This window comes from Balaenoptera musculus, chromosome 8 (genome assembly GCF_009873245.2).
Source record: "Balaenoptera musculus isolate JJ_BM4_2016_0621 chromosome 8, mBalMus1.pri.v3, whole genome shotgun sequence".
Classification (NCBI taxonomy): domain Eukaryota; kingdom Metazoa; phylum Chordata; class Mammalia; order Artiodactyla; family Balaenopteridae; genus Balaenoptera; species Balaenoptera musculus.
In genome coordinates this window covers 61684581-61949894 of record NC_045792.1, presented here as the reverse complement: position 1 = coordinate 61949894, position 265314 = coordinate 61684581, and the positions used below count along the sequence as shown (strand labels likewise).

The 265314-nt window shown below is 46.1% G+C and overlaps 5 protein-coding genes across 14 annotated transcripts; 3 read left to right on the top strand and 2 right to left on the bottom strand.

Moving 5' to 3' along the window:
* The first annotated feature begins 45994 nt into the window (after positions 1-45994).
* RIC3 (RIC3 acetylcholine receptor chaperone) lies at positions 45995-93194 on the top strand. Of its 5 annotated transcripts, none has more exons than XM_036860902.1 (6): positions 45995-46139; positions 73091-73317; positions 74325-74400; positions 76322-76415; positions 85093-85238; positions 91071-93194. In XM_036860902.1, the coding sequence occupies exons 1-6, from the start codon at positions 46016-46018 to the stop codon at positions 91523-91525; spliced, it is 1122 nt and encodes a 373-aa protein (XP_036716797.1). In that variant the 5' UTR covers positions 45995-46015; the 3' UTR covers positions 91526-93194. The 5 variants fall into 5 exon arrangements, with proteins under 5 accessions (XP_036716797.1, XP_036716796.1, XP_036716801.1 ...); XM_036860901.1 differs by having other exon boundaries at positions 85090-85238; XM_036860906.1 differs by lacking the exon at positions 85093-85238 and having other exon boundaries at positions 91071-91160.
* Positions 93195-93275: 81 nt separating this feature from the next.
* TUB (TUB bipartite transcription factor) lies at positions 93276-184495 on the bottom strand. Of its 6 annotated transcripts, XR_005020934.1 has the most exons (13): positions 184412-184495; positions 112467-112518; positions 111814-111976; positions 108838-108981; positions 107488-107655; positions 106393-106514; positions 105755-105952; positions 105373-105485; positions 104382-104499; positions 101631-101729; positions 101236-101407; positions 100374-100759; positions 99846-99976 (listed from the first exon to the last, which is right to left on the bottom strand). XR_005020934.1 is itself a non-coding variant. In XM_036860896.1 (12 exons), the coding sequence occupies exons 1-12, from the start codon at positions 184465-184467 to the stop codon at positions 99840-99842; spliced, it is 1542 nt and encodes a 513-aa protein (XP_036716791.1). In that variant the 5' UTR covers positions 184468-184495; the 3' UTR covers positions 93276-99839. The 6 variants fall into 6 exon arrangements, 5 of the variants coding, with proteins under 5 accessions (XP_036716791.1, XP_036716793.1, XP_036716795.1 ...); XM_036860896.1 differs by lacking the exon at positions 100374-100759 and having other exon boundaries at positions 93276-99976; XM_036860898.1 differs by lacking the exons at positions 100374-100759; positions 184412-184495 and adding an exon at positions 121598-121763 and having other exon boundaries at positions 93276-99976.
* A 21718-nt stretch (positions 184496-206213) lies between these two features.
* EIF3F (eukaryotic translation initiation factor 3 subunit F) lies at positions 206214-213672 on the bottom strand. Its single transcript, XM_036862154.1, has 8 exons — positions 213291-213672; positions 209970-210040; positions 209650-209729; positions 209078-209215; positions 207649-207740; positions 207092-207228; positions 206851-206964; positions 206214-206448 (listed from the first exon to the last, which is right to left on the bottom strand). Exons 1-8 carry the CDS (start codon positions 213670-213672, stop codon positions 206371-206373), a joined length of 1092 nt encoding a protein of 363 aa, XP_036718049.1. The 3' UTR covers positions 206214-206370.
* An 8500-nt stretch (positions 213673-222172) lies between these two features.
* NLRP10 (NLR family pyrin domain containing 10) lies at positions 222173-227080 on the top strand. The gene is given in 13 exon segments (XM_036861314.1): positions 222173-222196; positions 224081-224328; positions 225546-225610; positions 225613-225687; positions 225690-225809; positions 225812-225994; positions 225997-226022; positions 226025-226197; positions 226199-226295; positions 226297-226486; positions 226489-226700; positions 226702-227010; positions 227012-227080. Coding segments are annotated over 13 exon segments (1791 nt in total).
* Positions 227081-242386: 15306 nt separating this feature from the next.
* Positions 242387-243333, top strand: LOC118898843 (olfactory receptor 10A3-like). The gene is given in 2 exon segments (XM_036859513.1): positions 242387-242650; positions 242653-243333. Coding segments are annotated over 2 exon segments (945 nt in total).
* Positions 243334-265314: the final 21981 nt, after the last annotated feature.

Here is a 265314-nt window from a genome sequence, read left to right as displayed (position 1 = left end):
CTGGCAGAGCATATACCCTGGCCCCCAAGATGAAAACCTCCCTTTCCTGGGCTCCTGTGTTACATCCACCATTGAAACCCCCCAGACTGCCCAGACAGGGACCCAGCTCTGGTCTACCTCCATGGTAGGACCCCAAATCCTGAGCTCCCTGCCATGGGAGCACCATTCTTAAACACCTCTTAACCTTCATGGGGACAGACAGCATTTGCTGTCTCTTCCTTACAGCCTGGTCCCAACCTGGGGCCTGCCTTTCTGCTCCCCTGGATGAGTGAGAACAATTCTGTTTCCCTGTAACTCAGCCCACGCAGGCGGGAGGGTTTCGTTCATTCAGTCGGCAAATCTGTCTGTCTCAGCCCTGCGCTGCAAGTACCAGACACAAGGATGAATCATGGACTGGACACAGTCCGTGCCCTTGAGGAGAAGGGGGAAAGCCAGGAAAACAAACAGCACATCAAGGTGAGGATGAACACCATGGGGAGACCTGGGACAGGCTGGTTCCCTCCAGCAGACATGGGACCGTTTGTGACGACTGCAGAGTCAGACAGACAAGTCAACAGACACACAGTCAGACACACACGTGTACTGGCGAGCAGGAGAGATGGACACACAAGTAGACAGATGTGTAGGCAGAGATAGGTAGGGACAGACAGAAGGCCGGCAGGTACTCAGACTGGAAGACAGCCAGACATCCAGCGGCTGAGCTAGGCTCACCCAGGGCAGCAGGGAATCCAGGGAATCTTGGTCATGGCTGAAGCCATAGTGCCGAGCACATAGCCTGGAACTGAAAAGGTGTCACTGAACAGTATTAAAAAGAGAGGCTCCTTGGGTCCAAAGCCTGAACAGAGAAAGCTATATGGACAGGCTCCCCTGACCAGCAGGCCACTCACTCCTCCTTCCCCAGGGACGGTTTTTATCCTGGCCACAGACCAGAGCCCAGATGGAGTCAGCCGACAGCCTCAGCCTCTGCCTGCTCCTGGGCAGGGACCTGGCTGCCTGGGCGAAGCGGGGATGCACTGCCATCTCACGTCACCTGCCCCCGGGCCTGCTCCTCCGCTTGAGTGAAGCGGGAGGATGGCTGAGCTCTTACGGGCGCTTGGAGGAGGCTACGTCTCCAAGACATGATTTTGTGGCCAGTGGCCCAGTCCGTGGGAAGCGATCTCTAGGGCCAAGGATCTTGGGGTAGGAGTTCTCTACTTTGGGGCTTCCACCTTCTCTGAAGGAGCTGCACCCGTGTATGTGAGAGAAAAGAGAGGCTGCAGTGGGTATATCTGAGTGAGTCTGGTGGGTATATCTGAGTGAGTCTGGTGGGTATATTTGAGTGAGTCTGGTGGGTATATTTGAGTGAGTCTGGTGGGTATATCTGAGTGAGTCTGGTGGGTATATCTGAGTGAGTCTGGTGGGTATATTTGAGTGAGTCTGGTGGGTATATTTGAGTGAGTCTGGTGAGGCCAGGGAGCTGTCGTCTGTGTGTGACCATGTGAGATTGTGAATGGGTTTGAGCACATGAGCCTGAGGCTGGAGTCTGTAATGAGGGACTTTTTTCTCGCTCAACATGAACATTATTTCCCTGGACTGTAGCAGAGCCCTCAATGCCAGACCCTCCCTGGGCCCTTATGTCTAGGATGGCTGTGCCCACCCCAAGGACCCAAGTCCTAACTTCGGAGTCTGCTGCAGATAAAGTTGTAACAAGTTAATTCCATGGTTATCGAGAGATAACGGAACCACTCGAATGCAGTTTCTGGGCAATTACAATTGTTTCCAACAGAGTTACCATATTGCAGCCATGAAATAATGTGTCATTTTGCAGTAATTATGTAATTAACTTGTCTCACACTCTAGGTTGCACAACAATTAATTCACTCACAATGAGATCGACTCAAAGTCAGGCAGCCGGGCTTTGAAAGCCCCCAAGAGCAGAGCTGGCCTTCTAAGATGACCCCAGCCCCACTCTGCTTGCCCCATACCTTGATGGGGTGCTTCCTCAGCCTAACGTGGCATGGAACATTCCAAGTTCAGCATCATAGCTCCACTTACTGCTGCCTCACCATCCTCATCCAGGAAATGGGGATGATCTGTTTCCTGGGACAGCCACAAGGCTGAGATCTACACTGTGAAGTGCTGTGCTTACATGAGCTGGGGTCACCATCCTGGATATCATGAGGTCCTGAGTAGGAAACCGTTTGCACAGGAAGACCCATAGCAGTCCACAGCTGCCCCCAGGAAGAGGCCACACAGGCGTTGCCTTGGCAGGTGTAGAACCAATGGTGGGGGGGAGGGGAGAGAGCCAGAGAGGAGACCAATCTCTCTCTGTAACAGGGCAACCAAGCTGGGGCTGGAATGGCTACTGGGGGCTGGGGATTATGCACCTGGAGAGGATTTGCAACCCCCAGAGGAAACCCAGGAAAAGCCTGACCTCCCCCGCCTCCCCAGCCACTGGGTATGAGAAACTTGTTTAAGTGTAGGGCATGAATGGTCCTGACCTGGTTCTCCTTGAGGCCGTAGCTCACCACAGAGGACTGAAGTTGAGGAAGCCAGGGAGCACTGAACATGAACCATTAGAGGCTGTAGCAGCTCAAGCCTCAGCCTGGGGCTTGTGGGTAGTGGGGATGTGGAAAGCCTTGCACTAGCTATGCACAAATCCCCTCCATCCCCAGCCAGCCCCTGGGACCCCATCTCCCCACCTGCTTTCCTTAGTGCCCTGGTGTCAGAGATACTCTAACAAGGGGCCTGGGACCCATGGAACATGACACCTGCTTATGCCCCCACTCCTTGGTCTGAAGCTGGACCACATAGTCTGTGTTTGGAAAGAAGTTTGATTCTAACCTTGACACTGCTGCAGGGCCCATCATGGAATCTCATATGGGTCCTCTTCTCCTGGGCCTGGTCCCAGAAACCATGCCCCACATCATGAGACATGTAGGAGCCACAGGTGGAATCCACGTGAAATTCCTGCCTGGGAAATCTCATCTCTACATGGAGATAACTGCTCTCTCCTTAAAGCTGTCAGAGATAGTCGAGGCCAGACTAAATCTGGCACTGAGTGATCCCCAGCACCACCCATCTGCGGAGGCTGCCACCAGGTGAGGGTAGGTTAAGGAAAGATGCTTTGTAGCTGTGACTGTGCTTCACTCTTGGTGAAAATTCCAGTGAGAGAATTCTGTCAGTCTGCAAGTCAATATTTAGCTATATGTTACCTCCCAAACTATAATTAGCTAAAAATGAATGAATAAAGATGAGCTGATACGAAGGTAAGTTGGTCCAGAAAAATACTTGATCAAGACTGGTTTATCATGAGAAAATGATCAGATGAACCAAACACATACATGCACACACACAGACACGTGCACACACAGCTAAAATCCAGAAAAGAGTGCTGGTTCATCAGCACCTCATGAGCAAACCTCATCTCTGCTCCTGGCCCCTGGGGCAGACTCTCATACTGCTTTATCCCAGCAAAGGTAGCAACCTCCTACCCCCAGACACGAGGTTGAAGGGTGTCCAGATCTCTTCAGACTCTTGGTACCTCCAGAGTAGATTGTTCCTGAGCTCCCTCCTGTTGGGACCATTTTCCGTCACCCAGCAATAGCCCCTCCAACCAGTGGGTCTGCCCGCAACCTAGCGACACCTCTCTGTTTCTGCTGCCGTGTTGAGCCGCAAGGCTCCAGTGAGATCACACTCACCAACTCTCCCCTCGGGTCTGGGTCCAGTGCTCACATAATAAGTTTCACATCAAACTTCTTTCCACCATGTGGTTTCTCCCTTTCACCACCTGCACCCCCTTCTTGGATCAGGGGACGTCCCTTGCTGGGGCTCCTTCTACCTGGGTTAGACCCTCATGACCCTCTCTAGGGGCTCAGGGCTGCACCTAGGAAGGGGAACGCCATTGCTGCTCCGGGCATTCATCAGGGGTGCAGGGCAGAGGCGAGAGGCACTTTACTATGAAACTGCTGTAGCAGGAAGAGGGGGAAGCTGGGCCAGGCCTCAGAAAGGAGGGAGAGAAATTAGCTTTTAAAACCTATTTCCAGTGGGGGGAAGAAGACCTGGATTCAAATATTCTGGACTCTACAAAATGGTTTTTATTCTGGGGCAGCATCCGTCTTTCTGAGAACTGATGGAAACCCTCTGTGCTGCTGGGTTCCCCAAAACACTGGTTTCTCCCTCTCTCCAGACCCCAGGCTGCACACCTACCCAAGGCTTCCAGTAGGTGCTGCCTAGACCCCGATTCTCTGAACTCACATGCTCGGAGCCCAAAACAAGCAGCCCAGTCCCAAATCTATCCCACTGGCACCGGGTTTGGCAGAGATTATGGCCTTTGCAGGGAAAGCGTGAGTCCCTCGGGGGCTCAGACGCCCTTTGGCTGCCTGTGGCGCCCAGGTTGGGGGTCTGCATCCCCCCATTCCCCTGCCTTCTTTGCAGGCACAACCAGATTTCAGAGGAGAGCTGGGCCAGGGGCTCTTCCCTCAGCTTGACTTACAGACTCACACCTCCTGGGTCTGCTCTGTGAGCAGTGGGAAGCCCTGTGGTGGCCAGAGTTCCCTGTGGTTCTGGACGGCAGGTACACTGTTGTCTTCCAGAGTCTGAGGTGCTAAAGGGACTGAGGCAGTTCCCAGGCCACACCTCTCATTCTACCTGGTCTGCTGCACTTGGGGACCATGGGGGCTCTCCCCACTGGGGGCCAAAGGCTTCCCCCAAATGACCCAGGCTCCCCTTCTCCCACCTCCCTCCCCATCTGCCAGCACAGATCAGGGACCACTTACCTGAGACAGAGGAACACAGAGACAGGGAGAGGTGAGGGAGGGAATGAGAGAGGGGGCAGGGAGGGAGGAAAGGAGAGAGTGAGGAAAGGGAGGAGAAAGGGGATGTGGGAAAGATGAGACAGAGGGCAGGAGAGAAGGGAGAGAGAGTGGGCAAAGAGTCTGGGAAGAACCTTCTAACTGCAGGGAAGGCATGGGGTGAGGGCGACCGTGGTGGCAAAGGACGGTGTGGCATGTGGCTCAGGAGCCAGATTACGTGGGTTCTGATCATAGCTCCTCTGCTTGGCAGCTGTACAGCCTTGGGCAGCTTACTTAGCTCCCATCTTACAGATGAGGAGTTTTCTCATCCTTACAAGGGGCGTGTTGATGGTACCTACTTCTCAGGGCTGCCTTGAACATCAGCTGAGTCGTCCCACAGACAGCACATACTCACAACTGCGACTGGCTCGTGGTAAACACCAGAACGTGTAGTCACTGCTGGAACATTCACTCTATACAGCCAGCTCTAGGTCCACTTGTTCTGAGGCCTGGGACCCTCCCACAGGAGGCCTGGGCTCCCCACAGCAGCCTCTAACTGCACCCCACAGGCAGTTCCTGGGCATCGGTGTGTGCTTTCTGGAAAGGGCACTGCACCCTGGGACCAGTGTGGGACAAACTCAGTGGGCTTTCATAAGTAAGAACACGCCTAACCCACTTGAGCCACTCTGTAACTCTATTAGGGAAATGCTATTTTTATCACCCCCGTTGCTATGGGTGCTATTATTATCATCATCCCCATTTCGCCGTTGAAGAAACTGAGGCGCAAAGAGCCATTCTAGAAAGTAATAGAACCTCGATCTGAATTCAGATCTGGTCTGACTCCAGATTCCAGACAGGTAATTCTCATGTGAAATGGACACCTAGAGGCAGCCCTGTGCAGTGGAAGGATCTAGGAGTGCACGGTAGCTTTTACCCATGACAGAGCCCCTGGACCCCCTGCCCCACCCCTGTTTCTCACTACAAACCATCCCCCAACTGAGAACTTGTTTCTTGGGTAAGGAGGGCCCTTGAGCACTTCTGTCCCTTATTGCACATCCTAACTGAGCCTGTCAGTGGTCGTGGCCTATGCTGGGTGCTGAGTGGGATGAGCAATTCCAGATGATGGAGTCAGAGGCAGTGCAGGGTGGAGCAGTGGTGGGACTCCAGGCAGCTCATCCAGTGCCCAGGCTGGAGGTTTCTCAGTCATCCAATCGCTGGGCTGGAGTTTTCTCAGTCATCCAGTCCCTGAGCTGGAGGTTTCTCAGTCATCCAATCCGTGAGCTGGAGGTTTCTCAGTCATCCAATCCCTGAGCAGGAGGTTTCTCAGGGAGGCAGTCCCCAGTGCATCATCATTCATTCAGTCAGGGAACCAGCCTGCCAGCCAGTGAGCAGACATGAATCAAGTGTCTGCTACATGCCAGGCATGGTGCTGGGTGCAGAGGAATGGAAATGCCAGTGGAGAAGGCAGACAGGGTCCTTCTCTGTGTGTAGTTTACAGCCTAGTGGGGGAGACAGATGATAAACAAATAGATCAATAACAAGCTAAATATAGTTCTGAGTGGCTAGAGGGAGGCCTACTTTAGACAGAGTGGGAAGGAATGACCTTTTCTGGCCCATTCTTATGGACCATCTTAATCAAAGGGCTCACTTTGGGGAAATTGAGGACCAGAGAGGAAGCAACGGCTAGGGCACATTGTAGCCAGCCTGGTCTGGAAGCCTGCCTCCTGGCCCTCAGCCTGGCCCGGGGCTCTGTCTCCTGCATCCTGAGACCTGCATTCCAGCCAAGGGTCCTACTTGGGCACACAGTGCATGGAGGAGAGAAAGCATCACTCAGCCCTGACGCCTGCTCGCTGCTTCTCTCCCTTTGTTTTCCAGGTTAACAAGAAATAGTTTTCCTTAAAATACCAAGAAACTGGGCTTGGGTTCTTGGCTGCCATCACAGGTCTCCCTGCCCCATAATACCACTAACTTGGGACATGTTGGCTGGATTCATGGCTTCTGGGGAATTCTAGCCTGCTTGTTCTGAACACCTGGAGTTACTGCCCTCCACAGAGGAGGCATCAAGAAAGTAGGTTTCTCTGCAGACTCTGCATGACCAGTTTTCCAGGGAAAAAGAAGATTTGCTGTAAAAGCAGGAATTGGCAATGCACAGAGGGCCACAGGACAATGGGAGCAGCATGACCAATCCTCCCTTTCCTCTTCTCCAGACCTCACCACCCTCAGCCTGGCTGGGCTGTTCTGAGGGGAGGAGGTCCAGGTTGAGGCTCAGCCTCAGGGTTCCTAATGGACTGTCCTGGCCCAGAGAGGGGCCAAGGGAGGTGGGTTTCTCTTAGCTGTGCATCACAGAGCTGAGGCTGGGGGCTCCTGCTGCTGCCAGCAATGCACCCCATCAGGTGCCCCCCGGAGGAAGGGTTGTTTTGTCTGGCTCCTGTGGACACCCCTCCTGCTTCATCCTGGCCTTTCATGCAGGGCTACGGATTCCCAGAATCCAGCTAACACTAGAGCCCCTTGCTTCTAGGCTGGGGACACCAGGCGACCATCCACCCCTACCCTCTCACGGTGAAGAACTGAGGGGAACTTGGCATAAAGTAGGGCTGGGGTGGACACTGGCTCCGTGAGGCTCAGGAGACCCTGGACCCCCTTCTCCAAGTTCCCACAGGCTGGCCGCCCCTCAGCCTGGGGCCCAGCTGGCCTGGCCTGGCCTTCACGCCCTCCCCTGCACCTGTCTTCTTGTTTAGGGCCTGTTTGGAAGCTAATCCCTGTGTTCATTAACTGACCCCTCCTCCCGCCCCTCTGCTTTCATTAGAAACAAGAGAGCTAATTACTAACGGATCTGAGGCCCCACCACAGGCCATTTTAGAGCCGACGTGGCCCTTAAAATGGGATTTAAAAATCTCATTTCCCTGTAATGAAACGGGCTATCCTTCCCTCCCTGTTAAGGCTAATTACTACCACTTCCCATCTGAAGAGGGACCCTGCTCCTCGTCCTCCCACCCCGCCTCAGGCCGTGGCTTTTTACAGAAGCCTCCAGGCTGTTGGGCAGGAAGCAGTGGAAGCATCATCAGAGGATCCTCTCCCTCCAGGCAGATGCCCCAGTGAGTTCAGGAAGGCTGAGCTTGGAGGAGACTGGGCAGGGTGGGCCCGAACTGGTAGGGTTGGATGAAGAGAGAGTGAGGAGGAGGGGTAAAGGGAAAACCAGTGCTGAATTGTGGCCATCATCCCCTCTGGAGCTTCAAAATTTCCCTGCTTAAAGGCAAGGCTTGAACAGGCCCTGCAGAAGGGAGAATGGGATTAGGGCTGTGGCGCTCCCTGGAGCTCTCCATGGTCCTGAACTTTTTGAGGCCGAGCCCTTTGGTCCTCAATCAGCCGCAGAGTGGAAGGCGTGGTGGAAAGCACCTCCAAGTATTATGATGTGGGCTTCGCCTGGAAGACAGGAGCTCACCGCCTCCAGAAGCAGCTGGATTCTAAGGGAGGCCCCTGTTTAGGCCCCTCTAACTCCGGGTAATGATGCCAACAGTGCCCTTCGTTGTGACCTGTCTTCCCCTCTGCCTCCTGTCTGGGACCTGCAAGGTGGAAAACCAAACTAAAAAAGGGCAATCTTTTTTTTTTTTTTTTGGCCATGCCATGTGGCTTGCGGGATTAGTTCCCCGACCAGGGATTAAACCCGGGGCCCCTGCAGTGGAAGCACAGAGTCCTAACCACTGGACCGCCAGGGAATTCCCAAGGGGCAATCTTAATTTTGTCATATGTGTAAGTTTGTTTCATTTCAAAAACACGATTTTCTTTTGCACTTTAGATATTATATTTATTTTAAATCATACAGGGGGATGCCCTAACATTGTTTCCTTAATTTAGGGCCTCTAACTTGGGCTCCCAACTCCATCTGGCTCTGCTCCCCTGTGTTCACTGAGGGATTTGCTACATAATCCTAGAGGTCCCTCCCCTCCCACATTCTGGGAGCCCTTGAGTCCCCTGTCAAAGGACATGTGGTGGTAGGCTGTTACTGCATGCTCTCTTCCCAGCCCCACCAGCAGTAGATGTCCACCAATGTGTAGCCCATAACCTGTTAAAGTGGGAATATAAGAAAAAAAGTGGCATGGCCTGTCCTGCTGGGGACCCCCAAGCCTCCACAGTGCAAGCCCTGCCTCAGACCAAGCAGGGGTCAGACTCTACCTTCCACCACTGGCTTTGTCTCTTGTGACCCTCACCACCAGCAGCACTTTGAAGAGTGAAGCATCGTATTCCTAACCCCCCATCCTCTACTCTACCAGTCCTGTACACCTTCAAGCTTCACCTTCTGATTTTTGCAGGAAAACAGGCAAGGATAAAAGCTCCACACAGAGGAAGGGGCACAGATCCCAGAGTCCCATAATACATGTAAATTCTGGGCTCCTGACCCCACCTGGGTGATGAGCAGATCCCCATTACACTTCTGGTTGCTTTTATTCCCTAAAGGAATGCTCACATTTCTACCTACTCCCACTGCTCATCAGTAGCCCCTTTGTCCAGCAAAATAATGCCCTTAGGCCTGAAGAGGCTTTAGAGGCAGGATGTCAAGAGCCCCTTGTTCCCTGTGGACCGTCTACATTCCTGAGGTCACAGGCCTGTACCCTCTGGGAACTTATCCACCCAACAGCACAAATGACAACTCCCCATAATGGAAATGTCTCTGCTTATTAAATTCACGTCCCCTCCATTGCTGTATTTGTCTCACAACCTCCCTGGGAGAGCACAGGTTCATATGCCCTTTTTACAGGTGAGGAAATAAAAGACATTGTAATGTGGCCAAGTGGTGCAGAGGAGGGAATAGAAGTCAGCTCTTCTGTATCTTGGGACAGGACGCCTGCTCTGTGCTTCCTCAGGCATACATCATCAGTATAAGCCATCCACAGTGAGGATGAATGAATGAGTATCACGTTGTGAGAACTCTGAAGAGGAGGTGTGGTAAAAAAATATCTGAGAGGAGGTGGATACAGAGTTGCTTCTTACAGAAAGAACAGCTAGAAATATGAGGGAAGCCCTTACAGGTACAGGGGGATGTTGACTGGTTGAGACCGAAGACAGGACATGGGGAGGTAGAATGTGTTTGGAGATGACATGGGAGACAAGAAATTAAGAAGAGTTTAAGCCTTTATGTACAAGGCAATAGAGAGCTATAATAGGTTCCTGAGCAGGACACATGGCACACAGGGAAGTAGGCTACAAGTAGAGAGCTACAGTTCACAGAGATAGCCTGGATGGTCTCTGGCTTGGGGAACAAGGCACATGATTCGGTAAATCGGGGGTGCCCTTTACTGCGGAGGACTCTGAGGTCTGATAGACCAGAAGTGTTCAACAGGTGGCAGAGTTCAGCACCATGGGGTGATATTTTTAAACGCTGCCTCTCCCGAGGGGTAATAATGCTAATTGCAAGCAGAGATGATCACTCTCTTGGCTAAAAATTGGGCATGACGTGGCCTAGGACAGAGCTCTGTGGCTGGTCACTAGGCACCTCCTATCAGGCTACCATTATTTGGTGCTCTTTGGGGGCAGTTCCTCAAAGAGCTGAGTAGTACCATGTCACACAATTTTCCATCACAGGCACGGATGAGGTTGTGAAAGAATTTATCTGAAGTACAGACATCGCAAATCATCCCTGATAGCTGTCTAGTGACACAGGCAGAAAAGAGTGAGGTTGGTTTAATTCCTCCATCCATCCTTCCCTCTTTCCATTCCTCCTTCCATCCACTTTTCTATCTATCCAATGCATGTTGAGCATCTAATACAGGATAAGGCAAGAGAGATACAAAAGAAATGGAGCAAAGTCCCTGCCCTCAGAAACTCTCACAGAAAAGAGGGGAGTCAGGAGCCAGCCAGTGAAAAAGTCATAACTCAGAGTTGTCGGTGTCATGATAGAGCTTCAGAAAGAAGGGAGAGAAGGTGACTAACTCAGCCTGGGAAACAGGAGAGTTTCTGAGGAAAGGACACTTGAACCATCAAACAAGGGAGGATGAGCATGGCAGGCACTGGTAAAGACCCAGAAGTGGGAGAGAGTGCGCTTGGGTGGAGGGTGTCCGGGAGCTCGGTGTGCCTGCAACACAGAACACAGAGGCCTCAGGAGAGAGTGGCCAGGCTGCTTGCAGAGGCCCTTATGCCAGGCAGGGGAGATGGGCCTTTATCCTCGAAGCAACAGGGAAATGTCACAGCTTTGTACATGGAACAAGGACATGATCAGATTTGTGCTCTATGAAAGATCACTCTGGGGTGATACAAAGGGTGAATCAGAGGGAGCAGACACCAGGGGTGGGGACACCTGCAGTTTCAGTTGCCCAGGTGAGAAATGAGTTTTGCATAACTTGCTCCTCATGGGCCCCTGCTGGGATTTTTTATTTTTATACCCATTCAGAACCCATATACTAGAACCCTCCTGGGGATGCAGAGGTGAAATGCTCTACCTGCCATAGCCTCTCAGGTCTGCTTTTTCCCTTTTCAGAAAACCCAGCCTCCCGTATCTCCTCCCAAGGACTTTTACCCATGTTCTGCTCCTAGGGCTTCTGCAAGCACAGAGAATAAAATAGCCAAAGGAACGGTGTTCATATTGGGTAAACAATTTTTTATGAGTTGAGATGGACTGTGGCCACCTCCTCAGTACAACCCCCCATTACCAGGGAAGACATTTGGGGCTTACAGAGAAAGGAATTGAGAATGGTGCCAATATCTCAAATGACTCAGGGGGGAGCATTTTCTGTGAATGGAGGAATCTGTGAAAGCAGGATCAGAAATGAGTCAAACACTTCCTTAGTACAATAATTCCAGGTCGTAATTATTGGAGAGAAATAAAAATCAGGTTATTAGGAGGAATATGCATTCCTCTGGTGAGAATCAGCTTTGTTGCAGTGGTGAATTTCTCTTAGGTAAATCCAGGAAGACGCAGTGTATGTCTGGTTGAGAGACTGAAGTGGAGCCAAAGCTTGAACATCTTTTTCTCTCCCACAGGAACAAGGGAGCAGCTCCCTGAGACACCCTATATGGTGGACATTTGGTTGACTCCCAATCTCCGTCCCACAGGTGATCAGTCTAAATCAAAAGAGTACACCTGGCCCCTATTATTGGCCCAGAGTGAGTAGGTATACAAGTTGTCTTGAGGAAGCTCTGTTTGCCACTGGAAGCATCTTATGACCGCAAAGGAAACCAGCCTTAGAATGAAGCTGACACTCAGGAAGGCAGAATGGAGGAATGGAAACCCCTATGTCCTTGATGGCTTCATTAAGCTGCTGGAAGTACATACTTGGGGCACGCTCTATTTCTGGTGTCTTTATTCTTTTTGGCTCCTTTTCAAAACAATGAATCTGAACCTTGGAGGATAGGAGGTGTTGGGAGGAGTGGGACCCCTTGCTAAGAACTTATTGCCAGCTAGGCTGCATTAACACAATATAGTGTCTAAAATGTGGAAGGTGATGGGTTCACTCTGCTCTCTCCTGGCCAGACCACCTCTGTGCTTTGGACATCGGAAAGGAGGTCCAGGACAGCAGGGAGAAGGGAGACCTTGCTAGATGACGAGCATCTGCAGCAACTGAGCTTGTTTTTTTGTTTTTTTGTTTGTTTTGTTTTTGTGGGGGGGGGGTGTTTGTTTGTTTGTTTGTTTTGCCGCACCAAGCGGCTTGCAGGATCTCAGTTCCCCGACCAGGTATCGAACCTGAGCCCCTGCAGTGGAAGCACGGAGTCCTAACCACTGGACCGCCAGGGAATTCCCAGCAACTGAGCTTGTTAACCACAGAAGAACAGCCTCCAGGCCATGGTGTTCCTGTCTGGAGAGTAGAGTCGTCAAAAGTGGTGTCTGGCAAAGTGGGGTTTGGTGTCTGGTGCTGTTACTTTCATCAGTGACCTTGCCTAGGTTACGTCGCACGTCTGTGCCTCAAAATCTCACTTACCTCACAGGGATATTAGGAAGACTAAATGAGGTGGCGCATGATAGGTCCCTAGTACTGTGTGTGGCACATAGTAGTTCCTCAATTAACGTTAGATACGATTATGATTATTGCTGTTATTAGCTGTATGGTTGTCATGGGGACAGGGAGATTCGGGGTGGGGTGTTAGAGGGAGGAGCATGCAGACTCCATGCAAGGATGACTCTTATTATTAAAGCTTCCCTTCCCTGGAGGTCTTCAAGCAGAGACTGAATGACCCCCCTCCCCAACTCTAAGAGCCACCTCCAGTTCTTAGTCAGACTTTTGGGGTCCCTTCCACAACTTTTGCACTTGGTGGGGATGCCCATGACATCTGTCAGGCTGTCTGCTGGGACTTTATTCCAGCCCAGAGGAAGGGAAATGGGCAGATGGCATGATCCCAGCCAGTGTCTGCACAGGGGGATGCAAGACCTTCTTCCTGACTCATCTCTCTGCCCAGAAAGCCCTCAGAATTCCTCTTTCTGAACACAAGCAGCAGGATAGGGACAGGGACGAGGGCAGGAAGAGGTGGCTTAATAAAAAATCCCAATAAAACTCTGCAGCCCCTGGTGGCCAGGGGCAGGTCCTGGGTATAAGCCTTCCTTAGACCCGCCCACCGGGGGGCCCTGACTAATATTCCTGGAGCCTCTGTCTGCCCCCGGCTTCATTAATGATTCTGAAGGGGGCTGAGATGTCCAGCGGGGCTCCCCAGTGCTACCTGACGATATTGCTGAGCCCTCCACGTAAGCCCCACTCCAGCACACATACCCCGCCCCCCATTCCAGACCCTCTGCTGAGGAATGGGTTTGATTCAATCAGCCATATGCCTGTGGGACCGCCTGGGTCAACTTATGGGCAGATGCCGGCTCCAGGGAGTCAGACAGCCCTGGCGTGGAATTTGGAGCAGGCTTATTAAAGAACAGCAGAGAGATGCTGGGATGGGGTTCTGTTCCCTCAGAGCAACCAGACCCAGGTAGGCTCCGGCTAGGGAAGGGCTGGGCTGCAGCCGGGAAGAGCAGGCGGGAGCCGAGGTAGAGCCCACAAGGGGCGCTGCTCTGCTCGTCAGAGCTGGCCTCCCTGCTGGGAGTTCTGGGTGGGACAAGCTTGGACCTTGTCCCCTCTACCTACCCCTAATATAAAGCGCAATGCTTTAAGGAGTCTGGGCTGCAAAAAGCGAAGTCTGGCCAGTCTGAAGACAGCTAGATAAAGGCCTGGTGCGGGACCGCGCAGAGTGCCTCGGCCCTCAGCTGCCTATAAAAGGGAGGAAAGGAGTGCGGACGTTGCAGTTTAGCTTAAAAAACAAACCTGTGAAACAGAACCAGCGCCCCTTCCCCTTCCCCCTCGCTCCAGCATTAGCAGGAGGGGCTGAAAACATTTGTTCAGAGAGAGAGAGAGGCGGGAGGGGGGTGGGGGGGACCCTAAGTGCTTCTGCTTCCTTTTTTTTGCCAAATCATGCAGAAGATGCTGGCAGCTGCAAAGATTCAATTATGCACAATGTGAAAAATCATTTACAAAAATAATGGCACTCGAAAAAAATGGCCTCTCCAGAAATGGCGTGGAACAATAAATCCGTTAATTAGCTAATTAATATTCAATTGGGGTCAGTGGGCTTAATAGAACCTTTCTTGGAGACCCAAGAAATTCTAAACTGCCGCGAGGCGCCTGCCCACTGCCATTATCTCGGACGAGCAGGCCCTTATCGAGCCGCCAGCTGTCCCTGAACAATGCGGGCCCTTATCAGCTGGGGCAGCAGCCCTGGCCGCTTGCTCCGGCTCCCTCCGCCCAGAGGAGCACACAGCCTCTTGGTAATTGATATATGGCGCAGCTTTGTCTGAGGCTGTTTGCTCTGCTGGTATTTAAGGCAGTGCGGGGGGCGGGCGGCAGGGGGTGGGGGGGGGGTCCTGATTGATTGCCATTGGCCAAGTTTCTGCGGTCAATGACAACCCGTCAATGAGGGACCAGCCAATGGCAGCGGCTGACACTCGATGCCCCGGCCATCTGGGCCAGGCCAGTGGCTTGACACGTGGCCCAATTGGGTCTGGCTTGAGTTTTGTTGCCCTCCTCAAAAGGGAACTCGAGCCCTCAGACGGGTGTTTGAATGGCTGGCCAGCAGCCCCTGCCCTGTTTTGCTGGCCAGAGGTTGGATCAGACCCTTGAGACTCTTAAGTGTGGTCCATGTACCTGCAGCATCCATCATCCAGGAGCTTGTTAGAAACACAAATTCTTGGTGCCACCTTAGATCTCCTGAATCTGAATATCAGGGGATGGGGCCCGGGAATCTAGGCTTTAATCAAGCTCTCTAGATGTCTCTGATACTTGTTAAAGTTTGAGAAGCAGTTAACAAGATCAGAGTTCCCACTGCTGGCTGTCTTAGAATCACCTGCGGTGGGGGAGAATTAAATATACAAATTCCCACTGAAGTGTGTGCCTTGAGCACTGGTGGGTACAAGGTACTCTGAGAACACCAGGGCTGGCCAGCAAAGAGGCAGGGAAACAGGCTGCCATGGTCACGGCCCTCCGGGGGGCAGGGGTGGGGTTCTTGTCCAGTGTGGAACAAGGCTGCATATGTCTAGTGTGGAACAAAGCTGCAACAGTGTAGGCAAGCTCTGGCTATACAGGATTTGGGCTCCAGGAACCCACCTGGGAGCCATCAGAATGCACTCTCTACAGAAATGATGTTCCACATGGGAGAATGGGTCCCCAAGCTAGTCCCCAGACACCATGAGACCCATAGCGAAGCTGTCTCAGCACATCTCCTTAACAGGCGGGGCCGTGGGATGGGGAAAGGAAGAGAAGGAAGTAGAGAAAGAGAAGAAAAGGATGGAAAAGGAACTTGTCAATTCTCTTCCCAGGGTTCACAACACAGAGTCAGGCCTTGGCTGCTCTCTGAGTGGGCAGTTGCCTCTGTGTCCTACATTCCCATCCTGCCCCATCTTCTCTCTTCACCCCATCCTCTCTCACTGCACCCTCTCCAGCCTGCCCTCACATGTAGGGCTCAGAGTCTCAGCCTTCTGAGCCCTGCCTTCTCCCAGCCCAGACCCACGTGCCCAGAGTCACAATACTCAGGGGACAGCTTGCTCATGTCTCTACGTGTGAAAGAGTCTGAGTCACAGGGGTAGAAGGGCTTTAGGGGGACCTGGACTTGGAGCCCTCCTAGGATGAGGAGTTTGGGAGAGCCCCCCCACCCTGATCACACCCCATCTTCTCTCTGGGGCTGAGTGAGAATTAGTCAAGCAATAGGAACCAGGAGGCCACAGGGAGGGCCAATCACCAGGCATAACCCAGCTCGGGCTCAATGCCCTGATCCCACACAGTGCAGAAGTGATCTGCAGATTGCGGAGCTTGGTGATAGGTATTCACAGCCAGGGCCAGGTGCAAGGAGGGCTGAGCATCAGCAGGCAACAGGGCCCCAGCCAGAGGGGCCATGGGCAGGGCTGGTGGGGCAAAGCTACTCTAAGCAATGAGCAGGTGACCTGCTGGGGCCTTGAGCCTCATAACAAGTTAGAGTGAAGGGATCAGCCCTGGGGCCTGAGGCAAGGACCAGGTGCGATGCGAAGTGAGACCAGAGTGACGCCTCCTGGGCCCCACTGAGGCCACAGGTGGGGTCGAATGGCTGATGAGAGAGGGAGGGAAGCAGCAAGCAGCCAATCCGAGCCGTTTCTTTGCCTTTAATGAGGCTCAGCAGCAAGGGCTCAATGTGCTGCTCCTCCCCGGTCATTTCCGTCTTGAGAACCCGGGGCCTTGTGGGCCTTGACCTCTGTGTGGGAGGATCAACAGGCATTTCCAGAGCCACCCCAGGCGTTGGGGAGGCTCAGACGCGTGCTCCGTCTGTGTGGGAGTCACCGGCACGCAGCAAGGGAAGGAGCACAGCTGATACCCAAGTTTTCAACCAAATGATCCCTTCATCGGTGACTTCTCTGCAGCTCTTGGTGGCATCGAAAGGCTGTCGAAGAATATCAAAGGCAAGTACCCGTCATCCATCACTCTGCTAGGTTAAATGACTGCCATTTTGATGTGTGAACAAACCCTAATAAGAAAAATAACTTTTTGTTAAGTAAGCAAACCACTAACTTGAGAACCCACGGATTAACCCAGGCCCTAACCTACCAAGTGAGCAGTTAGCCTCTGAAGCTGCCCCAAACACCAAAAACAGTCCCTTCATTCTCTGAACATATGTGCACACACATGACTTTTGCCCTCACGGTGCCCCTTGATCCCTCACAGAGCAAGTCTGCTCTTTTGGGCAACTTAGGTTTGACCCATATCGTCAGATCTTGGGATTGGAGGCCAAAGGTGGTGTGGAGTCTTGGCCCCATCCCCTTTGGGGAGTGAACATGTGATCCCAGGTCGGGGGTGCGGCCCTGCACAAGCTGGTGCAAGAGCAAGATACCCCGATCTTCCTTTCCCAGATCATATCTGCTCTGGTTTCAAGAGGTCACTGAATGCTGGCCCCCTTTGGAGAGCCCTCCATAGCCAGTTGTTGGTGGGAGAGAGAGAGTGAGAGACTAAGAGACAGACTTGGGAGGGGCAGAGAGAGCTGGTTGGTTTGTGTGAGAGCTGGGGGGAGCGCTAATCATTGGTTAAATTATCCGGACTCTCCTTTGGCTGTCACACAGACTTCCTATGTCTACGATGACAGTTGCCAGGATGTGAGTTATAGCAGGCTGGGACCCTGCAGGTTTTCCTGACTCCAAATCCCTTTTCTGATCTTGAATCTCTGGCTTCCTGCAAGCCCAAAGTGAGTTCTTCCTTGAGCAGGAAAAAGGCTAAGCTTACTCGCAATCCCCTTTGCCACTTTTCCTTGAAACACTAGGCTATTGGGAACCTCAGACCAGCATTCACCCCAAGTTACAGATGAAGAAGCTGAGGCGGCCCAAGTACACACTACACACATGAAGTCAGGTGCTGGGCTGGGATGGCACTCCAGGAACTCCCTTTCTCTTTCACCTTTACCCATCTACCTGCTGCCCACCCTCTCACACCCCTCACCAGTCTCCATGGCGGGGGAGTCCAGGCCCCACCACCAGCGGAAAGAAAGTCCTGCTCACCTGAAAACGAGCCAGAGGAGCAGGAGACCTGAGTGCCCCTACAGAGTTTGGAGCTCCCTCAACTTTGCGACTAATTGCAGAGAGGCGTGGGAGGGCTCTTGGCAAGCGATTAGCTGTCCCACTGCATGAATAATTTGCATAGAAAATACTTTATTTTGGCAATCTATTAAAGGGCCCACAGTGCTGTGGCTTATCTCCGTCTCACAGCAAGGAGAAGGCTTGGCTATCTTGTTAAGTTCTGTTGATGCATAACAATTTGAAATGGGCACAAGCTAGTATGACATTTAAAGATGCCTTCACTTAATTATATTACACAAACATGGGGTTGTTTATCCTTGGGAATAAAGTCTTTTTGAAGTCAAAGATGGCATGTGCATAAAGGAAGGCATTTTAACTGATTTTTCAAGAGGGGGGCCTCCTCACTTCAAACTTGGGGGGTTGCGTTTCCCTAGGGCCTCGTAACACAGAGGGCTCTACGGCTGAGATGCAGGCTTTGAGATTGGTTCTCTTGTTCTTCTTCTTCTCTGGGGGTGGCCTGCAGTTTGGCACTTAATACAGAACTGTGGAAAGAAACGCTTATTAGAGCAAGGAAGAGAGACTCACTGTGTGACCTTGGACGAGCCCCTCCCCTTCTCTAAGCCTCCATTGCCTCACGTGCAACACGTGGGGTGGGACTTTCCAGCTCGAAGGCAATGACTGGCAAACCGTAGTGTATTTTTGCTTTCTGTTTGCCACTCAGCTTGTTGACTCTGTAAATAAAAATATAGCCTCTTTGGTGAAAGCCAAAGGGAATTCAGGGTCCCGGTCATACTCTAAGGACTGGAAACATGCTGGAGGAGGGAGATGAGGAAAAATAGGAAGGGGCCTGCAGCTGCAGCAGGTATCAGTATGTTTTTGCTCTTGCAAGCCGGAAAGCCCCAGGGGACTACAGAGCTAGCAGCTTTGCCTCGCTTCCGAGACAACTAGGAATTGGGCCCTGGTCGGAGGAAATGCAGGGAGAGCCCTAGGGCGTTGAGGAAACCCAAGAAGCCCTGAGAAGGCTGCCTTGCAGACAAGGTGCTCTGCATCAGAGCGGAGACCAGCACTGCCGTGGGAGGAGGCCCGGACACGAGGTTAGGCGGGCTGGTTTCTTGCACGGTAGGGTTTTTGATGTTTCCAGTGGCAGTGTTGCCTGAGTAGCTCACTCAAGAGAAAAAGATGCAGAGAAAGGAGGGCTTTGTCCATGGCCGTGGTTTCCGGGCTCTGTGTTCCTCCTGGATTCAAGCTTTCTGGAAAGCCGACGCTCATTCCACCTCCCACTCCCCTTTTTGCCCCTCTAGGACTGAGGCCTGCACTCTTCTCTGCTCATAGTGAACTTGCTTCTGCTTCTGCCTCTTCCTGGCTCTTGAAAAAATATACTTGTGATTAATGGACATGTTATCTGTGGTTAAGCATAGAGACAATTCCCATTCCATTATGATTTCCTAGAACGGCAACTCTGTTAAAATAATTGAGGGTATTAATTAGCATTAGTGGTTAACTTTATATTTAACTGATGTGTACCACTTTGAATAAGACCTAAAGAAATGCCAACTTCTAGGCACAATTAGGTAGCTCCTTGGCTAGTTTTTAGCTGTGGCAATCACTGCCTGCTCTCACATGATTGTCCCTAGTCTTAAGTAAAACTAACCCACTGAGTGTGTAAACCTTGAGTCAAAACCTTCCTGGGGGTGCTAGAAAGAACTTCGTCTCCAAACATCAGCACTAGACAAATAGTCGAGGTAAGGGAACTCACCGTTAGGCTTGTACCATCTGGATAAGAAGAAGCAAAGGTACTACTTACCAAGCAGCTGCTCTGTACCAAGTGTTGTGCTAAGCACTTAGGTTAAAACCATATGACATTAGTGTTTTTGTAGTTCAGAAGCAGCCAGCTGGTGGCAATTTCATATTGTTCAACCTCAGATCTCATTTAACTCTTACCATGCCCTTACCATTGCTGTTACTCTTTCCATATTACACATTAGGAAAATGAGGCACAGAGAAATTAAATAGTTTACCCAAATTACGGAGCAAGTAAGTGGGGCCAGGTGCCATCTTTGGAAGACCAAGAGCTCTGATTCCAGAGGCATCCAGCTCTGATACTGTACCTTTTATCAAAATGTTCCCACAAGTATTTCATGTTTCAATCAACAAAAATGGTCAAAATGAACCTGGTACATATTGTGTGCTCAGGTAATGCTTATTAAATAGATGGATGAATAAATCCAGAACTGATTGCAGGGGTGTCTGAGGCTCCAGTATCAGAATGGTGTGCAGGAACAGGCTAGTTGATTACTGCTAAGCCATCAAACACTTGGCCAAGTCTCCTCACATTCTCTTCTCCAAATCTGACCACCCACACCAGGTTCATTTCCAGAGTCAAATATGGGCCAGACATGGCTGGAGGGGTGGGGTGGGGGGCAGATAGACCCAGAAGCTACATGACTATCAAGGCAGAGCACTAGGGCTAGAGGTCATTTTTGAGGAGCAGAGAAAGGGAGAAGAGGGTGAGAAGAACCATAATGCCATGAGACACGTGCTTCAGTTGGGAGAAGTAGAGCCTCCCTGGATCTCGATTCCCTCTCTGGACGATCTGCAAAAGGCTGTAAAGTGTCCATGAACACTAGAGAGTCCTTGTGCTGCATCCTTCACTCTCTGGGGACTGGGAGTCCTTTCTCTCTGAGCCCCGGGTCTGTTCTCTGGGCTTGGGTTAAATCTGCCCTCTCACAGCCATCTACAGCTCAGCTGCTTCTCTTCACGTTGCCCTGTGACAGTGCCCAGGGGACTGAGGCTGAGCATCCTCAGTGGTCAGCTGTGGAGGGAGGCAAAGCCACGTGGGCATTGATACAGCAGACCCAGAGGGTGCCCCATAGTCCCATGCATGGTATGAATCAGTGGGGTTGGACTGTAATTTATGTATTTATCAATTTTTGGTCAAACATAGCTAAGAAATTGCAAACTGTAAAATGACACATAATTATATGCAATTGAATAGCTTCGAATAACAAGAAATGTTGCTTTTGGTTCTGCATTAAGTAGTGTTTCAAAAGGGAGAGGTTGATTAGCAGATGCTGGTGTCGCCCATCACCTTCCCTTTGTGTTGCCAGGCACATTGCACACAGTGATGACAGTAGCAGTCCATGATGACAGGAGTCCAGAGGAGGCAGCTGGTGAAGAGGGAGGCTTCAGATTCTAGGCTGTTTCCTTGAGGCCCAGACGGATGAGTAGATGGGTGCCCAAGCAGGAACAGCTAATCCCTGGAGAATAGCAGGATGGAGAGCCTTGCCTTCTTTGGGTCTAAAACCTCTAGATCTAGGTCACTACTAGGGGTCTTCCGAAGAAAGAAATTCAGTTCCATTCAATGACTTACTCGGCATCCATGTACTGCTCTTATTGGGTCCTGGGAGATGCGAGAGGAGAATCACCCACATGCCCTGCCCTCAAAGAGCTTGTGTATTTTGCCTGGCTAAGACCCTAATTTATCTTGGGTGTCACACTCAGTATCATTACCATCACATTCCTGCCCCCATGCACCATGTTTTATGATCTGTAAAGCTCTTTAATTCATTAGCTTGTTTAATTTTGCAATGACCCTATAAAGGGAGAAATAATTATTCCCTGGGGAAACTGAGGCCCCAAGAGTAGGTGACCTTTTCAAGCTTATTCAACAAGTCAGTGACAATGAAAAGACCACAACACCAGTGTTTAGTTCCGAGTCCAGAACTCCTCCCATAGAAGCACACAGCCTCCTGGGAAGGGGTGGTAGAGAGGAGGAGAACTCTGCTATGCCAGGATTGATCCAGTGTGGTATGAACAGGGTAGAACTCACCTGGCCTCTGGGACCCACACAGAGAGCATGAGTCTTCATGAAGCCAGGGTGCAAACAACCTTATATGGGTGGAAGAAAGCAACAAATGGACAAATCATCTTCCAGACGTTCTCACACATGTATGTCCTGAGTCATTTATCATTCATTCAACAAATATTAACTGAGAGCCTACTGTGTGCCACATGCTGTCCTGAAAGGCATTTGGGGTATGGAAGACATCTGTCACAATCCCCAGACTCTGCCCTCTCCCTCCTTCCCACTTTCAGTCTGGCTGTCACAACCAGCAGACATTGGTACCACGACAGCTCAGTGAGAGGGATAGGCCAGGAAGGGAGGCAGAAGGTGCCACCCACCTCCTGTCTTTTCAGGAACATCCTCACTTCCTCTGGGAGAATCCAGGGAAAACCTAACCTCACCCTACATCTCCCGCACATTAAAGTCAATCTATACCCCATCCCTTTAGCATATGGCACCCAAAGGCCAAGAAAGATTATCTGGATGTTCCAAGGCTGCTCAGACAAATCACCCAGATTTGTTCTTATTCCTTATTCCTTCCTCATCTGCTTTTCTTTGTGACACTATTTTATGTGACTCTGAACTCTTTCTCCACAACCCAAACTCTGATCCTGCCACTATCCTTTTGGACTTCAAGTTTATTCTGGGTGTTTCTAGTGCATGAGCTTTGATTTTTCCTAAAATGGGATCTGATTAAGCTTTCCTCTGCCTTGCCTTGAATAGGAGCTCCCACATGGCACCCAGACCCACAGGTTAGCCATATTCTGTGTCCCCTCTAGACTAAACCTAAACAGACAATTGGTGTGGGCATATCTTCAAAGTAGCTCACTAGGAGAGGAAGGAAAAGCTGGAGTTTAAAAATAGAGTGAAAGCCAATAGACAGGAGAGGTTGCAATTTGTTATTGATAGAGAAGGGCATGAAAGGAGTATCCATATGAAGTTTTCTATTCTTTAGAGTTTTCTGATATGAATGAAGGGAGGTTAAAGGAGAGGGAATAAATTCTGAAATTGTTTCTGCAGAAAGCTGGGGATAGACACACTGGGGACCAACAGAGGGATGGATGGGTAGTGTTGAGGGTCTGGCAGAAAAGAGCCTATAGCTTATAGGATCCTGGTCCTTGTGTTTGGGTGATTGTCCCCAGTAGCACTCAGCTCCTTGCATGCAGAGAAGGAATGATAAATGCTTGGATTGACCCAAGATTAGGGCAGTGGGAAAACAGAGGTCAATGGGGTTGAGTGTGTTGGCAAGACAGTGGTTAAAGTGATGGATCACGGGCTTCCCAGGTGGTGCAGTGGTTAAGAATCTGCCTGCCAAGGCAAGGGACACGGGTTCATGCCCTAGTCCGGGAATATCCCACATGCGGTGGAGCAACTAAGCCCGTGCGTCACAACTATTGAGCCTGCGCTCTAGAGCCCGCAAGCCACAACTACTGAGCCTGCGTGCTGCAACTACTGAAGCCCATGCACCTAGAGCCCGTGTGCCACAAGAGAAGCCACCGCAACGAGAAGCCCGTGCACCACAACGAAGAGTAGTCCCCGCTCGCCGCAACTAGGGGAAGCCCACGTGCAGCAAGGTAGACCCAACACAGCCAAAAATAAATAAAATAAAGAAATAGAAAAAAATTAAAAAAATAAAGTGATGGATTGCTGGAAAGATCGAGAGGAACTAAAGCCAGGAGAAGGCTGGAAGACTTCTAGGAAAAGGAGGACTTGAAGAGCTGCCAGGCACAGTAAGGACCAAAAGAGTAGAAGCAGGGGCAAGGAAGTGTGAATACCCTGAAAGTATCAGGTCCTGGTCACAGGGGAATACTAGAGAATAAGGCTTCAACAGATAAAGCAGTTTGGGTAAGGACAAGGTCAAGAGTGTGCCTATAGAGAAGGAGCATGGAGGTGAGGGATGGAGTGATGTGCAGATAGAAGAAGGAGGTGGAAACACTGAAAGGTCAGGGTATTGAGTGGGTCCCCATAGATATCAGAGCCTCTCACCCCACCCCCGTGATGGCTAAGACTGTGTTCTAAGGGGCATAAGTTTCAGGGAGCCATTGACAACTATGAGAATTTCATTTATAAGAATTGTGAAAAAAAAAAAAAAGAATTGTGAGAGCAAAGTTGAGGCACTTAGTGAAAAAAAATCTCCATGGTTTCCTTCCCTGCCATCAACACCCATTTAAGCCTACATCTAAAAACACTGGATCAATATACAAGACTTAGGAGGAGTCCCATTGTTATGTCTCTTATGCTCTGCCCATAAGAGCTCCCTTGAGCTATGCTTAGGTCCCCTCTCTGGTCACCATTTCTCAGCCTGCAAAGGAACGTCATGGTCAGAGTTGGGGTCTGTGGTAGGTTGCAACAATGGCTGCAAATTATTCTTCCTCTATTTCCTCTATTTTGAAATGTGACTTGCAGCATCTCCCATCAAAGGTCTTTTTCCTAACCCTTGAATCTCGGGCGGTTTTGTGACTTGTTGGCCAAAAGGATATGGCAGAAGAGACATTGTACGAATTCTGAACCTAGAACAAAAGAGGCCTTGCATGCTTCTTTCCAACTTGAGCAGCCATGTGAACAAGTCCAGAGTACCTTGTTAGTTGATGAGAGACATATAGCCCAGTTGCCACTGTTCCCCCAACTGACAGTCAGCCAATGTCCAGAAGCAGAACTATCAGCCATATGAGTGATGCCATCCTGGGTCATCCAGTCCATAGCTAAGCCTCTAGCTGAAGGCAGACACATGAAGAAGCTTAGCCTATTATCAGTGAAACCAGGTGCAAATCAGCAGAACCACCCAGCCAGTCCAGGGACTCATGAGCAATAATAAGTGGTTGCTATTTTAAGTCACTAATTTGGAGGAGTATCTTAGTCAGCTTGAGCTGCTATAACAAAAGACCGTAGACTGGGTGGCTCAAACAACAAACTCCTATTTCTCACAGTTCTGGAAGCTGGGAAGTCCAAAATCAAAGTGCTGGCTGATTTGGTTCCTGATGAGAAATCTCTTTCTGGTTTGTACATGGCTGCCTTCTTGTTGTAATCTCACATGTGGGAGAGATAGAGAGATCATCTCTTTTGTGACTCTTCTTATTTGGGCACTAATCTCTCATGAGGGCTCCACTCTCATGACCTCATTATCTCCCAAAGGTGTTACCTCCAAATGCCATTACATTGGGCACATTGGGCTTCAACATGTGAATCTGGAGGAGACACAAACATTCAGTCCATTGCAGAGAGAGTTGGTTTGTTATGCAGCAAAGACTAGCTGATACAGGGTGGCATGGAGAATAGATAAGAGATGCATTGTCCTAAGTAATAAAAAGATTATGTGATAATCACAGTATCTGACTCGTCACAGGGCCACTTCTCTTCAGCTAGAGGTACCCTCTTCTCCCTTCCTCCAGGTTGGTGCAGCCCCACACAAAGCTGTGTGGCTTGTTAAAGAGTGTGGATGGAACGTTAAACCCCACCTGCCCCCTCAGCCAGACACCCTTGTACAGGGCACCCCTTACCCAACTGTAAGCAGCCCCCTTGCACGCCATCCCAGTGTCTGATATCAACCCCTCTAGGCAGCAATTGTTGTGCTATGTAAATCCCCCAACACAGGCAACTGGACAAGACTTTGGTATCTGACCGGGAGCTGGCAAAGGAGATTCTTGTGTTTGGAAATCTGGATTATAAAATATGAAGAAAATCACTTAGTAGCAGGAGCAAGAAAGTAAAAAGATGCATCCAGAAATGACTTGCAGTTGAGTGTGTGGTCAGGAGTCCTGAAGGGCCATTGAGGGTTAAGGCAAGTGGAAATTGACGAAGTATGAGTGAAAAGGAGCTGGGAACTCAACAGGCATACAGAGGGTGTGTGGGAGAGGAGGGGCAGACTCACAGGGTTAGTGACGGAGCATGGCAGTGAGGAATCTGAAGACCAGCCACAAAAGATCTGGAACCTTCCAGCCCAGCCTCATGACACCTTGCATCGTTAGGGTCCTGTCCTTGAGTTGCTGGAAGATACAGATTCCCTGTTTTTTTGCCTCCCTTCCTTGGGATGCTCTGTTCCTTGCCCACCAAAGACCCCTGAGTAAGACAGAAGGTTATCGTCCACCACCTGAGGCCTCAGAGCCAAAGTCAGGTGGACCCCACCACTATTCATCTATTACCTCCTTTCTGGTCCTGGCTTTGGAGCCAGTGTGGGGTTCCAGGGGTGGGATGACAAGAGCCGGTTATCTGCTTCTCTGGGCCCCATTCTTCAGGGCACCATGGGGGACATACAGAGTTGTGCCTAGGGAAGGAGCCCCTGAGAACAAGCTCAGGGCCCACGACCCAATCGTGCTGCAGGGCTAGGAGTTGGGATGGAATGGATGAACGGGGGAAAGCTGCCTAGAAGCAACTTTAACCTGAGAGCTGGGGCCGAGCTACGGCCGCAGAGCTAGCTACACAGGGGTGGGCTGCCCCCAGTTGGGGTTTCCTGAGGGCCTGTGGCGAATCCTGACCCCACCCAGGCCCACAGTAGCCTAAGCGCCTGGTGGGGCAGGTAGGTCTGACCCCTGGGAAAGAGAGAAGGGACATGCCATCATCGGGTCCAGCACCCCTGGACAAGCTTCCCCTTAGCAGCTCACCAGGTTGGCTGGTGGCTCTTCAGCAAGATAGAGGACCCCTTATCTGGTCATCCAGCTCTTTGACAAGAGGGACAGTGGTCCTCTTCCTGCTCTCTAGCCTGCAAAGTTGTCAGCTGGTGATCCCAGAAACTGTTGTTTTGGTTCCCATACTCACAGTGCCATCTGCTGGGAGGACGGAGGAGTGATCCGGGGGCTGGCCTGCATTTGGGCCCAAGCCAGAAGTCCCGTCCAAGGAAAGCCCCTCTCTCCTGCTAGTCCCAGACAGAAGGTCCCAGTCTCCCTCTCTTCCTCTGACCTCCCAAACCCTCTCTCATACCCCTCTGGGTACCCATCCCTCTCTGTCTTGGGTTCCTCGCCTCCAACTCCCTACCTTATATAGTTGCTCCCTGAGGATGGATTCAGTCCTGAGCATGGAGGTACAGGCACAGAGCAGGAGATTTGGGGCACGTGGCCCCTCCAGCGGAAGATGATGCCTGTCCCCTCTGTTATGCCAGACGAGGCCAGGCAAGGGAGAGAGGGCCACAGGGCTCAACCTGTCATAGGTCTGGAGGGGAGGCTACATGGATGTGCTGCTTCCAGTCAGCCCAAGGGCTGCCAGCCCACAGGTCCAGGCCCATTCCAGAGCTAGCTGCACCTGAAGCCGGGAGGGGAGGGGCAGGGTGGGGTGTGCCCCTGCTTGTGAACTCTGCAAGGAAGTCAGGGGAGTCAGAGCCACGTAGCAGAGCAGGGAAGAGAGGGAAGAGACCTCTGAGACCTCCCACCACAACCCCCACTTTATGGATGGGAAAACTGAGGCCCGGAAATAGGGTGCATCACACTGAGCTTTCAGATAAGAGGAACCATGAAAGCACATTCTTGAAGGACTCAGAGGACATCTAGTCTAATCCTTTCGCTTACGGATGGGCAAAGCAAGGCCTGGAGGGTAGCAGGAGGGAGAGATGCTGACCTGCTCCAGGTTGTGATGCTACTTAGTGTCTGTCCTGTGCTTTTTCTGTGCACCAGCCTGCCCCAGTTTGAAGAGGTCAGCTCCTAATGTAGGATGTGCTTGAAGGCAGGAGGGCTCTGGGAGAGGAGATGGGCAGGGAGGCCGCCTAGCCTTCCGGTGAGGAAGAATGCTGCGGCAGCAGTCACCGACTGCCCTGTCCTGCTGTGACTTCTTACCATTTCCCTTGCTGCTCAGAGCAAGGCCAAGGTAGGAGGCTTATTTTTTCCTGCACTTTTATTTATTCATCTTTTATTCATTCCCATCATGTCAGTGTATATTGTTTACATTGTAAATCATATGTATTCCCACACTCCCTCTTAGCGAAAAGGCCCAAGAATACAGATTGTTGACAAGCTGTAAAAAAGGTGGCAGCTGCAGCACATCTCCATCCCCCTTGGGGGCTCCCCAGCGGGGCTGCAGAAAGTCCTCATTATACCAAGCTGAGGGCTGAGACCACCTAGACCTCCCCAAGCACCCCCTCAGTGCAGCATGCTCCCAATAGAGAGAGCATGAGAAGGAGGAGGAATGAGAGTGGATGGGCGTCTGCAGGGAAACCTGAGGATGGCATTTTCCCCACGCCTCCTTCCTGAGCTGACCAGGTAGGGCTGGATTGGGGTACCAGCTGCCTGAAGCCATCTGAAGGAGTGAGCCAAATCCAACATACTCTACAGGAAAGCCTCAAGTCAACACAGAGATGGATTGGAAATGCCAAAACCAAAGGAGAAGAAGCAGATTTGTGAAGAAGAGATGGAGCCAAGAATTGGTAACCTACCAGGACATGGCATTCGAGCAGAAGCAAGTCAGGAACAGAAGCAGCAAGCCCAGGAGGGGCCTGGTGGGCAATCGCAGTTTGCATTTATAAACTGACTGAAGTGGAGTAGGAGGGCCTAGAGTTCTGGCCAGACTAGGATTTGAAGAAATAGGCTGAGCAGATGTATCCTGCAGCTGTGAGACTGAGCAAATGGAAACTGTTACATATATCTCTGAGCAGTAAAAAAAAAGAACCATTATTTTTTTTAACATCTTTATTGTAGTATAATTGCTTTACAGTGTTGTGTTAGTCTCTGCTGTATAACAAAGTGAATCAGCTATATGCATACGTATATCCCCATCTCCCCTCCCTCTTGCACCTCCCTGTGGCCTCAAGTCCATTCTCTATGGCTGTGTCTTTATTTGTGTCCTGCCCCTAGGTTCATCAGAACCATTTTTTTTTATTCCATATATATGTGTTAGCATACGGTATTTGTTTTTCTCTTTCTGACTGACTTCACTCTGTATGACAGACTCTAGGTCCATCCACCTCACTACAAATAACTCAATTTTGTTTCCTTTTATGGCTAATACTCCATTGTATATATGTGCCACATCTTCTTTATCCATTCATCTGTCGATGGACACTTAGGTTGCTTCCATGTCCTGGCTATTGTAAATAGAGCTGCAGTGAACACTGTGGTACATGACTCTTTTTGAATTATGGTTTTCTCAGGGTATATGCCCAGTAGTGGGATTGCTGGGTCATATGGTAATTCTATTTTTAGTTTTTTAAAGAACCTCCACACTGTTCCCCATAGTGGCTGTATCAATTTACATTCCCACCAACAGTGCAAGAGGGTTCCCTTTTCTCCACACCCTCTCCAGCATTTATTGTTTGTAGATTTTTTGATGATGGCCACTCTGACGGGTGTGAGGTGATACCTCATTACCTCATTGTAGTTTTGATTTGCATTTCTCTAATGATTAGTGATGTTGAGCATCTTTTCATGTGTTTGTTGGCAATCTGTATATCTTCTTTGGAGAAATGTCTATTTAGGTCTTCTGCCCATTTTTGGATTGGGTTGTTTGTTTTTTTCATATTGAGCTGCATGAGCTACTTGTATATTTTGGAGATTAATCCTTTGTCAGTTGCTTCGTTTGCAAATATTTTCTCCCATTCTAAGGGTTGTCTTTTCGTCTTGTTTATGGTTTCCTTTGCTGTGCAAAAGCTTTTAAGTTTCATTAGGTCTCATTTGCTTATTTTTGTTTTTATTTCCATTTCTCTAGGAGGTGGTTCAAACAGGATCTTGCTGTGATTTATGTCATAGAGTGTTCTGCCTATGTTTTCCTCTAAGAGTTTTATAGTGTCTGGCCTTACATTTAGGTCTTTAATCCATTCTGAGTTTATTTTTGTGTATGGTGTTAGGGTGTGTTCTAATTTCATTCTTTTACATGTAGCTGTCCAGTTTTCCCAGCGCCACTTATTGAAGAGGCTGTCTTTTCTCCATTGTATACTCTTGCCTCCTTTATTAAAGATGACCATATGTGCTTGGGTTTATCTCAGGGCTTTCTATTCTGTTCCATTGATCTATATTTCTGTTTTTGTGCCAGTGCAATACTGTCTTGATTACTGTAGCTTTGTAGTATAGTCTGAAGTCGGGGAGCCTGATTCCTCCAACTCCGTTTTTCTTTCTCAAGATTGCTTTAGCTATTCGGGGTCTTTTGTGTTTCCATACAAATTGTGAAATTTTTTGTTCTAGTGCCGTGAAAAATGCCATTGGTAGATGATAGGGATTGCATTGAATCTGTAGATTGCTTTGGGTAGTATAGTCATTTTCATAATGTTGATTCTTCCAATCTGAGAACATGGTATATCTCTCCATCTGTTTGTATCATCTTTAATTTCTTTCATCAGTGTCTTATAGTTTTCTGCGTACAGGTCTTTTGTCTCCTTAGGTAGGTTTATTCCTAGGTATGTTATTCTTTTTGTTGCAATGGTAAATGGAAGTGTTTCCTTAATTTCTCTTTCAGATTTTTCATCACTTGTGTATAGGAATGCAAGAGATTTCTGTGCATTAATTTTGCATCCTGCTACTCTACCAAATTCATTGATTAGCTCTAGTAGTTTTCTGGTAGCAACTTTAGGATTCTCTATGTATAGTATCATGTCATCTGCAAACAGTGACAGTTCTACTTTTTCTTTTCCAGATTGGATTCCTTTTATTTCTTTATCTTCTCTGATTGCTATGGCTAAAACTTCCAGAACTATGTTGAATAATAGTGGTGAGAGTGGGCACCCTTGTCTTGTTCCTGATCTTAGAGGAAATGGTTTCAGTTTTTCACCATTGGGAACGATGTTGGCTGTGGGTTTGTCATATATGGCCTTTATTATGCTGAGGTAGGTTCCCTCTATGCCTACTTTCTGGAGAGTTTTTATCATAAATGGGTGTTGAATTTTGTCAAAAGCTTTTTCTGCATCTATTGAGATGATCATATGGTTTTTATCCTTCAATTCATTAATATGGTGTATCACATTGATTGATTTGCATATATTGAAGAATCCTTGCATTCCTGGGATAAACCCCACTTGATCATGATGTATGATCCTTTTAATGTGCTGTTGGATTCTGTTTGCTAGTATATTGTTGAGGATTTTTGCATCTATGTTCATCAAAGATATTGGCCTGTATTTTCTTTTTTTTGTGACATCTTTGGTTTTCATATCAGGGTGATGGTGGCCCTCGTAGAATGAGTTTGGGATTGTTCCTCCCTCTGCTATATTTTGGAAGAGTTTGAGAAGGATAGATGTTAGCTCTTCTCTAAATGTTTGATAGAATTAGCCTGAGAAGCCATCTGGTCCTGGGCTTTTGTTTGTTGGAAGGCTTTTAATCACAGTTTCGATTTCAGTGCTTGTGATTGGTCTGTTTATATTTTCTATTTCTTCCTGGTTCAGTCTCGGAAGGTTGTGCTTTTCTAAGAATTTGTCCATTTCTTCCAGGTTGTCCATTTTATTGGCATAGAGTTGCTTGTAGTACTCTCTTATGATCCTTTGTACTTCTGTAGTGTCAGTTGTTACTTCTCCTTTTTCATTTCTAGTTCTGTTGATTTGAGTCTTCTCCCTTTTTTTCTTGATGAGTCTGGCTAATGGTTTATCAATTTTGTTTATCTTCTCAAAGAAGCAGCTTTTAGTTTTATTGATATTTGCTATTGTTTCCTTCATTTCTTTTTCATTTATTTCTGATCTGATCTTTATGATTTCTTTCCTTCTGCTAACTTCGATTTTTTTTGTTGTTTTTCTTTCTCTAATTGCTTTAAGTGTAAGGTTAGGTTGTTTATTTGAGATGTTTCTTGTTTTTGAGGTAGGTTTGTATTGCTATAAACTTCCCTCTTAGAACTGCTTTTGCTGCATCCCATAGGTTTTGGGTCATTGTGTTTTCATTGTCATTTTTTTCTAGGTATTTTTAAATTTCCTCTTTGATCTCTTCAGTGATCTCTTGGTTATTTAGTAGCGTATTGTTTAACCTCCATGTGTGTACTTTTTATAGATTTTTTCCTGTAATTGATACCTAGTCTCATAGCATTGTGGTCAGAAAAGATACTTGATACATTTTCAATTTCCTTAAATTTACCAAGGCTTGATTTGTGACCCAAGATATGGTCTATCCTGGAGAATGTTCCATGAGCACTTGAGAAGAATGTGTATTCTGTTGTTTTTGGATGGAATGTCCTATAAATATCAATTAAGTCCATCTTGTTTAATGTGTCATTTAAAGCTTGTGTTTCCTTATTTATTTTCATTTTGGATGATCTGTCCATTGGTGAAAGTGAGGTGTTAAAGTCCCCTACTATGATTGTGTTACTGTTGATTTCCCCTTTTATGGCTGTTAGCATTTGCCTTATTATGTATTGAGGTTCTCCTATGTTGGGTGCCTAAATATTTTCCATTGTTATATCTTCTTCTTGGATTGATCCCTTGATCATTATGTGGTGCCCTTCTTTGTCTCTTGTATAGTCTTTATTTTAAAGTCTATTTTGTCTAATATGAGAATTGCTACTCCAGCTTTCTTTTTTTTTTTTTTTAAACATCTTTATTGAAGTATAATTGCTTCACAATGGTGTGTTAGTTTCTGCTTTATAACAAAGTGAATCAGCTACACATATACACACGTTCCCATATATCCTTCCTCCCGCATCTCCCTCCCTCCCACCCTCCCCATCCCACCCCCCCCATCCCACCCCCCCAGGCAGTCACAAAGCACCGAGCTGATCTCCCTGTGCTATGCGGCTGCTTCCCACTAGCTATCTATTTTACATTTGGTAGTGTATATATGTCCATGACACTCTCTCACTCTGTCACATCTCACCCCTCCCCCTCCCCATATCCTCAAGTCCATTCTTTAGTAGGTCTCTGTCTTTATTCCCATCTTGCCACTAGGTTCTTCATGACCTCTTTTTTTTTTTTTCCTTAGATTCCATATATATGTGTTAGCATACTGTATTTGTTTTTCTCTTTCTGACTTACTTCACTCTGTATGACAGACTCTAGGTCCATCTACCTCACTACAAATACCTCTATTTCATTTCTTTTTATGGCTGAGTAACATTCCATTGTATATATGTGCCACATCTTCTTTATCCATTCACCCGATGATGGACACTTAGGTTGCTTCCATGTCCTGGCTATTGTAAATAGAGCTGCAATGAACATTTTGGTACATGACTCTTTTTGAATTATGGTTTTCTCAGGGTATATGCCCAGTAGTGGGATTGCTGGGTCATATGGTAGTTCAATTTTTAGTTTTTTAAGGAACCTCCATACTGTTCTCCATAGTGGCTGTATCAATTTACATTCCCACCAACAGTGCAAGAGGGTTCCCTTTTCTCCACACCCTCTCCAGCATTTATTGTTTCTAGATTTTTTGATGATGGCCATTCTGACCGGTGTGAGATGATACCTCATTGTAGTTTTGATTTGCATTTCTCTAATGATTAATGATGTTGAGCATTCTTTCATGTGTCTGTTGGCCATCTGTATATCTTCTTTGGAGAAATGTCTATTTAGGTCTTCTGCCCATTTTTGGATTGGGTTGTTTGTTTTTTTGTTATTGAGCTGCATGAGCTGCTTGTAAATCTTGGAGATTAATCCTTTGTCAGTTGCTTCATTTGCAAATATTTTCTCCCATTCTCAGGGTTGTCTTTTGGTCTTGTTTATGGTTTCCTTTGCTGTGCAAAAGCTTTTAAGTTTCATTAGGTCCCATTTGTTTATTTGTGTTCTTATTTCCATTTCCCTAGGAGCTGGGTCAAAAAGGATCTTGCTGTGATACATGTCATAGAGTGTTCTGCCTATGTTTTCCTCTAAGAGTTTGATAGTGTCTGATTTTACACTTAGGTCTTTAATCCATTTTGAGTTTATTTTTGTGTATGGTGTCAGGGAGTGTTCTAATTTCATACTTTTACATGTACCTGTCCAATTTTCCCAGCACCACTTATTGAAGAGGCTGTCTTTTCTCCACTGTATATGCTTGCCTCCTTTATCAAAGATAAGGTGACCATATGTGCGTGGGTTTATCTCTGGGCTTTCTATCCTGTTCCATTGATCTATATTTCTGTTTTTGTGCCAGTACTATACTGCCTTGATTACTGTAGCTTTGTAATATAGTCTGAAGTCAGGGAGCCTGATTCCTCCAGCTCCATTTTTCTTTCTCAAGATTGCTTTGGCTATTCGGGGTCTTTTGTGTCTCCATACAAATGGTGAAATTTTTTGTTCTAGTTCTGTGAAAAATGCGAGTGGTAGTTTGATAGGGATTGCATTGAATCTGTAGATTGCTTTGGGTAGTAGAGTCATTTTCACAATGTTGATTCTTCCAATCCAAGAACATGGTATATCTCTCCATCTATTTGTATCATCTTTAATTTCTTTCATCAGTGTCTTATAATTTTCTGCATACAGGTCTTTTGTCTCCTTAGGTAGGTTTATTCCTAGATATTTTATTCTTTTTGTTGCAATGGTAAACGGGAGTGTTTTCTTAATTTCACTTTCAGATTTTTCATCATTAGTATATAGGAATGCAAGAGATTTCTGTGCATTAATTTTGTATCCTGCTACTTTACCAAATTCATTGATTAGCTCTAGTAGTTTTCTGGTGGCAGTTTTAGGATTCTCTATGTATAGTATCATGTCATCTGCAAACAGTGACAGCTTTACTTCTTCTTTTTCCGATTTGGATTCCTTTTATTTCTTTTCTTCTCTGATTGCTGTGGCTAACACTTCCAAACTATGTTGAATAATAGTGGTGAGAGTGGGCAACCTTGTCTTGTTCCTGATCTTAGCGGAAATGGTTTCAGTTTTTCACCATTGAGGACAATGTTGGCTGTGGGTTTGTCATATATGGCCTTTATTATGTTGAGGAAAGTTCCCTCTATGCCTACTTTCTGCAGGGCTTTTATCATAAATGGGTGTTGAATTTTGTCGAAAGCTTTCTCTGCATCTATTGAGATGATCATATGGTTTTTCTCCTTCAATTTATTAATATGATGTATCACGTTGATTGATTTGCATATATTGAAGAATCCTTGCATTCCTGGAATAAACCCCACTTGATCATGGTGTATAATCCTTTTAATGTGCTGTTGGATTCTGTTTGCTAGTATTTTGTTGAGGATTTTTGCATCTATGTTCATCAGTGATATTGGCCTGTAGTTTTCTTTCTTTGTGACATCTTTGTCTGGTTTTGGTATCAGGGTGATGGTGGCCTCGTAGAATGAATTGGGGAGTGTTCCTCCCTCTGCAATATTTTGGAAGAGTTTGAGAAGGATAGGTGTTAGTTCTTCTCTAAATGTTGGATAGAATTCGCCTGTGAAGCCATCTGGTCCTGGGCTTTTGTTTGTTGGAAGATTTTTAATCACAGTTTCAATTTCAGTGCTTGTGATTGGTCTGTTCATATTTTCTATTTCTTCCTGGTTCAGTCTCGGTAGGTTGTGCATTTCTAAGAATCTGTCCATTTCTTCCAGGTTGTCCATTTTATTGGCATATAGTTGCTTGTAGTAATCTCTCATGATCGTTTGTATTTCTGCAGTGTCAGTGGTTACTTCTCCTTTTTCATTTCTAATTCTATTGATTTGAGTCTTCTCCCTTTTTCTCTTGATGAGTCTGGCTAATGGTTTATCAATTTTGTTTATCTTCTCAAAGAACCAGCTTTTAGTTTCATTGATCTTTGCTATTGTTTCCTTCATTTCTTTTTCATTTATTTCTGATCTGATCTTTATGATTTCTTTCCTTCTGCTAGCTTTGGGGTTTTTTTGCTCTTCTTTCTCTAATTGCTTTAGGTGCAAGGTTAGGTTGTTTATTCGAGATGTTTCCTGTTTCTTGAGGTAGGCTTGTATTGCTATAAACTTCCCTCTTAGCACTGCTTTTGCTGCATCCCATAGGTTTTGGGTCGTTGTGTCTCCATTGTCATTTGTTTCTAGGTATTTTTTGATTTCCCCTTTGATTTCTTCAGTGATCACTTCGTTATTAAGTAGTGTATTGTGTAGCCTCCATGTGTTTGTATTTTTTACAGAGCTTTTCCTGTAATTGATATCTAGTCTCATAGCATTGTGGTCGGAAAAGATACTTGATATGATTTCAATTTCTTAAATTTACCAAGGCTTGATTTGTGACCCAAGATATGATCTATCTGGGAGAATGTTCCATGAGCACTTGAGAAAAATGTGTATTCTGTTGTATTGGGGTGGAATGTCCTATAAATATCAATTAAGTCCATCTTGTTTAATGTATCATTTAAAGCTTGTGTTCCCTTATTTATTTTCATTTTGGATGATCTGTCCATTGGTGGAAGTGGGGTGTTAAAGTCCCCTACTATGATTGCGTTACTGTCGATTTCCCCTTTTATGGCTGTTAGCATTTGCCTTATTATGTATTGAGGTGCTCCTATGTTGGGTGCATAAATATTTACAATTGTTATACTTTCCTCTTGGATCGATCCCCTGATCATTATATAGTGTCCTTCTTTGTCTCTTGTAATAGTCTTTATTTTAAAGTCTATTTTGTCTGATATGAGAATTGCTACTCCAGCTTTCTTTTGATTTCCATTTGCATGGAATATCTTTTTCCATCCCCTCACTTTCAGTCTGTATGTGTCCCTAGGTCTGAAGTGGGTCTCTTATTGACAGCATATGTACAGGTCTTGTTTTTGTATCCATTCAGCCAGTCTATGTCTTTTGGTTGGAGCATTTAATCCATTTACATTTATGGTAATTATCGATATGTATGTTCCTATTACCATTTTCTTAATTGTTTTGGGTTTGTTTTTGTAGGTCCTTTTCTTCTCTTGTGTTTCCTGCCTAGAGAAGTTCCTTTAGTATTTGTTGTGAAGCTGGTTTGGTGGTGCTGAATTCTCTTAACTTTTGCTTGTCTGTAAAGATTTTAATTTCTCCACCGAATCTGAATGAGATCCTTGCTGGGTAGAGTAATCTTGGTTGTAGGTTTTTCCCTTTCATCACTTTAAATGTGTCCTGCCACTCCCTTCTGGCTTGCAGAGTTTCAGCTGTTAACCTTATGGGGATTCCCTTGTATGTTATTTGTTGCTTTTCTCTTGCTGGTTTTAATATTTTTTCTTTGTATTTAATTTTTGATAGTTTGATTAGTATGCGTCTTGGTGTGTTTCTCTTTGGGTTTATCCTGTTTGGTACTCTCTGTGCTTCCTGTACTTGATTAACTATTTCCTTTCCCATGTTAGGGGAGTTTTCAACTATAACTCTTCAAATATTTTCTCAGATGCTTTCTTTTTCTATTCCTCTTCTGGGATCCCTATAATTCGAATGCTGGTGCATTTAATGTTGTCCCAGAGGTCTCTGAGACTGTCCTCAATTCTTTTCATTCTTTTTTTCTTTATTCTGCTCCCTGGCAGTTATTTCCACCATTTTATCTTCCAGCTCACTTATCCATTCTTCTGCCTCAGTTATTCTGTTATAGATTCCTTCTAGAGTGTTTTTAATTTCAGTAATTGTGTTGTCCATCACTGTTTGTTTGCTCTTTAGTTCTTCTAGATCCTTGTTAAATGTTTCTTGTATTTTCTCCAACCTCTTTCCAAGATTTTGGATCATCTTTACTATCATGTTCTGAATTCTTTTTCAGGTAGGTTGCCTATTTCATCTTCATTTATTTGGTTTGTAGGTTTTTACCTTGCTCCTTCGTCGGTAACATTTTTTTTGTCATTTCATATATATATTTTTTTGATGGGTGGTGCTGTATTCCTGTCTTACTTGTTTGGCCTGAGATGTCCAGCACTGGAGTTTGCAGGCAGTTGGATAGAGCTGGGTCTTGGTGCTGAGATGAGGACCTCCAGGAGGCCTCACTCCGATTGATATTCCCTGGGGTCTGAGGTTCTCTGTTAGTCCAGCAGTTTGGACTCAACTTCCACCACAGGAGCTCGGGCCCAACCTCCAGCCTGGGAACCAAGGCTATTTACCATGTGCCAGGCACTGTTCTAGGCACTGGGTATGCAAAAACAAGCAAACTCCTTGCCCTCATGCAGCTTATAGTCTAGAGGGGAGGGGCAGGAGAGAAATGAAAGTAATAAGCAGCAGAAGGTGATAAGTTGCTGCTGTAGACTTAATGTTTGCGTCCCCCTGAAATTCGTATGTTGAAACCTAAACCCCAATGTGATGGTACTTGGAGGTGGAGACTTTGGGAGGTGATTAAGTCATAATCTTATTAGTGAGATTAGTGCCTTTATAAAAGAGACCCCAAAGAGCTCCCTTGCCTCTTCCGCCCTGTGAGAACACAGAGAAGACGGTCATCCATGAACCAGGAAGCAGGTTCTCACTAGACACCAAATCTGCCAACACCCTGATCTCAGACTTACAGTCTCCAGAGCTCTGAGAAGTAAAGATCTGCTGTTTCTAAGTCTGTGGAACTTTCTTACAGCAGCCCGAACAGACTAAGACAAGTGCCATGGAAGAAAATAAAGCAGAACAGGGGGCTAAGCGGTGTTTTACCTTAAAAACGTTGGCCAAGGAAGATCTCACTGAGAAAAGTGACATTTGAGCAAAGACTTGAAGGAGGTAAGGGGTCAAGCCATGCAGATGGTTGGGGTCAGACCATCTCAACAGAGAGCACAGTGCAAGGGCTCAGGGTGGCACTGCCCAGACACGTGTGAGTGACAGCAAGGAGGCCAGTGTGGCTGGAGCTGGAAGAGACATCCTGGGAGATGTACTCAGATAGGTGAGGATATTTATGAACCCTGGCTGCCTGGGACCCCCTAACTTCATAGCGGGATCCAACCCCTCTCTCTGCCCCTTTCGCTTGAAGGATCACAGTCTTCCAGTACATTTGGGAGAAATAGCCTTTGCCTCAAGTGCATTCTTGACCGGATACACTGCAGCCTACTTCTCTGCATTCACCTGGCCGACGCACAGCCCTCCATTCACATTGTTTCAGGTCACCTTGGCTGTTGGGATTAGCATTCTCTACTGATTCAATGCTGCTGCCTCCACCCTGGCCTTACAAGATGACAGTTCCTTGCTCCGAGTGGAAAACAGTCCCCTCCCTTATTCCCTAGCACCAATGACACAGCTTATGTTGTGTCACAGACTTTTCTAAAGGCTTGAAGAAATCATAAGAGGAATCAGTGCAAGAGGAAAATCTGGATATCGCTGTGTTAAATCCATAAGCCACCAGGCATTGCCCATCCCAGGGAGCTCTTTCCTGGCTGACTCTCTATTAGCCCAAGCTCCTCCACAAATCACCAGCCTTCAAACCCTGCCTGCTCTTCCCCAGACCCTAGGCTGTCAAATTCCTGTCTCTGGGTCACCAGAAGTAGTCCCAGATTTTGCAATATAACATCTCATTGAAGGAAAACATCACTTGAATTTATTCTGAGAAGCCCCTTTGTCTTGTCTCAACTCAGTCCAGATGACCCTCTGGACCTTGCCTTTGCCTAGCCAGAAGATTCCTGGACGCATTTTCCCTCTGCCAAGATCAAATCTTTCATCATGCCTAGAATGCAAACACGTCTGCTGGCAACTTTTCTAAAAATGGCAACATTTTACTTATATGATGCTTGATACAATTAAAAACTGTTATGTGTCATGGAAAACAGAAAGCAGCAGCCACATTACTAAAATGCTTTAATTTCTCTTAAAGTCAGAAGGAAAGAAGGATTTTTAGGTAGAAAGTGTCAATATATAATATTAACATATATATCTTTATAGCAGTGCAGTCATAAAATATAATTTTAAATATGTTTATTGGAGGATGGGGCTCATGACATTCCTACTGTGACCCTGCAGCCAGTCAGAGCTGCCATGACTTGAACCTGACTGGGCATTCATGCTGAGCAGTTTGTCTAAGCCACTCAGATTTGGTAACAAAATTACAGCAAAACCAATGTGACCCTTAAACAAAATAGAATAATATTTATTGCTCGTTGTTAGTGATCAATAAGAAGACCGTAAAGCTATAGTTACCGATTGCATAAATATCTCCCAGTGAGAGAGAAAGTGGACATCAATCCAATCAAGTTATGAAAAAAAGACAGAAGGGAGGAAGTTAGCTAGAATTAAACTGACTTCTTTATGACTCTTTTCTAGGCTCTAGGTCCTTGATCCATAGTCCTTTCTGGAAGCAGGTTAGACATTGAATAATAACAATGTGCACTTAATAATAATAGTAGCAGTGATGGTAGTAGCATTTAATCTGAGGCAAGCTCTACTCTAAATGCTTTGTGTGCAAATTCACTTATTTGTTGCAAGAGTCATGATACTTTCAGTTGCAAGCGATAGAAGTCCAACTCAAGTAAGCTTAATGCACACCCCAAAAATGAGAGGAATGTATTGGCTCACAGAGCTGGGATAGATTCAGGGCAGCTCAAGGAATCAAGGGAGGATCAGGAGCAGGGAGAGTCTTGGGGGTGGAACCAGGATTCAACACCACCAGGCTCGCTCTCCATCCGCCTCTTTTCTGCTCGTTTCTTCTGGCTTCGCTCTCCTCCTTCAGACAGGCCTATTCCACATGGTGGAGAAAAAACAGTTATCTGGAATCCCCAACTGTGTATCTGTCTTAGTTTGGGCTCCCTGAAAGCAGACTCCAAGGCAAGAGTTTGGGTGCACTGCTCTATTTGGGAGACGATCTCAAGAAGCATGATGAGGGAGTGGGGAAGTGAGACAAGGGAGGAGAAGAAGCCCCCAAAATGGGTGTGTGGATGAACAGTCACAGCTGGAGCAAGTAGAGCCCAATTCCACTGGGATGCCTCAGAAGGAATGTGCAGAGAATCCCTCAGGTTGTCCACCTGGAGCAAGGAAGCGGAGGTATTTATCTACCAGCTCCCCTCTCTCATTGTTTGAGAGTTGCTCTGGGGATGGGAGCTCTCCGGCAGGCCTAGCTTGCTCCCCAAGCCAGAGAATGGCCTTATGCAGAGAGACACAGGACCCCAAATTCTGTGTAGGACCTGTCAGCAGGTGACCTCAAGGGTGGACCAATGGGATACACTGGAGCACCTATAACATCCACAACAACTCCTTCCAGCACCATGGCCCCCAAAGCAGTGTGAAGCTGCTGCTTTTCCAGCTCCAGTTCCAGCAAGCCCTGTGAGGAACCCTGATCTAGCAGGCTTAGGTCACGTGCCCAATCATGAGTGGACCAATCATTAGTCCAGGGGACCAGAGGGCTGCTTCCTAGGAAGGGGAGTAGCTTCAACTGTTGGAATGGGAAAGATTCCCTTGGTCCTTTCCTCTACCCTCTTTAGTTACCAAAACCCATATTCACTACAGAAGGACTGAGTTGCAAGGAGAAAGGCACTGACAGACACAAAACTGCCTGGTCCTCCAGTTTTCACCAACTTGATCTCCCTGCAGAAAGAAAACAGTCATTATCAAAAGGCCAATTGTCATTCAGCCTCTTTAGAAAAATTCCCATTAAAGATAAAGCAAATTTTAATTAGATTAAGTATCCAATTACTGTAATTACATTTTTTAAAAATTCACATCATGAAGATGACCCTTTTTAAAAGGGTTACAGGAATAATTAGTGTATTCATATTAACTAAAATGTATTGGATAATATTTATACCCAGAAGACAAAGTACATTACACACATTTCACCTTTGGGGAAAGCTTGCAAATGTTTTGGCAGTGGCATGAATATTTATAGGCAAGAGTGTGCTTTAGCAAGATTATGTGAGCAAGCCTTTAAATGCTCACCAATTTTTACCCAGGGGTAAAGTATACAGAAAATGTAGTGCAGAGATTATGGATATGCAAAGTGTGACTTAAGCAGGGAATTTCTATCAGTTTGCTTAATTAATTGGAGCCAAAGACTGTTTCTTCTCATTGAAGGCAGAAAGGCCCAAGGTATCCAACTGTGACTCTCTCTGTTCTGTGTCACCAGGGGCAAGGGCCAGCAAGGAGTGTTGGTAGCAAAGCAGTGAGGGAATTCTCACCTCGACCACTCGCCACCAGGAAAGCTGGGTCCTCATGCCGTTGACGTTTACCCACACAGTCCCAGTTGGGTAAAGCTTTAGGGTGAGGAATAGGGGCCTTCTAGAGGCTTCCTCCCTATAGGTTTTCCTCCGAAACCATCTTCCCTTTTCTGATTCCAATTTCCTTTCATTGGACATGCTTTGAGCTGCAGCTCCTGCTGCTGTTTTGGTCTCACACACAATTGCCTTCCAGGCTCCATCACATTTGCTAGCTCATGGGAGGGAGGGAGGGGAAGGGGGTGGTATAGTCTCCATTTCACAGGTGAGAAAACTGGGGCTCTGGAGCTTGGAATAACCTCCAGAACTAGCTTGGGAAAACTCCACAGAACTAGCCTAGTAAGGGAGCTCTGCCACCACTGACCCCAGACCTGCATGGCCTCTGCTCTGCCTTTAGGAAGCTACTTGTGGCCACCACCAACTGCGGGAGCTTCCACTTCTGCTACCACCTATGGCCATCAAAAAAGGCAGCCCAGGCATTGATGCTTCCTCTCATAGATAACTTCCAAACCGAAATCAGGCATGGGTACATCTGACTGGGGAAACAGAGTTATGTATCTGCACCCCAGTGGCCAGGGGAAATATAGTTGTTGGATTCTACATTGAGAAAGTGAGGTCCTCAATGTGTATAACGAACATCTGACAAAGAAAGGCTATTTAAAAGATTGTGGACAAGCACAATTGGCAGATGTTTATCACATTCCCCTTATCCCTGATAGAAATTCCATCCATCTCTCAAGGCCCTGGTCCAATATACCCTCTTGTGTGTATCCTGTCCCATCTCCTGCTTGCCTCCTTTAGCTTTTTCATTCTGGGCTTTGAAGTTACTGGCCTTGCTCCCTTCTGCTCAGTGTTCTGGATATTTGGGTCTCACTTCCCTGCTCACCACCCTGATTCCTGCCTTTAATAAGGGTCCATGACTCTACAGTGGAGTTACTATGGTTCCTTATAGGCTCTTTAAAATTGTTTTCAGAGGCCAAGGTACATCCTTGGAATCTCCTCTGGGATGGAGAAACCTCAGTAACAGGAGGAATTACATTTTCGGAAATAGCTAAAGTCACTGTATTAGAGTTCCCCAGAGAAACAGAACCAATTGGATACTGCTCAGTACATATTTTACTCTGACTCCATCTCCTCCCCTTGACGTCCCAAACCTTCTGCTTACCGTGCTTTCTGGATTCAAGATCTGTCATCAGAAAAATATCAAGTTTGAAAATCACTAATACACGTCATAGAAGTAAGTCAACGGCCTGTTTGACAGAGGGCTAAAGGTTAGACTGTGATCAATGACTATGAATATGACAACTTTACACTGAGTTAATTTCCAATGTCTCTCATGGAGGAACAGTTTGGGGCCCCTAGGTAGGCAGTCTCAGTTGGAAGCAGCTGCAGTTAAGTTGCTCTAGCTGCAGTGCCTTGAGGGCCTCATTATCAGGGAGCCCCGCTGGTCATCACAAGGCAGAATGGAAATAGATTCCAAGGAGAAGGAGGCAAACAGAGGTCCCCTCTCTTTGGGCCTAAGGCTGAGAGAGCCCCTCTCGACCACTTACTGCACACCAGAGGAAGGTAGGTTCTCTTCCCTGGATCTTGTGGCCCATGAGCAGTTTGTTTCTGTGCTGAAATTGGGTGTTGTTAAGAAAGCAGAAAGGAGGTAAATCAGGAGAATTGGGAAGGCGTTATCACAGGGAAAAGAATGCCAGCAACACAGGAGAAGCTGCTAGGGAGTAATTTACAAGTTCCATGACAGTGGGACTGCACGTGAAAGGAAAAGAGGTTTGTTCTGAGTGTAGAACCATAAAAAATAGAATTAGACCAAATAGTTACTAATAAGAGCTGGCATTTATTCAGGAAGTTTTGTATAATCATCAAAGGATTTATGTATGTAAAGCACTTAGAAGTATGCCTCCGAGTGACTGCTGCTGCCACTGCTACAACTACTCTAAAAACAAACTACAACTCTTAGAAGAGTGTGTCATCTGATTGTTTATTACACCCTCTGTTCCTGTCACCTTTCATCCTTCCAGTAACTCCTCATTCATTCAAGATTTTAGCACCTGGATCACTATCTTCTTTTCCACTGCATTTCTGTCCTCATACTTGGGAATTTCAACATCAGGGCGTAACCTAAGTTTCCACTGTGGCCTCTTATCATTTACATGAGCATTCTTGCTAATGTTATCTTCTCCCAGACTTCATTTACTATTGGTGGGCTGATCACTTCCATATCTGTTTCCAGCCCAAACGTCTCTTCTGAGCTTCGGACCCATATACCCAACTGGACATCTCTGCATGGACATTTCATGGAACCTCAAACTCAACTTGTCAAAATCTGAACTCATCTTTCTCACAGATCTGATTCTTCTGTTCTCAAAATCTTGTTATATGGAATCAATGTCTATCCAGTCACCCAAGTGAGAATTTGGGGGGTGATCTGGGATTCCTCTGCACCTCTTAGACTATCCCATCAGTCATCACCTTCCTAAGCTGCACCTGCTGTCTGTGAGTCCAGAGCATCTCTGGTTCCAGAAAGTAAAACTGGTAGTTATGAGAGCAAGTCTTGGAGTAAGCATGCCTGGATTCAAACAATAACTTCCAATGTATATTGTGTAGTTGTTGTCAAGTTACTTAGGCTTTCTGTTCCTTAGTTTTCTCATTTGTAAAGTGGGTACATAATAATATTTCTTACTTCATAAAGTTGTTAGGAGAATCAATTGTTATGATATGGGAAACACCTGGAACATAGGACGTGCTCAATAACTTTCAGTGCTATTGATGATATCAATGATGATGATGCCTGAGTGATGCCAATAGGGGCAACCACCTGGCTGCAATAATTGAGGAACCAGATTTGGAGGATATCAACTGCTTCTTGACAGACTTTCAACCAATCCTTCTTTATTCAGGCCCACTCCACATTTCTGCCTTTAAAGGAACTCAGTGCTTCCAATTCCTAATACTTTATAGGTTCTGAAGGCTAAATTTGTTTGCTTCTTAGAGTCTTTCTCTCTTAAAGTCTTTCACTTTTTATGCTCTAAACCTGCACTGTCCAATGTGGTAGCCACTAGGCACATGGTTATTAAGCTGTTGAAATGTGACTGACTAGTGCTACACATGTGGAAATGATAATATTTGGGGTATTTTGGGTTAAATAAATATATTATTAACTCCACCTGTTTATTTTCACTTTTTAAATGAGGCTACTAGAAAATTTTAAATTCATATGTGACTGGCCTTATATTTCTATTGGATAATGTTGCATCTTATAAAATTTTGACATTTGTTGTCTGCTGTCATGTTTTCTCCCATTCTCTCTAGTCTTTTATTTGATACACTCTTTTTATTTTCATTATTGTGAGGTGTCTGGGGAAAGCAAAGATAAGTGGGTGTGCTCCGTCTGCCATGTTTAACTGGAAATTATATCCAAGTTTCTCATAACCTAGTTCCTGCTTATATTGCCTTATCACTTTATGTCCTGTCACCAATCCCATGGCCCAGCCAAAACGAATTACTAATAGTTTTCAGAACACGTAAGGAAGCTTCGAGTTTACGCCTTTGCTTTCTTTGCATCCTTTCCCTGGTATACCCTTTTAACTCTTCCCACCTGCCTAGTAACTTACTCATTCTTCAAATACTCAGATTTCACCTACTCTCAGGAGTTTTCTCCTCATTCCTCCTCCTTCCAGTTGAGCTAAGTGCTCCAGAGTCCATAATTTTTCCTGCATTTTCTTGTTTCTATAACTATCTACCCCATACGGAAGCCATCTTATTCATCAGATTCTGTAGTGCCATTTCGGGGTCTGATACATAGTAAGAACCAAAAGAATGTTTGTTAAATAAACCCATAAAGACAGTAACGAAGAACTGTGGGGATACAGAGGAAGGAGAGGCTGACTAAAAAAGTTTCACGAGGTTAGTACTTTTCAGCTGTTCTTCAGAGAAGTTTTTAACAGGTGGAGATGCGTTAGTAATTTTCCAGGCATAGGTAACACGATGAGCAAAGGTTCCCTGAAGGTAAGAAATATGCTGGGGAAATAGCAAATGATCTAGTTTGGACGGAGCGTTGGTAAGACCGGATCACGCAGGGCCTTGAGGTCATAGAAAGCAGTTTGACCTTTCTATGAGGATAAAGAGGAGTTTTTGAAAGATTTGAAGCTATGGAGAGCTTGAAACGCATTAGAGCTGCGTTTTAGTATCATCACCTTGGTCTGCAGATGGACAATGGAGGTGCGGGGCCTGGGTGGGGCCTTAACGAGGAAATTAATGGGCGGTCTGGGGCGGGGAGTGAGCAGTGTGGTGAGCGGGATGGAGAGGAGGGACGACCATCAGTTGTTTCGGCGGTAGAACGCCCAGGTGGGCGTGGGGCGTGGAAGGCGTGTCTAGTCGGTACAAATGAGAGGGCGCGGGTACCACTCATCGCACCTGCTGACCGCGCGGGAGGAGCGGATCAGCCTCCCGCCGCGGAGCCGGAGGCGTCTGGTCACTTGTCCCTCGCGCGTCGCCGTCCACGCAGCCCTCGGTGGGGTCGAAGGAGGCCGCGGGCGTTGCGGTTCCAGTTCCGGTTCCGGTTGGAGCTCACCTGCGGCGAGGGCGGGTGGCCATGGCGTACTCCACCGTGCAGAGGGTGGCCCTGGCCTCGGGGCTCGTCCTGGCTGTGTCGCTGCTTCTGCCCAAGGCCTTTTTGTCCCGCGGAAAGCGGCAGGAGCCACCGCCGGCTCCCGAAGGTAAGCGGTGCTCCAGGGAGGGCGGCTCCGGGAATCTCCGTCCCCGCTAGAGAAAGCGGACCCGGCGGCGTGTGGGAGGTGCCAAGCCCCTGGGTTCTTTTGACACCAGCGGGCAGCTGCCCGAGCGGGTCCCTCCTGACCTTCCACCGCAGGCAGGACCAGGAGCGCACGCAGACAAGCCTGGGCACACTCCCCGGTTGCTGGCAGCCCCTTCCTCTCGCTGGCCTATCGCAACTAGTCACCGTCTGCTCAGGTGCTCTGAGTCAGGAGGGCTCTCTTGGCTTCCCCTCTTCAGGGCTTCCGTATGCTTTCTGTCGTGCATTTGAATGAAATAGTTGGAATTGGTACTGTTAACCTTAATTCGTTGTGTACTTTCAGTTTGGTGTTGGGTGGTCACTGCTTCAGGTTCTTTTTGTGCCTTTGTAAATATAACTTGAAGATTTTAATAATACGAATTTCAATTGTTGAGATGAACAAAGCTCTGCGTTCCCCTTACCTGAACAAGTATTTGTTAATCTTTTGCTATTGGCATGATGTATGTGGTGGTTAAAAATCCACCCTTTGGTTTGCATTCTGGGGCTTTATGGGTGAGTGTAACACGGCAGGGATGCCAAGGCTGGGAGAAGGATCTAGAACAGTTCTTTGTAGGTCATGAAGTTGCCGTAACTTGCGTCATGGTTTTACAGTCTCCACACTTCCACTAATATTCAACCTGTTGATTGTTGGACAGCTCCTTTTGAACTGAAACTCATTTCCCTCTAAGTTGTGCACACTGGCTGTAACTCCACCCTCTTGTACCTCACAGATTATAAATACTACAAATGCAAAGCACCAAGCTCTAGGGATGGAGAGCAGATCGAGCCCAGAATTGTTTATAGAGTTTGCTTGATAATCTTTGTTTGTAAAACTATCTACCTGGGAGAGACTTCTTTAAAAAAAAAAAAAAAATACATGGTTTTTTTTTTTCTTTCTTTCTGTTTTATTACAAAACCCCAAAGGTTTTACTCACTTTGTCTAATGATATTGTCTGCATTGAAGAAGAGTAAATTTGCGATGACCCTAAGCAGTAAAGATTTGTCTAGAATAGTCTCTTATCACAGTGAATTTTCGTTATGCTGAATTATCTTGAATAAGTTCTATTCATTGTGAGTGGGAGACACTCTTCTGAATGTTGTATAGAGAGGCGATTAGACATGGCTTTTTCTCTTAAGAACGCAGGTGGTAATAATCAATGTTCTCATCTTAGAATCTTTGCACTTTCTGTTCTCTTCATTCCTGAAGTGTTCTTTCCTCAGCTTCCTTCTCATTGCTCAAGTTTCAGCTCAAATGTGATCTCCTCAGAGAGATTTTCCCTGATGACTCTAGCTAAAATAACTCTTTACTCCCATCATTCCCTTTTCCATCATGTTTTATTTTCTCTGTTGAAGGCATTACTATATGATATGACATTTTATTATTTACTCTTTTTTTTTGTCTCCACCTTCTAGAATGTAAGCTCCTGAGGGCAAGCACTTTGTCTTGTTTACTATTATTTCTTCAGCAGTTGGCATATAATGGACAGTCAATAAATACTTTTAAATGAATAAGATTATGAGATACTAATATTGTGAGTTCTCTTTTTGCATTAATTACCAAAGTAGTATAATCTAGGCAGAAACCTACCTTGAATGATGTATTCCAGTAACTGAAATTTGCTAACTAAAATCCCTGCCCTGGTACACTGACATTTTAAAAACAGTGAATCCTAACCATTATTGGGTTATATACCCCTCTGAGAATCTGATGAAAGTTATGGATTTTTTTCCCAGGAAAAATGCACATGCTTTTTATACATACATTCAGAATTTGAGAATCGACTCAGAGAATCCACAGAACCCAGAAACCCCTGTTTTGAATAAAGAGACAGCCCTGATTATTTGAAAATTCTTAAAATTCGTGCCATTATATCAATAGCTTTCCATTTCTGCCCATTGGCATATATGTGAAACAAGCACAGTCCCTTTTCCACATAACAACTGTTAGGATAGTCTTTTAGCAAATATTTATGGTGTACACTTTTACATAGTTTACACACAATGTATAAATACTGTTAATTCCATGAAAAAATGAGCCAAATCCCTGCCTTGAGGAATCCACAGTTTAGTAGAGGGAAACAGACATTAAATAAGTGCAAAAAAGTGTCAATTACAGGTACTCAAGTCCTTGCACGGAAGTGGGGAGACACATGTTAGAATGGTCAGTTTTATTGGTGGCTCAAGAAAGGTGTCATGGAGAAGGAGAGCCTTTTTTTTTTTTGGTAATAGCTTTCTTGAGATACAAATCACATACTATGCAATTCATCCATTTAAAGTGTGTGGTTGAATGGTTTTTAGCATGGTCAAAGAGTTGTGCAACCATTAGCACAGTCAATTTTTAGAACATTTCATCATTTTCACCCCCCCGAAAACCCATACTATTTAGCCATCACCCTTCAGCACCCCCCAACCCCTTCAGCCCTAGGCAACCATTAATCTACTGTCTGTCTTTGTAGATTTGCCTCTTATGGGCATTTCATATAAATGGAATCATAAAATATGTGATCTTTTGTGACTGGTTTCTTTCACATAGCATGTTTTCAGGGTTCATCCATGTTGTAGCATTTATCAGTACTTTATTACTTTTTATGGCTGAATAATATTCCATTGTGTGGAATATTCCATCCACATTTTATTCATTCATCAGTTGAAGGGCATTTTGGGTTTTGATTATTAAGAATAACACTGCTATTTACATCTCTGTACAGATTTTTGTATGGATACATGCTTTGGTTTCTCTTGGGTATATGCATTTGGGAAATGTAAGCATTTTAGTGTGGCTGGAACTAAGAGTGGAATTTCTGGCTCATATGATTACTCTATGAGCAGTTTTGAGGAACTGCTAGATTGTTTTCCAAAGTGGCTGCATCATTTTACATTCCCACCATTAGTGTGAGGGTTCCACTTTCCCCATATCCTCACTGACAGTTGTTATTGCTTGCCTTTTTGATTATAGCCATCCTAATGGGTGTGAAGTGGTATCTTATTGTGATTTTTTTTTTTTTTGTATTTCCATGATGACTAACAACATTGACACCTTTTATAGGTTATTTGTGTATCTTCTTTGAAGAAATGTCTATTCAGACTTTTGCACATCTTTAAAATGGGTTTCTTATTGTTGTAAGAGTTCTTTATGTATTTTAGGTACAAGTTCATTATCAGATATATGATTTACAAATGTTTTCTTCCACTTAGTAAGTTGTCTTCACTTTCTCGATGGTGTCCTTTTAAGAAAAGTTTTAATTTTGATGAAGTCTGACTCATTTATTTTCTTCTCTTCTGCTTTTGGTGTCATATCTAAAAAGATAATTGCCAGATCCAAGGTCATGAAGATTTATGCCCATGTTTTCAAGTTTTATAATATTTACTCTTATATTTAAGTCTTTGATCCATTTTGAGTTAATATTTACATATGGTGTGAGGTAGAAGTCCCACTTCATGTGGATATACATTTATCCCAGCATTATTTTTGAAAACACTATTCTGTTTACATTGAATTGTTTTGACACCCTTGTTGAAATTCAATTGACTGTAAGTGTGAGAGTTTATTTCTGGACTCTCAATTCTGTTCTATTGATATAAATATCAGATATACCCATCCTTATGCCAGTACCACACTGTCTTGATTACTGTAGCTTTGTATTTAAGTTTTGAGGTCATGAAGCATTAAGTCTTCCAACTGTGTTCTTTTTTCAAGATTAATTTCTGAGTCCTGTGGCCCAGCATTTCCATACACATTTTAGGATCAGCTTATCAATTTCTGCAGAAGCCAGCTGGGATTTTGATTGTGTGGAATCTGTAGACCAATTTGGAGAGTATTGCCATCTTAACAATATTAAGTCTTTCAATCTATGAACACAGGATTTCTTTTTATTTATTTAGGTCTTTAATTGATTTCAAAGAACTTTGTAGTTTTCAGTATACAAGTCTTATTTTGTTAAATATATTCCTAAGTATTTTATTCTTTTTGATGTTATTGTAAATTGAATTATTTTATTAATTTTATTTTCAAATTGTTCACTACTATTTTTTAGAAACACAGTTTTTGTGTATTAATATTGTATTCTGCAAACTTACTGAATTGTTTATTAGCTCCAATACATGATCTTGTTCTCTGCAAACAGAGATTGTTTTACTTCTTTCTTTCCAATCTACATGCCTTTTCTTTCTTTCTTTTTTTTTTTCCTAACTGCCTGGGCTAGAACTTCTGGTACAATGTTGAATAGAAGTAGTGAAGAGGGAACATCCTTGATTGTTCCTAAGTCTTAAGAAAGCTTTCATACCATTAAGGGTAATGCTAGCTGTGGATTTTTTTAAAGATGCCCTTTGAGGGAGTTCCCTTCTATTCCTAGTTTGTTGAGTATTTTTATTATGAAGGGGTGTTGAATTTTGTCAAATGCTTTTTCTGTGTCTAGTGAAGCAATCATGGGGTTTTTGTCCTACATTCTATGGATATGATGCATTACATAATTGATTTTGGGGTGTTAAACCAACCTTGCATTCCTTGGCTAAATTGAGGAAGTAATTCTAAAGTGTTTTTATTAGCCAGATTAAGAAGAACATTCCAGGCAGAGGGAACACAGAGCAAAAACAACACCCAGAGCCTTGAAATAGCTTTAGAGTTGTAAGAGATGAGACTAGGGGCCAAATTGTAAAGATTTTTTTTTTCTGCCATACTTAAGGAGTTTGGATATTATTCTAAAGATAGAGGAGGCCACTGTAAGTTTATGAGCAGAAGAGAAACATACAGTCTGAAAGGACACCTTGGCAACAGTGTAGAGTCTGTATCGTGAGGATTTTTTCAGGGAGAATATTGTTGCAGTAGTCCAGTTGAGACATGAACATCATTAAGCCAGTGTCTTTGGGCTCATCAGTTAGGATTCTCATGGTAAGGCACAGGAAATTCAGCTGAACTGTCTTAAGTCAAAAAGAGAATGTATTGACTAGTGCAAATGAAAAGACCCTGTGTTAGAATTGGCCTCCTGTGTGGTTTGATCTAGAGATTCACGGTCTGATTTTCCATGTCCTTTTCACTTCTGGGTTCCTTCTCAAGTTGGCTCTGTCTGTTGACTTCTCTCTCAGGGTAGCAACAATACTTGCAACAGTTCCAGATATCACCTCCTCACACTTAATTGTCCAGAGAAAGAATGTTTCTGTTCTTTTGAACTCTTCCTTCACTCCCATCTTACTCTTATCCCCTCCCCCTCCCCCCCACCTATTCTTTCCCAGTAGTTCCAGCTAACGCATCCTCCCATCTTAATAGCTTGAGTTAAGCTATTTGCAGTGCTGTGGGTAGAAAGAATATGCTGATTGACCACTGTGGAGTTGAGAGTGATTCCCAAAGGGAAATAGGGGTACAGGAAGAAGAAGGAGTAAATGGAGCAGGGGAGGCATCAACGTTGGATAGGAGGGAAGAGAACAATTTTAAGAGACATTTTTAAATAGACGTGGAGCGTGAGAGAGAGGGAGGCATCTTGAATTATTCTCAGTTTATTGGCTTAGGTGAATACATAGATGGTAACACCCTTTACCGAAATAGTAATGAAGCAAAGTAGATTAAAGGGGAAAGATGATGAGTTCAGGAATTTGTAGACTAGTATCACGTCCCCTTCTTCCATCTTTTTTCCTAAGTTGACATCCCTAGCTGCCTCATCCACTCCTCATATGACATAGTTGCAAGTATCTAAACATAGCCCTCTTAGATGGCAAACAATAGCAAGTGTAAGCCAGTTACCTCATGGAAGAGCAACCCCCCCACCCCCATTTAAAAAATTCTTTACTTTTATTAATGCGTCTTGGGGATTGCATTAGATTTTTGGCATTTTACTTGCCGACCTTGCTGTATATTTGAATCTTAAACTTTTTTTTTTTTTTAATAGGAGCTACTCATCTAGGTTTTGTCCATTTTGTACATTCACTTGATGTTTTGGAACCAAATATAGCAGTTTCTAGCCTTCCCTGTTGCATTTTATCTATTGGTCCAGAATTCTAGCCTCTTGACATTTTTTCAGAATATTTATTGTTCCATTCAATGTATTTGTTTTACCATCTCTCTCAGCTATATGCCATTCTTGATTTTTAAAAAAACTTTTTTGTTAGACATTTTCAAACATAAGCAGAAGTCGAGAGAGTAGTAAGATGAATCCACATCACCCTGCTTCAACAACCATCGTCTTGTATCATGTGTATCCCCACTTACTTTTCCCCCCATACACTCAATTATTTTGAAGCAAATTCCAGACATTGGGTCATTTCATCCGCAAATAATTTTGTATACATCTCTAAAAAATAAGAATTCTTCTTAAAACATAGCCGCAATATCATTATCACACCTAAAAAATCAATAATTCCTTAATGCCATTAAATATCCAGTCGGCATTCAAATGTCTCTGACTGCCTCATAATTTTTTTTCACAATTTCACCCTTGCTTTTGATTAGCATGTCTTCTTGATAGATCATTCAAATTATTTTTTAAAATCTATCAGTCATTTGAAACTGCTCTTAGGGTCACCCCAGTCTATTCATTGAAACCTTTTGTGTAGAGTCATTAAACTAGTTGGTCATTGGATTGCTTTACTCCATCTTATTCTGTCTGTTTTAGGCTGTGGTCCACCTTCTTCCTCCCTTCTCCTTTCAGTCTGTTCTCAACATAGCATCCATACTGATCCTTTTAAAGCATAAGTTTCTCCCTCCATAAAACCCTCCAGTGGCTTCCTGACTCACTCAGATGAAAAGACAAGGTCTGTACATGACCTACAAGGCCCTACTTAATCCTCGTCCCCATTTCCTTCTCCTTTTCCCTCTTTCTCATTTTGCTTTGACCACGCTGGCCTTCTCACTGTTGCTTGAACATGCCAGGTGTGCTCCCACCTCAGGGCCTTTGCATTTGTTGTTTCCCCTGCCTGAAATGCTCTTCCTTGGATAGCCATGTGCCTTTCCTTTATCTTCTTTAGGTCTTCATCTCCTGAGCCTTCTCTGGATACTCCCGCTAAAATCTTTATTTCCCCCCAACACATCCTATCCCCTTTGCCTGCTTCATTTTTTCTCTTTAGTATTTATCATTATTTTGTGTATCATCTCTTTTCCCATTTAGAAAGGAGTTTCCATGAGGGTAAGGATTTTTGTTTGTTTTGTTCACTGCTATATCTCCAACTTTAGACCAGGCCTGCACATTGTAGAAAATCAATATTCATGAATAAAGGAATTAGTGACTTGAGTGAATTAATGAATGCTGGCTCCCAGGGATCATGGTTTCCTCTATTAGCATTTATAAGCCATTACATTATTATTACTATTATTTATGGTTACATAAATTATTGTGTATCCATATGATAGACTGTTATGAATCTAGTAAATTATATTTATGAGGAGTTGGAGGTTTTTTTTGTTTTTTGTTTGTTTTGGTGGCCAGTTTTCTTTTTCTTTGAAATCAAAGGGGAAAAAATACCAGTTTGTCTGGGATCACTGTGGATTTATAAACAGGGTAGACAGTACAAATACAGAATTAATTATACCTGAACTTGAAATCTGATACTGTGTACCATACCTATTTTTTTTGAGGGACTTTCTTTTTTTTAATTGACGTATAGTTGATTTACAATGCTGTGTTAATTTCTGCTGTATAGCAAAGTGATTCAGTTATACATACATATACATTCTTTTTCATATTCTTTTCCATTATGGTGTATCACAGGAGATTGAATATAGTTCCCTGTGCTATACAGTAGGACCTTGTTGTTTATCCATTCTATATATACTAGTTTGCATCTGCTAACCCCATACTCCCACTCCATCCCTCCTGCAACACGCCCCCCCCAGCAACCACAAGTCTGTTCTCTATATCTGTGAGTCTATTTCTGTTTTGTAGATAAGTTCATTTGTGTCCTATTTTTTGGATTCCACATATAAGTGATATCATACGGTATTTGTCTTTCTTTCTGACTTACTTCACTTAGTATGGTAATCTCTAGTTGCATCCATGTTGCTGCATATGGCATTATTTCGTTCTTTTTTTATGGCTGAGTAGTATTCCATTGCTTAAATGTAGCACATCTTCTTTATCCATTCATCTGTTGATGGACATTTAGGTTGTTTCCATGTCTTGGCTATTGTCAATAGTGCTGCTATGAACATAGGGGTGCATGTTTCTTTTTTGGATTATAGTTTTATCTGGATATGTGCCCAGGAGTGGGATTTCTGGATCATATGGTAATTCTATTTTTAGTTTTCTAAGGAACCTCCATACTGTTTTCCATAGTGGCTACACCAACTTACATTCCCACCAACAGTGTAGGAGGGTTCCCTTTTCTCCACATCCTCTCCAGCATTTGTTATTTGTATACTTTTTAATGACGGCCATTCTGACCAGTGTGAGGTGGTACCTCATTGTAGTTTTGATTTGCATTTCTCTAATAATTAGCGATGTTAAGCATCTTTTCATATGCCTGTTGGCCATTTGTATGTCTTCTTTGGAGAAATGTCTAGGTCTTTGCCCATTTTTCAGTTGGGTTGTTTGTTTTTTTTGTTTAAGTTGTATGAGCTGTTTGTATATTTTGGAAATTAAGACCTTGTCAGTAGCATCATTTGCAAATATTTTCTCCTATTCTGTAGGTTGTCTTTTTGTTTATGGTTTCCTTTGATGTGCAAAAGCTTGTAAATTTGATTAGGTTCCATTTGTTTATTTTTGTTTTTATTTCCATTGCCTTAGGAGACTGACCTAAGAAAACAATGGTACTATTTATGTCAGAGAATGTTTTGCCTGTGATCTCTTTTAGGAGCTTTATGGTGCCATGTCTTATGTTTAAGTCTTTAACCATTTTGAGTTTATTTTTGTGTATGGTGAAAGCTGTCCAACTTTCCCAACACCACTTGCTGAAGAGACTGTCTTTTTCCCGTTGTATATTCTTGCCTCCTTTATCGAAGATTAATTGACCATAGGTGTGTGGGTTTATTTCTGGGCTCTCTGTTCTGTTCCATTGATCCATATGTCTGTTTTTGTGCCAGTACCCTGCTGTTTTGATTACTTTAGCTTTGTAGTATTGTCTGAAGTCTGGGAGGCTTATGCCTCCTTCTTTGTTCTTTTTCTTTGGGATTGCTTTGGCAATTCTGGGTCCTTAATGGACCCAGAATTTAGGATTATTTATAAATAAATACATTTTAGGATTATTTATTTGTTCTAGTTCTGTGAAAAAAGTCATGAATAATTTGATAGGGATAGCATTAAATCTGTAGATTGCTTTGGGTAGTGTGCTCATTTTAACAATATTAATTCTTCCAATCCAAGAGCATGGGATATCTTTCCATTTCTTTGAGTCTTCTTCAATTTCTTTTATTAATGTTTTATAATTTTTAGCATATAACTCTCACCTCATTGGTCAAGTTTGTTCTTAAGTATTTTATTTTGGGGCATGTGATTTTGAAAAGTATTGTTTTTTTACATTCCCTTTCTGATATTTCATTGTTAGTGTAAAGAAATGAAACCAATTTCTGTATGTTAATCTTGTATCCTGCTACCTTGGTGAATTCATTTATCAGTTCTAGTAGTTTTTGTGTGGAGTCCTTAGGGTTTTCTATGTATAGTATCATGTCATTTGCATATAATGACAATTTTACTTCTTCCCTTCATTTGGATACCTTTTATTTCTTTTTCTTGTCTGATTGCTGTGGATAGAACTTCCAGTATCATGTTGAATAGAAGTGGTAAGAGTGGGCATCCTTGTCTTGTTCCAGAATTTAGTGGGAAGGCTTTCAGCTTTTCACCATTGAGTATTACATTGGCTTTGGGTTTGTCATAAATAGCTTTTATTATGTTGAGATATGTTCTCTCTGTACCCACTTTGGTAAGAGTTTTTATCATGAATAGATGTTAAATTTTGTGAAATGCTTCTTTTGCATCTACTGAGATGACCATGTGGTTTTTGTCTTTTCTTGTTTATGTGGTGTATCACATTGATTGATTTGCGTGTGTTGAACAATCCTTGTGAACTTGGGATGTATCCCACTTGGTCGTGGCATATGATTTTTTTTATGTGTTGTTGAATTTGGTTTGCTAATATTTTGTTGAGAATTTTTGCATCTATATTAATCAAAGATATTGGCCTGTAATTTTCTTTTTTGGTGGTGTCTTTGTCTGGTTTGGGTATCAGGGTGATGGTGGCTTCATAGAATGTCTTTGGGAATATTCCTTCCTCTTCAGTTTTTTGGAAGAGTTTGAGAAGGATCAGTATAAGTTCCTCTTTGCATGTTTGGTAAAATTCGCCTGTGAAGCCATCTGGTCCTATAATTTTGTTTGTAGGGAGTTTTAAGATTACAGATTCTATTTCACTTCTAGTGATTGGTCTGTTCAAATTAGCTATTTCTTCTTGATTCAGTTTTGGTGGGCTATATGTTTCTAGAAACTTGTCCATTTCTTCTAGGTTATCAAATTTGTTGGCATATAATTGTTCATAGTATTCCCTATGGTCTCTTGTATTTCTGCAGGTTGTTATGTCTCCTTTTTCAATTCTTATTTTGTTTATTTTGTTCTTGGTGAGCCTGGCCAGAGGTTTGTCAATCTTGTTTACCCTTTCGAAGAACCAGCTCTTGGTTTTACTGATTTTTCTTTCTATTTTTTTTAAAATTTATTTTCAGCTGCATTGGGTCTTCGTGCTGCACGTGGGCTTTCTAGTTGCAGCGAGTGGGGGCTACTCTTTGTTGCAGTGCACGGGCCTCTCATTGTGGTGGCTTCTCTTGTTGTGGATCACGGGCTCTAGGCACACGGACTTCAGTAGTTGTGGCTTGTGAGCTCAGTAGTTGTGGCTTGTGGGCTCTAGAGCGCAGGCTCAGTAGTTGTGGCACACAGGCTTAGTTGTTCTGTGGCATGTGGGATCTTCCCAGACCAGGGCTCGAACCCGTGTCCCCTGCATTGGCAGGCAGATTCTTAACCACCTTGCCACCAGGGAAGCCCTCTATTGTTTTTTAGTCTCTATTTTATTTATTTTTTCTCTGATCTTTATTATTTCCTTCCTTCTGCTGACTCTAGGTTTTTGTTCTTTTTCTAATTCTCTTAAGTGGTAGGTTAGGTTGTTTATTTGAAGTTTTTCTTGCTTTTCGAGGAAGGCCTGTATCACTATGAACTTCCTTCTAAGAATTGCTTTTGCTGCATCGCGTAAATTTTGTATGGTTGTGTTTTCCTTGTCACTTGTCTCAAGGTATTTTTAAATTTCCTGTTTGATTTCATCATTGACCCATTGTTTGTTTGGTTGGGGTTTTTTTTAGTAGCATGTTGTTTAGTCTCCATGTAATTGCTTTTTTCTCATTTCTTTTTTCTATGGTTGATTTCTAGTTTCATGCCATTGTGGTCAGAAAAGATGCCTGTGATAATTTCTATACTCTTAAATTTGTTGAGGCTTGTTTTGTGTCCTAGTATGTGGTCAGTCCTAAAGAATGTTCCATGTGCACTTGAAAAGAATGTGTATTCTGGTTTTTTGGATGTAATTTCCTGAAAATGTCAACTGTTCTATTGTATCATCTAGGATCTCTGTTGCCTTATTGATTTTCTGTCTAGAAGATCTGTCCAGAGAAGATCTGTCCATTGATGTGAGTGGGGTGTTAAAGTCTCCTACTATTATTGTATTCTTGTCATTTTCTTTCTTTATGTCTGTTAGTATTTGTTTTATGTATTTGGATGGTCCTATATTAGGTGCAAGTATGTTGATGAGCGTAAAATCCTCTTCTTGTATTGATCCTTTTATCATTATATAGTGTCCTTTATCTTTCTTTATGGCCTTTGTTTTAAGTCTATTTTGTCTGATATGAGTATTGTGACCCCCGCTTTCTTGTCATTTCCATTTGCGTGAAATATCTTTTTCTGTCCCCTCACTTTCAGTCTATGTGTGTCCTTTGCCCTCAAGTGGGTCTCTTGTAGGCAGCATCTTGTAGGCTTTTGTTTCTTAATCTAATCTGCCACTCTGTGTCTTTTTATTGGAGCATTTAGTCCATTGACATTTAAGGTAATTATTGATAGATATGTATTTATTGCTATTTTAAACATTGTTTTCCTGTTGATTTTATGTTTCTTCTTTGTCCCTTTCTTTTTCTTGTTGTTTTTCCTTTTGTGGTTTGATAATTTTCTTTTGTATTATACTTATGTTCTCTTCTTTTTGGTTTTTGTGAATCTATTTTATGTTTTTGATTTGTGGTAACCCTGTTTTTCAAGTGTGTTAACCCCATTGTATATCTACTTGCCTTAGACTGGTAGTCATATAGGCTCAAACACATTCAAGGAAATTTTTTAAAATCTACATTTTTTTACTCTCCTCCATCACATTTTATGATTTTGGTGTCCTCTTTTACATCTTCATGTTCATCGTTTTGCTGTTCATTGTGGTTATCATTACTTTCACAGAAATTTTTTGATTTTTTTTTAATCTGTGTACTGGCTTATTTAGGTGATTTGCTTTCCAATTGTGATTTTCTCTTTTCTATATATTCTTCTATTTAGAGATCTTTCAATATTTCCTTTTAGGGGATAGTTTTAGTATTGCTGTATTCTTTTAGTTTTTGCTTGCCTGAAAAATGCTTTGTCTCTCCTTCTATTCTAAATGATAATCCTGCTTGGTAGAGTACCTTAGGTTGCAGATTTTTCCCTTTCAGGACTTTGACTATATCTTGCCACTCCCTTCTGGCCTGCAACGTTTCTGTAGAGAAATCAGCTGATAGCCTTATGGGGGAACCTATGTAATTAACTCTTTGTTTTTCTCTTGCTGCCTTTAGAATCCTGTCTTTAACTTTTGCCATTTTTATTATAATATGTCTTGGTGTAGGTCTGTTTGGGTTTACCTGTTTGGGACCCTCTGTGCTTTCTGTATCTGGATATCTGTTTCCTTCTTTAGGTTTGGGAATTTTTCAGCCATAATCTCTTTTAATACATTGTGGATCTCCTTTTCTGTTTCTTCTCCTCATGAAGAGTTCTAAATAATATGGGAAAATTGTATACTATAAATGAAAAGTAAAGATATATTCACTGTATGTATTCACTAGGAAGAAGTAGGTCAATATCTTAACAGTGGTTATTTCTGGGTCATGGAAACATGGGTGGTTGTTATTTATACTTTTCTCTACTTTCTCAATTTTCTATAGGTATGCGTTTTTTTTCTTTTATAACCAGAAAAAAAGTTTCTTCCCTTCCATGTCCACTCCATCAAAAAAAAAAAAAAAAAAAGGAAGAATCCTTTTTAGAATTGAGCCCAAGAAGTGTTCACTTCTCTATAGTTGAAAAGTCCACTATCCACCTTCTGCTTTTTGCAAACTGGAACAATGGTTGTCTATCTCCATTCGTTCAAGATTTCTCTTTTTATCAATATAATTTCTTAAAACTTTCTTTAGTTCAGTGACCTTATGTGCAGGTTTTACCAGTCTTCCTGGTAGAAATTATTTAGTGAACAGACTTGATCTTATCCTCCTCACCCATCTGGGACTTTTTTTCCCTCTAGGATTGTTAATTCTCTCCCATTTAACCCCAAATTCATACCCTTTGGTAGAGAATATGGAAGCAAAATAGAGGTTGAGAAATTCTGCTTTCTCAGCATTACATTTTATCATCAAGCAAATTGCCTTTTCACTCCAAAAATACCCTTTTTGCTTTTGCTAGCCTTTTTTTTTTTTTTTTAAAGGTTTCACGTTTATTTATTTATTTATTTATTTTTGGCTGTGTTGGGTCTTCGTTTCTGTGCGAGGGCTTTCTCTAGTGTGGCAAGCGAGGGCCACTCTTCGTCGTGGTGCGTGGGCCTCTCACTATCGCGGCCTCTCTTGTTGCGGAGCGCAGGCTCAGTAGTTGTGGCTCACGGGCCCAGTTGCTCCGCGGCATGTGGGATCTTCCCAGACCAGGACTCGAACCCGTGTCCCCTGCATTGGCAGGCAGATTCTCAACCACTGCGCCACCAGGGAAGCCCTTGCTAGCCTTTTTGTAAACCTTAATTTGTTTTGGACCTTGGTCTCCTCATGTGGTTCTTCCAAGTCTTGCTACTCTTTCATGCTGATGTGTTCTTCTGTTCATTTTTTGTTCTTTTAGAATAGCTACCAGTACATCTACTGTTTTCCTCTGCCTTCCCCACCTGCTTAAGAATTTTTTAAATGCCCAAGCAAAAATGCATTTTAAGAGCTTTCTTCTTAGAGTCTCATGCAATGGAACCACGTGTCTCTGTTCTCAGGACTTCTTAATTCTGCCTTCCTAGAACCTGTGCCACACAACCCCTACCTTTTTGCCACAGATTCTAAGATGGCATGATCTCTTTCTCCTATGGTTCTCCTTTCATTTCACCAACAGGTTTCTTCTTTAGCCAGAGTAACCATTCCCTGACTCACTTTATGTACCTTTGAAACATGAAGATGTCAGCATACTAGCTCAGGAACTTGTCATTTGTTCCTGGTTAGCTGACTGGGACTTTGAACAGGTTCCAGAGTAGTTGAAGCCCTCCAAGGTGACAGTGTGCTGCTTTGGTGCTAGAATTGGCTTCAAGAGAGTCCTACCTTCCACCTCCATTGGCTGGGGCCTGGAGGGCTCCTGTAGTAATGTTACGTTCGGCATCTCTCCTGCTGACCCTGCCCACCTGTGTTTTCTATTGAGCGTCTCACTTTGAATGCCTGTAAACACGGTTCCTTACCAGCCCCTACCCAGTAACCCTGTTCCTCTGGAATAGTTCAGACTCTTTTTGTCACCATGTTCTCCTCAAGTGAGTCATGCTCACTGAGTCTGAAGCTCTCCAAGATGTGAAAATACATACACACACATATACATATATGTGTGTATACATATTTATACATACATATGTAACACACACATATATATGTAATTCTTTGTTACCTTAAATTAGCTCTTTATGTGTTGGTATGTAGGTGCCTGAGACAAATGTATTATTTTGGTCCTTTACTTTTTCACTTAATGAAACATCAGACATCTACTCTGAAAGTGTGCAAAGAGGAGCAGAGACAATTTGAGAGTCTGTGAATGCATGTAAATTAGACACTTTTTCAATTTCAGAAACTCAGAGGTGGTTGAGTGTGGGGCACCTCAATCAGTCTGACTGCCATTTTCTATTCTCAAAACTGTGAAATTGAAAACACTCAGGATAATGAAGTAAAAAACTATTTTTAGCTCTGAGAGTGACTGGGCTGGGTCTTGAGATTACAGCAAGGCCAGCAGGCCTAGTGTAAGTCATTCAGATCAGTTCAACGAAGTGTATAGCATGCAAGACCCAGAGCATGCCCTGTAAGCATAAAGAAAATACTAGACTTCTATTAAAGAAGTTCATAGTTTGTCCTTCAGCCACAGAGCACCAGGAATGCACCTGCAGTTGAATAAATTGGGTTTATTGCTTGTTGCAGCAAAGGAGGATGCACACCATGAGGAAGCACGCAGCATCTCAGTAAGAGTGTTAGAAAAGTCTTACTATAGGATTTAGGCTTGTGTTAGGTGATTGTGAGGGAGGTTTAAGGATGTCGGGCTTTGCTGTGGATCGGGTGCTGTCAGAAAGTGGGGCAAATTCTATGAGTGGGTATCTTAGTAGAGTTTATGTAAAGAGAGAGCAGTCTAAAGAAAAGCTATAGCTATAATTGGCAAAGAAGCAGCAGTCACTCATCATCCAGCAATAGGGGCTATTTGATATTTTTTTGGTTTGGGCGGTGTTCATGTTTTGTGTGTGTTCAGACAGATTACACAGTGTTCTTATTTTTTTTGTCTGATCCATCATGGTCACAGAATGGTCTTGTCTGATGTTCATGTCTGAAATTGCTTATGTGTAAGAGGAGAACACCAAGACCTAACTGTGAGTGCCAGGCCAGCGCATAGCAACACCAGGCCAGCTCCTGGGTATCAGAGGCTGCTTTTCTTATTCTCAGGTGTGATTTGTAGGTTTTAATCAGCACTAGCTAAAATTGGGTAGAAATGGTACTTAGTGGAAGATGTTACCCATTTCTGTTCCAATCCATTCAAATAGAGGATGTAAGACACATAAATAGAACTCTTGAATAAGGCCAGGTGTGATAAGTGCAGTTAAAGAGGTTCAGACAGTGTATTCTAAGCAATGGGGATGATAAGAGAAAATGCTTCAGGGACAAGGGCAGTATTTGGCCTGGGCTTAGGATAGGCTGGATTTAGATATGTGGACTTGGAGGGAAAAGCAAAACCATTCGAGTAAGCAAAGGCTGAGAGATAAGAAATCACAAGGCAGGCTCAAAGCATGGTGAGAAGTCTAGTTTGGCTGAATCAGGAGTTATGTAATGGGAAAGAAGCGTGAAGAGGTACTTTTGGGCTAGATTATGGAATTCAGTTGTTTAGGAGTTCACTTTGTAGGGAGGGAAAAATCAGAATTTGCTAAATACTGTGTGTGCTGGGAGCTTTGTATATGTTATCTTATTTAATCTGTAACCCTTGTAACAACCCTGAGAAGTAGGTGTCATGATAGCCATTTTATAGATGATGAAAATGAGCTCTAGTAAGGTTAATTTAACCTCCACTTAAATAGTTGGACACACAGCGAGGATCTTAATAACTCTGACTGAAAAGGTGGTACTCACTTTATTGATACTTCCCTCTGCTGTCTCCTGTGTGATGCAGTCTCTTGTCATTATGGGAACCGTTGAAAGCTTTTGATCAAAGGAATGGCAAGACCAGTTAGAATTATGCTTTAGGAAGATTACTCTGGTAACAAACAGTAATAGTTAACATGGGTTGAATATATGGACTAGGCCCTGTGCTAAGCAACTTAGACACACAAATATCTCTTTTAATAATATGTAGGATGAATTGGGAGTGGGGAGGTTGGTAAAAGATGAAGAAAAAAATCTGATTAGACAAGCAGAAAACATTAAAGCAGTGGTCAGCAAAGTAGAGTTAGGTAGGAGGGGAATGCGATAAGATGGGCCCTTGGAGGAGACTGGTGAGGAAGAAACAGTCAGCTGTTGTTGGAGCCTCCACTTTAAGTAATGCTGAATTAAATATGACCTCAAGAACTTTCTCAGTATTTAGGGAGAAGCTTTCGTATCTTAGAGTACTGGCTACATTAAGACCTTTCTTGTTCTGTGGTAATCAGAAATATAAACACATCCAGTTCTTTATCGATTTATTTGCCCTAAGAATGAAATGCTGCAAATGGTTTAATGTTGCTTTCAGAAAGCTCTTTTGTTAACAGTGCTAGAGTTTCTGTTTTTGTTTTTAGCAATAGGGATGGTTATTAACAAGGGAAAGTAGAGCTGCACTCTGTAAAATCCATTAAGTTTTTAGTCAAGCTTAAATGATTTGCTAAGTGAAATTTTAATAATTAAATAAACCTAAATATGGGGAAAGCTTTCAATAAACAATTGGGATTTAGTCAAGTCCATTTAATAGAATACTTAAGTACATATAGAGATAGGGAACACAGCTGTTTTCTATTTTGGAAGGTCTGCAATTTTAATGTTCTAGTATCTTTAATGTTCTGATCTCTTTAGTTGTTTGTTTTAAAGCAATTAAAAAACAAAATCACAAATCCCAACCTCCTAATTTATCCCACCCTTCCCTGCTTTCCCCTTTGGTAACCATAAATTTTTCTATGTCTTTGAGTTTCTGTTTTGTAAATAAGTTCATTTGTATCTTTTTTTAAAATTCTACATATAAGTGATATCCTATGATATTTGTCTTTCTCTGTCTAGCTTACTTCACTTAGTATGATAATCTCTAGGGCTGTCCATGTTGCTGCAGATGGCATTATTTCATTCTTTTTTATGGCTGAGTAATATTTCATTGTGTATATAGTACCATATGTATGGGATTAACATATACACACTACTATATAGAAAACAGATTAACCAACAAGGACCTACTGTATAGCACAGAGACCTATACTCAATATTTTGTAATGACCTAAGGGCAAAGAATCTGAAAAAGTGTGTGTGTGTGTATGTGTGTGTGTATGTATGTATACATATAAAACTGAATCACTTGGGACTTCGCCTGGTGGTGCAGTGGTTAAGAATCCGCCTGCCAATGCAGGGGACACGGGTTCGAGCCCTGGTCCGGGAAGATCCCACATGCCGCAGAGCAACTAAGCCTGTGTGCCACAACTACTGAGCCTGCACTCTAGAGCCTGCAAGCCACAACTACTGAGCTCGCGAGCCACAACTACTGAAGCCTGTGTGCCTAGAGTCCATGCTCTGCAACAAGAGAAGCCACCGCAGTGAGAAGCCTGCACACCACAACAAAGAGTAGCTGCTGCGCGCAGCAACAAAGACCCAACGCAGCCAAAAAAAAAAAAAACTGAGTCACCGTGCTGTACACCTGAAACTAACATGACATTGTAAACCAACTATACTTCAATTAAAACCCCACAAATCCTTTTTGTAATGTAGCTATAAAGTAGAACATTTGTAATAGTGAAAAATTGTGATATAGATATACAAGGAGATGTTATATAGCTGTTTGAGTGAATGAACTAGTTGCATGTATTAACTGGATACATTTTGCCAGAAAAAGGCAAAAAGGAATTGCAGAAACATCAGTATAGTGTGATACTGTAATATAAAGTTTTTTTTTTAATTGTGGTTAAAATATACATAACACTTATCATTTCAACCATTAGATATACAGTTCAGAGGCATTAAGTACATTCACACTGGTATACAACCATCACCACCATCCATTCATAATATAAAGTTTTAAAATACTCAGTCAATGGGCTTCCCTGGTGGCGCAGTGGTTGAGGATCTGCCTGCCAATGCAGGGGACACGGGTTCGAGCCCTAGTCTGGGAAGATCCCACATGCCGCGGAGCAACTGGGCCTGTGAGCCACAACTACTGAGCCCGCGCGTCTGGAGCCTGTGCTCCGCAACAAGAGAGGCCGCGATAGTGAGAGGCCCGCACACCACGATGAAGAGTGGCCCCTGCTTGCCACAACTAGAGAAAGCCCTTGCACAGAAACTAAGACCCAACACAGGCCCCCAAAATATAATTAATTAATAACTAGATTTTAGGGAAAAAAAATACTCAGTCAATATTGTATATTGTTCATGGATGTATACTTACATAGTAAAATCTAAAAGCACATATTCTAGTAATAACCAAATTCGGAGTTGTGGCTATTTCAGTGAGGGTGGGAGGAAGAGACATAAGGGGCTCCAGTTATATCTGTGTGGTAGGTAGGTATACAGGTGCTCGTGTATTATCATCTGTAGTTTTTTGTACACTTGGAGTATTTTCTTTAAAATTGTTTTCTTAAAAAATCATTTCAGCTAGACATCTCCAAGTGTTTGCTAGCCATTGACTTTTTAGGCATTCTGGGCTGTTCAGTTCTAAGAAACATGGTGATACCAAGATCCAAGAGGTGAGGTTGCTCCCTATTGAGAACAGTTAACTTTATGAAGAGAAAAATCTGTTCCAAATTCAGCATTCTGACCCTAGCCTGCCATCTCAAGTGTACCCTTGGTCACAGGTGGCAGAGGTTATAGGTCTGAAGCCTAAAGGTCTGAGAGAGTGACTCTACAAAGAAAAGAAATACAGGAGGAGAGCAGGTTTTGGAAGGTGAAAATTAGTTTCATTTTTAGGTTTGAGTTGATAGACACACAAAAGGACATATATATTAATGGGATTTAGAGATAAGAGATAAGAGCTTGGAGGAAAGGTCAGAACTAGAGCTATACATTTTGGACATTATAGTGTATGCCTTGAGAATGAATGAGTTTACCAAAGGAAGAAGAATAAGGAAAGAACAAAGGTTGAAACAAAACCTTGGGGAGAGGGGATTAAAGAAGAACCAGTAAAAGAGATGGGAAGAAATAGGTTGAAGGACTAGTCAGTGGGGAAAGAAGAAATCAGGAGAGTGATGTGCCACAGATATTAAGGCAGGAAAGTTTGACAAGAATTTGTTCAGATTAATCCAATATTTATTGAATGACTTGTGGTAATCACTTTCTTGTGTAGGAGAGGAGTCTTAAGAGTGAGAGCTGAGTAAAAGCCATTGGATTTGATGGTTACAGTACAGTTACCATGTTGTAACTATACTTCTTATCCATAAACTCTTTAAATACAGGAATTGTTTTATTTATCATTTTAATCTCAGTGTCTGGCACAGTACCTGGCACGTTGTTAAGTGTTCAGTAGTAAATATGTGAACTATTACATTGAATATAAAATGCACAGATTTCTCCTAGGTTATAAAACATATTTTTACCATCTAGCCTGTCTCTTCCATTGCTCTCAGTTCCCCCTCCTACCTTTGAAAATAGTATTCTCTACTTTTTCAGTGCTTCTTTGATTCTAGTCTACAATCTCTTTATCAATAATCTCTTTTAAAATCAATTTTAATGTTTCTCTCCTTCTTGCCACATCACCATTCATTTAGTATTGCTTTTTGAAACCCTATATCACACTTCCTTTCTTACTCCCATTGCTCACCCATTAACTCAATATAAAGAAGACAGTTCTAACAATCAGAGCTGTATAGAGGTGGCATGGGCTTCCTGTGGGGGGAAGTACTGAGTTTCCTGTTTGATGGTATTCAGCAGAGTCAAGACCACCACTAGATAACTCTTTTAAAAAATTTCCAATTTATTGAGAGATAAATAACATCTCGTGCAATTTACCTGTTTAAAGTGCACAGTCAGTGGCTTTTAATATAGTCACGAAGTTGTACTACCATCATCAGAATCATCACACCTCAAGAAAAAAAAAAACATACCCATTAGCAGTCACTCTCCTCTGCCCCCTCTCCACCCTCCCTACCTCCCCCCAGCAAGCAACCACAAATCTACTCTCTGTCTCTATGGATTTGCCTATTCTGAACACTTCATATTAATGGAATCATATAATATGTAGTCTTGCATGACTGGCTTTTCTTCACTTAGGATTATGATTTCGAAGTTCATCCATACTGTAGCATGTGTCTGCACTTCCTTCCTCTTTTATGGCCAAATACTGTTCCATTGTATGGATATAGCACATCTTTATTTGTTAGCTGATGAACATCTGGCCATTATGAATAATGCTGCTTTAAACATTTGTGCAAAAGTGTTTTTTTTTAATTGGGGTATAGTTGCTTTACAATGTTGTGTTAGTTTCTGCTGTACAACGAAGTGAATCAGCTATATGTATACATATATCCCCTCTCTCTTGGACCTCTCTCCCACCCCACCCCCCATCGCATCCATCTAGATCACCACAGAGCACCGAGCTGAGCTCCCTGCGGTATACCGCAGGTTCCCACTAGCTATCTGTTTTACACATGGCAATGCACAGACGTCAATCCCAGTCTCCCAGTTCATCCCACCCTCCCTCCCCAACCCCCACCATGTCCACACGTCTGTTCCCTATGTCTGCATCTCTATTCCTGCCCTGTAAATAGGTTCATCTGTACCATTTTTCTAGATTCCACATACGTGCGTGTGTGTGTGTATGTATATATATATATATATATATATATATATAAAAAACACCATACACAAAAATAAACTTAAAATGGATTAAAGACCTAAATGCAAGACCAAACACTATAAAACTCTTACAGGAAAACATAGGAAGAACACTCTTTAACATAAATCACAGCAAGATCTTTTTTGTACATAAGTTTTTGTGTGAGCATATTCTTCTTGGGTATATACCTAAGGGCAGAATTGCTGGGTCATATGGAAATTTCGTTTACCTTTTTGAGGGACTGCCAGACTGTTTTTCAAAGCAGCTGCACTATTTTACATTCCCACCCAGCAGAGTACAGTAGTTCCATTTTCTCCACATCCTCGCCAACACTTTTGATTATGTCTTTTTTTTTAAATTAATTTATTTTTTGGCTGTGTTGGGTCTTCATTGCTGCACACGGGCTTTCTCTAGTTGTGGCAAGTGGGGGCTTCTCTTTTTGGTGGCTTCTCTTGTTGCAGAGCACGGTCTCTAGGCGCATGGGCTTCAGTAGTTGTGGCACACGGGCTCAGTAGTTGTGGCTCGTGGGCTCTAGAGCTCGGGCTCTAGAGCGCAGGCTCAGTAGTTGTGGCACACGGGCTTAGTTGCTCCGTGGCATGTGGGATCTTCCCGGGCAAGGGCATGAACTCGTGTCCCCTGCATTTGCAGGCAGATTCTTAACCACTGCGCCACCAGGGAAGTCCCATCGATTATGTATTTTTGATTATAGCATCCTGTGGGTGTAAAGTTCTGTCTCATTGTGGGTTTAATTTACATTTCTTTGATCGCTAGTGATGTTGAACATCTTTTCATGTGCATGTTGGCCATTATATATCTTCTTTGGAAAAATGTCTATTAAGATATTTTGTTCATTTTTAGTTGGGTTGTCTTTCTGTTGAGTGGTAAGAGTTCTTTATATATTTTGGATACTCGACCTTTATCAGATATATGATGTTTTCTTTCATTCAGTGGGTTGTCTTCACTTTCTTGATGGTGTCTTTGCCACACAAAAGTTTTAAAATTTGATGAAGTCCACTTATTTTTCCTTTGGTTGCTTGTGCTTTTGGTGTCATATCTAAGAAAACAGTGCCTAATCTAATGTCACAAGGATTTATGTTTATTTTTTTTCTAAGACTTTTATGGTTTTGGCTCTTATATTTAGGTCTCTAATCTATTTTCAGTTAATTTTTAGAAATTTAATATGGTGTGAGGTAGGGGTCTAACTTCATTCTTTTGCATGTGGATGTCTTGTCCCCATAGCATTTGTTGAGAGGCTGGATGACTTTTAAGCCTCTTTCTGACTCTGAAGATTCTATGATGCTTTGTAGGATATTGGTTTCTGTTATTGTCCAAATAGGTGGACAGTCAAGATTACATATGATGGCCATCCTTTTCCCAAGAATACATTGTGTCTAAAAACAGGGATAGCCATTAGTCTTTTATCAGTTTGTTCTAGATTTCTCAGTTGCTTTAAAGTCTATCCTCCTTTGACTTTTATGATCCTGGTTTGCTTCTGGTCTTCTTTGACCAGCACAGTTTTCTTTTCTTCGTATTTTTGCATATAAGTACACATACCCCTCCAGTTTTTTTGGTATGGGAACTGTTCATGCAATTTTAATTAGCTTTGTCATTTAGGTAGCTCAGAGTTTCTTCTCAAGCCTAACTACAGTCTAATAAAAATTTCCTCTGAATATGCCAACAACACCTAGAATTTAACATGTGAAAAATAGGTGTTCAGTCTTCCCCTAACCATAAGCCCTCCCAGTTTTCCTCATTGTCTTCTCTTAGTATCTTAAACCAACCTTCGAGTTTTCCAATCCCCCACTCCGCATTCATTATTAAATGTTGCTGATCATTACATGGTAAAAGCCCTTGGACCCATCCTTTCCTTTCTATAGCTATAGCTGTCTTCTGGCTGATCTCCCAGACCCTAGTTTCTCTGTTAGGTCCTTACTCAACTGCTGGAATAATCCTCCTCAGACACCCTTCTGATTGAATCGTTTCCCTGATCCTAGACCCACAGTATTAAATTTATATGACACAAGTTAACATTTAACCCACCGCTACTTTCCTCTCCTTATCTCTTGTTACTTCTCTTAATGGATTTGGTAGTTAACCTTATTTATTCTTTGTTCTTATTTCTTTGTTCTCATCTTTTTCTCATTGCACACAGTCCCCTTTTCTCCTAGTGTGCCTTTGCTTCTCTTCTATTCTGAATCTCACTCCCTTCAATGATTGATCCCGTCTGATTCCTCTCCTTTTTTTTTTTTTTTTTGCATTCTTTCAATACTTAGACACTTAGTTTGTCTAGGAATAAGATCCATAGTACCCTGTTCCTTTTTTGCTGTTTGTTTTGGATATACTACTTTTTAAAAGCATTGTTTCATGTGGGAACCGTTGTTTCCATTTCATTTATGGTTCTCCTCCTTTCCTGCCTACAGCACAGAGTCCTGAGCATAATAGTGGTCCAATAAATCTTCTTGGCTGACAGATCTATAAAAGTTTTGGGGGCATATGTGTGATGTTTAGCATCATCATCATTTTTCAATTTTAGAAATGCAAAATAATGCCTTTTGTGCCATTATTTGGTTTTAATTTTTTATATTTTGTTTTATGCCAAGTTTTGAGAACAGTCTTCTCCGTACAGTTAAATGAAGTTCAACAACGTATTACTACAGATATTAAATCTAGTTTATTCAGCAGTAACCACCCGATATATCAGATTCTCTCAAGGGAAAGGTTAGCTTCTTAGATGCTGGCTAGGCATTTGTTCAAAGTGCATTATAGCCTTAAAGCTAGGACCATTTAAGATATTAAGATCCTTGACAGTTTAGTAGCAAAATAGTCACCAGCACCCGGAATAAGGAGTAGTGACCTGCTTGCTTTCTTCTACTGTCTGAAGTTGTGCTTCTGTTGCTGACCTCCTCTTAAAAAGAAGCATTTCTTCTAACTTCCATGTCACCCGAAGTCAGTATCAAGAGGAAAAAAAGGATTGTTGGAGTGGAGCTCGGCTGAGAGAGGATACAGGCAGAGGGCAGCTCCCAGGCCCAGTGGCTGGCTGTCTCACTCCTTGCCTGCCCACCCACCCACCATCTCTCTCACCTCAGGAGCAGAGAGTTGACTTGAAGATAGTCCTCAGTTCATAGCCCCTGATTAACATCACCAGTGCAAGGTTGCTTTCTTATTTCGTTACTTTCTTTTTAACCTTTTACCTTCACTCCACATGCCCATTCCTTTCTCCATTCATGTGCACCCACTCTAATGTGTTTGTTTTATGTCCTTATACCTACATATTTGCTTGAAAGATATGTAGTATAATTATAGTGTGTCTTTAGCTTACATATGGTATTTGCTTATTTTTTTCAATGCTGTGCTTTTTAAGATATGTTCATATTGCTGTAGGTATATCTAAAGTGTTTTCTAAAAGCTATGTGGAATTTCATATTTGTATCTACTCCATTTTGATTCTACATTCTAACAGTTACAGAGATCAAAGTTACTTCAGGCTCCCTGCTACAACATCATCACAGTGAACATTCTCACACAGGTCTATAGAGTATATAGTTTGAATTTGGATACAGACAGCCTTATTTGAGAATTTCTCTGGAATTTATCCACCAGTGTAGGATCACTGGATAATAGGATGTAGCTTTAATGTCACTAAGTGCAGCCAGATCACTTAGCAGAATGGCTGTGTCTGTTTACACTCTTACCCATAATGCATGAGAGTTCTTGCCTCCCCACATCTTTGACAGTACCTACTATTACCCCCCATTCTAATTTTTGCCCTTCTGATAGGTATAAGTGCTAGCTCATTGTTTTAATTAGTATTTTTCTCGTTGGTTTTATTTTGATCATCTCTTTATGTACTTGTTAACCATTTGAACTTCTCTTTCTGTGAGTTTCCTACTCATATCTTTTGGCCATTTTTCTATTGGGTTTCCTCTGATGTTCATATCAAATTGTAGGAATTCCTTGTCTGTGCTAGAGATTTAATCCATTGTCAATTTTAGACGTTGCAGAAGCTTTTCCTTGTCTGTCATCTATCTTAACCCTGTTCATGGTATTCTTTATTGAACAGAAATCCATAATTTTATTGAAGTCAAATCCAACAGTTTTTACTGTGTAGTTTGTATTTTTAGAGCCTGAGTCGGGAAGTCTTTCTGCTCCTTAGTGTTTTTTGTCAATGGATTATCCACACAAGCCTGTTTACATGGCCTTTTGAAGAGATGTCTTTCCTTTCTTTCTCACCTGTGACTTGAAGGAGGCTTGATGCCGTTAATGTTTGGCTGCCCCTGATGGAGGAAAAAAATGTGAGAAAACTGATGCACGCTCCTTTCTCTAAGCCCTGCACTTCACTCACAGGGCTGAGCCCCTGTGACCCTGTTTGTACTACATGAATCCTGTCTGCTCAGCTACAGCTGATTGGAAAGTGCTGCATACCTACCCAAGCTGAGTACAGTTTGAGTAACTTTGATCTCTGTAACTGTTAGAATGTAGAATCAAAATGGAGTAGATACAAATATGAAATTCCACATAGCTTTTAGAAAACACTTCAGATATACCTACTGCAGGGAATTTGGAATTATGACCAGTCTCTGCTGGCCCCTTGAAGGGCATGCAGATTGAGGGGTTTGGGGGTGAACATCTTCCTTTATGTTCACAGAGAAGCTAGAGAAATGCTGGCGGAGAAATGAGAATGAGGAAGATATGCACAGAGGAACAGAGAAAAAAGCCCTCTGGCCCCACAGAGAGGGAGAACGATTGAAGTAGAATGTGAGAGTAGCTGTCTTGTATCCTGATGGCTTTCCTGTTTCTGATTGCGTTCTCTTCTGAGATCACATTGCATTTCCTTATGTGTATTAATTAGGGATGGCTAACTACTCTAATAGATAGACTCCAAAGTGTATAATGGCCCTAACACAATAGAAGTTTATTTCTCACTCACATAAACAGGTCCAGATGGTTCTAAGTCGGTGAGGTGGTGGCAGTGGAGGGCTCTGTGCCACACAGTTACTCAGGAACTCGGGTTGATGGAGGCTCTGCCATTTTCAACACGACTTCCAATGTCTCCCTAGGTGTTAGCATCCAGCCTGCAGAAAGGAAATGAACATGGAGTTCAATACATGGGACGTTGTATAGGCCAGGCCTTGAACTAGCACCTGTCATTCACATTGCTTTGTCTGGAACTCAGTCACACGGCCACATTTAAGTGTATGGGAAGCTAAAAAATGTTATCCACCTGTGGACCCAAAAGGAAGAGAAAATGGGTTTGGTGAACAGCTAGAGATTGCCACATGATATTTATTATATGTGTGATACTCTTGTGATGCCTCTATATCCTTATAATCAAGTTCCAGTTTTTTCCTAAACTTGTTTGAGTTGACTTCTGTCATGTATCTCAGTGCGTGAGGTGTTTTCCTAATAGCCATATTTAAAATAGTAGAAGTAATAAAGACTGATTAATTTATTTTCTCAGGGAAGTTGGGTCGATTTCCACCTATGATGCATCATCACCAGGCACCCTCAGATGGCCAGACCTCTGGGGCTCGCTTCCAGAGGTCTCACCTTGCAGAGGCCTTTGCAAAGGCTAAAGGACCAGGTGGAGGCACTGGAGGAGGAGGTAGTGGAAGAGGCCTGATGGGGCAGATTATTCCAATCTACGGTTTTGGGATTTTTTTATATATACTATACATTTTATTTAAGGTAAGTGGTGTCATCCTGATCATATTACATCAATGAAAATCCAGTATCATCATAATAAAAATCATTGTCAGCATTAAAACCCTTTATAGTTCATAACCCTTTTTCAAATCAATCATCTCTTTAAATCTTGCCTCCTCTTTATGAGGTACCTAGGATAGCTGTCACGTATCTCAGTTTTACAGATGAGAAAATCTTCACTCAGAACCTAAACAATTTGCCCCAGAATTCACAACTAAAAATGCAGAACCAGGACTTGAACCTGAATCTTCTAGTTCCTAATCCACTGAGCAATAAAGTTCAAAGCCTACCCTACCCCGACCCTGCCCCAATTTTTTCTTGATTGGGCATCTTTGCAAACTGTAAAGGCATAAAGATATTCTAAGAAGAACTTTATCACCAGGATCGGCATAATGATTTCCAGGTAGCCACTGTGAGGCCAAATAATGACTGTACCAACACCACTTTTTACTCCTTTTACCCCCAGGAGTATGAGGTGCTGTTTTTAACATCAGTTGTAGTAATTCTCCTGAAACAGAACTGCCGTGTCCTGAAACTAAGCCTGATATTTCCCAGCTCTGGGGAGATATGATTTGGGTCCTTTGAAAAGTAGACTGTCAGTTAAGTTCTGCCTCCAGGCAGGCTTTGGCCAGCCACGGGCCTGGGCCTGGGCACTGTAAGTAGAGGCAGGAGGCTGCCCTCCTAGCTAGAGTAAGAGGTGACTTCGTTCTTGCCTAGGAATTCTGCAGGCAGCCCAGGTTGAGTCTTGGATGAGCATGGGCAAGGCAGATGGCTTGTGAAGAGATTTTTTTCTTGTGCCTTGACCTTGATAATTTTTTACTTGGAAACCTTCTGTTGGCTTTTTTTTTTTTTTTTTGAGATGTTTCTCTAATGTTGCTATTTGATTTGATTTTCTCCCAACCTTTTTTTTTTCCCATTTAATATGAGGGGTTCCATGACTTTGAGGTTCTGAGCTGCTGTTGATGTACTGTACCTCCTTCAATTCTCAGCTCTCAAAGGGGAAAAGTACTGCAGAGGATCGGAAGTGCTCTACTGCCACACCTGGAAGCACCCACAGGAAAATTAGTAAGTGCCCCTTTCAGTATATTTATAAGTTTCATTGAGTCAGACAGCTGTAATACAGCCAGAGGGACAATCTGTGGATATGTCTTAAAAGCATTTCTCAGAAGTTGTCCCAAATTAATCTGATGCCGATTTTTACCTTAGCTCTGGGAATTCTCAAGTTTCCGTATTGATGTTGGGCTTTTGAGGGAAAGATAGTTATAAAAAGTACACAACCACCAGTTCACTTTTTTATATATTAGTAGAAGATTAATATTTTACACTCGGAATGGGTTACTTCTCATTTCTAGACTTCAGAATATTGGTAGCAAATTTCTTTATTTCACATAGAGGAAAACTGAGGCAGTGAGATCAAGTCATTGTCAAAGTCAGTTATTAGATCTAGGGACAGAGTTCAACACTTCTGACTCTTGAAACATGATCATCTAATATTTACCAACCAATTAGAATACTCTGTGCTCTCTGGAAAAATGAAATATATATGGCATGGCTCTTCCCTCTGAGAATTTATAGTCTAGGATGAATGTCAGGGAAAAATAACTTGTGAAAAGTTTACTACCTAGAAGGAAGGGACTTGGCAAAAGCCTTCTGGGAAATCGCACCTAGCTGTGTATGAAGGAGGGCCTATTAGATAGGGTGCTTGAGTAAGATGCAGTCTGACAGAGGGCAGCTGTGGGAAAGAAGGCATGAAGAGTAGGTAGGATAAGCTGTGTTGTTGAAGGCCAAACTATCCTGTGGATACTGAAGCCTCATCGGAGGTTTTTAAAAGAAAGACATCAGCAAAATTACTGTGATCCCTGCTGTATTCTTTTCTTTTTTTGAATTTTTGTATTCTTAATTGAAATAGTGTCTTACCAAAAGTGATTGTAAATGCATCATGAAATTGTTTTTAAAGACTTGTGAACTAAAGAGTAGCAAATTCTGTATCCTGTCACATAATGCATTTAAAACAGAAAGAAGTAAATAAAATGAATTCCTAAGAGCAGCTGTTTTATAATGTAGTAGCAATTATATCAACTTCTTATGCCTCAATTTTGAATCATAAAGAAAATAAAAATAACCTAAGCATTTATGTGGCACGGATGTTAATTGCATGCATAAGAATTTGTTGTACAAGTACTAAAAAGCCTTTGAAATATTACATTTTATAGTGACCCTCTAAATATATCTGCGTAGAATGATACTCGGGTGTGAAACAGAATAACTAGATTATCTACATAATGAGCAACATTTTATTTTCCTATTACCTTGAAGTTCATTTCATGTACTGATTGAGTGATTGATTTTTTATGTTCTACTTTTAGGGTCTTTACATTACTTTCAGTAGTTGTGGTCCTTTCTGACCCTTGTTGAGAAAGCTGCTTCTGGGAGATAGGGTTATACCACTCACCCCAGATGACTGAAGTAGAAAACCTTGGGCAGGAAGGTCTCAGCCCTAGTTCAAGACTTCTTCTATTGAAGAAGAGTAACTTTTATACTGTTATCTTCCATATTAGTTTTCAGATCCTAGGGACTGGTGAAATATCATTCATTTCAGGGTCTTAACACCTTTTCTGAAGTCCTTTACCAGGTTTGGTACTTTATCCTCAAGTATCATTTGAATTAGAAAGGAGTTATCTTCATTCCTTCTTGGCTGACTGTGCAGGGCTATGTTTTTCGCTCCTAGGTATTTTCTTTGGCTGGTCCTGCTATATTTCTGTGTGTGAGAGAGTGATTTATTCATCACTTTCTAAACGTGTATCCTTTAGATCTTGGTGTCTAGACCTCAGTACCCTTTGTGTCCTGATTGGATTAGCTGAATCTCAGGACCAGCCTGACTCTCAGGACCAGTCTGATTATTGTAGAGCGTCACAGCCAGCCATGTTTCAGAAAAGGGCTTAGGGAGTTGTACATGATGGTTCTTAGATTGATGCTTATTTTTCAGCCAATTTTGAGCTTGTTCAACTACAAGAAAAACTGAAGGAGACAGAGGAAGCCATGGAAAAACTAATCAACAGAGTGGGGCCTAATGGTGAGAGGTACGTTTTCGCATAATAGAGATCAGACTGTTTCCCATTTAGAGAGTCAATTCAAAATTTTGTTTTTCTTTGATTTCTGGCCCACTTGCTTTCATCGTTATCGTATTTGTCACTAACATATTATTTTTCACTGAACATTTCCATTTTCACACTTTCAAGCAGTTTCATTTTCAAGAATATATGTTCCATGTTGTGGAACATTATTGTGAGAGTGAGTAAATTTGTGAGCAGATACTACAGGCTAAAATAACTGGGTTTTAAGGAAGACAGTATCCTAGCTGTCTAAAAAAAGGCAGAATTTTAAGTAAAACCAGATTATTAAATATTGTGGTTTCTGTTTGAGGCAGAATGAGAGAAGAGAGCAAGTACGATCAGAGTACGCATTTGTTTTGTGTTGACTTTTCCAGAACAGAACTAGACATGTGAAGTAGGTGTCAGGAGCCAAACTAGCCCTTTAGGATGCTCTGCAGCGAAAATACACTCCTCTTGCTACAGGGCTGGCTGAGGATCTGAAAAGGTGGCTTCAGGGGGTTGATGGAAGTGGGCATCAACTAAGGAAACGTGGGCGTAGGAAGGCCAGGGAGGAGAAACCAGAATGTGAGATTGAGAACAAAGAGGGATTCGGTTCGCGCTAGGCCTTCTGACAAGAATGGAGGAAGCACTGGGGGTGAGCGGCAAAATCCCATGCAGGAGGATGTATTGAAAGGTCCCTCCTATAGCCCCGTGGGCTCAGGGTGGAGTCTTTGCCCCAGAAAACTGCTCTACCTTAGCCTCTTCTGTTTGCCGTCCTTGTGCTACTAGTGCCCCATACTGTTTTCCCTGCTTCCTGGCTCCTGCCTTGCCCATCTTTGGCCGGATAGGAGAAGAGTAAACATCCTCGAATTGAAGTCCCTTGGCTTGGCGTTTCCCTGCAAAGTCTACATTGCTGCTGAAATGACATTTATGAGGGTGAACCTTGCCTATCTGGGCCCATGACCCTTGACCTTCTTTTGGTCCAGAAAGCAGAGTGACTATCTGGACTTCTCCAGAGTGGTAGAGATAGGTGTACATATCTATACATGAGTATATCTCTGTGAGTGGATAATACTATTTGGCATTATTGAGCACTTACTAAGAACAAAGCTCTAAGCTAATGCTTTATATGCATTATCTAATGTTTGACTGTTTGTATGAGTGTGACTGAACCAATTTGTGCAGCTATACTTTTCTGGCATTTTCTGCCCTTATCCTGTACCATTCACAGTCTGGGTGGGGAAGTACCAGACTTCTATAGACCCTTGTGCCTCAGAAAATATCTGTACCCTGGCCCTGGTCTATTTGAAGCCCTAGGCCACACCTAAGTGTCAGGAAAACTATAGGTGAGTATCTGTGGGCAGGGCCTCCCACCTGGGAGATCCAACCCCTGGGCTTTGGGCTAAGAAACCATGTGAAGATATTTTCTCACTATTCTTCACTGCTATTCAGACTCCCTCAGCTCAAACCAAATAACCCCACCACGCATACCATTTGTCCATTGCCGACGCCAGGGGTGCAGTACTGTGACCCCTAACTACTGTGTGTCCTCCTTGTGCCAGCCGGGGTTGCTGCTCCACGTTTTATGTGCGAAGGCAGAGGAGTTGTGTGTCACCACCGCCTCCGCCCCTGGAGCTGCGCCATCTCATTGTTTCTGGGGCAGCGGGTCCTAGCTCAGTTTATATACTCCTACTAAGTTGCTGGAGTGTGGGCTCTTTGAGAACATGCTGAGGCCACTGCCACATGGCAATGATTGTGTAAAATATTTTCCACAGTACCTCTCAGGAACCAGGGAGCAGCTCTCCTTCCACTCAGGAGAGCATAGCTTGTGTCTCTCTTTCCCAGATGTCTCATTTTCCAGTCTATAAGGAGGTGACCTTCTCTCTGAAACTCCTTAATCTAAAACCTTTTATCCTTACAGGTAGGCCCTATGGGACTTCCACCTTCAAAACTGCAAGGGTTAGGTAGCTGCATGTTTTACATTCTTTTCCTTTTTATACTTAAAGCCTTTAACCTTAGTTTCTTTGGCATTTGTTCTTTTACAAGTCTGTGCTTCTAGGATTATTAGAAGAGCCCAAAATACCCCAGTATTTTTTCTGTCAGATAAGATTTTATCACATTGCCGGGCTTCTGGAGGTCAAGGAGAGGATTTAAGACAAAGAAGACATGTTCATTTGCAGCCTTCAAAGTCCTTTTATATAATATCACTCCATAACTGTAAGATTTTGCTTAAAATTCCCAAAATATGCTCTTTCTGATACTTCATCTTAATGCTTATGTAAGAATCAAAATATGGGAAAGGTTTTTAATACTACCTAACAAAACTTTTCAGACAGCTTTCACCTGTAAGCGATATAAGTCTGCACACATTTTTAAATAATTAAGCCTCCTGGAAGGTTGGTATTGTGCCATGTTATGTCTGATATTAAGCAGACTCTCTAGCCCAAGGACACAAAGACTAAGGAAAGGATCTAGGAATCAGAATCAAGGTGTCCTCATTTTTGTCCTTGTGATCAGTGAAAGTTCCTTCCTGGAGCAGCATGTCCCACTGTAATTATTTACCTAGAAGCATGGAATGGCCCAAGAGGAGAAATGAGGGTGCAGCCTCTGGCAACAAACACCTTGGCAGGCATGTTGAGCATGTATGTGGGACCACAGATTTCTGGCAGGCGTTGTGGGGTTGTAAACTCTGAGGACAGGCTTAGTCTCTCTTGTTCACTGTGTTCACATAGTAGGTACTAAGTAAATACCATTGAAAAAGAGTAGATATTCACTTTTGATGCAAGCATCTGTACTTATTACCATGATAGAAGAGTAAATCATGGCCATTCCCTGTTGAGATCCTTCTCTTCATTTGCTGACCTCTATATTCAGGGTCCTACTTGACATGTCTCATAGATAGCTACTCTTATCCTCATCAAACAGTAAATGTCCCCTGAGTGAATGAACATCCAAAATGGAACTCATCATCTACCCCTAGATGAACCTATTCTACCTTTAATGTTCCCCATCTCAGCAAATGGCTCCTCCATCTATTTAGTTGCCCAAAGCAGAAATTAGATGTCATCTTTGATTCACCTTTTCCTTCACTTCCCATATCTCATTAATCACCATGTCTTGTCATTTCTTCCAAATTAATAAGTCTGTCTCCCTGTAAAACACTCTGAACGCTACTAGGGCAGGGATTATCCTTCTTATTCCCAGAGCCTAGCACAAGCCAGTAGTAGGCTTTAGAAAAGTATTAATTGAAATGGAAGAATGAGTAAGTGAGTGAGTAGAGAATGCCTTTATTTTTGACATAGGTTAGAACTATCTCATGTGGTTTCTTTTCCTCTAATTTGCCTCCTTTCAATTCACTTTCTGCTTTCCAAACCAGTGGATTACTAAGTCTTTTGTTTTAACCCTTCAATAGGTCCCTGTTGCTCTGATAAAGAGTAGAATCTTTAACATGACTTACATGGTCCTAGGTGACATGGCTCTGCATACCTCAATTGCTTTATCTTTCTCCATTACTCTCTCTCTCTGTGTCTGTGGTCCAGCCACACTGACTGCTTGCTGTTCCTCTGAAGTAACCTGGGCACTTTCGCTTCTAGGATTTTGCATATACTCTTTTCCTTTGCTTGGATGTTGCCCCCGACTGCCTCCCCACACACACTTGTTTTAACTCTTGTCCTAGAGGTCTCAGCTTAGACATCATTTCCTCTGAGAGTCTTTCCCTGAACCCACAACTTGGTTAGGTGTTCCTCCCATATCCTCCCTTGGCCACCTCTGTTTGCTGGATAATGTAAGCATCATATTACTTCCTTATCTTCTGTTAACTTTTCTGTCTTCCCTAATGCCCTGTAACCTTATTGAGGACAGGGAATTTTCATTGTTCAACCTTGCATTCCTAGAGCTGGCTCATTGTTCAAATTTCGTTCCTAGTGCTGGCACATTGACAGTGTCTGTACATGTTGAAAGAATGAATGAGGTAGATGTAAAGAAAGTAGTTTAAAGCAGGCATTTTCAGCAATAATAAGAGTATCTTTGGTACCTATTTTCATTCTGCACAGCCCTCTATGGTTGTCAATAGCAGGTATTATTTTCTCTTTAAGGAACTGCGTCTCAGAGAGAAAAAGTGTGCTCTGGGAACGTGTATTAGTTTTCTGTGGCTGCTATAACAAATTATCCCGAACTTAATGTCTTGAAACAATACACGTTGTTTCTTATAGGTCTGTATGTTAGAAGTCCTACACTGAGCTAAAATCAAGGTGTTTGCCGGACTGCATTCCCGTCTGGAGGCTCTGGGGTAAAATCTGTTTCCTTGCCTTTTTCAGATTTTAGAAGCTGCCCACATTCCTTGGCTCATGGACCCTTTCCTCCACTTTCAAAGCCAGCAACAGTGGGTTGAGACTTTCATACATTACATTATTACTTTGGCCTCTTCTGCCTCCCCCTTCTACTTTTAAGGACCCTCATAAATACATTGTGTCCTCCCAGATAATCCAGGATAATCTATTTTAAGGCCAGCTGATTTGCAACCTTTATTCCATTTGCAACCTGAAGTCCCCTTATGTATAAGGTAACATCATTATAGGTTCGAGGGACTAGGATGTGGACATATTTGGGGGGTGGTGAGGAGACATTATTCTGCCTACCACAGAAGGTCTCAGGAAAAAGAGAGAATTTAAATAAGCCTTACAGGATGGAAGGATTCCCTCCGGCAGAGTTGGGGGAAAAATGTTCCAGAGGGAGAGGGTGGCACAAGCAGCAAACAAGGTGAGAAGTCAGGCATGTTTTTTGGAATAGCGAGTAGTTCGAAGTAACGGGAGTAGGGTACACCAGGGCTGTGGTAAATGGTTAGGGAGGTAACTAATGGGAGAAAAAACTAGAAAAGTAAACTGGGGGCAGACTGGAAGGCCCTGAATGGTAGGCTGAGAAGTTGGAATTTATTGTCTTTACAGCGGAGTGCCTCTGAAGGCTTTTGAAAAGAAATGGCATAATCTGCTGTGCTTGAGAAAAATAACTCATGTTTAGGGTGGCTATATGCTAGGATATTGAAAAAGTTCTAGCAAAAGTGATAAATAGGCCAGTGAGAGTAGAAAAGAGGTGGGGGGCAAATTAAGGGGACTTCAAGGAAGAAAAAAGAATCACAGGCTGTATCAGGATTCCTTGGTTGCAAGCAGACAACTCTGGGTAGCAAAAATTTGTTTTTTGGGGGGTGTGGCCGAATTTATTGGAAGAGTATGGGGTAGCTTACAGTCTCAAAAGAATAGCTGAAGATCTAAGTTTCAGGAAGAGTGGGAACCAGAGCAGCTCTAGGGATTTAGGAGCAGGAGCAAATAGACAGTCTCTTCAAGGACTGCTGCCAGAATGAATTAACATGAAAAATTTTCAGTTCAGGCTTCACTGTGTTCAAGATCCAGTTTTAGGAGAAAGTATAGTTGGCCCAGCTGTATATATCATTGAATCAGTCACTGCAGCCAAGGGGAAGGAGTGTGATGATAGGCCATGGGCCACGTGGCCACTCTAGAAGGAGAAGCGAGGGGATGGATGGCTTCAGCCTCTGCACTGTGAGCAGAAGAGGGATTGGTTTTCCAAAGGAGAACAAACTAGATAAGAGAAGTGAAGGGGAAGAGATGGGTGATCTGGAGACTTACAGCCCAAACTGGGAGGAAGATTATGGCATCAACCAAAATAAAAACACAGAAGAATGAAGATAAGGCTTTGGAATAGGGATCATAAGTTCAGCTTTGAGTATGGTTGAAGTGCCATCAGAACATCCATGTATATGATATACAACAGCAATAGGAAATTTGGGTGTTGAGGTCAGAACAGAGGACACAAGTTCGGAAGTCATCTGGCTGGGTGTAAGAGGTAAGGGCCATGCGGGAAAGATGAGATCACCAAATCCTTGAGGCATATAATTACTGTGTGGCAGTCACCAGCATTCTTTTGCTGGTCTGGTTTCTGTTCTCATGAATGGTGTTGGAAGAAACTGTTTCATTCTTCTCTCTGTGTTTAACTCCTGGACTCAGAACTTGATGATTCCTCTGGATTTACAGCAATAGCATTCAGAAGTCTGAGTTATCTCCCAACTTGACGTTTTATTTTTCTAACATCTTGGAATCGGCCATAGCCAACCTCACCTAGCTTACCTGTTCATGCAGCTGCTCATGATCCTGGGCCAACTAGGACAGGGTTCTGAAGGGTGAATTTAAGTTTAACTTTATTATAGTGACAAGGCCTCCAAGTAGAAATGCCCAGGAGGTAACTGGAGTTATGAGACTGGCCTTTGTGTGAAAAGTCAAGATTAGAGGTAGAGATTGGGCATCGTCTGTGTAGAGGTGATGGTTTAATCTGTGTAATTGGGTCAGCTTCCTGAGGGCATGCCTGTAGGAGTGGAGAAACAAGAGTCCTAGGATTGAGCCTTCAGGAAAACCATGTTTTAGGATGTGGGAGTAGGAAAGTGAGCCAGGATCAAAGATACAAGGAATGGTTAAATAGGTGGGAGGAATACAAATGCCAAGGGAGGAGGACATTTCAAGGAGAGGATGGTCCATAGTACAGAAAGTCAAGGAGCATGAAATGTGAGAAAAAAGACTTTTGGACTTTAAAGTGGTCATTGGGGAATTCCCTGGGCATTCCAGTGGTTACGACTTTGTGCTTCCACTGCAGGAGGTTTGGGTTCGATCCTTGGTCAGGGAACTAAGATCCCACAGGCTGCACAGCAAAAAAAAAAAAAAAAAAAGTAAAATGGTCACTGATCATTGATTTTCACAAGTTTTGGTAAAATGATGGAGTGGAAGCCAGATTTCAGGGAGGTAGAAGAAAAGGTACAGTGAGGAAATGGGGACCAATCAAACTAACACATATTTATTGAGCACTTAAAATGTTCATGGCACTGTGGCTGTACACTGTGCCTGTTGTGAACTTACCACTGCCCTCCAGGAGTATCAAACCAAGTTGAGACAATGAGAAATCCATGAAAGTCTTCATTGCAATAAATTCAGAAGATGTAAGGTGGACCACGATTAATTGCCTAACATATGATATGGACACTGAGTACACCTGAGGACACTTTAGTTTGGAATTCTCTAAGAAAGCTTCTCTTGTCTGTTTCTGCTTCTCTTAGCCTACCCACCCCCCTTTTATTTAAAGGTTCCAATTTTCCATGAGTTAGGAAACAAAGTTAAGACTGTTTCGTTCAGTAAAAATCAGAATGTACTAAATACAGTCCAGAGAAGTAACGTGTGTAGCATGTTGTGATAATCACATAGGCTCTTTTAGCTAGGGGTGACCTAGCTGCCCCAGAAGCCTCCCACAAAGTGAGTTGTTGTAACAGTAAGGATTAGGGATTATAGAATACATGAGTAGTTAGGGTGAGTCAGCACTCCTATACTGATGGGAAAGAGTAAATCAGCTGTTCAGCTGCATGTAGAACAGACAGGCTTCTTCAGTTCATGGCTTTGAGGCCATTTATTGTAGAGAAAGTGGAGCTCATGGGGCTTTTGTTTTCCTCCCACTGAGGTCTGTAGAAATGTTGCATCTCCATTTTCCTCAGTTGCCATCTTAATGTTGGCGGGAGAAGCAGTTTTTTCTAATTCCCTATTAGTCATTAAGGGTAACGTAATGTAGGTTAAATGTAAAAAGAAACGTAGGCTCGGGGCTGGACTATTAGAAAGATTGATGGCACCTCCATGAGGCTGGTACAGAGTGTATCATTTCTTCTTCATGAGTGTTGTACTGACGTCGGGTGCTTTGGGTTTTTAAGAGGAGCATAAGTAGCCTCTGTTAAATCCTGCCACTAGATAAAACTGTTCCCAAAGCAGACAGTTCTCAGTCTTCTGAGTAGGGCCTTGCCTGCCTGTCAGTTCCATGCAGCACTTCCCTCTCAAACAGTCACACCATTATCCTTGCGCCTCATCTTACTTGTGTAAACATTTCTCCAGAGCCACACAGCTAAGTTAGGGGTCACACCCAGGTTTTCTGAACTGTGCAGGTTGAGCACTATGCTTCAAGAATTGCACCAGAATGCTGTCAGAAGTCAGGAAACTTTAGTTTTAGAGCTGACATTAACAGTGTGATAATGTATAGTTTCCCCTCCATGGGCCTCAGTTTCCCCAATTTCTCTGGTTTAGGTGATTTGTCAGAATGATCCAGCTCTGAAATTTTAGGATATATCTTTATTGCTGCACAAGCAGATTCAGCCTGGTAATTCCAGGGTTGGCCTAGTAGCATATTTTTCCCTAGTTGAGGCAAATGGTCCAACACATTTTCTTTTGATGACATTGCTTCAGAGAAAAGTGGCTTGTTTGTAAATGGAATAATATAAGTAATGGTGAAATTGCTTGAGATTAGAGAATCAGGGCAGTGAGGTGTACTGAAAGAACACTGAACTGAAGGCTAAGACATCTGGGGTCTTGTCCCAGTACTGACATTAAATCTTTCTGGGACCTTGGACAGTCACTTGATCTATTCTGGGCCTTAGTTTTCCCATTTATAAAATCAAAACATTGAACTAACATCTCTAGTTCCCAGCTATGCAGTTCCAGGATCAGTTCCCAGAGTAATTATCTGTTGCTGTTAAACTTCCTGGAGTCCAGACAGATCACAGTGATGTTTATGTTCCTTGCCTAGGAGTATTTACCACTAACTGGCCGGATTGTCTGCTGTTTCTAAGCAGAGCACAGGCCGTGACTTCTGACCAAGAAAAACGATTGCTGCATCAGCTCCGAGAAATCACCAGGGTCATGAAAGAAGGAAAATTCATTGACAGCCCCTCTCCAGAGAAAGAAGCTGAGGAGGCCCCTTACATGGAGGACTGGGAAGGTAAACAGTGTCTTCTTATCTCTTTGTTAACCATCAGCCCAGAAAAGAGATCTTACAAAATTTTTAAAAGTCAGCTTTATTACTGAGGTATAATGTAGATACAATTCACCAATTTTAAGTGTATAGTTGGATAAGTTTTGACAAATATAATCATACCATAGCGATGATTTAGTCATGATATTTCCATCATCTCAGAAAGTTCCCACCCCTTTGCTGCTAATCCCCTCCTGCTCTGGCAACAGCTGAACTGCTTTCTGTCCCTGGAGTTTTACCTTTTCTATATAAGTGGATCATACTGCACATGCTCTTTTGTTTCTGGCTTTGTTGATTTAGTATAACGCTTTTGAGCTTCATGTGTTGAGTGTATTAGTAGTTCTCTCTCTCTTTTAATTGCTGAGTAGTGTTCTTTTGTCTGGATATAGTTTGTTTCTCCATTCACCAGTTCAGGAACATTTGGGTGCCAGCTTTGAGCTATTATGAAGCAATCTACTATGAACTTTTACGTACGTGTTTTTGTTGGAACATATATTTGTGTATATATCTAGGAATGAGGTTTTGGCATTTTATACATGTATGTTCAACTTTGTTAGAAACTGTCAACCTGCTTTCCAAAGTGGCTCTGCCATTTTGCCTTCCCACTTGAAATATATGAGAATTGCAGTCCTCCACATCCTTGGTAACACTTGGTATCGTCAATCTTTTTAATTTTAGCTATTCAAGTGAGTGTATAATGGTATCTAGCTTGTGACTTTAGTATGCATTTCCCCAATGACTAATGATGTTGAACATTTTTTCACACACTTATTTGCCATCTGTATATCTTTGGTGAAGTGTTTGTTCACGTTGTTTGCCACTTTCTTTATTGAGTTGGTTGTATTCTAGTTGCAAGGGTTCCTTCTATAGTCTGGATATAAGTTGTCAGTTATGAATTTTGCAAATATTTTCTCCTAATCTGTGGCTTGCCTTTTTATTTTCTTAGTGACATCTTTCAAAGAACAGAAGTTTTTTTCATTTTGATGAAGTCCAGTTTATCATTTTCTCTTTTATGACTCACTTTCTTTGTGTGCGTTTAAGAAGTCTTTGCCTAACTCAAAGTTTGCCTAACTCCTCTGTTTTCTTCTAGAAATTGTATGGTTTTAGCTCTTACATTTAGGCCTGTGATCTATTTTTAGTTATTTATATATGGTGTGAGGTATCAGGACTGAGGTTAATATTTTTCCATATTGATATCCTATTGTTCCAATTTATTTTGTTACATTTAATTACCTTGGTGTGTTGGTTGGAAATCAACCAACCCTTCCCCTTCTGGAAAATGGAAAATCATTTGACCATGTATGTGTGCGTATATTCTGGACTTACTGTTCTGTTTCACTGATCTATGTGTCTATACTTACACCAGTGCCATAATGTCTTTATCACTGTGTCTTTATATTGTCTTGAAGTCAGGTAGTCCAAGTTCTTCAACTATGTTTTTTTCCAAAATTATTTTGGTAATTCTAGGCACTTCACATTTTCATATAAATTTAGAATCATTGTGTCACTTTCTACAAAAAAAAAAGCCTGATGGGATTTTAATTGGCATTATATTGAATCTTTAGATCAAGAAGTTGGATTCACTCTTATGTTGCTGGTGGGGATGTAAAATATACCCACACTGGAAAAAAGTTTGGCAGTTTCTTAAAAAACTAAATATGTAGCTACTACACAGCCTTGCAGTTGTACTCCTGGACATTTATCCCAGGGAAATGGAAAGTTTTATGTTCAGATAAAACTTGTACATGAATATTTATATCAGCTTTATTTGTCATAGCCCCAAACTGGAAACAACCCAAACATCCTTCCACAGGTGAATGGTTAAACACTGTGTTGGTACGTACAGACTGTGAAGTACGACTCAGCAATAAAAAGGAATGGACTGTTGATACGTGCAGCAACTTGCATGAATTTCCAGATGATTATGCTGAATGAAAAAAAGCTAATTCCAAAAGGTTATATAATGTGTTTCTATTTATATAACATTCTTGAAATGGCAAAATTATAGAAATGGAGAACAAACTAGTAGTTGCCAGAGGTTAAGGAGGGAGTGGGAGCAGGAGGGAATGGGTGTGGCCAGGAAAGGGCAACATAAGGGATCCTTGTGGTGATAGAAAAGCTCTGTATATTGACTGTATCAGTATTAATATCCTTGTTGTGATATTGTAGCATATAGTTTTGCAAGGTGTTACCATTAGAAGAAACTAGGTAAAGGGTACATGGGATTTCTGTATTATTTCTTATAACCAGATGTGAATCTACGATTAACACAAAATAAAAAATTAGTTTAAAAAAGCAATGCAAGAAATTATAAAGGAAAGGATAGTGTTTTACATAGTGTACTTAAAACTTTTCTGCAGATCAGAGAATGTCAAAAAGTTTTCAAAGCCAACAGTAAACTGCAAAAAGATTTGTAACAAATATGACTGATATCAGCAAAGAAGCTGATATCTTTAATATATAAAAAGTTCTACAACTAATTTAGAAAACACTGATATCCACCTAGATATGCAGTGCACAAAAGAAAACAGTGCAACTGGCTACAAAACAGAAGAAAAATTATTCCATTCTCACTAGTAATCAATGAAATGAAAATTGGAATTCCTTTTTTTCTTCCAAATTGCAAATCTTCATTATATAATCTTGTTCCCAAATAAGGTAAAGTTTTTATCATATTTATTTTCTACCTACTGCTTAGGTTTTGTTGAAATTATGTAGAATTTTAGCTACAAGTGATGTTAGCTTTTACAGGTATTAGCCTTTTATCTTTTAAGTATTTCTTAACAATGGCATTAAATTTCTAACCACATTATCAATGATTATTTTACATTGATAAGTCTTATTGATTTCATTTTTTACCACTTTCTTGTATACAGTACCTTCTTTCTTGAATTTAAATTTTTTTTTAAAATTTTTTATTTGTTTATTTATTTATGGCTGTGTTGGGTCTTCGTTTCTGTGCGAGGGCTTTCTCTAGTTGCGGCAAGTGGGGGCCACTCTTCATCGCGGTGCGCGGGCCTCTCACTATCGCGGCCTCTCTTGTTGCAGAACATAGGCTCCAGACGCGCAGGCTCAGTAATTGTGGCTCACAGGCCTAGCTGCTCCGCGGCATGTGGGAGCTTCCCAGACCAGGGCTCAAACCCGTGTCCCCTGCATTGGCAGGCAGATTCTCAACCACTGCGCCACCAGGGAAGCCCGAATTTAAATTTTTTATTAATTTTTGTATCTGTCAGAATACTTCCTTAAGTCCCTCCCCCATCCCTCCCCCCCCCAAAATTTGAATTTGTCTCCGTATGGATTTTTCAAGGTATTTTTACCTAGCATTTATCCATCTGAAGACTTGAGTTATTTTTTCAACTAAAGAATATTTTCTTATAATTTTGATTATTGCTTCCATTTAACCTACTCTGCCCTCTCATTGTAGAATTCTAGTAATTCTGAGATTGGATCTTGGATGGGTCTTCTATGCAGCTTATCTTTTTTCTCATAATTTCCATTTCTTTACCATATTTATCTTTGTCCTGGGAGAATTCCTCACCTTGAACTTCTAATATATTAATTTGGTTTTCAGTCATGTCTATTTCAACCTACTCTTTTCTTCCTCTATTAAGTTTAAATTTTTTTTGTAATGCTGAGTTTCTGTTTCTAACAGCTCTCTCTTACATTGTGTTTGCTCCCTTTTTTATACTGAAGCCTGGTTGGTTTTATACGTTCAATAACCTGTTGAATATTACTGGGAACGTCAATTATAAGCTGATTGACATTAACTCTTGTTTCCTGCATTGACTTTTTTCAGGGGCTATTTACATAGTTTGCTTAGTTTGGTTCCTGTTGTGAGCTGCTGATTTCCTCGTAGGACCAGTGAGTTTTTGTTGCTTGCTCATGTTTCTAATGAAGTTTTGGGTAACCAGTGCCTTGGCTGATACGGGCTACCTAAGTAGTTATGTGAGTCACTGTTTGATTCTCCTCAGCAGGCTTCCCCCTCGTAAACCAAAGCAGATAGTCATGGAATTCCAATAGCAAGCTTTGTTCCTGGTGGGGACAAGGCAGCAACATGCCAGAGAATGGACTTCTCTTAGGCATGCAGTGGCTAGGAGCTAACTAGCAAATGGACTTCCCCAGCCTCTGCCCTTGACCAAGGAGACTGTGAGGGCCTTGGGTAGCGAAGCTCCAGTTTACCTAGCATTCCATCCACAGTAAGTTAAGCCTGGGAACTAAGACTGCAAAGATTCTTGACATACTACTGTTAGTGCTGGTGAGGATGTGATAAGATGGCCAGTTTTTTACGTCACTGGTAGGACTAAAAATTTATACCATTCTTCTGGAAAGTAATTTGGCAGAGTGTAAAAAAGGCTTTTAAAATGTCCATTCCCTTTGGTCTGGTTTTCATATTTCTAAAAGTCTATCTTAAAGAAATAGGGAAGTGGACATAGATTTATATTCAGAGATCTTAACTAATATGAAACTTATAAGGGAAAATTGGAAAGAATCTAAATGTCTTATAGAAGAGGCATGAATCATGTCAGTTACGTAGCTGTATGATGGGATACTTTGCAGCCAACTTTAAAATGCCTAATAACATGGAGAAGGGCTCATGATACAATGTTGAATGAAAAAAATCTGGGTACAATATTTTATATACAGTATGATCCCTCTTTGTTAAAAAAGAGAAAGATATATGTTTATATGTGATAAAAAGGCCAGAGGTAACACAACACATTGTTATCAGTGGTGGGATTCTAGGTGATTTGTGTTTTCTTTTTAAAACTTGTCTGTGTTTTTCAAATTTTCTACAAATGAGTCTGTGTGACTGTTTTTTTCCCCTAATTATAAATGTTGTAAAAATGTCTCTACATGGCACCAAAAAAGACCCCTGCTTTTCAGAATTTGTAGGCAAAAAAATGGTTTATGTTAGGGTTCAATTTGCCAATTATCATAATGTGCAAATGGATCTCAAATTCTCCAGCTTTCCCATTGCGCGGTGAGCATGGCCGCTGTTGCCAGCACGGGCATATGAGCTCCAGCACGGCCCATCTGCTGCTCCGGCTCGGCTTGGCTGACACAGATGTATTTCGTTTTGTTCTTCAGTTTGGCAACATTTTCTCTTTTCTCATTATCATTGCTGGGATTCATTTTGTTTACCAGTTCGTTGTTTTCTTTTGTTCCCTTTTGTGAAGAGGAAGAAGCCAACAATGGAAATTCTGCCTTCTGAAAATGCAGTCCTTGTCCTTCGGGATCTTGGGCATGTATTGCTAAAATGCTCTCTTTCTGATGCTTGCAAGCCATTTCAATTGTTTTGATTAGTAGAAGGCTTTGTCGTGTATTTTTCAAAGAGCTCAGCATTCCTTTCCTCCTCCCTCCTCCCCACCCCACCCCCGCCGCCCCCCAGGAAGATTTGGAAATGGTTCCAAATAGAAATTATAAACATTAGCCTTGAGCTATGCTCTCTCCATCTGGTGTTTGGCACATTTTTTTTAAACTGAGGCTCATGTTGTTTGTTTAATCTTCATCACTACTGCAGAAGCTTGAGGAGTGAGACTTACACTCTGCCCCAAGCACCCTGCGCTTAAGAAGGGATTTTCAACTGAATTGATTTGTATTTCAAAGAGCTGGGGGACAGTCAGCCAGATCGCCAAGAATTTGCTTAAGTGAAACTTGAGCACCGTTAGAATCATCGGAGAGATTCCTTGAATGGATTTGTTGGGATAGGATGGCTGCTGCTTGAGAAGCCTTTTTGAGCCTGACACTTTATTTGGAAGAGACGTTCTTTGTAAGACTTTGTTCTGCTTTTTTCTCTAGGTTACCCTGAAGAGACTTATCCAATTTATGACCTTTCAGATTGCATCAAGCATAGGCAAGAAACAATCCTGGTGGATTACCCTGACCCAAAAGAGCCCTCTGCCGAGGAAATAGCTGAAAGAATGGGAGTGATAGAAGAAGAAGGATCAGGCCATTTGGGGTGGGAAATGCCTGCTGACCCCAGAGCTCAGGAAGATAATTCTGTTACCTCGTGTGACCCAGAGGCAGAAACATGTTCCTGCTGTTTTCATGAAGAAGAGGATCCCGCTGTCTTGGCAGAGAATGCTGGATTTGGTGCAGATAGTTACCGTGAGCAAGAGGAGACCACCAAAGAAATGTGGCCCCGCGACTTGAGAGATGAAGGGCCAGGCGTCAGTGCTGATAAAGCAGATCCAGGGGGCATGCTGAGGAAGCGGGACCCCCACCGTTTAGAGTACAGACAGCCAGTTTGGTGAGGTGCCCATTACTCTAGTCCCAAGGTGACCTTTCTCTCCTCTCTGATTTCATCCTTGGCCCTGTGCCCTGTATTTCATTCTCTGTGTTTAAATATCATAGCCAATCAGGCCACTGCCATGGATATCATGTGTCCTTCCTGGTGCTTACACACCTGTCACCTGTAAAACATCACAGTGATCAGTATGAACACAAGACAGCTTCCCTCTTTCTCTTCCTGCCTTTCCTCCATCAGAGAGTTGATCCACTGAGTAATTTTCCATCTATTGTAATTACAGACGGGACCACTCAGGGCAGAGGTCTGACTCTTCGTGTTAGGAGTAACAGATGGTTTACCTGTGAACGAACATCAGATCATACATGATGAGGACATAAGGTTGTAAGAGTGAAGATTTCAGAGTCCAGAATGCCTTATTCTGTGGGCCTTGAGCAGGTTAGTAGTCCGCTGCGCTCAAGAAGAAAACCTTTTTGTTAGTGGGGATGGTGGGGCCAGAGCAGGGTGAGACTCTGCTGTCTGAACTGAAGCCCCTTGCTCACAGCAAGGCCCTTTTTAGGAGCACCCAGGCTGCCTCAGATCTCCACTTTTCTCCAGAGTAGAAGACTCCCACTGACCTGAGAATGAACCCAGAGGCTTGTTGGGGGATGGTTTTGCTCTAATATTGCCGGGATCTCTAGCTTCCTTTATCCCTGTTCTGCTTAACAGAACTGCCAAATGCATAAGTACCTTTGTACCTCTGGTCTTCAGTGGCCGGAGGAAACTTGAGTTAGAGACTTTAGTCCTTGCCCTGCAGAGCCAAGGTTTGAGGCTTCAGGAAAGCCTGCCGAAGGGTGGTGGTCCTGCCACGAGATGCTCAGAAGGCCAGGGAGCCGGTGATGGGGAGAGAACCGATGCGCTTACAGGCAGTCCTTGCTTAGATGCTGTTTCTGAATGTTGTACCCTCTGGGAAATTTGTCCTCACAACGAATTCAATTGAAACAGAAACGAGGAGGACTGAGCTTATAGACCAAGTGCCAGCCCAGCAGGGAAGTTGCAGGGACCCAATGTAGCAGTGCCCAGGAAGAGACCATTTGCTCCATATTTGGATATCTGAGTCTACTGAGAAAGCTGGGCAAAGTAGGAGGTAGGTTAGGACTGGGAGGATTGTGACCAAACCAAAAGCCTAATCTCTGAGCTGCCATCTGTCATGTGTCTCCTTGAGGTAAGATGTATTCTGTCTAGTAAGGATGAGTGAATTCAGTTTACAGGTAAGACCTAAGAGTTTAAAGAGGACACATTCCTGAGGATATTCCCAGTCATGAAATGCAGAAGACTTGAAAATTAAGAAATCATGTAAAGGTAGACTCGGCTTTTAGAGTTCCATTGTGCCTGGCATGAGCAAGAGGCCAGGAAAATAGTTTAATCACTATTAAATCACATAAGCATAAACACTGCTGTCACAGGTACAGGATCATATTAAGATAATGTATCAGCTACTGCTGTGCATTTCTTGTTAGTTAGTGACTACAGAGAAAAGTCATTGAAGACTGAGTCTATAGAAAGCATATTGTCTCTGTGTGGAACATTTGATTCACTTGTAAAGAATACAGTTTAAAATGTACTGAAAACAGTCTAGATGTAATGTAATGCCGAAGGCAAAAAATAATGTAGGTGCTCTTTACTGTTTCGATAAATTATTTTTTGTGTTGTTTCTCTTCATTCACAATGAGGGGTTGATTTATGAGAAGAGTTCTGGGACCCTGTTTTGAATTTCTTTTTTGCCTTAGGATATGATTCCCTTATTAGAGGTATGTATTTGTTTCCTTCTAGCTTATTCACTCGTTTATTCATTCGGCAGACCCTGCTCAGAGCTAGGCAGTGGGAACAGAAGGCTCAATTCCTACCTTTAAAAAAAACTCAGTTGAATGTGGGAGCCTTATCCGATTTATTTTTAAAAATGAACTGTGAACTATAAAAGGGCTCAAGATCATGAATTCTGCAGGCAGGGAAATGTCGGTCACAGTTCCATCCTTGTCTATTCTAGTTGCAGAATCTGGCCAGCTCCTTAACCCCAAGAACCTTGGCTTTCTCATTCTAAGGCTGGCGGGTCAAAGTCCAGGTCTCACAGGGTAGTTATGAGGATTAAATGAAATCATCAGTGCCTATAAAACAGCACTATCCTATCTCATACAGGATAACCACTCAATAAGCGGTAGCTACTTTACTTTTATTGTACAAGGTTTTATGCTGTATTTGAGATATGGACCCAAATCTGTAGGAGCACAAAAAAAGATCATTTTTGCTAAAGTACTTCAAGAAACTTCACAGAGGAGGTGGGTCTCGAGGGATGCTAAGAACTTCTCAGCTGTGCAAGGAAGAGAAAGGACATTCTTGGCAGAAAGAGTGGTGGTAGAGCAGTGGGGTGTGAAAGTAAAAGGGTGATGTTCAGGTATTTTGATGAGGCTGGTATGTAAGGTGTCACATAACCAACTCTTTTTTGGAATGTTAATCTTTGGGGGAAATTGGCTTATGGAAATAGTTCCTGCTGGAAGTACTAAGACCACGATAGCTCTTGCTGCCCTGGTTCTTGGTGGGTTTATATAGCAGGAATATATTTATGTATTTATATTTCAAAAATTTTAATGCACTTTTCAATAATTTCAGATTAGGCAATCCTTTTTGGATTTTTCAGAATTATGTTATTTTTCAGGGATGACAATTATATTTGTATATACAATCCAGGATGACCAAAATCATGGGACTGGTTTTTGTTGTCATGCCTGCTGTCTCTTTCCTCCTGGTCTTCATTTCTCCAGAACTGATCTGGGCTGAGTCCCCTGGCACTAGGTCTGCAGTGACTTTTAGGCACCGTGGCAGAGCACAGTCACACCTCTGGGGGCAGATAGTTGGCCCAGGAAACAACTGCATCACCTGGGACCATGCTTGGTAAATCAGGTGGGTGATCCGGCCAGGAGATCCCCTTTCCTGGTCAGAATAAGAGCACAGGGAGAGTACCTCCTTAGTTCCAGGACTAGTGCTATGTGAGCTCAGGAGCCAGGCCCAGAGAGCTGCATAGAGGAGTGCAGGCACGTTTGGCCTCTAGAAGAGATGGCTTGTGAGGACCCCACTCTCTGCACCCTCTATGGCCTGGATGATCCAATGACTTATGGTCCAGTCTGGGGCACTTTGGGAAAAGGGAGCTTTAATTATGCCAGGATAATAGCTGTAAACTAGGACTTGGGAAAAGGGAGCTTTAATTATGCCAAGATAATAGCTGTAAACTAGGACTCTCCATGGACCCTGTCCAGGGCTATTTACAAGATTTGTCTTTAACCTGACCACTAAACAACGAAAATCTCTTTCCTTTTTAGTAGTGCCCTGCAAATGTTATTTCCCAGAGGCAGAGCCAAGGAGAGAGGCCACAGTTCAGGTAGGAAATGCTGTTGACCACATTAAAAACTCCAAATCTGGGGTAATAAATAAACCAACCCTACTTATTACCACACTCTTAGATTCCCTCAACCCAGACTATTTATATATACCAAAGGAAAATCTAATACTTCAGCTACCCAGCAATGAGAAAAACATGAAGTATCACAGACTTTGCCTTGACCATTTTCACACAAGTGTTTCTAAAATGTACCTAACCTTATGTTTTTCCTTTCCCATTTTCTTATACAAAGTAAATACGCCAAATTTCTCCTTTTTCTTGATTACTCCTTAACTCCTCTAAGCACCAATTTCCTCATTTACGCACTGGGAATAATACCCGCCTCGCAGTGCTGTGCGCAGTGTCTGTCCAGGGTGTAGCCTGTGCTAGGTGCTCATGCCAGTGCCACCAACAGCATCACACTCTGTCATCAAGTCCTGTGCTGCTGGGCTGTCGCCCATGACACCCTCCACGGCTACCCTGACTGCTGGGAATGGCCCAGAGCACAGGTCCTGCAGTCTCTGGGTGACTTCAGTTTTGATCTCCTCCCTCAGGATCAGACCCATAGCCTTCATGTCTGCTTCCAGCCACAACTGCAGCCTCCCTTGCTGTTGGCTTCAGATCTGCCACAGGCCGAAAAGAAAATTCCCAAGTGTGTAGTATGTCCAAGTCCTGTTTAAACAGGTTAGGCTGCTCTGCATAGGGCTACAGGAACCCAGTGGCTGGGTCTTCATGTTATTTCTACTACTTGGGCCTTTCTCACCTGTTATTCAGCTCTTTGGTCCTGTTTTTGTTCGTATGGGCCAGGCCCACAGGGGTTTACTTAGGAAGCAGCAGCCCATTCTTCCAGCTGGCACAGCTGCCCCTGCAGAGGATGCTCTAATGTAAGTACCTTCTGTCCTTACCCTTCTAGCCCCTCCAGCCTCTGCGTGTGTGGTCCTGAGCATCCTTAAACTTGATGAGCACGGCCAGAGGGAAGACAGTTTCCACCCATATGTGATGGTTTCTAAACAAGCTATGATCCCCTTGTTACCACCACCCTCCTGCCCACCCCTGAGCCTCTTAGGACAGAAGGAATGAATGATGTAGAAAAAAACTTTTAGGTAAGAGACATGTTTTTTCTTTTATAGGGGGAAAAAAGTGCACAGCAGTGTTGAAACAGTTCAAGTTTAATTTGTTGATATATGGTTTGTGGTCTGTACTTAGACAAACACTAAGTTCTACAACATACATAATGTCAACATGGGAAAATACCAACTTTGTCACTGCACATACCAATAAATAAATACATTTGCTCCAGAATACCAAAGAGTTTATTCAAAAAGTCACTTAATAAAAGCACAGTTTTGCAAGTTTGTCTAAAACTTGATGATTTTGAACAAAAATAAAATGTCTGACCACTCCAAAATAAATAGGAAAAGACAATCTTGTGCAAATAGACATACACATTCTAGGCATTATGAAAACTGGCTAAATGTATGCTCCCAACAAGAGAAGTGTCACCATCCTAAGTCCCCTTAGTCACCAAATGCAGGATTAAAGAGGCCAGAGTCGGGCTTCCCTTTCTATGCCACTTTGTTACTCTCTAGGAAATTCTGGATCTCAGCCTAATCTCCAGCTCTGCCTGGACCTTGATAGGGAAGGAGGGAGGGACAACAGAAGAGAAGAGGAAAGGGGTGTGACGTCTTTCTTAGGAAAGAAAAAAGGCACGGTGATGAGCTAGAAAGTGATGAAAGCAAGGATCAACTTTCATTCACCCTGAATCCTACTGCAAGCTGTGACAGTCCAACCTCCTTATTTTGTAGGTGAGAAAACAGACCTAGAAAAATCACGTGGTTTGCTCAAAATCACATGGTTACTAAGTGCAGTAGTGCTTTCTGTAAGACCAACCTGCCTCTCAACTTGGTTGGAAAATTCAAAAACCAAACCCGTCCCAAATACTTCTGCTGTACCTTTCCCCCCATATCCTGAGATGACAGAAAATTACAAACAGGAGGTATGGGAAGGACAGGTGACCACTAAACTCAAACAAGAGCCCATCCTCTGGCCTGTTCCTGGGGCTGCTACAGTTCTACAAGCCAGGGCCCAGGGCAGTGTAGGGTCCCAACGCTGGGCCCTGAGTGCAGTGGAGTCAGGCCCCACTCAGTGCTGGGCACCAGAAGAAAGCAGACTCATTCAGCTATCTGGAAAAATGTGCTCTGAGGGCCACCTGGCATCCTGAGGTCACAGGGGTATCTCAGCTGGGGTGAAGAATTGTAGAGAGGGACAGGCCGGTGTTAACCGCAGGAAGGCAAAGCCAGGGACTCCATCTAGGAGATGGAATTTGTGCTTGCATAACAAAGCCGTGGACACAGCCAGCCCAGCCTCTCCCCTCACTGTAAGGAAAGCACAAGCATCTTAGTTTGAAGTCATCACTGTGGCTTGTTAAATTCAGAACTGCCTCTAAATATATGGTAAATTCATTTAGAAGTAAATGCCCCACCATTTCCAGAGCAAAGAAAGATGTCTGCTTCTACAGTTTTGTTGCCCTTGTCACTGAAGGAGGTGGGCCCCAAATGTTGTCTTCTAGCCTGTGATTATCACACTCCCTGGCTTTTAACACCTGTCCTCAGCATGGGTCTGGACCTTACATGCTCGTTCTGAATTAGTGTCATGATTTTTAAGGCACATTCAACTAGAATAAGTTCAAATTCATCCAAAAGCACACATGCAACACACCAATTTCTTCAGGTAATGCAAAGTGGGAACTGAAGAACTAAACTTTTTGGGATGGTGTCTTCCTTGGAGAACCTTGGGAGAAAGAGTTGGTACTTTCCAAATTATACTTTCTGATCAAAGAGCATGAAATGAACAAAATCCACCGGTGATCATAACTACATCCTTATTCCTTTCCTATTCATCTGTAGAAATATGATTGTAATAGGAAACCTCAATTGATTGTTCACAGATTGCCCTTTGCCCCAAATACACGCAGAGACACACAGACACACAGACAGACACAGAGCACCTTGGAGCCAGAAGGAAAGAAAAGCCAGAATTGGGGAAGAGTTAGGGAAGTGAACTTCACTGCTCTGTAGAACTGTTTGGGGGCAGAGGGCATAGAGTTTGGGGGTGTGGCCCCAGGAGGAGTTAGAGCTAGGAGCAGTTACAGAGGAGCTGCCTAATGTCCCAGCTACCCAACACCCTTAGGGACTGCTCATTCCATCACCAAGTTCCCTGCCCAACCAAGGACCATCTGGTTAGAGAGTATGAAGGGCAAGAACTCTTACTGTGGGAGAGGCTGAGCCCAAGTGGTCTCCAGGGGCCCTGGTAGCTTTATGAGTCTTTGGGCCCATGGCTATGAGGCCAGTGGTCAAGGAAAACCAGCATCACCAAGAATGGGGTCTAAAGAACAGACCTTGCAAGGCTGGGGTCTTAAGCAGGTGACTCGAGTGCTACTGCTTGTCACTCAATGCCCAACAGAGGGTTTTGTTGCTGAGCTACCCTTTTCCATGCCCAGGCTGGAACTCTCAGGCCACGTTCCTGACCCTACCAAAACATCTGTCAACCCTCTCCCCTGTGTACTAGAGGAGAAAGCAGGGGACTAGTTTTCCATTGTGCTTCTAATGAATTTTCCACTCTGCCACCAGGATCCCCTCTCTCATGAGGATCCAGAATCAACCTGTTCTACCTTAAAATCATTGACCCAGAGAAACAGCTTGACTAGACTTCAGAGATCATCTACTTTCCATCATTCTAAATGTCAGCAGGTCTCTCTTTTCAAAGTCAAGAAAGGAAGAGCCAAACTGGGACTATGGAAAGGAGGACGGCACGACAGTATTTCATTGGCAAGTGGAACAGCTCCAGTATAGAAAGTTCTAGTGCCCTAAAGATGGCCCCAAGTCAAGAGCTGTCTAGAAACTAGACCATGTTAACAAAACCTGGATCATTGGAGGGGCCTCTCACAGAGACATGCCCCAGGTGTGGGCAGATCCCTGCTAGAACAAGAATGCCTTGCTTTAAGCACTCAACGTAGGAAAACCCAGATTACCAGGAAATGAGAGCATACTACTCCCACTGAAGTCAAAACAACTTCACCTCAGAGCCTTGCTAACATGTTTAAAGTATGATTTTTACTTTTTAAAAAACCAACTTCTATGTAGTCTTTCCAAGCAGATCTATCTACTCTGAAGTGGGGAACAACTCTTGCTTGCTTCCCACTGATTTCTGATCTCCATCTGGGCGAGTAGCCTCTGTCAGGGTAAATGACAAATGTGCAAGACTTTCCAAGTCTTCAGAGTAGATGGTGCCATCCAAGGAGGAGGGCGGTAGAGAGAGATCAGGCGCAGCCCTGAACACTCACAACCCACCTGTCACACCTAGATAGCAAAACGGGCAGCAGCCTTGCTAAGGCCTGCCCTCGGGGAGGAGCCAGGCACAGGCCAGTCCCTATCAGACGGACATGCAAAAATCCAGACAGCTTTCAGCAGGGAACTGCCCAATTTCCCACTGAAATGGTTTCAATTTCACCACCTCTTGACATTTCTAAGTCTCTGGAATCAGGTGCACGGGCATGCAGACTGTGCCCTAGGAAGGTCAGAGAGAGCAGTTTCTTGGGGGATGGTGGAAACAAGGAAATCAAGGGAGCTGAAACTCCGAACTCTGCCCCTAACCAGCTAGGTGACCCAGGGCAAGTCCTATTTGCTAGATGATCTCTCAGGGTCCTGCCACCTCTGATCTCTTGTGGTTCTAAAACATTTCCTGCTCTCCTTACCCTGTCCCATTCCCAGCTAAGAACAACCACATACAAGCCCTCAGCGACCACAGCCTAGGCTGACTGCAGTGGGAGCTGAAGCACAGGCAGGAGCTCCAGGCACGCCTACCTGTGTGCAGACTGGGGCTGGTGTCCTGGGGTTTGTGCAGGGACTGCTCAGCAGGGAGCTCCCGGGGCAGCTGACGGAGCTCCAGGACAGCCCTGTCCCATGCGCCGCCTGTACGCTGAGCCTGCGTCCTGCAGGCCCCATCCTCTTAAGAGATCTGACCTTGGGGGCTGGCCTCCTGCCGCCTCTGTGCACACGGAGAAATCAAATGAGCTCAAACCCTAGGCCACCAGCCACTTCCCACAGCCACAGCCGGGCCCCTGCAACCCTGGCAAGGTCCTGCCACTCACCTTTCCCCATCCCCGTAACTCTTCCCAGGCCCGGCTGAGGCCTTCTGAAGCTGGAGGACTTCCTGTAGTTGTAAGGGCCAGGCTTGGCTACCCAGCCCTCTGCTCTGTAAAGTAGGTGTGCCCTAACACTTACACTAACACACCACACTCGCTGTGCCCCTCACAGTTGGGCTGAGTGCATGGCTGGGCCCCAGCAGCCCTGCACTGTGCTTCCTCTCTCTCTACACCTCTTCCTGCCTCCCCGGCTGAAGAGGCTGCTCAGCTTGGCAAACATGATTGCAGCAGGATACTAACCCAAGGGTGGGGGGTGTGTGTGTTGATCTTGGGGCACAGAAAGAATTCACGCTGGTCCCTTCACATCCCCCACTCCTCTGCCTCAGCAGTGGAGGCGCAGGAGCCAGTTCCTGGATGGCTGGGCCCGGGAGCCCACTGAGAGCCAAAGGGTCACCTGGCACGAGGCCTATGTACAGGGGGTCGGCAGGGCTGTCTCCGCAGGCAGGCAGCTCCACTCCAGGCTGGGCAACCCCAGAGGGCACGAGGCGGCCTCTACTCGCAGGCCAGCTTGCTGTCGAAGCTGGACAGGGCAGTGGCAAAGGCCTGCAGCGCACACAATGGGTAGTTGTAATCCATGGTGAACACGTCCTCTGCTACACGGCCAAACTGCATCACGATGTAGTCCGCTGGAGCCAGGCACAAGCGTGGACAGACAGAAGGGCAGAGCAGGGATGGCGGAGATGGGGAAGGACAGACACCCAAATCACAAGAGGGAAGAGAAAGCGAGAAGCAGAGAAGCCAAGAGAATCCCAAAGGAGGTAAAACATAGACCAATTGGGAGAAGTGGCAGGAGAGATGGAACAGGTGGCAAAGGAGAAAGATACATACAAACACCAGGAGACAGGGAAGAAGAAAGGAAGTCCATTCAGAGGGTGTTCCCACGCCCGAGACTCTGCTGAGTGCACAGAATCTAGGGTCAGGGCTCCAGAGAAGCTTCCTCCAGGGCCTCCCAGTCATTATGGTTAGAAAGTTCTTTAATCTAAGCCGTATAATCCATGTCCTTAAACTCTGACCTCTACGGGCAGGGCTAGGTGAGCTGAACCCTGAGCTAAGGGCCCCGGGTATCACGTGGACAGTAATAAGTCAGGGCAGAAACACTCACGGTCATTGCCGTGGATGATCTGGAAGTTCTTCACGGAGGCCTGAGTGACGCGCCCGTGGAAGTTGAGTACGTAGGACTGTGTGTCATCATTCCAGACAGGCGTCTTGTTCTGCAGCTCAATGATACTCTCCGTGTTCTTATTCTGCCAGCGTGCTAGCAGCGTCTCATGCTCCTGGGAGGGCAGCCTCAGCTGAGCCAGGCCCAGGCCTTGGCACCATGACCACCCCAAAGAGGGATCTGCCCCAGGGGTGGGAGTCCTTAGAGTTCCCTAGACCTCCAGGGCTTCTCACACTGTGTCTCCGCCACGCATACACACCAGCTGGAGTTCTGCCCTTAGATGCTCATGCAGACGCTGGGATAACGGGGAAGGCGGGTGGGATGGGGTAGAGACTCACGTTGCGGGGCCGGATAGAGACTCTCTCGTGAACCATGGTCATGCCTGGGACAACCACACTCATCTTCCGCGGCCCCTTGAAACCTAAAACATTTGTTTCCTAGGAAATAGAGACAGAGAACTCAACACTGGCCATCTGAGGACTCAACTTACCTGCTGGAGAGACTGGGGGGAGGGAATAAAGATGAGCAGCGTTCCCCACTCACATGCCTAATAGGCACCTCTAAACTCACCGTGTCCGGAAGTGGGCTCCTGAGTCTCCACTGCCCACGTGGGCTGCTCTCACAGCCCTCGCTCCAGTGAGGAGCGTCTCAATTCTTCCGTCTGCTCTGACTACTCGGAGTCACCCACGTGAGCTGCTCTCACAGCCCTCGCTCCAGTGAGGAGCGTCTCAATTCTTCCGTCTGCTCTGACTACTCGGAGTCACCCACGTGAGCTGCTCTCACAGCCCTCGCTCCAGTGAGGAGCGTCTCAATTCTTCCGTCTGCTCTGACTACTCGGAGTCACCCACGTGAGCTGCTCTCACAGCCCTCGCTCCAGTGAGGGGCGTCTCAATTCTTCCGTCTGCTCTGACTACTCGGAGTCACCCACGTGAGCTGCTCTCACAGCCCTCGCTCCAGTGAGGGGCGTCTCAATTCTTCCGTCTGCTCTGACTACTCGGAGTCACCCACGTGAGCTGCTCTCACAGCCCTCGCTCCAGTGAGGGGCGTCTCAATTCTTCCGTCTGCTCTGACTACTCGGAGTCACCCACGTGAGCTGCTCTCACAGCCCTCGCTCCAGTGAGGAGCGTCTCAATTCTTCCGTCTGCTCTGACTACTCGGAGTCACCCACGTGAGCTGCTCTCACAGCCCTCGCTCCAGTGAGGAGCGTCTCAATTCTTCCGTCTGCTCTGACTACTCGGAGTCACCCACGTGAGCTGCTCTCACAGCCCTCGCTCCAGTGAGGAGCGTCTCAATTCTTCCGTCTGCTCTGACTACTCGGAGTCACCCACGTGAGCTGCTCTCACAGCCCTCGCTCCAGTTAGGAGCGTCTCAATTCTTCCGTCTGCTCTGACTACTCGGAGTCACCCACGTGAGCTGCTCTCACAGCCCTCGCTCCAGTTAGGAGCGTCTCAGTTCTTCCGTCTGCTCTGACTACTCGGAGTCATACTTGACTCCCCCCTCTCCCTCACACCCCACTTCTAATCCATCAGCAAATTATATTCAGAATTCAACCACTTTTCACCACCACCACCTCTCACCAAGATCACAGTACTGGCCTTTAGCTGGACTCCTTGTTTCCTCACCCCCCCGCCCTCCTCCCCGTCATCTGTTCTCCACACAGCAGTGAGTGGTCCTGGTAAGTCAGATCATTTTCCTCTTCAGTTCACTCAAGAGTAAAAGCTGGGCTTCCCTGGTGGCGCAGTGGTTGAGAATCTGCCTGCCAATGCAGGGGACACGGGTTCGAGCCCTGGTCTGGGAAGATCCCACATGCCACGGAGCGGCTGGGCCCGTGAGCCACAACTACTGAGCCTGCGTGTCTGGAGCCTGTGCTCTGCAACAAGAGAGGCCGCGATAGTGAGAGGCCCGCGCACCGCGATGAAGAGTGGCCCCCGCTATCCGCAGCTAGAGAGAGCCCTCGTGCAGAAATGAAGACCCAACACAGCCAAGAATAAATAAATAAATAAATTAAAAAAAAAAAAAAAAAAAAGAGTAAAAGCTGACGGTCTTACCTCGACCTGCAAGGCCTCAAGTAATATGGCCCCATTACCCCCTCTCTTCACTCCCCTGCATTCTCTGCCCTCCTTGCTATTCCCCCTGCATGCCAGGCATCCAGGATTTTTGCACTCGCTGTGTTCTCCCCGACACCTGCACAGCTGGCTCTCACTTCCTTCTGGACTTTACCTAAGCACTACCTCGGTGGGGCCCTCCCTGCCATCCTTCCTAAAAGGACATTCATAGCCCTCTTCCCTGCTTTATTTTTTTCTTCTTACTATTTATCAGATTGTATTTATTTTGCTTATATGACTGTTTTATAGTTTATCTCCCCACTAGGGGTTCACATCCCATACGGGTCTATATTTGTCTCTTTGTTCACTACTATCTCTTCAGGGCCTCCAACAGCACCTGGGGCTCAGTATCTGAAGAGAGTCAGACTGCCTCCCCAAAGCCGACCAGCAGGTGGCACCACTGGACCATACAAAACAGCTATGCATTCCCAGGCTGATGGTACCAGTCCCTCATTCTGAAATGAGATGGAGAAATCCTTTGTGTTTATATTCCAGTTTGGTCATCTATGAGCTGTGTGACATTGGCAAGTGACTCAACCTCTGATCTTCGATTTCCTCATCTATACAATCAAGAAGATAGGATGGAGCTCTTAGGTTGAATATTCAGTGAGATGATTATGCAAAGGGCCTTACAGTCCATTCAGGACCTGAACACCGGAGGGAGGATTGGAAGGTTGCACCAACAGGAACCCAGGCCTTCTGCCTCCTCCTTTCCAGGAGGCATCCAGGCTGGGCTTCAGAGAGCCAGGCCTAATCCCCAGAACTTGCCAGGCAGATGGCCAGCTGTGTCCTGTCCCAGGCAGGGGCCACTCCACTGCGCCTCCTTGTCTGCCCATAAAGGTAGATGGGATAGGCCACAGACAGGTAGCAAGTCCTGCCTCCTTGTCTGCCCATAAAGGTAGATGGGATAGGCCACAGACAGGTAGCAAGTCCTGAGTGTCACATCTAACTTGGAGACCAGAGACCTGGGAGCCCATGACTCACGTAGCATACAGCAGCCAGCTCCTGACGTAAGGTTCCACTTTCCAAAGTAGAGGATGATGCCTTCTGAGGGTTGACTCCATTGTCATAAACGGTGAACTTTGTGCCCATGAGGTTGGACCTGAAGGACAGGCACGCATCAGTACATGGTCATGCACCCTGTGCCCCAAGGCATGGAGCAGTTCAGAGGCTGTCCTGTGAGGAGCCTGCAAAGTATTCTGGGCTGGGCCAGGAGCGGACCTGGGGGCACACTGTTCACGGAACCCCCATCTTTGAAGGCGCTTCTTGGACAGAAGGCCTCGACTTGCTCTGAGTTTAGTCAAAGAGCATCTCGGTTCAGTTCAGGGAAATCTGAGTTCCACAGAAAGTCTCCCTGGAGGAACGGGAGTGGCTCCCCCCACGGGAGGTGAGCCACCAGAGTGGCATCTGACAAGACTGCAGAGGGGACTCAGCACCCCGTAGAGGGTGGAGATGTTCTGCTCTGTCCCATTCAGCCTGTGAGCTTTGGTCCAGCCCCATCTCCAGCTTTAGCTCCTGACTGCTAAGCTTGATTTATGCTCCCAAATCGGGCACTCTTCCCCAGCACACCTTCCCTCACCTGAGGCCTAGCTCAGAGCCTTTCCCCCACCCTAAGGCTGCTTTCTCTTCCCTCAAGGGCTCACTCTCAGCCATGCCCCTTGGCACTGACCATGGAGCTAAGGCGGCTCTTCCACGGTGGCCTACATCATCACTGACATCCTAGGGTTTGATCCAACCCTCTTAGCGGGCCTGCGTCCCCTCTGCCTGGGAGCAGCTTAGGGTAGGGCGTGTGAGGCCCATCTTCAAATCGGCTCTAGGCTGGCACAGACCTGGGCCTATGGTTGATCTGATAGACACGACTTTGGGAGATGATCCAACCCCTGGCCTGGATCTCCCTCGGGGACGGGAGATGCCCTCTACAGAGCCTGCCCCTGCCTGCCCCACCCCCACCAGCCTCCTGGGGGAGTGCGCGTACCGCAGTTTCCCGATGTAGCTGTCCCCTCCTCGAGACAAGTCTGTTGGGTCCACAGAGATGAGGTAATTGGAAGTTTTACTCTTCTTTCTCTTCCTTCCCGCCAGGAGGAACACCTTGGGGGTGGAGCAGGGTCATGTTCCAGGCCCGGCCTCCGGTCCACACACACTCACGGGTGCCACTCACACACCTGCACTCACGAGTGACTCCCTTGCTTCAGCTCTTGAACATACGTGTGCACACACAGATACATTGACCAGGCACGGAGGCTTCTGTCTCTTTGGGGGAACTGGCAGGTCAGTGCTGGAGCTGAGGCTTCAGTCCCATTCCAGCCCCCAGGACTTCAAGCCCACAGGGTGAAACTGTGTGTCCAAGCCAACCTCACCTTCTTCCCATCCTCGCGGTCCAGGTGCAGAAAGTAGGTGGGGTACATGCCCCGGTCCATGCCCTTCTTGTCCCGTGTGATGCGGCACTTGATGGTGATCCCCTGCGGGGCCGGCCTCAGGGCGAACTCCTCAAGATCCTGGACCTCAACATCCACCGACGGCTCTGGGGCTGGGGGGCTGGGGGCTGAGGCTGCCTCCTACGGAGGAGAGAGGAGTAAGCCTGAGCCCCAGGGACCCTGAGCGGCTGAAACTGGTGGTCTGGGATCCAAAGCTGCCCCAACGTGGTCGTGGTGGGAGACAGGGCAGGCCCCCTGGGATGTGGACCCAGCTATCCTGGCCCTGGGACCAGCAGCTAGCTTCCTAGCCCTTCCCTCACCTCAGCAGCCCTGGGGGTGGGGAAGGAGGAAGTGGGCAGGTTCTCAGGGGCCATCCTGTCCAACACCAGCTCCCCCCACCCCCCAGCCGGGCTGAAGAGACCGGGAGGACAGAAGAGCCCAGGCCGGAGAAGCTCCTGATAGGCCCCTGGGCCCAGCCCCTGGCCCAAAAAAGCCAGCCCTCCGTCCCTTCACATTCATGTTCCTCCCACCTGGGAGACACTGCCGTCTGCCCTCTGCTGAGCAGGGCCCTCCTCACTCACCCTGAGGGACTTCCTGCTCGTCGCAGAGCTGGGGCGGGGGCTGCTGTTCAGCTGGGAGGAGCTGGAGCTGTCCTCGTCCTCATCCTCCTCTTCCTCTTCGAAGCTCACGCTGCTGGAGACGCCTGGGCCAGGCAGAGGGGTGGGAAGGGACGGGTGGTCACACAGGCACAGCCGGTCACCGGTTCCCAGGCTCTGTCTGAGTCACCCATACACACACGGACATACACATGCAGAGCTGCGTGTACACACGTGCATCCACACACCCCCACACATACATCCAGATGCACACAAGGACACTTTCTCTGTGGTGCGTACGAGAGCTGGGGCTGGTCCCTATCCCCAGGTGCAGCCGCCCTCCCAGCTTCAGCCGTCAGACCCTCCCTCTCTAGCGGTCAGGGTGCCCTGTCTCTGTGTAGCAAGGCCTGAGTTGAGCTGACCCTGCACTGGGAGCCTCCACTTCTGGCCTCAGGCCTACTAGAGGCCTTGGCTAGCACAGGCCGTGAAATCTCGGGAAAGGCCCGACTTGTTACTCAGCCTGATGCATGGGGCCCAGCAACTCCTCTCCAAAGCCTGCCTGGGCCCCCTGGCTACGTGCTTCTCCACACCTGGGATGCCATCTCCAGCCTCAAGGTGCCTCAACAGCCCTTTCTCCAGGAAGCTATCCCATGGTGGGGAAACGATGTGGGCAGCAGGCTTCCTGAGAGGATCTGCCTTGCCTCTCAGCCTCCGGGCCCTGCTCCCCCTAGCTCAGCAGACAGAGAGGGGGCACGTTTAGCAAGCAGGAGCTTTTTCAAAGGAACCCAAGGGAAAGGAAACCTGCCCCCAAACCTGGGCCTCCCTGGGGGCAGATGGGGATGGGGAGAGACAGGGCTGGGCTGTGGGCTGGTCGGTTACCTTAGTTCACACTGCTTCCCTTAACTCAGCCTTATCAGGGGCCCCTCCCTGCCCAAGTTTCTCATTGCTCTCCAAGTGTGCCCCACACCAGGGCCTGGGAAGGGCTGGAACAGACACAGGAGAGTCACGCTCCCCAAGAAAGGTGCATCTGAGAACCTGGGGCTGGGCTTGGGGGCGTCACCGGACCCCCACGGGGCTCACCCTTCCTCTGCATCGTGGCACGGATGTCCTGCCCGCTGGGCCGTGTGCCCCCACCAGCGGCTGTCTCCCCCTCGTCCCGGGCGTGGTCTGACTGGCCCACAGTCAGGATCCGCATGGGGCCTCGGGCCTCGGACTTGTCTTCTGCCGGTGCTGCTGGCCCGCCGGTGCCTGCAGGCCATGGACACTCCTGAGTCCCATCCAGGGGTGGGGAGGGCGGGGGGAGGGCCTGGATTCTCAGATGTCCAGGAAGAGGGTGAGGGAAGAATGGGGGGACCCTCTGAAAACTTCACTGGCAAAACCGATTTTTTAAAAATGAATGACAGCTGTCTGTCAGCCTCTTAATGATCAGTGAGCTAGGAAGGGGCATGGGCTCCGTTTCTTCTGCCATTCCCCCACATCTGTGGCCGAGGGTAGGACTGAAATGCCTCACATCCCAGGCAGACAGCAGCCAGCTCCAAAACCAACTGCACGGTGAAAAGGACAAGACGGAGAACAAGGCTGGATCCGACACAGCAAGGCCACCACTCGGCACGGACGCGGCCAGCTCCACGTCGTCAATGCTGATCTCTCTCCCTCACACACGCAGACTCACATACGTTGTTAAAACACACAGGGCCCCTCAAAAAAGACAGGTCGGCATACACTTGCTTTCCCGAATGGAGGGGCTCCCATCCCCCGTCAACCTTCCTGCCCAAGTTGCCACAGCTTCAGGACCAGAAGCAAGGCTCTACCCAGAATGCTGCGGTCAGCTCCACAAGCCCACGGACCCCGACACACCACTGTCCAACCACGACCCAGAGGCCCGGAAGCCACTCCGTGTACAAGGCTTGAGGAGCAGGGTGTCTAGCCAGCAGAGACAGGACTCAGGGCAGGCGCCCCTGTAACTGTCCTTGATCTCCAGGGATCTTCTCTGGAGAGGCAGGAGCAGAGGAAACAGACTGGTCTGTGGGGCCCAGAGGGTGGAACTGGGAGCAGGGAAGAGTCGAGGAAGCCCATGAGATGCCTGAGCACTGCCCAAGGTGGGGACGGGCTGCCGGGAGGCAGTGAGCCCCCCGGAGGGAGTGTCCTGGTCAGGGCGGAGGTAGAGGTGCTCAGGCCCCCGGGTGGGGAGCCGGACTTCACTTCCTGGCAGCACGCGAGGCCTGCCCACACCCACAGGCCAGCCCGGTGCCGCGGGAGCGAGAGGAGGCCTGTGAGCCAGCTGGGGAACGGAGCCCTGAGTGCCACGCAGGGCCCTCGCCAAGGCCTCCCACCCGGTCCCTCACCCCGAAGTCTGGAGGATAAGCCTCCCGCCAACCCCACAGAGGGGGCTGGGCCTCCTGAGGAGGCCGGTAGTGAGGGCAAGCCAACCTTTGTGCCTCCCCTTCTTCTCCTTCCCAGAGGCCGCGCCCTGGCCCCCCGCTGCGGCGGCTGCCTTGGTTCTCTTGGCTGAGGCTGGTGCTGTGGGTTGGGCAGCTCCCAGTGGCACACTGGCAAGTGAGTCAGCCTCCTGAACTGCTCAGGAGAGAGCAAGAGAGAGAGAGAGACGGGCGCAAGGTGAGACCAGAGCTCCAGCACAACACTTCCCAGCTCCCCCACCACTGGCCAAGCCCTGCCAGGGCCTCCACACGCTGTCTCTGCCAGGCAGGCCAAGAGGGAAGGAGGCGGCACCACCCCAACACCTGCAGGGTGATAAGTCAACACCACGGCCAACCCAGAAGCAGAGCAGTCTGGGAGGGGGAGGGAGAGCGTCTGGGAGAATGTGGGCCATCGAAAACGGTGGGTGACAGAAAAGCTGCAGCCCCTGGGAGAGACCACAGCGAGGGCCAGCACCCCAGGGAGCTGCACTGGCCTCATGGGATGAGCCCGAGGCAGGGCAATAACAGACACCAGGAGCCGCACGCCAACAGAGGGGTCTCGGAAGGGCCACTGCTGGGTGCCTCCACGCTCTCCACACATCAGAACCCCAATCTGCTCAAGGTCCTTGGGTGGTTTCTTAGTGCTCTTACGATGACACCGACATCCTCCTGCAAGTCTGGCCTTCCCCTCGGCCTAACTGCACACTCCTCAGCTCCGGGGCACCCCACGTCCCAGGCACACCAGGCTCTTCCAGTGCCGTGTACGTCCTGGACTCCCTCCTGCCACGGGGCCTTGCTCTTGCTGTCTCACCGCCTGAACCGCCCTCATTGCTCCCGCCCACGCTCCCACTAACTCCCATTCATCCCGCAGATTCCAGCTCAGACGTCATCTCCTCAGGGAAGCCCTTCTCTGGCTGCTAGCCTGGGAGCAGGCTCTCTGCCATTCACTCACTGGGCCCGGCTTCTTTCTGCAAAGCACACCTATAACAATCTATTTCATTCTCTCTCTCCTCCTAGACCTTAAGGTCCATAAGAGAACAGAGACCACATCCGTGTGTGCTCACCCTGGACCCCCAGCCTCTAATCCAGAGCCCGACACGAATAGACCCTCAATAAATATTTAAGCACTGGGTAAATATACAACGTGAATGAGCGTGGCCAGTAGGTCAGAAACTCATCACTGGGATAAACTGTCAGTTCTGATTTATGTCAAACTCCCTCATCTTCCTCTGAGAATGATCCCCTTGTATGTAACACCAAGAGCCAGCAGAGGGCAGAGCAGGAGGCAGCGGAGGCCACAGGGGGCAGGGCGGGCGGGGCGCCTGGAAACCGGAGTCCCAGGTCAGCCAGCTGGCTGAGCAGCCTCCGCAGAGCTGGGGAAGCCCGGTCCCGTGGAGAAGACTCAGCCCGGTCTGGAGTCTCAGCGGGGGACAGCATTCAGCTTACTGGCTCTTGGAACACACCATGGCTGCTTCAACTTTCAAAGCCCTGAGACACAATTTTCCTCACTTTTCAGGGCAGGAAACAGACCCAGAGAAGGTAAGTGACTCGCTCACTGGGACCAGCGAGCAGATGACAAGCGAGCAAGCTGTCTTCTGACCTGGACCGTTCGCTCTGTCTCAGAGGGGCTGCAGTCTTTCTGCGGGGCTGGCCCTACCCGGCACACAGTCGGTGCTCAAGAAACACCTGCCACAGTGACCGCACAGCTGTGACCTGCCAGACTCTCTCAAAGCCTCAAGACGTTGGCTCTGGCGCAAACCGGCAGGGCCCGAAGTCCCAGGAGCAGGCTCCCCTCCCACGGGTAGCCTTGGATGGCCAGATGCCAGGCTTGGCAAGGCCGGGGCAGTGATGCCAGGCTCCACTGGATGCAGAACAGCGGGGGCCTTCTCTGCAAGGCACTTCCACCACCCTTGGGGCGGCACCCACAGACAAAGCATGTGGAGAAGGCTGCCAGGTTAGGGTGAGGCCGGAGGCCAGTTCCATGTGGAGCAGAGCTGGGACTGCCTCCCAGAGACTGTCCCCTCCTCTGAAGGGCCTCTCAGGTGGAGCACAGACACACCAGCTGTGGCCACAGCTGCTGAACTGAAGCACACAGGGGCGTTGCTGTGAAGGGGCCTCGAGGCGAGGCAACGACCAGTAAACTGAAGTGGCTGGAGGCAGCACACCCTGAGGAAGCCGCAGAAGGAGGGGAACACCGTGGCTGCTTCCAGCTGCAAAAGCCAGATGCCTGCAACCTTCTTAAGAGTCACTAGCTGATGGAGAAGCCACCGTGGTTGCTGGCACCAGCAGGGGGCAGTGGGGACTGAGTCTGAGTCCTCCTTTCAGGCTCAGAGAGACCAACCCTCCGCTCAGCCTGGGGTCCTGAGCAGGACGGAGGGTGCTGAGCACTGGGATGCAACGGAGCCACCCCGTCCCCGCGCCCAGGATGAGCTGCAGAGTGCCCTGCCCAGGGCACTCTGCTGAGAACCAGAGTGTACGAAGACGGGAGGCTGCTGGCTACCACGGCTCCACGCAGGCACCTGCAGGCCAGAAGCCAGGGCACTGAGGGCGTGGGGAGCCCAGGGCGGGGAGGCAACAGGTGTCTGTCACAAGAGGCACTGGGCAGGCAGGAAGCTGAGATGGACCCCTCTCAGGACGCAGAATGCTGGCGGGAGCAGACCGTTCTGCTCCTGGGAGCTGCCTCCTGCTCTCAGGGAAATGTCTCAGATCAGAAACCTGGGCTTTTGAACTCCTGGGTCCATAAAGCTGTACCTTCTGGCCCCAGCACCTGGCTCAGGAGCCCAAGGCTCCAGGTCCCAGCCTCCCTCCGCCTGCCCCGCTCAGCTGCCCACCTGAGCTGGGAGCCGTGCTCGGCCTGGGCACCCCTGACAGGATGAGCCCCCCACCTACCCAGGTCAGCAGGGAGTCCCGGAGGGGCTCCCCAAAGCAGTGCCGGGGCCTAAAGCTGCAGCGCAGGGGCCTCCCCAGGCTGTCCCGAGGGCGGGGGTACCTTGGTAGCTGGCGCTGCCGCTGCTGCTGAGGTAGGACTCCACCAGGGGGGCCTGCTCCTCCGACTGCCGGGCCCGCCGGCTCCGGGGCCGCCCGTCGGCGTTGGCCTGCACCATCAGCGGCTCCTGGCGCTTCTTCCTCTGCTTCTGCTCCAGCAGGGCGCGCTACAGAGGCAGCGGACAAGCACCGGGGTTGGCGGGCCCTGAGAGGGCGACCGCCTCACCCAAGGGAAGGGAAGGCGCCCAGACTGGGACCGGAGAGGACCTGCTCGCTCGGCTCAGTTCTAGAGGTCACAGTGCGGTCCACAGCCCACTCTGGCCTCATGTTCTTGGTGCCCCAAGACGTGGGGTCCGGCGGAAGCCGGCAAGTGTCAGCCCAGGCAGCTGCCCTGGCAGGATCACAGCACAGACGTCCAACTGCGGTCACCCAAGCTGCCTGCCGGCAGAAGCCCCAGATGCCGGGGCAGTGCTAATGCCGAGCTGGTAAAGGAGAGAGCTCGCCTCTCTTCTCCTGGGAGGGCCCCCTCTCCCCACCAGACAGGATCACCCCAGGAAGCAGGACAGCCCTCCCCCCGGCCCTCGGAGACCCCAGCCCAGACTCTGGCCGGGACAGCCAGTGCTCACCACCCTTCCGCCCGGCTCCAGCCTCACTCACCTGCCGGTCAAGCTTCTGCTGCCTCAGGTTGCTGCCCTCATCATCTAAGACACTGCGGACGGAGAGACGAGTATTCAGGGCCTGCCCACAAGGAGCCAGGACAGCCCAGAGGCCACCCCCAGCAACGTCTGGTCTCTTTAAACCCCTCCCGTCATGGCTGCTGGGCATGGGAGGGAGAGGAAGGGTGAAGCTACTATCTGGGAACCAGCCTGAGACAGGAAGCCATGAGCCATCTTTCTGCCGCTTTGGGGACTTATCTCCTGCTGGGATGCCTGCTCCCCAAGGACTTCCCAGTCCGCCCTGCCCCAGTAAATATAGAGGAGACACTCCCCTTGGGCCCATGAGCAGGGCCAGGCCTGACTGAGATCCAGGGGCATCAGGCACAAGCCAGGCCCGAGGCTGGGCTTCAGACCCAAGGGCCTGTCCCTCCAGCTCCATCTTTCCGTCCCTTCTGGTGGAGGTTGGGTCTTCTGAAGCAGACTCTCTCCCCATCTGTTTAAGGCAAACTCCTGGCTCTCCAGATGGTAAAGTGGAAATGCTGACATTTCCCACCCCACCCCCCCCCACTTAAAGAGGACTGAAGGTCCCTCACTTGGGAGAGTGAAACTATGACACCAACCAGTCCCTCGGGACGTGGCTAGGGCTGGGTGCAGATGTGCGCAGGGCAGACACAGTGCAACAACGCACAGCCCAGCAGCCGGCCACCAGGCCCTTTCCCTGGCCACAGACACAGTGTGGGCGGCTGCAGGGCATGAAATCCTTGAGCCCCTACCTATGGTGTTGGGACGGGCAGCGTCATCTCACACAGACCAGCTCTGCCGCCAAGTAAGGCAGAGCACAAGGAGGGATCCCCAACCACTTAACTTTGTTTCTAGTCTAAGACACATGCACGAGACCTAGGCCCAAACCTATAACGCCAAGGTCAGGACAGCTGCATGGGGTGGGGTTGGAGCCTGAGGATCTGAGCTCTGGGAACCCCAGGCTGCCCTGGCCCAGTTATTCCAGAGCCTGCCCCTGAATCAGACCTTGTGTGGATGCCTGCACAGGTATGTCCAAGTGTGTTGTTGGGTTTGTGTGTGAGGCTGCAGGAATATCTCATGCGTGTGCACTGGGAGATGTCCAAATGTGTGAGGGCATCTACACGTGTAAGCACATACCTGAACATATATGCATGCAGACGCCCGTTTAAGAGGTGGGTGTGCTTGTGTGTAGCTGAGTACAGTACACACGTAAGGGGGAAAGATGAGGTCACATCACCCTGAAGACAAGGTGAAGCATTTCCACCTACTTCTGACAGCAGTAGCCCTTTCCAACTGGAACAATCGACCCGAAACGTCGTCTCCGCTCAGGCAGACTACCTGTGCCGGGGAAGCCAGCCAAAGCGGGGCAGCCAGTCCATGGACTGCAGACAGCCCACCACCCACCTCTGGCTTCACCGCCTCCCTGGCCACAACCTGTGAAGACTGCATGCATACTTTGAACTAGCAGCTGTCCTACCTACTTGACATCTGGGAAGGACCTTCCTGATGCCCATGGGCTGCTCTACACGCAAGAGGAGCCCCAGTTGTGATCTGGGGCCCTGCACAGAACAGCCCCATTCGCCAAACCCTCAGCTGCCAGAGCACAGGAGAACACACTAGTCAACAGACATGCTTCTAGTCAAGGCCTCAGTCTACCTAAAGTAGCCCACCTGCCTAAGAGCGCACAGCGGCACATGGCCTCCCTGAGGGCAATGCCAGGCCCAGAGGACAGGAATAGCTCTGAAAAATCCCAGCTGGCTGGGGTGGTGAGTATCCCATCACAGAAGGCCGCACCGCAGGCTGGAGGGGGGCACCAGGGTGAGCAGGATGCCTGGGAGCCCTGTCAGGTCCGAGAGGCCACAACTCCTCCTCCTGTCTCTCCACCTCCATGGAGAATGCAAGGGCAAAACATCTTCAAAGGGTGAGTGTGCAAACACCACTGTGCACTGTGGTCTGTGGCTTCCAGGATATGGGTGACAACTACAGTCTGGCTCTGTGTGCCACCTGGCTGAGAGGAGCAACGGGGCCTGAAATCCAACTGCGCCCTGCTTGCCAAGCTCTGTGCCTGGCCCACACGGGGTGGCCTGCCATCTCAGGCATGTCCTGGTGGTTGGGCCACAGGAGCCCATGTCACCTCCACAAGGCAGTGCTGGCTCCTCCCCTTCCTGCCAGCAGAAGAGGCCATTTCCTGGCTCACTGGGATGACACGAGCCACTGCACTCTCACAGGGCAGGGCCGGGGGCAGTCATCTGGGTCGTCCCTAGCCCTGGGCTTGGCTGAGCAGGACACAGACGATTATTTCCATGGTGCCGACACCACGAAAGGCACTGACCCCTAATATGAAGGGGCGACATCCCGCTGAGAGGTAAGCTCACATTAGCAATGCCACCTCCAAACTGCTGGTCACAGTGGCTGCTCGACTGACAAAAGGTGGTTCCAGCCAGTGCTCCCCTCATGTCCTCATCCATGCGGGGAGGACGTCTTCCTACCACAGGCCACTGTCCCACTGCCACGGACTTGCCACGCAGTTCCATGAAAGCATCACTTCCTCTTCCTCTGTCCCCACCCCATTCCCTGATGGGGGAGAATGACAAAGAGCCTTAGGCTTTAGTAACACTGGTCAGCAGGTACGATTATAGGTAGAATGGACTTAGTCACTGGCCTTCAAAGAAAGATGGATGAACACAAGGGTGAGGCTTCGGAAGAGATTCCAAAAACTCGGATACCCCAGAAGGGCCTGGAGAGCCGCCCACCTCTTCCCTCACCACCAGGCACGCTGCAGGAGTGGAGGATGCAGGGCTGGGGAGAAGCAACACGTGCTTGGTGAACAAGAACATGCCTGGCTGAGCAAGCCCCATCCAGGAGGGCCGACAACCCAGCTAAATGAGGCGGCTCCGAGAGTGGCAGCACCACGTGCCGGACAGCAGGCTCCCGGCACAGCACGGCGTTTCCAGGAGAGCCGCAAAGGCACCAGGTGGACCACACTCACCCAGCATAGGCAAGCTTGTACCGGGTGGTGTTTCTGCCCAACAACAATGTATACGGAGCGCACAACATCTGTCCCTGGTGAATGACAAAGAATCCCCTGCACACAGCTGAACAATGACAACAATGATGGCCGTCTCCAGGGAGAGCAGAACCGAAGCTCCTCTCTCCTCCGCAGCAGGCCCAGTCCCCCTCCCCTCCCCGTGCGCCAGATGTCCCTGCCTTCCCATCTCCTATGACGGAATCTCTCCTAGGCATCTTCCTTCCTCAGGACACACCCAGGCCTGCCTCTTTCTGACCACACTGTTCTAGACAGCACTAAACGATAACCCTGAGTGCAGACAATAATGGCTTTTTAATGACTCGGCCTCCTATTATGGAACCACGGCCAAGCCCAGGCTGCCAGCTGCAGCCCCGCCAGGAGACTCAGACAGGAGACAGGGCACTGATGGATGGGTCTCCCAGCTGACCCTGGTGGCTCCTTCACGACGGTCACCTCTTGCTGAGGGGCGGACCAGGGAGGCCCAGGGAAACACCAGTCACTGGCTCATGAAGGCCAGAGAAACCTGGTCTGCTGTGTCCACCCGTCCATTTGCTCTGCGAAAGGCCAACCAAGTGGCCCCCTCACCTCCCGGGAGACAGCCCCTCCACATCCCCTTGCTTCTTCTGAGGCGCCAGACAGGTATCCGAAGAGTGAACCATGTGTGACAACAAAAGAGTCAGGGACATTTCTCCCATGGCTGGAAAAGCCAGACTTGGCCAACATAGTTAGGAAGCCGGGTGCCCCCTCTCTTAGACCCCACCTCCATGCTGCAGCTAATCCACCAGAGCTGACCAGAGGCCTGGCGGCCAGGCCAACCTCAGGGCAGACCCACTCTCCATGCCCACTCCCCGCCCTCTGCCCTCCTTCCTTCCCCTCAGTCACAGTGGAACCTGCCCCTGCTGGATTCAGGCAATCAGGGAAGTGGGCTGTCAGGGGAGGAAAGACCACCCAATGTGCCTGGCTGCAAAGTCTGCGGCGAATGCCAGACCCCACCCGCCCACCCAGCATGTCTAGATCTGTGGCTTCTGCTGTCGAGTGGCTAACTGGAACATCGCGGGAAAGACACACGGTGGGGGCTGAATGGGGGTGGGGCAGCTCCAGAAGGGAGAGGACCCCACTGCTCACAAGAGTTCCAGCCTCCCAGGATGAGGCGTCTCCATTCCAGCCAGTGGCTCCCAACCTTACCAGGTGAATCCAAACTCCTGGGGGCACTCAGCCTCACTTGATAATTCAGACCTGCTGGGGAAGATGCCCCAGAATGAATCCTCCACCTTACACTTCCTTTTTTAAAGCAAGTGACTCAGGTGATTCTAATGCTCAGCCATGCAAATAGAGACCAGGAGCCAGAGCTGGGGATCTCTAAAGAACAAAACAGAAACTGCGGAGCTGCTCTAAGGCTGGAAGCATGCAAACACAGCCTTCTGTTCAGAGGGGGGAAGAAATTATAGTGTGCAGATCAGTGTGGCCCCAGGTAAGACTGTGGAAGGGGTCGACTGAATAGCTAGAAGGGACATGACCATTAGGATTAGGAGCAAGGCCAAGTGTGCCAGCAAGGCAGGGCACACGTCCGCGGACCTATCGGAAAAGACAGGAGGACAGTGCAGCCAGGCTTCCGCGTGGAGCTGCAGGGACCGGCAGCGATACCATGCGGGCGAGACAAAGCCACGTAAGCGGTGTGCTAGGCCAGTCAGACGGACAAAGGTTCTGGCAACAGTGGGTCACGCCATCATCAAAGGAGGTTTCTAGCATCATGTTTCTCTTGGTTAGCGAGTTTATCGATGACCTGACACAACGCAGCCCTCTCAGCAGACTTACGGGTGACACAAAGTAGAAGAGATACTAACTGTTCACTAAGAGAGTATGAATTCAGAAGACCCTGGAAACCTAACAGGAAGTGGTCAAGTCTTACAGGTGGGCCCCCAAACCCAGGTCTTCCCACGCAGGCAGAACGGGGGAGACAGGGCTTGACATCGGCCTGATGAAAGACTTTGCGGTTTTGTTTACAGAGGCCTTGAGGTGATGGATCAGTATCAAAGCCATCCCATGGGGTGGTGAGGCCTGGAGGGCAGCGACAGGAGCAGGGGTCCAGAGAGAGGAAATAAAAGCCTCACTCTGCTCGGTGCTGGACAGCTGGACAGGCCACACCCAGGACCCCGCCTGCGGCTCCAGGATCCGTGCTGGAGGAGGGCAGAGACCAATCTGAGGGCATCCGCAGGATCCCTGCTCCCTGAATCACCTGTCAACCTTGTGCGTCCTGCTCCTTCCACCCCAGGCAGCAGCAAGAAGACTTCCCAAAGACGCTCAGGGTGGGAGAGGAGAGAGACTCCCTGTGGAACTAGGAGCAGAGATTCTGCTCTTCCTTCCTGTTGCCAGAAGTGAAGCAGGGGGCCAGAGTCTGGGCACCTCTGAGGCTCCTCCCAGAGGGAGAACTGAAAGACTCAGAGTCTTGCTTAAGCAGAGTCTTGTTTAATTCCATTCCCCAGTAAGCAGAGTGAGACGTACCAGGAGGATCTTAACGAGGACCAAGAGGAGGGGAAACCCAGAGACGGGCTTAGGCTCACCACCGCAACATAGAATTTTCTAACGTTCTCGTCCACCTGAACGGAGGCTGTTCACAGGGATGCTACAGGGAGCATTCACACAGGGGACTGGACAGCCTGTGAGGGCCACTCCTGCCTGAGGTTCTCATTCTCTGACCTAGAGCTGTGCTTTTCCAGCAGCACTGAGAAAGCCCCATTGTGAGGGGAGAGTACTGCAGCCCTCAGGTGTGCTGAGAACACAGGTGTGGCGCCAGGAAAGCCAGGAAGTCCTAAAATCTACCTGGGGATGCCACTTTGATTCAAAGTAGTGGGCATCATGTCCATGCTGGGTCATGCCAGGCAAACAGGTTGCTCTCCAGAGGCAGTCCCTGGTCTCCAGGAGTGCACGGCCCGGTGAGGGAGACACCGGGCAACGGCCGCAGGACCGTGCAGACAGAGCACTGAGGACCGGGCTGGCCATCACTCCCACCCTCCAATACACCTGTGGGCAGCAGGCTTTCCTGACTCTCGGCGCTCCACCTACAACCCATAAAAAGTTGTAAAATCATGAACCAGGGACAGTTAATGCTCCTCAAGAACACAGGTGAAGACAATGGCAGAAATAGAAACCAGTAGTAGTAATAATAGAAAAAAAGGCAAAAAGCTATTCCAATTGTTACACTTTATAAACTAAATGGCTCCCTTCTAAGTCAGAATGTGAGATTAATCCCTGATCATTATAAACTGAGTCACAATTACCCTTAAGATGATTATCACCAGCTGTCACTGCTTCAAAGAAAAGGAGCCGGGCCCAGGGGATGCAGGTGCAACCACCACAGAGACAGCAGAACCCTCACCAGGAGAGCTAACGAGATATCGACCGACCTCTGGTCCCCAAGCCAAATGGCACATTCCAGTTCTGACATGAGGGAAACCCCACACGAAAACACGTGCACAAGTACACATCCCCCTCATCTGCAAGTGCACTGCCTTGCCGCCTTCTGTCCCAGTTTCCTCTGTAATCAGGCAGACATGTGGCTTTGACTGCAATCAGCAGCCCTGCTAGTGCAAAAGGCAATTTGCATCTCCTCTCAGCCAGATCTCCCCATTCTGGAAGTCTACACCCAACTCCAGTGCTTTCCCAGGCACAGTGCAGCCTCAGAAAGACCCCAGCAAGGCAGGAGAGAGTCTGGCAACTTCTGACTACAGCCCACCCCCAGCTACACACCTACCCTCCCTGCCACAGAGCAAGAAGGCAGGGTGGCAGAGCCCTGGGACAGTGCACAGGGCAGGGCCACAAGGATGCCAAGCTGCTCGTTGGGGCTGGGCTTCAGGGTGGCAGGATTCTGTGCTCCAGATGGAGTGTGTGGGCTCAAGAAAGGAATGAGGGGATGGGATTGCTGGGCCTAGGCTGGGGCAAGTGCCAAATCACTCTCTGCAGGATGCCAGTGCCTGGGCACTCGCCGCCAGAGGACAGAGCCATTTTCCAGAGACGACCTGACCTCCCTAGGGCCCTCTTTCCCAGAGGCAGGCTTAAGCCTCCCCAGTTTGAGGCAGACTTTCTCTAAGACCTGTGTACTCACTCTACAAGTTGCTTTGGTCCTTGGCTCCTGGGAGAGGCTTTCTTGAACCACGATCTGGCCTGGCCCCCAGCTTGCCATATCCTAAACACGCCGTCATATCCCAGCCCCATGTGCCTCCCCTGTCCTCCCTGCCTCCGGAGGTGGTCTGCGGCCACCACCCTGCCATCAGCACCCCCGTTCAGGTACTTCCACAGCACTAGAGGCCTCTGAGCCCACAGGCACTGTCCAGGCACCTCTGCTGCGTGATTAGAAAAGGTTAATGATACTCTGTGTGGCGGCACTGTCTTCTAGAAGGTCCTTAGCCCACATGTGTCAAGAAGGCCAGGACGCTCCGGAAACGACTTGTGCCCCCAGCCGGGATGCCCTGTGCAGGGTGACAGCCCTCCTGAGTCAGCACAGCCCCGGTCCCCTGATGGGAGAATCTCCTGGTCTATGTGAGACTCTGAGGTGTGATTGTATACATCTGCCGGAAACCCTGGGTTGACCTGTGTGTGTGCACACACGTGTGTGTGTTGGTGGGAGGGGCACCCACAAATTCTAACTTGGGAAGCCCTGAAACCCCCAAAGGTGCTGAGATTAGAGACAACAACAATTCTCAAGAGAAACTCTGAATCCCCAGGCCAGTGACAGGTGCTTGTTTGTAGAAGGATCTGCTTTTAACAAGCCTCAGGCGGTTTCAGCTGGTTTCCATCTTGGATGCTGTCTGGACAGACTCATAGAAAAGCTCTGTCAGAATTATTTTCTATCAGTGACTGGAATCAGTTCCCTTTGAGGGTAGGCTGCGTTACAAGGCAGGTCTGGAGAGTCTGTGCCTACCAGCCACAAGCATGTGCACCTGGGCCAGCAAGAACATAGTGGACCTTAGCAGCGGGCACCCCTTTTACACACATGCCTCTCAGGGGAGGCCTGGAGATAGCCCCGTAGCCCATGGCAACCAAGGAGCCAATGGGTGGCCAAGGATCTGGTGCTGCCATGGCAATGAGCTCTTTTCCAGTGGTAATGAAGAGAATGGAGTAGAGTGGATGTAGAAAGGCCTGCACCTGTGCAAGCCCCAGGGACCCCTCCCCCACCCCGACCTCCACACAGGCAGGAAAGCCCAGCTGTCCTTGGGACAGACCACAGCATCAGGGAACATCAGGTGGCCATACTTCCCTGAGTGTGCCTGGGTTCCTAGGTGCTCTGGTGCACGTGAAAGCAGTTCTCATGTATTGTGAGTTGGTGTGTGTCCAGGTATAAACCAGTTAGCAAGTGGATTTCTGACTCTCTGAAAGATATGAGTAGTCTTGTGTGTGGGTAGTGGGAGGCAGGTATTCCCCAAATATAGGATGTGTATGTGCACGGATAAGCAGGAGTACACCCGTGTGAGCCCGAGAATCAGTGTGTGTGTGTGTGTGTGTGTGTGTGTGTGTGTGTGCGCGCGCGCGCGCGCGCTTTAGGTTCGGATTGACTGTCTCCAGGAATTCATGCCCTGAGTGTGTGAACCGACCAGCAGGAGAGTCTTTGGTCCTGTGGATGCATGTCTGCAGATGTATGGGCGTGTGTACGCTGCTATACTGGCGTAAGACCGGTGTGCTAGGCCTAGGAGGGGGCTCAGCACCGTTCACTCCCTCCCCAGGCGGCCACATGGCACTGACTGCCCCAACAAGGCCCACACAGGCCCAGAGCACTGGCCTCTTCCAGCAGCCCCGGCGGATAAGTGGGGGAGCGGAGCAGGCTAGTTCAGTCCACTGGGGCCCCCAAAGTTGGGGCAGGAAGGCCCAGAGCCTCCAACCCGCGCCCCCGGGGCTCGGCCAGATGAGGAGGGTACAGCTGCCCTGCGCCCCAGTCCAGTGTCCCCAGCCAGCCCTGCGCTCCGAGTTCGGGGTGGTGGGCACCTTGGCCCGGCACCCTCGACCCTGCCCCAAGCCCTCAGCGTTGGAGGGTGGTGGGCCAGGCCCGAGCCCCCCAGTCGAAGAGAAGGTGGGGGCCGGCGCCCGCGTACCTGTAGGGAATCCAGTCGGAATGCGGCTTGGAAGTCATGTCTCTCGGGGGCGGGGCGGCAGCTGCGGTTCCGGAGGCCGGGGCCCGCGGGGGCCGGCGCGGGGGCCCTGCTCAGCTCCCGGGCCGCCCAGGGCCGCATCCTCCCGGGCCGGGGCGCTGGGCCCCGCCGAGGCCCGCGCTGCACGCCAGGGCCCCGGCCGCGGGCTCGGCGAGCGACTGCCTGCGCGGCGCGATGGGCGAAGCGGCGGAGTGCGCGGGGCCGCCGCGGGCGGGCGTGCGCGCGCGTGAAGGCGGGAGAGGCCGTCCGCACCGCCCGACGCCGCCAGAGGGGCTGGGTTCCGCGCCCAGGGCCCGAGCTCTGCGCGGTGGCGGCGGCGGCCCGCCCCCTCCTCCCTCGCCCCGCCCCCGGCGGAGACCCCACCCCCAGACCGGCTCCGGCGTCCCAGACGCCCCCATCCCCCTCACCGAAAGCCCGGGTCCGCAGGCTCCGCACAGGTGACCGCGCCTGAGCCCACTTTGGGTGAACAGGCGCTGTCACTGGGCGGGTCTCCGACCTCCAGCCTGAGTTTCTCCTGTGAAACGGGGATAATTCTAACACCTGCCTACCTGGCCTACCTATCTCCACTAAGGGATGGGAAACCTATGCTCAAATGGAGGGGGAGGGGAGAAGTAGGGGGTGGGACCCAGTTGTATAGGAAGGGAATGATGCCAAAAAAGACCGAAAGAGGTCCTGGGGAACTTTCAGGTCCGAAGCATGGAGGCTGACGTTCCCCCCTTCCCTGCCGCCTCCAGTTCTCACATGCCGCCGGGGGAACCTTCTTTCTTTGGTTTTAGTAAAGGAGGTGTTTCCTCATTCCGGAGGAGTCCTTCCCCTCTAAGCTATAGGAGTCAAGACAAGGATACATTTACCGTCTATTGCGTCCCCAGCCCTTGTAAATTTATTTTACTTAATCTCCACAACAGCCTTGAGAGGCAAGTAGTTGTTCCTGTTTCCCAGAGAATAAAGCCTCAGGAAGGCTAAGATGCCCAAGGACATAAAGCTTGACAGCCATGGAGCTGAAAAGGAACCAGGGCCTCTGCCCTCCAAAGCCCTTTCTAAGGGCCACACTTAAATGGAGGCAAAAACCTCTCAACAAAGATAATCTTAAAGTCTCTGAGCACTGAGGAGGTCCTGGCTGTGACAAGCACCAACTTTAAAGCAAACTGTGGCATGTTGAGGTGAAGGACAGCAAGTCCACAGCAGGGCTGGCAGAAGCAGGGAGGAGAGACCAGGAGATCTTGGAGGGGTCTGCTGAGGGGCACCGTCTCCACACTGCAGGTGGGTGTCCTCATGTGTACCCTGGATTCAGCAGTGCCATCCCCCCAACCATGCCAGAAGAGTGTCCATGTGGGATCCTTTGACTGCCTGACTGGTGGGGAGAGACTGTAAGGACAGCCAGATGGGCTGAGGGAGGGCCCCATCCTGCTGCCCTGGGTCCACAGCTGGGACTCCCCACCCCAGGACTTTGCCAGCCTTGCAGCCTGACCCATTTGCTATAAAAACAATAACCAGGACATCTGGAGCATTTGCTGAGCATCAGGTGCTAGCTATATACTATAACTCATGTAATCCTCACAACCACCCTAGGAGGTAGGTGCTATTATCATACCCATTTTATAGCAGAAGAAACTAAGGCACAGAGAAGGCAAAGTTCTTGCCCAAAGTCACACAGCTGGTCAATGGTGAGGCCATAATTCACACACAGCCCTTGTCCTTAGCTTCCTCCTGCCTATCACAGTTCTTGCAGGGCACATGCACGCATGCACACACAGCCAGCCTCCCTCTTCAGGCTTCTGGAGTGGACAGGTCATATCCATCTCCGTCTGGCACAGCATCGATGCTTGCCAAAGGCTGTGACCTCTGATTATTTATCAACCTCCAAGAGCTATCACTGTCAATGGGGACAGAGAGCAGACAAAAAAATTCACCCCAGAGTAGGGTGCAGGGGGCAAAAAGTAGGGCTGTTTCCTTGCCTGCTGGGACACTTGGCCTGGGCCTCCGTTTTCACCCCTGTCGGGCTCCCAGGAGGGGCAGCAGAAAGGGACTGGTCCCTGCCTTGGAGACCAAGGCAGCATAGCAAATCACTACCTGAGGGCCTCTGTCTGTCAGGACCTATGGACAGAACCCTGCACGGAAGCAAGAGGTCAGCCCCACCCTCCAGACCATCAGCAGCTACCACTTCAGAGATGAGCTTAGACGACTTCCTCTTCAAGAACCTGAGGCTGCTTTTCCCCTTTATTCCCAAATTATCTGACACCTTAAAGCAATCAGAATCAAGTTGGAAGGTCTCAGGAGCCTGGAGTAATTGAATCTATTAAATAGACACTTTAAGTTCTGTCCTAAGGGAGCAAAATCTGGAGTCAGAGTGAGGTGCAGAAATAAGACAGCTCTCCGTGTCTCTTCCTGCCGAGGCTGTGTGTGCACATGGGATATGGGGGAGCCAGTGGGGCTGTGTGCAATGTATGCGTGTGTGCGTGAGTGTGTGTGTGTGTGTGTGTAAGGTGTCCCTGCAGTCAGAATGGGTCTGCACAGGAACATGTGTTAGTTGGTATGTTGATGTGTGCGCATGGGGAGGATCTAAGTGGGTGTTTCTGTGAGTTCTACGGCGATGTGTGAGTGTTCACACTCAACTCAGAACTGGTGGTGGGTTTTGCTGCTTAGATGACTTCCCTGGTTGACATTTTAAGCCTAGGCCCTTGGCTTCTACCAAAAAGCCACTTCAGAAAGCAATGTGAAGAATACTGTACTAAGCTGTGATTAAAATACAGCTGTGCTGTACACTGACCCTTGAATAAGTACCTAAGCTTTCTAAATTTAGCCCAGGAACAAGGTTATCTCTACTGAAACATAGCAAACCCACACGGCCTCCTCACCACCTGTCCAGTTCCTCAAGGATGAGGTATTTGCTGTGAATTTAAATTCTCCTCGTTGCATCTTAGGCATTTTCAAACATAGGCATGGTTTGTGAGTGGAGTGAAAGAATGCATGGGAACAGAAACAACCTGAAGGAGACCCTCACATCTGCCATCCCAGCTGGAGAGGACCCCAGTGCAAGCTCCCCTCAGCAAGGCTCGTTCATCCAAGGAAGAAGGTTAGCATTTTGGCACCTTGCTACTTCCATGTGGAGTCTTAAATTTTCTATTTCTAATTTAACTGTTTTATTGAGTGTGGGCCACCTCTCATCAATTTTGGAAGCAAAAGGATATAAATAATAAAAGAATATCTATTCAGATTGGGTACCAGGTCCCAAGGCATCCTGCCTCATAGCTTGGCGTCGTACCCTCGCATTCTGAGGAAGGCAATGCAATCAACCAAACAGCAGCTCAACCCGACTGGGCTCAAGGGTCCATGCAGCACTTTGGCAGGCGTCAGGCTCAACCCTGCTCTCAGGGAGCTTTCAGTTTGGCAGGAGAGACAGAAAGCACCAAGGTTCTGGAGTCACAATCCAGGTGTACAAAGTGTTGGGAGCAGCCAATGGTACTGAAGGAAGGGGAGTCAGGTTAGGACAAGCGTTTCCTGAGAATAAGAAAGGATGACAGTTGAATTGGACCTTGAAGGATGAGGAGGGTTTGTTTGTTTTTTTTTTTGGCCGCACTGCAAGGCATGCGGGATCTTAGTTCCCTGACCAGGGATCGAACCCACACCCCCCCTACAGTGGAAGCATAGAGTCTTAACCACTGAACTGCCAGGGAAGTCCTGAGGAGGGTTTTGATAGACAGATAAGAAAGGAAGTGGGGGGGAAGTTTAACAGTTCCTGAGATTCTATGGCTGGCCAGGCGTGGTCCTGGGCTCTTTTACCAAAGGGCATTCTAGACAAAGAGGATGACATGAACAAAGGCAGCGGATGTGAGAGTCTATGACCAATGCAAGTGCAAACCTAGGTACAAATCACCTAATGTGGTGGCATATTGGTGAGTGGTTCAGTGTGGCACAAGGGTCAGGTCACATGGTCCCCTGAGCACCCAGCTGGGGGGCTTGGATTTTATCCTGCAGCCAGTGGGGAACCACTAAAGGGTTTTAAGCCAAGGGTAACCTGTCCAGATGTACCTTTTAGAAAGAGAGAATTGGGAGCAAAATGGAGGATAAAGGGAGACAAGACCAGAGGTATTGAAAACTGTTAGATGGTGAATGGGAAAGTCCAAGGCAGAGATGAAACCCCCTACACCAGAGCCCAGTGCCTTGCAAAGCTGTTGGGCAGATGTCATGGCAAGATGGTGGCTCATGCATTCACAGCCAGAGAGCGCCCTCTGAAATTCCCCTTCAAACTGCAGAATATACAAAGACCACTGCCCCATTACACATGATTAAAGTGAGATAAATAGGCTTACTGATGTCTGTGGAAAAATGTAGGGTAACCACTAGCAGAATTAAAAACAATATGTTGGGCTTCCCTGGTGGCGCAGTGGTTGAGAATCTGCCTGCCAATGCAGGGGACACGGGTTCGAGCCCTGGTCTGGGAAGATCCCACATGCCGCGGAGCAGCTAGGCCCGTGAGCCACAGCTACTGAGCCTGCGCGTCTGGAGCCTGTGCTCCGCAACAAGAGAGGCTGCGATAGTGAGAGGCCCGCGCACCGCGATGAAGAGTGGCCCCCGCTCTCCGCAAATGGAGAAAGCCCTCGCACAGAAACGAAGACCCAACACAGCCAAAAATAAATAAATAAATAAATAAATAAATTTTTAAAAAACCAATATGTCTATTTTGTCTCACTGCCTAAGAGAATAGCAAATAAAAATCTCCACAACAACAAAAGTGACCCTAGTCTAGGGACTTCCCTGGCAGTCCAGTGGTTGAGACTCCGTGCTGCCAATGCAGGGGATGCAGGTTCGATCCCTGGTCGGGGAACTAGGATCTCACACGCCACAGCGCGCAGCCAGAAAAAAAAAAAGGAAAAAAGAAAAAAAATGATCATAGTCTAAAGGAAACATAAGACTCAGAAAGCATAAAACAAAGTAATAGGAAGAAAACCAAATGTAATGGTGATGAAGTCAGTGTAAATGGAGAGCCTATGAGATTGGATCAGATGTGACCATCATTTGTGGAGACCATACTCTATGCTGGGCACCCTCTACATGTTTCATAAAAGCAATATGGGCAATAGGGTGATGAAATGGAACTTCAGTGAGGCTCCGAGGCAATAGGTATCACGTTCCAGAGTGAGGTGGGATACCACCAAATGTGACATGGAGAAGAGGCCGTACCATTAGCTGGCACATTTCTGGTACATACAAAATATAGGAGGCTGAGAAAAGGGTTGCTGGAGGTTGAAAAGCAGTTTTAGAGAAAGCCACCAGGGTCCAGTGAGCCCTGAGTGGGATGGGTGGAGGGGTTATGGCTTTCACCTCCAATCCGGAGAGAGGGCTTGAGGAGCGCTCAGTATGTGGCCACAGTAGTCTTGGGACCGCAGTGCTGGGGCATCTGAGTCATGCCTGTCCTGATGGCTGAGAAGGTGCTGCTGCTTCAGGGTCAGCCTGTGCTCTCAGGTTTGTGGGGTGATGGATACAGGAGTATCTCCTGTGGACCAGTGTGGGCCCCAGCATGAAGAACAGGTGTGACTGTCTTAGATCCCAGCCCAGAGGGCCCCCTTGTCAGGGGGAGGTCACAGTGCGGGAGGGGATGAGTTCAGCTTTCCCAGGGCCTGAGAATGGGTCCATAGGATGAGCCATGGTGAGAAAGCATCACCCGCATCAAGGGAGCTTCGCTTGGGGAGACATCCCAGTGATGGAATGGTTCCTAAGAACCCACAAAACACCCCAACCATAGCAACGGCCCAGAGAGTGTGACACCAGCTCATCAGAATATCAGTCAGAGAAGAACTTTCCTGCCCCTCTCCTCTCCTCTCCTGCTTTGTGCCTTCACCTTGGACCCTGGAGAGGGTCAGAACTGCAGGATGGACCTTCTCCCACAAGCAGCTGGCCTGCAGTAGACTGGGATGGGCAAGAGAAGCTGGTGTAACTCTGAAGTTTAAAGTTTGTTTTTTTAATCACAATAGACAGGACATATTAATTACTGACAGGACAACCTTTGGTTACCTGGAAATGGCCAGAAAAGTCATGGGACTTACCCTCACTTTCATCTAGGTTTAGGGGGAAAAACAGCCTCAAAGAATAAAATTAAAGAGACCACAGGACACAAAAATAAGGTTGACTTTATGATTCCATCTCATGAGTCATGCCTATTCAACCCAACAGCTACACATGGCTTCTCTCATCTAATCCTCACAACAACACTATGAGGTAGGTACTGTTACTATCCCCATTTTGCAGATGAAGAAACAGGAGGTTACATAACCTGCTCAAAGTCCCACAGGAAATAAGTGAAAGAGTTCAAATCAAACTCAGGCAGCTGAGAGTTCTAGAGCCCACAGCGTAATGGCTATCCTCTAGAGAAAACCCAACGATGATGGCCTTAGACCTTCGACTCATTAATTCCTGTCCTAGAAATCTAGCCAAGGGAAACATGCACTGGAGTCAAAAGTTTATGTACAGAGATAGTCATCCCAGCTTTATTTCTTTTTCTTTTTTTTTTGGCTTTTTTTTTTTTTTTAATCAGAGAAAGGTAAAATGAGTCCATAGTCAGTTTCTAAAAGGGACTATCACTTAAGAAGAATAAGTACCAGCTTTATTTCTAACGGGGGAAATTGGCAGGAGCTGGGGTTTACAAAGCGTCTATCAGTTGGGACTTGGTTAAGTAAATAATTCTACGTTCACAGGATGGATCACTGAGCATCCTTTATGAGGAATTTAATGACAGAGGAACAGGTTTATGAGATACAATACTGTAGGAAAGTCTAATGTCCTATAAAGAAGCTCCATACACTGGCACATGCACAAATGGTCTCAGGAAAAGTTGCCCAGGGTGAGAAAGACGCAGTCCAGTCCATCAGTGAGGCCACCCTAGGACCACATCCTCCTTTTCAGGTGGTCCCTCCTTCCAGGTGCTGGCTTCCTCTTAACTCCAGCTTTCGGCTCCTTAGACCTCCTGGGGACCCCTCCACAGCACAGACAACGCCCTGCCACCGTGGCGGGGGGGAGACAGACAGTAGACAAACACTCAGTGCACAAGGGGTTTGGTAAATTAATAAATAATATTTTAAAAGCTGTGCAATTGAAATATCCTTAGTCACCTCATGTAGTATGATATATTACCGAGGTGGCACCCAGGTGGCCACACTCCAATGCACGCAGGCATTAAAAACGTCGGCAATTTTGAGCCGGGAAATTTATCAATATCTTGGAGGGGGATGGGGAAGTGTGGGAAGTATACTTAATACCTGCTCTTTGCCCAGTTTACCAGCTCCACTTTGAGGATCTGCTGAGCTTCTTCTGCTCAGAGGACCCAGACCGGGGTGGGGTGTGGCTGGGAGACCCGGAGCTGAAGCACAGCATCCCTGCCTGCTTCCCCACAGGGCATCTAAGACCAGCTTTCCAAGGAGCAGGCGCTGAGGTTATAAATAGGAAAAGGTTTCTGAGGAGAAGTGCCCAGGCCCCTGTCCTCAGCCTGCAGGAAGGGTTTGTTTTACCAGCGTTATTGGATTTGCAGGTAAGCAACAATGAATTAAGCTGATCAGGAAGGGAGGGAGGGAGTTCTCATTTGTTCATAATGCAAGATTTATCTAGCAGAGCCCTCTCCTTTGTCAAACAGAGAGCCACTGCCTTTATATCCTCCAGCAAAGAACATTTTATTTTGTAACCTTTCAGAAAAGCCTATGAGTTTGCGGTTTTGACCAGTTTTTTTTCCCCCTCATCTAAGAAAACCACGGTTATTTAAAATGTGAAATACATTTTAAACAACCCTACTCTGAATTCGCAAACCCATCTCTCTAGCAAGAGGAATCAGACCCTGAAATGCAATTTAAACTATTTCCAAAGTTTATTACCCCTAACACATCATCTTTTCGCTCCGTGGCCCTTCCCTTTTGCTGCTAATGGTTCATAAATATAAGATTCTAATCAGATTCTAAAGCCACCAGCCATTCTAAGGTCACTGAAGAAGCGATGTCCTCTAAGGTAGAGCTAGGGGATTAGATTGGATTTTCTCATCTCTGAAATGGGGAGAAAAGTCGCTAAGACCTACAGAGGCAGCAGGTATAGATGAAAGAACACCAGACCCAGATTCCAGTCCTGGCTTTGTTGCTGATATGCTATATGACCTTGAGTGAGTATGTGGCCTCTCTGTGCCTCATGAAATTCAGGGGGTGGGATGTTCTCAAAGGCTACCTTCCAGCACTACATTTCTCTGATATTTTAACTCTTTACAGCAGGGCTGTTAGGAGACAAAGGAAGGTGATTAGAGTTTGCTCAACTCTGAAATAAGGATGAAAGTCTTGCATTTTATAGAAGAAACACACAGCAGTGAAAACACACTAGACTTAGAACTGAATTCCTGTCCTCTCTGTGCTAACTCATTGGGTGGCCAGGGAACCACTTGCCTGGGCTCGCCTCAGTTTCCTCATCTATTAAGTGGGGACAATGCATATCTTGCCTACTGCATAGGGTGTGTGAGGCTGAACGCAGAGAAGGAACGTGAACCTGTGATCGCTGTGTCGAAAGTCCAAAGCACCACGGGGATGTGACAACATGTAGTAATTAGAGCTTCCACTTATTGAGCCCTGGTGTGGAGCCAGCACTGTGCTGAGCGGTACCTGTATTATCTCACTGATTGCTCACAGCAACCCTGAGGAGCTATGATACGAAAGGAAGCATAAGCGCTGTGGGTGGTCACAACAGCAAGGATTTACTCTGCCTTGGCCAAAGCCTGTGCTTCAGGGCCTGGGCCCATCTCAGAGGAGGATGAGAACAGGCGGTCCCAGCGGCTGCTGCCCTACCTGGGCTCTGGGGGCGAGGAGAGGGCCCCTCCGCCTCAGCACCTCTGAGCTCTGGGCAGCCCCTTCTAGACCTCAGGTGAGACAGTGCCCAGGGCTGGTGGGGCTGGGTGGGGCGGTACCCACCTCTGCCTTTCTCCAACTCCAGGCTGCTTCGGACCTCTTTCTGCATCTCTCTCCCTGATTCCTGGTCCTCATCACAGCCCACCCTCTCTCACGTTTCCTCTGCAGGCACCACCCTCGCTGCTGCCGCAGATCCTGCCCCTTTCCTGATCCCACCACCCTGCGGCTGGCATGGGGCAGGTGGCAGGAGTGAAGGGCTCTGCTCAGTGGGATGAGGCCCTGGATTTTGGCTGGAACCTCTTAGGCCATTTGGCCCTGTCCGGGCCCTCACACTCGTCAAGACTTCTGCGGTCTCCCTGGAGGTGGGCAGGCTGGGCTGGCCCTCAGAATGGACTTCAAAGGTCTCCCCTCCCCATCAGGCAGGGCCCTGGGAGGTGCTGTGTGTCCCTCTAGCTCATGTCACCCTCCGCTCTGCCCCAGCCTCCTAAACATCTGCTCCAAAATTCCCCACGTCCCTCTGCTAGGTCCCAGCTCCCCATACTCACACCTCAGCCCATCTGGCTTTCAGGATTGATTAGAACCCATTTCTCTGGCTCAACCCAACCTATTTTTTACTTTGCCTCATCCCACCTATTGGCTCTGATACACTGTCCCTGGACCCCGACCAGGGCAGGTGACCAGACACTTGCTAATACTGTTGGCCAATGTCCTCACTTGATCCAAACATGCCTTTAGTGTCTTGGATGTTGGGAGACCTAAATTCCAGGTCTGATTAAGTCCCTGGCCTCCTACATGACCATCGACAAATCTCTTCCCAGTTCTCTTGGCCTTGGTGTACCCATCTATAAGATGATGGGGTTGGATTAGATAGTGTCTAAGGCCTCCAATATCACTAGAGTTCCAGTATCCAGGGCCCCATCTGACAATTTACATTAAAAGGACGCACATTTCCCACCTCCCACTCCAGAGGCCCTGGGAGAGCTGAGTAGGGAACACTCAGACTAGGCCCACCTTGCTCTCATACCCCTAAGCAAAAGTGTGGTGAGCAGAGACCATCCCTCACCCAGCCATACACCCAGAAGACACATGGGAGATGCAGAACACACCCTGGCAACGGGTCTGAATTCCTTCCTTCCCCAGGAAAAAGAGTAGAGGTGATAAGCACACATGAACAACCCAATGGAAAAGTAAATAGACAAGTCCTAGAAAAACTCCAAATGGTCACAAATATGTGGAAAAACTAGTACCTTGATATTTCCTCCCCCCACCACCCCATATCCAATCCATCACCAGGTCCTGCTTATATTAAACCCTAAATATCTCTTTAGCTGGTCCCCTTCTTCAATCTTCTCACCATTTCCAATGCCACCACCCTTGTCCATACTACTTCATCTGTGGGATCACCTGTGTGCTTCAGGTGTCCACTCTGGAGCCAGACCTGCTGACTTCAAGTAAGCTCTGCCACAAACTCCCTGCGCACCTGGAGACTTAAGAGTTAATATACAGAAACCACTTCAAACAGCGCCTGACACATCGTAAGGAGATGTATGAACTGCTGTTACATAATGAGCTGCACCCGCTTTCCCTCCGGCTCCCCTGCAGTCTATTCTCACATGGCAGTGAGAGTGATCTTTTCATAATGCAAATCTACCATTGCACCTGCTGCTTTAAATCCTTCACTGACTTCCCTTGCTCACAGACCAAAAAAAATTTTAAGTATCCATGAAACCGATCAAATTTCCATTCTCCAGCCATACTGGTCTGCTTTCAGACAAGTCAGGCTCATGTTCTCCCAACCTCAGCACAGGCTGTCTCCTTGGTCTGGAATTTACCTCCCACCCTCACCCCTTCCAGTCCCAGGCCCCACTGCTGAGCCCCAGGGTGGCGGTTCAGTGGGGATGGAGCCAAACAAACTACCCCAATTTTTTAAAAGTTCCTGAGGGTGACATTGATGCACACTCATTAGTCTACTGTATTAGGAAGCGGAGTCATAATTTATATTATTGCAAAAGGCACACTGTACTGGGATCCTGAGAAAACTTAAGTGGATCAGTGAGAAAACCTCTAGAATCAGAAAGCTCAGTAAAGTCACCAGATAAAAAGAGAAAAAGAAAATAGTCAATAACACTTCTATTATTATTATAAAATAATCACCGTTTACAGATTGAAAAAAAAGATCTCATTTACAATGGCAAGATCATGTGTGAAATGTTTTAAAATAATATTAGTGAAACTTATTTGTGATCCACATGAAGAAAATTATAAAATATCATTGAGATTTATAAAAAGAACTTGAATGGAGATTCCTAATATATTCCTACATGATAAGAAGACTATTTTAAAGATAGTAATTTTTCCTAAATTAGACTTCACTTAGTTCAAAGAAAAATTTGAAGGGGATTCTGAAACTTGATAATGTACAGGGATTTCTTAAGGATCCCTTAGGTGATGACCTGAGGACAGAAGGGCATAGGCCAAGATGGTTTGTGGACCAGGGTTCTATGACAAGAAAGGCAAAGTGTTCGCTTTGCCTTGCAGACTAGTGTCAATCAGCAGTGTTCCTAAAAATAGATAATCAACAAGGACCTACGGTACAGCACAGGGAACTCTACTCAGTACTCTGTAATAAGCTATACGGGAAGAGAATCTGAAAAAGAATAGATATATGTATATGTATAATTGAATCACTTTGCTGTACATCTGAAATTAACACAACATTGTAAATCAACTATACTCCCACATTAAAAAAAAAAAAAGAGTGTTCCTAAATTTTGTCTCACAAAGCAGTTGGGTTACTGATATAATTAGGTGTCCATTCTGTACCTCAGGTGAGTGTTTTTAGGGGTAAATGGGCTAATAAGAAGTGAGGTGTTGTTTTTGAGGTAACAACTTGGGGAGAGTGGGCAGTGAGAGGCAAACTCTTGCACCAAAGCAAAAAGACCTACGGGTGGAGACAGACTCTGCGGGAAGCTTGCGCCCTTGCCAGGGAGGCGGGAAGGCTGCAGGGCTGGTGGTGCACGTCAGAGCATGCGTGGGCCAGGCCTGCTCCCCGGGCTCCCCACCCCACATAGGCAGCTGCCGAGAGGCTCCCAGTTTCAGGCAAACTCACAGTCACTGAGTGATCACCAGCACCAACGACACCCATCCTGAGGGAGCACGCCTACCACTGTGCAGGCATCCTGCCCTGCCTCCCGGGATGGCAGGTTAGGGCGCAGTGGCAAGGGAGGGCGTGGTCAGGGAGTTGGGGCCACCACTTCCTTCTCCTGTTTCACCCAATCAGTGGGCCTCTTTTCCATTTTCAGAACCACGAGTTAAGAGTACCCAATTCGGGGCTTACCTTGTGGTGCAGTGGTTAAGAATCCGCCTGCCAATGCAGGGGACACGGGTTCGAGCCCTGGGCCGGGAAGATCCCACATGCCACGGAGCAACTAAGCCCGTGCGCCACAACTACTGAGCCTGCACTCTGGAGCCCACGAGCCACAACTACTGAGCCCACGTGCCACAACTACTGAAGCCCGCGCGCCTAGAGCCCGTGCTCCGCAACAAGAGAAGCCACCGCAATGAGAAGCCCGTGCACCGCAACGAAGAGTAGCCCCCAAAGGCCACAACTAGAGGAAGCCCGCACGCAGCAACGAAGACCCAACGCAGCCAAAAATAAATACATTAAATAAAATAAATTTTTAAAAAAAGAGTACCCAATTCAATTGACCTGTATCGATGCCCAAGATTAGGGCAGCCTGGGATAAACTATTTCCCTGCCCTTGATTCCTCTAGATAACCCAGGTAAAAATTATCTGGAGGAAAAGAAAACTAAGAAAAGCAAAGAAAATTCTGATAATGATGGCTAATGAGAGGAGGACTAGTCCCACTAGATATTAAAATATAAAGCGACAACAATTAAAACGGTGTGTTGGGCTTCCCTGGTGGCGCAGTGGTTGAGAATCTGCCTGCCAATGCAGAGGACGCGGGTTCGAGCCCTGGTCTGGGAAGATCCCACGTGCCGCGGAGCAACTAGGCCCGTGAGCCACAATTACTGAGTCTGCGCGTCTGGAGCCTGTGCTCTGCAACAAGAGAGGCCGCGACAGTGAGAGGCCCGCGCACCGCGATGAAGAGTGGCCCCCGCTCGCCACAGCTGGAGAAAGCCCTCGCACAGAAACGAAGACCCAACACAGCCATAAATAAATAAATAAATAAATTTATAATTAAAAAAAAAAAAAGAAAATGGGAATGCAAAATTGTGATGACAACAGTGTAAAATGAAGCATGCATATGGCTATCTGGAAGGGGAGAGGGGAACGTTCCAGAGCCTTGAGATCTGGGCTGATTTTCAGTGGAAGTAATTGGGATTACTATAGTAGGCAGTTTATGTACAGAAAGAGCAAAGAAAAGATTGAACAGTTCAGCAAAGCAGAAAGTATGCTGGCGTCTGAATTCTAGTCACAACTTCTCCCTGCTGAGTGACCTTGGGCTAGGTCTTCCCCTTTCAGGCCTCAGTCCAACAATTCAAAGATAAAGGATTAACACAGATGACCTCTACTGGCCCATCCAGCTCAGCCATCCTTCTGGGATTTGACAATCGGGAAATCATCCCCCATTTCTGGTTTCTACAGCAGGACTTGATGGGAAAACAGAAAGACACTTGGACCTTTCCTGCCCTGAATCACCGAGTGACAGTGTAAGCCAGCTCTGTTCATCTCAGCATTGAGGTTTCCTCTGCACCTGGCCCTGTTAGTCCCTGAGACCCAGAGATGAGTAAGACATGGTGCCGGCCTGTGAGGATCACAGGGCAGTGGAGGACGTGGGTGGACACAAACAGCAAACGATAGTCCCAAGCAGAGTGAAGTCAGCCAGTGATGGTCTGGACCAGTGGGGTCCAGCGCTGTGAGGGCACAGGGGAGAGCAGTGGAGTCTGGCTGAGGGTCAGGCAGGGCTTTGCAGTAGAGGCACCACTCGAGGCTGGATGAAGATTTAATGAAGAGGGGGTGAGGGAGACATGGGAGACAGGAGAGCGTTGGGGTGGGTGGAGTGGAATACGGAATCAGTGGGGAGGTTATTCAGGGCCAGGCTCCGAATGGTTTGGTGTTTGGTCTTGAATCTCTTAGCAACAACAGGAAATTGGGGAAATGCATGGTCCCGCCTTGTGAGGGAGAAGATCACAGGCAGCCCTTGGAACAGGGTCTGGGGTGAAGCGAGAGGGAAGCAGAGATACAGATGAGTGGGCTCTTCAACAGCCCAGACCAGAGGGGCTTGGCCTGTGGACGAGAAGGGGACCCGGGTGAGTGGCACGGCTGAGGTGAGGCCACAGGGCCCGGGGCAGGGTGCACAGCCTTAGGAAAAGCACAGCCTTTGCAGACAGCTTCTGAGGCCAGGCTGCCTTGAGATTTTATGTTTTAGGTTGTTTTTTTTTTTTGCTAATAATCCTGGCTCTGCCATTTATGAGTCGTGGACCCTTGGTCTCTTCATTTAACCACTCTGGCCTCAGTCTTCTCACATGCAAACAATCAGAACTATTTCTTAGGGATTTCAAGAGATTAAATGATTTAATAAATAAAAGCCTTTGGGGACTTCCCTGGTGGCGCAGTGGTTAAGAATCAGCCTGCCTTTGCAGGGGACACGGGTTCGAGCCCTGGTCTGGGAAGATCCCACACGCCATGAAGCAACTAAGCCCGTGCGCCACAACTACTGAGCCTGCACTCTAGAGCCCATGAGTCACAATTACTGAAGCCCATGCTCCTACAGCCCGTGCTCCACAACAAGAGAAGCCACCACAATGAGAAGCCTGCACACCGCAATGAAGAGTAGCCCCCGCTCACCGCAACTAGAGAAAGCCCGCACATGGCAATGAAGACACAATGCGGCCAAAAATAAATAAATAAATAATTTTTTAAAAAAATAAATAAAAGCCTTTGGAATAGTGCCTGACATAGTAAGTGCTCCATAAGAGGTGATGATGACGATGAAGATGACGATGATGGAGGAATAGCTGGAGGTGGGACAGGGACCCCCCTCAGGAAACACAGTGGGAGAAGAGGTTTGAGAGGGGGGTTGGATGTGTGAGTTCCAGTTCGGATATGCTAGGTTTGCATGTCTAGAGGACACATTCCAGGTAAGCGAGGAGCATATACAGAGCTTAGCAAGAGGATGAGCCAGGAGGTGAGATTCAGGGAGTCTGGAGGGAGGAGGCTGAGGCTGGGGGAGAAAAGGTGGAGAGACTGCCTCAGGGGAAGATGCAGAGAGGAAAGGTGGGCTGACAGCAGAGGGTGAGTTTGTCGGGGTGGAAACGAACAGAATATAAACTCCCCAGGGCAGGGATTTCCTCTGCTTTGCTCCCTGCTGTATCCCCAGTACCTAGGGCAGTGCCTGGAACAAAGGAGATCAATATTTATTTGGTGGGTATATAAATGAAGATAATCCTTCCTGACTACTCCAAATATTTTCTTAGGCACGAAAAAACAAGCTAACATTTATTAAGCACCTACTACGTGCTAGGCACTGTGCTAAAAGCTGCATCTACAGGGTCTCACTGAATCTTTATGACAGCCCTACACAGAAGGTACTATTAGTGTTCCCATTTTACAGACCAGGAAACAGGTTTCAAAGGTAAAGCAACTCGCCTGAGTTCACACAGCTAGGAAGGAGCAGAGCCAGGGTCCAAACCCAGGGTTGTATGACTCCTTGACACTGGCTGAACAGGACGGGAAACTGGGAAAAAACAGTCCATCAACCATCCCATCGTGCTAGTTCCCAAGTGCCCAATACAGAGTGAGTGACATTTCCTCGATCTTGTTGGAGGAAGGGGAGGCAGAAGTATGATCTGGAGATGCAGGACCTAGTTAGTGTGAGACTGATGGGGTAAGGCCATCGACAAACCAATATCTCTTGTAGCCAGATGCTGGGGGGCAGTGGGGGATGGAGAGCAGATCAGGAAGCAGGAATGGAGCCACTGGAGTGAGAGGTTCAGGATGGAGGGCAGAAACAGAGAGAGGGTGGGGACCCATCTTTACACGGTGATGGCTGTGTGTGTGTGTGTGTGTGTGTGTGTGTGTGTGTGTTGTGTGCGTTACAGAGAGGTGGTGGGCTATACAGGTTGCCCAGAGGATCCTGGCAGGTCCAGACAGATCCAGGGGTGTCCCGGGGGAAGGGGACTGGGGGCCATTTGCCAAATACAGGGGCCGCACACCTGACAGGGGCGGAGCTTGTGCGGTGGCTTCACACCCCTTCAGAGTGCTTTTGTAACCACTGCCGAAGTCCCCAGACACCAGCAGTAATAAACAGTCTAGTTTCTTGACCAAGAGCACCAGGCCCAGGGACCAGGTCTGATTCTGCCCCCTGCTGCATGGGGCCTGACGCAGGAGGGCATTTTCCAGAAAGGGACACAAAGAGTCAGATAGACTAGACTTGCCCCAGGTCTCTAGCTTGCAGGTGACAGACTGGGATTCAGAATCCTGGAATCCTCTTGCCCCAGAGCCGTGGTACCCAGAGCAAGGTGGCCCTGGGGCAAGTCTGAAGCAGCTTCAGCCTGACTCTCTCCAGATGTCTGGATCCTCGGCATGGTCCGCCTGTCTCCAGAGAAGAGTGCAGTCCATCACCTGGTCCCCTGTGCACCGTAACGGACCAGGCCTGGGATCAGGGCCAGGGCACAGGCAGCTGACCTGGCCAGGGACCGAACCCAGGGCCAGCTCCCTCTGGACTGCACAGAGCTGCTTGGCACCCCATCACCCCCAACTCCTGACCCATGCTGGGCCCCTCCTGACTCCCTCCACCTCTGTGCTGCCTGCCTCTGGCAATGCTCCTGCACGGAAGAGACCGCCCACCCCACCTCAAGCGAGACCTCAGCCCAGTCCTGAGCAAACCGGCTGGCCCCTGCCTGGGAACACCCTACGTGTGGGAGAGAACTGCTGAGTGCCTGTTCTGCCCCTGGCAGTGTCCCGGGGCCTCAGGGCAGCTTCCCGCTGCGTCCTCCCTCCTCAGCCAACCCTAGGACGCCGGAGCACTAACTACCATTCGTATTCCCCATTCTCTCTGTGACCCCAGGGTCACTGAGAGAAACCCCTTACGGTGATATGATTCTGAGGTCAGAAGAGGTGTCAGCAGCCACAGCAACCATACTGTCGTATATGAATGGACCTACTATGTGCACGAGTGGTGCGATGCTCTCCATGCATCATCGCTACTCCTCACACGACTCCGGACGTAAGGTGTTAATAAACCCATTTTTCAGACAAGGAAACAGAGGCTCAGAAACTTGCCGGGATTTAACCCTCCCACTTGCTACTTCCCACGTTGTGCACCCACTGGGCTAAATTCACCATGAAGTGCAAGTCAGATTAACCCAGAAGCTGAGGTTCTATTCCAGCTCTGCTCCTGGACTTTACCAACACATATGCTACCCCTACCCCACCTCTCTCCCCCACCACCCTGCCTTCCCACTCCCCAGAAGCCCACCTGAGACACATGCGACCCTGCTCTAGGAGCTAAAAGAGGTAAAAGGAGGGAAACTGGCATCTGTTGAGCAACAACCTGTGCTGAGCACTTTCATATATTTTTTTCTAATTTAATCTTTTCAACCACCCTATAGCGAATATCCCCATTTTACAGAAGAGGAAGCGGAGGCTCAGAGATGGTAAACTGAGGTCACACAGTAACGTACAGTGTCAGGATTAGACCAGGTTATCTAATCTAAATCCATGCTTCTGCTGCACCAAACCACTTCTCAGCTCTGTCTAGCTGCCATTTGAGGGTCCTGGCGTACCTGCCATGTCTCCTCTGTCCCTGACCACCTGCCCCTGCCCCGCCCAAGCCCTGGGTCCATGAGCAGCAGGCCAGGGATGAGAGGGAAAGGGGATTCGCTTCCTGCTCAAAGGCTGGAGGACCTTGGAGCCCAGGACAGCTCCCGGCTGCCCCCTCAGCCCCATGTCCATGATCTGGGCCTGCCCTCCGCAGACCCAAATCCAGGTGCTGGGCTGGAATGCCAATCCCCGGCCAGCTTCTGTCAGTTCCCCTCCAAGAGGCTGGTCCCTGTTTTCTGTATCACACACTGGCCCTGTGTCCTCCCCTCCCCCAGTGTCCTGCTTCTTCATGGACAGGCCCTTGGTATGGGGACTCCCAGACCCCTTTGGCTCACATACTGCTCTGTGGCTCCATCCTACCCAGAATACCCTTGAATGTCCATGTCTGACTCTTTGTTTTCAAATTTTCTGACTGCTTTGAAACTGTGACTGTCAACCTCACACCTTAGTTCCCTCTACCCACCAGCCATGTCTGCCTGGACTTACTCTCCTCCTTCATACGGCCTGTCCGCTCTGAGATCCCAGGGTGCCCCGTGGCCCTGCCTGCAATGACCAAGGCACCCAGTTTCCATCACCGGGTTTCATGCCCCCGAACATCACTGTCTCTGTCCTGAGTCCCTCATATCACTGGTGAGCCCTCCCTTCATTATCTGCAGGCCACAGTCCTAGACCCTGATGTGGGTCAATGTTCCCTAAGGCCCTCCTTGTCCCAAGCAATTCAAGCTTGGACCTCAGCCAAGACGTGAGAGCCCAGACCTTACAAATGTTCCTGGCCTTACCCAGATGGCCTCTCTGGCCACCGTCCAAGCCCTGGCTTGACAGGCAGTGAACAGACTCTTGGTGTAGCTCCCCAGTGGTGGTCAGGGTCAAACAACAGGCAAGTAGACTACAAAGCCCAAACAGGGTTTATCCCCATGACAACAGCCACAAGCACAACATGGTAATGTATGCACCCAGGAGGCCACAGCTCGTACAGGCGGCTGTGAGTCACTCATGGCTCAGCCTCAGAGCAAGTGGAACTGCGGTTCTGGTGTGCACGCTGCCCTGCTGCTGGGGGCAGAAGGACTAAGTCTAGAAAACCAGCATTTTCCACTTCTCAGCCCTGGTCTAGCTCTTTGACTCAGGACTGGTCCCATCATAATCCCTGACCATCAGGTTCTCGGGGTCCTTCAGAGAATGCCCAACTCCACCAGTCATTATGGGAATACATATTGAAACAGCTTCACAGCACCGCTCCTGACCAACATGGCAAGACAGGAAAAAAAATCAAAACAAAATAAAACGGACTTGCGGTTGCTAAGGGGGAGGGGGATGGGGGTGGGGGAGGGATGGTTTGGGAGTTTGGGATTAGCAGATGCAAACTATTATATACAGGATGGATAAACAACAAGGTCCTACTGTAGAGCACAGGGAACCATATTCAATATCCTGCAGTCAACCATAATGGAAAAGAATACGAAAAAGAACATATATATATATAAAACTGAATCACTTTGCTGTATAGCAGGAATTAACACAACATTGTAAATCAACTATACTTCAATAAAATAATTTTTTTTTAAATAAAATAAAATAAAACAGCTCCAAACAAATAAAGACGATGAACCTTACTATTGGAGGGCTGTGTGGAGTGGCCATACATAATTGGTGCCACGGTAAATGGGTTCAATATTTCCAGAGAACTATCTAGTAATATGTGACAATATAAAACTGTGCACATCCTTTGACCTAGTGAGTCCGCTCGGGGATTGCTTCCCAGTAAAATGTTAAGAAAGTAATTTGTACAGAGATATTCATAGCAGCGATATTTATAACGGCAAGAAATTGGAAAGGGCCCAAAGGTTCAGCACTTGGGGACTGACTCAGCAAACTGGGTCGAGTGAGCACCTCAGATGCTCGGCAGCCAGGAGGTGTGGACGCGCGCAGGGTCGGGGGAATGAACGTGCGTCCCTGGCAGGCCAGACAGGAAGTGACCCGGCTCAGAGCCCCACAGACTCCAGCTCCACCGTGTAAACGTTCAGTCAGTTACTTCACGTTACCTTCATGTTGATTCAGTTAAGTCAGTAAACTTCGTGTGAATTAGGAGAGCTTTAAAGGTCGTTTTTCAAAAGACATTAAAAATGTTAAAAAAAAAGGAACTCCATCGACAAAATTCCATAAGGATCCTTGGGCACGCTTGCCTTCCAAGATGTCCTCTCTTGAACCTCTGTTCTCTTGTGTCTGTGCAGAAGGAGCCAGGCTCACCCGCGGGACCAGATGGGGGCGGTGCAGGGGCTGGTGTGGACCTGGGGGCCCTGGGCGCTGAGATGGCCGTGAGGACCGCAGGCCTGTGCGTGAGGCCCCAGACACTGTGCTGGTGCAAGAACCCCATCCTTTCAGGCTTCGTCCTTCTCTTCCTGAGTCTTTCTCCCTCAAGGGACCACCCTGGGCACCATTCTTTCTCCTCTGTGTCTCAGGAAGAGGTTATTGAAGAGGCCTTCCCCTCACATGAGATTCTGGGGGACTAGAGCATCTCCAAGAGTCAAAGCATGAGCATCTATTGGTGGCATTGCAGGCAGAGGCCTGGGCTTCCACATGCCTACAGTAGGACTAGCCCGGGATATGAGTCCTCACCCAGCTACAGCGCTCCATCGGAATCACCTGAGCGGCTTGCAAAATAGAGATCATTGGGCCCCATCCTAAACTCTTAGGGGTTAGGGGCTGGGAACATGTATTTTTCAAATCTCCAGAGGTTTGCACGAGGCAAATCACTGTCCTAGAGCCTCTCTTGCCTAAGAAAGAAGCCATGGGTCTGTCTTCCTGGGTTCCTGGGTTCAGAGGGCTCTTATTTGGACCAAAGGCCAGCTTGCAGTCAGCAGTCATGGCAGAGACCATAGCCCCTCTCACACACACACACACACACACACACACACACACACACACACACACACACACACACACACGCAGATACACACATAACCCTCAAGGGAAGGCCCAAGCCCAGTAGCCTAGAACATCGGGGAAGGTCCTCCACAGGCCCCTGAAATGGGAACCAGCCTCCTTAGGTCCCCAGAGACCTAGCTTCCCAGCCCCTGCCTTGGCCCCAGCATTGTGTGTCCCTGACACAGGCAGCCTCCCAGATGTCCGGTCCCCCCACTGCCGGCTGCAGGGTCACCAGCTGCAGCTGCTCCTAGTGCACGCCCACCTCCCAGGTGGGGCATCGGGGCCTGCGGCCCCTCCCGCCCAGGCCATACTTACGGAGTCATCTTATAAAGCTGTGTCCTCCTCTCAAACAGCGACCCTCCCCAGGCCCAGGGCCACACCCCGGCCACGGGCGTGGCCTGGGCAGACTCGGTCTCACCGCCCCCTGTCTCCAGGACTCTCTTCAGCTTCACATTGGCGCTTGAGTCCCCCAGCCTGTTGTCAGGAAACACCGAGAGTCGTCACCCCTGCCCCCATCCAACCACCCTGCCAATTGACAACCGCTGCAGTGGCCTCTGTGGTCCTGGGGAACTGAGAGAGCACGGGGAAGGATGGGGAGGGACTCTGGATTGGGGGGCTCGTCCCAGGGGTGCTGGAGCAAGTTTCTGAGCCCTATCTAGGATGTTGAGGAGTGACAGGAAGGAGGCCACTTCTGCTGAGATCTTCCTCCAAACTGTTCCCGAGGGAGCAAGAGACCTGGGGACCCCAGAGCTCCCCAAAGGCACAGTCCTCAAGCCTGTGTGGCCTGATTTGGGGGATCTGGATGCCTCCGGGGATAGGGGCAGGGGCAGCACCACCTTCCCAGCAATGGCAGGGCTGTACACGCTGGAATGAGCTTGGGCTGAAGGAGCGCGGGACAAACAGGTATGATGGCTGGCCCCACTGAGCTGACCGCCTCACGGCAGGATCCCGGAGCGAGGGTGTGGGCAGCACCCAGCAGCCCTGCCCTGACGGAGGGAAGCCAGGCCTGGGCTCCTCGGGGATGTGAGGTCACACAGACTTGAAGGGGCCAAGTTCTCCCTGGGGGCCCTGGAAGGACATTTCCCCTCGCATCTTGGGCCCCCCTCTCATCACCCTCCCGCACCCTGGTCTATGCCCAGGCTCCCTCCGGTTTGCTGATAGTGCCCAACTATGAGGGGTGTTTGGGGGCAGCTCGGTGGGGCTGGAGGAAGCCAGGGTTACCGACTGAGGCCTCAGCACGCGGTGGGCGTCGTCACAGAGGCCAGACTTTAGGAAGAACTCCTAAAGTGTTTTGCATCCTGTTCAGAGAATCTTTGTTCTGCTTTTACAGCAACAGTGGACAGAGACCATCAAGGGACAGGGAGGCCCCTTGCTGCTTCACAGCCAGCCTCACACTGTGCTGTCCCTGGGAGCCGTGGGGAAGGGCCGGTGTCACACAGACCCCCATGAGGGTGCACTGATGGCTGAGGCTGGTGACCCACCGGCCAGGAGGAGGGAGCAAGTTGAGCTGCATCAACTGCTGAGATTGCCCGCAACTAGACAGAGCCAAATCCTGGGTAACCAAGGGCATGACCGTGACTGTGCTACATGGGAAATGGGCATCGAGGCTCACACAGTATCTGCCTGAGGATATTCAGTTTTCTCATCACCCTTAAGTCTCCATAGTGTCTTTGTGGACAAGGCTTCACAGCCTTGGGATTCTCTGACCCAGTGGTTCTAGTTGGCAACCAACATAGAAAACATAAAAGCAAGTGGCTCTGGACGAAGCTGGGGGAGGGCGGGGACTGGAGTACCACACCCTCAGCTTCTCCCTCCACCTCCAGTGATTCCCTGGAGTTAGTTCTGGGTGACCCTGGGGCGCCAAATATCATTTGAAAGTCACTGGTCTGGTCCAACCTTCCCATTTTCAAAAAAAGAAGCTGAGGCCCAGAGTGGGTAGTGATTTGCCAAAGGTCACACAGCAAGTTGATAGCAAAGCCAGGACTGGAGCTAGAACTGAGGCCCCAAGACTCCTAAGCATTGTGACCTCCAGCTCCTACCGAAGGCAGCCAGCCACCCGGCCCATGGTTCTGAACTCCTCCAGCCTTCTCCCGCACACTATGTGGCTCTCGCGAATGCAGGGACCTGGCATCTGGGCCACCTCTTCCAGAAATGAGGCCAAGTCAGGCACCTGAGTTCCTGGCCCTTCAGGACTGGATCTGGACAACTGTTCTGAAAACCTTCTCATTCTTTTCTCCCGGGGAACCTCTCCACTCCCACCCCCCCAACCCCCTGCCAACCTGCTGGGACCCCCAACTCTACTTCCTGATGGCTCCCCTGAGCTCCAAATGCCTCAGAGTCCCTCCAGAAGAACCCCGACTCCCCAGGTCCGAAACTGAACTCATCTCACTGCAGACCTGCTCCTCCTTCTGTGTTTTCTGGCAACATCTACCCAATCACCCCAGAAACCCAGATGCCACCCTAACTCCTCTGTCCTTCACCTCGCCCTATGGGTTCGACCTTCAACGCCCTCCTATCAGTCCCTCTCCTCTGTCCCCCATGGCTCTCTCTGGGTTTAGGCCTCAGGTGTCCCCAGCCTCCTTCCAATCTCCTGACCTCCAGTTCTGCCTGCTCCAAGAGCGTCACACTTTCCAAAGTCCATCTGAGCACATCACCTTTCTGCTAACAAGGATTTTTCGACAGCCGCTCATTCCACAGGACAGAATCCAAACCCCTTGTGAGGCTGTGTGAGCTGCCGCCCTCTGTCTCCGGCTTCTCCCTGCCCTCCCCTCCAGGCTGGCCCACCTCTGCTTTGCTCCAGTCCCCCTTCAAGTCTCCTTCCAGATCTCCCCAAGCGACTTCATCTTTCTCATCTCTCTGCCTCTGCACACACCCCCTTCTCTCCCCACATCACGATTTCTCCACAGGTGGCATGAGGGTCACCCGCTTCGCTATCCCCAAGCACACTGCAGACTCCTGGGCAACGCACCGGCCAGACCGACCGAAAGAGAGTCTCCTCGTGTTTAACAGAGAGCCCATGGGTGCTGTGAACCCAGTGCTGAGGAGCAGCTGTATCAGGCCAGCTGCCCTTGTCCTGGCCTCCCTCCTTCTCCAGCTGGGCGAGGGGGTCTCCTTTCTGCCCCACGCCCTCAAGCGAGTGGCTGGCTGGGACTGGGTGCTTCCTCCTCTGGGCTGTGAGCTCCGTGCAGGCAGGGACCATGTCTTCCTCCTACTTGGGAATCCCCAGCACCTTGCACAGAGAAGGGGCTTAGGTAGCTAGTGCTGAATGAATGGGGCCTCCAGGTGAGCCCCAAAGCCCAGGAGCGGGAGGAGGTCCCAGCTGAGCTGGTGACCCGCTGCAGCTTGTCTGGAAATCTGAGAAGCGGCTCCCAGTGTCTCTGAGGTTGCACCTGCCCCCTTCCCCTCACCCCATGCACAATAAAGGAGACGTGTGGTGGGGGGTAGGTAACTAGGACCTACTGAGAGCTTCACACAGCGATGCTTAATACCCAGGTCTCCAAACAACGTTTGCATGCATACATACATAAGTTTATTATAAATTTTGCTGATGTAAAGGATGTATAGCACATAATTTACAAATAAAAATTCCATATAGCCAGTTGACTGTCCCCCAAATCAATGCGTTCATTGATTTTTGCTTTATGCTCTAGCTGGAGCCAACCTATGGCTGCAGTGACGAATGGACGTAGTTCCAACTTGCGTGTTGGTTGATATTTTCGTTTAACAAGTAAGATGAAGGTGAAACAACAAAGATGTGTCAAAACATCACTCATTCATCAGTGATTTGAGTGACTTCTTTGCTGAATCGGTTAACAGTTTTTGAACACTGGAAAAATAATTCTTCAATAGTTTGTGCTACTCACAAAAAAGCAGCCACAGACATGACAAACTTGAAAGTTTAATCTGCACTCCTAAAATTGTTTTCCATCCCTTTCTTAAGTCTAGACCATCAACAAAAGAATAAATCAAGTCTTAACTTGTAGCATCTGCTGACTTCCAGGGAAGAAATACTTCGATTTTGAGACGTGACTGAATGCGGAGTCGGGAACAGATGCACAGGAGTGCCTCACAACAGACCAGCCACTGCACAGATACAAGGGACACACATCACCTCAAGAGCACAGATGCGGTCCAATGTAGTAAAAAAATTAACAAGTGGGGAGTCTGAGTATTTATCACCTTTGCTTTTAACATTATTTAATTTTACATTTATATAGTTTAAGTATTAATAACAGCTATATTTAGTAACTAGCCTACAAAACTTTTCCTTTATTGTACAATTGATTCTCGTGGGGCGATGGGAGCCAGCTCCAGGACAGTAATCCTAAAGGACTGAACGTGACCGGCTGTAACCCACCAGGCCACCAGAGGGGCCGGTCCTCTCCCCAACCCTCGAGAGTCTAGGTTGTGAGCTGCCAGGGATGGGATCGCACTTGTTTCCCCACATGAGCCTCACGTTCCTCAACTTGGAGAGGAAAGACTATGGCCACCAATGCCTGTCCCTTCTCCACACTCTGCACACTCACTAGTGCTAGTTCATTTCCATCCCTCCCCCAACACACACACACGCGCGCGCACACATGACCTTGGACACACCGTGCATGTAACTTCATGTAGCCCTCCCCCTCCTAAGCCACACCACATACAGTAATGTGCCAGCCCCTCCTCCAGGTGCAGACGAGCAAGCACGTGTACAGCTGCCTCCCAGACATCACCTCAGACGCGCCACATATATATTCTTCCTGCAGCTATATCTTATACTCACCACTATCCACATACCCTACACCACAACATACACACACGCACATGTACCCAAAACGCCTTCGCATACTTCATATGCGCATCTCCCCCACCAAATACCTGTTACCCCCGACTCAAGGCATCTCACACATCAACGGGTACCGTACCCTGCCCACCACACACCTGCCCCACTCCAGACGTACCACACACGCCTCCAGCACGTACGCACACACACCGTGTGTGCCTGTATACCATCACCCGCCTCATCTCTCCACGCTCACCTAGCACAGGCGTTCACACGCGCCACCCCACACGCGAGCTCACGCTCCAGGCATCTTCATGTCACCCCCCTATTCCAAGGCAGAAGACTCCGCCCACCCCCCTACCAGAACTCTAAGCCCACCTCCTGGATCAAGGAATGTGAGGGGGATCCTGGCAGCAAGAGGTGAGAAAGCTGGAGCGAGCTTCCCCGGGGTCACAGCTCGATTCCTGGAGGTCAGGCCCCGGCATGAGGCCCAGGGAGGATGACACAGGATGGGACAAGGGATGGGACAAACACTGCTGGCTCGATACTTGTGTGTCCTTCAGACCCAGGCTCAGGCACCTTGGGTGGCTCCAGCAGCCCATCTCCTTCCTGCCCTCCCCAGCACCCCACCCCCCAAACAAAGATGCCCCACCTGCTTCCAGAAGCTCCTCCCACGCCTGGCCAGAGCAGGTCTCCCTGGGGCCTGCGGGCCTCGCTCAGGCGCAGTGAGCGCTGAGCTCAGGTTCTCCTGGGCTGGCGGGAAGGTGAGCAGGGAAGTCAGGGCCCCCAGCTACAAGCTCCACAGATGCTCGCAGGACGCAGGGGGTGTCCCCTTCCTGTCTTGCCAGACTGAGGCTGTGGCAGAGGCACACCCTGTCCTTGGCGGTCCCAACCCTCAGACCCACCTAAAGGCCAGGCCCTGCCCAGTCCCCCCGACTACCACCCTGTACTCCTTTACTGTCCTGGCCACCCGGCCCATTATGGGTGGAGGTGGGTCCTGGGGTGAGAGGACTGTCCCTGCTTCCTTCACCCCAGCATTTGTGTGGCCTGGGTGAGGGCCTCCCTCCTGGGCCTTGAGGGAGGAGGAACCAGTGTCCAGCAGATACCAGCTGGGCTCCAGGTCCCATGATGGGCAGGGCCAGCACTTCTGCCTAGAGCGCCTCCAGCTCACTCTAAGAGCAGCCTTGGACTGGGTCTGATGGACACAGGAAAGTCATCTCAATGGCACATCACCCCTCCTTACAGCCACCACCCAGTATCAATCCAGAATATTGCACCAGGCCTTAGTGGACGATGGTGAGGTACCCATCTCTTTCTTTAGAAACTGTTTCCCTCTCTCTCTCTCTCTCTCTCTCTCTCTCTCTCTCTCCCTCCCTCCCCCACCCCCATCTCTCTCTCTCACACACACACACCCTAGACTGGCCCTACCCTAGGGTAGCCTGTTCTCTCTGGACTCCACATCCTGGTCTTCCCAGAAGATGCTGCCTACAGGTTTCCATGGAAACAGTAGTTGGGCTCCCTGACTTCTGAGTTACAACAAGCCCTTCTCTCTGCCTAACTTAGGAGGCTTCCAGGGGACCCAGGCTGGGCATCTAGGCCTAGGCTCCAGACTCACCTTGTGGCCAGAGGCAAGCCCCTAACCCTCAGGCCTCAGTGTCCCAGGGGTTCAGTGAGGATGAGCTGGTGACACTACAATTAATAATTTTCTTACATATCAGAAATATCTAGTTAAAAATATAAAACAAGAGATCCTATCCTTTTCACAAAAGCAATAGAAGAAATAACATATCCCGAAAAACTTTACAAGAAATGTCTCAGACATACATGAAAACATACTAAAATTCTAAAAAAAAAACAAGAAATCTTACCTATACAAACACCCCTAATTTAAGGAGATGCATCCTCTGTTCCTGTCTGGTATTATAATTTTGGTATTCATTTCTACAAATGAATTTATAGATTTGATGCCATTCTAATCAAAAGTGCAGTAGGATTTTTTTAACTGGATAAATTTATTCCAAAATTCATCAGGAAAAATAAGCCAATTTTCCAAGACAGCCAAGAAAATTTTATAAAAGAGAAAGAATAAGGAAGCACTTGCCACATCAGCTCTCAAACTGTACTAAGACTGAAATAACCAAAACAGTGGAACTGGCTCGAGAATGCCCAAACAGACCAATGTAGTGTGGAAAGCGACTCATGTCTATAGAGGAAACTGGCTTATGATAAAGATGGCCTTTCAAAAGACTGAAGAAATGTTGTACTATTTACCAAATGGTTTACAGATCAACTTGCTATCCATTTGGGGGAAAATAGTTATATCCCTACTTCATATCAGACACAAAAACAAGTAACAGATGGATTAAGATTTATTGTAAAAAAGAAAACATTTCTACAAGGAGAAAATATTAGACAATACTGTTCTAATCATGCATAGGGAGTAGGGGAGCTTTTCTAAGCATGTTCCTGAATCCAGAAGGCTACAGATTTTATTAGGTTCAAAACGACAGTCTTCTATATGGCAATAGACACTGTAATTGAAGTGAGTGCAAAGTTGGCAAATGTGCAATGGGGTGGCACGTCATATATTGCTGGGGAGAGTGCTGACTGATGGTCTTTCTGGAAGGAATGTCTAATACTCATGTATCAAAGACCTTTAAAGACATTCACTCTTTTTGAGCCATTCATTTCACTTCTCTGAAGCTATTCTAAGAAAATAATCAGGTGAGCATGGAAATTTATGTACAAAGATGTTCATCACTGAGAATTTAGAAATTATTGAAATAACCAAAATAGGAGAGTGATTAAATAAATTTCAGTAAGTCCATAAAAAGAGCTATTATAGAGCCGCTAAAAGTTTTAAATATTAAATGATATGGGAAAACATGTTACATGAAAAATTTAGATGACAAACAGTCTACACAACTTTGCAAAAAAGATATATGCACACACAAACATATATAATTGCTTTGTGAACAAACTCAAACTGCATATTTTTTTGGATAATGCCTAAGAAGCTTTTTTTCCAAAATAGTACCTAAAGAGAATTAAATCCATTTTCTTGATTAACAAACAATTTTCTGCAATAGCAGCACAAAACAAAACAACCTTATTTTTAGAATTCACTCTGCAATGTCCACAACTTGACTCCACTCCACTCTGCAAAGCTTTACTATTCCCAGGGGCATGACAGTAACTAGTTCTGGGCATTGGCTATACAAGGCTTCTTCTCTCACCCTGAGTTTAAGCTTTTCCTATGTCACAACAGCCTTTCTTTGAAGAATATTAGTGCAAAGTTTATAAAAATGCATCCCCCAAAAGGTCCAAATGCTGTTGGTAGGGCAAGTGAAAATTAAGTGGTTGAGAAAAGCACAGGAAGAAAGAGCTAAGAGGCAGCACAACAGCAGAGCATGTATTTTCTTTAAGGTCTTATAGTCAGACAGTTTATTTTTAAGATGACAGACTTCACTGAAGGGAAACTTAACATAGGACTTTACCCTGATTTTTTTTTTTTTCTTACTTTATCAGATGTTTTTTGCTTTATGGTTTGGCCGGCCTTCTTTCCTTCCTTCCTCCCTCCCTCCCTCTCTCTCTTTCTTTTTTCCTCTTTGTATGAACTAAGGGTTGCCAGGAGTGGGCACATAGTAAAAGATTAAAAAGAAATACATGGGGCTTCCCTGGTGGTGCAGTGGTTAAGAATCCACCTGCCAAAGCAAGGGACACGGGTTCGAACCCTGGTCCGGAAAGATCCCACATGCCTCGGAGCAACTAAGCCCCCGTGCCACAGCTACTAAGCCTGTGCTCTAGAGCCCATGAGCCACGACTACTGGAGCCCGTGCTCCACAACAAGAGAAGCCACCATGATGAAAAGCCTGCACACCACAATGAAGAGTAGCCCCCACTCGCCACAACTATAGAAAAGCCCACGCACAGCAACAAAGACCCAACGCGGCCAAAAATAAGTAAATAAAATAAATACATTTATTAAAAAAAAAAAAAAATACGTGAAGGGTGGGAATTCCCTGATGGTCCAGTGGTTAGGACTCAATGCTTTCATTGCTGTGGGCCCGGGTTCAATCCCTGATCAGGGAATTAAGATCCCGTAATCCATGAGGTGCAACCAAAAAAACAAAACAAAACAAAACATGAAGGAAAAGGTGCTCAACTTCACTATTCACCAGGGAAATGCAAAGCAAAACAACAATACTACACACTCACCAGGATGGCTAAAATAAAAACAGTTTTGGTGAGGATGTGGTATAACCAGGACTCATATACTGCTGGCAAAAGTGCATTTGTAGAACCATTTTGGAGAACTTTGGCAACACCTGCTGGAGCTGAACATAAAACTCAGCAATTCCACCCCTAGGTGCATACCTCACAGATATGCATACACACATGCATCAAGAGACAGGTACAAGAATGTTCATAACAGCACTAGTCACAGCTGCCAAACACTTTAAACTCCCCAAATGCCATCAACAGTAAAATGGACATATAAACTATGCTATAGTCACACAAATACTATACAGCAACAATAAATGAACTACTGTACTTGCCTAATCTCACAAATATAATATTGGCAAAATAAACCAGACCCCAAGAGGATATAACAAATTATTCCATTTATATAAATGTCAAACACAGGCAAAATTAATCTGTAATGTTAGAAGTCGGTTTAACTGCTTTGGAGGGGGAAGTTACCAGAAAGGAGTTCAAAGGGAGTTTCTAGGGTGCTGGCAATGTTTTGTTTCTTGGTCTGAGTTTTGTTAAGATAACTGTGTTCAGCTGTGAAAATTCATTATAATCTGTGTACTCAATATTTGTGCATTTTTATGTGTACTATACTATAAGGAAAAGTTAAAAAATAGAAATAAATCAAAATGCTAACAGGAGTTGCCTCTGGGTGTTAGGATTATAGGTAATCTTACGTTTGTTCCTTATATTGTTTTACGTATCCCAAATTTACCACAATGAACATATGTTCTTTAAAAATTTTAATATTATTTTACAATATATGTTCATACCACATGATGCCACCATGTTTCTAAAAGGTGTTGTGAAGTTGGCCTGGGCAAGAGCCCCTATTTTTTTTCCTGAGGAGTATCCATTTCCTCTTTCCTGAGCCTGGGCCAGTGGTTCCCAAATCTTTCTAGACATCAGAGTCTCCTGGGGAGCTATTTAAAAATTCAGATTCTTGGGCTTACTCCCAGAGATTCTGATTTAGTTGGTCTAGTATGGGCTCCAATATGGCATCTCTCAAGTTCTAAGGTACTAGGACTACACACCACAGTGTCTGAACTGTTGAAGCTTCATCTCTCCCTGCTGGACAGGGGCTGGGAAAACCTGCCTGGGGCACTGATCATCCCCCTTGGGTAGGGCTGTGAAGTGGGGACCAGGCCCTAGGATTTGGGAGCCTTCTGGGAGAGTGAGAGCTTGGAAGGCCCAAGGCAGCCCCTGCTTCAGCCAGACTACAGGAGAGGGAGTACAGCAAAGCCCTTAAGAGCACAGATATGGAGTCAAATAGACATGGGCTCAAATCCGGCTTTGTGATAAGCTCTGTGACCTCTCAGGGCTTAGCCTCTCTGAGCCTTAGTTATATCACAGGAATTCACAGGGATTCTAACACCTATTTCACAGAATTATGAATGTTAAATAAGACAATTTATGTAAAACACTTAACACAAAGCCTGGCATGCAGTAAGATCACAATGTTAATAGTGATGATATATACTATATGTGAGCATTACTTAATACTTATAGAATTACTACATTTAATTGAATATTGTATTTAACATTATATATATTATAGAGAGAGACATTAATTGATATTGAGTATGGACAGTCCAAATAATGGAAAGTCTGATGTTCTGATGATTGTTTTAAGAAATATATCTTTATCTATTATGGTATGGTCCTCTTTGTAGACACTATATATCAAAATACTCATATGTACGAATTCATTCATTCATTCATTCAATAAAGGTTAAGTGCACAAGCCTTTGAAAGCTTGCCTCACCACTTATGTGACAATGTGACTTTGACCAATTTACTTAACCACTATGTGTCCCAGTTTCTTCATCTCATATTGAGAATGAATATGGTGGTTGTGACTGTTACATGAGTTAATACGTGTAAATGGCTTAGCACTGTGTGGTACACTGGAAGTCCTCAGGAAATTTTGGCTATTATTGTCCATTCAACATTTATTCTGTGCTTACTGTTTACATGCACTGTAGGCTAAGGACCCAACAATGAAAAAGACAGACATGGCCCCTGCCTTCATGGAGCTTGTAATCGAATGACAGTAATATATATAAACCACTTTTAAAATGGATGAGCAAACGGGAACTTTCCTAGCAGATATATAAAATCAGTTATATTTCTATATACTTGCAGTGAACAATCCAAAAATGAAATTAGGAAAACAATTCAATTTACAAAAGCATCAAAAAATACTTCGGAATGAATTTTTTAAAAAGAAGTATAGACTGTTCATTGAAAACGACAAACTTCTTTCAAAGAAATTAAAGAAGACCTAAATAAATTAAAAGATATCCTGTGTTTATGAATCAGAAGACTAAATGTTGTTAAGATGGCAATACTCCTCAAATTGATCTACAGATTCAACCCAATCCCCATCAGAATACCAGCTGGTTTCTTTGCAGAAATTGACAATCTGGTCCTAAAATTCATATGGAAATTCAAGGGGCCCAGCATAGCCAAAACAATCTTGAAAAAGGACAAATTTGGAGAGCTCACACTTCCTGATTTCAAAACTTACTACAAAGTTACAGTAATCAAGATAGTGTGGTACTGGTACAAGGACAGACTCATAAATCAACATAGTAGAATTGAGAGTCCAGAAATAAACTCACATTTACAGCCAACTGATTTTTGGCAAGGATGCCAAGACCATTCGATTGTAGAAAAAACAGGTTTTTTTCAGCAAATTGTGCTGGGACCACTGAATATCCAAAATAAGAAAAACCTGGGAATCCCCCCCACCTCACACTATATACAAAAATTAACTCAAAATTACTGAAAGACCTAAATGTAAGAGCTAAAACTATAAAACTCTTAGGAGGAAACATAGGCATAAATCTTTGCGACCTTTGATTAAGCAATGATTTCAATAGATATGACACCAAAAACACAAGCAACAAAAGAAAACAATAGGTAAATTAGACTTCATAAAAATTTAAAACTTTTGTGTTATAAAGAACACAATTAAGAAAGCGAAAAGACAACCCACAGAAAGGGATAAAATAGTTGCAAATTATTATCTGACAAGGGACTCCTTATATCTAGAATACATAAAGAATGCTTACAACTCAGTAATAAAAAGACAGTCCATTTAAAGATGAGCAAAGGATCTGAATAGACATTTTTCCAAGGAAGATACAGAAATGACTTACAGGCACACCATTAGTCAGTATTAGTCATCAGGGAAATATAAGTCAAAACCAGAATAAGATACCACTTAACACTCACTAGGATGGCTATAATCAAAACCACAGATAAAATGTGTATTGGCAAGGATGTGGAGAAATTAGAATTCTCATGCATTGCTAGTGGGAATGTGAAATGGTACAGCCGCTTTGGAAAACAGTCTGGCAGTTCCCCAAAAAGGTTGAACATACAGTCTCCCAGAAGTTCTACCCTTAGGCATATACCCAAGAGAAAGCAAACATGTCCACAAATGTTCACAGCAGCACCATTTATAATAGCTAAAAAGTGGAAACAATGTTAATGTCCATCAACTGACGAATGAATAAACAAATGTGATATATCCATATAACTGAATATTATTTGGCAATGAAAAGAAATGAAGTATTGAGACATGCTACAACATGAATGAACCTTGAAAACATTATGATAGGAAAGAAGTCAGTCACAAAAGACCACATATTGTGTGATTCCACTTACATGAAATGTCCACAATAGGCAAATCTATAGAGACAGAAAGTAAATTAGCAGTTGTGTATGGATGGGGGTGGGGAGAGGAAAGAGGAGTGACTACTAATGGGCATGGGGTTTTTTTTGGGGGGTGGGGTAAGTGAAAATGTTCTAAAATTGATTGTAGTGTTGGCTGCACAACTTAAAACACACTGAATTGTACACTATAAATAGGTGAATTGTATGGTATATAAATTATATCCCAATAAAGGTATTTTTTTAAAGATAATTGTTTAAAGCAAAAATAATGACAATGTATAGTTGGGTTTATACCAAAAATAAAAGCAAAATGCATGACAACAGCTAAAAGACAAGAAGGGGGAATGGAAGTACTCTGTTGTAAGTTTCTTATGATATTCATGAAGTGGTATAATGTTTTAAGGTAGACTGTGGTAAGTTTAAGAAGTACATTGTAAACCCCAGTGTAACCACTAAGAAAAACAAACAAAAACATAAACAAAAATAAGCTAAGAATAGAGATAAAGTAGAATCATAAAAGACACCCAAGCTAATAACTAATAAGCTAAGAAGAGAGTTAAAATAGAAACATAAAAGACACCCACTCTCAAAGAAAGTAGGAAAAGAAGAAAAAGAAAACAAAGAACAAGTGGGATAAATAGAATACTAATAGCAAGATGGTAGATTTTAAATCAACCATATTGATGATAACGTTAAATGTAAATGGTCTAAACATTCCAATTAAAAAGCCAAACTTGTCAGACTGCATAAAAATGACAATGAGGGACTTCCCTGGTGGCACAGTGGTTAGGAATCCACCTGCTGATGCAGGGGACACAGGTTTGAGCCCTGTCCAGGAAGATCCCACATGCCATGGAGCAACTAAACCTGTGTGCCACAACTGCTGAGCCTGCACACTTGGAGCCCGTGCTCCGCAACAAGAGAGGCCACCACAATGAGAAGCCCACGCACCGCAACAAAGAGTAGCCCCCGCTCGCCGCAACTAGAGAAAGCCCGTCACAGCAACGAAGACCCAGCACGGCCTAAGATGAATGAATAAATTAATTAATTAAAAAAAAATAATAAAGTCAGAGAGGTTAAAAGTAAAAGGATGGAAAAAGATACGCCATGCAAACACTAATCAACAGAAAGCTGGAGTGATTATATTATTGTCAGACCAATTGGACTTCAGAACAAGAAATGTTACCATAGATAAAGAAGGACATTTCTTGTTGATGAAGGGGTTAAGTTCTTGAGAGGACATACCAATCTTAAATGTTTCTGTACCTATGAATAGAACTTCAGTACACATGAGGAAAATCTGATAGCACTAAAAAGAAAAAGTAAAAGTAAGGAGAAAGGTCTAGGGAACAGCTCTAGTCATCAGTTAGAGATGGAAATTAAAGCCATGGTAATCCATGAGACCACCAGAAACAAGTTTAAGGGAGAAAAGAGACCAGGACAGAATCTTGGGCCACATCAGCATTTCCAGGGTGAACAGAGGAAGAAAATCTCATGAAGAAAAAAACTGAGAAATAATTATCAGGATGGCAGGTGGAAAAGGAGAGTGAGGGGTCACGGAATGCCAGGAAGAGAGCCTCAAAAGGCAGAGTGCACTCAGTTGCATCAAATGCTGCTGAGAGGACAACTGGGAACTGAAAGGCTTCAGCTGGATTTACAGTAAGACTCACTGGAGACACAGGATGAGAAGCTCGGGTGGTGAAGTGGGGGCAGCAGCCAGGTCCTAGTGGATTAAGGACTCAGCAGGAGGTGAGGAAATGGAGATAATAAACACTGGCTTTGATTTTAACAGGCTTGGCTGAGAAGGGCAGGAGAGAGAGGAGGTTGTAAAGTCAAGGTATTTTTGTTTTATTTCTTAACTGGCTTACAAATGAAGGAGAGTGGAGCCCATGAAGATGAAGAGGGGAGAAGGAATGAGCAACAGAGGGGAGATCTCGGGTGGGGGGGCAGAGGGGAGGGTCCCCAGATCTCTGGTAGAGAGGTTAGCTGGAGGAGGACCACCTATCTCTCAGTACGATGGGGGCCAGAAGCATGGATGGGCATGGACGCAGCCCAGGGCAGAGGTTAAAGAAATTTCCTCTTGGCAAATTTTCTTTACTTTATAAAGAGAGAGCTTAGGTTGACTGCTGGGAATGAGTAGGGAGACGGTGGAATAGAAAAGTAGAGGGATTGGGACTTCCCTGGTGGCGCAGTGGTTAAGACTCCACGCTCCCAATGCAGGGGGCCTGGGTTCGATCCCTGGTCAGGGAACTAGATCCCACATGCGTGCCTCAACTAAGAGTTCGCATGTCACAACTAAGGAGCCCGCCTGCCGCAATTAAGACCCGGAGCAACCAAATAAATAAATAAATATTAAAAAAAATAAAAAAGAAAGAAAAGTAGAGGGATTATGTGAGAGCTTTGAAAAAGCTGAAGCGGAACTGGAGTGGGCCTAGGCAGCAGGACTGCTGGGCCATACCGGGGGCTCAGTTGAGGCTGTGGACCATGAATTTGGACTAGTGTCAATTCGTGAAGGGATTCCCATCCCCCACCCTCCTCCCCATCCCTGTAAGTAAGGACTAGAGAAGGCAGGCAGTTCCCATGTTCTAGGGGTGGCGTGGGAGACTAAGGGGCCAGGTGGTGACTGGTGAACAGTTGAAGTAACAGGTCATAGGGTCCAGACTGGATAGGATCAAGGGTTGATTCAGGGCAAGGAGAAAAACTAGGAGGCAGGAGCCTGAAGGTCTCTATGAACAGACATAGTGGAGCGGAGGGTAACAGAATGCATAGGAGGTACAGAGAGATTAAGACTTCAGAGGTGGAACAGTTTCAAATGATGACAAGATCCCAGTAACGGGCGACTGAAGTAAAGGTGACATTCAATGAGTTGACAACAACAAAAATCTCAGAGGCCAGGGTACAGAGGAACTGTCCTCATGGACGTGGAAGCTGCCAGTATGATTGGTAGAACCTACAATAAAAACATTGTGACAAGATTCTTTTACTCTGGCTATGTCCTTCCAGGGCTGGACCATCTAACTTTGCCATCAATTATGACTATTCCCAGCTTACAGAGATATGTCCCTAGAACTCAGCCTTAACCCTGAGGCTGCCTGGCTCCTCAACTCCCTTGTCCCTCTACTCACAGCCCTGTGAGCCCATACAGGACTGGCTACCGTGAGTAAAATGTCACGCTCGTTGGCACCATCTTGAATTACGCAGTTTTAAAGGGATACTGGCAGAGCCTTTCAACATGGAAGAGCCAGAGTGGTGTGGGGGACCCTGGGTAAAGTAGAGAGGCACCAAATCCCAGAAAGAGTCATCCCAGAAAGCTGGTATAGCCAGGTGTCTCTGCCAGCCAGGCATCAGCTGTGGGTATATAGCCCACAGTATGCTCAGGGCCTCCATTCACAGGAGGCAGGGTCAAAACCAGAGGACTGTGCACTCCCAGTAGGCCCCTTGACTCCCACACAGCGAGGCTGGCTCCCGGGCCTGTAGCGCGTAGAGAGAGCCATGAGCAGGGGGCCTGGGTTCGAGTCCTGACTCTGCTGTGAACTTGCAGTGTGACCCTGCCCTGACGCCTCAGTTTTGCCTGCTAATCAAAGGGTTAGATGGATCTTAGAGATTCTTTCAGCCTTGACAGCGTATGGGTGGCGGGAGTCCCCAGCAGGAGACTCAGCTCACATCACTCAAAATGCACCAGCTGCAGAGGACAAGGGAGCTGAAGTCTTCAAGCCTCATTAGAGTCATACAGCAGAGTCCGCCCCCTGGGGTTCAATCCTTACACCCCTCTGCCTCCTCCTCCTTCCCAAGAGCCTCTGAAGTAGCCTCAAGGGATATACCACCTCCCCACCCCCGCTCCCCATTTTTCTCTTCATGAAATTTTCTTTAGGCTAAAAAGTCAACCTGGTTTGAGGCTGTAGAAAAGGAGAACACAGGGCCATACCTGAGACGCATGGTTCTCCACAGAGCCCCCCTTTTAGGACACTTCATCAGAGACCTCAGCAGAAACCCAGGACCAACATCCATGAGGGCGCAAACCAGAGCCCCTGATGCCCCCCTATGTCTTTTGCCTGGTCCCTGAAAGGGCAGGCAGATTCCGCAGGTACTGGGAGCCCTCAGCCCACACTGCACCTGGGAAGGGGGTCTGACATCTTGCCTCATCTATAAGGCAAGCCCCCTCCTTCACAGGGCAGCTGTTCCTGCCCATCCTCTGGGCCAAGAAATATATCCTAGGGACCCTACCATCAATAAAGCACAAATGAGGCTCCGGTCAGGAGTCCTAGAAAAGACCCATTTCCTGACTGTAGAAGCAGGCCTTGGGGATGCCAGCCTAGGGCAGGGAGAATGCGGGTCTGGGGATCTGAATGCTCTTAGTGGTCCTGGGAATGCCTGGCTGAGGGAGCCAGGACAGGCTGGGCAGCGGAGTCCAAGACTCTGGGCCCTCTCAGCAGCATCACCTGGCTGGAGTTGGGCAAAAGGACCACAGAAGGTTCCAGGAGGAACAAACCAAGGCCACCAGCCACAACAGCCACAGTGAGGGAAGACTTCACTTAGGGGTCACACACTCCAGCGGACCCCACTTCCCATGCACACAGCTGAGCACATACCGTGTCCACTGCCGCTGAGCCGCCCTCTCCTGCCCACGCCCTCCCCACACAGGCTCCTGTGGGCAGCCCTTCCCCGGGCAGCTCACCCTCCTCCCCTGTCAGCTCACCGAGCGATCTCCCTTCCTTCCTTCCAGTACTTCCTCCTGGTTGTTCTCCTGGGGACAAAAAGGAGGGGTGACTCCATGACCTTGTGCCTCACCTCGTCATTCCTGCCCCTTGCCTGGCCAGACCGTGCCGCTCAAGACCTCCTCCAGGGCCTCGGTCCCAGCCACTTGCAGTGGGAGGTAAGTGGGATCAGGTGGAGGGACTTCCCGCAGGTGCTGGCTCTGTGGGGCCCAGGACAGCAGGCATGCAGCTCAGAATGAGGGCAGTAATGACTGAAGCCAGAGGAACAGAGCGCAGGGGCGGGGTGGAGGCTGCAGGAGGAGCCCACCAGCAGAGGCAGAGGGCAGAAGCTGCCAGGGGCAGAGGCCTCCCTCCCGTGGTGGAGGATTCCACCAAGATCCTGGGCAGGCAGGGGAGCAAAGGCCCCCTGTTCACCTGTCTAGAGCCTGAGGCTTTGGGAGGGATAAGCAATGGGACCCCATGTGGTAGGGGAAGGGAGGGCTTTGGGACTGCAGAGGGGGGAAGTCATGGGGAATGCAGTGGACACAGGGTGGGGTCCATGGGCTAAAGGCGGGGGTGTTGAGTGCTTACCGATCTCTTCGGTGGCCCCGTTTCAGGGGCCCAGGTTTCCTGTGTTGCTTTGAATGCTGAGATCCCATGGGCCGGGGAGTGCCTCCTGGGAACAAAATCCCTGTCTTGGCAAAAGGGTGCAAACCCAAAAAGAAAGCAAAGGGGTCCTGGGCCCCATGGCAGCCAGAGGATGGGATGAGTTTGGAGGCTGGTCCTGTTCAGGCTGCACACAAAGACCTGGAGCCCGTTGCAATGCCTTGTCTCACCAGCTCAGTACTGAAGCTAGCACAAGCCACCTGGGTGTCTTCCTCCATCTCCGTGGCAACAGTCAGACTAACAACCACCATCACTGATTCATTAGGACATGGAAACCCTCTCTGCCAGTCACAATCTCACTCCCAAACCCTTCAGTACAGACTGAATCTCCAAGTCCTCAGTGGCCATGCCACTCAGGGACACCCAAGTGCTCGTTTCCATGGCAACACAGAGACCGAGTATCCCTGCACCTGTGGTTACTATGACAACCCTGGCAGAGGCAGGTACATTGAGGACAAAGGCCTCATCTGGAAGAACCACAGCCAGACACATTCACTGATGCCCTCTCTGTGGCCAGCTCTGGGCTAGGGGCCAGTGGCAGGCTCTGTGCTGGGGGACACACACACTGTGCCTCTGAGGAACCGATGGGGGATCTAGGAGTTCCCTGTCTGTGTCCTCAGCCTCTTGTCCCCTCACTCAACCTCAAGTGTACCGAGTGATCTTATCCCCTCACAGGTCTTCAACTCCCACAGGCTTTACATAGAGAACATCCATGCCTGTATCATGGGCTCACTCCCCTCCTAAACTCTAGACCCCCTTCCAGCTACTTGCTCTCTGGACACATCCCCCTGGATGTCCTGCAAAACCTCACACTGAGGTACGCAGCTTGGGACTTTGTGTGACTCTGAGCGTTTGTTCTATATATCCTGTCTCTGTGAGTGACACATACAGCCCCCCAGGTGCCATCATTGCTCCCTCTTTTCCCTGTTCACCTTCCTCAGCCATGCAGACAACCATCAAGCCTTTCTGAGGTTATCTACCAAGCATCCCTTAGCTCCCCCCTCCCCCTTCCCTGGACCCCTATCCTCTGTGGGGCCTCCTTGTCTGTTGCCCAGAGTTCGGCATCAGGATGGTGTCTGCTTCCAACTTGCTCCTCTCAAATCCATCCATCCTCCAACGGGCACCAGAGTAAGCATTCTAAATGCAAATCTGATCATGCCTCCCGACCCTGCTTAAACCCTTCAGAAGCTCCCCGCTGCCTCAGGGCAGAATCTAAGCTGCTTTGCTCTGCCCGAGCCCTGCCAGCCCCTCCAGCTCCCGGGTCTCAATCTGGCTCCTGCTCACGTCACCTTCTGCCTCTCTCTTTCCTCCGTCCAGCCCTGCTTGTTCCCTTTCTTACCCATCCTCGGCCATGCTCTTGTAAAATTTATACTCAGATTTTCAGTGAGAGCTTAGAATAATAATTAGGAATCTTTGGGATTCAGTTTCAAATTTCGGAGCGGAAAATGATGCCTAGCTGCAAAACCAGACATTGCTGACCCCACCCTGACGGAACCCCGGAGCCCTTGGCCTCTAAGTCTGCCAAACAGACAGAGAAGGACTTGTGGGGAGACTGTAAGTGGCCGGGGAGGAGAGTGCAAAGATGAGCCCATTCTGTCAACTCTCGCAGCCTCTAGAGAACGGAACACAGATTGTCAGCTGAGAGGGCATCTCATCCCCTGCCCTTTGCGTCACCGATGGCTCAGAAGGTGGAGGGGTCAGAGCCAAGTTTCCCAGCTCTCAGTTTGCTGTTCTCTCCACTTTGACACATGCCTCAAAGCTCTAAAGTCAGTGCAGGGAAGACAGCACAAAGTGTAGTGAGCAGACATGCTGCACGCGGCAGCTTCCACTGCTGGGTGAGTATACGTGTGGGGCCACCTGAAACCGGAAATCACATCCCTCCACATCTCATGAACTTCTTTCAGATGCCTTCTGTCCTGCTCCAGGCAAAATGGAACTTTGCAGCCAGAGTCAAAGGGCATCTCAAAGCTGATGCTCAGGCCAGCACCTTCTCAAGCACAGCATCCCCACTCCCGGTCCCCTTCCTGCCCAGGCTCTCAGGTTTATATATCGGTCCATAGGAATGTAGGCCAGGAAGAAATGCATCAACTGTAGATGAAGCCAGCTTCCTCCAAGGAAGCCCATCCTCACCTTGAGGCTGGCTGGGGCACCCAGCTGCATGACACCCTGGGGGAGGACTGGAGAAGGACGGACAAAAGGAGTCACAGAACCTCGGGGCTGGATTTCTGACCTCTTTTACATACATTAGCTCTTTTAATGGTGAGCACAACCCTCAAAGGAGGGAGGTGATATTGATTACTTCCCAGAAGAGGAAACTGAGGCTCAGAGGGGGAGTGACTTGCCCAGCAAGTGGCAGAGCAGGCACTGGGCGACCTACTGCCAGGCTGGGTGACGGGAGAGTGTGCAGCTCAGCAGGGCTGTGGAGCCTCAGCAGGGACATGCTGCAGCAGAACAGCAAGGGAGGAAGTGCTCCCCACGCATTTCACCTGAGACCCTCAGATTGCCCACTGGGACAGCACTGGGACACTGAGTGGCTGAGTGACCTAGGCCTGGACATGACAGTGCCTCAAGTCCAGAAATATTCTGGTGTCCTGGACACCCCTTCAACATCGATCTTTCTGCAACGTTTGTTTAACCCTTAGACAAGCTGAGCACAGCTGGAGGGCAGGGCTGGTGGGGACAAGCGTCCCTTGGCTTAGAGGCCCTGCTCAGCAAAACAAAAGCCCTTCAGTGAATTGGATCTACCCCCTGCAGAAGGCTGGTCAGCCAGCACCCATGCTTCCCTGTCACGGACAGGTCATCACAGTCTTCCTTTAGCCACATGCTGTTCTCAACCCACCCCCCACCCCCGGAAGGATTCAGGTAAATGTAATTCTCTCCATCTCCATACACGTCCAGCAATGTTTTAGCTTCTTTTGAGACTGGTGCATCAGGGGCGCTGTCAGGCATGCCTGCACTTATCCAGTCCTGGCTGGACGTGATTATAGGAGTGGGGCAAGACCATCATGTTCTGTCCTCCAGTTACCACAGCAGTTACCATGGCAACCTGCAGGCCCTCCTGAAGATGCCTGAAGGCTGAAGCAGGGTCCAGAGGGATGGAGTGGAGGATGGGCACCGGGAAGGACTGCCCATGGTGGGGGCCCCAGCTCAGAGATAAGCTGAATTCCCCACACCTGAAGCAGTGGACAGAGAGAACTGAGGGAGCAGGGATGGAGGGCCCAACAGGAAGTGGGGGAGCAGAGCCAGGACTGGGGTGAGCTGCAGGAGGCACTCACCTGGGGTGCAAAATTTAAGGAAGTACCAAAAAAACCAGTGATCAACATAAATCATACTTAAGTCAAAATGAATGCAAAAATAGCCTCGATAAAATATCAAAATTGTAAACAAAGACAGGGTCCTAGAAAGCTGGAATTACAGTGAGGCAAGTGAAGCCCAAGTCCTGCTATCCAGGGTAGAATCCTGTCTTTACTAAAATTTTGATTTTGTTCATTATGGATGTTTTGGCATTCATTTTGGTTTTTAAAAATTATTGCATTAAAATGTCATTTATCTGGTCACTCAGCTTTTTGGCGGTCCTTTAAATTTTGTACCTGAGGTAAAGGCCTCACTTGCTTCACCCTAGTCTCAGGCCTGGAGGGGAGGACAGACTGAGTCAGGGCAGGAGGGACCCTGATGCAGTTGAAAACGCCATTGTGTGACAAGTCACCGGGAGACACGGGTTCACTAAACTGCGGGGATTCCCCTCAGTTCTGATAGAACCAGATTCAGCTTTTACAAGAATCTGCAGCCTGAAGATTGCTGTTGGGGATCACAGGTGCCTGGCACGCACATGGGCCTCCTACATTCGGGGGGGACGGTGACTCAGGAGGTGGCTCCCATCTCTTGCCCTCCCTCAGGCTGGCTGCTAAGGGGAGAGGAGGGGAGAAGAAGAGGAGAGGGGAACGGAGGGGGCGGGCAGGGAAGAGGCTGGCAGTTTTGCACGGCTGGGAGCAGGAATGGCAGATTAGCTGTAATTGCCTGAAGCTGAGAGGCTGTTGATAAATGTTACTAATAATCAACCTTCAGATCTGACACCAGCTCAGACTGGGATTACTGTTTTGAATGGAAATTGAACCCAAACCAGTAATTACCCTGGTGAGTGATGCCAGTCTCACTCTGGAGACTGTTCTAGGCAGGGAAATGGCACCTGCATGTCGGTGTCAGCCCTTCAGGGAGAAGATTCTGCAAGTGGCCCTTTCCCAAGAGCACAAGCTGGCCTGGCCTCCACTGACTCAATGGGACAGAATCAACAGAAATATCCACCCTTCTTCCAAGAAACACCCACTCGTCATCATCCACTGCTTCTAAGCAGAATCCAGACCTCAGACCTCACTGGCACTGTCCGCCCCCTTGGGCTGGGTGGAGGTCCCTGCGGACATCTTCCCTAGCTGTCAGAAGGAATCGCTTGGTGGATGGCAGTCCTCGCCAACACTGATGCAGCTCTCTAGGCCTCTGTCTGGGACCCCTGGGTGGCCACACAGTTGTTCCCTGTTAGACTGGGTGGCTTTTGGAATGGGCTGAGCTGGGGCCAAGTGAGAGGGGCAAGGCCATCACGGGTGCTAGAGCCCACCACAGCCTGTCTCCATCCCTGATAAGCATGTCCTTGCTCCCAGTGCCAGGTAAGAGCCAGGTATGCCTGGAAGCTCTCCCTGGAAACAAGCAGCTCTCCAGCCCTAGCCTGTGTCTCCTTCGCACCCCTCATCCTATCTAGAGGACACCTAGAATGCTGGCACCAGCCAGAACAGGACAGAGGGAGAAAGGCTCCCCTGATCCTGAACCAGCTTGCCTCCCAGGGTGCACTCGAGCCTGGGGGTCCTTCCCCCTGCCCCAGCTTCTCAGCAGGGTAGCTGGATACTAAAGAAGCGCTAGACACACCACAGTGATAGAGAGTGACGGCAAGTCTCCCTCCTGTTTGCACATCATACACCACCAAACACCTTCCGCCCCCTCCGCTGTGCCAGGCCCCGTGGCCCAGAGAATAAAACAGCTGCCCTCAAGTTGCCCTGCCGGAGAGGAGAATAAGTAGGCAGGTGATGACAGATCATCACAACCGCAGATTGTCCCTGATGGTCCCTCCCCATGACCCAAGTAAAATGCCCTGAACTACAGTCTGGAGGTGTCGATGAGCTGCCTCAGGGGGCAGACGGAGCTGGTCAGGCCTAGTGGGATTCAGAGTGTGTGTGACCACAGCCTTTCAGGTTGGAACTGGACCTTGAACAGGGGGCAAGTGGCAGAACACACAGGGCCCTCCCCAGAGGGAGCCGACACCTCAAGGGTGCCACCTAGTGGCAGCGCGCCGGGAATGCAGCTCTGTCTTCAGGCCCCGGCGTTTCCCTCTGCTCCTGTCCTTCCCCTAAAACAGACCCCCGAACTCAGGTGTGCAAAGGGGAACCAAGGAAAGGGGGTTAGTTTTGTTCTCAAAGCCTTGAGGCTTAGAGAAAAGAGAGCACAATGGGCCCCAGGGTCTGCCATAGGGTAGCAGGCAGGGGAGGGGCTGAAACTCTGGAGCTCCCAATCTCCCTCCAGGGCATACTTGTGCCCTATAATTACCTGCTCACTCAGTAGTGTCTCCCCACTCCTCCACTGGGACCTCAGTTCTGTCACCTGCTCCTGGCCTGGCCCACAGGGAGAGGTGACAGGAAGCCCACACCTAGAATGGGCCTGTTCGTCCTCTCAGCTGCCATGATAGATGGGGGGCTCCCAGAGAAGCTGTGCCCATCATCAGCTAACTCACCTTGCTCCTGTGGCCTAGGAAGGGGCTCACTTTCTGCTTGGGGTCAGGCAAGGGTGCTGCAGGCACTCAGCCCTCAGCTCTCAGATATCCTATTGATTCTGGAATGCCTGTTGCCCCCCGTCATTTTCCTCTCTTGCCAGAGAAAGTAGCAGTGAGGAGACGTGAGGTGAGCGGTCCCCAGAGTAAGGTCCCCAGGTGTGGAGAGCACTCAGCCAGGGGTGAGCCAGATGTGTGGAGATGCAGGTGTAGGGGGAGAGGAAGAGAGGTGTGGAGGGTGAAGGGGAGAGTGTACTGGGGGATAGATCAGGTGGGTAAACATTTTCTTAAAGGGCCAGATAGTAAATATTTTAGGCTTGCAAGCCAAGCTGCGTGCAACTCTGAGGTTGTAGTGTGAAAGCAGCCACAGCCGATAAGTAAACAAACAGGCGTGCCTGGGTACCATCTTACTATTTACAAAAACAGGCTGCCAGTCTGCCAGCCATGGTTTGCACAACCAATCCAACCTTGCTGCCCACCAGAGGGGCTGTCCACTCTCCACCGCCCAGGATGCAACCCAGTAATAACTTCACCCCAAAGGCTGCCAGCAAGTACCAGACGCTCAGTGGACTACCAGTCTACTTCGCCCCTGCCTCCCAGTGTGAGGCTGGGGGTGGTGTCCGAAGGGTTAAGGTGCAGGGGCTGGAGTAGAAAAGGTCAGGGTGGTGAGACGCTTGGCCAGTCAGGACCCCCCAGATCTCAGTCCTGCCCTCCTCTCCCTTTCCCCCAAGCACTCAGGGCCCCTGCCACTCACCTGCAGGGAGAGGCTCTCCGTAGTGGCGGCGACTCCCCCTCCTTCCCCTAGGGGATCTCTCTCCGTCTAGCTGACGCCCCTCCAGCCCCTTCCCGAGCAGGAAACCCCCAAAGCCAGGGGGATGGGACTGAACCGGCCCAAGGACACACCGCCACCGGACAGATGACACCCCAGGGAGGGCGAGGTGGCCCGAGGCGGGGAGGAGGTGTAACCCGGCACCGGGCCCCACGGGCCTAGGAGAGGCCAGGCTGGAACCGACCCGCGCCCCTCGAGGCCAGGCCGGGCGGGCCCCCACCCGGTCCCGGTCCCGGGACACAGCACCGGAGCCTGCGCCAGCCTCCCCACCCCAGCCTCGTCCCCCCGCAGGTGGCGCCGTCGTGAGAAGATCACGAATCGCCGGCTCGGGCAGGTGCCTAGGCGCTCCAGTTACACTAAAAGTGAGACCGAGCAAGATGCTATCGAGGCCGCGCAGAGGCAGTGCGGGCTCATCCAACATTGATGCGGCCCCGCGTTGCCCCAGAGCCCCTCGTGGCGTGGGGGACGCAGGGTCCCCGCTCCCAACTCCTTTGGGAGGGCCAGGTGGGCAGGAGAGGTTCCTCCCCGCCTCTCACCACCCAAGGTCACGCCTGCACCTTTCAGGCCCGGCGATCTAAGTGGAGCCCCTCCAGCGCCGCGGGGCCTTGCTGGGTCCCCGGCGCTTCTACAGCCCACCAGCCCCCAGAAAGTGCCCAGGCAAGGCGGCTGTCAGAGCAGCCTCCTGACCCAACCATGCCTAGTCTTGGGCCGTGGGAAGGAGCAGTGGACCCATCCTCCCCCCACTTCCCAAACCTCCCCTCCAGGGGCAGGGACAAAAGATGGTGGGAAGGAGGGGGGAAGGCAGGGAGGCAGCTGGCCAGTCCACCCCCGGCACACAGAGAGTCAATTCTGTCCAGCACACCGCTTCCACTCAAATGCACATCCACACAGAGCCGCTCCTCGTGGCTGCACACACCCCTCCCTGCAAAGATGCACAAACCCATCAATACACACAGTGGCGCACACACTCCCCGGCACAACAGGCACACCCGCCAGATACACTCTTACTGGGGCACACACTCACAGAAGCCTTCTCCCAGAGGAGCCCAACCCACCACTGCATCTGCTCTCTGCCACTTGGTGTTGGAGAGGAGGGAATCCCACCCAGAATGTCCCACCCAGGGTAAACCAGACTGGAGGGAAGGGCCAACACGAGGGCAGTGCCCTCTCTGTGCCCTGTGCATTCCCGGTTTAGTTGGTCTGCACTGCTGGAGAGGGCACAGAGGAGGCAGAGCCAGGCTGGGATGAAGTCTTTGCTGAGGAATGTGCCCTTGTTAGAAGATAATCCTAGGTCCCCATTACCCTGCTGCAGGCCCTCCCTGACTTCCAAGGTTCCCTGACCTGAACTCTGCCCCTCATTCCCACCCTGGCTTCCATTCGGGCTGGCACGGTGCTCTAGCATCGTCCACCTGTGGAAATATGCCTCCATGGCAACAGCATGGGCAGGCTGTCCCCTAAAGCCTGCTGACTCCCCCCACCCCACCCCGACACACACACATACACACACATGCTGTGTTTTCTTTGTCCATCTTCAGATTAGAAGACCAGATCATCTGTCCAAGATCTCAGAGGGGGCCTGACTGGGAACACAGACCTGGCTCAGGATGGAGAGCACAGGTGGGCATCTCTCCCAAGCACATGCTGGGCCGGAATCTCCCAGATGGGACCCAGGCTCAGCTGGCATTTATCTATCGACAAGTCACAGGATTTTCCAGGATGAAGGGATTAGATATCAACAGGTGCCCATGAGCCCCTACTTGGCAATTGTTCTCCAGACTGTGGGCATAGCTGGTTCTTCCTTTCTCCTTTGGTCACAGATAAGATGTCCCTGTCCCAGGGTCTTTCTGCTTTTGCTTGAATGCATCCAGTGACCCTACCTGGGAAACCACAGTGACTGATGACTTCACACCTCAGTGGGGACAAGTCCTAAGGGACTCAGGAAATGCTTGCCTCCATGTAAGGATACTCAATATCACTAATCATTACAGAAATGCAAATCAAAACTACAATGAGGTATCAGGTATCACCTCACACCAGTTCGAATGGGCATCATCAGAAAATCTACAAACAATAAATGCTGGAGAGGGTGTGGAGAAAAGGGAAACTTCTTGCACTGTTGGTGGGAATGTAAATTGATACAGCCACTAGGGAGAACAGTATGGAGGTTCCTCAAAAAACTAGAAATAGAATTACCATATGACCCAGCAATCCCACTACTGGGCATATACCCTGAGAAAACCATATTTCAAAAAGACACATGCACCCCAATGTTCACTGCAGCACTATTTACAATAGCCAGGACATGGAAGCAACCTAAATGTCCATCGACAGATGAATGGATAAAGAAGATGTGGTACATATATACAATGGAATATTACTCAGCCATAAAAAGGAACAAAATTGGGTCATTTGTAGAGACGTGGATGGACCTAGAGACTGTCATACAGAGTGAAGTAAGTCAGAAAGAGAAAAACAAATAGCATATATTAACGCATATATGTGGAATCTAGAAAAATAGTACAGATGAACTGGTTTGCAAGGCAGAAATAGAGACACAGATGTAGAGAACAAATGTATGGACACCAAAGGGGGGAAAGCCGGGGTGGGATGCATTGGGAGATTGGGATTGACATATATACACTAATATGTATAGATAACTAATGAGAACCTGCTGTATAGCACAGGGAACTCTACTTCGCTTATCTGTACAGTAGAAACTAACACAACATTGTAAAATAACTATACCCCAATTTAAAAGGAAAACTGAAAAAAATTTTTAAAAAGAAACAAAAACAGAAGTGCTTGCCTCACAACCATGACTGGCTCCTTTCCCCATCCCCTAATCACCCCACGCCTCCATCATCCCAGCTACATGGGAGACATACCACCCCCACTCACCACCCTCCTCCAGAGCTATTCCTCCACTGACCCCTGGACCACCTCTCCCCTTTGCCCCACCCAGTCCAGCTGTCTAGGTCTTGTACTGCCACAAATCCATCAAAAGAAAAGTAGCTATACTCTCAAAGCTCTGGAGCAAAGCAGGCCTCCAGTCACCTGCCTCTGGTGGCCAAGAAGCCTCCCCTGCCCAGCCACACCTAAGGTGGCACAGCCATGGCCAGGACCCCCAAGCCCTCCCTCACCGTTCTCCTCTCTCCATCCCAGCCTTTCCAACCACAGGACACACTGAGGCCATAGGTCATGCATTCACAGAACTAAAAGAGTGCTTCGTCACCAAGTCCAGCCCCTTCAACTTCAGGGGAAACAGGCCCAGAGAGCCAAGGGACTCGCCCAGAGCCAGAATGGGAATGAATGGGGCAGCCGGAATCAAATCCTGGACTCCAACCCCCTTCACAGTGCCCTGTGCAACACGTCTTCCTGCTTCATAAAACCCAGTGTACAGACAGCAAAAGCATCCCTTCCTTAGCTCAAAATAAGCTGCCTGTGAACTTACAGGCCACAGTGATCGCCCTGGCTGCCCCAGGGCCTGGGCTGCCCTGCTCCCGCCCAGTTCCTTCCAGCTTCTCTGCTGATTCTGACCCACCAGCAGTGGGGACTGGAGTCAGCTGGCTCATGCCTACAGATCCCTCTGCAGTGGTCTCTCAACAGCTGTGGCATGGGTCCAAGCCCTAAGACAGGGGTCTGTTTCAGTGTCCTGAACTACTTGTGAATTCTCCACGGGGGCTAAAGGCCCAGTCCCTCCGGGGGAAGCTGAACCTTGTCACCCATGCCTCAGGCACTGGCTAAGGTTCCCAGCCCTCAAGTCTCCATCTTACTCTGCTTCTCATCACTTGGCCTAGAGGTCCTAGAATGTGCCCTCTCACTCAACGGGTCCCAAATGGTGCCCACTGGATCTTCATTAGCCTCTTCAACCCCCGGACAGCCTCCCTCCATGCAGGTCTGACCCATCTCCACCTCTTCCCCTTTCCTGCCCACTCTCCTCACAGAGCTCCTCCTGCCTGGGTCACCACACCTGTCCCTGTCCCTAGGAATGGCCCAACTTTCAGATTCCACTGGACAGAAAAGTCCTAATATTAGTGGAGGAGCCCTGCTATGTGCCAGTTCATAACGACAACAGCTAACACTTAAATAGCACTTATTATGCGCCAGGCACTATCCCAAGCACTCAGCATTTATTAAGCTTTACATATATTAATTCATTTCATCCTCACAACAACCCTATGAGAGATAAGTACTATTATTACGTCCTTTATAAAGATGAGAAAATGGAGGCTCACAGCAGTTAAGTAGCTTTCCCAACGTCACACACATACTGTGCGTGATTTGAATACCGTGAAAGAACAAATCCAATGTTCAGGAACATCCAGACATGACTCTGGCTGCCCCTCCCACCGCAGCCCCACCCTCCAACCCACCAAAAGTCTGTGGTTTTGCTGACATCAAGTTAGATTCAAGAACCAGGATAGACTAATTTTTTTTTTCTTGTGACAGGAGACCTACTCTTTGAAAACAGAAGCACATACTTTGTTAGTATCACGTTCTCTTGGAATGGTAAAGCAAGCCTTAAATACAAAAGGGTTACTTTTACAGCAAGGACTTAGCTACTTTCTCAACTTGACAGAAACCTACCTGGGCAGAGATTATCACCAGAAGCTTTGTGCCCTGTGTGGGAACCAAGGATCCAAATATGTTGTAGAGACCCCTGGCCAGTGTGGTCCCTTGTCACCAATAAGATCCAGGCCAATTAGGAAATTCGCTTTACCTAGTCCTATAGTGGATATGTGTGTGGTCTGTTTCTGTTAATCCACAGCCCACTTGAAAGGGTACACAAGCGTTATCTCATCCAGTTCTCACAATTACCCTTCGCTATAAGGAAATAATCACCCCATTTTACAGATGGGGAAACTGAGACTAAAGGAGATTACTTGATACTTGATACATTTCTGAACTGTTATTTTTACAAGTGGCAGATACGACTTCTATAATCAACCAAAACAATAAGGATTTTCCCTTACTGTGCTACATTTACACAGCTAGTAAGAGGTGGAGCTGAGATTTGAATCAGGTCTGTTTAATACTAAAGCTCAAATTCTTTCTACTGCCTCTTTTGTGCCATCCCAGTGACCCAGTCTCTTGGGAGTCACAGCCCTCCCTAGACATGTTTAGTACAGGTTACATCTTGCTTCTTTGCCCTTCTCTCCTATTCAAAACTTATTACAAAGCTGCAGTAATCAAAACAGTGAGGTACTGGCATAAGGATAGACATGTAGACCAATGGAATAGAATTGACAGTCCAGAAATAAATCCATATATCTATGGCCAATTGATTTTTTTTAATTTTTAAAATTGAGATATGGCCAATTGATTTTTCACAAGAGCGCTAAGTTCATTCACTGGGGAAAGAATAGTCTCTTTAACAAATGGTGCTGGGGCAACTAGTTTCCACACTAAATAGATTGAAGTTGTACCCCCACCTCACACCATATACAAAAAGTAACTCAAAATAAATCAATGACCTAAATACAAGTTCTAAAACCACAAAACACTTAGAAGGAATCAGTGGTAAATCTTCATGACCTTGGATTTGGCAATGGATTATAAATATGACACCTAAAGCATAAACAAAAACAAAGATAAATTCAACTTTGTCCAAATTAAAAACTGATGTGCTTCAAAGGACATTATCAAAAAAATGAACCTTTGTACACCATTGATGGGACTATAAATTGGTACAGCCATTGAGGAAAACAGTATGGAGGTTCCTCAAAACATTAAAAATAGAACTATCATATGATCTAGAAATCCCACTTCAGGGTATACCCAGAAAAAAATGAAATCTGGCTCTTGAAGGGATATCTCCACTCCCATGTTCACTGCAGCATTATTCACAATAGCCAAGATATGGAAACAACCTAAATGTCTGTTGGCTAATAAATGGATAAAGAAAATAGATTATATATATGTATATGTGTATATACATATGTATATGTGTATATATATGTATATGTGTATATATATATACACACACACATATAAATATAATGGAAGAGTATTCAGCCTTAAAAAAGAATAAAATTCTGCCATTTGGGACAACATGGATGAACCTGGAGGACATTATGCTAAGTGAAATAAGCCAGACACAGAAAGATAAATACTGTATGGTATCACTTATATGTGGAATCTAAAATGGTCAAAGTCAGAATTCCCTGGTGGTCCAGTGGTTAGAACTCCATACATCCACTGCAGGGGGCACAGGTTTGATCCCTGGTTGGGAAACTAAGATCCCGCATGCCAGTGCAGTGCAGCCAAAAAAATAAAATAAAATAAAATAGTCAAAGTCATAGAAGCAGAGAGTAGAATGGTGGTTGCTAGGGGCTGGAGGGATGGGGGAAAATGGGGGGATGTTGGTCAAAGAGTACAAAGTTTCAGTTATGCAAGAACAAATGCTGATGCTCTAATATACAGCATGGGGACTACAGTTATTAACACTGTATTGTATTCTTGAATTTGCTAAGAGGATACATCTTAAGTGTTCTCACCAAGAGAGAGAGAGAAAGAGAGAAAGAGAGAAAGAGAGAAAGAGAGAAAGAGAGAAAGAAAGAAAGAAAGAAAGAAAGAAAGAAAGAAAGAAAGAAAGAAAGAAAGAAAGAAAGGAAGAAAGAAAGAAAGAAAGAAAATGGTAACTATGTGAGGTGACGGATTTGTTAATTAGCTTGACTATGGTCATCATTTCACAATAAATATGTATATCAAAACATCAAGTTGTACACCTTAAATATAAATAATTCCTAGGCATCAATTTTATCTCAAGCTGAAAAAATCAAACAACCAAAGAAAATCAACCAAAAGCATGCATTAAAATGTCCACTATTAATAACAGCCAAGGGCTTCCCTGGTGGCGCAGTGGTTGAGAATCTGCCTGCCAATGCAGGGGACACGGGTTCGAGCCCTGGTCTGGGAAGATCCCACATGCCGCGGAGCAACTGGGCCCGTGAGCCACAATTACTGAGCCTGCGCGTCTGGAGCCTGTGCTCCTCAACGAGAGAGGCCGCGATAGTGAGAGGCCCGCGCACTGCGATGAAGAGTGGCCCCCGTTTGCCACAACTAGAGAAAGCCCTCGCACAGAAACGAAGACCCAACACAGCCATAAATAAATAAATAAATACATACATAAAGCATGACACAAATTAAGCAATGTGAATACCATCAAGCTTTCATCATCATAAAAAAAAATTGAAGTTAATTAAAATTTCCATAGAATTTAAAAATAAATAAATAAATAACAGCCAAAACCTGGAAACATTTCAAGTGTCGGTCACAGTGCTTTGGAAGAATTGTGGTAAGTTCATACAGTAGAATACTGCATAGCCACGAGAATGAACAAACTGCAACTTGTTGCAAAAACTCAGATGAATCTGCTGTTGAACTACAGAAGGAAGACACAAAAGAGTATAGCTGGTACTCTTAAGGCAAAAATCAGCAAAACTAATCTTTGCTATTAGAAGTCAGCCCAATGGAAGTCAGGATGGTGGTCACCCTTGTGTCAGGGGCGGTGGCAAGGAGGGTTTCTGATTATAAGAGTGTATTCACTTTGTGAAAATTCACCAAACTCTTCACTTATGACTTGTGCATTTATTTCCTATGCAGGTTATACTTCAATAAAAAGTATTAGAAAAACAAACAAAAAAGATGGGCAAATGACTTGAATAGATATTTCTCCAAAGAAGATATACAGATGGCCAATAGGCACATAAAAAGATGCTCAACGTCATTAGTCATTTGGAAAATGCAAATCAAAACCACAACAAGAAATCATTTCACTCATCCTAGGATGCCTATAATAATAATATTTTTTAAAACAGAAAATAACCAGTGTTGGCGAGGATCTGGAGGAATGGGAATCCTCGTATACTACTGGTGGGAATGTAAAATGGTGCAGTCACTGCCAAAAGCAGTTTAGTGGTTCTTCAAAAAGCTAAACATAGGGCTTCCCTGGTGGCACAGTGGTTAAGAATCTGCCTGCCAATGCCCGGGACATGGGTTCGAGCCCTGGTCCAGGAAGATCCCACATGTCACGGAGCAACTAAGCCCATGAGCCACAACTACTGAACCCGCGTGCCACAACTACTGAAGCCCACACACCTAGAGCCCGTGCTCCGCAACAAGAGAAGCCACCGCAATGAGAAGCCCATGCATCGCAATGAAGAGTAGCCCCCGCTCGCCACAACTAGAGAAAGCCCACACCCAGCAACGAAGACCCAATGCAGCCAAAAATAAATAAATAAAATAAATAAATTTATAGAAAAAAAAAGCTAAACATAGAATTATCATATGATTGGGCAATTCCATTCCTACGTATATATCCAAAAGATCTGAAAACAGGGACTGAAACAAAAACTTGCACACCAATGTTCACAGCAGCATTTTCACAGTAGCCAAAATGTGGAGACAGCCCAAGTGTCCATCAACAGATTAATGGATAAACAAACGTGGTATATGCATACAATGGAATATTATTCAGTCAAAAAAGGAATGAAGTTCTCATACATGCTACAACATGGATGAACCTTGAATACATTATCCTAAGTGAGCTAAACAAGAGACAAAAGAAAAAAATATTATATGATTCCACTTATATACAATATCTAGAATAGGCAAATTCATAGAGACAGAAAGTAAATTAGTGGTTACCAGATGCTGAGAGGAGAGGTAATGAGGAGTTTTTTGTTAATGAGCACAAAGTTTTTGTTTGGGGTGATGAAAAGTTTCAGAAATCTACAGTGGTGATGGTTACACAAAATTGTGACCACACAGAAAAAAACTGTATTGCTAAACCCTAACAATGAAACTTGGAATTGAATTTTTAAAATGTCATTTACAATTTCATTGAAAAAATATACAATACTTAGGGATAAATCTTCCAAAAGAGGTTAAAGACTTGTGCTCTGAAAACTACAAAATATGCCTGAGAGAAATTAAAGATGATCTAAATAAACAGAAAGATATATCATTTTCCTAGGTCGTCAGAAGGCCCAATATTACTAAGAGTCAACTCTCTCCAAATTGATCTATAATTCTAATCTAAATCCCATTAGGTGTATTGTTTCATTTCATTTTGTTTTTGCAGAACTTGAAAATCTCATTGTAAAATTAATGTGAAATTTAAAAGGACCCAGACTAGCCAAAACTTTGAAAAAGAAGAACATCCTGGTATCTCCAGGGCTTGGGTGAAAGGGCCTCTCCAAATCATCCCTTTCATCTTGTTTTGACTTTACACTCACCAAGAAGCCTCCTAATTTTACTTGCCATGTAGCTTGATTCTGGGTTGGGGATGGGCCCCAGGCAGGACGACAAACACTGTAATAACTGGAAAGGGATCTTCACGACTGTGGAGTAAAAAATGAGTACTGCGGTTTGAAAAAGAAAAAGAAGAAGAAGAAGAACAAAGTTGAAGGTCCTAAACTACTTGGTTTTAAGACATTATAAAGTTGTAGTAATCAAGACAGTGTGATATTGGCATCAAGAAACATGAGATCAATGGAATAGAATAGAGAGTATAGAAATACATGTAAGGACAAGTGATAAAGGTGCAAAAAAAGTAAAGTCCTTTCAGCGAATGGTGATGGAACAATTGGATATTCATTTTAAAAAATGAACTTCATACCATATACAAAAGTTAACTCAAGATGGAGCACAGACCTAAAACGTTAAACCTAAAATTAGAAAATTCCTAGAAGGGGCTTCCCTGGTGGCGCAGTGGTTGGGAGTCTGCCTGCCAATGCAGGGGACACGGGTTCGAGCCCTGGTCTGGGAGGATCCCACATGCTGCAGAGCAACTAAGCCCGTGAGCCACAACTACTGAGCCTGCGCGTCTGGAGCCTGTGCTCCGCAATGGGAGAGGCCGCGACAGTGGGAGGCCCGTGCACCGCAATGAAGAGTGGCCCCAGCTCGCTGCAACTGGAGAAAGCCCTCGCACAGAAACGAAGACCCAACACAGCCATAAATAAATAAATAAATAAATTTATAAAAAAGAAAAAGAAAATTCTTAGGAGAAAACCTCTGTCACCTTGAGTTAAGCAATGATTTCTTAGCTATGACACCAGAAGCACAATCCATAAAAGAAGAAACTGATAAATTGAACTGCATTGAAAATAAAACTTCTGCTCTTCAAAATACATAAGAGAATGAAAAAAAAAAAAAAAAAGCCGCAGACTTGGAGAAAATATTTGCAAGTCACTTATCTCAGGGGTCCCCAACCCCTGGGCTGCAGACCGGTACTGGTCCGAAGCCTGTTAGGAACCGGGCTGCACAGCAGGAGGTGAGCGGTGGGCGAGCGAGCAAAGCTTCATCTGCCGCTCCCCATCGCTTGCATTATCGCCTGAACCATCCCCCAGCCCCTACCCCTGTGGAAAAATTGTCTTCCACAAAACCGGTCCCTGGTGCCAAAAAGGTTGGGGACCACTGACTTATCTGATAAAGGACATGTATCCAGAATATGCAAAGAACTCTCAAAATTCAATAATAAGGAAACAACCCAATTTAGAAAATGGGAAAAAAGATTTTAACAGACACTTCACCAAAGAAGATATATGGATGGCAAATAAGCACGTGGAAAGATGCTCAGTATCATTAGTCATTAAAGAAATGCAAATTAAAATTACAATGAGATACCACTACATACCTATTAGAATGGCTAAAATTAAAGAGACTGACCCTACCAAGTTTGTGAAAGGATGTGGAGGAATTGGGACTCCCATACGCTGCTCGTGGGAATGTAAAATGGTACAACCACTTTGGAAAAGTTGCACAGTTTCTTAAAAAGTTAAATGTACACCTACCAAATGATCTTGCCAGTCTGCTCCTAGGTATGTACCAAAGAGAAATAAAAACACATGTCCATGCAAAGACTTGTATATGAATAGTCACAAAGTTTTAGTTGTAATAGCCAAAAAGTGGAAACAACCCAAGTAAATGGATAAACAAAACATGGTATCTCCATATAATGGAATACTACTCAGGAATAAAAAGAAATGAACTACAGATTCATGCAAAAACATGGAAGAATATCAAAATAACTATGCTGTGTGAAAGAAGTCACACCAAAAAAGAGTACATACTGAATGATTCCCATTATACAAAATTCTAGGAAATGCAAAGAAATCAGACCAGTGGTTCCCTGAGGATGGGGGCAGTGTGGGATGGCGGGGGTAGTAGAAAGGAAGTATTATAAAGAGGCACAAGGAAACACTGGCCTCCTTGTTTTTCCCAAATATACACTAGGCCCACTCCTACACCAGGACCTTTTCACTTGCTTTTCCCCTTCCATGGAACATTCTTCCCCATTAGCCACATGATTCACTCTCTGGCTTTTTCAGGTGTCTGCTGAAATATCACCTTATCAGAAAGAGTTTCCCTGATCACACTATATACTACAGCATATTCACCACCAGCCCAACTTGCATGTAGTCAGACTCTGTCCCTCTTATTCTGCTTTATTTTTCTTCTTTACACTTACCATATCATATTTCACTTAGCACTGATATATATATGTGTGTGTGTATATGTATACATGTATATGTGTGTGTGTGTACATATATATATATATTATTTTGGTCTATGTTTATCTCCCCACACTAGACAGTAGGAACTTTGGGACCAGGCACTTTGTTTTGTTCACTGCTCTGTCTCCCATGCCTAAAATGTTGTCTGGAATTTAGGAGGTGCACAATAAATACATATTAAATGAATGGACCCCCTCAAGAGGCAGGTACAATTATTATTATCTTTTTTTTGTAGATGGAGGTTAAGTCACCGGCCTAAAGTCACAAAACCAATAATTGAGGAAGCTGGGCTTTGAAGTCAGGTCACTTTGACTCCAAAATTCAAGTTCTGAGCAACTGTACTACATGGTCTCAAAGTCTGGGAGATCAAACTCACAAACAGATAATCACCATGGGAGTATAAATCAATTCACTCCGGAAAACAATCTGGTAACAATCCCCAAATCTGAAACTAACAACCCCTCTTCTAATCAAATAATCAGACATGAGGAAAAAATGTTATACAAGGATGTTTATCATGGAATGGTTTCTAATAGCAAAGATTTGGAAACAATGAAAAGGTCCCCACAAGGGAGTGACTGAAGTGTAGTAGAAGTGATGCAGAGACAGGAAGTTGCAGAAGATCAAGCTGGATGTGATCAATTTTTCTCAAAGGCAATACCATTTGCTTAGAGTCATGGGGGTATGGAGTCAGGGTCAAGTAATAGGGGTCTTGAGTATGATGGTTTGGAGAAGCTGCTGTAGGGAATGGGAGTGAAGGTAACCCAGGAGAAATGAAAAGATTGAGAGATGATGGAGATGTCCCAGCTGCAGATGAAGACCATGAAAGTAAGGACAACCTGCGTAGCTGTGTAGTTTTTGTGATATAGTGTTCTGGTGCCACAATAAGAAAGGGGGTGGAGAGCCTAACACTGATACATGCAGGGCTGGGGTGGCGGCGAGCATATGTGAGGAAATACAAAGTGCTGGTAGTGAGTGATTTAAATAATCTCTCATGTGGTCCAGGCTGGGAAGGGAAGAGAGGCCAGGAAAAGGTTGGCAGGCCAGGAGAAAATGCACAGATGAAGGCACTGGATGACCCTATAGTGTCATCCCAGAGAATGAGATGTTCATGTGAATGATATCAGAAGTGAAGCAATTCCAGGTATCAACATCTAGAAATTTATCCTGTAAATAACTGAAGAGAAGTCTCTAGAATGGGAAGATCCAGAAATTAGAAGAAGTGCTAATCATTGACATGGACACTGAAACTTTTGGGGATAATGACTGGGGCTTGAGTAGAGACAAGATGGTTAGCCAAGTGCCAAGCTGTTGAGAACACCTGGACTTAATGACACTTTGTGTCAGTCATTTTAGATACATTGTTTCATTTTATTTTCATAATAATCAGTGGTATAGATAAGAATAGACAGATGAAATGACTAGACTTGGAAAGTTCAAGGTCAATGTCAAAGTCTTGAAGCATTCATCTGACTATCAGGATGCTAAATAGAGAACACAGAGTTATCAATGAGGGGTCTGATTTTGAACATGTTGAGTTAGACGTGTTTGTGGACTACCTATTGGGTTGGCCAAAAAGTTAATTCAGGTTTTTCTGTAAGATGCTACGGAAAAACCCAAACGAACTTTTTGGCCAACCCATAGATGGAGAGGTCTACAGGCATGTAGAGATGTAGGGCTAAGGCTCAACAAAAAGATTGGGGTTGAAGATATGGATTTCTATATTAAAAAGCATTGAGCTGGACTTCCCTGGTGGCACAGTGGATAAAGATTGCCTGCCAATGCAGGGGACATGGGTTCGATCCCTGGTCCAGGAAGATCCCACATGCTGTGGAACAACTGAGCCCGTGTGCTGCAACTAAGGAGCCCGCCTGCCACAACTAAGACCCAGTGCAACCACATAAATAAATAAATAAATAAATAAATAAATAAATAAATAAATAAATAAATAAAGCATTGAGTTGATAACTGAGAATAGAATGGAATGGAACAGAATGGAAAAGAGGAGAGAGCTCTGGCATGTGCTCACATTTGGACAGTAGGAACCAAGAGGAGGCAGCGATTTAGAAAACGTAGGCAGTATATTGTAATAGATTGTAAAAATGGCCATGAATTCTCGGCCAGCTCCTCCCTTCAAAAGGTGAGGCTTATTTCTCTACCCTTTGACTTACTTTGGCCAATAACAATGTGGCAAAATGATGTTGTGCAAGTTCTAAACCTAGGCCCCAAGAGGCCTTACAGCTTCTGCTCTCTCACTGGGAGCCCTTCTACCAGCATGTGAGCAAACCTGAGCTAGCCTGCTAGAAGATGAGAGGGCCTGTGGAGAGAGGCCCCAGATGGGCTAGCCTTCACAGCTGAGGCACCAGGTATGTGAGCCAGTGTAGCCAAGAAAAGCTGATTTTGGCCCAGACCACAAAATCTACCCAGCTGAGCCCAGCCCAAATTGTGAATCCACAAAATCTTGAGCTAACTCAGTTATTATTTTAAGCCATTAAGTTTAGGAGTGATTTGTTACACAGAAATTGATAAATGATACTTAAATGGCCTCAGAAGCTGAGGGGAGGGAATTCCCTGGCAGTCCAGTGGTTAGGGGTTGGTGCTTCCACAGCTGGGGGGCCTGGGTTCAATCCCTGGTCCGGGAATTAAGATCCCTCAAGCCAAGCGGCATGGTCAAAAAACCCCCAAAAAACAAAACAAACAAAACAAAGAAGCAAAGGGGAAAACAGCTTAAATGAATAGGTTACACACAGCAGAGAGGTCAACTTCAATTGGAATGTGACACAGAGTACCTCCCAGGTTTAAAGATACGGTAGGGGCAGAAGCCAGAGAACAGGGAAGGAAAGTGAGGGTTAACTGTTAGCAGTGGTTTACTCCTAGGGGCTGGAGTTGGGGGGCTGCAGAATCACTGAGTTTCCCTTTTTTTTTTTTTTTTTTAATATATTTATTTTTTTAATTTTTTTATTTATTTATGGCTGTGTTGGGTCTTCGTTTCTGTGCGAGGGCTTTCTCCAGTTGTGGCAAGCGGGGGCCACTCTTCATCGCGGTGCGCGGGCCTCTCACTATCGCGGCCTCTCTTCTTGCGGAGCACAGGCTCCAGACGCGCAGGCTCAGTAATTATGGCTCACGGGCCCAGCCGCTCCGCGGCATGTGGGATCTTCCCAGACCAGGGCTCGAGCCCGTGTCCCCTGCATTAGCAGGCAGACTCTCAACCACTGCGCCACCAGGGAAGCCCGAGTTTCACTTTTAATAACTGTGTACTATATGCATTTGTTGCTTGTACAATCTTTTTAACAGCTTTTTTGAAGACTGTGTAACTTTTTGAATAATTCAATACTTACGTTTTGAAAACTAAGTAGTTAACTAGAAAACGGAGGTGGGCGGTATAGATCAATGTTTCCAGCTGTATCAGAATCATCTGGGAAGTTTTACACAAATACTGATTCCAAGGTCCCATTCCTGGACAATCAGATTCAGTTAGTTTGGACCAAGGCCAGGGAAACTGTTTTCTTCTCACAGCTCCCAAAGTGAGGTTGTCAGGGTGAGAAGAACAGAGTTCTGAGGACAGAACCCCTGGAAATATCTATACTTAAGGGTCTAAAAAGGAGAACAATGATTTTCAAACTGAGTTTCTATGGAAAACCAGGGTTCCCAAGAGATATTTATAGTATTTATTAATAAAACAGAAATAGGTACCACTTATTACTATGTCTCAGGCAGAAGGCTAAGCCCTTTATATTTATTACCCCATCTAATACTCATGATACTTCCCCATTTTACAGATGAAGAAACAAGTCTAGAGAGGAAAAGTAATTTGTTCAAGGTTAGCTAGGTGGAATCAGGATTTGAATCCAGGTTGTCTAATTCCAGAGTCTTGCTACTTTTGTTTGTTTATGCAGGGGGGAAAAAAGTTTAGTTCTATATAGAATTATCTCAATTTAAAAATTTCTTCCCATGTATGTTTTAGACCTTTGGTATATGCTACCATGTATTTCTACTAGAATCTAGACTGTGAGCTCATGTGGGGGAAGGAATTAATGTAGTTTTATCTTGTACCTCTAGGGCCCAGCACATAGTTTGCACTCAATACATGTTTGATTAAGTGAATAAATGTGTGATTTAGGATCTGAACACAGGCTCGAAGGTTTCGTTGCTTTTTTTTAAATTTTATTTATTTATTTATTTTTGTCTTCGTTGCTGTGCACGGGCTTTCTCTAGTCGCGGTGAGCGGGGGCTACTCTCCGTTGCGGTGCGCGGTCTTTTCACTGCGGTGGCTTCTCTTGTTGCGGAGCACGGGCTCTAGGCACGCGGGCTTCAGTAGTTGCGGCACGTAGGCTCAGTAGTTGTGGCTCACGGGCTTAGTTGCTCCGCGGCATGTGGGATCTTCCCTGACAAGGGCTCGAACCCGTTTTCCCTGCATTGGCAGGCGGATTCTTAACCACTGTGCCACCAGGGAAGTCTCAGGTTTCGTTCTTTTAAGGTTAATATACCAATCATTTTAGAGTTCCTCTCCATAAAGAGCACTGCTTTTCAAAAGAGCAAGTTCACTGGAATTGTGAGGCAGACTGCAGGCTGATTGCTAGGATTGTGCAATGAAGGGTTGATGAGGAAACAGAATCAAACTGATATTTTTCCTTAAAGAAGGCAATGAAAGCAAAGAAAGAGGTGATCCAGTTGCACCCATCTTGCCGAGGGAGACAAGACAGATTCGAAAAGGTTTACAGGCAGAGGGGAGATGGCCAGTAAAGAGGGGAAGGTGAAGATGGAGAAGAGAGATGGGGTCAGTGGGAGGCGAGACCCAGGGAGGGAGGGTAAGGAGGGGTCCCAGGGGAATTAGCCTGGGGCAGGAGGGACACCTGTTTCTCTGAATCTCTAAAAACAAGGGCTGTCAGAGATGCAGGAAGGTTTTAAGCAGAGGGAAGAGGAGGACGGCAGGAAGCAAGACTTCAGGGAGGTGAGAGCGGCCCGGCTAATGAAGTTTCTCTTCCAGCCCTCACCATTTAGGGTCATGGATCAGAACATTTAACTTCAGAATCCTGGAGACTGACGTGGGGTTACGGACTTTAACAACAACATCAACAACATCAAAAATCTATTTACTATCATCATGACCTCATTTTAAAAAGAGGGGTGTTATTTAACACACCGAAAAAAGGTAGAAAGGACAAAATCTCAGAATAAATCTACTCTGTGTTATGACCGACTCATTCCGTTGTCCTTCTTTTTCTCATTTCATCAGTAAGGATGCATAATCCCTTCCTCCAGAACTAGTGCGTGGGGAGCGCTGCTCCAAACCGCCCACGCGCCGGCAGCCGATTTGCATCCCCGCGGGGCTGGCACGGAGCCTGGCAACCCGGCGGGCGCCGGTGCCGCTCCTGGCGCCCCGACAGCCGGCCTCGGGCTGCCATCCAGCTCCGCCCAGCAGGCAGCGACTCGCAGGTCCCGGACAGCGACCCAGGGCACTCTGCCCTGGGCTAGCCCTGTCCCCGCCGAGGGCCCCGCGGGGTGCAGACCCAGGCAGAGGCGGCGGTGCCAAACGGGGGCGCGGCCTGGACTTGAGGGGCGCCCCTCCTCGCCCCACCCCGCCCCGCAGTCCCTCCAAGCTCTTTTGCTCTGTTCCAGAGCCGATCGACACCCGCAGGATAGCCGGGGTGGGAATGGGGGAGGGTGGGAGGCGGCAGCCAGCTCGCGGGTCCCAGTGCCCCGGTGCCCTCCTCTGACAGCTCTGCCCCGCGGGTGTGAGGACACTGTCGCTCGGCTCCAGGTTCGGACATCCGAGGCTCTCGGTACCGATGTCCCGGACGCTCGAGGGTCCGAGTACACCCTGGGGGGTCTGGGCGTGAGCGCCCGCTCTCACCCTCAGAGGGCCGGCTTCTCCCGCAAAAGTGCGAGCGTCGGAGGGCGCCCACGCAGGGGCACGCGGAGGTCCTGGCGGAGCCCATCCTCCAGGCGCCCGCCCTACCTGTCGTAGCTCCAGCGGCTGTAAGACAGGGTCCGGTGGCTGCTGACTCCCTCCATCTCCGCCTCACGACTCTGCTCCGGGCTACGCTGGCAGCGGCGGCAGCGGCGCTGGGCTCTGAGCTCGCTTGCTAGCTGCGGGCCCGGCCAGGGCGCGGGCGGAGGACTGTACCATTCGCCCCCACCCCCGGGGGGGGGGTGACCCCCCCTCCGGCTCTGCCAATGGCGGGGACGAGCGGGCTGCGGGGACCCGGGCCCGCGGGGGCCCCCTCCCCCGCGCACGAGTCCCGCGGGGGCGCGGCTGCTGCAGCCTGGACTGCTTATTTATTTATTTCCGATGTGTGCCCCACGTCGCCATAGCAACCTTTCCATCTTTTCCGGCTTCACTAGGGCACCGCTGTTTTCAAACCTTCCCGGGACCGGGACTAAGAGGCTTACTGTCTCCTGCTGGCGTAGGAGTCCGGGATAAACGCCCAATAACACAGGCACCCTGGACGAAGATGCCCCCGCCTTTCCCATTCACCCCCTCCAACCTGCCACGGCCAAGTGCCCCCCTTCTCAGGAATGGGAATACCCATCCTAGAATTTCAAAGATTCCCGCCGTCTCCCCGCCCCCATCCCCCCAGCAGGGAAATCCTTTAACGACTGGAGTGCCCCCTTCCTAAAACTGTCGAGACTCAGCCGCCTCCTTAACCGAGTGAAAATCCACTTCTCCCTCCCTCTTCCCCCGCCAGATTCCCCTGGCATATTGTGGCCCCCTTGGGTTCCGAGGACCAAGCTCTGTAAACACTCCCACTTCCAAGCCATCACTTTCTGTTTGTTTTCCTTTGTGCTTTCCCCTTCATTACTACCAAAATCCTTTGGGGGGAAAAAAAAAAAACCCAGCTGTGTTGGCTTAACTTCGTCTACACCTGGCTGAGGGTGGCCCAGGGAGGAAGGTCTATGGGAGAGGGGCCCGCTGGGTGGGGCGGTCTGGGGTAAGTGAGTCGGCCTGGCGGTCGGTCTGCCCCGCCCCTCTTTCCCTTCCCTTCCCCCACCCTGGGCTGCTGCCTGCGGGGATTTACAGATATAATCTTATTGCCGAGGTCGCGGAAGCCTAAGAAGGGCCTTCCTATGCCGCTGTTGTGCGGTGGCTGCGCTAACACGCTGAGAGCAAGGCCCGGGTGGAGGTTCCAAGGTTCCCTGGAGGTGGAGGGCAGGGCGGTAGGGCCTGAGCTACACTAATCCAAGGATCAGGGTCAACTCCCATGGAACTAGCCTTACCTGTTAACCCTGTGGGTCACAAGGCTTGCAGCTGGCAGAGCCTCTGTTGGGTCCCGCTCACAAATGTGTTTTCGTTTATCCCAAGCAGGTTTTTTTCTTTTTTTCATTAACAGCACACAGATTGGGAGATTTAATAGACTGGGATTTTGTTCTGTCTTGAAAACTAAGAAAATCTGGCAACTCTAGGCCTGCCTTCAGCACGGCAGGTACAGAGCAGAGAAGTGGCTGCTGTCCTTACGGGGGGTTGTGTGTTCTCCCATCAGCGTCAGGCCCCAGCCAGCCAGCTTCTCTCACTTACATAACTTGCTGGTCCCTATAGCTCTGAAATTTGCCACGCACTCAGACCTGCCCCCAAAGCATCATTAAGCAGATTTGCCAAGGGCCGGGTGCTCAGCAGAACGCTGTATGCAGCAAGCAGCCACTGTTACCCCCTTTGGGGTTTACAGACTGACCTGCATGCTCTGCCCCCCCAAACAGAACTACTGCTTCTGAGCCACATCTTGATGGTGAGACTCTTGGCACACCCATAACCTCAGGAGTGGTGGATTGGGACTCCAAAATCAACTTGTTGCAACTCTGTGAAGGCTTATTTCACTGTTTGGGTAGGGGTGATGGCTGAACTTCCCTATCTGGAGAACATGCGGAGTTTGTGGGGCCTCCCACAAACACTGCAGAACCAGAAGCCACTGCTTCTGACCCATATGTTATAAGACAAGCCTCCAAAGGTGTCTTTTCTCCAAAGGACTGATGGAAGGGCAAGAGGACCTCAGAAGGGACTCCCACAATAAGAGAGGACCCGCTCCAGCGGCATCACCCACTCCAACCCATGTGACTACCAGGCCCCTGTAGCCTGCCTTGGGGAAGCCCCTGGAGGTAGTAATAATAAACACAGACTCTACCCCCCAGGGAACCAGGTTGTTGACAAAAGACAAGAGTTCTATAGCCGTAAGAGCCAAGAGCAGGTGTACTGGACTCCCAGACCTCCATCTCCCAATCCTGACACCCAAAGAAGAAGTACAAATAAGAAGCCCAAAGCCAGGTGTCCTGAACCAGGGCTGAAAGTTGTAGGGAAGCTACATCCCAGACATCCTGGAGGAACCCTGGGCTAGGCAGATGGAAGAGCCTAACAGAGCCCCAGAGGAAGGGCCCTTGACCCTTACCAATGCCAGGAGCTGTGTGTCAGCATTCTGTGGGAGGGAGCTGTGCAGCAGTCTTAAAGCATGGTCACAAAATCTTTGACATTCCTCTCATTGAGAAGTAAAATCTATGTTACCTTGCCTTGATTCTGGATGCTTATGTGACTTCTGAGGTTATGTAATAAAAGGCCTTCCAGTGTTCCCTTGTTCATTGGAGCCCTGAGCCACCGTGTAAGAAGTCTGACTTCCATGTGGCTGCCATGTTGTCAGGAAGCCTAAGCTATAAGCAAAAGTCACATGTAGATGCTTCTGTTGACAGTCTCAGCTGACCTAGCCCTCAAGTCACCACAACTAGGCACCAGACACATGAGTGAAGAAGCCTTCAGAAGATTACATCCTCTAGCCCTTCAAGTCATCCCCTGCTGCTTGAGTCTTCCCAGCTGAGGCCCCAGACATCGTGGAGGAGAGACAAGTCATCCTTGCCATGCCCTCACCTGACCCAGAGAACCTGTGAGCATTATGAAATGGTTGTTGTTTTATACCATAGATAACCAGGCAGGCAGAATTCATCTCAGAGGAGCTGGTGCTTTTTCCTTGAAAGCTGATTAATGGGCCTTTGGTTATGAGAGGAAGGGTCTCAACTAGTCTGCATAGAAGAGTTGCAACAAGCCTACTCAATTGCCCTGCACAGTAAAGCATTAGGAACGTAGGTGTTGTTGTATGGTAGTTAAATAATGGGTGGGAGGAATAAGTCTGGAGAGAGAGAATACAGGAGAAAGGCTTGGGTAGGAAGAGAGGGTGAATGGCAGAAGGCTAGAGTCTAAGAGGGAACGTAGCTGATGAGAAATTCCTAGGCAGGGATGACCAAGGCACCTGAAGAACAAAGATGTCTAACATGCTATTTTAAGTTGGTTCCTGCTCTGTGGTGCTGCGTTGTTATCTCCAGGCCTTCAGTAGAAGTCTGATTATGTATGCACCATCACCTTGTCGAAATGATGCTTGGACAATGCAGAAGGCAGCGCACCATCCACACGTGAGACAAAGTGGAGAAGAAGGACAGCAAGCCAAGCAGTTGGCTGGAGATTAAGAATTAAGTTAGGAGCAGGGATGCAAAGGCAAAGGAGACCAGGAGAACACACCCCTTCCTGGAAATCCTTGGGCATATTAGGGAGGGCATACTAGACTTCCCCAAATAAAAGGAGATAGGTTGGAAATAGTCTATTGCATTTTAAAGAAAAGTGAACCTTCAAAGGCTGGAGGGCTTGGGACTATCTGTGAAGAAGTGTCTGGACAAGTGGTCCTGGAACTAGGGTCCTGGCTACCCTCCAGTAAGGTGGAATCCCTCAGCCATGCAAGGCCAAACTGTCCAGCGCATTTCTGGGAGAGCAAACAAGCAGCAGAGAAATCCAAAAGAGGACCCAGGACCAAGGGTCCACCATGGCAAAATGAGGAACAGGGACCTGGGAGTCTATGTCCCCAGAGAACAAACCTGGAAGGAAAAATTCTCTGCTGTAACAGAGATGGAAAGCTATGAAGGGCAACCACTCCCTATCCTAAAACAAGTTCCATACTCTCCAAAGTAAAACTCTGGAAGAAAGTCCTGTTGGCTAGAACCAGGTGCACTCTCCACTGCGCCTTGAAGTTTCATCCTCTCCCTTCAGTTTCTGTTCCCATTGCTACCCCCATGTCACCCTAAGAGGCAATGCTCCTCTTTTAACAATCTGGCCCTGGTGGACACAGTCCCCATGTTCTCAGATCTAGAACAGGCTAGATCTTTAATGACATCACTAATTTTAGAGAAACAACTACGGGAAAGTAAGCAGAGCCATCACATGAAATGCATAAATGCAGGGGCCCTGTGCCATTCCTCTGGCCATCTGTAGATATCTATATTCCGATTCCAAAAGGTAGACTCTCTTACAAGACTTCTTCCCTAGTCATCCTGACACCAACATGCCCAAGGTCAAGAGGTGAAGATGTCCATTTCAGAGAGTTGGGCCTCGTCTCCAGGTGACTGGCACTTTGAATGATCTTGCTGATATGATGGGCCATCCCCACTCTCACACTCACAGAGTGGTGGCTTCACCTTCACAGGCCCAGCTGAACAACCTCTACATGACAACCTCCCCCATCAACCACCAGCCCCTTCCTCTCCATCCCAAATGGGCACAATGGCAGGAACATCTTCACATGAGCACCCCGTCAACCTACTCTGAGTCCTCCGGGCTTTCTGTAAATGAAGAAAGGGGTGGGGATAGAGATCTAAGAAGTCCACACAAATGGACAGGTAATTTTTCTTAGTGTCCCCGACTCCACTGTCTAAGGCAGGAACAGGCCTTTACATCTCCCCAGGTAAGTAATCCCACACTTGAGAGCTCTGGTTCTCACTGAATGTGGGAGAAGCCTGCTGTGGGCTATTTGGAAGCCTGAGCAAGGGGCCAGGCAGGGCTGGCTGTGAAAAGATAGGGTCAGTGTCAATGTTCAACTCTGAAGCTCCAAAACAAGTAAACAAACCAACAACAGCAACAACAAAAATGCTCTTTAAATTTCTGGTAGCGATTCTAAGAGCAACTGCAAGAGCTGACTATGCAATGAAAAGGTGTGTTGAGTGTCAGGAGTTCAGGGTCTGGTATTAGAAAGAAAAGGTTTGGGAAAAATATGTGTCTATATACTTTGTTGTTCTTGCTCTGCTTTTTGTTTTTTGTTTTATTCTCACTAGAAAAAGCAGTGATAGAAACTATGTACAGACTCCAATTTGGCTCCAGCTTTGTTGGAGGCCAGGACACCAAATGCCATATCTGGCAACCCTGAACTTGTGAATGATCAATAATCATGTGACTGTGGGTGTTCCCGTCACCTCTAACTTGCATACAACCTCCAGAGTGCGAAGAAGGCACCTTGTTTGGATTTATTATTAACATCTGAATATTCACTTTCAAATATAGACAAACATTCTAGGCAGAACTTGGAGGAAAAATCACTTCATGTGCTTTATAGGTTAAAATTCTGCCATATATATTTATAATCGCATGACTCAATGTTGCAATATTTATGATAATTGTGAGTGCTCTTAAATTAATGCATCAATGATTGAGAATTTTCAAAACTTAAATCTGAAAATAGATGGGCAGTTAGTTTGAATATTAAGAGCAAGTTAGCTAGATAACTTTAGAAAGAACATTACATTCTTTCTGAGCCACAAATATTTATAGTGATGTAAATAATCCAAGGCGGAATAATATAGAGAGCTGGGGAAACAGAAACCCAGTGAAATTTGTGGGAAGCCTAGTGCATAGGAAACAGATACCCTGCTCCCAGCATTCATTGCCAGAGGTGGGAACATCAACAATGGCTGATTCAAGACTAATGGTCTTGAAGCCAGGGGCCTCCCGGAGTTTCTTTTCCTTAATATGGTGCCAGAAAATGCCATGGAAAGTTCTGGGATTCCTATAAGGGAAATGAAAGGGCTAAGAGGGCTGGTAGACCCAAACGGGCTTAAATGTTTGCGTGAGGAGGATGCGGAGTACATGGGCCAGACGACCAGAGAGGTTACAGTGGGATGGCAAACATGAACAAAGTTGGCAGGTGTGGCAACAAGAACCAGATGAGACAAGTTAGTTCTTACAGAGATGATCACAGATCAGATACCTTCCTTTCCCTAGAAGATAGGATGATACAGAAACCCCTCTCTCTCAGGAGTTTAGGAAAGAAGGGCGATGGAGAATAACAGGGATCCCCAAGACCACCCCCAGGTTTGATGACTTGCTAAGAGAACTCACAGGGTTCATTATATAGTTGTAACTCATTGCTATCATTTATTATAGGGAAAGGATACTATGTCAGTGTCCAAAAGACCACCCTTAGGCTCAATGATTCACTAGGACTTGGCAGGGCTCAGAGAAGCTCTTATCCTCCTGGTTATGGTCTATTACAGCGAGAGGATTCAGATTAAAATCAGCCAAGAGAAAAGGCTTTGGGGCAAAGCAAGAGAAATCACGTGCAAGCTTCCAGGTGACTCCTCCCTGTGGAGTCACATGAGAACACGTGATTCTCCCAGCAACAATGTTGCCAATGAGGGAATCGCACCCAAGCCTTGGTGTCCAAGGTTTATGATGGAGGGTAAGTCATATTGATGTGCCATGCCTGTATGACTGACCTCAGCTACCATGACAATTTCCCTGCCTCCCCAGAGCAGAAAGAGTTTACTACATAAATCATTTTCTTAGGATAAACTTATCTGGTCAAACTGGTGCAGCATGGCCCAAAGCCTCTTATCACGCAGAATATTCTAAGGGGCCAGAGGTTATCTCCCAGAAGCCAGGCTAAGGACCAGTCCTGAAGACAAACCTTTCTTTGGAATGTGTAAGGTTTGAGCAACCCAGGCCTGCTAAGTTAGTCCTTTCCTGCCCAGATGCAAAGCAAAATCAGCAGAGAAAAAAGACACATGGGATGAAGCCTGGAGGAAACCAGGCATGAGCTTCCCCAGGGTCCTCTCCCAGTGGAGTCACACAGGACAGGCTAAATGCCCCAGCAACAAGTTGTGACGTCTGTGAAATGCTGTCTACCGGAGAAGCTCATTGAAGACTCAATGCCCAGGGGCTTTACTGGGGGCTGGTTGCTTAGGCACCCTTTACCTAGCACATGCCAAAAGTTGGAATCCCCAAAGAAAGCATAAACCATATTTTTTATAAACATATTAGGCACAGTGAGCCATTTTTATCAGGAAATGGGGGAAACCCTCCTGAAATTCAAATTCCCAGATGCTAGCCAAGGGCCAACCTTGCAAGCACACCTTCTCAGACCTGCTACGTTTACTCTTTTCTGTGTAGGAGGAGAATCCTGAATTGACTATTCACCGAAGCAAGATTGAGCAACTTCCAGAAGAGCCTGAGTTTACCCTGAATTGGCAAGATTAAATTTTGTCATTGGTAGAAACGAGTATTAAAGAGCTGTTTGTAAGAGGAAAAGAGAAGGAAAGTTGTATTTTTGCTTACCTGAGCTTTATTACTATGGCATTTGTATTCAAATACATAATTACAAATTGTATTAAAAAGCTATGATAAAGTAGCGAATGCTCTGAGAATGTAAGTGCAGGAAGGTGGGATTCAGGGAATTGGTCTAGTCTGATGGGATGCAAAAAGGCTTTCCTGAGGAAGTAACATTTGAGCTGGGATCTGAATGATTAACATAAGTTAATTAGGTAACGTTGGGGATGAGAACATTTCGGGCACAGAGCCCAGCGTGAGTAAAGGCCCTGAAGTGGAAAGAAATATTGTAAGTTTAAGAAAAAGAAAGGGTAACACTGGACCTGGAATCCATGGCCCAAGGTTGGTGGTGGAGGGAAATGCAGCTGATGTAGAGGTCTGGAGGCAAGTGATGCAGGTCCTTGAAAGCCATGAAGATTCTGGTCTATATCCTAGACCAGAAGTCTAGGATGGGAAGTCATCGAAGGATTTTAAGCAAGGTGGCAACTTGCTCTGATTTGCCAGATCTTGGGGTGGGCACTGAGAATGTGACATGGACTCCTCCCTTGACTGGCTCACAGTTTGGGTGCAGAGTCAGACGCAAAAGAAGCTTTGTCACTGGCCCCTGGCCTCTCCCTTGGGTTCAGACCAGCCAACTAGATTGCCTTATTGGCCCTGGACATTGAGCCGACTTGCCCCCATTAGAACTCACATCTATAAAGTAATATCATACCTTTAAAGCAGCCCCTCTCACAGTTTGCAGAAGGCTTCTCTGGATACTGCCTTCAGAGCTGGGCGACGTGTTAACAGACATTTGGTCCTGTCAAAAACATCCATGAGAGATTTGGTCCACACCAAATGGTCCTTGATATTTTGTCATATTTGGTCCTGTCCAAAATGTCCATGGAGACTTTTGGTCTACGCCAAAAGGTCCTTGATATTTGGTCCTGTCCAAAACCATTTGGCAGGGACCAAATATGCTCATGGATGTTTCTGACAGGACCAAATGTCCTGCAAAGGGGCTAAGAGTCCCAGCTTGAGTTAGACCCCAACTTAGCCTGCAAAGGGGCTAAGAGTCCCAGCTTGAGTTAGATGTTGCTTGTAACTCAGCAACATCAATGACATTGGCTGCTCCTGCTAAAAAGATTCCACTGACTGAATTTCAGATTTAAATGTGATTTCCAGTGGAGTTTGGAATGGGCCCAAAGGGCAGGGCAGTGGAGGTGGGAACCTGTGCATTCCCCTGAAGAAACGCTGATATGCAAAGATCCCTTTGTGCATCACTGCCTTGGAGTGCAGGTGGGGTTGTAGGACAAGCGCTCTTGGCTCAGAAGTGGCCAATGGAGGCACCACTAGTAGCTTTGGTCAGCCCAGGGCACTGTGCCTGGTCCCACCGCAGTTGAAGGTGCTGGCTTCTGGGCCAAGACCTTAGCAAACTCTACTTACCTGGGCAGAGAACTCCAGAATCCTAGCCCCCTTCAGCACTGGTGGTATCAACCACCTCTACTGTTAAAAGTGTGTATCACTTAATCCTCTCCCTTTGGTAACACATGCTTTAGATTGCAGAACTTCAGAAAGTACCTTCTGGCCTGGGCGTAGGAACCCTGAGCTCAAACCTTGCCTTTGCTTCCAAATCTCCCTGAGGCCCTGTGTAGGTTTCTTCCTTCCCAGACGTGAGTGATACCTGGGTTGCTATGACAATAAATGCTCTTGGAGTCAAGCCCTCTGCAGCAAATGCTGGTGGTGCCTTGTGCCCCCTCCCCAGATCCATCTGATTTCAGTACAGCTGTGGTGGAGAGTTCTGTGCATACTACCAGCATCCCACCTAAAGAACCTGCCACAGTGTTTCCGCTTTTCTGGCTCAGGAATTTCTTTGAAGGAAACACAGTGCATGGACAGCCACAGGTGCTGCCTGGAAGTATAAGAGAGTTATTCCAAGGCCAACACCCAGTTAATGGAGAACTGGTGGTTGGCCTTTCTACATGGTTCTTCATGGAGTCCTTGCAAGAGTAAGCCTTGGTTGCTACAGAGGTAACTAGCTCAATAAGGCACTCTCTCTCTCTCTTTTTTTCTCATTTTCTTGCATCACTCTTTCCACTCTCTCACTCTTGCTTCCTGGTTCAGCCTTCCAAAGATCTGGCCTTTACGTACATAGTAGCTTTGTACTGTGTCAAATTAGCTAAGCTGGAACTATGTTTTCCAAAACATCCCTCCCTGTCTGGTTCTGTGTTACAATGGCCCCAAGAAACAGTTTGTGTGAGATTTGGAGGCAGAAGAGAAGCAGCAGCCTGTGTGCATATGTGTGTGTGTGTGTGTGTGTGTGCGTGTGTGTGTGTATGTACACATGGGCATGCACACACATGCTCTGAAGGTCTGTGCAGGGCCAGGCACTGTGGCAGCTCCACAAGCTGTTGCTGATTGGTATTGATGGCACGGGACAGCGTCCAGGCTGGTGGCTCCTCCAGCTCTTGCCAAATCTCCCCTTCAGCTTCTTCAAGACTGCTCCACCAGCGCCTGTGATTCCGTCAGCTCTAATGCATATAGTGAACTCCTTACTCCTTATCACTCATAGTTGTTCTGTGTCTCTGATTGACCCCTGACTGAATCAAATGGTATGGGGGAAGTGGTTCCAGGATGGGGTCTCTGAATTGGTTTTGGATTACCCAGAATTGGATCTGATTAGATTTTAAATTATTAACAACCCTATTTCCATAGGCAAAGGGGACAATGGTAAAACATAGCATGCAAGAGCGCAACAGTTACTCAAATTATAATCTAAAGACATTTGTAATCAAATGCCTATAGAAGGCAAGGCTTTGGATGACCAAGTAGTTGCTGCCATAGAACATTTTAGTGAAAATAAAGAGTATAATGGGGTTGATCATTTGCTTTTATGCGCAGATGGAGAACCTGGGAAAAAATGATAAGGTCAGTGTTTTAAATTCTTAGTTCAAGGTCTTCTTCCTGGTAAGGGATATAAAGTCTTCTCTAGTTGCCCTGACAGAAGCTGTTATTTTTTTGTAGCTTCAGGGCCAAGATTCCTGAAAACCAAACCCAAATCAAGAGACTAATCCCCTGGGTGGTTGAGAGTATAATGCAAATTATATTCTCAACCACTCAGAGTCTTGTTAAAGAGATTGGGGATGGGTAGGACCTGAAAATTGGGATGAGGACACATGAGCAGATTTTGATGAAGGTGGGGGCCTTGAACCCCTAATTTATGCTGAGGCTCCGTTGCTGGTAGAAAGAGCTCTTCCTCTCCTGATATGAATATGTTTGTGTATATATGAAGCGATATTTTTCCTTCACCTCTCCCATTCCCTTACCATCTAATACTAGACGTGTAAATAGTAATTTAATTTCAGGATTTTTAAGTTCCAGGATATCAAAAGGGGCATGTGACTCAGCTAGAAGGGATATCACTCAAAGACAGACAAAGGTCTCTGTCCTCTTTTGGAGAGTGGGTTCTCCTCTGCTTGAATCCTGTCTGATACACAGTGGTAGGCCCATGGAGAGCCTATGTGGGAGCAGAACTTGAGGGTGTTGGGCTGGGACTCGGGTGGGGAGATTGGAATATAACGTTAGATAGGGGAGAACTTACGGACCTGGGAGCACTCTCCCGTGATTCGGGATTGAAGGCTCAGGCAAGGGCAACTGGAGCTGGTCTGATACACTTGCTGCGATCACTCCCTAAAGCCTGGATACGGTGATGGCCCTGCAGTGAGGTGTGTAGAGGACAACATTGGTGCTTTGCTCCGATCCTTTTGGGTCCCTTTTTCCTATTCCTATGTGTGTCCTGCCCACCTTTCACTTTCACCAACAGCTTTTATCTACTCTTGCTTCTAAAATCCAACTCCTGCACCTCTTCCTCAGAGGACTGCCTTCCTACTATGAAGCTACACAAAGAGCCATAGGTACCTAGGAATTTACTTCCACCCTGGGTGGCCCTTGCCTAACGCCTTTTAGGTGCAGGCGTATGAAAGTGCAGCATCCTTGCCTTGGGCACGTGCAACACGGAGGTGTAACTTGTACTCCGGAGCCTCCCTGCGGTCTCTGAGATCACATTCTTGCTTTACTTCCTTGTCCTCCTGCACCCACTCCTTTCCTTGTCTCCTGCAGAGGCATTTCAGCAGCGTGCTGGAGCTGACCAGAACCAAGGGCCAATTGTTAGCATTGGCCATGGTGGGAACATTCACCACGGAGTATTCATGGAAATGGGCAAATGCTACAAATCAAGGCTTTCTTTCCAAAGAGCCAGTTGTTAATCATTTACCATCACACCACTAGGGCACTTCCTTAATAAATCACTTGTACGTAAGTATTCACTTCAGAGTCTGGCTCTGGAGAACCCACCCTGAGAAAAGAACTACGTTGGCAGTTTACTGAGTGTCGGGGGGCTCGGGGAGGTAAGTATGTGGGAATGAATTTATTACATGAGACCAGAGAACCCACTATCTCTTTTAGTTCTAAAAGCAAGAAAGGCATCTTCAGCAGGTTCAAGCTGAGGTCCCAGCTGCCCTGACTCTTGAGTTCTATGACCTGAAAGTCCAACAGTGCCAGAGGCCTCTGTGTTAGATGGGAACCCTGTGTGGATGGAGTCTGTGGGAAGTTCCAAAAGGAGAGCTTTCAGGTTTGAGAGCTAAGCCATGCGTTCTGCAGCACAGAACTACTCATTTGAAAAAGCAGCTCACGGTGTGCTACCAGGCCCAAGTACAACCTGCAAAGACCTGAAAATGGGACATCAAGACACTGTATGACTAGAAATGCCCATTGCAGTCTGGGCCACCAGTCATAAGTTGGCCCAGTCATGAACTGGGTGATTATGTTCACTAGTTCACCAGTCTTGAAAGGATGATTCATTGTATGATGGATGACACTGGTACTTTTAGGTCAGGCTCAGAGGGCACAAGTAAGCTGAATGGAAAGGTGGTTTATATACCCCTGTTGCACCAACCTGCTCCCTCAGCTCACGTTTATGCATGTGGGGGGTTCCCGACCACCACAGCTGTAGGAGGAAAAAAATTTGAACCTGGCACATGGATGGGTTGGCTTGACACAATGGTACAAACCAAAAATGAACTGCAGCCATACCGCACACCCACTGGGGACAAGTGCTAAAGGTGAGTGGTGAGGGAAACCCTCCTCGTGGGCAGTACACTTGGCCATCAACTTAGCATGTAGGGAGGCGTGGCCTGAGGTGAGAATATACATGGACTTCTGAGCAGTGGAGAATAACTCAACTGGTTGGTCAGAGGCCTGGATGAAGGAAGACTGGAATACTGGAGAAGGAAGTCTGGGGGAAAGGCGTGTGGATGGACTAATAGGAGAGGCATCAGACTGGGCAGATCTTTGAGTCTCAAGTCACTGCTCATCAGAAAGCATCTGCTGCAGAAGAGGAGGCCCTCAACAACCAGGTACACAGAATGACGTGTTTGGTGGATATCAGTTGGTTTCTATCCTCAACCAAGTGAGTGCTTGGGCCCACGAACAGAGTGGGAAGGTGGCAGAGACGGAAGCTCTGCATAGGCCCAAGGACAGGGACTCCTCTCACCAAGGCTGATTTATTGATACCTACTGCTGCTACTGAATGCTCGTCGCAGGGGCTCGATCCTCATCATGGTGTCACTCCTTGAGGAGACCACCCCAGCGCTTGGCAGGCTGACTGCATCAGACTTCTTCTCCTTACTGGAACTGAAAGCTTTTCTGAATATGGATTTATCTTCCATGCTGTAGCGTTTCTCCAGTGACTTACAGAATGTCTCATTATCAACCTGGGATCCTGTAGAGTGAAATCTCAGCTGAAGGGTGTGTATTATGGTAAAGGACTGTGACAATGGTTCTGTAAAACAAGGGGTCTCACCATATACTTCATTACCTGGAAGCAGAGGGTAGAAAGTGGGAATGCCCTTTTAAAGGCTCAGCTAAGGAGCCAGCTTTAGGATGACACCCTGTGGATGAGGACACTGTCCTCCAGGATGCAGTATATGTATTAAGCTATCAGCCGATATATAGCGCTATGTCCCCGGTAGTTAGAATACACAGGGCCAAGAAGCCAAGGGGTGAAGTAGAATTGACCCCTTTCATCATCACCCCGGGGACCTCCTCGCAGAAACTGTTTGCCATTTCTACGACTGGCTCTGTTATATTAGAGGACCTGATCCTGTGGGGGACATCTTCCACTGGTTAACATGGGAAGCTTTCCACTTTGGGCTCCTCATGCCAATGGACCATGAGGCAAAAAAGAGAGTTATCATATTGGAGGGAGCAATCATCCCTGACTGTCCAGAAGAGGTAAGGATATTCTGCATAAGGGGATCAGGGAGGATTCACCTGACACCTGGGTGCTGGAGTGGCTCTTGGTGCTTTCAGGCCTGGTGATGACAGTGACTAGGCAATCACAGCCAACAAAGCCTGATAACAGCAAAGAAGCCAAGGGCTCAGACCCTCAGGACAAGCAATCCAGACCAGCGTTGGTTGCTGGGTTTTGGGAAGGAGATGATGAATATTAATAGTGGCTTAGGAGCAACCACAGCAGGGGAACTATATTCCACTGACTCTCCTGTTGAAAGTTTTTTTTTTTTTAACACAGCTTGCAACTGACCACCGCCTTTAAGAGTCAATGACAGAGTGGACTTATTGTGGGTCATGAGCAGATCTGAGTGATACAAAGGGTGCACCTTCACAGACACTTTTTGTTCCCTGTGCCATAGCCCATAACCTTCCCGACTTCAGCACAGCTGTGGTGGACAGCTCCGGGCACAGGGTTCACAACCCACTGCAAGCTCTCCTCATCAGCTGGCGAAGTACGCTCAGCCCACCTGTAGATGCAGCCTGTAAGTACGAGGAAGTTAACCTCCTAAGAAATTCTTCAACCAACGGGAGAACTGGTTCAATGTCCCAGCCTTCAAGTCTTTCAGCGGGAGAATCCTCAGGGGTATTTTACACAGTTCCTTAGAAGATACTCAGTGGAATGGAAACGACCAGCTTAATACCATAGATTGCATTGTAGGCTTTCCTCCCTTCCTTGTCTCCATTCACTTCTGCTTCTTGGAGCATATTATGGGCTGATTGTGTCCCTCCCAAAAGATATGTTGAAATCCTAAGCCCTGGTATCTGGAAATGTGACCTTATTTGGCTATAGGATCTCTGAAGATGTAAACAAATTAAGATGAGGTCAATAGGGTGAGCCCTGATCCAATATGACTGGTGTCCTTACAAGAGGGATGTTTGGAAACAGACCACAAGGAGAATGCCAGATGACAACACGGGCAGAGACTGAAGTGCTGCAGCTGCAAACCAAGGAACAGCTGGGGCTACCAGAAGCTGGGAAAGGCAAGGAAAGATCCTCCTCCAGAGGCTTCAGAGGGAGCATGACCCACAAACCCCTTGATTTCAGACTTCCAGCCTCCAGAACTGTGAGAGAATAAGTTTCTGTTGTCACGAGACACCAAGTTTGTGGTTCTTTTTTATGACAACTCTAGGAATCTAATACAGATTACCTTCCCCATCAACTACCTTCCCCACAAGTCCTTGTCACGTTTTACTTTCAGGGGACCCAAACTAAGTTATGTCCCTTCTCCAGCTGCATTTTGGGGTTTCTCAGCTAACCCTTACCTCGATCCATCTCTTGCATCCCAATCGGCCAAGTAGTCTTACCTGGGACTGTTTGGACGTGATCCTGCCTTGTACCATCTCTTTCTTCCAAGCTCCAGAGTTTGGTGAGGGCCCCTCACTCACCCGCGCAAAACTCTAGTAACATACAGAGAGACCAGGCTCTTTCATACGGTGCCCAGGACTATATATGAGCTTTGGTACCACTCCTTCCCTGGCTGGAAAGCCCCAGAAACTTCATTTTGGTGGTCAGGGCCTGGGTTTCTCCTGGAAAGCAGAAGCTCCAGGACTTTTGTATAGAGGGGCTTGTAGATTACAATCTGATTGGAAGGAGAGTGGGACCTAAAAGATTTACTTAAAACTGTGTTTCCAAACCATGTTTTGAAAAGAAGTATGCTTATTTGGAGTGATATTGGGGTAGGGATAGAGTAAGATACTTGGGTGTCACCATTCTATGGCTCAAAGGTGACCAAGAGAAGAATCTCCAGAAGCTTTGGTCACTTACTGTGTACCAATCTAGCCTCTCCAAAGCAGAAGGTGCTTTTTCTTTACCAGGCCCTTGGAAAACTACTCAGAAAAAGGAATGTAAACTGGCAACCAACAGACTTTAAGTAGTGCAAGGGCGCCCTCTGGTGGCCATGACTCAGAAAGCCTCAGACATAGAGCAATGCTCTCAGGGAACTAAGTGGCAGAGGGACCAACATTGTGGGACATGGAGACCATTATAAAACTGATGGCCATCATCATGAGACAGAGACATAAACACAGGACTGGCAACCCGAATGAGGTAGAAGATAGACCAGGAAGGACCAGACAGACCATCATGGAACAAACAGACCTAATCACAGCCTAGATCATCACCAAATGCAACTGTTTTCCCTTCTGGGAGACGTCACTGGGGAAAAGGGGGACAACCGAAATTTCGCTAACCCTGTTAGAGCTTGCATTACCGAGAGTGCATGTATTCCTAGACATTACAGTAAGTGTAAAAGCAACTCAGTTCCGGCAGTTGGGCCCTGTTTGAACATTCCTGGAAATGCTGACCATGGCTAGCACGTGGGAGAAATGCTAATTTCATCTATGCTTGGAACCTGATGTCACAGTCATACGCTGTGCCAAGCAAACTTGCAGTAAGAAAGGGCTCCTTGATTCTTCAAGAAGGCCTGAGTGAGACCTGCTGTGGAGTAGAGCCTGGCCATTGCTGGAAATTCTGTGGGTGCTGGAAGGTGAAATGGTCTCTCTGTCTAGAATGGGCTGAGCAGAAACAAGCAGGATGCCAATCCCCTGCTGAAGCCCTTGCCTCAGACTCCCTGCCTCAGCGGGTGGGACGGCTCAGTTTACCTGTTCCATCCTTCTTGGCCAGAGCAAGAATCCAGTAAGACCCCACACCTGCTGCCCTCAAGCGCCCACCAGTGGCTGTGGGCCATATTCTTCACAGGATTCAGAGCTTCCTGGTCTTGCCAGAGACCTCTCCATATTGGCCTCCCAGCACTCCCCTGGCCCACCAGGGACAAAGCTCTTAAGTAATTCTCTCTCTCGGGACTCCAGCAGAGCCCAAGGCCTCTCTTGCGGCCAAGGAGCCCACAAGCTCACGAGAGCAGATAGGCTGGAGTTAGGAACAGAAAACCGTGTTCAGATTTCCACGTCCCTAGACTCTCCCATGCTCTCTCTCCAAGGCTACTTTGATTGAGTTCATTTTTACTGGGACTCTGGTTTGGGCTGATGGAGGAGAGTTTTATGGCGATTATGGACCCATGGAGGGCAGCGGGGGGTCATATTGTCTCTGGTCCCCTCAGCTTCCCACTCCCTCCCTCCACAGTGGAGAGAGGGGAAGAGGAAGCTGTGACTTACCCTCACAAAGGTCTCCTTCACATGCAGAGATTGGATGGCACTGTGTGGGCTTCCCAGGTGACAATGTGTGACACAAAGTAGGGGATACAGATCATCCCAAAGAAATGGAAAGCCAGACATTCATGTCTGCACACAGTTGTTCACCATGGAATGATGGTAGCACAAGACTGGAAACAACCCACAAGTCCAACACTAAAAAGTTGTTTAGAGCTTGTCCATGTAATAGAAATTTATGAAACTATTCAAAATAAGGTTTTTGAAGGCTTAATGGCATGGATAATGAGTATTTTATACTATTTTTAAAAATTATTTTATAAAATTTAGTTGAAATTTCAAAATACATAATCAACCCCAGGTTCAGAGAACTTGTGAGACGCCAGACGACGTCTGGGGAGGATCTGAGGAAGCAGGTGACCCCACAGAGAAGGCAGGGCAACAGAAACTCTGTCGTGGCTGTTATCACAACTCAATTTTTACCTCTGGGCTGCTGTATCCTTGGAAACACAACTCCCTATCCACAGGCCATTGTAAAATTGAGTCATATTTTGATCTTCATCCCACTTTCTTCAAAGCTCTTCCTGTTTCGTGTCCAGTCAATTCCCAATGTCTTTCAAGACTGAATTCCCTCTCAGGCAGATTTAAGCATGCCCTCTACTGTGCCTCCCCAAGATCTGTTCCTATTTCTTTTACAGCAATTATTCCATTTTGTCACAATTGTTTATTTCTGTGCGTCTCCACTCCAAGACTGAAACCCATAGGGGGCAGAGAGCACAGTTCATCTACTTCTGTATCCCCAGCGTCCTACACTAGGTCTGGCGTACACTAAATACTTGTAGGATAAACGAGTCAAACAGATGACCTGTCTGGCATGCTCCTTCCCTCCAGCCCCTCTGCAAAGGATCCCGGTGCCCCTGATGAACTTACTATGCCCCGAGTGTCTCGTGGTAATTATTCTACAAGCCATCCATTCATTTATTCACGTCACATACATTTACTGAGAACCTAATCTGTATATGGGTTGTTCTGGGATCTAACAGCCAAAAGAATAGACAGTCTTTGCTCTCAGAGAGCTTGTGTTCTTAGAGAGGATAAACAGCCAAGTCCAAAATGGTGAGACAGACGCGAAGTAGGAGCAAGTTGTGGGATCACGGTATAGGAGCACCTTCCAAGAGGAGGCAGCATCTAGACTAAACCTACAGGAGTAGTAGTAGTAAGCCAGCTAAAGGGGCTGTATTCTAGGCAGAGGGCAGAGCAAAGGCAGCCCAGGCTGTGAGTGTACGGGGCAGAGCTGGAGAGGCAGGCAAGGCCATGATGAGCCTACAGGCTGTGGTAGATGTTTGACTTCATCCTGGCAATAAGACACCCCCGAACTTCATCTGAGGTGTGTGCTGGTCGGATTTACAAGAGCAGTGCGGCTGCTGTGAGAACAGATGGAAGAGGGGGAATAGGGAACCTGTTTTCCTCTACTCCACGCTGACTACTCACATCAAACACTTCTGTGACCAGATATGCAGCTGATTTCCTCACACCAAGCAATGCCGACACCAGCTGAGCGTCCTCTGGTCTAACTCAGTTCTGACATCATCTACCTGGAGACAGCACCAGATCCTAAGGCTAAAGACTCAGTCGCACAAGACTGCTCCCCGCCCCCCCCCCACCCCAGTTAAGATGCCAGTCGCAAGTCCAGGTTGACACCAGCGCTTCTCATCCACCGGCTGTTAACAGGAGGCTCCCACAACCCCCTCCTCGGGTTTAATTGAATTGCCAGAGCAGCTCACAGAACTCAGGAAAAGTCTACTTACCATTTCTGCTTTGTTACAAAGGATATTAAAGGGTATGACTGAACAGCAAATGGAGAGGCACACAGGGTGAGGTCTGCAAGGGTCCCAGGCACAAGAGCAACTGTCCCTGTGGAGTTCGGGGTACGCTATCTTCCGGGCATGTGTCTTGCTCCTGGACACATTCTTCTTCACCAACCCAGCTCTCCAAACTTTGTCCTTTTGGGTTTTTAACGGAGGCCCCATCACACAGGCACAATTGATTAAATCTGTGGTCACTGTGATCCAACCTTCAGCCCCTCTCCCCACCCTGGGCTGGAAGTTCCAACCTCCAATCACATGGTTGGTTCACATAGCAACCAGCCCCCATCCTGTGGTTATCTAGGAGCTTTCCAAAAATCACTTCATTAACATAAATTCAGGTGTGGTTGAAAGAGGCTGGTTAGGAATAACAAGAGTCTCTTTACATCTTTGTATGTCTTATCACTTACGAAATTCCAAAGAGTTTTAAGAGCTGCAAGCCAGGAACCTAGGAACGTGGATGAAAATATGTATTTCTTACTATATCACAGAGGGCAAGAGTGATGGCAGAGTTGTGAGAAATTGGTTGAGGCATGATGGGGGGAGGGGGAATCAAGGATTCATCCAAGGCTTCTGGCTTTGACAACTGGGGACATGGTTGCATCATCACCTGAGGAAGTGATTTGTGGGTGAGGAAGAGACAATCAATTCAATATGAAACGTGCTGAATTTAAAATGCTTCTGAGACATCCAGGTGAGAGATCTGGTGTTCATTTAACTAGTCTGGAATCAGGAAACCAGTTCTGAATTTGGGCCAGAGCTGGAGCCTGGGCATCTTTAACACACAGGCAGTCATCAGTCCCAGGCTTCCCTGAGCTCCTCCAGGCAGAGGACCCAGGCCAGAACCCTGGGGAATGGAGCGGTTGTGGGGGGAGGTGTCAGAGGAGGAGGGACCAGTTAGTTACCAGATGTCGCGCACAGACACACCCTGCAGTGTTCTCAGCACAGGCACAACCACATACAAAGAGAACGTGTGAACACACATTTCACAGGATAGACAAACTTGTGCACATATAAGCAAAGGCTGGGGGAAAAAATCCAGCATCCTTTTAGGCACAGAGGAGTGTCTCTGCCTCATGAACATCTCCATAGACAGGAGTGGGCAACGACGAAGTGACACTGGTAACACTGAGCCTTTGCACACCCTATTTTCTGTGCATAGAATGCCTTATCTTCCTCTCTCTTCTTTTTCTATCTGTCTCTTTCTCATTCTTCAAGTCCAGCTTAGATTTCATTCCCTAACTGGAAGCTTTCCACGACCTACAACACCTTGTGATTCCCAAGGTGATGGTCTCTTTACTTGTCTGTCCCTCCCATGGATTCTAAGCAGGCACCAGGACCTTTTGCTTAGCACACTGGTTAGCATTTAGTAAGTATTAACATAAGCAAACAGGTAACTTGAATTCTTCAGCCTTTCCTCAAAAGATCTGGTGCGGTCCCACAGTTTACCAAATAAGTCACAATTATTTATTTGCATTTAAAATTTCATTTGGTAAACGACCCCTGTAACCTTAACTCTGGACACACCTCTCTGCATCCTCAGCTTCCACCACTCTTGAGTAGCCAGGGTTTCCATATACCACTACCCTTTCAATCACCTTTATCAGAAACCAGGCAACATCCTAGACTCGTCCCATCCCTCACCATCCAGGTGTCAACCAGACTCCAAGTCCCCCTGAATCCAAGTCTCCGTCACCATCCCCACTGCCCCTGCCTTAGTCTGGGCTCTCATCACCTCTCAACAATCACAGCGACTCTCTGTCTCCCTGCCTTCTGTTTTTCTCCCTTTCCCTCCTTCCTCTATACCAGTACTGGGTCATCTTCCTGAAATCCAAATCTGATTAAATCTGCTTAAAATTATCCAGTGCTTTCCCCCTAGACTTCCAGGATAAAAATCCAACCTCCATAGGCTGAGGGCCTTACGGTCTGGCTCCTGCATACGTCTCCTTAGATTCTGAACAGGTTAAGCTTTTTAACATCTATTTCCTCTGTCCCCATCACCCTTTCCTGATTTCCTGGTTTAAAAACAAAAAACACCAGCTCGGATATCATGTCCTAGGTAGACTCTCTCTGACAGAGCTGGTCAATCCTTACATATTCCCGTTATGTTGCATTTTGCTTTACTAGAGTATTTCATCGGGCCGCTAAACTGTGAAGCAGAGGGTGGCACATGAAAAAAAATCCAGACCTGGATTCATATCCTGTTTCATCACTTACTGTGTCGCCTCAAGCAACGTACTCAACTCCTCTGAACCCTAGCTCCTTTTGCAATATAAAGATAATTAAAACTGCCCCCAAACACAGTAGGAGCTCAAAAAATGTTAGACCCAGCACTGACTTTCTACTGTTTTTCAACTGATTATTCACTTTTCTGTTTTCCCTACCAAAATGGAGGGAAACAACCTACAGATCTTAATCCTACCTCCCTGGACCACATGGCAAACAGCTCTGGCCTATGATTCAGGTGCTTTAAAACACTGACCACACCCGTTACTCTTTCAGTTCAGGTTAAGTACCCAAGTCTCTCAATTATTTTCCCTCCATGGATTCTCATCTTCATTTCCTGTGGAAACCACACGACCCATCAAGAAATGGTTCACAGTACTGTCAGTGGACACCTTTCCAGGTTGAAAATCAAAGGAGAAAATGTGGTAAAGCGCAGTTATCCTCACCACAGAGAAGGCTGTCTTTGTACCAGCGCACACTCATGGGTCTCAGGACAGAGGTCTGTATCCACTCCTCCCCTTCTCTCCCACCTCTCTCCCTTCGCTAGCACACCTCCAGGTACTTCAAACTGCACAAAGCAACTCTTTGTACTGCCATCCACTTAAGATGCTATGGAAGAAAAGTGATAAAAATCATTTTTTTGGGAGATAAGTTTGCTCTGAACGGAGGCAAAAGAGTGGGGAGCAAGTGCCCCTGTACCACCAGGTTGCTGAGAAGGCTATCTGGTCTCAGGTCAGAAGTAGCTAAAGCAGCTTGGGCTGTGGGTGCGACTGCTGAAGACGAGTGAGGCCACACACACAACCAACTTCCACCAGAGTACTCACTTCCTGGTTTCTGTGTGAGCTCCAGAACTGTCTTCTCCCTTCCACCCAGAGGTAAACTCACATAATATGGAATTCATTTACAAAAGGTAGGCTATGTTTATTTACAGTCACAAGCAGTTGACTGACTCAGTGTGACTCAAACCACAAAGAAACCATTTCTCCTTCACTCCATTCTGAGTCCCAGGGTTGGCTGGGGCCCAGCCTGGTAGGAGGGCTGCTTGCGGACCATTCACAGGTTCACAAGTTTCTCATTGAGGGCAATTTGTGACTGCGTGAGATTGGCCAGGTAGGTCACCATCAGCAGGTCCTGGAAGAGAAGGAATCCAGGATGAGTGAGGGCCTGGGTAAAGAGTGAGCAGAAAGGCTGGTCTTGGCCAGTTGTATGATGGACACTGGGTGCGGGCAGTCCTGGATAAACAAGAGCTGGGAGAGGCTGAGCAAGAGTGGAAGGTGGAAGACAGGAAGGAAATGCCTGAGAACACTTTCTCTTCTCCACTGATACACCTGAGCCACAGGAAGCAAGGAAACAGCAGGAGGGGAATCTCCGAGCCCCTGTGCTCTCTTCCCCCGAGCCTGGACTGCAAGGGGGCCAAAGGCGGAGCCCTGTTTCCTCTATGCCCTCCAGGTCACCTTCCCCAACCCCCTCCACAGGTGTACGGCTGAGGTGGGGGAAGGCACAGGCTCCCAGAAGCCCAGGGATGGCACTCACGTTGATGTTGCTGTTGAGCATGGTCTCGAAGTCCTCAGGAACTATTTTGGGTACTTGGTTAACCAGACTCATCAAGAAGCGGCCCACGGTATTGTCAGCTGACACCTTTCCAGACTGAGCACCAAAGAGTCAACGAGGAACAGTTAATTCTCACCACCGAGACCGTCACTTCACCAGCACATCCCCAGCCATCTCAGAGTGGAGATCATGCCCTCCTCCTTCCCTTTCCCTCCCTCCTCACCAGCACGTCCTCCGCGTACTGCAACACTGTGCTGAGGGCATCCTGGATGCGGGCCGATGCCCCTCCCACTTGCTGCAAGTCACTGGAGAGGCCGATTACCCGGTTGGGGCTAAAACAGGTCTTCATGATCAGGTCAACTGTGGGAGTGGGTTGGGGGCAGAAGTGACACAGAGAATTCAGTCATCCCATCAGGAAAGAGACCTCTAACCACCTCCCTTTGGACTGAGTCAGCTTCCCCAAACCCCCCTGCCCTGCCCTTATTAGCTTTTCTTTCTCCGGAGAGAGTTCAACTCTTACACCCAGTATGCTAATCACTGGTTCTGGTCTCATATGAATGGCCGTGTAGCCTCTGGTGCTGATGATTTCCCATCTCTAACAATTTCACAAATAATTCCTCAAGTCCCATTTCTACAGAAGAATGACTTCTAGTCATCACAAACCTTACACCAACCGTTCCTCTTAACACACCCAAGGCCCTCCATCCTTGTTACAGAACAGAAACCCCTCCCCTGAAAAATGCCCAAGACCTAGCAAGCGGGTATGGGGAAGTCACTCACCTCCAATGCGTTCAGTGTCATAATATGCGTATTTCACTGTCAGAGGGGTGAACATCACCCCCATGGTCCTCCCAGGAACACCCATTAAAGTGCTGGGGAGAGAAAAGCCAAGGTGGTTAACAGATGGACTTGGGAGGGGGTTTCATGTCTAGCTCAGGCTGGGAAAGCAGTCATACCAAGAGTATGGCTTCCAAGGTTCTGAAAGAAGAAAGCTGGGCCACTTGAAGCCCAGAGGGCTAAAGGGAACAAGTCATTTTCTTCCCTTAGCTCATTCCACACACCAAACCCTAGGCCTGAGAGAAGGGACTGAGCTTTTGGACCAGGCCTGGACCCTTTATAGAGAATTACTTCACACACTGAAATCTCAAGTGTTGAGGACAAGGACACTGGATTTCCCTGTGGAACTAGCTGCCTAGACATCCTTCCTCACAGAAAGAAGTGACAGGACAGGTCTTCTCTGGGACCAAGTTCCTCATCAGCAATGAAAAAAAAAAGTCGACTCTGGCCCATCAAGATCAGACTGGGTGCTGTAAGTAATCTTAGTAAAGGTGACTGCCTTTACTATGTCAACTACACACTTTCACTGGATCTTGGGGAGTCTGAAATACCTGGAAAGGCTAAGAAATCAGGCAACAGCTAGAGGTTAGTGGTACACCAACTGGCCCATAGGGACTTGACATCCACCATCTTTGTCCTACCACATAATAGGTAACTGGTCACTTCAGTGTCAGACACAAAAATGGCACAAAGTTAAAGTAAGAGATGTGCTAACAAAGGGCTTCATTCTAAGCAGAAAATATAATCCTTCCAACTCCTACAGCCGCCCCTTCCTCGGCACGCCTCTAGAGCCTTTCCCAATATCTCCCATCAACCAGCATTCTAGTTGCTTAATGTGCCAACAGGGTAACGTTACTGTCATCCAAACTGTACTCTATCCCAGGTTAACAGACATGTTCAAAACAAGGACAGCCATTCTTTAATCTGTACTGCCCTGTGTCCTGTGCACAGTTTTAGTGATAACGACAAACTGAAGGGCAACTCAGAAAATCAGTGAATGTGGAGAAGAATCATGACCAGAACACTATGTGAGGATCGGCTGCAGGAGTTGTGTAACAGTTAACTTCTAAAAAAGATAACAGGAAAAACGAGCTTGCTCAAACACCTAAAGGGCTGCCCTTTGAAATTGGTTATGAGCAATGAGCAGAAATTTGGGTAGGCAAGGATCAGTGAGTGGAAATTTCAGGGACAGGGTTTGTTTCGGAATAAAACCTCTCCAGGGATAACTGCTGAAAGTAAGGAAGGGGTTTCCTTAGGCAGCGAGCTGCACACTGAAGGATGACACCTGCATGGGGTGGAGGCGGGGGTGGCGTCCAGGCACAGGATGCACGAGGTAGCTTTTCATGCCCTTGTTGCCCAAGACTCTGGTCACCTGACGTAGGCCTTAATGCTCATGCGGCCGTTCTGGAGGCTCGTGTCCACCGTGAGGTGAATGGGGTTGGGGGCTTCCCGGCTGTAGTACTCATGGATCAGCACTGAGTGCTCTGTGATGTCATGGCCTGTAGCATACCTGGAAAATGGAACACAGTTGTGGACTCACGGCTACGCGCGACATCAATACCAAACAGGATGGTGGCACAGGTGTCTCTAGGTATTCGACACCCCTAGTCGGGGTGTAGTTATACCCCCAGGGACAACACGTGCCAAAAAAATATGTACACTGAAAATTGTATCAAATCAAATAAAGACTGCCTTAGAGCTCTTGAAAATTCTAAGTCACCAGCAAGGCAAAAAAGACTTGCTCAGTAAAAGCTGCAGCCCAAAGTAAGTATTCTTGGCCTCACAGGATCACAACTGCCAGCAACACACACTGAATTCATAGCTCCTTAAGATAATACACTTTCAGTACTCTGTCTCCAAAAGAGGGTGCACGATACCTAGTCAGGTGACAAAAGATGTTGGCAATCAACCACTGAGACTTTCCATCCCCTCGTCCCAACTTACCAGCCCAGGATGAGCTCATTTGGAGAGACTTTCTTGTGCAATTCATACATGTTCTTAGCAAATTCCATGTCAACAGCCACCTGAGAAGGAAGGCAGGAAAGGAAGCTAAGAAGCCAGAAGTCCACAGCAAATGGATCAACAGGACAAGAGGCCACTCCCAACAGACAGAAGAGGCCCGGGAAATACGCACAAATGGAACGAAGCTCTTTAACTGCAGATCTAGTTATGAGCACAACACACTGTGGCGCAGGAGGGGCCTCACGAAGAGGCCAGCAAAGGAGTAGCCACAGACGGCACAGGGGTCTCAAACTCCCACTCACCTCGTCTTCTGACTCATTGTGCGGCACTGAAAAGCAGTTGGTGACTTCCACTGAGTGCTTGTCAACGGTTCCTGTGAGAGAGTATTGTCCATGTGTTATAAAACCCTGGGCTCCCAACTGTCCCAAATGCTTTCAAGAGGTCTCCTCAAAGTCAAGGAAACAAAAACCCAAACTGGACTCATAAACTCCAAGGTCCGCCATGAGCACCAATGGAACCAGGATTTTCCAGAGAAATGAAACTCTGGAGTCATCTCCAACTCTCTTCTTTAACTATCAGCAAACAGGGTCTATTCTTACTTCACAAGGTCTCCTTTCGCCTGTCACTTCCTGCTACCGGTCCTACTCCAGATCTTCACTCTGTGACCTTCATTTTTCAGCCTCTAGACTTTCTCCTTAATATAATTTCATCTGCAGAGCTCCCTGGAAGATTCTAATCATGTCTACAGAGACCACTCATATAGCAGCCTATCCTGAGAGCACAGTTTTAGAAAGCTTCCCCTGCACCTCCCTTCAGCCATGGTCCCACAGTCATAACCTTAACACTGCCATCAACCAGAAACCTCCCTGTGAACCTTAAACATCATACCACAAACTTTTATTCTTCTAGTTCTGATGATACTTTTACTCCAGCTACATTTGTTTCTTGTCCTCACTAAGACTGCTGGTCCCTTGACCTCTCCATTTTTTTTCTCATCTACTGACACCGCCCACCCAGGCTTCAAGTGCTTCCCTCTCCACCACAGACCGCAATGTTGCCTATACCCATCAGCGTCTGTTTAATTCCACTTCTCTATGGTTTCTGCCCCCTTAGCTGAAACTATGCCTCCAAACCAAATGGATACATACTTCTTTTTTTAAATTGAAGTATAGGTGATTTACAACGTTCCATGTATACAGAAAAGTGATTCAGTTATGTATGTATACACATACACACACACACACACACACATATATATTCTTTTTCAGATCCTTTTCCATTTTGTTATTACAAGATATTGAGGACTTCCCTGGTGGCGCAGTGGTTAAGAATCCGCCTGCCAATGCAGGGGACATAGGTTCGATCCCTGGTCCACGCAGATCCCACACGCCGCGGAGCAACTAAGCCCGTGTGCCACAACTAGTGAGCCTGCACTCTAGAGTCCATGAGCCACAACTACTGAAGCCCTCGCGTCTAGAGCCCGTGCTCCGTAACAAGAGAAGCCACTGCAATGAGAAGCCCACACACCGCAACGAAGAGTAGCCCCCGCTCGCCACAACTAGAGAAAGCCCGCGCGCAACAACGAAGACCCAATGCAACTGTAAATAAATAAATAAATAAATGAATAAATGAATGAATGAATGAAAAAAAAAGATATTGAGTATAGTTCCCTGTGCTATACAGCAAGTCCTTGTTCTTCATTTTATGTACAGTAGTGTGGATACATACTCTTTAACTTATTCAATCTCTTGTCAACAGACTTGACCACTTTGAGCATCTGAAATAGTTAAGTCTTCTATATTTGCATGCCACCATAACACCCTTCTACTAGGGCATTTATCACATTATATTCTAATTATTTACATATAAGAGTATGTCTTCAGCTTGAATTTAAGGTTAAGAGTAGAGCTTGCTTGATCAAACTTTGAATTCTAAGTACCTAATAGTTTTATGGTACATAAAAGGCACCACTGATTTCATTTAACCAAATGGAATATGTCTCATGAATTGATTTCTAACTGAAAATTTCTAAATTCCTAGCGAGCAGAATCTATGCTTCATTCTTCAGTAAGCAATGACTCTGTAACACCTAGCCTTGTACCATGACTCCATTCTGAAAGAGGATCTGAAAAATCTAGATTACAGTTGGTCTAACTAGAGTCACTGTAATATTTGGGGGCACTTAGCACAAACCTAGGGTGGAAAATTGTTTATTTAGTTAAATAGCTCTAGTGAGTTTGGATAATTTGACAGTGCAGCTGAAAGAGTAAGCTAGTATTTGTCGAGTGCCAAGTCAGTGATGCAAGAACCATTTACTACAGAAGCTCAAGGCAGGGCAGTCACAGAATGATGGCATGCATACTTTGGAAGGTTAAGAATGGGGGTGAGGGTGGGGATATGGGATGAAGGACTGAGAGTGAAAACTTTTCCTGGGAACCTGGAAAATGAGTGAAACTTAAAGGATAAAAGAAGGGAGAACAGGCAAAGAGAATACAAAGGCTTGATCTGAGACAATTATGGCAATGCTTGAAAGATAATGAATCATCTGAAGTTTCTGTAAAATGCTACACTCTCAAAGATAAAGAGGGAGAGAACGTGTGTCTGTGTCAGGAGGGTGCCTGATGTGGTGGAAGATGGCAAACCAACAGCTGTTTCGTACCTAGTCTGTGCCAGCACAGTTAGATGCCTTCTGCAATAATTTAGTTCTCACAGACTAAATCTAAAGCAGGCCCTGAAGGAAACAGACTTAGCTAATATGTGCTGGAGTCTGCCGACAACTATCATCCTCTTCGCAATACACCAATTGTCTTCTACGGTGGAAACTATTACACGTTCAAGGGTAAGAAAGAGAAACGATACATGCGACTAAATTGGATTCACAAAAGTGTCCAAAATCTGTGACCAAGATGGAGTGAAAATTAATTTGATGGGACCAGCAGTCCCCAGAGAAAGGGATATATTGTCAGAAATCCCTCTTTAGGGCTTCTCAATTTTACTGTAACATAAAATATCAATTTCCCAAATTTGGAACATGGGCAGGGAAAAGGTTATTTCTCCACGTGCACGTTAATACAAATAATAGATATTACAATTGTCTCTGTCCAAATGGAGAATCAGAGACTGCCCTGGGGGAACGGGGTCCATATCTCACTGGGGACTAATATTAGGGAGACTGAGAAACAAGAGGCTCAGGCTTAGACGTTTAGGAAAGCAGAATATTACTGAAACCCTAAATGTGTTCCTGCCAAACCGGTTTACTTGGTGAGAGGGATATCTTTTTACAGGCGTCCCCACTCCAATGCCAAGTGGTTAGGAAAAACTTCTCTTTTAACACGTGGAAAATAAAGACATTTACCAGTAAATAAGGGGGTAAAACGTGGTCACTGGGCTTAGGGAGTCAAACGTTTTTGACGTCCTAGTCAGAGTCTGAATTCATTTTTCGTAAATTGGGACTAATCATACTTGACGTGAAATGCTACTGGGAAGATTAAAGATAAAATGTAAATCACTTGGCACACGCTATTTATTCAATAAATAACTACAATGGGGGTGGGAAGTGAGGGGAACAAGATAAACGGCAGGTGGGAAGTAGAAGAGAACGTCAATTTTCTCTGACCACGCACCCAGCAGGGTCCCGATGACTCGGGCAGCGCCCTCGTTGCGTCGCTCGTAGCTGTCCACGATGGAGGCCAAAATGACCGGGTGCAGCCGGACCACGCGGCCGCCAGGGAAAGGGCCTGGGGGAGCCGGGCCAGGCAGCGACTGTGCCGGGGTCTGCGCTGGGGCTGGCGCTGAGGCCGGGGTCTGGCCCGGAGCCGCGGTCGTAGCCGCTGCTGCCGCCGGGTCTGAGGATGAGGCTGGAGCCGGCGTTGGAGCTGGAACCGGCGCTGGAGCCGGCGCTGAGGCTGAGGCTGGGGCTGGAGCCGGGGCCGGGTCTGAGGCCGCAGCCGGGGTTTCGGTTGGGGTGGCGGGAGGCGCGCTCAGCGGTACTGCCGGCGTGGCCATCTTGTCGAGAAAGAAGGAGCCAGGCGCGGAAGGGAGTGAGTTCGCAAAGATTAGGAGCACGATAGGCTGAATCTGCACCACGTGAACTAGATCTTTGTGCTTATTGGTTTCTGACGATGCTACTCACGGCTACAATTTTCTGCTCTGCGTTTGTGCTCTTTGATTTCGGTCCGATGCGCACTCAGTGAGAATCGAGCTAAGTAGTTCCGAGTAAACTTGGAACCGCACTGAGAGGAGAGAAACAGCTGCCACCAGATGGAGCCAGAGAGTAGCGCAAGGGTCTCAACTGGTACTTCAATGGGATAATCGACATCAAGGTGCCTTTTAAAGGACTTTGTTCTTGACAGCATCCTAAGGTGTCAATGCAGTGAGTCATTCATTCAACAATTTGAATATGTGCCAGATGCTCTTTTGGAGCTTGGGATATATCAGTGAACAAAACAAAGATCACTGTCCTTGAAAAGTATACATTCTAGTGGAGAGAGACAAATAAGTACATTATAGAATTTATTAGGTGATAAGTGCTATGAAAAAGGAAAAAGTAGCTGAAAATAAGGAGGAAATCAGGAGTCGCGAGGGGTTAGAACAGGTCAAAATGGGAATGTGAGATTTGAGTGGATTTAAAGGAGACGAGGGGTATGACCATTACTGGGGGGAAGAGCCTCCAGGTAGAGGGAACAGAGTGCAAAGGCCTTAAGGCAGGAGCAGGCCTGGTGTGTTTGAGGCTATTTCATGGCTGGAGTGTGAGGATCAAGGCGGGGAGTAGCAGGACATGGACCTCTCCATAGGGCTTGGGGGGCAGGCCATGTAAGGACTTTGAGTTTTAGTCTGAGTCAGATGGAGTTTTGAGCCGGGAGGGTCATGCTCTGTCTTAGTTTTTTTTTTTTTTTTTTAATATTTTTTTTATAGCTACTTTATTTATTTATTTATTTATTTATTTTTGGCTGTGTTGGGTCTTCGGTTCGTGCGAGGGCTTTCTCTAGTTACGGCAAGTGGGGGCCACTCTTCATCGCGGTGCGGGGACCGCTCTTCATCGCGGTGCGCGGGCCTCTCACTATCGCGGCCCCTCCCGTTGCGGGGCACAGGCTCCAGACGCGCAGGCTCAGTAGTTGTGGCTCACGGGCCTAGCCGCTCCGCGGCATGTGGGATCTTCCCAGACCAGGGCTCGAACCCGTGTCCCCTGCATTGGCAGGCAGATTCTCAACCACTGCGCCACCAGGGAAGCCCTCTGTCTTAGTTTTAAAAGAATCACGCTGGCTGCTTTGAGAAGAATAGAAAGGGGGAGTGGTTACTCGGCAGAGCGAGGTGAGAGAGAGAGAGCAGAGAGACATGTTAGATTACCAGGTAATCTAAGTGAGAAATGAGAGTGGCTGGGACCAGGACAGCAGCAGTGGAAGTGATGAGAAGTAGGCAGATGATGGACATATTCTGAGGGTAGAGGCAATAGGACTTTCTGAGAAATTGTATGTGAGGTGTGAGAGGAGTCAAGGATGACTCCAATTTTTTGTGTTGAGCGACTAGTATGAAGAGGCTGTTGTCAATTGAGATGGTGAAACCTACAAGTGGAGCAGGTTTTGGGGAAAAGACCCCAAGCTCACTTTGGGATGTGTCACCCTTGAGATGTCGATTAGACATGCAAGCAGAAGTGTAGAGTGATCTGGTGGAGATACTAGTCTGTACTTTGGGAGAGGATTAAATGAGGTGATGCTCTGTAAAGTTCTAAGCATATGCCAGAAGTACATTAGTTATTAGTATTACAAGGTTGCTATGCTCATTACTATGTGTGGAAGGAGCTCTGATCCTAACTTCCTGTGTAACTTTGGGCAATCTATAGGTTTGTTTGTTTGTTTTTCCTGAGCCTCAGTTTCCTTCTTGGTGTGGTGAGGATGATAACATCTGCCTGTCAGGAAACTTGTCCACTCCCTTGGCTGGGTCAAGTGCCAGCATCCAGCTGGCAAGGTGTATGGGTGAAGTTGGATTACTTAGCCCTGACTCTCGTGCCCAAGAACTGCTTTCTCCTTGGATCTACCTTTTGTAGTTAGAATTCACATGATCCTGCTCCCCTGTCAGTACTCTGGGTGGGCACACATTCTTTCTTTTCATTCCCCCAAACTCAGGTAAACAGCATATCCAGAAAGGATTGAAAAGCGAGCCTTGAATTTGATGACTTGGATCTTTACCAACCCTGGTAGAGCAGTGCCAGTGGAACTGAGGGTGGGGTGGGCATGGAAACCAGAATTTGGGAGTGAGAGAATGATCAGGTTGACTCATGGTAGTGAGTACTGGCTACTCTCTCAAGGAAACTGCCTGGGAAGGAAAGGAGACATTTAAAGCAGTAGCAGGGGAAACAGTAGGATTGAGATGGGGACAATTTAGGCTGGAAGAGTTTTAAGTGTATTTTAAACCAAAGGTAAGGATCTAGAGGAGAGAGAACAACTGAATATACAAGTGCAAACAAGGGGAATTATCTACAAGGCAGGAAGGAGGACCTGATTGGAAAAGCCTTGATAAGAGCGATGGTCTTGCACAGGATGAGGGACCTGCTGGAGAGGCTGCCCTGGGCTGTGGCCTCCCTTCTGGGTGCCTGAGGGGGTGTCTGCCTTAGCCAGGGCTGGTCCCCTGAGATCATCCCATGGGAAGAAGGCCAGAGGTGAGAACCATCCCTGATGAAGACGTGTTGCTGACCCCAAATGAGCATGCAGACCCTTGGGACCTCTTCTCCATGTGTAGGTTTGAGTTGGCTGTGGACAGGGCACCCTCAAGAACTTTGCCTTTATATCAGTGGCCTAAAGACCTTTCTGTCTTGGAGGAACAGAGAAAGGGATGGAGGAAAGATCAGAGACACGGGGAGAGAAGGGACGTTGCAGGAGCTCCTGTCAAATGGCAAGGCAAGCGTGGGGTTCAGCCTTGGGCGAGTGGACAGTGTTTGGACGAGGAGCCAAGAGTGAGCCGTCAAAGGCCTTGAACAATTATCAGAGGACCCAGCTGAGCCCAGAGAGCTCAAGGATCTGGTCAGCCTTTGTGATTTTTCTCCAGCCACATGGCTCAGGGGCAGGAGGAGCGGGATCATTGGTGTGGTCTTCCCAGGGATGCTGACTGGCCAGGACAAGGGCATGCATACATCCGGGTGCTGGCTTTTCAGTGGCTGACTGAGGGATCTAGGCAGGCTGAACCCTATAAACACAAACTCTGGGGCCAGGTTTATCAGGAAAGGGCAGAAGGCATGGGGAGAGAGAAAATGGGCTGTCCCCGTGTGTATGGGAAATGTGTTGTGCACATGGTATATGGTGTATTAGTCAGGGTTCTCCAGAGGAACCAATAGGAAGTATATGTATTTATTATAAGGAATTGGCTCGTGTGATTATGGAGACGGAGAAGTCCCAAGATCTTCAGTGGACAAGCTGGAGACCAGGAGAGCCGATGTGTACTTCTAGCCCCCAAGTTGGCAGACTCCAGACCCTAGAAGAGCCGATGTTTCAGTTTGAGTCTGAAGGCAGGAAAAGATCAGTGTTCTTGCTCAACAATCAGGCAGGGGGAGTTCCCTCCTACCTGAGAGAGGGTCAGCCCTTTTGTTCTATTCAAGCCTTCAGCATCACAGAGGGCAATCTGCTTTACTCAGTCTAGCAATTTAAATGTTCAATTCATCCAAAAGCACTCTCACAGACACACCCAGAAAAAGGTTTGACCAAATATCTGGGGATCCTGTGCCCCAGTGAAATTGACACATAAGTTTCCCCGTCAGACGTAGGTTCCTGGCTGTCCTGAGGAATGTGCTTGACAGTCCTGCCTGGCAAGACCAGGGTCACAGCTGCAGGCTCTTGTTAAAGGTGGGGCTTGTAGCTTGATGCACCCATCCCCCATAGCAATGACGGCCGGAGTGAAGGGAGCCCTGGCTTCAGTTCCAGCTACGGGAGGACCACGAGGGGGCACCCCAGGGCCTCTCAGCTCTGCAGCTGGGACTTAGAGCTGCACGGGAACTGCACCTTAGTGGCCAACGACCCTGTCCTTCTGCAGACTGGGGCTGGCACAGGCAGGCTGGTGGGCTGTCTCCCACCAGCAGTTTGTCTCTGCCCACCGCGGGCAGCTTTCAGGAAGCTGCGCTCCTCACCCAGGCCCCACAAGCCCGGGACATTCCTCTGTTACACTGGAATTCAATGCCATTAAGGCCCTCTGCCTGCAGGCACTTTCTGTGGCTGCCACAGACCTGCTTCCTGCATGGGTGAGTGTTTTCACAGCAACTGAGCCCCGTCAGTTGGCTGCCACCCTGTCCAAAGCCAGCCTGACCAGGCGACCCATCACTTACAGCCCTTGCCTGTCTCCCAGGCTCTCCAGGACCAGTCTCCTGCTTGCCTACTTGGCTTGGCACTCCCTTCTCTCGGTTCTCCGGTTTTCTGATATCCACATCTTAGTTTCTACACCTGCCTTTGGCCTTCCCTCCCTCCCCCTGGTTTTGGGTCAGTGCAGCTTCTTTCTCTCACTTGTTAACCTCAACCCATCCCTGACTCCCCCCTCTCCAGGCCCCCAAGTTACATTTTCCTTCCTTTTTTCCTTTCTTCCTTCCTTCCAGCCCCTGGGACTGAATTAACATGGGGCTCCTTGTTCACGCCTGTGGTGTACTTGGGTTGTTATTAACTGTTAACTTAGTCTCGTATCTCAATGTAGCTCTGTCAGACCCTGCCCATCCCGTCCCAGTCTCTGCTTTCTATCCCCTGAGGAGACTGACTTCTTTCCCTCTAACTTCAATTCCGTTTCTCATTCATGAGTGTTGCCCCTCATGTCAGGTTCTGGCTGTGACCCCCAGCTCCTCTCTTTGACTGAGTTTCACACTCTACGTATTGATGATGCTATATTTAGCCTTTTTGGGTAAAGCCCCCCGCTTTCATCTCAACACAAGCCCTTTATTGCAGGCTGCACCCTCATCAAGTTTACCTCAGTCCTACAAGCAAATCCCAGGACAGCAGCCCTGGACAAGCCACAGCACCGCCCTCTGCCTGAACACAGATGGGTATTGAGGACGCAGGGCTTGTCCTTCACTCCAGGGACTCAGGAACATGCTGTGGAAGGCAAATGTCAGAGTTGTCCAACTTTACGGATGACCACTGCAATTTTATCGTGTGCTTTGCCAGCCTGTCTGTTTTACTGACCGTCATCTTGTTATCTGTTGCCCCATCAAAGGGGAGGTTTCAGGTCTTCTCCTCCAAGGCCATGTGGCAGTACTTTTGAGAAGAGACAGCCTCTCTTACAGGAGATAGATACTTCCAAATGGCTGTGGGTGCTCCTGTCTCAAGAGGACCTTTAAGCTTACCCACTCTGCATGCTTCCTCCATCAGAACTGACCAGGGTGCAAAGGAGAAGATGGTGACCATTGTGGTGACCATTCATCTTCACAAAGAGCTCCTTGTATAGGAGGATGGACTGGGCTTGGGGCCCTGCCTGTGTTAGGCAGAAAGAGGCCTGGGGGGCTTCCCTGGTGGCGCAGTGGTTAAGAATCCGCCTGCCAATGCAGGGGACACGGGTTCGAGCCCTGGTCTGGGAGGATCCCACATGCCGCGGAGCAACTGGGCCCGTGAGCCACAACTACTGAGCCTGCGCGTCTGGAGCCTGTGCTCCGCAACAAGAGAGGCCGCGATAGTGAGAGGCCCGCGCACCGCGATGAAGAGTGGCCCCCGCTCGCCGCAACTAGAGAAAGCCCTCGCACAGAAACAAGACCCAACACAGCCAAAAATAAAAATAAATTAAAAAAAAAAAAAAAAAAGAAAGAGGCCTGGGGGCAGGAGGGTGAAGATGTGTACTCAGCTTCGCCTTGGTATCTGCCTCCGTGGGTGGGGAGAGATCATAATACCAGGGAACTCCGCTAGCTTGACTCAGAAATGCCAATTCCTCCACACATAGTTCTGGTTACCCTTGTTTCTTGGGAGTTTGCTGTCAAAAAACCCTTATTTATGGAGAGACTATATAAATGTGTGTGTGTATGTGAGAGAGACCCATACCCATCAACTCCTTCCTGTCTGTCTCTGACTTTCTGTGTCTTGCATCTCTTTGTATCTCCAACTGTTTCCGCCCACGGTCTCCTTTTTGGGACTCAGTCGCTCCAGTTATCAGTCCCGCCCACGGGCCAGGCCAGGGTTAACAGGGAGGGAGGCCTCATTTCATTTTCTGCCTCCACGCTCCAGTTAAAATTGGATGGTTGCATCTCACTTCTATAGTTTCTTCAGGTGTGGCTCTCAGGTCCTGGCCCCCTGATCTCCAGCCCTGGAGCTTTGCAGGGGAGGCAGACCCTTTGCAGGAAGTGACCTCTCTGCTCTGCTCTCTCTGTCACGTGATCTATGTGACTGTCTCGTTCCCTTTTGGGCTCGGTTCTTTGCTGTCTTGCTTCTGTCTCTGGCCTCAGCTGGGCTAAGGCTCTGGGAGAGACCGATTCCCATTCCTGCCTGTTCTCCTGGACTCTGGGAGAACTCGCTGAGCGCTGGGCACAGGAGCCTTGGAGCGGGAGGAAAGGTGCACAGGAGAGAGGCTCCCAGGGCTTCTTCCCTCTCCACCTAGACCTCTCACCCTTAGCAGATGCTCCAACTCATGCTTCATAGAGAATATGGGACCACCAGACATGATTATCCTCATTGTCTAACCACAAACCCCACAGACCCTCCTTGCTCTGCAAACCCCTCTCGCTCCTCAGGCATGGATACAGAATGTTCCCTCCACCCTCCTGTCAAAGCCAATCCTTTGCCTTCACTTTGAATCTTATCCCAGTCCATGTTCTCCGTTCCCGCCCTTGGTGCTTCTCTCTCGCCTGCATTTCTTACCTGACCCCTCTATTGGATGCTTTTGTCAGCATTCTAATCTTTTCCATCCCCACCTGTGTTAAAACAAACAAGACCTTCTCTTGACCCTACATCTCCCACATCACCTCCGGAGCGCTCTAGCTCTCTAATTCCTTTTGTTACCAAGCTTCCTAAAAGATTTGTCTATACATGTTAACTTCTTTATTTCTTTCTCTCTTTTCTTTTCCTTCCTTCCTTCTTTCCTCCCTCCCTTCATTCCTTTCTTTCTTTCTTCTTTCCGTCCTCCCTCCCTTTCTCCTTTCCTTTCCTTTCTTTTATTATTGAGGTATAGTTGACACACAGCATTATATTAGTTTCAGGTGTATGACATAATGACACAATATTTGCATATATTGCGAAATGATCACCACAATAAGTTTAGTTAACATCCATCACCACACATAGTTATGGAGTTTTTTTTCCTTGTGATGAGAGCTAAGATTTAGTCTCCTAGCAGCTTTCATATCTGCAACACAGTATTATTATTTTCACTTCTTTACCTCCTATTCTTTCTTCGTTCATTTTTATTTTATCAGAGTAATACGTGCTCATAGTTTAAAAAGTCAATTAGCAAATTAGTCATTTAGTCAATTAGCATAGTTTAAAAAGTCAATTAGCATTAGTCAATAAGCTCCCAGTACAGCAGTTCCCTGGTCTATCCTTCCCCACTTCCCCCAGGCCCTCTTCCCCGAAACAACTACTTTAGATATTAATTGTTTCTTCTTACATCTCTGCACTTCTAAATAATACAGTCTACTGCTACATTTTGAGTCATCAATTTTAGGCATTACCTATTGACTTCCTATGCCAGAACATTCTACCACTATCCTTTCGATATGGTTATATTATACATTTTAGTTAGATCAATATTTAATGGTTGTGTTATTATTTCTATGCAAACATCATTCACACCTGAGTGTTGTAGTTTACTATTATGTCACTTCTGTCTTTCTTATTTTCTGTTTTCACTAGAGCTGGTAATATTTTTTGTTCTTCTTTTCTTTTTTTTTTTTTTTAATAAATTTATTTATTTATTTATTTTTGGCTGTGTTGGGTCTTCGTTTCTGTGCGAGGGCTTTCTCTAGCTGTGGCAAGCAGGGGCCACTGTTCATCGCGGTGCGCGGGCCTTTCACTGTCACGGCCTCTCTTGTTGCGGAGCACAGACTCCAGACGCGCAGGCTCAGTAATTGTGGCTCACAGGCCTAGTTGCTCCGCGGTATGTGGGATCTTCCCAGACCAGGGCTCGAACCTGTGTCCCCTGCACCGGCAGGCAGATTCTCAACCACTGCGCCACCAGGGAAGCCCCTGTTCTTCTTTTCTTCTTTTTATTTTTTTTGTTTTTCCTAGAGCTAGTAATTTCCTTATTTCATCCATTTGTCTGGTTCTCTTGGTACTTAGTTTTTACATGCCTCCAGAGAGCTTCTCAGTAGGATCTTTCAGAAGGCCAGGAGCATCATTTCATCTGTCAGTCCATTTTTTCCTTCAAGATGGTGTCTCTGAGAATTCTGTCTCCTGTCTCTCCTTCTGGCCTGTCAGCTGTCTAGCCCCTCTGATTGGCTGCCTTCTAGAACTTGTTTTCTCCTTGTTTGGATTCCTGTTTCATGGGGCTCCCGTCTTCCTCCTTTTCATTTTGGTGGTGCACATCCTCCAGTGGTTTCAACAACTTAAAAAATGGAGACATGGTGAAGGACGTGGTGGTGACAGTGCCCCATTCCTTTGCCTCTCGAGTCAAACTGCCCAGGCTGCCTGGAGTCCAGTTGTAGAAGAGTCTTGGGCTTCAGAGAGGGAGATGGAGGGGCCGCTGGGCTCTTTTTCTCTTGGCGACAGGTGAGTTCATCCTTTCAGCCCATCCCTTGTTTCTCAACTTTAATATATCGAGGAATGAGGTCAAGTTTTCCTCTGCTGATCAGATGGAATGTGTGTTTGTGCTTCTCCGGGGTTCAGGGGGTCCTTCATCTGTTCCAGCCTCACGTGTACTAGGGCCTGTTGGGTATCAAAGGGTAGGTGTCAGGGGGTCACACCCATCCTTTTAATTCCAGCACCACCAGGCAGAAGTGAACTAGTGGCTTTGGGCTAAGTGGACCCAGGTTTGGCTTTGGAAGCTCTCTGATCAGAAAAAGGGATCTGTTTCAGCTCAGTCCCCAGGACCTTGCCTGTCAGGCTCCTGCATCAGGGAGCTGAGTCATCCCTGCCTCACCCACAGCTCTCCAAGCCTAAACCGGCTACATAGCCTAGACTGCACGCTGCCTTGGCAGGCTCTGGTGCTGTCTTCTCTTGCTATTTCCTGAATTAGGTCCACCAACAGCAAAGATTTTCAGAGGAGGCTGAGGCTTTATTGTCAATTGCTCTTGCATCAACAGGCCTGTGTTTCCAAACTGCCCTATGACTTGCACCCAAAGTCCCTGCATCCTAACATAGTCCTAAAATTTTCTCTCTTCTTTTGATGTGTAGTCAGAACTCTTGACATTTGACTCTCAGCAACTTTCCTTGTTCCCAGATACTTTTTGCTCACACTCAGACATTTTGCTACTGAGATAGATTCCCCATTGGCTATAGATCACGGGTGTAATTCTGCACTCTGAAAGCTTTCTATCAGTTGTTGCTTTTCTTCTTCTGAAGACCACCAGCCTGCCAACATATTCTATATTTTAAGCACAACTCAAGAGCCTGCTCTCTTTTCTCTGCTTCTTTAGTATCCAAATGTTTCCTATTTTGGGTAGCATTTAGCCTAACTACCTGGTTTCTGAGTCTGTCTTCTGTCTTTGTCTTTTCATCTTTTTGTGTCTCTCTCTATCTACCCAGGTCATAAGCCACAATTTAAATCCTACATCTTTGCACACTGGTGTAGCTTTGGAACATTCTCTGACTGTCAAATTTCTCATCTGGAGTGATACCTGGGACAATTTCTGTGGTGATCAAATCGGCTAATATTTGTAAATCACCTGGCACAAAGTGGCCATTTCTCCTATCATTATTTGAATTGGTCTCCTTCTCTGAATTAGAAGATGTCCAGCTTTGCAATCGGTGTGTGGCTGAGTTCCTTGAGCTCTGAGGTGTGAGGCCAATGGGCTGATGAGTAGAGATTTTTTACCTCCTTGCTGTACTTCTGTAGTCCCAGCAGGTACGCACCAGCTCTGACAGTTCACACAGCTGGTGAGGGGTCACTTCTAAAACTTAAAAAATAATTTGTTTTCTTCACCAAATTGTCTTAGGAGGCATACAGAGCCTGATGAACAGGAGGAGGGAGGAAAGGAGAGACACAGAGAGAGAGAGAGAGAGTTATCAACACACTCGCACACCTTCCTACTTATTTGCTGGCACAATCACACGTCACTTGACAGAGAGACACAGAGAGGACCGACTAGGAAAATTGCGTGTGTTTCATCTGCTCACCTTTCTTGGAACTTTGTATGTGCCTGGTGTGTGTCTCCCTGGCCTGTGCTCAGAGGCTTGCCCAGCACCCAGACAGCAGGGCGGGCTGAGGGGTCCTCAACCTGCTCTTCCCTCCCCTTACCTCTTCTCCAGGTCACTGGTCTGAACTCGACCCTTCACCTTGAACACCATGACCCTGGCCTGCAACCCCCCAGAAGGCATTGCTCGGGGTCTTGAGCGACCTTGAGGACAATAACTTCGAGCTATTGAAGTTCCACTTACAGGATGGAAGCCTGCTGGAGGGCCAGGGCCACCTGGCCCGAGGGGAGATGGAGGGTCTGAGTCGGGTGGATCTGGCTCCATGGCTGATCTAAATGTGTGGAGCCCAGGAGGCTGTGAAAGTGGTGCTCAAGGTCTTGACAGCCATGAACCTGTTGGAGCTCGTGGACTAGCTCAGCCACGTGTCTGAACGGTGAGTGAAGCAGGGGAGAGAGGAGGTCGGGGTGGCCCCGGACTCTCCTTCCCCCGTGACATTTCGAGACACTCTCCACCCCCCGCATAACCTGTAATTCATGCCTTCTCTTGCTCTTGCCCTCTGCCCTTGCCTGGGAGCCCCAGTGCCTGAGGGTCCTAGTGGCCTCCAGCTGAAGGCTCTGACCACTGCCAGGTGGAGGGCCTGAGCTGAGGGTGGGGATTTATTAATAGAAAGACTAGGGTATCTTATGGCCATAATGCCCCAACTCCTATCTCCGACTGTAATGCCAGAGGAGGGGAGAGTATGAAAAATGGGGCTTAGAGGCTGGGGGTGGTGTTGGTGAGGGGGCTTCTGCTAACCAGAGGAAGCGGTCTCAGGGAGTGGGCTCAGACCTTTCCCCAGCTTCTCTCGTGCAGGCAGCTCAGGCTGCTTCTCACGGAGGACCGCCTGCCCCTGCATCCTGCTCTCTCAAGGAGCCAGCAGACTGATGCCCACTAGAGGGCGAGGTGGGCATGCCGCCTAAACAGCCCCCATCCCTTCTAGTGGGTGCCCGGGGAGGATGGAGGGTCTGTCCATGCCTGTGCTCCCTCCACAGGGTCCTTTCAGGCCTGACGGCTCCTCTGACGTAGAGACGGGAGGGTTCCATAGACTCAGAGTTGGGGCGCTCCTGCTCAGAAGCTGGCTTATCTTTAGCATCTGGCTTGATCTTTACCAGGAACAGGCTCCTGTGACATCCCCATTCTCCAGCTTCCCTTTCCTTTCTCCTCTCTCTGTCCTCACCATCTCACACGGGGACATTTCACATGAACACTCAGACATTCACACACACAGTGACTTTTGCATGTATACGTATTCTTACAAACACACGTGCCGTTGCACACTGACACGCCTTCCCCACACAAAAATACACAAGCGTCCATAGCACGCTCCCGTGAGCACATGGGGAAATAAGCATTCACTCACACCCCACGGACACCCCCACACACACAGAACATACCCTTGCACACTCGTACAGATGGACACGTGCACATCACACATGCATACACGCCCTCATACACACGAGCAGCGGTCCGCTCCCCATGCCCCTAGAAGTATAACTTTCAGAGAGATACAAGTTCTGGGGCACAGAAGATGAAACCAAAGGGCAGAGGCCGGAGTCTGTCTCTTTTTATTCCCATCTCACCCCTAACACCTCACTTGTATAGCGCAGATTATGGAGAAATGTACCGAGAGCATGTGCACGGCCTAGAGGAGCGGCAGGAAGGGGGCGTCAGGGTGGCTACAACCAGCTGCTCCTGGTGGCCACGCGCAGCTCAGGGAGCCCAGTGTCATCTGCCTGTCTGCCCCAGCCCACTGTGACTCTGTTACAGTGGAGGCTCTATTAGATCCAGGGGGAAAGTCCTCCCAGGTCCCACCCACAGTGGTGCTACAGGGGTCGGCTGGCATGGGAAAGACAACACTGTCCAGAAAGTGGTGCTGGACTGGACCACTGGCACCCTGTACCCAGGCCAGCTGGATGATGTCTTTTATGTGAGCTGCAGAGAAGTGGTCCTGCTGCCGGAGGGCAGACTGGACCAGCTCCTCTTCTGGTGTTGTGGGGAAAATCAAGTGCCCATCACAGAGATTCTGATGCAGCTGGAGTGGCTCCTGTTCATCCTGATGACTGCGATGAGCTGCAGAGGGGCCCTTTGCAGAGAGGTTGAAGAGGCCGAGGTCCAGTCCCACGGAGGATGTGCTGCACCTTCTGATGGGGAGGAATGCTAATGCTCCCAGGTCCGCCCTTCTCATCACCACCTGCGTGCTGGCTTTGTGAAATTTGGAGTCCTTGCTGAGACAACCACACCATGTCCACATCCTCAGAGAAGGCTGAGAGGAGGAGGTATTTCAACTCCTACTTCACAGATGAGGCGCAAGCCAGAAATGCCCTTGACATTGTACAAAGAAATGATGTTCTCTAACAAAGCATGTCAGGTTCCAGGCATTTGCTGTGTGGTCTGCTCCTGGCTGAAGGGGCAGATAGAGCAAGGCAGAGAGGTCTTGGAGATGTCCAGTAATTGCACTGACATCTTCATGGCCTACGTCTCCACCTTCCTGCCCCACAGTGCTCCTGGGGTCTGCTCTGAGCTTACCCGGGACAAGGTCCTGAGGGGCTGTGCCCCTTGGCAGCTGAGGGCATCGTGTTTGAAGAAGGTGACCTCAGGAAGCACAGTTTAGATGGGCTCAGCCTTGCTGCTTTTGTGAGCAGCAACAGTTACCAAGAGGGACTTGACATCCAGAAGTACAGCTTTTACCGCATTAGCTTATAGGAATTTTTTCATGCCATGTCCTACCTGGTGGAAGAGGACCGGAGCCAGCTGGCAGGGGGGAGAGTGCTGCAGAGAAGTGAATAAGCTGCTAGATGAAAAGAAGCAGACAGGGAGTGAGGCGAGGGCCCTCAGTATGCAGTTTTTATTGGACATATCAAAAAAAGAGGGCTCCTCGAACTGGGAGCTAAAGTTCTGCCTCAAAATTTCTCCCTCGATAAAGCAGGATCTGAAGTGTTTTAAAGAACGAATGGATTCTATAAAGCATTTCAGGACTTGGGATTTGGAATTCTCCCTGTATGAATCTAAAGTAAAGGGTTTGATAAAGGGTGTTCAGATGAGTTATGTATCGTTTAAGATGGAACATTTTCAGTGAAAAGAAATTCCATAGAAGGAACTCATTTTCTGTCAAAACCAGCTTGAGTAATGGAGAGTGATGAAATAAAATGTATACTTTAAGGCAGGACGAGAAAATTTGAACATAAAATTCTCTCTGCCCGTTTGGGCCTCTTCCCTCCCTCCCTGATGTGCGGTGTGCATCTGCATTACACATTAACCAGAGCTCCCCAAAGGTGGGAGTGCCTGCTCAACTGTGAAGATCACTTCTTTCCCTTTCTTCTGATGCTAGCAATGTAACTTCTTAAAAGATTCGCATTCTTTCCCAACTCTGTATGTGGGTCATGGTGACCTACTGCTCGCTTTGTACATGCTTACCTGAACTACTTATTTTTGGTGAACTTTATGTAAAATATCAGTATGTCATTTTGATGTACCATCCTTTGTCTCAAAAATCTGTGACTGTGCCTTCGACTTCTAACAGGTGGAACAGTTCTCAGAGCTTCTGAGAGTCTGTCTCATGGGTTATAAGCTTTAGTTTGGCTTAACTTGATTGTCAGTTTTCATTGACAACAGAAAGAGGAGAAAAAATGTCCAATTGTGGGCAAAAGTAATAGAGCAGGGATCCAAAAGTCAATGTCTAATGGAAAAGGCAGAGTGACAGAGGAACTAGAGACAAGGAGATTAGGAGCAGCAGGACGTGGGGCAGAGAAGTGGGGACAGTAGAGATGAAGGGTCAGGAGAATGGTGGGGTGGAGGGACAGGAGGATGGAGAAGACAGAGAGTAGGAAGGAATGGAGAAATGTGAGATTAGACTAATGCATACTGGAAGGAGTACAAGGACAGAAGAGCAAAAAGAAAGAGATTAGATAATAGAGGATCAGAAGACTTGGAACATAGGACATGGGGAAAGGCCGCGTGGAATGAGCCCTTAGGAACAACCACTTTTGCCATCAATGGCTCAAATTCACTTATTTAGCACCCATCCCCCCACTCCAGGCTGTTTGGATAGAGTCTTGTTTCAGTAGCTCCTCTTATATGTTAATGTCAGTGACCAAGCATGTGATTCTGACATTTGACTCTTTCCTGTGAAATAAACTCCCTAATATAATAAAATGTGGATTGTGCTCATTCCACAATATTGGAAAATGTGAAGCATATCAGTGCTAACATTTAAAAGAAGTATTGGGCTTCCCTGGTGGCGCAGTAATTAGGAATCCGCCTGCCAGTGCAGGGGACACGGGTTCGAGCCCTGGTCTGGGAAGATCCCACATGCCGTGGAGCAACTAGGCCCGTGTGCCACAACTACTGAGCCTGTGCTCTAGAGCTCGTGAGCCACAACTACTGAAGCCCGCGCGCCTAGAGCTCGTGCTCCGAAACAAGAGAGGCCACCGCAATGAGAGGCCCGCACACCGCAAAGAAGAGTAGCTCCCGCTCGCCGCAACTAGAGAAGGCCCACGCGCAGCAATGAAGACCCAACGCAGCCATAAATAAATAAATAAATAAATAAATAAAAGAAGTATTGTACTGTGCTATAATGGAATGTCCCTTTGACTCTGTATTTGTGATTTATTGCTGCTTAAACAGTAGCTTCCCATCTTTCTAGAAACTTCTCAATTTTCCATGTTGGGAATGAGCCCTGGCTTGTCACAGACCTTTAGTCCTGGAAGCTCTACTGTGATTCGATTTAGCTCCATGCTAATAACATGTCATGACTGTCCCCAGAGGTGCCGTTAACTGACTTTTCTTTCTGGAAAGATCAGTCAGTTCTAAGCGCTAACTCATAATCCCTTTTTTCTGCTTTGGTTCCCTCTGTAGAGAAAAGAAGAAAAAGGGAATTCTAGATGTAGGTGTGGTCAGTTCCCAGCCCTCATTTTACAGATGAGGAAATTGAAGGTCAGTCAGGAGCCCCATCAGTTTCTGGGGTTCCTCAGGGAGCTCTCTTAGCTCCCACACCTCGGCCCACCGTGCAGAGGTCCTCAAGGACTGTGCAGGCGCCGCAAACCTACCCCCACCCAGCGGTTGCTGCGGAAGGCTGATGCTGCCTCAGACCCTCAGTGCCCCTTCCTGTGACAGGAAGGTTACAGACACCCCTCTTTTTGTTTTTCACACAGTTTTATTGTTGTCATGACATCTCACAAGTTGATTCCACATGTACCAATTCCAGAAATCTGCTGGACGTGCCCCGATACCTGAATCCAAGGTAACTCAGCCTTGACTGATCAACTTGGGACCCCATGACACTAATTTTTTTTTTTTTAAAGAGATGGATAGGAATCTGAGGATACTAATGTTCTCATCTTTTATTTTTTTATTTATTTATGGCTGTGTTGGGTCTTCGTTTCTGTGCGAGGGCTTTCTCTAATTGTGGCAAGTGGGGGCCACTCTTCATCGCGGTGCACGGGCCTCTCGCTATCGCGGCCTCTCTTGTTGCAGAGCACAGGCTCCAGACGCGCAGGCTCAGTAGTTGTGGCTCACGGGCCTAGTTGCTCCGCGGCATGTGGGATCTTCCCAGACCAGGGCTCGAACCCGTGTCCCCTGCATTAGCAGGCGGATTCTCAACCACTGCGCCACCAGGGAAGCCCCCCATGACACTAATTATTATGAACTCTTCTTCACACAGGAAGTTTGGTGTCTCCACATTTGGTAATTATATACGTAGCCTGTTGAGCACATAGATTGTGTGTATATACAGAATCTGTGTAAGAAACTGCATGTGTGCCCATGTACTTAATTAAAGAGCAATTTGTACTGGGTTACTGAAGAGGCTGGTGGAACCCACTGAGCTAGGCTGTGTTGTCCCCTAGAGAGCCTGAATGCTCCCAGCCAACCAACTCCTGAGTATCATAGAGATTTTTTTGCGAACAGCAAAACAGGTGTCCAGCCACATTGCTGGATTTTCATGGGGTCAAGGAGGTCTGTTTAAAAAAACATGGATGTAATATCCAATTGAAGTTTAGACATGTTATTTCACTTAGGATTCACATTCAAATCAAACACGATTAAGCAAAAATTAAATGACCAACTATATTCTCTCTTTGTTTTTCTTTTTTAAGCTGATTTCTAGTTAGGTCTGTCTGGCTCTTTCTAACAATGTCATCTGGGCTTCCACTCTTTCTCCCCTCTGTTGCTCTTTCTATAGTTGCCTTTTGCTCTTATTTTGGAGAGTGACCCTTATGTGTCAGAGAAGATGGTCATAAGGGGCGTCAACATAAACCACCCTTAAAGCCAATAATCCCATAGGGAGGGAATAGTCTTTATCTCCTGCAGGGAAATTGGGGAAGGATTACTGACCTGACCCTGAGCAGGTGTCAAGCCTTGAACAATCTCTTTGGTCTGGAAGATGAATTTCTCTGGCTTGGGTGAATCTCATGGCCTAGGCCACATTCCAAGGGTTGAGTAAGAAAGAACCAGCACCTCCTGAAACACAGGGAATGGAAGAGTGGATCTCCAAAGGAAAGGATTCTGAGTAGACAAAATAATATATCATACTGTATACAGATAAAGTGTGTGTGATGGACTGGGGTACCCTGAGGGGGCTGGGTAAGAGGGAGAAGCAATGAGATCCCCATGTGTAGAAGTCTGGAAGAATGGGCCCGACCAGGCTACGGGACCTGGTGGTTGGAAGGAGCAGTGATTCCAGGTGCAGAGAGAAGCTGGGCTCACCTGGTCCTTTTATTTATTTATGTTTCCTTTTCTGTTCAGTAGCAGTGATTTCTGTCTTTCAGCTCACTGATCTTCTGTATCATTTAGTCTATTATTGATTCTTTCTAGAGCATTTTTCATTTCAGTTATTGTATTCTTCATCTCTATTTGGTTGTTCTCTATATTTTCTAACTCTTTGTTAAAAACTTCTAATTTCTTACTCTGTGCATCTATTCTCCCTTTGAGTTCTTTGATCATCTTTATGATCATTACTCTGAACTCTTTCTCTGGGAGATTGCCTGTCTCTACTTCATTTAGTTCTTCTTCTGGGGTTTTACCTTGTTCCTTAGTCTGAAACATATTCCTCTGCTGCTTCATTCTAAGTTGCTATTTGTATTTTTATGTGTGTGGTAGGTTAGTTACGTTTCTCGACCTTGGAGAAGTGACCTCTGTAAGAGGCATCCTATGCATCCCAGCAATGCACTCCCCTCTCATCACCCAAGCTATACGCTCTAGGGATGCCCCCTAAGAGGGCCGTGTGGGTCCTTCTGTTGTGGCGGGTTGACTGTGTGGGTGGTCTGGTGGGCTTGGTTGGCCCCTAGTCTGGTTGGTTGCCAGGCCCTGCCTCATGCGGATGCCGATGGCTGCTGTTTAGCAGGGCCTGGTCACGAGGCGGCTGGTTGCAGAACCCTAGGAGGCCCCGGGGCTAGTGCTGGCTCACTGGTGGGCAGAGTCAGGGTCCTGAAGATTCTGGGGCTGCTGCCCACCCACTGGCAGGTGAAGCCAGGGCCTGGGATTAGTGCGGGACTACTGGCAGGCAGAGCTGGTTCCTGGATCCTGGCTGCAGGACCCAGGCATCCCAGGGCCCATTTCAGATCCTTGGTGGGTGTGGGAGGCTGTTCCTGACACAGTTGCGTATGGGGTCGGGGGTGTCCTGAAGGTTGCATGGGCCTGCGTTGGGGAATCATAGTTTTCTTCTTCTGGTGTCTGCCCCCTGGTGGCTGAGGCTTGTGCAGGCTTCCTGGTGGGGCTGGTGAGCGGAGCGGGCTCTTGACCCTCTGGTGGGCAGGGCGGCTGTGGGCTCTTTATTAGGCAGCCTGTCCGCAGGTGACTGGGGCTGTGTCCCCGCCCCGTTGGTTGTTTGGCCTGAGGCGTCCCAGCGGCACCTGCAGGCTGTTGGGTGGGGCCACGTCTTGGCGCTAAACGCGAGAGGGAGGAGCCCACGTAGTGGCGCCCGCCAGCACCACCTTCCTCAGGGTAGAACGAGCTCCCAAATACGGCTGCTGCTAGTGTCTATGTTCCCAGGGTGAGCCGCACTTGCCTCTCCAGAAGACTCTCCAAGACCAGCAGGTAGGTCTGGCCCAGGCTCTTATCAATTACTGCTCTTGCCCTGGGTCCCTGTGCACGTGAGATTTTGCGTGCGCCCTCTGAGAGTGTGAGAGTGGAGTCTCTATTTCCCCTGGTCCTGAGGGGCTCCTGCAATTAAGCCCCGCTGGCCTTCAAAGCCAAATGCTCTGGGGGCTCAACTTCCTGGTGCCCGACCCCCGGGCTGGGGAGCCTGACGTGGGGCTCAGAACTCTCGCTCCTGTGGGAGAACCTCTGCACTATAATTATCCCCAGTTTGTGTATCGCCCACCTGAGGGGTATAGGGTTTGATTTGTATCTTGAGTTCCCCCCTCCTACCACTGGTCTTGGTTTTTTTTTAAATTTTATTTATTTATTTATTTATGGCTGTGTTGGGTCTTCGTTTCTGTGCGAGGGCTTTCTCCAGTTGCGGCGAGCGGGGGCCACTCTTTATCGCGGTGCGCGGGCCTCTCACTATCGCGGCCTCTCTTGTTGCGGAGCACAGGCTCCAGACGCGCAGGCTCAGTAGTTGTGGCTCATGGGCCTAGTTGCTCTGCGGCATGTGGGATCCTCCCAGACCAGGGTTCGAATCCGTGTCCCCTGCATTGGCAGGCAGATTCTCAACCACTGCGCCACCAGGGAAGCCCTGGTCTTGGTTTCATTGTGGTTTCTTCTTTATGTCTTTAGCTGTACAAGATCCCTTCTGGTAGGTTCCAGTCTTTTTCACTGATGGTTGTTCTGCAGATAGTTGTGATTTTGATGTGCTCCCGAGAGGAGGTGAGCTCCGAGTCTCTCTACTCCACCGTCTTGGCTGCTCTCCTCATCTGGTCCTTACTTAGCTTCCCTTTGGGGGGCGGGAGGTGTGACCCATGGGAAAGAAAAGGCTGTGGTCAAAAGGAAGGAACTCTGTCCCTAGAGAACAGCTGTGGGAACATCTTCTGAAAGAGTGGGGTTTGAGAGTGGCAGGTGGAAGAGGGTATCAGACAAAATACAAGATGCCCAGTTAAATTTGAATTTCAGATGGACAATGAATAATTTTTTTTACATGGGACATACTTATATTAAAAGATTATTTGTTGTGTATCTGAAACTCAAATTGAGACTGGGCATCCGATATTTTTATTTGCTCAATCTGGCTGCCCTATGTGGAGCAGGGTGGTGGTAGAACAGGCAGTAGCCATGAGTCACGTGGAGTAAGATATCAGCTGCCATAGCTCCAATTACTGCTGAAATCCTCCCCACCTCTCCTTGCCTTCCCTGGGACTCTTAAAAGGAAAGAGGCCCCTTGTACAACTCATAAACTGGTGAGGATCCTGTAGCAGGTTAAAATGTGAACGCTTCTGGGTATTCTTGGGAATATTTGGGGAAGGGTTACCAGGAAAAGACTGAACTTATGTTAGTAAATCCATGGCAGCCTTGAGATTGGGTTGATATGCTACACTTGACAATAGCCTGCACTGTCCAGTGACATGTGGGACATGGTTACCAGGTAGGGAGTGACTGGCAGAGAATACATTAAGTCGGATATGTGTGAGGTGGCTGGGCACTTACAAAGATCACCCAGCTCTGCCTGTTTCTTGCTTTTAGTATGTCTTTTTCACATCAGTATGTGGACAGATATGGATAAAACTGGAATTAAGTTCACTAGACCCAGGGTACAGAGGCAGAAAATTGGTTATAAATTTTTATCCCTCCCCAGATGCACACAGGCACTGCCACCCATAGGCCTTCCCTCCTTAAGTATAGTATGGGGATAACCTCTTTATCCTTTTCTGTTGTTTAACCCAGAGGCTAAAGATTTTTGTCCACCTCTCTGAAATGGGGTTTGCATTGTTGCCGTCATTTCTAAGGAGCCATTATAGGGTCACTTTTGAAGCTCCGAACCTCATTCCTAGGACTGCATCTGACTCTCTTTGCCTAAGGTTTGGACTATTCCCCTATTACTCCTCATATATTTTTCTGCATAAAGCAACTGGGAGGTTTTCCTCCCGCTAAAATTTCTTATGCAATATAATAAGAGGTCTGGGGAAAACTGTGCTCCTCTTTTTATATAAAAGGTGGTTCAGGATTCCTGGAGTGTCAGAGATGCTAACCTTGATCATTCCTTCCTTCCTGAAATTTTCTGTGACTACAGGGACACTGTTCTTGTCTAGTTCTTCTCATGTTTCTGATCAACTCCTTCTCACTCTTCTGAGACTTAAATGTTAATGTTCCCTGTGATTCTCTTTTGGCCCCTTTCTCTCCTTACATCCTAACTTTAGGGGATGCTCCCTGTTGTTAGTGGTGTAACTGGACCTGTATGGCAATGACTCCTCAAATCTGGAGTTCAGGAAATTCCCTGGCGGTCCAGTGGTTAGGACTTGGCACTTTCACTGCCGTGGGCTCAGGTTCGATCCCTGGTCGCAGAACTAAGATCCTGAAAACCACATGGTGTGGCCAAAAAAAAGAAATTCTGCAGTGATAGGAAATACATTAAGACAAGTAGATTGAAGTTACCTTGTGGAAAGCCTGGATGTCATTACCAAAATGTTTAATATTTTCTAGTACAAATATGGTAACACTGAAAATTTAAGTGGGAAAAAGTCATTCAGATGATTTTATAGTTGGGGCTTTTTAAGTTGAAGTCAAAACTTCTGGACTAGCTATATAACTTTGAGCAAATATGTAACTTCTCTGGCTCTATTACTTTTCTGCTAAAATAAAGATAATGTTATTAATCTCACAGGGTATGTGTTAGAACCAGGGGACTCAGTGTTCAGTCGACACTGACTTGAATAGTCAATAAGATCATTGCTTCAGTCCCAGCAGAATATAGGGATGAATGACTCTGCAGGCTTGGCTTTATCCAGAACTCTGATGATACAACCATGACCTGCGTTCCCTTTCTGTATTTCTCATCTCTGCTTCCTTAGAGTAGATTCCATTCTCAAGGAAACTCTCCCCTCCTAGAGGCAATAGGCTGTCAACAATGCTTAGGGATACATTTTCTCTAATCTGTGTCTTGTGGGAAACATATTTTTTTTGTTCCAGCAGAACAAAGGTTTTCACTCACAAAAACCCATTCAAGGACCCATCCCATATTGTTCACTGTAGTGGGATCACCTGTGAAACCACAAACAAGACACTGTGATGGTGACTAGAATGGGAAATGCTGCTAATATGCACTTCTCATGGCCCCTACTCCATAAATGGGAATAGCATCAGTCCCAGCTATGCATACCTGAAAAGGTTTAATGAAAGGATTCCCCAAGAGAAATAAATGTATTGTTGGCAGGGGAAGGAGGCCAATGAATGATGGTGAGTCAATACTCAAATGTCCCTATACATATGAGAAAGAACATTGTCTACTTTAAATTATTGTATAAATACAAGGAGGTAAGGTGAAAGCTGAGACCCATTCAAATTTCATTAGTTGTTTTTGCAAGACACTGGAAAGAAGTATAGATAGGGTAGAATGGATGGGAAAACAAGAAACATTACAAACAGTTTCATTGATAGTCCTGAAGGACATGGATGTGGTGGGTGGAGAAGAGAGGATTTCAAATCTTGGTGAAAGGGAGAATGGGGAACAAATGGAAACAGGGTAAGGGAAGTACATAAATAAATCACTTCAAGGACTTTTCACGCTTCAGGAGTTAGTTCCCAAGTCCAGGAGTGAGGGAGAAAGGGATATAAAGGAAGTCAAGGGGCAAATAGTCACACATCCTACTAATGAGAAGACCTTCTTGGAATTGACCATTCCTTCATTGAACAATTTGAGCGTCTGACTATAAAAGGCATTGCTAGGAACGCTGTGTGGATTTTCCAGTCACCTTCTGTCATGGTAAGAAACCTGAAGTGGGGAACAGGAAGTGTGACACAAAGATATTATTTTCTTCCTGAGTCTCTTATGAACTAAGAAGAAAAACAATAGAGTAAGTACCATCAGTAGCCATTTTTTAAAGGTAAAGATGGGGTAGTATTTCTGCCAGTGTTCCAAAAAGAGAAGAGAAAATTCTAACTTGTCTGAGAAGGAACATTGTCAGTGGCAATCATGACAAAAGTGGATGCAGAAAACCCTCAGTACAATGCCAGAGGGGTCTAGAGGCACATCAGCCATGATAGAACAAGAGTCTGATAAGTATTCATGATGATGCTTCTGCCAGGGTTCAAGATTGGAGCAGCAACCCTCAACAAATTGGGTATAGAAAGAATATACCTCAACATAATAAAGGCCATATACAACGAACACACAGATAACATCATACTCAATGGTGAAAGATTGAAAGCTTTTCTTCTAATGTCAGAAACAACACAGTGGTGCCCACTTTCACCACTCTTACTCAACATGGTACTGGAAGTCCTAGCTAGAGCAATCAGGCAAGATAAATAAACAAAAGGCAACCAAATCAAAAGGAATGAGTAAAATTGTCCTTATTTGCAGATAATATGATCTTATATATAGGAAATTCTAATGACTCAACCAAGAAACTGTTGGAACTAACCAACAAATTCAATGACGTTGCAGGATGTAAAATCAACATACAGAAATCAGTTTCTGATTCTATACACTAACAATGAAATATCTGAAAAAGATATAAAGAAAACAATCCCATTCACAATAGCATCAAAAATACTAAAATATTAGGAATAAATTTAACCAAGGAAGTAAAAGATCTGTACAATGAAAACTGTAATATTCTGATGAAAGAAACTGAAGAAGACACAAATAAATGGAAAGATACCTCATGTTCATGAACTGGAAGCATTAATTTTTTTAAACTGTACTATCCAAAGCCATCTTTAGATTCAATGCAGTCCCTATCAAAATTCCAATGACATTTTTTGCAGAAATAGAAAAACAATCCTGAATTTTATATGGAACCACAAAAGACCCCAAACAGCCAAAGCAATCCTAAGAAAGAGCAAAGCTGGAGGCATCACACTTCCCGATTTCAAACTATAATACAAAGCTATAGTAATTAAAGCAGTATGTTACTGGCATTAAAAATTGATACATAGACCAATAGAACAGAACAGATATCCTAGAAATAAACCCCCACATATGCAGTCAACTAGTACTTGATAAGGGAATCAAGAAGACTCAATGCAGAAAGGATAATATCTTCAATAAATGGTGTTCAAAAATCTGGATAACCATATGCTGAAAAATGAAATTGGACTCCTATTTTACACCACTCACAAAAATTAACTCAAGATGGATTAAAGACTTAAACGTAAGACCTGAAACCATAAATCTCTTATTAGAAAACTTAGGGAAGAAATTCCTTGATTTTGATCTTGGCAATTATTTTATTTATTTATTTTTTTAACATCTTTATTGGAGTATAATTGCTTTACAATGGTGTGTTAGTTTCTGCTTTATAGCAGAGTGAATCAGCTATACATATACATATATCCCCATACTTCTTCCCTCTTGTGTCTCCCTCCCTCCCACCCTCCCTATCCCAGCCCTCTAGGTGGTCACAAAGCACTGAGCTGATCTCCCTGTGCTATGTGGCTGCTTCCCACTAGCTATTGGTTTTACGTTTGGTAGTGTATATATGTCCATGCCACTCTCTCACTTTGTCCCAGCTTACCCTTCCCCCTCCCCATGTCCTCAAGTCCATTCTCTAGTAGGTCTGCGTCTTTATTCCCGTCCTGCCCCTAGGTTCTTCATGACCATTTTTTTTTTTTAGATTCCATATATATGTGTTAGCGTACGGTATTTGTTTTTCTCTTTCTGACTTACTTCACTCTGTATGACAGACTCTAGGTCCATCCACCTCACTACAAATAACGTAATTTTGTTTCTTTTTATGGCAGAGTAATATTCCATTGTATATATGTGCCACATTTTCTTTATCCATTCATCTGTCGATAGAGACTTAGGTTGCTTCCATGTCCTGGCTATTGTAAATAGAGCTGCAACGAACATTGTGGTACATGACTCTTTTTGAATTATGGTTTTCTCAGGGTATATTTGGCAATTATTTTTTGTATATGACACCAAAAGTACAAGCAACAAAAGCAAAAATGAACAAGTGGACCTAATCAAACTAAAAAAACTCTACACAACAAAAGAAATAATCAACAAAATGAAAAGGCAACCTACAGAATGGGATAAAATATTTGCAAACTATGTATCTGAAAAGGGGTTAATATTCAAAATATGTAAAGAATGCACACAACTCTATAACAACAACAACAACAGAAATCCAATTTAAAAATGGGCAGAGGGACTTCCCTGGTGGCACAGTGGTTAAGAATCTGCCTGCCAGTTCAGGGGACACGGGTTCGATCCCTGGTCTGGGAAGATCCCACATACTGCGGAGCAACTAAGCCCATGCGCCACAACTACTGAGCCTGTGCTCTAGAGCCCACGAGCCACAACTACTGAGCCCATGTGCCACAACTACTGAAGCCCGCATGCCTAGAGCCTGTGCTCTGCAACAAGAGAAGCCACCGAAGCCACCGCAATAAGAAGCCCATGCACTGTAATGAAGGCTAGCCCCCGCTCTCTGCAACTAGAGAAAGCCCGTGCAGCAATGAAGACCCAATGCAGCCAAAAATAAATAAATAAAAAATAAAAATGGACAGAGAAACTGAATAGACAGTCTTAACCACTGGACCACCAGGGAATTCCCTGAAGAATTTCTTAATGGGGGAGGTCATGGTGGAATTAAGCCTCTTGAGTGAAGAGGTGTTTATTCCCTATAGAAACTGAGAATGTTGCTCCACGTTGGTGCAACTGAGCTTTCTTATGTCCATATGGGAAAGTCTATAAAAATTAGTAAGTTAGTAAGTCCTCCAGAGAAAGATTCTCCCAAGGCAAACAATTCAATGTCATCTAATGTTAGTAAGTCCTCCAGAGAAAGATTCTCCCAAGGCAAACAATTCAATGTCATCTAATGTTATAAAATCAGTGCATTGAATCACTGAGATGTATTTATGGGAGGGTTTCTTAACTAAAGAAGTGAAACATCTGTTTAAATGGGATGAAAATCAGAGGCAATCATTAGGTAAGGAACTGAAGATTCTGCTTACGTACCTGTCAGTGAGTTTACCATTTATAGTTCTTCTTGCTGATAATTGGAGATGCCTATCAGTGCTCATGTAAGAATGCCAACTACTCTGCCTTTCACATTCACATCAAAGTTTGAGTAATAATTAGAGCTATAAGTAGTTTGCTTGCACTACTCATTAATTCATAAAGGTTTGTAGCTGGAGTGGAAAGTTGTCATAAATAAGGCCAGTCATGGAGAAAGATGAAACCCAGAGGAGGAAGTTATTTGCCCAAGGTCATACCAAAAGTTAACATTAGAGCCAGAAGAACATGTCAGTGAATGTCAGGCCAGCATCTGTAGTTCGTGTTAAAGGGAAAAGGTGGAGCCTTTGGGTTCCGTTTTTTTTTTTTCTTTTTCTTCTTTTTTTAATCTCTCATGAAGACAGCAATTTAGATTTGTTTTCTACCTTTATCAGCCCCAGAAGTTTGTGTGTGTGTGTGTGTGTGTGTGTGTTTTGGCCACCCCGTGCAGCCTGTGGGATTTTAGTTCCCCAACCAGGGATTGAACCCAGGCCCTTGGCAGTGAGAGCGTGGAGTCCTAACAACTGGACAGCCAGGGAATTCCTCAAGTTTGTATGTTTTTAATAGGATACTCTAAATTTTCTTATTTTCAAAACTAATTTGGTTTTATACACCTGGAGCTTAATACATACTTTTGTCTACTAGAAATGGTCCTTAAAAAGGTTTTTTTTTTTTTCTCCTGTAGAGTTCACTTTACTAATTTTGGGAGATTTTTTGATATTGAAAATATAACTATTAAAGTTAATATAGACATTTGATTTTAATATATTGCTATGGCCAAATTCAGTAAATCGACTTACCTTTTTATTCTCTGCTATTGTCCTAATGATCTGAGCTCAAGACAACATTACATTGTCTTCAGCTTGCTTGTCCTTCTGTCCTCCTGGCTTCCTCATGTAACTACAGTGAAATTCTGCTAGTTTTCAAAGCACCCTCCAAAGGCCAAGTCTAGTACTAAGATGTCATCGAATACTTTTGATTTCAGCGAGCCAGCCTTTCCCCTTCCACTTAATTGCCCTTCTACCATGACATCCTGTGCTTATGGTTGTTCACTCTCGCACTCCATTCAGAAGTAATATTTCCCTCTTTAAATTTCTAGAATACTTACTCTGACTCTGGTTTCCCTTAAATGGCGGCCTGAGAAGTGGGTGTTTTATTTTACTGATAAAAGGAGACTCTGAAGGTTCGCGGAGGGAGGATGATCTTATTTTGGTAGAGGTATGAGGGATAGGTTGGAGGAGAAGTTACAAAACCTGGAGAAGCCAGTTAGGAAACCATTTAACAATGGGGGGAGTTTGAAGGGGGAGGAAAAGAGGCAGTGAGCTGGAGCAGTGTCAGTGGTGATGAACTTGCTGGGCCCAGAGGGACTCCAGATTTTAAAGATCCAAGCGTCCAACAGTGAGTAGGATGCTGGGGACAGGGGAGAGTTGGTTTGGGTGACTGGAGGGGAGATCAGGGGAGAAGTGAGGTGCTCTGCCCAGAGAGGGGCTCAGGAAGAACAGCTGGTCTGGTAGGAAGATGGTCAGCTCTGCTTGGGGCTGGCTGGCCCCTAGGACTCAGGCAGCACGTGTGCCTTCTACGTGCCCACCCACCACTATTCCAGCTTTCCTTCAGCCTGGCTGTCATCTGAATGGAAGGGAAGCCTTGCAGCCTGCAGTTTTCCCTGAACAAATCAGAGAAACACGCATGTCAGAGCCAGAAGAGATGTCCTGGGTTATTTTCCTGCCCCCAACCACACCGGGGAACCTGAGTGCAGGGAGAAGCAGAGACTCACCTTGGAGGTAGCAGCAAAGTCAGGACTAAAGCTCAATCTGCCAGTCTAGTGGTATTTCCAATCCCACAGGGGGCCTCAAACTTCTACAGAAGCCATGGATTAATTCTGGGGCTCTCTATTTGTTTGAATTTGATTTATTTTTCCTTCAGACACTGTATTCCTTAAGGGCAGACTCTGGGTTTTCCTAATTTTAATATTTATTATTCCATCTCTTCAATAAATATTGGTTTAGCATCTATTATATAATTTAGTATCTACTCTAGGCTCTGAGAATACAATGCACACCTGAACAAAGTTTCTGTCCTCCTGGAGCTTGCATTCCAGAAGTGGGGGTTAAATAATAAGCATAAAACTCAAATAAATATGTGTTATTTCAGTTGGTGATGAGTTATGGCAAAAAATAAAACAGGGAGATGTGGGACTCAAAGAATGCTGGTGTAGGGGAGAGAGAGTTAAACCACAGGATCAGAAAGATAGAAATGGCATTTTTATAGCCTTGATAGCTACTTTATGGTCACAAGGATAGTCCATGGAGAACTGACCTCTAAAATTTCTCATTCAGGCAAATTTCAGTATAATTAGGCAAATCCACTCTGACCAGAAACCAGTGTGCTTAAAGCAATTTACTTATGTTCATCTGAGATAAGTGCATTTAAATTCAACCCCTTTTTAGTGTTTCTGTATTTGTTGGGGTGTATTATTCATATATTTCATTCTAAACAAAGTATTATAAATGCATTTTGAACCTTAACATTTATAGTAAATATTCACCACATATTTGTTTTAGTTTTGAATTATTAGTTGTAATTTTTTCTGGATATTTTTTGCTATTTGTTTATTTGAAACACTTTATTTGAAAATTCATATATAAACATACAATTGAAAAGAACAGAGATGCATACATCAATGTAATAGACAATAGATTCTAAGTAATATAATGTCTTTTTTAAAAAAATTATTTATTTATTTATATTTATGGCTGTGTTGGGTCTTCGTTTCTGTGCGAGGGCTTTCTCTAGTTGCGGCAAGCGGGGGCCACTCTTCATCGCGGTACGCGGGCCTCTCACTATCGCGGCCTCTCTGGTTGCGGAGCACAGGCTCCAGACACGCAGGCTCAGTAATTGTGGCTCACGGGCCTAGTTGCTCCGCGGCATGTGGGATCTTCCCAGACCAGGGCTCGAACCCGTGTCCCCTGCATTGGCAGGCAGATTCTCAACCACTGCGCCACCAGGGAAGCCCTCTGTTTGTGTTTTAAGGAAAGGATTAATTTTCCACCTCGCAAAAAAGTTGCCAGAGAACATCTGCTGTTATTTTGTACTTTTGAAACAAGATTTCTGAGCCAAAATTCTTCACTTCTTTATTTGTGTTTGAAAGATTCACTATTACAGTAACTGGCCATTCTCAAAATTTTCAGGTTGATTTGTCAAAATGAGCTCATCATTATATCTTCTATCAAGAATATCAGACTCAAAAAAAAAAAAAAAAAAAGAATATCAGACTCGAACTCTCAGCTATTGGATTGTTACTTTATAATTTACATACATGGTCCATAAAAACAATATACACTCCACTACTGAAATGAAAAGGCAAAACCAAAGCTCTGTGGTTGAATTCATCCTCTTGGGCTTTTCTAATTTTCCTGAACTCCAAGGGCAGCTCTTTGGGGTTTTCTTGGTTGATTACCTGGTGACTCTGATGGGAAATGCCATCATTATAGTCATCATCTCCCTGGAACAGAGCTTACATGTTCCCATGTATTTGTTTCTCCTGAACTTGTCTGTGGTGCATGTGAGTTTCAGTGCAGTCATTATGCCTGAAATGCTGGTGGTCCTCTCCAATGAAAAAAAAGTATGATCACCTTTGCAGGCTGTTTTGCACAGATGTATTTCATTCTTCTTTTTGGTGGGACCGAATGTTTTCTCCTGGGGGCAATGGCTTATGACCAATTTGCTGCAATCTGCCGTCCTCTGAGCTACCCAATGATTATGAACAAAAGGGTTTTCATGAAATTAGTTATATTCTCATGGGTCTCAGGGATCATGGTGGCTACTGTGCAGACCTCATGGGTTTTTAGTTTTCCCTTCTGTGGCCCCAATGAAATTAATCATCTCTTCTGTGAGACTCCCCCAGGGCTAGAGCTTGCATGTGCAGACATCTTTTTATTTGAAATCTACACATTCACTGGCGCCATTTTGATTGTTATGCTTCCTTTCTTGTTGATACTCTTGTCTTACATTCGAATTCTCTTTGCCATCCTGAAGATGTCATCAACCACTGGGAGGCGAAAGGCCTTTTCCACCTGTGCCTCCCATCTCATGTCTGTTACCCTCTTCTGTGGCACAGCCAGTATGACTTACTTACAGCCCAAATCTGGCTGCTCCCCAGAAACCAAGAAGCTGATGTCCTCGTCTTCCTCACTTCTTACGCCTCTGCTGAATCCACTGATCTACAGTTTGAGAAACAGTGAGCTGAAAAGGGCTTTGATGAAATTATGGCTAAGGAAAGTGGATTTATATACATTCTGACTATGCTGAGAAGCCATGTGATATCTGGTCAGTGCTGGACTGAACTTTATTTAAATTTAATAAATGGTAGAAACAGTTTGCATTTCTTGGTATGAATATGTTTTATTTTTTGAGTTCTACAAATTTGATAATATATTAGGGCATCTTTATATATTAATGTTTTTCTTCTTTTTTTATAGATGCATAATATTCCTTAATATTAGGTATAACACAGTTTCTTCAAGAAATTGTTTATTGGTGGCCATATGGGTATGTGTTAACTTTTTGTCTCTTTAGAGAAAACTAAATAAAGAGACTAGTTTTATACATTCACAAACATTGTTGCTTTAATTTCTGCAGAATAGGTTCCACAGCAGTGTTTTGATGGATCAAATAAACTGTGAGTTTGCCAACTTTCATCAATAATACCAAAATACTTTAAAAAATGATGTTAACAATTTCAGATTGATCTTGAAAACCCACTCTGCCCCACTGACTGGTATGAGCTCCAGGAAGCCAACAAATAGAAAGATGAGCTTTTTATTTTTTGAGTGAAAATATGTCCATGTGTGAGTTGAAAAGAACAGCTATTTATTGAGAGGACCACACTGGTTCTATTCAAGGACCTAAAGACATTATAATCCACAGCTGGATTTCATCTGGTTATTTTAGAATATATTCGTCCATTGTGTTACTATTTTTATCATACTGCTTTTTCACTTATAAACCATTGTTTTGGAAATCTGGTCAAATTTCTGTTATAGGGCAAAAATGCCCTCAACATTTGTCAAACAATATATGAATTTTTTTCTTGTGGAACATAAATATGATAAATTGTGCCTATTTTCTATTATCCATGAATCATATCAATCTGTGTGTATCTTTCCCAGAAAAAATAATTAGACACTGTGACAAATATAATACTTCATTCTTGCTTCCTATTTTAATATTGCTAGTAGGCAATAGAAAGTGTCCAACTCATTGAATCTACATCAAAGGAGCACCACTGTTCATTTATGCTTTGGGTGAGATAAAAAAGAGGTTGGAGCATTTTCTCTTTATGAAACATTCATTTTGTTGGAAAAAAACTTTTTTCTTTGTGTTCATACCCTGCCAAAAATGGGAGTGGAGTGCAAATCGGATTCAACTTTCAAAAAAAAAAAAACAAAACAAAGAAATTACATTAGCAGATTGCTAAAACCTTGTGGAAAATATCTGAATGCTGTATGATAATGTTCTCAGTTAGACATCAAAGGAGCATCAGCAAAAAACTTTGAATCTCATCCCTTGATATCCTGAAATTTCTTTCTCCTAGCTCTTAAAAGGACCAATTAAGTAAGGCTTATCTAAAACAAACAAGCAATCAAATGAAACTAAATACAGTTTCCTTTTAATCATTCTTTCGTTCATTTGTTCATCTATTGATTATATAAACCAATTTTTCTTTTTAAAATGCCTTTATTTTATTTTTGTCTTTTCCCCAGTTTTATTGAGATATAGTTGACAAACAAAATTGTATATATTTATAGTGTACAAGATGATTTGACACACATATACGTTGTTAAATGATTACCACAATCAAGTTAATTAACACATCCATTACCTCACATAGTTACCTTTTTGGGGGCTTTGAGAACACCTGAGATCTACTCTCTTAGCAAATTTCAAGTATACAATACATTATTGTTGACTATAGTTACCACGCGGTACATTATTCACTTTGTAACTGAAAGTTTGTACCCATTCACCAAAATCTCCCCATCTCCCCACAATGTCCCCCCTACCCCACCCCAGCCATCCCCTGGCAACCACCATTCTACTGTCTATTTCTATGAGCTAGACTTTTTTTTTTTTTTTTTTTATAAATTTATTTATTTATTTATTTTTGGCTTTGTTGGGTCTTCGTTTCTGTGCGAGGGCTTTCTCTAGGTGCGGCGAGCGGGGGCCACTCTTCATCGCGGTGCGCGGGCCTTTCACTGTCGCAGCCTCTCTTGTTGCGGAGCACAGGCTCCAGACACGCAGGCTCAGTAGTTGTGGCTCACGGGCCTAGTTGCTCCGTGGCATGTGGGATCTTCCCAGACCAGGGCTCGAACCCGTGTCCCCTGCATTGGTAGGCAGATTCTCAACCACTGCGCTACCAGGGAAGCCCTATGAGCTAGACTTTTAAATAACATGAATTCTCTAACCAAGATGGCCTTCACAGTCCCCCTCAGCTTGAGTAAACTTTAGACAGGCTTTTTTCCTGACCATAGACTCTGACCTTCCTTTTCTCAGAGCGCTTTAGAAAACTTGTAAGCACACATTCTTTCTCTGCCTCCTTTGAAACTACCCCCTGTCATGAAGATACAAGAAAGTTTATTTTTCCTTTGGGTAGCCATTTAGCAAGCACAAGTAGCTTATGGTTTTCCTCCTTCCAGCTTTTAAAGTCTCTCCAGCTCTTTGTTTCAGCAGAGGTTGAGTCAGTCTCTCTCCCCTGTTGCAATAATCTTGAATAAAGTCTCTTTTGCCTGTTTAACTTTGTCTAGTACAATTCTTACTTTGACAGCTCTTTAAATATTAATTTCATATAGAATGAAAGCTGAAAGAACTGAAACTACCAACCCACCATGCAGCTTACAGTATACCTGTACACAGTTTTACCATTTCATTGTCTTCATTAGCATAACTTTACTATTCCCGGAGACTCTTGACTGACAGGGCCCCAGGCAAATAACTTGATTGTTCAGTTCAGTAATTTCCCAGAGACCTACCAAGTCTTCAATACGGAGCATGAACAAACAGTTGATTCCCCAAGACTGTTCCAACCCCTCTTCTCAAAACTGAGGCACCAGAGTAGATGAACAGTCTGGAAGGCCCAGTCACTCAAGCCCTGAGGCCATAAGCTGGTACAGCTTCAGTTCCACAGCATTCTGTTGATCAGGCAGGGACAGAGCTCTTTTATTTATTTATTATTAATTTATTTTTTATTGATTGATTGATTGATTTGCTGTGTCACACCGCTTGTGATCCTGACCAGAACCCGGGGCGGGGGCTGCAGCAGTGAAAGCACCAGGACCTCCAGGAAACTCCCAACTGAGCTCTTTTTAAATCATTTAAAATTCTTCTGAGGTTTTAACAAAGGGTTTTACAACTACTCCCCAGATTTGATCTTTGCCCTAAAGCCATTTCTTTCTTTGAAAATTGTTTTTTGTTTGAGACTGGAAGTGAGAAAGTTTTATTTTTGAATCTAGCAAGTCCTGGCTCCTTTCTGTTTTCTTTAAATTCTGCTGAAAAAGTTAGTAGTTTGGCCTTTAGTTCATTTTTCTCTCCTAGTATTTTAATATATGCAGCTGAAAGAAACAAGTTAGCACTTCTGATATTCTGCCTGGAAATCTCCTTAGATTTGCTACTTTATTGGTATATTTTCTATTTTCTACATTGTTCCAAATTACAGTTTTGCTAACTATTCTGCCAATACATCATTTGGGTGCCCTTTTATCCAGCGTCCAATATCATTTTCCTCACTGTCTTCTTGTAACTGAGCAGGACCCCATGGGGGCCTTCTCGGGACATGCCTTCCCCCATATCCTCTGCTTTAGCTCCTCTCTGAAGTACCTAGATAATAGTATTTGATGCACATTTCCTGAGTTGTTTTGCAGATGTAAAAAACTCCCCTCTCCAACAAATGGAAGATGTTAACTACTTGATGACCATGAGCACATAGCCCCAGGCCTCCTGGAGCCTAAGGACTGATAATGTTAACCCCTGGGACACCACTGTGCTACCTCACCATCAGCCAGTCAGAGAATTGTGCACAAGCTGATCACATACCCCACGACCCCGCTCCCTCACCTGGCTTTTTAAAAGTGCTTTGCTGAAACCCTTCGGGAGCTTGGGGCTTTTTAGGGCCTGAGCCACCTCATCTCCTTGCACAGCCTTGCAATAAACCTTTCTCTGCTCCAAACTCTGACATTTCAGTTTGTTTGGCCTCACTGTGCGTCAGGCACACAAACTTGTGTTAACTTTGTTAAAAAACAAAACTTCAATTGAGTACATTTGAAGAACTAACTGTTTTTATTCATCCGTTCATGAATGGGGCAGTGTCCCATCTAGCAATGAGAAGGGCACTCGGAGGGGTTGTACAAAAAGGATAGTTTTTATAGGAAAAAGAGTGGGGCAAGGGAGCTATTAGCAAAAGAAAAGAAAGGATTATTTTTAGGCCAGGACATCTTTGTTTTGGAGGAAGGGAATAGCAATGCACATTGCCTCTTTTACCTCTGCAGGAGGTTGGGATGGAGAAAGCCCATATGACAGATAACCTCTGTGGACTTGAAGAAAAATGCACAGCATGAGAGCTGTGAATTTAAGTTTTATTCAGGGTCTTACTGAGGACTATAGCCCGGAGACAGCCACTCAGTAGCTCTGAGTCAACTGCTCCAAAGAGGTAGGAGAGAAGCCAGTATATGTATGACTGTTTGACTAGGAAAAACATACAGTCAAGCATACATCTGGGTAAAAGATTACTGCTAATCACAAAGAACGAATATCTCAAGTTAGTGATTTTAGTGCTTTTCTGTGTATGGGAAGATGCAAGAATCTGGGGTCGTTGAAATTCCTCCTGAGGTACACGTCTTAACTATCTAGGGGCCCATTTATCCAAAGCACGGGATATCTCATCCTGTTCTTTCCATCCAGAATTCCGCTCAGGGTGCACGGTCGGTTGCAACAACCCGTTATATAACTGGATGAGGAGTGACACTCTTTGTTCTTTTTGTGTTTACCTCTCATAGGTTCTGACCGGAAAATCCAAGCTGGCTGATTAAGATTGCCTTTCCGGCAAAAGTCGAAAGCTGCAATTAAGTTAGGTATTAAATCTAGGTTTGTTATCATGGGCTTTAGCTAAACTGATGCCATTTTAGGCCTGTGGCTTTTCTCTTTAATTGTCTGTAAGTCCTACCTGAACAATCTCCCTAAAACCCTTCAAACCCATTAGCAGTATCCTCAAGACACCTTTTGATTCTGCCCTTTGCTCCCATCCTGGAGCCAATGTCAGCTTCTAGTGTTTCATTATAGTTGCGTTGATGGTGTGATATTTGAATTAAGAATGGAAGGATGAGTGCTATCTTATTTGTATAGGGCCAATTTTGTGTGTGGGAAGCTTATACAAAGATACTGGTGGGAGGGAGAATGACCAGTTTGAGAAAGGGAAAGAAAGCCATTAATATTTATTCACCAACAGTTGTTGAATGACTTCTGTGTACCAGGCACTGTGCCAGGTGCTGGGAACACAAAGATAACAAGATAGTGTAATGAGAGAGACAACTATTGTAGGGGGGCAGAGTTTGTCACCCCAAAATATGTCTCTTTGGCATATTAATTATTTTAAGCTGGTTATTTTCTAAGAAACCGCAGATAGGGGAAAAGCTGAAAACCCAGTAGGAATTACCCTTTTGTAAGAAACATTTGTAAGGGAAATCTCCATTTGTTAGGGTGCTTTCCTGGCTGTACGTGGAAGAAGGGGATGACCAAATCTCTAGAAACTCTTATAATGGACCAGGCAAGGATTTCAATCTGCATAACTGACTCTCCCCAAGCTCAACATCATCTTTTGTCTTTAGCTGAGGATGGTATTTAAGAGGAGAGCTTTGGCCATTTTGATGAGTTGCTCAGTTCTCCTGGGTCTCTCCCATGTATATATGTTATTAAATTTTTGTCTGATTTTCTCCTGTTAATCATGTCAATTTAATTCTTAGATCAGCCAGAAGAGTTTAGAAGCGTAGAGGATAATGTCTTCCTCCCGACTCTATTAAACAAACTTGCACTTTAAAATGTCTTTCTGGCTGCTAAGTAGATAATTGACGGGAAGTTTTCAAGAGTGGAAATAGGCAAGGAAGAGGCAATTGCTATAGCACAGGTGAGAGTGATGTGGCTTGGGCTAGGACAGTGGCAGTGGGAACGGAGCAGTGTGAAGGATTCTACCCATATTTCAGAAATCAAATTTCAGGACTTGGTAATGGATTGTATGTGGGGGGTGGGGAGGGGTAGAACAGAAAGAGGTGTCAAGGATGAACTCATATTTCTGGTTGGAGCGGAGTGGATGAGGGTTCTGTTTTTTTGAGATGTGGAACACTGGAAGAGAAGACTTCTTGGGGTGAAATCCAGTTTTGGATGAGCAAAGTTTGAGATGCCTGTGTGAAATCAAAGTCAAGTAGATAGCTTATAGGGATATATAGGTCAGGCTCAGAATGGAGGTCTGAATTAGGGAAACAGAGCTACAGGGCACTAGATAGAGAGGAATTCATGATTCAGGGAGGGTCTTCTTAAAATGGAGAGACTGCAGAATGAAGTTCCATGGAAAGAATCCAAAAGAGAAGGAGATATACTGAACCAATGTGGCTCGGGCTTTGTGTTGATGCGTTTCTATTTGAGGAAGAGATAGACACAAATGGATAAAGTAATAACATGGGTAACAGAGAAAGCTGTGAAGTTACAGGGATTCCAGGGACCAAGGAATTCATATTAGGAGGTTGGGGGACAGGGTACCTGGGACCGAGGAGGTGGATCTAGGAAGCAGCCTCCAGGCACTAAATGAATGAAAGCTCCAGGAGAAATTGAGTTAATTATGCCAAAAGATGGACTAACTTCTCACTGTCATCTAGTAACTCAAGCGTGTAATTGCTATAATCTCACCCCTGAAGGTCCAGGGAGCTGAGCTTGTTCATGGTTCATCAAATCATCTCTAATGAACTCACAGAATGTAATAGAATCAATCACATCACAATGGATTTGGGCAGATAGTGAGTGCAGTGACAAGTTTCATGTCTTTAGTAAGTGTAGGTGTATCTATGTTTTTGTTAGGCTTAGAAGCAGAAGGGCTGAGGTGCATCCTTCCTCCTTCCCCTTTTCCCACCTCCTTTCCCAATCTTGCCCTCTTCTTTCGCCACCACCACCATGACCACCACCACCACCAGCATCATATCATCACCATCATCATCAATACCCGACATGTTACACACTCATGGACTGTGCCTGTTATCTCATTTGAATATCTGTTTGTAAATTAAAAATCACTTATTGGGTAGCCAGTATGTGCCAGCTGCTGTGCTAGATGTTAGGCACAAAGATCAGGTACAGTATCTCATTTCTAGGGGCTTACAATCAAATACTGAAGCAGATAAATTAACTTTTACCACATTGTGTGGTGAGTGTTACAATTGTGGTTAACACTTTTACTGGGTAAGTCAGGGAAGGCTTCCTGGAGGAGGTGATTGATCATAGTTTGTAGGACTAGTATTAGTTATATGGCAAAAACCAAAAAGAGGACTCTACATTTAGAGAAAAGCTAGTGTCTAAAAAGCATGCTGTATTTTAAGTAGAATTCTATCTCAAGTAGAATCGTGTGACGGCTCTGTAGAATACTTGAGGAGTGGCAGGAAATGAAGCCCGACTGTGAATGACTTTATGAGCCAATGGAAGGAGTTTGAATTCAATTTTGAAAGTTATTGGGGAGTCACTAAAGGATGTTACATGGAGGAGAAACAAAATCAAATTTGCTTTTTAAAAATAACTAGTATTTATTGGACACTTATTATATACCCAGCTAGGTTCCCTGCATGGATGAGCCCATTTTATTCTTCATAATACCATTTAATAGAAGAGCTGGGAGATACTAAATAATCTGTTCAAGTATTCAAAATTATTTGGTGGCTGGATGGGATTAGAACACAGGTTTCTTGGACTTAAGAGTTCACGCTTTCTGCCCCTGTGCTTGCTTTACTGAGTCTCATGTGATAGAAGCACAGGACTTAGAAATACGCTCAGATCGGGTTTACGTGCCCCAGGCATTTCTCCAGTGGCCACGCACTGAGCTGTTGTCTCCACCGTACATCCCAGGCCGGAGCACGCTCCTGGAGGTGGCTACATCTGATAGGACTGTCTGCTTGGAATAGGTCACGAGCAGAGATTGTGGGCAGGATCGTTCAGATCAACACTGGCTGTTCTTGCAGGAGAGACACACCACCCGAGATCATCATGTATCTTTGTGCAGCTCTTCTGGGATCAAAACGATCCCATCAACATGAGTCGTTTGGGTGTAAGATAACAGTTTCTTTGGGGAGCTTAAAAAGGCAATTCTTAGAGAGTTCATGTTCCCCCTTTATCTGACTTCTCAACTAGGTCTTAAGAGGGGAAAACCAGGCATTCATTGCCCATGAAAATTCTTTCAACCTTTGTTATTACTGTTTCCAAGTATTATGTGCTTTTTTCCCCCTAACATTGTAGACTTTGTTAACTCTTTGGATTTATGATATTTAGCAATTTACAGAATATCAAGTCATGTTTCAAAATAAAATTATAGCAAATCTGTTTTTGGTGTTAGGGTTTCTATATGGGCTATTTCTCTGCTTTTCTCATTATCATCCAGAAATGGGGCAGACCATCTTAGGTGTCATTATAAGGATGTCCTAGCATGAGGCTGGAACTCCTTGTAGGTTAGGATGGCCTAAATATCAAGAATATCAAGAATAGGGCAATAAATATCAAGAATAGGGCACAGACACTTCCATCTTAATAACTGCAACTTTTCTCTTGGTCTCTCGTTTTGCTTTATGTTTCAGATATAAAGCTATTCAATGACCATTTTTTACTCTGATTTTGTTTAGAGTAGTGGTTCTCAAAGTTGCTTTGTGGACTTTAGGGAGACCCTGAGATCTTTTTAGGTGTCCTGTGAGGTCAAAAATTATTTTCATAGTAGCATTAAGATATTATTTGCCTTTATCTCTTTCTCTCAGAAATGTAGAGTTTTCCAGAAGCTACATGATACATTATCTCATATGTAATATATACGTTATATCTTATAAAAGACTGAGTGCAGAATTCAATTGCAGAATTGTATGAGAATTCAGCTGTATCCTATTAAACCAGACATTAAAGAAATTTGCAAATATGTAGAAGTGCCACTCTTCTAAATATTTTTTGAAAATATAATTATTTTCTATCAAAATATGTTATTTCTGTTAACATGTAGTGGGCTATTATTGTCATTTTAAAACAAATTAATAAATATTTTAAAATGTCAGTTTTAATTTCTAATATAGTAAATATCAATTACTATAATCTGTATGTATAAACAAAGGCTCTTTGAGGTTCTCTATAAACTGTCAGAGTGCAGAGGGGTCCTGAGACTGAAAAAGTTTGAGAATAGTGGTTTAGAGAATTCTGTAGACAGTTTCTCAATGATTTTAAGAGGAGGATATATGTGCTGACTTACTGGGCACCAAACCCCTCTTGCTAAAAGAAAGTAAGAGACAGCAGAAATACATGTGTTTACAGGTCCCTGGGCTCTTGATGTCAAACATGCCTCTCTGTACAGTTGATCTGTTTCCTTGTAGCCGTCAAGGCTGATCTATAGCCGCCACCTGTGGCATATTAACAACCTCCCTCTGCCGGCTGGATTTCACAGGGCAATGACTGCCTGGGAATAATTAGGGAACTTGGTAAGGAAGTTTCCTCAGGCAGGAAATTGGTTCCTCTGGTACTTGTTAAGCATTAACTCCACAGCCAAGATCATGAAAACATTTACTGAAATTAGTAAGAGTGTTCAGGTCCTCTGGGGAGCACTTACCAAGGGTGAACAGTGTCAGGAGTCAGACACTATGAGTTAATTCTTAAAGGTTTAGGTGTCAATTTTAAGCAGTGATGAGGGAGCAATTAGGTTAAAATGACTCCTGAGTTTCTAATGAAGCCACACTTTTAAGCCCCTCCCTGGGGTTAAACACTGGTCTAGAGCAGGGTTGTGAGCTGTAATTAGTCTACTTTAAATCCAATGTTCCCCTTTACTGATCCCCTTTTGCCATCACCTACTGTAGTAAGAGTAACACAGGCTATCAAACTTGGAGAAGTTGGCCCACCTTCAGACAATCTCAGTCAATCATGAGTTTCTGACAACTTGATCAGTCTCAACTCTTAAAAACCGATAGGGTTTTCCCTAGCTAACACTTTCAGGCTTTAAGACTGGTCTAATGTAAGCACATGGATGTAAGGTAAAAACAAAACAGAACAAATCTGTAAGCAGAACACAGCTATATTTTCCTTGAAAAAAAAAATGCTGAGAACTCAACAGAAGTGAAAGGAATGAACAAAGGGTAGAGCATATAGGCTTCCAGCTCAATGACACATCCTTTCACCCCCAGGAGGATTCCCTGCTTGGGTCTGCAGCCTGTGGATCCAGTTCTGCACCAGCTGAGCCCAGTGCCTTACAGAGAGTGGCAGCTCAGACAGATAGAATGGCGGTGCTGACCTCTCCTCTTCCTATCATTCAAATGCTTTTCAGATGACCTGAAATGGAAAGCAGCTTCAGTAGCACCTAAAAGATCATCAAATTACATTCAAAAGAGTATGAGCAGATAGGGAGAACATGTCAGTAGAAAAATTTCACAACAAAAGAAGAAGAAAAATAAATTATGAAAATATAATAAATTATACTTTGAGTGCCTACTATGAGCTGGGCACTGTGCGAGTGCTTTGCACTCTCTCAGTTAATATTCTTAACAGTCCTGTAGCTTGGGTTTGGCTCTGACCTTCATTTTACTCGAGGACACCTAGCTGTGGAGGGCGAACACAGATTGATGGTCCAAGGCTAAGCAGCAAAAGTGGAAATAGGGCATCTTTCCCTTTAACTCCAAGTGCCGAGTTTTTTGACCATCGCCTACACATCATGTGCCATTTACTTCTTCATTCAACTAATGTTTTCTGAGAGGTCACTCCGTGCCAGACCTTAAAATAGGGAGACAAAACAGACATTGTTCCTGCCCACATGGGGCTTATGGTAAATAGCAAAAGACCTAAATCAAATAATACACAAATCAGCATATCATTAGAAGTCAAGATATGTGTTTGAAGGAATATATAATGCAAATGAATTATATGTATATAATGTACATACATTTTATATATGTACACATGAACTTGACCTAGGCTGGAGAAGTCAAGAAAGGCAGCTTCAAGAAAGTGATATTTACATTAAAATCTGAAGTTTGAGTAGGAATTTAACCAGGGAGTTTGTGGAGGGTAGGTGGTGGAGAGAGTGTCGTGGGCAGAAACAACAGGGACTCTGGCAGCAAGAAGCAAACCCCAGACAAAGAACACAAAGAAGTTCAGTGTGTGGTATATGACTGGAGAGGGAGCAGGGATCAGGCATGTAGAATCTTTTTTTTTTTTTTTAATTTTTTAAAAATTTTTAATTTTTTTAGGCATGTAGAATCTTAATGCCATGTTAAGGAAGCTATTGAAAAGGCTCTCTTGCTGTATTTTATTTTGAGGTTTTATTTGTTTTGAAAATTTTTTGGCTGTTTTTCTTGTGTGAGAGATATTTCACATGCAGAGTGTAAAGAAGAATGTTAAGAATATTCATGTAACCACTACCAAATTAAAGCATTGTAATTGAATCATGCTTTTAAATAACATGAATTCAATTACACTTGAAGTCTCTTGTATACCCCATTGAAAAATTTTAAGCCAAGGGCAGACATGACCAGATTTGCGTTTTGAAAACATCTTTGCAAAGTTGGGGCATAGAGAATGAATAAGAACGAAATGATGTGGATGCAGAGATTCCCTTTAGCTGACTACTGAGGCTGTCCACATGAGGGGTGTGGTGGGCTGGGCTGGGGTGGTGGCAGAAGGGCCGGGGAGAATAGACAGATGGGGAGTCATTAGGATGCAAATGGCATGACTGTGAGTGATGGCTTGGTAAAGAGAAGTAAGGGAGTAGAAGGGGGGCTGAAGATAACTTCTGAAATATCTTTCATGAAATGAATTAACATTTCTTGGGGGAAAATTATCTGTCCTTAATGATTATCTCCAGAATTAAGAAAGAAGTGCAATCAAATTTGAATGGAAACAGAGTAAGGTGATTGTCGAAGGCAGTACAGTTAGATTATGCATATTTAAAATTTTTCTAGATAATGCTAAAATGTATTTCAAAATGGTTGTAGCAATTTACATTCCAATGTAAATTGATGAGTTAAGGTTTTTTAAAAAATTTTATTTTATATTGGAGTACAGTTGATTAACAGTGTTCTGTTAGTTTCAGGTGTACAGCAAAGTGATTCAGTTATACATATACATCTATCTATTCTTTTTCAAATTATTTTCCCGTTTAGATTATTACAGAATGTTGAGCAGAGTTCCCTAGGCTATGCAGTAGGTCCTTGTTGGTTATCTATTTTAAATATAGCAGTGTACATGTCAATCGATGAGTTAAGTTTTTGAATGAGTTAAATTCTTAAAAATTTTAGCTTATATTTTAGATTGATGTGTATAAATAATCAATATCTCCATGTACCGTGTCCTTCTCCTTCAATGAGATCTGGATTTGGGCTTCTATTACATCCACCACACTTATCATTCAGTGGGACTTTTGAACTTGAAGATTTTGTTCCTTCAGCTGTGTGAAATTTTCTTAAGGTTATCTTGGACTATTGCCTCTCTTCCACTTTCTTTCTTTGCCTTTCTTTGCTCCTTTTGGAACTCCTCTTAAATAGCGGCTGAGTTTCTGGATGTATCTTTCATATATCAGCTTTTCTCTTACGTTTTCCAAATCTTTTTTCCTATTTCCTCCATATTGCTTTTACTTTTTACTTCATTTATTTATTTATTTTTTGGCCGCAGCACGCGGGATCTTAATTACCCAACCAGGGATCGAACCGTGCCCCTTGCAGTGGAAGCGCAGAGTCCTAACCACTGGACCGCTAGGGAGTTCCCTCTCTGTATTTCTTTTAGGGGAGAATGACTCAATTTACTTTTGTAGTCCCCCCCCAATCCCTTCTTCAACCATGTTTATTCTCTTATTCAGCCCATTCTATTTCTTATCTATAAGTTCAACTATTTTTTTTCAGTGATCATAATCTAAAAAGTATTTCATGTTTAATGGAAGGATCATCTTGTAAAATGTGTGATCACATTAACTGAAGTAATTTTAACATCGTTTTGTAATATATTTTATAGGTATTCTCTTTTCTATTTATGAAATTGGGCTCCTCTTTTTCAAAGTATACGTTTTGCTTCATGTTTGGTGGTTCTTGATTGTCATCTCACCTTTGGATTGAAAATCGCTGTTTACTTATCTGGATATAGTTTCTGATGAGCTTCCTTTTACTGTTTGGAGGAGCAGACCATGCTGCCACATGGAGTATGTCAATGGTTTTTAATTTTTTTTGGATTTTTGGTGTAATACATCCATCTTGGTTTTTCTAAGCTATGTGGAAAACTATCATGAGTCTCTATCCCAGTGTCCACATTCTCTGCTTTAGTCTTGAGATTGTAGCCTATTGCTCAGCATAAGCAGGGGAAAAGGGACTGGTCAACTTTTGGAAATTCCTTGTTAATCATTCTGATAATCATTAATCACTCACTGATTCCAAACTACTTAGAGTTCCACTGAACCACTCCTAACTCTTCTGCTTATGGTTTTATCTGGGGGTGTTCCCCATTTTTTTTTCCTCCGTCATCTTAATTAGATAATAATATCCACAAAAACTGATAATTCTGATCATCTGTCTCCTCCTTTTAACATTTCCTTCCTCATTGTCTCCCCTGAGCCTTGCCTTCGCATGCTGCATTGACTGGGACTTCAAGAACACAGCTCCCAACCAGTCTACCATAAGTGGCTTACAGATGTGTTGGGAAGGCCAGAGTTTGATTCCTAGTGCCTCCTGGCACAAGTAAAATTTTTTACACCATTACGTCATAAACATGATCATTTTTCAAATATGCTATGATGTGAAAAAGATTGGAAACTATTGCTCTAGAACGACATGAAAAAATAACCCCCTTCTTAAAAAATTTTTACAAAATGGTACATATGGTATCATATTGAACCTAGTGAATTATTTTTATCTCTATTTATATATCTTTTCCTCATTCTAATTTTGTTTGTGCTTTCTCCTCTGTCTGTCTACATCTTTCTTTTCTTTTTCTTTTTTTTTAAATAGATATTTCTCTATATGAAGTTTCTTTTTTAAAAAAATATTTATTTATTTATTTTATTTATTTTGGCTGCGCTGGGTCTTAGTTGTGGCACACAGGATCTTCGTTGCAGCATGCAGACTTCTTAGTTACAGCATGCAGACTTCTTAGTTGCAGTGTGCAGACTCTTAGTTGCAGTGTGCGGACTTCTTAGTTGTGGCATGCATGCGTGTGGGATCTAGTTCCCTGACCAGGCATCGAACCCGGACCCCCTGAATTGGAAGCGTGGAGCCTTATCCACTGCGCCACCAGGGAAGTCCCTCTTTTTTTTTCTTTTCTTTTCTTTTCTTTAAAATTCTCTATTGGGCAGAGTTGCCCAGGAGGTGCCAATTATGTATTGGTCATTTCAAAGAAGTAGATTTTTTTCCCTTTAAGTATACTGTTTTTCTGTAATTCATCTAATTCATACCTTTATATGCTTTAGCTTATTCTATTCTTTTGCTATATTTTTGTTAGTATTTTCTAGCCCTTTTGGTTGAATATTTTATTTTGTAAATCATTCTCATTTTAAAATAATTAGTGTTAAGGCTACAAATGTTCTTTAGCTTAACCACATTGAGTAATTAGTTACATGCAATGTTTTCATTTGATGACAATGACTCATTTCTAATTATACCATAAGATAGAGGTTATTTTTAAAAACTCAAGTCATTTATGAGTTGTATTTATTTCCAAGAGATTAAGACCTTTGTTTTTCTTTCTGTTTTCTGTTATCGATTTTTAGTTTTATTTATTTTGGTGAAATGCTGTACTCTGTATGATTTCTATTTTTTGAAGTTTACTGAGATCTTTGTAGCCTAGTATATGATCAACTTATGTAAGTGTGTTATTGGCATTTGAAGAGCATATGTGTTCCCACTGGGATCTAGAGTTAAGCACAGACACTCATACACATGCATTCACGCATACATCCAGTGTTTCCTGCTTCATCATAATGGCCATGCATCTGTCTGCTTGATCAGTTGTTTGCTGCCCCCTGCTGGCTCAGAAGGAGCTCCGATGCTTCTGTCCTGCTGTTGACCTCCAGACAGCCTCTCTGATCATCTTGGCTGACTGCAGCGCCTCACTGGGGATTGCTGCTGTTGCAGAGAGGCCTTGCTTGCTGCTGGAACCTGGATAGTCTGGGCAGTTCAAAACAAAAATGGAGTCATGTGGAGAGATTCTAGAAATGTTAGCTAGAATTGCTAAAACTTAGTATTTGATAGGTCATGGGGTATTAGAAGGAAGGAAGAATCAAGAATAATATATGATTTATGACCATTATGGAACCAGCCAACTTACAGAAAAACTATTTCTAACAAATTTTTTTAGTCAGTTTTCTTGGGCTTCACAGGCACCATCAGCAAATAATAATAATTTGATGTTTCTTTTCAATATTTAGTCTCATAAGTCTGATGATAGCTAAAATTGCAGAGACTTCTCTAGCTCTCAAGGAGTAAGAGGAGCCCTGCTGAGATCTGGGTTATAGTGGCAAGTCCCCTCTGACTCTGGGTGCTTCCACTGTGCTGGCATTGTGGAGTTTAGTGTCATCCAGATACAGCCTGAGCTCAATGACTTACTTCCTTGGAGTTCATCTAAAGATGATTAGGGAGATAGATCACCTCTAACAAAGATCATTCTGATTGGTGAGAATTTCCCACCAAACCAACTCAGAGGAGATTGCAGCCCCTTCATGTTGGAGGTCATCAAGAGGACATGACAACTAGCTGACCCTGGACCAGAGAGCTGGACGTTGACAATTGGAAGCTCCTCATCTCCTTCCCATCCTTGGACTGTACATTCTGCCCACTGTTCCCACAGTAAGAGCCAGTTTCAAAGACGTAGCCTTGAAAGAGCAATGTGTTGTTGAGACCATCTGGACGGTATATGTGACTGAACCCAACTAAGGCCTCTATATAAACTTTTAAGACTGTGGCGGCCCAAGACAAGCCTCTTACGTAAGTTCCCTTGCTTGTTAAAACTGTCACCTACCAATCTGAAGTGGTCTGCCTCTTTCTTTGGCTTTTCCTTTCCATCATGTATGAGGGCTAGTTAGCGAACAAACACTTGCCAACTTTCAATACCCTTGAGTTCATCCACTCTTTTAGTCTTGCAGGAAATAGAAGGCACATTCATGGGGATTTTTTTTTCTTTTTAAACATCTTTATTGGAGTATAATTGCTTTACAATGGTGTGTTATTCATGGGGATTTTGAAGAGAATTGAAAGAATGGACTATTTACCAAGGTAAAGGAAGGTTAAGGGAACCCACAAAGGACATTGAGATTCAGAGCCTAGTAAAAACATTAAATAAAAATAAAGCTATTAACACCCCTAGACAGGAAATGGTAAAAAAGGAATGAGAGTTACCAGAGACCAGTGAAGGCTGGAGCTATAGAGCTGTGGCAGAGGGTTCCCTGACAGGAGTGCAAGTTGTAGTGGGACCAGGCACTTCCAGAACCATAGTGTCAGGGCAGGGAGGAAGTCAGACACACCTATGCTGGCCTGTCTTTCCCCAACCCTCTCATCTTCTGCTGGTGCCTTAGATCGGCTGGATCCAACCAGAAACTAGAGGTCCAGGAGCCTGAATGATGCAGTGTGTGTGTGTGTGTGTGTGTGTGTGTGTGTGTGTGTGTCCACAGCCCACTGAGACACAGAGCAGAGCAGAGAAGAGCAAGAATAGATTGCTGTGAGGTCATAAAAAGAATACCCAGTGCATATACTGGTGTTTGTTTCAATTAGTTGGGGCCAGGGTACAGGATATGTTTTATATAATATACTGTATTAAAAATTGTAGTACCTGAGCAGAAGAATCAACCCAGGACTACTGTTCTCGGATGGGGGGGATTGTGGATGTGAAAGACACTAACTAATAGAGATACAATTTTTATTTTACGTAAACTTTATATATTTATATATTAAGAACATTAACCTTCATTTCCTAACAAATCTGTATTTTAACTTGCATTTTATTTTTAATTTGGCTATTTTTCTTGGCATATAGAACATTTTAAGTTATATTGTTATATCTGTCATTTTTACCTTCATGATTCTACCTTTAATATCATACTTAGAAAGTATTCTCCTACCCCTATTTCTAAATTTCACCTAGTAATCTGGTATTTTGTGACTTTTCTAAAAAAATCTACTGTGTTATTGAAATATCCATATATATCAGTTTATAAATATTTATGTCAGATATATATTCATATATATATCAATTTCTTTTCCATTTATATGCTTATTATTTCCCTCAGCCAGTATACCCCCCTATTTTAATTATTACATTGTTACTTTTATGATATAATTTTAATCTAATAAAGAAAAGATACTTTCATTACTCCTTTTTTCTCTTTAAAATTTTTATTTTGCAAAATTAACAGAGAAATATTTGTACATTATTTTAAAAATCTAGAAAATGCAGTGAATCAACATAAACATGCAGAATATCCATACTCCCACCAACTTAGAGAAATATTGGTACTATCTTAGAGAAATATTGATAATTGGGAGTATGCTCTCCTAGTCCCCCTTTTTTGTTTATAGTCTTTCTGAATTTTAGGCATACATATTTTTATTTACATAAATTTAATTCAGAAACTTGTCTGAATCCTCTCTTTAAAATTTAATAGAAGACCATGGACATCTTTCTATGCAAATACAGATAGTATTCCATTGTGTAGATGGTCCTGAATTTATTTATACATGCTCTTAATGTTGGGCAATTAAGTAGTTTCTAATTTCTTTCTCACTATTTTACAGAATATTGCAGTGGATATCCTTGTTCTTTGTACTAGTTAGGGTTCTCCATAGAAAGAGAACCAACAGGATTGATTGGTTGATTGATTGATTGACATATTAGAATTGGCTTATATGTTGGCTCATATATTTTCATGGAGATTGAGAAGTCCCAAGATCTGCAGTCAACAGCCTAGAGACCCAAGAGGGAAGATGGTGTAAGTTCCAGTGAGAACCAGAAGGTTTAAGAACCAGGAGAGCTGATAGTGTATGTTCCGGTCTGAAAACTAGCAGGTTTGAGACCCAAGAACTAACTGATGGCTCAGTTTGAGTCTGAAGGAAGGACAAGATTGATATACAACCTCAGAATAGGAAGAGTTTTCTCATTTGTGGGAGGGTCAGCCCTTTTGGTCTATCCAGGCCTTCAACTGATTGGGTGAGGCCCACCCACATTAAGGAAGACAATCTGCTTTACTCACTCTACCAATTCAAATGTTAATCTCATCCAGAAACACTCTCACAGACGCACTCAGAATAATGTTTGACCAAATATCTGGGCACCCCATGGCCCAGTCAAGTTGACACATAAAATTAACCATCACATGCTTGTATGACCTTTTTCCTTAGAATAAATTCTTAGAAGTGCTATTTTTATGTCAAAGAAATTATATTTTTAGCTTTGATAGACATTGCCAGATTATTCTCCAGGAAAGTTTTACTCCTACTGTTATGAAAATGCTGTTTCGCCCACAGTCTCACCAGCATTAGTGGTTTTTATTTTAAAATTTAAAATTTTGGCTAAAACGGGTGATGGGTGAGAATGAATATTTCACTATTATTTTGGTTGTATTGTTTTGGTCTGGAATAAAGTTGAACCTCTAATCCTATATGTATTTTCTTTCTTTATGTCATGTCTGTTTATATATAAAATAATAAACATCCAATTAAAATATGTAGATATATGATATATTTTATATATTATATATTTTTATATATTTATATTATATTTTTTATTTGTATATATAATATATATTATATATAAAATATATAATAAATTGGATACTTACTATTTTATTGGCTTGTGAGTACTTTTTATACAATATGAATAGCAAATTGAATTGCATAGACTTCAGATATTTTTCACAACTGTTGCCTTATAACTTCTTTATATTATGTCATATATATATGTAAAACACATAAGTGATTCAAACATGTCATCATTTTCCTTTACGAATTCTAGTCTATGTGTCATCTTAGGAAAAATCTTTCCTACCTAAATACATTGAAATATTGAATAAAGCTTTCTTCATTTGCTGTGCCCTTAGAACAATTTCCAGAGACTTTAAGTTATTTTTTAAAAAATTATTTTCACCACTTTTGCTGGGGAATGGGCCTTTGGAGCTCCACATGCTGTCATGCAGGAAGTAGAACCCTCTCATTATTGTAGTTTTATTTGCATTTCCTTGATGGCTAATGATACTAAGCACATTTTCATATGCTAATTGTCCATTTGCATACTTTGTTAGAGAAATGTCTGTTCAGATCCTTTGCTTATTTTAAAATTGAGTTATTAATCTTTATTTTTCAGTTGCAAGGTTTTTTTATACTTTCTGAATACAAGATCTTTATAAGATACACGATTTGCATGTATTTTCTCCTATTCTTTGGTTGCCTTTTCATTTTAAAGGACACTGATAGTGTCCTTTAATCCTTTAATGCACAAAGGTTTTTAGTTTTGATGAAGTCAAATTTACTTATTTATTTATTTTTGGTTGCTTGTGCTTTAGGTGTCACATCTAAGAAACTGTTGCCTAATCCAAGGTTGCCAAGACTTACACTTATGTTTTCTACTAAGTTTTCATAGTTTTAGCTCTTGCGTTTAGGTATTTGACTCATTTCAAGTTAATGTTTGTACATGGTGTGAGGTAGAAGTCCTAGTTCATTCTTTTATATGTGAAGATCCAGTTATCTAAGCATCATTTATTGTAATTTTACTAAAATTATTTAAATATCTAAATTAAATCAATAAGAATTATATATTGTAATATTACATTTTCTCATTGTGGAATATGATAAGTCATCTCCATTTGTTCATAGAGAAGAGACAATAGTTAGGGTCTTTTTTTGATAAATCAAGAAAATAATTATGTAATAAATAGAGTTTTGGGGTGGCCAATAAAAGTACTAAAAGGGGATTATTGCTTTTTAACTTCCTACTCTGTGGTACTTTTGCAACTCTTGAAACCATGTGCTTGGTTTAGTCGTTGAATTAAAATATGAGGCAATACATAAAAATAAAAGTATATATGCTCTGTGACTTAGCAATTCTACTTTTAGGAATCTTATTCCAGAACATTCATTATCCAACTATTTACTACAACAATATTTGTAACTGAAAACATGAAAAATTATTATCAATAGGCAAATGATTAAATAAATTGTGGTACTTCCATGTTTTACCCTGTGTCCTGTGTAGTTGGAATCATTTAGTCCTCCCCACCTTCCTGCCTTGGCCCAAGAAACAAGAATATTCATCCTTTAAGAAGTATGGGAAAACGGTTTCCACATTTCCCTCCATCTCCTAATGACATATGGAGGTATGAGAGGAGGGATGATTTATCTGATTGGTGAGACCAGAAAAGACTGGATTAATCCTTTATTTTTTCTTTCTTAGATCTATGCATGTTCTCCTGTATCCTCTGCAGTAAGTCTTCTGGGGGAAGCTCTTTCATGGTGGGAAAGAATTGAAGAGGTCTAATTGGCTGGGTATATTTAGTTGGGCTTCTCTAATTCAGCCTTATATAGTTCAGTTTCAAATTTGAGTGAAAAAAGCATATGTATGTTTATGTATACATATTTATAGATTATATTAGATATCATATATTTAAGAAGGATTATATTTGCATATAAAGTACATATTTATATAACGCAGGAGAGATTTGGAAGTATGAGTATCAAATTGTGAACTCGTTTTGTTTTTTGAAGTATAGTTGATTTACAACGTTGTATTAATTTCAGGTGTAAAGTGATTCCGTTTTATACATATATATCTTCTTTTTCAGTTTTTTTTCCCATATAGGTTATTACAAAATACTGAGCATAGTTCCCTGTGCTATATAGTAGGTCCTTGTTGTTTATCTATTTTATATATAGTAGTATGTATATGTTACTCCCAAATTCCTAATTTATCCCTCCACCCCTCACCTTTCCTCTTTGGTAACCATAAGTTTGTCTTCTATGTTGTGATTCTGTTCCTGTTTTGTAAATAAGTTCATTTGTATCATTTTTTTAGATTCCACATATAAGTGATATATATTTGTCTTTCTCTGTATGACTTACTTCATTTAGTATGATATAACTAGGTCCATCCACGTTGCTGCTAATGGCATTATTTCATTCTTTTTTATGGTTGAGTAGTATTCCATTGTTTATAAATACCACATCTTTTTTTTTTTTTTTAACATCTTTATTGGAGTATAATTACTTTACAATGGTGTGTTAGTTTCTGCTTTATAACCAAGTGAATCAGCTATACATATACATATATCCCCATGTCTCTTCCCTCTTGAGTCTCCTTCTCTCCCACCCTCCCTATCCCACCCCTCTAGGTGGTCACAAAGCACTGAGCTGATCTCCCTGTGCTATGCGGCTGCTTCCCACTAGCTATCTGTTTTACATTTGGTAGTATATATAAGTCCATGCCACTCTCTCACTTCGTCCCAGCTTACCCTTCCCCCTACCCATGTCCTCAAGTCCATTCTCTAGTAGATCTGCGTCTTTATTCCCATCCTGCCCCTAGGTTCTTCAAAACCATTTTTTTTTTTTTTTTTTAGATTCCATATATATGTGTTAACATACAGTATTTGTTTTTCTCTTTCTGACTTACTTCACTGTATATGACAGACTCTAGGTCCATCCACCTCACTACAAATAACTAAATTTTGTTTCTTTTTATGGCTGAGTAATATTCCATTGTATATATGTGCCACATCTTCTTTATCCATTCATCTGTTGATGGACATTTAGGTTGCTTCTGTGTCTTGGCTATTGTAACTCTTGTAAGTAATGGTAGGAAGGAGTAAGAGGAAGTTTTACTTTTTATCTCAATGTATTGTTAGAATATTTTAATTTTTACAACAGTATATTAATATAATTTTTAGAAAAATTAAAAGATTGAAGAAAAAAACCCTGGAGGAAAATACATGAAGGTTTTTTTTTTTTTTTTACATATTAATTGGAGTATAATTGCTTTACATTGTTGTGTTAGTTTCTGCTGTATAAC

What these genes read in the sequence shown, in the direction of transcription:
- EIF3F (XM_036862154.1), bottom strand. Translation starts at nt 213,672, where the DNA reads ATGGCCACGCCGGCAGTACCGCTGAGCGCGCCTCCCGCCACCCCAACC. An exon ending in TGACACTGAACGCATTGGAG is followed by an intron (nt 207,229 to 207,648) that starts GTGAGTGACTTC and finishes CCACTCCCACAG; the next exon opens with TTGACCTGATCATGAAGACC. An exon ending in TGCTCAACAGCAACATCAAC is followed by an intron (nt 206,449 to 206,850) that starts GTGAGTGCCATC and finishes CTTCTCTTCCAG; the next exon opens with GACCTGCTGATGGTGACCTA.
- TUB (XM_036860896.1), bottom strand. Translation starts at nt 184,467, where the DNA reads ATGGAGGGAGTCAGCAGCCACCGGACCCTGTCTTACAGCCGCTGGAGC. An exon ending in AGCCGCTGGAGCTACGACAG is followed by an intron (nt 112,519 to 184,411) that starts GTAGGGCGGGCG and finishes CTCCGTCCGCAG; the next exon opens with TGTCTTAGATGATGAGGGCA. An exon ending in AGCTACATCGGGAAACTGCG is followed by an intron (nt 104,500 to 105,372) that starts GTACGCGCACTC and finishes CCTGTCCTTCAG; the next exon opens with GTCCAACCTCATGGGCACAA.
- RIC3 (XM_036860901.1), top strand. Translation starts at nt 46,016, where the DNA reads ATGGCGTACTCCACCGTGCAGAGGGTGGCCCTGGCCTCGGGGCTCGTC. An exon ending in GCCACCGCCGGCTCCCGAAG is followed by an intron (nt 46,140 to 73,090) that starts GTAAGCGGTGCT and finishes TTATTTTCTCAG; the next exon opens with GGAAGTTGGGTCGATTTCCA. An exon ending in TTACATGGAGGACTGGGAAG is followed by an intron (nt 85,239 to 91,070) that starts GTAAACAGTGTC and finishes TTTTTTCTCTAG; the next exon opens with GTTACCCTGAAGAGACTTAT.